Consider the following 219951-nt stretch of genomic DNA (forward strand, 5'->3'; position numbering starts at 1 on the left):
CTTCATACCCTTGCACGTATCATTTGCTGGTATCATTTATAATGGAGTGTGGATACAAATAAGATAAGCCTGGGAGCGTCATTTTGGCTGCTGATTCTTCGGCTGATTTCAAACCTGAAGCTTTGTCCTACACAATCAGGAACAAAGGGGGATTGTTTGATTGATGGAGGCAGTCGGCCAGAGAGGAGTGCAGACATGTTGACATCAGAGGGCACAGAGCTGCGGCAAGCACCCCTCATTCATTTATCACTTATGTGTCTCCATAAGTAAGACTGTATCATCCTTCTGCTTCTGAGGTTGGCGCCCAAGGAATGAACTTCTCTTTTATCAACTGGAGTTGCCGATTGTAATAGGAAAATATTTCTCTTCAGTTAAAACACCTTCAGCTCCTGGCCTCCCAGCAGCTGTCCAGGTCAGAGGGTAATTTCATATGACATGCAAAGATGGGCGTGATACCTGTTCCTGGTACCTGCTCTACCTCTTGGATGCACCTTGGTATGACTCAGAACCCAGAACTCTGCAGCAGGGTGGTATCTCCCCATAAGAGCATATGATCAGCTAGGATTTACAGAGCAAGGAACATCTGAGGTTGGCACTCGAAGAAGGAATGGATCCTCTCCAGGTCGGGCGGCAAGTGCCAGGAGGGAGGGATAGGGTCTTTCTTATTTGCTGCTGCATCGCCAATGGCTAGCGCAATTCATGGCATGTATCAGGCATTAGAGAAAAATATGTGTTTTAGTGTGGTGGGAGCATGGTGTCAGGTTGGTTTTCAATCTTTCCTCTCCTAAAGAACCAAACAAAGCCAAGGATGATGAGGGGGAAATCAACCAACTATACTCCATTAGGTGCCCACAAACTTCCAGATTCACATAAAGGTGGACAAACTGCCTACAAACCACAGACGGACAGGACTTCTGGTTTCAGTCCAGCATGTAAGAAGCCTGGGAGTTGCCCCTGCCCGCCAACGACAAGCGAAAAACTGAACAAACTGAAAAATTAGCAACTCTTCTCAGATCTGTGAGAGAAGTGAGGCCACAAGGCAAGCCTATGCCCCCCAGATAAGAAAGACAGGGAATACAGAGAATCACAACTTACCAGAGCAGAAACCCACAAGCAGAAACCTCCAAGGGAGCCAGTTCCGGGACAGGAAAGCCTGGGCCGGAGGCTCCGTGCAGAGTCTGAGAGTCAAAAACTTCAGGGGCACCCAATCACGGAGGGTCCCCACACTTCTGTGAGTTTGACCTCCTGGTGCTCAACCAAGTTCTCACGGTGAAGGTAGAAGAAACCCCTGCCCCTCCCCACCCCAAGCTTCTTGCAGGGGAGGGGGAAAGTAACCAGTTTAAAATACACCAGAAAGTTCTATTCTTAACAAGGTCTGTCCTCAGGAGAAACTGATTAACCTGACCCTAACCTGCTGGGGTTTTATCAGAGTCTAAGTGACCTGGGGAAGGAGAAATAACAACTCCAGCAGGCTCCAGCTTTCTATGTGGAGGAAGGGAAATACCCAGTTCCCTCTGTGTTCCAATCTCCTCTTAGTCATATTGGACTGTGGCCCACCCAAATGACCTCATTTTAATTCAATTACTTCTTTAAAGACCCTGTCTCCTAATTCAAAAAGACACCTGCACTCCAATGTTCATTGCAGCACTATTTACAATAGCCAGGACATGAAAGCAACCTAAATGTCCATCAACAGATGAATGGATAAAAAAGATGTGGTACATATATACAATGGAATATTACTCAGCTGTAAAAAGGAATGAAACTGGGACATTTGTAGAGACATGGATGGACCTAGAGACTGTCATACAGAGTGTAGTGAGTCAGAAAGAGAAAAACAAATATTGTATATTAACACATATATGCGGAGTATAGAAAAATGGTACAAATCAACCGGTTTGCAAGGCAGAAATAGAGACACAGATGTAGAGAACAAACATATGGACACCAAGTGGGGAAAGGGGGGAGGGTTGGGGGGGAATGAATTGGGAGATTTGGATTGCCATATATACATTACTAATAAGAAAAAAAAATCAAATTGTACGCTCTAAATATATGCAGTTTATTGTCTGTTAACTGTATCTCAATAAAAGTCCTTAAAAAAAAAAAAAGACCCTGTCTCCAAATGCAGTCACATATTGAAGTACCAAGGATTAAGATTTCAACACATGGAGGGACTCCCCGGTCATGCAGTGGATAAGATTTCACACTCCCAGTGCAGGGGGCCTGGGTTTGATCCCTGGTCAAGGAACTAGATTCTGCATACATGCCACAACTAAGAGTCCATATGCCACAATTAAGGAGCCCTGGAGCTGCAACTAAGACCTGGTGCAGCCAAATAAGTAAATGTCTTTTTTAAAAAAGGTTTCAGCATACGCATATCTGGGGAACACAGCTCTGCCCATAACATCACCCTACTAAGAATTTGACACTAAGCTTATTATTAGAGATGATGTACTGTTCCTCCTTTTTGAAGGCTAATTGAGAACGTTAGACACCTGTGTTAAACTCGAGCAAAAGCGTGAAGGAAATCATTTCAGCACCTCTGGGGTGCCTTGTTGGCTCTAACAGTGAATAAGGTGATGGCAATTGTTGTGCAGAGTTTCTCATGGGCAGGTAGATCATTGGGAACCACAGGTGTGCAATTGTTCTCTTGAAAAGGCAGTTTGCTGTCCTGGTGGGCAAGCCCATCATGTGGGCTTCTTCCTGTCAAGGTACTTTGAGTACCAGCAAGAAGGCTTTTGTCCTTCTAGGTTCTTTAACTGCTACATTTTCTACAATACCAACAGCTGAGGAGCGGAAAGAGTCCCGGGATCACTGTCAGGATGCCAGTCCCGATGGCCGTTCTTTGATGAGACTGTCCCACCATCTGCTTGTTAGATTGCTTCCTTGGTTCTTAATCTCCACCACCCCCCCCCAAACCCGGTCTTGAGTCCCATGATAGTCACAAGTTTAGCTTTCTGATGGGTCATCTGTGATCGTTGGATCTCAGGTTTCAATATATATATGTATATTTGTTTTTTTCTTTTTCTTTTTTCTTCTTCTTTTTGGCTGAGCCACACAGCATGTGGGATCTTAGTTCTCCTACCAGGGATTGAACCTGCAGCCCCTGCATTTGAAGCAAGGAGTCTTAACCACTGGACCGCCAGGAAAGACCTCAGGTCAATATTGAAGCTCAAGTACCGTGGTGATGTTGGCTGATTAGGGGGCCTTGAGGATGCCCGGGCATTCTTCCAAGGTGGAGACTGAAAGGCAGCTGGCAACATCTCCACCAGAGGGGACTACAGGACCAAACCCCACATACTGAGGGCATTTCCACCCATCTGGGGACATACTCTCCAGCTCTTTTGCTTTTTGGAGCCCAAGCAGGAAGTCTTGATGAGATCTTACACAGGTATCTCTTTGAGTCTTTGAGTAGTTTACAGCGTCTCTATTGATGCTATTTTTACTTCATCAACAAATATTTATTGAGTGCCTTCTACATTCTGGGCATTGAGCCCTGGAGGAAGAGTGGTGAGAAAAAAAGGAAGGAAAGGAAAGGAAAGGAAAGGAAAGGAAAGGAAAGGAAAGGAAAGGAAAGGAAAGGAAAGGAAAGGAAAGGGAAAACACAGACCCAGCCCCTGTCCTTGTACAGTGGACCACAGTAGAGAAGAAAGTATTAATCAAATAATCCCACTAATACATGTATAACTTCAAGTTGTAACTGGGCTATGAAGAAATGTTTCAAAGGGGAGACTGATCTAGCCTTAATTGCTGGGGAAAGTTTTCGTGAGAAAAATAGAATTTGATATGATAACTGAATGATGACTAGGCAAAGTATAGGCACTCAGTTCATGTTTGTAGAAGCTGATTCTTCCCCTAGACGTTTCCTTTTTAAATTTGGATGTGGAAAGAGATAGAGAAAGGAGAAGAAAAAGCAATGGGGGTAGGGTGTGCAGTAGAAATGACCTAGAAATTGAAAAAGCTCCCAAGTTTGAGATCAGAATCTGAAATTCACAGTCTGTGTGACATTGGGCATGACACTCACCCTTCATTTTCTGCTTATTATAACACTTTGAGATTAGGCTGGCTCAGGGTTTTCAAAGCAGGTACATATACCATTGGTGCTAAGCAAAATGATTTTAGTTGATACGTGTCTGCATGTTAATAGTTATTCATTTTAAAACGAATACAAATAATATAATTACCATTAAAAAATCCGTGATTTCAAAAACATCACTCGGGAGAAGATTCAAGGAAGTAGTGCTGAGCGTTCCACCTCCTGTGTTGGTGAGTAACAAGAACCAGTCATCCTCCCACAGCAAACAGCTAGAAAACCCAACATATATACAAGAAACAGCAGTTTCCAGACACTGGACAGCTGGAAACACAGGACTGGAAGCCTGAGAGACGAATAACAAAGGAAATGAGCCCTATAACCCCCGCAGCTTCTGCCCAGAAACAATTTCCGGAGCAGAGGCACAAGGAGGGGAGGAGACGTAATCAGAGCCCAGGACCCTTAGTGAGTGCAGGAGATAGAGATCAGAGCTCAGGGAAACTCAGGCAGCCAGAAATCATAGGGCATGATTTTGGAAAGAGTCGAATTGTGGTTCAAGTTATATGTGGAAGTAAAAGCATAAAAGATGGGGGGGTGGGAATGGAAGTACATTCTTGTAAGGGTATAGCATTATTAGAAGATGGGTTGTGATAAGGTAAGTATACATGTTATAAACCTTAATGGGATCATTAAAATATTAATACAGAGAGGAATAGCTGATAAACCAACAGTAGAGAGAAAATGGAAACCTCAAAATTACTCAGTAAAATCCAAAAGAAGGCAGAACACGAGAGAAAGGGAACAAAGAATAAAAGGATCAAATAGACAACAAATACATGACAGTAGATTTCCACCCAATCATATAGATAGCTATATTAAATTAAAATGGTTTAAACACTGGAATTAAATGACACAGATTGTGAGGGTGGATAAAAATGCAAGACCCAACTATATGCTGTCAACAAACCTACAGTTATAGCTGGGGATTTCAAGACTCTCCTCTCACTAACTGCAAGTACAGAGAGACAGCAAATCAGTAAGGATGTAGGTTTTAACACTAACCTTGTGGACATGTCCAGAACACTCCACTGAAGAACAAAAGAATACACATTCTTTTCAAATGTATGCGGATTCACTAAAATAGACGATATCATTGGCCGTATAAGTCTTGATAAATTTTTTCAAATTGACAGCATACAGAATATGTTCTCTAGCCACAAAAAAATTAAATTAGAAGTCAATTAGAGAAAGATATCTAGAAAACTCCCCCCTAAAGTAGAGAAATTTAAAACAATTCTGGGCTTCCCTGGTGGTGCAGTGGTTAAGAATCCACCTGCCAATGCAAGGGACACAGTTTCCATCCCTGGTCCAGGAAGATCCCACATGCCGTGGAGCAACTAAGTCCGTGTGCTGCAACTACTGAGCCTGTGTTCTAGAGCCCATGAGCCACAAATACTGAGCCCATGTGCCTAGAGCCTGTGCTCCACAACAAGAGAAGCCACCGCAGTGAGAAGCCCACGCACGACAATGAAGAGTAGCCCCCACTTGCCACAACTAGAGAAAGCCTGCGCACAGCAACAGATCCAACATAGCCAAAAATTAATAAAATAAAATAATAAAACACGATTCTAAATAATCCATTAGTCAACAAAGAGATGAGAAATAAAATATTTAAGTTGAATGGAAATTTTAAGAAATATATCAAAACTAAAAACTTCTCTTCAAAAGATACCATCAAGTGAACAAAAAGGCAAGAGATTTGAGAGAAAAACATGCACAATACTAAGTACTTATGTCAAAAATGTAAAAAGAACTCTTACAACTCAATTGTAAGAAGATGAACCACTCAATTTAAATTGTGGGGAGAAAATTGAAAAAAATTTCACAAAAGAAGATATAAAAAGGCCAATAAGCACAAGAGAAGATGTTGAACATAATTTGCCATCAGGGAAATGAAAATTAAAACCACACCAATATACCACTATACATTCATTACAATGGCTAAAATTAAAAAGACTGTTGATGAGAATGGGGAGCACCTGGTACTCTCATTCATTGACAATGGGAAAGTAAAATGGTACAACTCCTTTGGAAAATAGTTTGACACTTACTACATGACTCAGCAATACCACCCCTAGAGAAATGAAAATGTAGCTGAAAGTGGGGTCCGGCTGCTCACCGCTCAAAAGCCAATAAAGAGGCAAAGTGGGTGGAAAGGAAAGTTTACATTATTTTGGATGAGGGCAACGGAGGTGGGGGTGGGGTGCGGACACCCATCCAAAGGCTAACTCCCCCCCCCACCCCCCAACAATCAGGGGGCAAGAGCTTTTATAGACAAAGGTAGGGGGCTACATGCAGAAACAATACAGTCAGCTCTGACAGTCATCTTGAAATTGGTGCTCTGACCAGCGTCATCTTGATTGTTTTAGGTACAAGGTACAACAGTTAGTCTTCAGTTCTAGGGTGGGTTGGTTTCCATTTCTTTGAGGCCAATTCTCAGAATTGTGGCAGCTTATGTCATGGTTACAGCCTGGTCATCATGTAGTTAACTTCTTCCACCTGGTGGGGGTTTCAGTATTTATAAGACAGCTCACAGGATATGGCTCAGAATATTATCTGTAGCTCTTGAGGAGGAACTAAAGTCCTTGACTTTGCTTAATGACTAAACTATTATTATTTGGTCTCCTTTGACAGTTTTCCTTTGTTTCTAAATTTTGTCATTTCTCTGATTAAACTTATTCTTTGGCTAAAGATTTTCCACAGACATGAAAGGCAGGCTGAGGACATGGAGGGTGGGTGGGGCAAGGACCATAGGGTCCTGCTCCATTTTGAAAACACATATCCACCTCAAAATGTATACTTTAATGTTCATAGCAGCTTTATTCACCATAGCCCCAAACTGAAAACAACTCAGTGTTCATCAACTGGTGAGTGGATAAACAAATTGTGATATATGCATGCAATGGAATACTACACAGCAATAAAAAGGAATAAACCTTTCACACACACACACACACACACACACACACACAAAACCTTTGACACACATACACAATATAGAGGAAACTGAAAAGCACATGCTGAGCAGGACTTGTTCAATTAAAAACTATAAAATGTTGCTGAAAGAAGATATAAACTAGTGGAAGCATAGCCCATGTTCATGAATTGGAAAACAATATTGTTAAGCTGTCAATATTACCCAAAGCTATCTACAGATTCAATGCAATCCCTATCAAAATCCCAGTGATTTTTTTTTACAGAAGAAGAAACCATCCTAAAATTCATATGGAATCTCAAAGGACCCTGAATAGCCAAAGTAATCTTGGGAAAGAAAACCAAATCTAGAAGAGTCATACTTCCTGATTTCAAATTTTACTATAAACCTACAGGACTCAAAATAGTATGGTACTGGCATAAAGACAGACATGGAATAGGAAAAAAAATAGTCCAGAAATAAACCCTCAAATACATGGTCAAATGATTTCGACAGGGGTGCCAAAACCATTCAGGGAGGGAAAAGATAGTTTTTTTGACAAACGGTTTGGGAAAAGTGGATATCCACATGCAAAAAAGTGAAGTTGGACCCTTATCTAACTCCATATGCAAAAATGAACCAAAGACCTAAATGTACGATCTAAAACTATAAAACTCTTAGAAGAAAACATAGAGCAAAATCTTTATGACATTGGACTTGGCAATGATTTCTTGGCTATGACACCAAAGGCACAGACAACATAAAAAATAGACAATTTGGACTTTTTGAAAATTTAAAAATCTTGTCCATCAAAAGACATAATCAATGGAGTAAAAAGGCAATCCAAAGAATGGGAGAAAATATTTGGAAATCATATATCCAATGAGGAATTGATATCCAGAATACATAGAGAGCACCTAAAACTCAACAACAAAGAAACAAATCCATTTACAACTGGCCAAAAGATTGAACAGACATTTCTCCAAAGAAAATGTACAAATGGCAAATATGCACATGAAAAGATGCTGAAGATCATTAATCGTAAGGGAAATGTAAATCAAAACTACAATCAGGCAACTCCCTGGCTGTCCAGTGGTTAGGACTCTATGCTTTCACTGCTGAGGGCCCAGGTTCAATCCCTGGTTGGGGGACTGAGATCCCCCAAGCCGTGCAGCCAAAACAAACAAACAAAAAAATTGAAAAACAAACAAACAAACAATGAGATACCATCTCACTCCCAGTAGGATGGGTAATATTAAAAACAACAACAACAACAGTAAATAAGTATTGGCAAACATTGGAAAAATTGGAACCCTTGTTCACAGTTGAAGGGACTGTCAAATGGTGGAAAACAGTACAACAGTTCCTCAAAAATGAAAAACAAAATTACCATATGATCCAGCAATTCTACTTCTGAGTAGTATGTACCCAAAAGAAGTGAAAGCAAGGTCTCGAGATATCTGTACACCCATGTTCATAGCAGTGCTATTCACAATAGCTAAAACATGAAAGTAACCCAAGTGTCCATCGACAGATGAGTGGATAAGCAAAATGTGATAATACATGCAATAGAATATTATTCAGTCTTAAAAAGGAACAAGATTCTGATGCATGCTACATGGGTAAAACTAGAGGACACCATGCTAAGTGACATGTCAGTCACAAAAAGACAAATACTGCATGATCACACCTACATGAGGTACTTAGTCAAAATCCTAGAGACAGAAAGTATGATGGTGGTTGCCAAGGGCTGGGGGGGAAATGGGGAATGGGGAGTTATTCCTTAATGGGTATAGAATTTTGGTTTTGCAAAACAAAAAGAGTTATGGAAGTGGATGGTGATGGTGGTTGCACAACATTATGAATATATTTAATACCACTGCAGTGCATATGTAAAAATGGTTACGGTGGAAAATTTTGTTTTATATGTATTTCACCACAATAAAAATAACCGAAAAAATGAACATATGTTGAACAAAAGGAACCAGATACCAGAGTACATTCTTTATGATCTCATTTTTCTGAAACTACAGAAAAAGCAATTCTAATCTAAAGTGACAGAAAGCAGATAAGTGGTTGCCTAGCGCCAGGGATGAGAGTGGTGGATTGATGGGAAAGGAGCATGGGGAATATTTTGGGGTGATGGAAATGATCTCTATCTTGATTATGGTGGTGGTTACATGGGCATATAAACCTGTCAAAACTCACAGAAATATTCACTTATAGTGGGCGCATTGTGTTGAATACAAATTATACTGCAATAACATTGATTTTTTTTTTTTTTTAAGCAATGGGCCAGAATGGCAGGAAATTACTACTTCTGAAAGCATACAGAGTTCAGGACTAATTTCCTCCATGGCCAGACTAGCACAACCTCATCTCGGCAAAGCTGATGGCGATACTTACAGCTCTCAGGAACAAAGTAAGTGATAACGCACAAATTATGAAAACGCAGTCCCTTGCTATTATAAATGATTTTATTGGTTGCAGGCACATTAAACTAATTGTAACCAGAAAATGAAATCAAGGGAACAGTGCTGTGATGACTCACAGAGATGTATGAATTTTACCACAGCTCTCTGAAAGGTTCAGAGTAAGCTGGTATGTGTTTCACACCTTCTGCCCTGTTGCATGGAAGCACAGCCGGTACAGTTGATAGGAATTTCCATAGAAGGAATTTCCATGCCTCTTCCCAGGAAAACAGTGAAACATCACTTGTTAATAATTTTGTCTGTAGGTAGGTATCATTTTCACTTTCTGATTCTTGGTGCTGGTTAACATTAAAAGCAAAAAAAAAAAAAAAGTGACTCATCAATATAGAACTTCATTTTTCCCTTAAACTAAAAACGTGGAACAAGTATCCCTTTACTGCTGACTGGTCACTAACTATTTCATTCTTTTCTCACTCTCTTCTTTTCCCCTTTGTTGGTTATTTTATTTTTTCCTCACATCTTTACTGGAGTATAATTGCTTTACAGTGCTGCGTTAGTTTCCGCTGTACAGCAAAGTGGAGTTCCCAGTGCTATACAGCAGGTTATTAGTTATCTATTTTATACATATTAGTGTATATATGTCAATCCCAATCCCTTTTTTTAAATAGGCAAGTTTTATTATCAAATGTAACCATTCTACAAAAACCCAGTCGTATTGTAAGTATTACTGCCTATCAGAGTCTTTCAGAGCTTTGAGAAGACAGCATCTTAAGGCAGCAAGAATAAAGAACTATTTTTCTGAACTTAAGTGCCAGTTATCACCAACTTTCACACTGGTTTGAATGGCCATCATTAAAAGTCTACAAATAACAAATGCTGGGGAGGACGTGGAGAAAAGGGAAACCTCCTACACTGTTGGTGGGAATATAAGTTGGTGCAGCCACTATGGAAAACAGCAAGGAGATTCCTCAAAAAATTAAAAATGGAGTTGCTATATAATCCAGCAATCCCACTCCTGGGCATATATCTGGACAAAACTATAATTCAAAGAGAATACATGCACCCCTATGTTCATAGCAGCGCTATTTATAACAGCCAAGACATGGAAACAACCTAAATGTCCATAGACCAATGAATGGGTAAAGATATGGTATATACACACAATGGAATAGTACTCAGCCATAAAAAAGAATGAAATAATGCCATTTGCAGCAACATAATCTCTAGGATTATCATAGATGGACCTAGAGATTATCATACTAAGTGAAGTAAGTCAGAAAGAGAAAGGCATACCATATGACATCACTTATATGTGGAATCTAAAATACAACACAAATGAACATATCTATGAAACGTGTAACTGATCACTTTGCTATACAGTAGAAATTAACATTGTAAATCAACTATACTTCAATAAAATTAAATAAATAAATAAATGCCTATTTGCAATCAGCAAGGAGCCAGGCATGCTGCTTGCAGTAAAGATTTGGCTTTACTACCTCTAATTTTTCACTCCACCAAAAGATAGGTCACAGGGCCACTGTCCAATCACATTTGCGGAAAACACTGCAGCCAGAGTATAGACAAACTTTCCCTGAAGTTGCTAGAAGTTGTCTTACATCTGATGGTTTCAGAATCAGCAGATATCTTTCAAACACTAGGATAGTACACTGAGTGTCCACTGCGTACTCGTAGGTTCTAAAGCACAGAGGGCTGGTAAATAGCAGCTTCAGTAGGAGTGACTGCTGCAGGAGCTGGAAATGTGTAGGAGTGAGCAGACAGGCAGTGTAGCTTACACAGGGATGCAGATAAGTCACTTTGTTTTAAAGTGCTCCCCCATTGGGACTTCCCTGGTGGCACAGCAGTTAAAAATCCGCCTGCCAGTGCAGGCGACATGGGTTTGAGCCTTGGTCCGGAAAGATCCCACATGCTGTGGAGCAACTAAGCCTGTGTACCACAACTACTGAAGCCTGCGTGCCTAGAGCCTGTGCATCTCACCAAGAGAAGCCACTGAAATGAGAAGCTGGGGCACTGCAAGAAAGAGCAGCCCCTGCTCACAGCAACTAGAGAAAGCCCTCGCGCAGCAACGAAGACCCAACACAGCCAAATAAAGTTCTTTAAAAAAAAAAAAAAGGTAGATCATGGTTTAAAAAAAAAAATTTTTTTTTTTTTAAAGTGCTCCCATTAACAGAGTTCATCTCCTCAGCTGGACACTGAAAGACTTCATATCTGTCCTTTATGGTTTATTATGACACTTCCTTTTTTTATTTTATGGAAGTATAGTTGATTTACAATGTTGTGTTAATTTCTGATGTACAGCAAAATGATTCAGTTATACACATATATATTCTTTTTCATATTCTTTTCCATTACGGTTTATATACAGTATTGTGTGTGTGTTCACCCCAAACTCCTGATTTATCCCTCCCCCCAATATGTTCCTTTGTATCTTTTTTAAAAATTATATTCCACATGTGAGTGATGTCCTATGATATTTGTCTTTCTCTGTCTAACTTCACTTAGCATGGTAATCTCTAGGAACACGAAATCTATTTTATGGTTACTTTCTGCTTATGGAAAGTGAGACATTTTTAATTTATATAGTGAAATAAAGTTTTTTTTTTATTGAAGTATAGTTGATTTCCAATGTTGTATTAGTTTCTGGTGTACAGCAAAGTGATTCAGTTTTATCCATCAGATTCTTTTCCCTTATACTTTATTATAAGATATTGAATAAAGGTCCCTGCACTGTACAGTAGCGTGTATCTCCTAATCCCAAACTCCTAATTTATCCCTTCCCCTACCCCTTCCCCCTTTGGTAACCATAAATTTGTTTTCTATGTTTGTGACTCTGTTTCCTTTTCCTTTTTTAAATAAGTATGTATTTTAAAGTTTTATTTTATTAAAGAATAGTTGATTTACAATGTTGTGTTAATTTCTACTGTTTAGCAGTGATTCAGTTACACACATATATATATATATATATATACACACATTCATTCTTTTTCATATTCTTTTCCATTATGGTTTATTACAGGATATTGAATACAGTTCCCTGTGCTATACAGTAGGACCTTGTTGTTTATCCATTCTATGTATAATAGTTTGCATCTACTAATCCCAAACTCCCACTCCATCTTAAATAAATATATTTTAACAAAAATGAATCAGTCTAAAGAAAAATTTTACTAATGGGCAACAAATAGATTAGGCAAATATTATTTCTGGTGGTACTGCTCAAATGTCTGAGATTTGGGAAAGGCTGTTCTCTTTTCAGCTCTGCTGCTTTGTGGTTCAGTGAGAGGGCTGGTGTGGGCTCATCTGTGGCATCTCAATAAGATGGAGCAGCAGCATCAAATAAAAAATAACAATGACAATTACCTGAATCTTTGGAAGCATACGCCATCAAACTATACCACCCTCTTTCCTGCTGTCTGCTGGCCAGCTGGTCATGCATGCTCATTCATCAACGATTTTATTCCATGCCCTCCACCTGCCATTTCTGACATCTTTCTTGATGATTTAACATCCTTTTAAGTAATCTATCCACACCCAGGCCTCTTAGTTTCCTGACCCCTCCCCTTCAATGATGGAGACTTTCTCTCTACCTCAGTCACCCACTCTCACAGTCATACCCTAGGCATCATCATTACTAACAGCTGCACCATTTCCAAGACTTCAACTTCAAGCATCCCTCTCTTTGACACCCTTCTATCTCTCTAGCTTCTTTCTTTCCCCTGCATCTAAGCAAGTGGCTGGAGAAAGACCCACATCCTTGCTACCTGGCCTCATTTTAAATTTATGATCCCAGAACTGCAGATCAGCAAGCCTCTGCATTCTGCTAGTCATTTCACTCTCCACTCTTTTTCCTTCACAAACCTCCAAGGTCTCCTTCCTGACATCACTCTCAGCTAACAGTGCTCCTTCTGGTTTTACTGAGACTCAATTCTGTTGTATTGAGTCTCCAAGCAGCATCTGGCACCACTGATAACTCCCTTCTCCTTGGGACATTTTCTTTCCTTGGCCTTGGGATACCACCCTCTTTTGGGTTTCCTCCTCCTTCTCAGCATCCTCCTCTAGATCATAAATCTTCAAGCAACTCTGGCCTCCCTCAGCTGTTCTCTCTCTTCTATCTACACTCGTTCCCTAGCTATAAGTATAGCCAGTCCTCAGGTCTTAGATATTATCTATATCTTAGCGAATCCCAATTTAAATCCCCAGCCTCTGAGTCCGTTTGTCTTTCTGAAGCTACAGATTCATAGATCTAATTGCCTATTGACATCTATATGTGAATGTCTGGTTTGCAATATAACATATGCAAAACACATCCCCTTCTCTTTACTCCAACCAAAATCTATTCCTCCTGATTTTCCCCATATATGCAAATGGCGCCACCATTCCCAACTGCACAAGCCAAAACCTTGTAGTTATCCTCAACTCCTTTTATTCTCTCTCACCCCACATCCAATCCATCCACAAATCTCTCTGTTTTACCTTTTAAAAAAATATCCCTCGTCTGGCCATTTCTCATCACCTCCTCCCTGACTGTACCGGTTCAAGTCACCATATCTTATAATTTAGAATCCTGCAATATCTTCCTAACTGGCTTTCCTGATTCTGTTCTTACTTTTTATAGTCTGTTGTCCAAACAGCCACCAGAGTGATTTCAGAAAACGCAAGCAAATCAACTCACACCCCTGTTCGCAACTCTCCAGTAGCTTCCCATCACACTTAGAATAAAATCCAAATTCACTTTAACATCTTCCACGATTTTGCTCCCAACCAGCTTTCCGAGCCCATTCCCCACCACTCTCCATCTCACTTGCTGCCGTTCTGCCACACAGCATAACGCTGTTTTTCTAACACACCAGGCGTATTCCCATCTCAGGGCTTTTGCCCTTTCTACACCCTCTGTTTGAAGTGCTCTTTCTCCGAGTGGTCACCACGGCTCACTCCCTCACTTTATTTAGACCACAGTGTTATCCCATCACTATCCCTTTCTCTGTTTTTTTTCGTGTGTGTGTGCACGCAAGCGCGCGCGTGTGTTTCCAGAACACTTCCTGTCTGAGCCAGTATTTTAGTTGGTTAATTAGTTCACCAGTTATAGACTCGTCCACTAAAACATAAGCTTCATGGGAACAGGTACTGTCTCTACCGTTTTGGGTCCAATTCCTAGAACAGTGCCTGGCATACAGGAAGCCCTCCGAAAATGTGCTGCATGAATGACTTGCCAAAGGCAATGGATGCAAATAAATGCATATTCAGGAGATTTCCATGGCCACCCGCTTCACGCCCTGGAGTTCAAAACTCCAGAGAGACAGTGACACCTCACGGGGTTGAGGAGCTCTCAGTTCCTTTCGTCCTCCCGCCTAGTGGGGGAGTCAAGACTCCCCCGGCGTTGAACCGAGACAGGAGGAGCGGGCAGGCGTCCCTCTCTATGGTCTTACTCCCCAGACCCCTCCTCCCTAGCACCCGGCGTGCCTCTATGGTTCTTCCTGTCATTAGTCGGGAGGGGGCGCTGTGCGCAGGCGCGAGGTGACGCCGCGGCAGGGCCGGAAGGAGAGCAGAGGTGGCCTCGGCGGCGGCGACGGAGCTGTCGCGGCTGCTGCTGCTGACTGGAAGCCGTGGCGACAGAAGCCGCCGACCCCGCCTCGCGGGCCGACGAGTTGAGTGGCGGGTAAGTGTCGGCCGCGGGGTGCGGCAGCTCCTCGGCGGGCTCTGTGAGGCGAGTGGCGTCTCCGCCCGGCGCCTCCATTAAGCCCGGGGGTGGGGGCGGGGGCAGGGGCTCGGCCGTGAGGGGCGGCGTGGGGCGCGGGCCGGGCCCGGTGGCGGCCCGGACGCGAGCGAGCCCGGGGCCGCGCCGGGAGCCGGCGAGCGGCTGGCGCAGCGGGACCGGCGGCCGGGAGGGAGCGACAAAGGCGCGGGCGGCCGGCGTACCCTCCGCCGCTCCCTCCACTTCGGGAAGTTTCGCGGGCCGGTCAGTCGGCCCGCTGCGCGAGGGCGAAAGCGCCGAAAGACCGGGCTTCCTCGGCGGTGCCTCACGGGAGGCGGTGGCCGTGGAGCGGAGCGCGGCCCGGCGCGTGCGGGGGGCGACGCGCTGTGACTTTGAACTCCGACGCCCCGGCCATGGGGGGGGGGGGGTGGGAGGTGGCGGGGGGCGCTGACGGGTTGCGCTCGCAAAACCCTCCCGACTCGGCCCTGGACGGGCGTCTTCCCGAAAAGGCGGCCGCTGCTGCCCAGCCCTCGTGAGGACTCCTCGAGCGTGTCAGAACCCTGGGCAGCGCGGGGAACGCGAACCCGACAAATGTTCCCGGAGCGCCGGGCGACGAACGAGGCCGACGTTCCCGCGTGGGATGTGGCCCGAATACCGTGTGGGGCGGTTGTCGAAAACTTTGGGCCGCTTCGGTCCCGTGACCAAGCTTACTGAGTGCCTGCGGGTCCGGGTGACGTCCGCTGGGCAGGGTTCCGACAGCAGCTAGCGCGGGGCGCTGTGAAGCACTCGGAAGCGTCGCGATGAGCGCCTGGGTAGCGTTGTCCTAGGCTTTTTATGCAGAGAGCTGACTTAAACCCTGCTGGGAGAGGGTTGGGCGGACTTCAGTACGCTGGCCTGCTGGAAGACCGCTAAGAAATGGCCTTGCTTCGTTGGTTTCTTGTAGAAGTCATTTCTTGTGGCTGGGGGGTAGGGAGTGGTTGGATTCAAGGAAATAGCTGGAGCGCCTGGGGCCAGATTTTGGACCTCTCCGTAAACTGAAATAGAGGCTTTAGATTTTTCTGTTGAAGGCAGGCAGCAGCTAATAAAAGAGAAGCCTTGCAGCCCCTTTGGAGAAGTCTAATAAAGGAAGTTGAGGTGTGAGTCTGGGAGACAGAAAGTTTATGAAATAGTTGAGAGAGCCTGTGTTTGCTAATTCTGATAGCTGCTGTTTAATGAGGGTTCATATATTCTAGGCTATGGGTAGGATCTTTACAGACATCGTAATTACAGACATCTGTCTTTAGCCAGGTACTGTTCTGAGGATTTTCCATGTGTTCACTTTCTCACTCCTCAATGCCATGGGTTTTGTCAATATTTTTATTTTAAAGAGGAAGGAAATGAGGTGTTGAAAAATAACTTACCTAGCCGCAAAGCTTGTAAGGGTCAGAGCTGGGACTTGAACCCAGTTTGGCTCCAGAGTTCATGCTCCTCATTATCCTGCTATACCTGTAAATGGTGTTTGTTCAAGAAGTTCTTCTGGGAGTATTTACCTTTGCCAGGCTGTGTGCTATGTCCTGAGGCTATGGAAATGAATTACACAAGGGGCCTGCCTTCTAGGAATGTTTTTTAGCCGAGGAGATAGATATTAAAAACATAGCTTCTTAAGTAATTGTAGATTTTTATTGTGGTGAGTACTTTGAAGGAGTGAGAGATGTGTGAACAAACACTGAGGATAGTCTGGAAAGGTTTTTCTCTGAGGAGGTGACATTTAGGTTGAGGAACTGAAGGATAAATAGGGTTACTTTGGTCAAAGAGAGGCAGTGAAGAGAGTAACTCAGCCAGAGAGAAGAGCCTGGAGTGGAAGGCAGAAACATGGAATGTTCAAGGACCTGAGCTATGGTCTCTGCAGAAGGGTAAATAGGGGGAAGAGGTATGAGGTGGGACTAGCTGTGTCAGCAAGGGTCATATGAGGCAGTGTTTCACAGGCCATGGTATGGTTTTTGGTTATACCATGATGAGATTTGTGCTTTAAAAAAAGCAAAACGAAGCTTAGTGTATATAAGAATTCATCATAGGGCATAACCTGTAGACAGTATTGGGATAGAAGGGGCAGGAAGGATATGAGTTCACAGAGGATTCAACTGTAAAAATATCGTTGAAAACATTGATCCCCGCCCCCGTGGCTGGATAATGCTTGCTTATCATCCATCCCAGTTTATGAACCAATTTTCAATTGACAATTGAGGAAAAATCTTAACTTTATGTGTTAAACTCTTTAGCCTATCCACCGAAAAATTTGAATAATTTTTGGTTTAAAACCTTTCGTATTGTAGAAAGATACTGATAACAGAACTTTTAGAGCTCTTTTAAACTGCTTAAACTCCAGACTCATTGTTTGCATATTATCTGTAAGTGTGGATGCTACTTTACCTTAGTTCTTAAATTTTGTTTATGTATTGAAATTAACACACATTGCATTTTCTTATTCTTAACTCATCAGCTTCCTTGTTCTTTCTTGATAGTATCGCCGTCCTCCAGTCACCTGATATCAACATCGAGATCAACTTTGACTCCTTGCTTCCTCTTGCCCTTCTTGGCCAATTACATGCAAAAATCCCATTGAATCTAACCTCTGCAGTCAGTATCTCGTATCTTTTCCTCCCTCTGCTTACTGTTGTTACCTTTAGTTCAGACTTCACTGGCTCTTGTTTCCTGGGTTACCTGCCGCTAGATGTCTTTTGCAGTCTTACATATTGCAGCTAGGTTGATTTTCCTCAGGCACAACTGTCTGCATTGCTTCCCATTGGTTAGAAAATAAACTTAGAGCTCTGCTTAACTTACTATTAGCAAACCACCTCCAAGCTGTGTGACTTAATGTAACAACTTTATTTGTTGGCAGTTTTCTAGGGAGTCTGGAAATTGGGAAGGACTCACTTGAGCCTTTTTTTTTTTTTGCCCCAACATGCTGTCAGCCAGGGTGGCTAGGACTGGAGGATATACTTCCAAAATGGCTTCTTTATTCGTATGCCTTGTCTGAGACTGCTGGAAGACTGGGCTGAGCTGCCCTTTTTCTCTCCGTGTAGTGTCAGGGCTTTCCATGTGATCTCTCCATCTGGGTAGTCAGACTTCTTACATGGTAACTCTGGGCTTCAAGAGCCCTAGATGGAAGTGCTATTCTCTTAAAACTAAGCCTGGAACTGGCAGAGCATTCAGTTCAGCTTAAATATTGCTGTGTCCACTAGCCTACCCTGACTAGCTGCCCTCTCAACTGGAATAGTCTCCGTATTGCAATAATGACTTTGTACTTTGTGGTATATTTAATTGTGTGCGTATTTTCTCTCACTGATGGAAGTTCTTTGGGGCAAGATCCGTGTTGGATTTTCTTTATTTGTATTCCCCATGATGCATAACACAAATTCTTTACACCATGTGGCAGGCAATAAACATTTGCCAAACTCTTTTAATGTATTTTAATTTTAAATGTTAATGTAAATATTATCAATTTAGTATATAAAAATATAAGGAAGCAAAAAATATAAACCTATTACTTAGAAATAACCATTATTAACTTTTTTGTGTTAATTTAATATTGGTTACATATTAGTACAGGATTACAAAGAATAGCTAAATATTAAGATGAGAAAGTAGTATTTGAATGAAAAGCAGTAGTCATTTATAGACACTTTAAAAAGATATGCTAGGAAGAGGTGTTTTTTTTTTAAGCTCTTTATTGAAATGTAATTGCATTACACTGTTGTGCCAGTTTTTGCTGTACAGCCAAGTGAATCAGCTGTATTTATACATATATCCCCATATCCCCACCCTCCCTATCCCAGCCCTCTAAGTCTTGCCCATAATCTGGTTGATCTCCTTGTGTTATGCAGCAGCTTCCCACTTGCTATCTGTTTTACATTTGATAGTGTATGTATGTCAGTGCTACTCTCTCACTTCGTCCCAGCTTCCCCTTTGCCCCAGACCCATGTCCTCAAGTCCGTTCTCTACATCTGCATCTTTATTCTTGCCGTGTCACTGGGTTCATCAGTACCATTTTTTTTAGATTCCATATATGTGAGTTAGCATGCAGTATTTGTTTTTTTCTTTCTGGCTTACTTCACTCTGTATGAGAGACTCTAGGTCCATCCACCTCACTGCAAATAACTCACTTTCATTCCTTTTTATGGCTGTGTAATATTCCATTGTATATATGTGCCACGTTTCTTTATCCATTCATTTGTGGATGGGCATTTAGGTTGCTTCCATGTCCTGGCTATTGTAAACAGTGCTGCAGTGAACATTGTGGTACAGGTTTCTTTTTGGATTATGGTTTTCTCAGGGTGGAAGAGGTTTTGTGGGGAAGGGTATGACATGGGCTTGTCAGCTTCTCCCAGCCTGTGCCTAGCTCTACTTTGCCCACCTTTCCCTAGAACATTCAGAGGGATTAACCCACTAAATTTGAAACATCCTTTATTACCCCAAAATCAGTGTTGCAGAAGTGACGGGCATATTTTTGGAGATTACTCTGGAAAGCAGGAACACCACAAAACCCCAGGACCATGCAGTACTATATTAGGAGCATCTGGAAGGAAAAGTGGAGAAGTGACATGAATAAAAGAATGAGAAGAAAATGATTTGTTAGAGACAGAACCAAGGATCCTGGTCATAAGGAAGCAAAGATGCAATTTCAAAAACCATAAAATTGTGTGAGAGAACCATGGCTGATTCTCATCTTTTCCTAACTTCCTTTGCTTTCCAATTTTCTATAATGGTGTAATACTTTATAACTGAAGAAAATCGTGATAAACTGGTTGTTGTTAAGTAAGCCATGTTACTTGACTCTGCTTAGATATGGCTATGATGAAAAGCTCCAGTCTCTGGCAGAAGAATATGTTTTTGGAGCCATTTGTTCAACAACAGTGGGACACTGGAAGTACAGTGCTGAATAAGACATAGTCAAGGGCATATGGAGAAAGCAAAATGTAAACAACTCCTCATCATGTGTTGGTTCATTCATACAAGGAAGAAAAGGGAATAAAAAGAGATCATTAGGATAGTTGTGGGAGGTGGAAGAGAACAGAAGAATTGTCATCCAGTTGTCTTAAATTCTTACAATATTACTACGTAAGATTCTCCACTGAGTAATGAAGTGATGAAATATATGCTAATTTTTGGTTCTATTTTGGAAGCATTAACTGGTATATTTGACTATAAAATATAATCATAAATTTGTATATGATAATTTGTATAAAGGCAAGAGGTAAGAACTGAAATATTCTTTCTTGGGTGGCATTTCTTATTTCTTGGTGTCTGATCAATTAAGTGAAAAGACATATATAGCTTCTTGCTACTTACAAAGGGAAAATGAAGTTTCTTATAGAAGGAAGTGAATGTTTTTCTGTGAATAGTTATAATACTAGTGAAAAGTAGCTTGGAAGAGGAGAATAAAGTTCCCTCTCCACCCCTCTCACCCTCTTTTGGCTGTATTATCAACTCATTATTGTTATTAGTAAATACTGTGCGTCTACTATTTCCATCTCACAGGTAATAATAAGTCATAATGTGACATTGCTATGTGTCAGTCACTATGCTAAACACTTTATATATATTTAACTCAATTAATTTTAAAACAACTGTATTATTTTATAAAGGAATTAGGCCCAAGGGATTAAGCAGTTTATGCATAGTCACTGATTCGCTAATTGGTGAAACCATGGTTTTCATACTTAGGCAGTCTGATCTGAGCCCAGATGAGAGGACTGAATGTCAGGAAGTTAAATGACCTTTACAGAGAAGCTAGCCGGGAGTAGAAATTTCATCATTAGACTTCTTTTCTCACTGCAGCCTGGGGCCACTGTACCTGCCATTCTGAAGACTCTTGCTTTTAAAGCATCACTAGTAATCTGCTTAACTACAAGCTTGACAGTCTAACTAAATTAGATGTAAAATAAATCACATTTCCCCTTGATTTCCAGTGTAAAATTGAAGGAACCTAGTTGTAAAAGAAGAAATAAGAAACTTAGCTATTGGAATTAAGTGTTAAAAACACTTTCTAAAAATTGTATTTGAAAGAAAAGTGCTTGAATAGATGTAGTGGAGATTTGACACCAGAGCTCTTTCCATTATACCATGCCATTTATAAATAACATCATTACTGTTATTTCAAGTGAGACTCATGCTTGGATTTATAATTTTTAAACATTGAAATACCTTCATCCAGTTATAGATACCAGAAAGCTGTTGTAATACTTAAACATAGTCCTTGATATAAAACTTTATGGTATTTTAAGTTAGAAAAATGATGACATTATTTGACTTTCTTTTTGTAGACATCATATAATAAGCCAGGGTCTGGGACCTACCTCCTCCGAAGTACAAGGTTTCTCATAGGAAGGCAAAGAAAATTGAGATTTTCTAGACAGGAAGAAAAACCTTGAGTGGGTAGGTTACAGGTAAGATCTGGGAACTATAAAGCTCCTGTAGCAGTTATAATTGTCCTCCTTTGGTTCTTTCTTATTGATTTTCATTCTTCTGATGTCCATCAAAGTGAAGCAAAAAATGGTTCAAAATCTAACTACAGAAAGAAATAGAAGCAATAATCCTCTCCTCTTGACCCCCAAATACTATTTCACAGAGGCAACCACTCTTTTTTTCGTTATGGTGACTTTTTTCCCCTCTAACTTTTCCATTGTTAAATACAACACACACAAAGAAATTTCATCCCCAAACAGCTAAGTTTAGACCTATGGCTAAACCTTATCTAAATGGAGTCATTCAGTAAATATTCTTTTATGTTTGGATTTCTTCACTCAACCATTCTGTTTTAAAGATCCACTCATATTGTATGTGACTGTAATGGCTTCATTCTTGATACTGTGTGTGTTTCAATTGTATGAACCTACCACAGTGTATTCGTTCATTCCATCATTGATATGAGTCCTTTTCAGTTCTTGGAATAATGCTGTTGTGAACATTCTTGTGCACAGATATGGTGTGTATAAGCACACATTTCTGTAATACAGATTTTACAGTGGATTATTGAGTCAAAGGATTTATGTTTTCCACTATAATTGATAAAGTATCAAATCTTCAGTAACACTTGGTCGTCAGTTTTCAGGCTTTTAGCAATTCTGTGGGTATATAATATCTCGTGGGAGTTTTTTGCCCTTTACAAATAAAGCAAAATATAAAACCACATAAAACATGTATGGCTTAATGAATTATTATAAGGTGCTTGTTTATACTACTTAGGTCAAGAAGTAGATCATCCCCAAGCGCCCTCTGTGTATGTTGTCCTGAGCATAATTCATTCCTTCCCCACTTAAATAAACCATTAGTCTGACCATTTTCTTGTATTTCTTTATGGCTTTATCACCTGAGTACATCCGTATATCTTTTAAGTATAGGGTTCCCCTTCCGTTCCTTTTCTTTTTCATTATAATTTATGTTTTTTTTTTATTAATTAATTTATTTTTGACTACGTTGGGTCTTCTTGCTGTGTGAGGGTTTTCTCTACTTGCGGCAAGTGGGGACTTCTCACTGAAGTGGCTTCTCTTGTTGCAGAGCACCGGCTCTAGGCATGTGGGCTTTGTAGTTGTGGCTCGTGGGCTCTAGAGTGGAGGCTCAGTAGTTGTGGCACACGGGCTTGGTTTCTCTGTGGCATGTGGGATCCTCCCGGACCAGGGCTCGAACTTGTGTCCCCTGCATTGGCAGGCAGATTCTTAACCACTGCACCACCAGGAAGGTCCCATATCTGCTGTTGAACCTGAACCATTTGACCTGTTAGTTTCCTATAGATAAGTGTTTGTCAGGCTCAAGAAAAAGAAATTATTCCTCTCTGTACAGCCTTTTTAGACATTTTTTTCCTGGTTCTTCCCCATTAAATACTAAAGAATAAAATTTTGCTGGGTAGGATTGAATTTGGGAGGGTTACAAGCTGTCGTTATATATAAGATCTTTTTACCTCCTTGTGAAATTGCCCCCATTGAGAATACCTGGTCTAGGTGGCATACTTATGGTGTAATTCAAAAATTTAGTTTTTCAGCTAGCCTCTATTCTAAAAATTAGGCTGTGTCCAGATCTGATTCAGTCTCTGAATAGCGTCAACACTGTTCAGTAGATAGTGTTCTTTCCTCAGAAGGCAGTTATGTCTTATTGTCTCTATGACATTAGCAGCCAATGATATTCAATGTCTAGGTCCAATAATTTTTTTTCTTTTTTTTTGGCTTGTGGGATCTTAGTTCCCCAACCAGGGATTTTGAACCTGGGCCACTGGAGTGAAAGCGCTGAGTCCTAACCACTGGACCACCAGGGAATTCCAAGGTCCAAAAATGATTGAGAATTGCAAAATGGTGATATTTTAATTGAATTTTTAAATTGATACTAGAATAATTTTATAAAGAAACCACTTCTTCATCTACTATTTGGTTCTCCAGTAATGTAGTTCATATAGGAAAGGCAAGAAAATGCCTGATTCTTTGCCTTTGTTTTAGCAGCTTTAAAGATAATGTATTGGTTGACTTTCATCTTCTGAAAATGACCTTTAAAAAAAGTTATGAACACTTTCATTTGTACATTTTCTTAAGATATTTGTACCATATCAATTATTATCTTTACTGAAGCTCAAAATGTTCCATCTTCGGCCAATGGAAGCCTCTTGAGGAATTTTTTTCTGAGTTATTCTGACAGGACTCAATCTTTGATAAGTAGCCTTTGATAGCTTCCTTGATATGTAATATGACAGGATGTTTCATGTTCATTTTGTATGATTCCTGCCCCAGACTTGGAATTAGTAATTTGCCCCAAAAGCCTTCATGTCTTTTGATGAGAAATAGTATTTCAAATAATCTAGGCACTGTGGATGTTCATTGCCACAAACAGGTCATTGTTTGAAACCTTTTTTTGGGGGGGGGCGGGGAGCACAGAACTAAAGTATTGTATGAGTTTATACCAATATTTATAATTCACATTTAGGACCATAAGGGTTTTACTTAACTTTATTAATTCTATTATAATTCCTTTTTTCCACACCAAGAATCTTGATTTCTCAAGGACACAGGGATTGTTAGAATATGCGATAACTTGAACTCATTACACACCCAAAAGTGTCAAAATGAAAGTCTCAGAATGTCAACATCAACATGATTACTATAAACAACTTTAAAGTTTTTCATATGCTTTCCTTCCCCATAATTTTTATAATTGTACTATATCACTTTAATTAGTTATAATTTAATCTTAGTACTACAAGTAATTAAATATTTCACGTTTACCACTAGTCTTTGTGTCAGTGTCTCTAGTCATTTTGGTTGCCTGAAGCTTTTTTTTCTGTTGATTTCTCAGAAAAATCTTGTAGGAAGTTTTTATATGTTTGTGCCCTTTTCCTTAAAATTAATTTTTCTGGATATAAAGTCTGTAACTCACATTTTTTAAAATACTTTTTTAACATACTTTAAAAGTATGTTAATCTTTTTTCACGTCATAAAGCATCAGTGTAAAAATCTGTTAATAATCTTAACTTTTTCAAAGTCTCGAGCCCAGATGCTAAAGGATTTTATTTTTCTTTAAAGTCCAGTACTTTTACTAGAATGTGTCTTGATGGTTGTCATTCTGGGTTGCTTTCCTTAGGTATGTGCTGTGCTGTTTTGAAATGTAACTTTAACGTTTTTATTTTAGGAAAGTTTTTTGTTATAATTTTTAGTATTCTCTTTACTTTCAATTTATTCAAGAGCTCTTATCTGTTATGGTAGATTTTGTCTTGAATATGTGTTCCTTTCTCTATTTTTCTGTTTAAAATTTTCAGAAAAATAAAATTTTCCTTTTTTCACCTTTTAGTGTTCCTAAAGCAGTATGTGTTATGTTTATTCATACTTTTGTTTCTTCTAATTTAGTCTTCATTCCTGAAACACTTTTTCTTTTATTTTTGTTTCTTTCCTGAGATACATGTCACATCATTTTTTTTTAATTAATTAATTTATTTATTTATTTATTGGCTGCGTTGGGTCTTCATTGCTGCATGCGGGCTTTCTCCTGTTGTGGAGTGCAGGTCTACTTTTAGTTGTGGTGCGCGGGCTTCTCACTGTGGTGCTTCTCTTGTTGCGGCTCATGGGCTCTAGAGCGCCGGCTCAGTAGTTGAGGCACACGGGCTTAGTTGCTCCGCAGTATGTGGGATCTTCCCGGACCAGGGATCAAACCAGTGTCCCCTACACTGGCAGGCAGATTCTTAACTGTGCCACCAGGGAAGCCCATCACTTCATTTCTGAGTTTTTCTAGTCCTGATTTATGTTATTTTATGTCTTATATGATTTTCTTAGTGTCCCTTAGGTTGTTATATCTTTCTGGCATGTTATTGTTTATAGGGATGTTTTGCTGCTTGTTTTTCTTTTTTTTTTGCCCATAATCAAAACTTTATTGAAAAACTGACGTCAAAATAGGAGAGCGCTGTTGTTTACCTTACAAAATTAAACATAATTACATTATCTTGGTAGATTAACTGGAATTACTGAACTGATAAGGCTTTCTGCGATAGAACATGAATTTAGGAAGTTGTGTGCATCATTAGTGTTGCTTTCTTCTAAATGAACACCCTTCTGTGAGTCTGGCCTTTCCTTCTGTGAGTCTGGCCTTTCCTCCTGTCGGCTGGCACAACACAGTAGAACAACCTACACAAAGCACCACTGTCTGAGCATGGCTGAAAACCGTGGTAATTTTGTAGCAACCTAGGCATTTTACATCCATAAAGTAAGAATTTGGACTTTGAACCAGCCGTTTCTTTTTGTTTTTTCTTTTCCTCTTCCATGGAAGGATGCAGTAAATCTCTAGCCAAAGGCATGGTGATCCGTTTCACCACTTCTTGTTTTTCTTATAACTTCGTATGAGGTTTGACATAAGTTCTTTTCTTTGCTCGTTTTTTAGTGAAATTAGCTTTCTTGGACTTTTTAAAAAATTTCTTAATTGGAGTGTAGTTGATTTACAATGTTGTGTTAGTTTCAGGTTTACAGCAAAATGAATCAGTTATACATATATATATATATATCCACTCTTTTAGATTCTTTTCCCATATAGGCCATTATGGAGTATTTTTTTTAAATTTATTTTTTATTTTATTTATTTATTGGCTGCATTGGGTCTTCATTGCTGCATGCAGGATTTCTCTAGTTGCCATGAGCAGGGACTACTCTTCATTGCAGTGTGAGGGCTTCTCACTGTGGTGGCTTCTCTTGTTGCAGAGTATGGGCTCTAGGCACAAGGGTCAGTAGTTGCAGCACACTGGCTCAGTAGTTGTGACTCTCAGGCTCTAGAGTGCAGGCTCAGTAATTGTGGCACACGGGCTTGGTTGCTCTGTGGCATGTGGGATATTCCTGGACCAGGGCTCGAACCTGTGTCCCCTGCATTGGCAGACGGATTCTTAACCACTGTGCCACCAGAGAAGTCTCCATTATAGAATATTGAGTAGAATTCCTTGTGCTATACAGTAGGTCCTTATTAGTCATCTGTTTTATATATAGTAGTATGTATATGTCAACTCCAATCTTCCAATTTATCCCTCCCCTCCTTACACCCTGGTAAACATAAGTTTGTTTTCTGCATCTGCAGCTGTTTCTGTTTTGTAAATAAGTTCATTTGTACCCTTTTTTAGATTCCATATAGAAGCAGATAAGTTCATTTGTACCCTTTTTTTAGATTCCATATAGAAGTGATATCATACGATACTAGTGTTTGTTATTTCACTCAGCATGACAATCTGTGGGTCCTTCCATGTTGCTGCAAATGGCATTATTTTGTTCTTTTTTATGGCTGAGTAATATTCCATTGTATATATGTACCACATCTTCTTTATCCATTCCTCTGTTGATGGATGCTGTCTTGGACTTTTTAGAAGGAGTTATGGTTTAGGATAATTTTTTCTAACTTCACAGAGCTCCCTCTTCATACACTGTTCAAAATATGGCAGCTTCCTTTTTGAGATTTCCTGATTCTGTTCTCTATTTTTATCTGGACCTACCTTCTCTTTCCTTTGTCTCTGTCTTACTCAGTTTAACTGTTCCCAGCATTTTCTTTTCATAGGGCTGTGTCCTGCCAGGGAGTTGTGGTTGATGAGTTTCAAAACTTCATGGGTTCTAGACTGCTACATCTCTTTCAAATCTTAGAGTGGGGCCTTCTTGCACTTACCCAGTACTGAATTGAGCAAAACCCCTTCCTAGTGTTAGCTCCTTTCTCAGATTGGCCTGTGTGCTTTCCAGTGAATTCCTGTCGGTTATTTGGGCTTATGTATGGGTACTGTTCTCAGGTTTGAATGGTACCCTGTGCTTTCTGAGGCACCAACAATACTGCAGAAATTGTGTGGCTTTTAGTGGTTTGTCCTCACCTGCTTGTGTTTTGGAGTTCATGGAGACTCCTTTGTTTTGTTTTTTTGTAACTTGGAGCTTTTGTAACCATGGAATTTTCTTTGAAGATTTGGGTAGATTTAAAAGCTATGGTGCTGCCATTACTGCCATCGTCCCAGAATTTCTTGTAGTTTTAGTTTGCTTTTCTCTGATGTCTCATTATGTTGGATACTTTCTCATTTGTTTATTGGCCTTTTGGGTTTCCTCCAGGTATTCAACATTGTGAATTCATATCTTTTAGCCCATTTTTCTTTTAAGTTGTCTGAGTCTTCTTTTCTTTTCTTTTTTTTCAGTTGACATTTAAGAATCATATATTTTATGGATAGGAGCCTTTGTTACATGTATTGAAAATTTCTTTTCCCAGTGGCTTGCCTTTTCACTCTTAATAATCTTGGTGAATAAAAGTTTTTTATCTTAATGTACAATATTTCAATCTTTTCTTTGGTGGACAACACTTTTTATTTCCTGTTTATCTTTCCCAGCTCCAATTTGTGAAGGTATTTTCTTATGTTATCTTCCAGAAACTTATTACTTTACCTTACCATTTAAATCAAGAGTTCACCTAAAATTGTTTTTGTCTAAGGCATGAAGAAGACATCTAGTTCTTTGATCTTCCCTATCCTCCCAAAATATAGCTTGCCAGTACAGTGTCAAAAATCTTGTTTTCCACTGCTCTGCAGGACTACTTTTGTCATAAATCAAACATCCATATATGAATGAATCTGTTTTTGGACTCTGTTCCATTGGTCTATTTTTCTCTTCTGTTGCCAATACTACATTGTCTTAATTATTGTAGCTTTATAATAATAAGACTCAATAGTATACATTCTCCATCTTTCATTTTTGTTTATGAATACTTTGCTTTTTCTTGGCTCTGCATTTTCCTTTAAGTTTTAGAATCATCTAGTACATATCCATTTTTTAAATCTGATTAAGGCTGTATTAAACTTTTAGATCAGTTTGGGGAGAATTGATCTTTACAAACTTGAGCTTTCCAACCCTCGAATGTGGTATGTCTCTCCATTTGTTTACTCTTCTTTAATTTCTCTCAGGGATGTTTTACAGTTTTCTGTGTAGGAGTCTTACACATCTTTCATGCATTTATCCCTTGTTATTTGATTGTTTCTGATGCTGCTCTTTTAAAATGTCATTTTTTTAATTGCTTCATACTAGTTCATTTTTTTGTATTTTGGCCTTGTATCTAGAGACTTTGTTATTTACTCATTCACTTATTCCAGTGGTATTTCTGTGTACAGTTACAGGTACAAATATACATAATTTTGTCCTCCTGTAATCTTCTAGTATCTTTATTGTTTTATCTTTCATTCGTAATATATCTGGAATTGGTGTTTATGTGTGGTATAAGGAATGGATCAAGACTCATTTTCTTCCCGTATAGATATCCTCCTGGCCCAGCAGTGTTTATTGAAAAGGCCATTCTTCCCATTGCTTTTCAGTAGCACCTTTGTTTTTATGTCAGTGACCAGTTGTATATGGGTCTGTTTCTGAGCCCTCTGTTCTGTTTTTCTGTCTTCGCATCAGTACCGCAATCTTATCATCTGTGAATAATGCCACTTTTAATTCTTCTTTTCAGCCTGATATTTATTTCTCATTATTGCCTGATTCTGCTTGCTACAACTTCCAATACAGTGTTGAGGAAAAAATGGTGAAAACTCTCCTCAATTTCAGAGAGAAAGCTTTTCAGTGTTTCACTATTCGGTGTGAGGATTGCTCTAGTGTTTTTGAAATGGCTTTAGTTAGATGAAGGAAATTCACTTTCAGTACCAATTTGATGAGAGATTTTAATCATGAATAGGTGTCAAATTTTACCACTTTTTTCCCCCTTTATTCTAGTAATGAATGTTACATTGCTTTAGTTAGGATTTTTGCATTTTTGCAGGATCTCATACAGGTCATGAGCGATACTAATCTTTCTGTTAATGTTCTTGTCACCATTTAGTATCAAAATTGTGCTCGCCTCATAAAATGATTTCAGAAATAATGTGTGTTCTTTTAATATTCTCTGAGTTTTTGTAATACTAGTTACATTTCTTCCTCAAATGTTCAGGAGACTTTACTGGGCTTGCTGAATTCTTTGTGGGAAGGTTATTAATTATTTATTCAGTTTCTTTATTTGATAGAGATCTATTCAAATTTAATTTTTTTGTTCAATAGTGATAAATTGTGTCTCAAGGATTTTATTTCAATTAAAATTTCTAATTAAGGTGTATAAAGTTATTCATGGTATACTTTATATTGTGGACTCTGTAATGATGTCTTCTTTCACATTCCAGATGGTGGTAATTTGTGTTTTCTCCCTTTTTTCCCTTAGTCAGTCTTGATAAAGGTTTATCGATCTTAATCTTTTCAGAGAAACCTTTTTGCTTTGATTTTTCTCCATTTTATGTTTATAATCTGTTTTGTTGATTTCTGCTCTGAGTTTTTTCTTCCTATCTTTTCTGTGTTTAATTTACTGCTCTTTTTCTAAACTCTTGAGATCAAAGCTTAAATCAATATTTTTTGGTTGTTTTTTTCTTCTCTGAAATATGCATTTGGACCTGTAAATTACCCTCTAAGCACTGCTTTAATCCCATCCCACAAATTTTGATGTGTTTTGTTTTCATTATCTTTCAATTCAGTCAAAATAGTTTCTAATTTTCAATGTAATTTTTTTAACCCATGGGTTGTTTAGGTTTCTTAATTTCTAATATTTAGTAATTTCCAATTTATCTTTCTTTTACTGACTGTTGTCTTACAACATCTGCTGTATGATTTCAAGCCCAATAAATCTGTCGAGGCTACTTTATGGCTCAACATCTAGTCTGTTTTGTAAATGTTCCTGGTGCATTTGAAAAGAATGTGTATTCTGCAGTTGCTAGGTGGAGTGATCTATAAATGTCAGTTAAGTCGGCTGTTTGATAGTGCTGGTCAAGCCTTCTGTCCATTCATAGGTGTGGATTTGTCTTATTTCTTTAAGATCTGTCAATTTAAGCCATCTATATTTTGAAACTGTGTTACTAAGTTCATACAGATTTAGCATTGTTTTTTCTTCCTGTGAGTTGACCTTCTTATCTGGATGAAATCTCCCTACTTGTCTGTAATAACACTTTTTGTAATATCTATTTTATCTGTTATTAGTATACTTATGCAGGTTTTTGTGGGTTTTGTAAAGAGCTGGGGGATAAAATAGTTGAAAAGAGAATTTCAACAGAGAATTAGAATTTATTTTTAAAAATCAGATGGACTTTTTTAATTGAAATATAGTTACTGTACAATATTATGTTATAGGTGTACAGTATAGTGATTTACAATTTTTAAAGGTTATACTCCATTTATAGTTATTATAAAATATTTGCTGTATTCCCCATGTTGTACAATATATCCTCATAGCTTATTTTATACCTAATATTTTGTATCTCTTTTTCCTCTACTCCTGTATTATTGCCCTTCCCCTCTTTCCTCTCTCCACTGGTAGCCACTATATCTGTGAGTCTGCTTCTTTTTTGTTATATTCAGTAGTTTGATGTCTTTTTTAGATTCCACATACAAGTAATATTATATGGTATTTATCTTTCTCTGTCTCATTTCACTTAGCATAATGCCCTCCAAGTCCATTCATGTTGCTGCAAATGGCAACACGTTCTTTTTCATGCCTGAGTAGTAGTCAATTGTATAAACATACCATGTCTTTTTTTTTTTTTAATTAATTTATTTTATTGGCTGTGTTGGGTCTTTTTTTTTTTTTTTTTGCTGTGCGCGGGCTTTTCTTTTTAGTTGTGGCGAGTGGGGGCTACTCTTCGTTGTGGTGTGCGGGCTCCTCATTGCCATGGCTTCTCTTGTTGCGGTGCACAGACTCTAGGTGCGTGGGCTTCAGTAGTTGCAGCACATGGGCTCAATAGTTGTGGCTCACGGGCTCTAGAGTGCAGGCTCAGTAGTTGTGGTGCACGGGCTTAGTTGCTCTGCAGCATGTGGGATCTTCCTGGAGCAGAGATCGAACCCGTGTGCCCTGCATTAGCAGGCGGATTCTCAACCATGGCGCCACCTAGGAAGCCCATACCATGTCTTCTTTATCCATTCATCTTTTGATGGACTTAAGTTGCTTCCATATCTTGGTAATTGTAAATAATGCTGTTATGAACATTGGGGTGCATATGTCTTTTTCAATTAGTGTTTTTGTTTTTGTTTTTCAGATAAATACCCAAGAGTGGAATTTCTGGGTCATACAATAGTTCTGTTTTTAGTTTTTTGAGAAAGCTCTTTACTGTTTTCCATAGTGGCTGCTCCAGTTTACATCCCCACCAACCGTGTGTGAGGGTGTTCCCTTTTCTCCCCATCCTTTCCAGCATTTGTTATTTGTGTTCTTTTTGATGATAGCCATTCTGACAGATGTGAGTTGATATCTCTTTGTGATTTTGATTCGTATTTCCCTGATGATTAGCAATGTTGAACATCTTTTTGTGTGCCTGTTGGCCATCTGCATTTCCTGAGATGGTCATTTTATAACTAAAAAGTATAGTATCTGAAATTAAAAACTTATTAGATGAGTTGTTAATGTTTGATATTTGCTTTCCATCCTTTCACTTTAAATATTTCAGTTTTCTTATATTTACAGTGTTTATCTTGTAAAACACACTTAGCTGGGTTTTATTTACCCATTCTGATAATCTTTGTCTTTTAATTGTAGTAGTCTGTTTCTGTAATATAATTTCTGATATAATTGAATTTTTTAAAAGTTGTACAGCATAATGACTTGACTTACATATAGTATGAAATGATTACCACGATAAGTTTAGTTAATATCCATCCATATAGGTATCAAAAGAAAAAAAATTTTTTTTCCTTGTGATGAGAACTTTTAGGATTTACTCTCTTAGCAATGCTCACATGCACCATGTAGCCAGAGTTAACCTTAGTTCTCATGTTGTACATTACATCCCCAGTACTTATTTATCTTATAACTGGAAGTTTTACCTTATGACCACCTTCATCCAGTTCCCCCACCTCTTGTAACCACAAATCTGATCTCTTTTTCTATGAGGTTTTTTTTTTTAATGGTTTTGTTTTTTTGTTTGCTTGTTTGTTTTTGGATTCCAGATGTAGATGAGATCATACAGAATTTGGCTTTCTCTATCACTTATTTTGCTTAGTATAATCCCCTCAAGGCCCATCCACGTTGTCGCAGATGGCAGAATTTCCTTCTTTGTAGCTGAATAGTATTCCATTTTCTTTACCCATTCATCTGTCAGTGGACACATAGGTTATTTCCATGTCTTGGCTGTTGTAAATAGTGCTGCAATGAACGTGGCAGTGCAAATATCTTTGAAATATTGAAATGTTTCATTTCCTTCAGATATATACCCAGAAGTGGAATTGCTGGATCATATGGTAGTTTCATTTAAAAATTTTAGAGGAACCTCCATACTGTTTTCTGTAGTGGCTGTTCCAATTTATAATCCCACCAGCAGTGCACAAAGGTTCCCTTTTTTCCACATCCTGTTAGTAGCATTGTTCTCGCTCATCTTTTTGAATGAATGATAGCCATTCTAACAGGCAGAGGTGATTTAGACTTGCATTTCCCTGATGTTTAGTGTTGTTGAGCACCTTTTAATATACCTGTTGGCCATTTGAATATCTTATTTGGGAAAATGTCTGTTTAGATCCTTTGCCCATTTTAAAAAATTGGATTATTTGTTTTTTTTGCCATTGATCTGTATGAGTTCTTTAAATATTCTGGATTTTAGCACCTTATTAGGGATTATAACTTGCAAATATTTTCTCCCATTCCATAGATTGCTGTAATTGAGTTTTTAATTTTACTTATTAAAGAATACTTTTATTTCCTTTTTTGTTTTATTTTTTCAGTTTAATTTTACTTTTTTAATGTCCCATCTGTTTTTTGATCCTTTGTTCGTTCTTTTGCAGTAATTGTTCTTTTTTTAATTCCATTTTTTCCTCTTCTGTTAGCTTTTTAGTTATTTTATTTTTCTTTTTAGTGGTGTTTTCATGATAAGCTTAGAATGTGGGAAGAGTTTTGATACTCCCTCATTCTTAATGTTATTTTTTTCTTTTTGTTCAGACCCTTTGAACAGGTAGTCACCATGTGTAGATACTAGCAAGCACATAGGTGTGTGTCTGCATTGAAAAATGGCAGAAGGAAACAACAATGAAGAGGTAATTCACTTGAACAACTTCCACTGCCACCGGGGGCAAGGTAAGTGTTGTCATTTTCTCTCTTTCATCATTGCTTTTTCCCTTAGTATTATAGTTATGTCGTCTTTGAAATGAATCTGGTTTGCACCATGTAGAACCCAGAGACATTTCATTTTTAGACCTCAGAACATCAGGTTTAGATGGACTCATCAGACTAGAATTTTGTGTCAAATGGTGATACCTGCTGTCATGAATGAAGTTTAAGAATCTTCTATCACAAGTAGATTGGATCTTATGAGATAGGAGTATGGGAACTGTGGTAGTTCTCAGTTTTTGAAGGACTGGTGACTGCAGGGGAGTGCTCCCCCAGGCCTGTATGTTCTGAAAGTACTAAAGGTGCTACTAAAGCACTTCTGGCCCCTCATTCAGTGCTTAATTTCTTTTTTGCCAGAAGATTCTGGTTTAGCCTTACAGGGAATTTTAGCACCTGTATTTTTTGACTTGACAGTTTAAAATTGGGGGGAATTCATTGATTCATAAAGGGGAAGGGAGCCTGCATTTCTTTAAGATTCCTAAATACATATGAAATTTCCTATCAGATTATAATTCACGGTTACATTTAGGCTAAAAGGAAAAAAATTATGCTGATAAGGAGGAAAAGATCCTAAGTGTAAATTCCATAGAAGAGGTTGTACCATTTTTGTGTGTTTTCCCATTGATAATATTTTGTGCTTACGAAGATTTTTTTTCCGGCAGTAGGTAAATTTTATATATATGGCTCTCAGAGCATTTAAAATTGAGCAAATTTTATTAAGCAAATAAATTGAGAAAAATAAATTTGTTTAAGCTGTGTAAATTATGAAAACAAAAGAAATACTGATTTTTTTTTAAGGATCCTATTAATGTGTGTTCTAACTTGGAAGTGATTGTAGCCATAATTTACTGTGATTTAAGAAGTTTTAAATCTTAGCTATAATTTGCATATATGATCGTTTCAAAATTTTCTGAACATGTATGTCAAATTAATGTTGTAGTTGATTTTTCAATTGGGTCTTAAATATACTTGAACAGAGTTTTTTTTTTAACAAATTTATTTATTTACTTATTGCCTGTGTTGGGTGTTTGTTGCTGTTCAGGCGTTCTCTAGTTGCAGCAAGTGGGAGCTATTCTTTGTTGCGGTGCATGGGTTTCTCATTGTGGTGGCTTCTCTTGTTGTGGAGCACAGGCTCTAGGTGCACAGGCTTCAGTAGCTGTGGCACACGGGCATAGTTGCTCTGCGGCATGTGGAATCCTCCCAGACCAGGGCTCAAACTTGTGTCCCCTGCATTGGCAGGCGGATTCTTAACCGCTGCACCACCAGAGAATTCCCCAGAGTTTCTTTAAGACAACTAATTTCTTCTGGGAAATTATTGACTGGGGGTATATTTTTCTGTTGGACAAGTTTTATATATTTTGCACCCATTGTGAGGATTTTTTTTAGGCATATAGAGTTGTTTTTATTAGCTGCATTAATAATTCTTACTATGCCAACCCCTGTAGTGTTTTTTAATTTTTAAATCATCTTTATTGAGGTATAATTTACATGCAGTAAATGCACACATTTTAAGTGTATAGTTCAGTGATTTTTGAAAAATGAATATACCTATGTAACCACCACCTCAATCATGATGTAGAACATATCCAGAAAGATTCCTTTATGCCCCTTTTCAGGTAGTCCTCACCCTACTTCTGACTTAAGGAAACCACTAATTTGCTTTTTGTCACTCTACAGTTTCATATAAATGGAACCATACAGTACATACTCTTTGTACCTGAATTCTTCTGCGCAACATAATTTTTTTGATTCACCCGTGTTGTTGCATGTATCAGTAATTTGGTACTTTTTGACTGCTGAATAGTATTCACCTAGAATTCTGTACCCAGTGAAAATAGGCTTAAAATAAAGGTAAAATAAAGAAAGGTTAAAAGTACAAGAATTAAAAAAGATACATTATGCAAACTGTAGCCCTCAAAACAGTGCTGATAAGTCTGTATATTATCAGCTAAAGTAGACAGTCCAGCCAGAAGTGGGGTTTTTTAAGCTCTTTATTGGAATATAATTGCTTTACACTCTTGTACCAGTTTTTGAGGTACACCAAAGTGGGTCAACTGTATTTATACATATATCCCCATATCCCCTCCCTCCCTGTCCTGGCCCTCTTAAGTCATCACCCATCATCGAGTTGATCTCCCTGTGTTATGCAGCAGCTTCCCACTAGCTATCTATTTTACGTTTGGTAGCGTATATATGTCTATGCTACTCTCTCACTTCATCCCAGCTTCCCTTTCACCCCACCCCCACCCCATGTCCTCAGGTCCATTCTATACATCTACATCTTTATTCTTGCCGTGTCACTGGGTTCATCAATACCATTTTTTTAGATTCCATATATGTGAGTTAGCATACGGTATTTGTTTTTCTCTTTCTGGCTTACTTCGCTCTGTATGACAGTCTGTAGTTCTGTCTGCCTCATTACATATAGTTCAATTTCATTCCTTTTTATGGCTGAGTAATATTCCACTGTATATATGTGCCACATCTTCTTTATCCATTCATCTGTTGATGAGCATTTAGGTTGCTTCCATGTCCTGGCTATTGTAAACAGTGCTGCAGTGAACAGTATGGTACATGTTTCTTTTTAGACTATGGTTTTCTCTGGGTATATGCCCAGGAGTGGGATTACTGGGTCGTATGGTAGTTCCATTTTTAGTTTTTTAAGGAACTTCCAAACTGTTTTCTATAGTGGCTGTATCAGCTTACATTCCCACCAGCAGTGCAGGAGAGTTCTCTTTTCTCAGGTGTTAATAAAGATAAAGAGTTGTGGGAAAGATAAAGAGTCTGGGAAGATAAAACAATTCTAATCTCCATATAAGTAGTAATATGGTATCAAAATATACACAGAAAAAATTGACAAAACTAAAAGGAGAATTGAACAAATCTACAATCAAAATGGGAGACTTTAACGTTTCTTTTAATAACAGAGAGAGAGCAGGCACACAAGCATGTGTGTGAATATGGAACACTGGAAGAGCATGATCAGTGCACTTGACATAATAGACATATATGGAATGTTGTGCCCAATGTGTTCACCAAAATTGACCACATTTTGAGCCACAAAACAAGTTTCAAGTTCCTATACTGGTGGTGGGAGTGTAAATTGGCACAGACAATTTGAAAAGTTGTTTGGCATTGTCCACTAAAATTGAACATGTGCTATCCCTGTGACTCAGCACCTCTCCTAGAATGTACCCAGCTGAAATGAGTATACCAAGATACATATACGAGAATGTTCATAACAGCAGTAGCCAAAATAGCCAAGACTGGAACCAACCCAAATGTCTGTCAACCGAAGAATAAATAACTTATGATATATTCATATAGTAGATTACATACAGGAAGGAAAACTACGTACTGCAACATGTGACAGCATGGATATATCTCAGATATGTTAATTGCAAGGAAGCTAGAAATGAAAGAACTTATATTCAGAAACTAACCTGAGGAGTTTAAGCTACTAATGTGCTAGAAATGTATTTACAAACCTTGGGGATGGTCACACAGGTATGGGCCTTTTGTATGAATTCATAGGCTTTGCTCTATTATGCTTTAAATTTTTAAAGTATATTTTTAGAAGCTCATGTGTTTGTACGTGGTATGTTGGGGAGTATCTTGTCAACCATTGAGCTTCACTGTAAGGTGATAGGTTTAAAACTAACTTTTTCACTGGGTGCCCCAAGGTTGTTGTCTGTGTCTTTTTCTTGGGCCAGTTCTTCCAGAGAGGAATCTATAATTTCTGACAGTCTAAGACTGTCTGCCAGCATTCTGGGAGCCAAGCAGCAGAAGACAGCCAGGGTCTTACTCATTGTGGCTGTTTCAGTGACACCTCTTTCCTCTCTGGGCCTGGTGTCCAGCAACTCTCTGCCTCGGAGAGGCTCTTCAGAATGGACCGCCACAGGGCGAGTCTTTTGGAATGGCTGAGTGAGAAGCTTGGCAAATCCTCTCCCCAAAATCGACAATAAAATTAGGCAGAATTGTCTAAAATAACCATTTAAAGACTGGAAATGAACAAAGGCATACAATAATTGAGAGCATTTATTCAAGGAAATCTACGATTCTGCAACATGAATTAGGCCACCTCTGGTGGGCTGACCCCTCTGCAGATTTGAGCCTTTTCCACTCTTCTAGAGGTCTTGTCATCTGTATATCTGCTGTTTTCCAGAATTTTGTTTCAATCTCTTGCTAGCTATCATCTCCTTTTCTCTTCTTTGTGTACTTAAGAGGTTATACTTTTAAAAAAATTCCTTTACTATCATTTTAGTGGGGTTTCAGAAGGTGATGGTTTCATTCTGCCAGGTTTAACGGAAGTCCTCTATAATGTACTTCCGCAGGCCCTCAGTTCAGTTAGTTGTTAGGTTTATCAGTCTGCTGTGTAGGTAGCATTGGACTTGAAATCAGGTAACTTTACTGTGTGTCAAGTACTATAATAAACAAGCATTATATGTGGGTTTTCTCAACTAATACAGCTATATGAAGTAGGCACTATGGTTAGCCTTTCTTTAACATTGAGGAAATGGATGCCTAAAGATGTAAATAATGGCATCATGTAGCTAGTATGTGGTAGAGCTGAGACTGGAATCCAGGCAGTCTGACCTTAGATCCCATGGACATACCTGTTTTAAACTGCCGTCTTGGCATCACCACAGCCCTGTTACAGGATGAAATGAGATAATTGGTTTTATATTGTTTTTCAGATTGTTGGATACCATAAAAATACATGAGGCATTAACCTTGAGAAAAATATTAGCGCTTTAATGGAGGAATTATTAATTTGTGTTATCCAGTAATTCATATCAAACATGATCTATCTTCAAACAAATAAAAGGAGTTAGAGGCCTCAAACAAAATTATTACATTTAGATGGTTTAACTCTAGTTATAGGAAACTAGGGAAGTTAAATTGCTTACTGTCATAGATGATAAATGGGTGTTTGACTAAAATACTGAAATATGTTTGCATAAATGATACTTAAGGTTTATGTTTAAGGTGAGCAGATTTTAATGTTTTAAATATTAAGTCAATATTTTACTGTTTCTGAGTGAAAGTTTTTTCAGACCAATAGTTTGAATAAAACAGTGTTTTATGTTCCCTTGGAGGAATAGAAATGAGATAGGAGGCCATGATTTCACTTTTAAGAAATTAGCAGTCAAGAAGATTTTATCAACAGATTTCTCCAGTCTTCTATAAGAAAAAGTTGATAATCTTGTGCATGGTAATTGTCAGATTTTCTCTGGTGATTCCCAAAATGAATTATTGGCAAAGATCAGCATGGAAAAATGGCTCACTTTAATGTTTGGATGTGTGTGCTGCTTGAGGAGATAAGTTAACACTCTAGTAGCCTTGAACTTGGCTTTAGGCTTGACCCTCTTCATGCCAAAGTTGAATTAAAGGACAGTGTGATTATGCCCACCTCCTTGTAACAGTGTTCTCTGCCTACTTTTAGACTGGATCAATCTCAGAGATGGACCCATCACCATATCTGACTCCTCTGATGAGGAAGGGGTTCCAATGCTGGTCACCCCAGCTCCTCAGCAACATGATGAAGAGGACCTGGATGATGATGTCATCCTGGCGGAAGTGAGTTTTCTAAAACTTACCATGATGAGGCACATTGCAAGTTAATTATCTGATTCTTCAGCCACTCAGTAGTAGGTAGGGGCCTTCTAGAACAGCTGAGAGCACCTCTTGTGCTACGCTTGTAGCAGTATTTGCACTTGTTCTACATTTCTGAGAACAGCCCCATTTATACCCTGCCTGATGTCCCCTTAGCTTACAAGCCAGCAGCCATATGTTTTGGTTTGTTTCTAGACTTAACAGCGTATTCCACGCTGTTAGTCCACACTGTTGTAATTACTACATCCTTATAATGTATCAGTATCAGGTAGTGCTCATCTCCTCTTGTTATTCTACATTTTTCAAAATCATCCAGGATATTTTGTGCTTATATTTTAATACAGATTTTAAGATCAGCTTTTCTAATTCCAAAAGATAGTTTAATTTAAAATATATTTTGTTATAGAACAATTTTTATAATATTGACCCTTTCAACTAAGAACATTTTGTCTTTTCATTTAGTCTGACCTTCCTTTATATTCCTCAGCCAGAGCCTTTTGAATTTTTATTAACTATAGATCTTAAACATTTTTAGGTTTGTTCCTGGTTATTTTATATTTTCTGTTGCATTTGTAAGTGACATCTTCTCTTCCATGTACTGTGTAACCTTTTTTATAAATTTAAAAGTTATTGGTTTTTACATTAATTTCATAATCAATCATCTTGTTTTTATTGTCTGTAGTCATTTTGCAGTTGACCCAAGGAATGGTATCTGATCTATCTGTAAGTAATAATACTTACAGTTTCTTTCTTTCAAGTTTTTATACTTGGCTAACTATATTAAGTGGTAAGCCCTCAAAATTTTTAAGTAATAGTGGTAGTAGGAATAAGAAAAATAGCCACTGACATAAACGGGAATACTTCTAATATTTCTTCATTAAGTGTGATGGTGACTTTTTGCTTGAGGTACCTTTTTAAATTATGTTAAGGAAGTAGCTATCTACTTTATTTCAAGTTTTTATTAATGAGTAAATGTAGAATTCTGTCAGATTCAACCTCAGCATCTCTGGAGATTATTATATGATTTTTTATTTTTAACCTGTTTATGTGGTAAATTATTTTGTCTCTGGATGGACTTGGCTTGGTAATGGTGTTGTAACAATAGTGTCCTGTTGGATTCTGTTTGCTAAGATTTTATTTAGGGTTTTCTCCATAGATCTCATGAGTGAGATTGTCCCATAGTGTGTATGTGTACCTGTGCTGTCCTTGACAAATTTTTTGTAAACAGGATTCTGACTTCATGAAGAGTCTAGAAGTTTCCTTTCTTTTTCTGTACTCTGATAAAATATTTTAAATAATGTTGGAGTTACCTGTTATGTAAAGATTTGGTAGAATTTACCTTAAAGGCATCTGGGCTATTTCTTTTCATGGAGGACAGTTCTTTGAAACTGTTTCAGCTTCTTCTCTGGTGATTGACATGTCTAGGTTTACTGTTATTTTCAGTATCTTTTTTGTTCACTGATATTTTTCTAGAAAATTATTTCTTCAGTGTTTTTTAATGTATTTAATAGAATTAAGCAAAATAGCCTGTTCTTGCTATTTACTCTGAATCTATAGTTCCTCCATTTTCCTTTTCTATTTTAGTTTACTTGTGTTTTTTTCGCCTTTTTTCTTTTTTTTTTTTTTTGGCACACGGGCTTAGTTGCTCCGCGGCATGTGGGATCTTCCTGGAGCTGGGATCGAACTCATGACCTCTGCACTGGCAGGCGGATTCTTAACCACTGCGCCACCTAGGAAGCCCTCGCCTTTTTTCTTAATTTGATGAGGCAACCATTATCTTCCCTCCTCCCTTCTTCTCTTCCACCCAGTTCTAAGAACCACTAAGCACTTCTGTCTCTATAAATTTGCCTATTCTAGACATTTTATATGAATGGAATCATATACTATTTGGTCCTTTGTGACCAGCTTCTTTCATTTAGCATAATGTTCTCAAGGTCATCTGTGATGTGTGGGTATACCACATGTTGTTTAGCCTTTCATCAATTGATGGACATTTGAGTTGCTTTCACTTTTTTGCTATTATGAATAATGCTGCTATGAACATTCATGTATAAGTTTGTCTATGGACGTATGTTTTCGTTTCTGTTGAGTATCGTCTTAGTCCATTTAGGCCACTGTAACAAAATACCACAGAGTAGATAGCTTATAAACAATAGAAATTTATTGCTCACACTTCTGGAGGCTGGGAAGTTCAAGATCAAGACTCCAGCATGATTATGTAAAGGTCCTCTTCCTGGTTCATAGCTGGCACCTTCTCCCTGTGTCCTCACATGGTGGGAGGAGCTAGGAATCTCTCTGGAGCCTCTTCTGTAAAGGCACACCAATCGCATTCATGAGGGTTCTCCCCTCATGATTTAGCACTTTCCAAAGACTCCCCCTACTGGTACCATTACCTTTGGTGATTAGGATTTCAACATATAAAAATTTGGGGGCAGAGGAGTGGGCACAAACATTCAGACCATAGCAGGTATATATCTAGGAATGAAATTGCTGGATTACAAGGTAACTCTGTATTTTACTCTACCAGACTGTTTTCCATAGTAGTAACACTGTTTTACATTACTGCCAGCGGTGTATGAGGGTTCCAGTTTCTCCATATTCTCACCAATAATTGCTATATCTTTTTTATTATAGCCATCCTCATGGGTGTGAAGTGGTATCTCATGATTTTGATTTGCATTACCCTGTGGCTAATGATGTTGGCCTCTTTTCATGTGCTTATTGGCCATTTGTATCTTTTCTTCGGAGAAATGTCAGTGCAGATCCTTTACTCATTTTTATAGTGTGTTGTCATCTTATTGAATCTTTATATATTCTGAATACTATACCTTATCAGGTATCTTGATTTGTGGATATTTTTTCTTGTTTTGTAAATTGTCTTTTTACTTTTTTGATAGTATCCTTTAAGCATAAGTTTTAAACTTTGAAGTTCAGTTTATCTATTTTTTCCTTTGTCACTTGTTTTGGTATCATGTCTGATACTACACATGATCTATTTTAACTTTTTTTTTCTTTTTGGCCACACCATGTGGCATGTAGGATCTTAGTTCCCCGACTAGGGATCAAACCCAAACTCCTGCAGTGCAGGCTCAGAGTCTTAACTACTGGACTGCCAGTGAAGTCCTTCCATATGATCTATTTTAAAGGCCAGTTCAGGCTTTCTCACATCATAGAGGCCTCAGCACTAATGTTTATTAGTGTTTTGAACTCTTCCTGGGTATTGTAAAGACTTTAGAACACTTTAACTGTATTTGTTCACCTCCCAATTTAAATACTATTTTTTAAAAATGTATTTTAATTCTGTATACATTTTTTTAAACCCTGTGTATCTTGTTTTATACAATCAGTATTCACCTTACCTTCTCCAAATATTCATCTTTTTTGTTTGTCTTCATTCCTTTCTGCATCTCTGGCCTTAAAACGGAGATTATTTTTATTCTACCTAAAGAACATTCTTTAGGATTTTCTTTACAATAACTCTGATATTTTCATTGAGTATAGAATTCTTTGTGGCAGTTATTTTAACACAAGGAAGGTACTATTCCAGTATTTTTTGGCTTCCATTTTTCTTTTTCTTTTATTTATTTATTTATTTTACTGAAGTGTAGTTGATTCACAATGTTGTGTTAATTACTACTCTACAGCAAAGTGATTCAGTTATACATGTATATTTTTTTATATTCTATTCCATTATGGTTTGTCATATGGTATGGATATAGTTCTCTGTGCTATACAAGTAGGACCTTGTGTTTATCCATCTGGCTTCCATTTTTCTATTGAAAAGTCAATCTTATTTTTTCCTTTTGAAAGTAGTGTGTGCTGCTGCTTTAAATTTTTATCTTTGATTTCTGCAGTCTTCCCATTGCTATATCTAGGTCTCTTTTTTTGGTTTTGTTTTTTGTTTATTTTTCAATTCATCTGGCTTATATCTTCAGAACTGAAATCAAGCTGCTGTCCTTGAATATTTATATTTTACCTTCAAGTATTGCTTCTTATCTCTCTCCTCTTTTTCTAGAACTTTAGTTACGTGGTTGGGTGAAATCTTTTCACTGTATTATTCTTTATGTCTTCTATTCTCTTATCTGATTTTCAGTCATTTTGTGTCTCTATGCCTTATTCTGGCTATTCTGACCTTTCAGTTCACTAATTTTTCTCTTCAACTATGTTTGTTTAAAATGCTATGCACTGATTCATTGATTCCTAATCTCAGTTATTGTATTTTTACATTTTGGAATTTCCATTTGATAGTTTATTTTTTTCTTTCTTTGTAACACTTTCTAGTTCTCTGCTGAAACTTTTGATGTAATCTTTTATTTCCTTAAACATGCTAAGCGTGTTATTTTAGAATCCATGTCTGCTAACTTCACTATTTGAAACCTCTGTAGATATGTTTTTGTTGTCTATTACTTCTCTTGGTTTTAGTTTTTTGTTATGTTGCATAACTTCTTCTGTGCCTGGTTATTTTTTGTTGAATAGTAGTATCATTTTGTATGAAAATTTTGAGGTTCTAGATGATGTTTCTCAAAGAAGGTTAGGGAGACCAGCAAACTCAGATCCAGGGATTTAAACGATTGAAACTAGGATTCAGCTTCTGGGAGATGCAGCATATTTCCAATTTATCCTTACTTCAGTGGTATACCCTTCAAAAACTGACCCTAGAGCTTAAGATTTACCAGAATTCCTCCCCATGGTGAGTTCTGAATTCCAATTTTGTACACTTAGCTCCTCAGAAAGGCTATCAAAGATTTCCTTCAGTCTTCTCATTCTTCAGCCAGGTCTGGGATTGGCAAATGCATCTGTGGAAGAAAAGTAGCTTATTTTGTTGGATTTCTTCCTCCTGGGTCCTGAGACCTTCAAGTAGATGTTTTGGTTTTGCTTTGATATTTTGACCAGGGTTTCTGCTTTTACTCAGTAGGAGGGTTGATCTGAATGATCTAGCATGCCATTACTAGAATCAGAAATCCACTTTGGTGTCTTCGTCAGTGTGCTTCCTGAATCACTTTGTTCTAGTAACTCTTGATTATATACAGGCATATCTCATTTTATTGTGCTTTGCAGATGTAGCTCTGTTTTTTGTTTTTTGTTTTTTGTTTTTATTTTACAAATTGCAGGTTTGTGGCAACCTCACATTGAGCAAGTCTTTTCGGCACCATTTTTCCAATAGCGTTGTTAAAAATTAAGTATGTACTGCAGCCACTATTGAAAACATTACAGAGGGTTCTGAAAACATTAAAAAAGAAAACTGCCATGTGATTTAGCAATTTCACTTTTGGTTATTTATCTAAAGAAAACAAAACAAAGCAAAAAAACTAAAGAGATATATGCACCCCTGCAACATAACTTACAATAGCTGATATCTGGTAGCAACCTAAATGTTCAATGATAGATAAATGGATAAAAAATTATATATGTGTGTGTGTGTATATATATATATACACACACACACACAAATTTTAATATGTACATTGTTTTTTTAATCCTATTGCACACTTAATAGACTACAGTATAGTGTAAACATGAGTTTTCTGTGCACTGGGAAACCAAAAAATTCATGTGACTTGCTTTATTGCAATATTTGCTTTATTGCAGTGGTCTGCAACTGAACCTGCATTATCTCTGAGGTATGCCTGTAGTTGTGTATGTATATTTTTATTGCTTTTAAAAATGATCTTTCACTATATTCCCTGCATTTTTGAGGTTTTGTTTTATTTATATTGAGGGAATGTGTTCTTACTGATAATATGAAAGGTTTTTAACCTTAGTTTTTGTTGGTTGGTTGGTTGGTTTTAGTTCTTCTAGTACTTACTTTTATACTTTCAAATGCTGTCCTTACAGATGTCCTTACAGGTTGATTTATCAGCTTTAAGTGTATCTTTTGACCCTCAGCTTCTCCATTTCCCCTCCCAACTTTTGATTATTGCCTTTTTTCTACAAAACCATGATTTAAAACATTTATATTAAATAGCTAACTATTTCATCCCTTCTTTGTGTTCTTGCTTCTCTTTTCTCGTTTCATTCACTGTGTAGTACTGATTTCATCATATGTGTCGCTCATCTACCACTTCTTTTTTCAGTAGTTAGGTATCTTAATATAGTTTCTGTGCTGCTTGTTTTTTATTACTACTTTGAATGCATTTAAAGTTTTCCCAGATCAGCTCTTTGCAGGCATTTATTTTGGGGACGGGCTCAGGCACTCTTCTTGGCTAGCAGTAATTCTTCCCATCACAGAGGAGGACATTGAGGTGGTGGGGGAGGTGTGCTTACTTGCACGCATGCTTATTTATTTCTTACTGCCTGGCAGATATTGCCAGTTTCAGAGTAGCCCAGTTCAGAGTTCTCTCCCTCCTGCCTCACTGACAGCCTATCACCAGCAGAGACTTCTGTCTTCATTCAGTCTGACCTCCTCCTAAAAATCCTTGCTGCCAAATAGGGTGGAGGTTCTCGTTGTTCCAGACAAGGGGTTGTTGGCTTTATCCCCCAGGCTACACCACCTATTCGGAAAACTCTCTGCCTTTCTGAAGCTTTCTGTCAGCTCCTTCTTCTACTTATTGTGATTTGGGATCACAAATGTCTGCTGGCTTCATCAAAGATTTTCAGTTCTGTGTCTTATTCTCTCTGGATTGGGGGTGATTTCAGAAAAGAGAAGGGTCAGAGACATCTTTATTCTGCTAACTTAAAATTGGGCATTCCACTTTTTAAATTTACAAGTAACACGTGATTATGTTCCTATAGAAATTGAAACAGTACAAATAAAACTGAAGTCTTTCTTCAGCAGCCCCTTCTGCCCCAGAGATTTCCCAGAGGAACTGTTGTCACCAGTGTGGCATGTATCCTTCCAGGATATACTTTTTTTTTTTTTTTAATATAAACTTACTTACTTACTTACTTATTTAATTTATTGGCTGCGTTGGGTCTTCGTTGCTGCACACAGCCTTTCTCTAGCTGCTCTGAGCGGGGGCCACTCTTCATTTTGGTGCATGGACTCCTCATTGTAGTGGCTTCTCTTGTTGTGGAGCACAGGCTCTAGGCATATGGGCTTCACTAGTTGCGGCACACGGGCTCAGTAGTTGTGGCTCATGGGCTCTAGAGCACAGGCTCAATAGTTGTGGCGCACAGGCTTAGTTGCTCCACGGTATGTGGAATCTTCCCAGAGCAGGGCTCAAACCCACGTCCCCTGCATTGGCAGGTGGATTCTTTTTTTTTTTAATAAATTTATTTGTTTATTTTTATTTATTTATTGGCTGTGTTGAGTCTTCGTTGCTGCACACAGCCTTTCTCTAGCTGCTCTGAGCGGGGGCTACTCTTCATTTTGGTGCATCGGCTCCTCGTTGCTGTGGCTTCTCTTGTTGTGGAGCACAGGCTCTAGGCACGTGGGCCTCAGTAGTTGCAGCTTACAGGCTCTAGAGCGCAAGCTCAATAGTTGTGGCGCACGGGCTTAGTTGCTCCTTGGCATGTGGAATCCTCCCAGAGCAGGGCTCGAACCTGTGTCCCCTGCCTTGGCAGGCAGATTCCTAACTGGTGCGCCACCTAGGAAGTCCAGGATATACATTTTTTAAAAATAAGTAGTACCAAATTGCTCTCCTAAATTCACCAGCTATGAGAGTTTTCCCACTTCTGTACTAACGCTAACTAGAAAGTTGTCTAACTAAAAGTTGTTGCCAGTCTTGGGGGTGGGGGGGAATCTTGTTTTAATTTGCATTTTGCTGAATTACAAATGAGATTTAGATTCTCTTCGTTTGTTTATTGAACATTTCTCATTCCTTTACTGTGTTGTCATTCTTTCAATATTTTCTTTACTATGCAATTATTTTTGTTTTAGTGGTCTCAGATGAAATTATAATTCAAACTATAAGTCACGATTCAATCAATGAATGGCTGCTTTGATTCTTAGAGTTACTGTAGTGTAGATAGTTAAGTGTGAAGAATAGGTCTTACGGGGAAGGGTGTTTTTGTTTTTGTTTCTTTCCTGTCCTACCTCAGAAGCTCAATGTAAGTACATAAGGAGGTATAGACACAGGAAAAAAATTGAATTATTATTAAAATTTCATTTTTTCTTAGACAAATAAACCTCAGACATCACGACCCAATCTCATCAAACCAGCTGCCCAGTGGCAAGATCTCAAAAGATTGGGAGAAGAAAGACCTAAAAAGTCTAGAGCAGCCTTTGATTCAGATAAGAACGGCTATTTTTCTGTGTGTAACAGCTCATTGTTTGGTTCTGGGGCACAGGATGATTCTGAGGATAACTACGGTGAATTTCTAGATCTCCGGCCTCCTGGAGTTTCTGAATTCATTAAGCCAAGTGGCCAAACAGAAAGAGAACCCAAGCCTGGACCAAGTCATAACCAAGCAAGAAGTGACATTGTCAACCCCAGATCAGAACAAAAAATCATTATCTTGGAAGAAGGTGGCCTTCTTTTTCCAGGAAGTGATCCTTTGGACACTCAGAACCAGTCATCTGAAGACTCAGAGACAGAGCTTTTATCAAACCTAGGAGAATCAGCTGATATCCTAGATGACCAGGCCATCGAAGAAGAGTACTGGTTAGACCATCCTTACTTCCAGTCTCTGAACCAGCAGCCCCGTGAGATTACAAACCAGGTTGTTCCTCAGGAGCGGCAGTCTGAAGTAGAACTGGGCCCACTGTTGTATCAGCATGAACCCCCAGGGACAGCTTTTCCAAGGCCAGCTTTTCCAAGACCAGAACCCCTGCAGGATGGGATTACAGGCCCTTCTTCTCCTCAGCCTGGCCATCCTCTAGGAGAGCTTGAAGACCAACAATTAGCAATAGATGATGAAGAGCCAGGTCCAGCCTTTCCACTGCAAGGATCTCAGGAGCCCAATTTGGAAAACCTTTGGGGGCAAGAAGCTCCTGAATTAGACCAAGAACTCATTGCACTATTAGTGAAAGAAACAGTAAGTTTTATTTTCTAAAAGAAAACTGAGTTTTCTTTCTTTTCTTTCTTTTTTTTTTCTTTTTGGCTGCATTGGGTCTTTGTTGCTGCGCCCAGGCTTTCTCTAGTTGCAGCGAGCAGGGGCTAGTCTTCGTTGTGGTCTGAGGGCTTCTAATTGAGGTGGCTTCTTCTGCTGCGGCGCATGGGCTTTAGGTGCACGGGCTTTAGTAGTTGCAGCACATGGGCTCAGTAGTTGTGGCTCACAGGCTCTAGATTACAGGCTTAGTAGTTGGGGCACACAGGCTTAGTTGCTCCTCAGCATGTGGTATCTTTCCGGACCAGGGATTGAACCCCTGTCCTCTGCTTTGGCAGGCAGATTCTTAACCACTGTGCCACCAGGGAAGTCCCTGAGTTTTCTTTTATTGCAAAAGTATCATTTGTGTGTGTGGACTTCATTTTCCTAATTTCCTAGATTTATAGACTAGGAGAAAAACTGAAGATACGAAAATTGAATCAGGATTCCTTGATTTTGTCCTTAACCCCTCAGCAAGCCCTCTGGGATTCTAGCTACAGATCACGGGTGCCTTCGTGCTGTCATATGAGCAGTCCTCCCAGTTTTTAAAAAGGAATTGAGTTAACTCCAAATTCAAACCCATAAAGCAGGTTTATAAGATTACCTAGAGCTGCACTGTCCAATGTGGTAGCCTCATTTGGCTCTTTAAATTTAAATGTGTTACAGTAAAATAAAATTTAAATTTCATTTCCATTGGCACCAGTCAGATTTTAAGTGCTTAATATGGGGCTGGATAGCTACCATTTTGGAAAGCACAGAATGCAACATTTCCATCTTTGTATCAAGTTCTGTTAGATAGCACTGACCTAGAAAGTCATGCAGGGCTTTATGGGCTGCCCTTTGCCTTTGAACAGTCTTTTAACCCTTCTTCCCCCAGGTTTTTTCATCTGGTCTACTAGATTGTGTGCTTCTTGAGGGTGTACACTAGAAAGTGCTTTATTCATCTTTAGACTCCCTTTGCTTGAGCAGAGATGTTCAGTATTTATTGAAAGAGTAAAGAATGGACATGCAGAATGGGGGCAGAGGACCAGATGATCTCTAGGTACCTTTCTAAATTCCTTATTCTATGTAGACAGATAAATCTGGGCACCTTGCAAAGTTCTAAGCCAGACTCAAACCTGCCTTACAGTCCGTTTCTAGTCTTTAGTCATTTATGTACTTTTTGCCATCTGGTTTTTATTGGAATTTGAAACCATTCTAGGGGATGAAATATAAATAATGTGTTTTATTCCCTTCCAGGAAGTAAGATTTCCAGATGTAGCACATGGGTATATTGAGGAAATAATTCATTTGAAGAATTACTATGATTTGAATGTGTAAGTATACCACCATGATTTTTTTTGGTTCTTTTTTTCGTTCTTTTTTTTTTATTGTGGTAAAATATACATGGCATAAAAGATTTTAACCATTTTTAAGTGTGCAATTCAGTGGCATTAAGTATATTTACATTTTTGCACAACCATCACCACTGTCTATCTCCAGAACTTTTTCATCTTCTTGAACTGAAACTGTCCCTACTCCCTCTCCTGAGACCCTGCCAACCACTGTTTTACTCTCTCTAAATTTGGCTCCTCTAGAGACCTCATGTGAGTGGAATCACACAACATTTGTCCTTTTGTGGCTGGCTTATTTCTGTTAGCATTATGTCTTTTTTTAATCATCCTGTTAGGAGAGTTCTAATTTTAGTCCTATACAGACTGTTTTCTCGATCTTATATCGAATCATGCATGGTTATAGAATTAAGATGTTTAGTTAATTCTGAGTATTGATACTACCTATGTTTTGGTCAGGATGTTGAAAGACATTTTCTTCCTTATATTTGTAATAGAAAGTATTCTGCAGCCAGTCTGCCTATTTGGAGAAATGTATGGAAGTGTTTCTTTAGTTTGCATTGTAAAGATGATGAATATGTTTTTTAAAAAATAAAAGTGTCCCAAAGAATACAGAATGAAAAATAAGTCTCCTTCCGCTTATACTCTTTCACCTCCTTCTAGTATACATATGTGGAACAGTTGTAAATTTGTAACAAGCAATAGGTATTGAACTTAATCAAATTTTCAGCTAATTAATAGAGATTATTTTAATTGAAGTTGTATACTAAACCTCTGTCCTCAAAGATTATGTTCCGTACCATAGAACTCAGCAAGGGTACAAGTGGGAGCTGGCTGCCATGACCAAGAGGGAAGGGCCGAGGGGAGATGCTATTTTCTAATTCATACAAAGGCACTGTTGGTGCCATTGGCAGCCCTGTCTATCCCCGTGGGTCCAGAGGCAGCCACTGTTACCAGTTTTTTAAACCAGGATAGAATCAAGGTTTCATAATGTATTTGTTTACCTTTTTAACTTCTTAATCTGGAACAGTTCCCCCACTTACTTTTTTTTTTTTTTTTTTTTTGGGGGGGTACACCAGGTTCAATCAACTGTTTTTATACACATATCCCCACACTCCCCCCCTTCCCTGACGCCCCCCCCTCGAGTCCCCCCCACCCTCCCCGCCCCACCCACTTACTTTTATTTTAATGTTACTTTCTTCCCCCTGTAAGTTTTGAACATAAAAAGTTGAAAGACTATAAAATAAACACCCTATATCTACCACCTAGATAATTATCTGACATTCTGCTATAAGGAAGTTTTGCCTTTTTTTTTTTTTTTCTCTTGCTCTTTTTTTTAATTTCTGTAGACATAAAAGTTTTGTAGAAGTGGTGTTTTATAATCAGTTACAATTGTTTTTTCTTTTTGATACTGAATTATCCTAAATTTGACCAGTAGGAGCCTCTTAAGATGCACCTGTGTCTTTTTAGCATGACTCCATTAGACTTTGAGCATGTCCTGGCTTTCTAATAGGCCAGGCTATCCCAGGCTTACCTTGCACTTCACTGCCCAAAACCTGGAATCTGTCATTTCCCCAAGAAACCAAGGTTTCTTAGAATGAGGATTGTTATTTATAAACTAACACCTTGGGGCTGAACTTGCTCATCATAGCTACTAGCCTCTCATTACTTTTAGGACCTTTTCAAGGGATAAACCAAAGATATAAGTTTTTTTACTAATTGTATTTCCCTCCTGTGTGAATTGTTTACTCCTTCTCTTGTTTCATTGGATTCCTTTTTTTGTTAATGTTTTCCTGATTATGAAGCATAATATATTTGTTCATTTTAGAAAATATAAATGATAAAGTATATACCTAGCAGATTTAGTTACATAATACTGATTTGAATAGGAAAAACCAAGTAGTACTTTGAATAATTTGTAGTAAATATTAAAGTAACCCTTTAGAAACTTAGTCTGTTTCCCTCTCATTCTGTAGATGAATATATTATTTTTTAAATATCTGCAAAATTAGTTGTCTGTGTAATATCAGTCAAGTGCAATCAAATTGACAGGTTCTCTGACAATTCTGTTCTACCTCCTGAGTCGTATACATGTCCTTTTTTCTAGGGACTTACCAACTCTGTGCCTGTGCCTTTCTCATCACTGAGAAGCAAACATTCATTCTTAAACATAAATTCTTGTGAATTCCAAAGGAAAGGGAATGTTCAGTAATTGTATTGAATTTTATCAAATCTACCGTATGATTTTTCCTGACACTGCTTCCCTAGGCTCTTGAGACAAAGTTGTTAATTCTCACAACTAAGTTAAATGTTGTTAATGTAGGGCTGAAAGGAGGCCCAAAGCAGAGTTGAGCAAGCTGGTATTTTATGGGGCTCTCAGTCACTTTGTTTGCAGTCTTTGAAGTCACCTTTAGATGTAACCAGCTGGTCGTTTTAGCAGGAGGGGCCTGTTCACCAGAGAACCACCTGTGATGATAACCTACTCTTTGACGCTTTAACTGATTTTTCACTCACATGTGATACAACTTAAATTGGATCAAGGTGGCAACAACTATTAAAGAATAAAAGCATGGAATATTAGCCTGGCTTAGTTAGCGGGAGTGCTTTCTCGAAAGCCTTTAGCTTGTCAGGTCAGATCAAGCATGAAATAATATCAGTAGGTGGGCAGATTTGAGTTCTGACAAGCCTCCCTATGCCTTCGCCCCAGGCTGTAAATATTAATGTATTTAGTTGTAGCTTCTATCTGTAGAAGGGAAACTTTGTTCTTAATTATCTGTGCCACTGAATGTCATTTAATTCCAGGAAAGTTGTGTTGGTGAGGGTAGAGAAGATATTTAAATGGAAATGAATTTTGACATTTCAGAGTGAGAGCCTCTGATATCTGCCTTGTGGAATTCTGCATCTTGCAGCATTTCAGTATGTGAAGTTTTTAATGGTATTGAAAATATAAATGAATTGCTAAGAGAAGAACCTCTAAAATGGGGGGGATCTGAAATTATACCTACTATTCTACTTCTATATCATATACTTTAGAAAATGCATAAATATAGAAAATTTTAAAGGATGAGATTTTAAAAACTAGAAACAGAAGTTTTAATACTTTCTTTCAACACCCTAACAAATCATCTTCCATGCACCCCACTTAGGAGACCTTAGGCTTCACTCATGTATGGCTGTTCTATCAAAGAAGATTCTTAAATTATTTGACCTTTCTTTCTTTTCCCAAATTCCTGGTTTGGGGCAGTTTGTTGGCCAGTGGTAGCCACACTTATCAGAACATTACAAACAAGTAATATTGAAACAGAGGGGCTACTCCACATCTGGTTTGTAGCACGTCCAGGTATGCATGTGAAAGGGGTGGTTTGGGACTCCATGCCTTTCTCCACAAACACTGGGTTCTTAATGGTGACTGATTCTCAGGTTAGCTTCCAGAGATCTCTGTAACCTGTGGTGCTCGTCAGTTTGCAGTGGAGCAGAGAGTCACCATCAGTGACAATGGTTTCAGTGTGAAATGTGCTCAGAATTCTTGACTGGGGTGTCTCCCCTTGCTACTACTGTAATATGGGAAAGGAGTTGTTTCTTCTCGGGGCCTCTGGCATTGTGTTCCAGAGACTGAGCACGGTGATAGGAAGAGGAGAGCTTAGCGATAAGAAACATGGGACTCCTGGAAGTGATGAGGGAGAAAAGGGTGTTGAAGTATGCTGACCGGTCCTAGAGCAGGAGGAGGAGGGGGCTTTGCAGTCGGGATTTGCATTCCGGCCAGTGCTGAGGGTCCAGAGGGGGGTTGCAGAAGAATTGCGCCTCCCCAATTTTTAGTCCCCAAACACTGGCCCCTGGTGAGAAGAGGAGCTGAGCACCTTTCTCTGTCTTCTTCCTGTTAGACCTGTCTTAATTAGAGGCTGCGCTCCTGACAGTGGACAGCAGAGACGTGGGGAGAAGGGAGTTGAGTGAGAATCATGGTGGGGCACCTTCCATGGTGAGGCAGTGGAGTCATCTTCAGAATCTGCAGGAGCAAGGGCAGGAGGCTAGAGGAGAGGGGAAGCCCTGGTTGCCGTGGGACTGGGAAGCTTTCTTACTGCTGAAGTGGCTCATGCTGCATACCGCCAAGCTGTCCTTGTTGCTGTGGAATCATCCCAAGAACACAGTTAGTTGCCTTCTTTGGTTGTTATAGGGTGAAGGATCTGGATGGTGATATATCTTACGTGTTATCTTATTCTCTTTGTTTTTACTTTTGAAGGATTTCATAGTAGTGATAAAAAGACAATGTTGTGAGTTTAGTATGAGGAGAGTCTGTTCTTAAGCAAACATGGTCTTCCTTTAGCCTTATAGTAAACTGAGCGTCCCTCAAATCGTCATGGAGGTTTGTTACCATAGGGTTAAAAGAAGTATTAATGAATTAGTAGGTCTTTTATGTTCCATTTATTTATTAACTCTTAGAAAACTACTCTTAATTGTGAACGTAAATACAAACTTTCCTCCATTTATTATAGTTTTCCTGACAAACAATAGGTATTTTTCATGTAAATTCTCCAGTTCCATACAGTTCAACCAGTAAGAATTTCATTGACTTGATTACATTGATACCCAACTAGTAGAAAAACTTCAGACGAGTTTACAGTTATCAGTATGTTTATTGCTTTTTAAATTAGCAAGTAAAAATAGAAATTGAATGTAGCTGTCTTTTATTTGTGTATTTATTTGTTTTGTTTTTCTGATCTGCAAACATTTTAATTCCCTGATAGGTCAATTATAATGTGTGATTAGAGGCTTTATTTTCATATATTATGTTTGAATCAATGGGCAAGTGTGGGATTTGGAAGCAGTATGAAAGTAACATCGTTTATTTTTGCAGACTTTGTAATTTTCTTCTGGAAAATCCAGATTATCCAAAGAGAGAAGATAGAATCCTTATCAATCCCAATAGCAGCCTGCTTGCCAGCCAAGATGAGACAAAGGCAAGTTGTGCTCTTGTTTTGCAGTGTCTACTTGGAAATGCTTTGGTCTTTTCATAATTTTTAAGGGAATAAACTGCTTTGTCAAGACACATTTTTTTAAGACTATCCAGGAAAATAGGATTTCAGAATATATATTTTAGTTGGATTTCCCCATCTGAGTCACTTGGTATTTTGTATTTGACTTCTTTCATTGTAACTCTTATCTTCCCTTTCTCACAAAGAATTAAGCAAATCCTCCATATCTTTAATCCTACAAAGCAACTTCCTAAGGTGAAACAAGAATTGGATTCTTTGTATCATTTTAGGTTTGTTTTTTTTTTAAACATTTTATTATGAAATTTTCAAACATAAAGTCAAAAGAATTTTCCATTGATTACCTATATATCCACCAGCAGTACTATTAAAAGTTAACATTTTACTATGTCCATTTTGTCACATATCCATCCCTCTGTCCATCAGCATATTCCTCTTTTATCTCATTATAATGCACTTCAAAGTAAATTGCCAAAAGTAAATTGCAAAAATATCACTATTCCATACTGTAAATACTTCAGCATGTGATTATTCTTAGAGTTTAATATCTGTTTACAGATTTTCTTTTTGTATAAGATTTATATGCAGTGCGTACACCTGTGTAACCAAATCCTGTATCAAGATATAAACATTTTGGTTTTTAAAAATCTTAATCAGTCTTCATTTGTGATCTAGACTAGCATTCAGTGTGTTAAATGGTTGAAGGAAAGTATAGTTCAGAAGTGCTTCACTGGGATCTGTTGCACCATCCTTCTACTTACCACAGATTCTTTTTGACTGTTTCTGTTTTGTGCGGGTATTACTCGTTCTATTGCTCTTCCGCTTTATTGCACTTTCCAGATGTTACAGGTTTTTTTACAGATTGAATGTTTGTGGCATCCCCGCCATGAGCAAATCTATTGGTGCCTTTTTTCCAACAGTATTTGTACACTTCGTGGCTCTGTGCCAACGTTTTGGTAATTCTCACAATATTTTCAACTTATTATATTTGTTATGATCTGTGATCAGTGTCCTTTGATGTTACTATTGCAAAAAGATTGACTTGCTGAATGCTCAGATGATGGTTAGCATTTTTTAGCAATAAATTATTCCTTAATTGTGGTTTGTGCATTGTTTTTTAGGCATATGCTGTTGCACACTTACTAGACCGTATTATGGTGTAAACATAACTTTAACTTTTCTATGCACTAGGATACCAAAAAAATTGTGTGAGTTGTTTTATTGTGATATTAAGTTTATTGCAGTGGTCTGAAACCAAACCTGCAGTATCCGTGAGGTATTCCTGTATTTTATAGCTGGAAAAAAATTCATTTTTTCTGAACATTTTGTGAAAACAAAATGGCTAAAAAATTGGGTTCAAATCCCTGGCTATACTTTTTTCATAGTTCTAACTAGTAAAACTAGTCTCCAGATTCCAGACAGCTTGTTTAATCTTTCTGAACTATCATTTCTTCATCTCTATTCAGGGCTTGTATTCTCCTTTAGAGTAATTATGAGTACAAGTCAGATTATTCTATTCTGTAGTAAGTAATTCTTCAGATGATTTCCCCCTTATGGGAGATACACTGTCTGGCCTCTAATGCTGTGCCTCTCTCTCATTTCAGTTGCCTAAAATAGACTTTTTTGACTATTCTAAATTGGCTCCTCTTGACCAGCGCTGCTTCATCCAAGCTGCTGACCTCCTGATGGCCGACTTCAAAATGCTCAGCAGTCAGGACATCAAGTGGGCCCTGCATGAGCTCAAAGGACACTATGCAATCACCCGAAAGGTGCTTTACTTGGTCTTCCTGGTGGGGTCACACCTCTTGACTACTTCTTCCTATGATAACAGAATGAAGAGATCAGCTTGTGGAAATTGGGTTGGTTTATGATAGCAAAGAGCTAAGGAGTTTGTCAGGGTGAAGATAATAGAAAAAGGTGTTTGCTGATCAGGAAGAACAGAATGAAAACAAATACAGATCAGAAGCAGGGAAGTTCTGATTTGACCAAGACATGGAGGGTAATGAATTTTCCCATGGAATGCGGGATGACCAGAGTATAAAAGAAGTGTTTCAATGCTGCTCCTCCCTGATTTGCTTTCTGACTTGGAGCTGGTCACATGATCTTTCCCCAGATAGCTCAGCAGTCCCATGAGGTAGTCTGTAAAAGGCCCAGGAACCCAGCACTGCCCAGGGAGCGGTGGTTTGCCTCAGAAGAGAGTGGGCAGCTACTGAACGCTCTTGAGGTATTGTTTTTTCTTCTGGGCCCTAAATAAGATTCCACGCAAGGGCCTCTATGCCACAGCTTAGAAGGGTGCTGGTCACTAGTGGGTAGCAGACATGCTTCATGTAGTGAAGTCCACTGTACAGTCCCCATTTCATGGCAGTCAGTCGGGACAGAAGAGTGAGCACCAACAGGTCCTTGACTCGTTCCTCTTCTCTCTCCTGCCTTTAAATCCATTTTTCCTGCTGAAGTTCTGGTGATTCTCAGCAGAGAATGTGCTTTTCTTTCCAGAAGACAAGCAAATGTGGAGTTACTTTAATGGTTAAAACACCCACTGTGTCTTAACCTGAAAAAAGTCTAGGCCTCTTCCACCTTTGGATTGGTAAGATCCAGGCAGCTGTCAACAAACTCCTAATTGTAAGTTCATTTTAGGTAAAATTACTCTGAAGGGAACACAGAGATATAGTGCCTTCTATTTCTGAATCTTATTACCCATGCTAAAGAAGGAATGTCTGTACTGTCATTGAAAAATGAATGAGCTTCCCCCCAAAAAATAATGACCTTGAGAAAGAAGGGGCTTTTTCATCTTTAAGCCCTGCCTGGCATCTTTACTGATCCTGTGGTGCCTTACACCTTTTCCAGGCTACCAGGTAGCCTAGATGAAAAGTAACAGGGCAGCAGCAGGAAACAGCTCCTGTGGTCTGGGGGTGAGTTGGTCCCCATTAGTAATGTCCCTGCCACCATCCTGAGATCAGTAAAAGTAATTCGTTAGCAGGTGCTTCTCCCCACTGAAGGTCTGATCATCCCATTACCTACTAGTTATTTGGGTGGGAGATTGTAGGATTTTGTGGCTCAGTTCTTTTTCATACCTTCCGTATCCTTTTCCTTGGTTTTCTAGCCCTTTATATTTTTTATGATGTCTGCTTGTTTTGGTGGGTAATTGAAAAATTTACGGGATTGTGAAAAGAGGTGGGTTGGACTATTTGAATGAATGTAAAGTGTTTAAGGGGAAATATTGTTTGACAGAAGCTAAAATCTGATGTGCTCAATTAGAACATCTCCCTACTGTATATGCATGGTGCACAAGACTTGTGCTTTGTAGAAAGTGACACTCATGTGAACATGGATGTAGAAATACACCTGGAGATGCTTCCTGGTTTTAGTAATAGCATATCTTCCCTGCGCCACTCCCCAAACATGGTGATAGCTTTGGGAAGGTGTGCTGACTTAAGACAGAGTCATTCCTCCATGGATTTCTCTTTTTCACTTTTAACTATAAACATCAAACACACATAGAAGTAGAGATGGTATTTTAACAAGCCCCTGCTTACTGTCACTCAGCTTCAGCAGTTATCAGCTCTTGCCCAGTCTTGTTGTATTTCCACTCCTACCCACTTCTCCCTCCATTTGAAGTAAATTCCAAGCTTCATTTCATTTTTTTCATCCATAGGTATTTCAGTATTTATCTTTAAAAGATAAAGACAAAGACAAAATAATTTAAAAAACACAATCAAAATACCATTATCACACTTTAAAAATTAACATCATCAGATATCCAGTCAGTGTTCAGATTTCTCTGCATATGTCAAAAATCATTAAATAGCTTGTTTGGCCATAGAGTTCCAAGTAAAATCTGTTTATTCCAATTGATTGATAAGTTCTTAAATCTTTTTTAATCTGTAAACTCTCTTTCTTCCCCCTGTATTTTCCTTATTGATTATTTGTTGGAAAAAACGGGTTGTTTTATCTTACAGGTTTTCACAGTCTAGATTTTGGTGACTGTACCTCTGCATTGTAATTAAACGATTCTTCTACCCCCTCTGTTTTCTGTAAATTAATGGTTACATCTAGAATCTTGATCAAACTTAGGTTTGATCTCTCTCTTGAGTTTTCATTCTGGTACTGCCACTTGTTGATCTTTGACTTTGAGCAAGTGTCTTAAACTTACAGAGCTTCAGTTTTCTGTTAGTGAATAATGGGTGTCTTAGGTGGCTAATGTGAGAATTAGATGAGATAATATATAGCTAGCTGGCCCATAACACATATCAGTGCCTCACATATATCAGGTTTCACTAACAAGTTCCCATCCCTTCACACATCTCTCTCTGCTACAGAATAATTTTCAAACCTTTTTACTCAACAGTTACTCAATGCTGTCTTCAGAGTCGGTCCTTAGTGTAGTGTAAGAGCCTTGTGTGGTTTGGCCACCTTAGGTTTGCAGCACTGAATTCACGCTAGAGAGGCCTATGACCAGCAGGGCCCACTCTGGTTTGTTCCTAGTCTGTGGTAATACGAGGCCCAGAGTGCAGGAAGACTCTACCCGCATGTGTGTGCACTTTTGGATATTTTAGCTCCACTCTTTTTATGTATCCTGTATGTATCCTGTAGGTAGGCTTCTTGGAGACCCCAGTGCAGCTGCAGTAATGTTTCTTCTGATTGTAAAGCTCTCTCTGTAGGGACAGAAGTGCTATCAGGACTAAGTGTTTTCAATGAATAACTTCTAAACTGGAGGGAACCAGTCATCCTTAAAATTCACAACAGGAACTACTTCCTAAAATGAATGTTTATTTTTATCAAACTAATTTCCATAGTTTAAAAAATCAGGGACTTCCCTGGCAGTCTAGTGATTAAAACTCCACGCTTCCACTGCACGGGGCGGCTTCAGTCCCTTGTCAGGGAACTAAGATCCTGCATGCTGCATGGAGCAGCCAAAAAGTTTAAGAAAAAAAAATCAAGTAGTGCTAAAGTGTTCTTTAAAAAAAAAAATTATTATTTTTTGGCTGCCTTGGATCTTAGTTGCTGTACACAGGCTCTTCATTGCCGTATGTGGGTTTCTCTCTAGTCGTGGCGTGTGGGCTCTGTGGTTGTGGCTTGCAGGCTCAGTAGTTGCCGTGCACAGGCTTGGTTGCCCTGCGGCATGTGGGATCTTAGTTCCCCAACCAGGGATGGAACCAGCGTTCCCTGCATTGCAAGACGAATTCTTAACCACTGGACCACCAAGGAAGTCCCTAAAGCCCTCCTTCCTCTTCATCTGTTTTGTTTTTTTTTTTAATTGAAGTATAGTTGCTATACAATATTATATGTTACAGGTGTACAGTATAGTGATTCACAGTTTTTAAAGGTTATACTCCACTTATAGTTATTACAAAATATTGCCAAATTCTCTGTGTTGTACACTGTATCCTTTGTAGCTTATTTTATGCCTAATAGTTTGTACCTCTTAATCCCCCATCCCTATATTTCCCCTCTACCTTTCCCTCTCCCTGCTGGTAACCACTAGTTTGTTCTCTATATCTGTGAGTCTGTTTCTTTTTTCTTATATTCACTAGTTTGTTATATTTTTTAGGTTCCACATGTAAGTGAGATCATGCAGTATTTATCTTTCTCTGACTTATTTTACTTAGGATAATGCCCTCCAAGTCCATCCATGTTGTTGCAGATGGCAACATTTCATTCTTTTTTATGGCTGAGTAGTGCTCCATGGTATATATATACTCCACACCTTCTTTATCCATTCATCTGTTGATAGACTCCATTCTGTTCAGATTGTTCTTCATGCCTGCTGCATAGTTGTCATCTTGGGAATTCCCTTTGCCTTTTGACCAAGATTGATTTTCTGTATTCTAGATCCTGACAGCTTCCTATCTCTTGCTTTACACACTCATACTTGACTGATGGTTCCACTGAATTGAAAATTATTTCCCCTCCTAATTTTTCTCAATAATTCTGCCACAGATGTGACTACCTTTTCTTTCAGGCAGTTTGTTGAATGCTTGCCATAGGTCACACATTGGGAATGTCACAGTGAACATCATACACAGTCCCTTCCTTCATGCAGCTTAATGCTAGTGGACAGGGCCATCTGTTTTAACCCGTCCCTTAACTTCTGTTCTCTGAGGTGGTCATTCTCAGGATCTTGACTACCCAGGCCTCCTAGATTTCTCCCTCTGTGTACTTGAATGGTTACCTCTGTCTCCATACAGGTAACATATCCCTGTCTCTGGACCTGACCTTTCCACCAGTCTCCACAGAGGAGTCTCTGTCTACTTCTCAGTTTTTATGTCATCACATGACCATTGTCGTGTTTTTAGGTCATCCCTTAAAGGAAGTTTGACTGTTGTCACAGATGGCCTAAAAATCTTACCAGACTGTATCCTTCATTCTCAAAACTAATACTTTGATTTCTGAGTGTGAGCAGGCTGGAGGGAGAAGTGCCAGAAACAACAAATGGAAAACTTTTTCTTCATCATCTTTTCTTTGTTCTTCCTGGTAGGTTTTTGGGGTATTTACTTCGTGGTAGTTACTGCCTAGACCCTCCCTGAGGACAGTGACATCTGTAGAATACAAATTAGCTTCTTTCCAAAGAGTTTTTAGTCTGTTTGAGGAGATTAAAGTTTTTTAAAAAGGGCTAAAACAATGTGATGAGTGTTATAAAAGAGAGTGATAAAGGTGCATGAGGGTGCTAGGAAAGAAGTGAAGATGTCATTTGAACAGGATCTTAAAGATGCTTTCACTAGAGGAATAATATGTGAAAGGCTAAGAGGTAAGAAAAAGTAACTGTGATGCCTTTGAGGTCTGTAGATGAGAATTGTATCTAGTAGGCCTTGAAAGGAAGGAATTCTGATTCTTTAATTTTATTTGTCTACTAGATCTGTAGTCAGTTATGAGATAAGTAGGGAATTCTCTGGTGGTCTAGTGGCTAGCATTCAGGGCTTTCACTGGCGTGGCCCATGTTCAGTCACTGGTGGGGAACTGAGATCCTGGAAGCCGTGAATTGTGGCCAGAAAAAAACAAAAACAAAAGATAAGTAATGATTGTTAACATAACTACTAAAGTAAGATTTTGGAGGGGCCTTTAATTTTTGGGCAACATTTCGTTTTAAGATACCGCTTCCTAACAAGTATGAGTTTGTGTTCATATATATGGAGGTTGTTTTTCCTGCTAACTAGAAAGAGTATTTAAATAGGACCAAGGTAATGACCTCAGTTCTTCCAGTCAGGAGCCTCTGTGTTTAATGACAGTGTGGTGTGATTGAAAACCCAGTGGACTACCTACCAGTTATGAGCTCTGAGTTTGCATTCCAGTTATTAGTTGCTGATAAATGATATCTGTCATTTAATTACCTCATTTATAAGATACAAATCGTAATAACTTGTCCTGCCTCCTTTCCTGGGTTTTTGCAAGCAGCCCTGGTTTAAGGGCGGGATATTAACCTGTAGATAAAACTTGGTATAAGTTGATAGTTTTGCAGCTGAGTATAAACGTGACTTTAAGATTGGTGCCTAAGGATTTGTGGGGAACACCTTGGGTGTGGGAGTTCCAGAAAGAAGAGACAGAAAGCAAGGGAGGAGGCACTGCAGCTGTGAAGGACATTGATGAGGTTTATAGAGCGGTAGCAAGATGAGTCTTGCTGTCGGCCATCTCTTGATGGAGTTTCACTGAAACCTGAGGACGAAGTGGCATCAAAGAGAGGACCTTTTGGATTCCTAGGTGGTGCAGTGGTTAAGAATCCACCTGCCAGTGCAGGGGACATGGGGTCAATCCCTGCTCCAGGAAGATCCCACATGCCACGGAGCAACTAAGCCCGTGTGCCACAACTAGTGAGCCTGTGCTTCGGAGCCCGTGAGCCACAGCTATTGAGCCCACGTGCCACAACTACTGAAGCCCACGTGCCTAGAGCCTGTGCTCCACAACAAGAGAAGCCACGGCAGTGAGGCGCCCATGCACCGCAAAGGAGAGTAGCCCCCGCTCACCACAACTAGAGAAAGCCGTGTGTAGCAACAAAGACCCAACACAGCCAATAAATAAATGTAAATAAATCAGTAAATTTATTTATTAAAAAAAAAAATCCACCTGCCAATGCAGGGGACACGGGTTCAAGCCCTGCTCTGGGAAGATGCCACATGCCGCAGAGCAGCTAAGCCCATGCGCCACAACTATTGAGCCTGTGCTCTAGAGCCCGTGTGCCGCAACTGTTGAAGTCCACGTGCCTGGAGCCTGTGCTCCACAACAAGAGAAGCCACTACAATGAGGAGCCTGCACAACACAATGAAGAGTAGCCCCCTCTCACAGCAACTAGAGAAAGCCCATATGCAGCAACGAAGACCCAATGCAGCCAATACATTTAATTAATTAATTAATTAATTAAAAAAGAGAGAGGACCTTTTGGGGACTTCCTAGGTGGTGCAGTGGTTAAGAATCCACCTGCCAATGCAAGGGACACGGGTTCGATCCCTGGTCCAGGAGGATCCCACATGCCGCAGAGCAGCTGAGCCTGTGCGCCACAACCATTGAGCCTACACTCTAGAGCCCGTGAGCCACAACAAGAAAAGCCACCAAAATGGGGAGCCCATGCACCACAATGAAGAGTAGCCCCCACTCGCAGCAACTAGAGAAAGCCTGTGTGCAGCAACGAAGACCCAACACAGCCAATAAATAAATTAACTAATTAATTAAAGAGAGAGAGAGAGGAACTTTAGTTCCGAGCCTGGCCTGAGTCCCTGTCCTAGCTGTAATTAGGGTTTGACTGGGGGCAGGTTCCTTCTCCTTCTAAGCCTTGCTTCCCTCTACTATAAAATAAATTATACCTTCCTCAGAGGATTGTTGCCAGAATTAAATGAGATAAGTAAGGACTTGAAAGGGCCACATGTAGTGCTTAGCTTATAGAAGGCATGTACAGCAAATGGTAATTCCCTTCTGATTCCCAAACTTAGGAGCTTTGAAAAGGAGGGAAGGTAGGTAGATTAAGATGCAAGGGTGATCCTTTCCTCTTCTGTAGCTAAAATACTTATTTTCTTTTGCTACCATTTTACCACAGGGATACACAGTTATTTAAGATGAACAGATTCAGAAAGTTACTTATTAGCGGCATTCCTATAACAGATGCACATCCCTATAACCTTTTATTTACCAAAGGAGTGTTAGATGCAGCCTTCCTATGCAAGTTGCTGAAGATATATCCTGAGCTGTGGTAACATTCCCTGCCCTCTAGAGGCTCACAGTCTAGTAGAGGAAATAACATGAAACAGAGCGAACAGATAAACATATAATCACAACTGTGATAAATATTTCAAAAGAATATATATATAGCAGGAGGCCCAAGGTGGACCAAGAGGCTCCAGGAGGGCCTCCCTGAGCAAGTGATATTTAATCACACACATAAGTGTTATATAAGCAGGAGGTCAGTAATGTGCAGGGTGTGAAAGACAGGGGTGTCATTTCCTAGGATGAGGAATCGCATAGGAGAGCTAATTTGGAGGAAATGATCATGAATTCTGTCTGTGAAATGCTGAACTGACCGCATGCTAGGTGGGGCCTGTGAGACATCCAAGTAAAAACAATTCATTGGGTGGCTGAATGGACAAAAAAAGGTGGGACACACAGACCGGAGAAGGGATTTTTGAGAGTCGTCAGCATATGAAAGGTGACCTCACCAGCCTGGATGAGGTGTACCTAGAGAGGCTGTAGGGTGAGGAGAGAGCCAGGGCTGCCCTGAGGACTCCCAACATGGAAAAGCTAGGTAGAGAAGCAGCCAGGAAGGAGGAAGTCGGGAGAGTGGGGCAGGCAGCATTGTTGGTGCTTTTGAGAGATCCAGCCAGATGAGAAGTTAGCCCCATGTTAGGAGGATTCATGAGTACAAAGGTGGGGTAGAAGCCAGGTTAGAGGGAGTTGGCCACTTATGGGAGGCAAGGTGATGGAATGACTTACAGATGGCTCTTTTGATAAGTTTGGCTACAAAGAAGGGGAAGAAGAAAAGGGGGGCTGGTAGCTGGCAGAAAAAGGTCAGGAGGAAAGGTTCTCCTTTTTTTTAAGCTGGCAGAGACTTGAGCACCTTTAAATGCCTATTGAAAAGATCTAAAAGGGGGAAGAAGCTAACGGTATGGAAGAAAAGGGATTATCACTGGCATAAGAATTTTGCACACCAGTGTTCAGTTCAAAGTGGGGATGTGGGTGAAAGCAATGGGGATGTGGGGGAAGTGGAGGTGGGAGTTTTGACCAGAGAAGCACCATGTAAGATACTGCTTGTAGCCATTTGTTATGTGATTTAACCTGTGCTGATTCAAGGACAGCTTCAGTAGTTTCTGTTTTCTCCAGTACCTGTTTATCAGTAAGCATTTTGGATCTGCCATTATAGCAATTGTTGAAAGAGAAAATGAAAATAATGAAATGCTACCTGTTTATTTTGCTGCTGCCTTTTCTGGTAAGCCATGTAAGGAAAATAGCTGAAACTGTGAGTCACAATGAGATTTGGGGATTGCCTATGTTTCACGTTTTTTGTGTCCCATTTATAGTGGTAACCTTTCCCTTTCTCTATTTTTAGGCCTTTTCTGATGCCATTAAAAAATGGCAGGAGCTATCGCCAGAAACCAGTGGAAAAAGAAAAAAGAGAAAAGAAATGAATCAGTATTCTTACATAGACTTCAAATTTGAACAAGGTAATGGCCACATGTGAGTGTTGCTGATGTTGTTTGCAGAGCCGTCTGCTCCCGCACAGCCTATAAGGGACGTCGTGGTGTGGCTGCTTAGAAATGCCCTGTCCCGGCAGTCTGAGGAGTGTCACTGACAGGACTGCTTTGATGGCACATCAGTGTTTTTAGAAAGTGGCTACATTTGTCATCTTTCTGCTTAGGATGCTCCATGACAGGAAAATTATGTGTAGTGTTAGAGATTCACGTGTGGAAAAGTGGGGACATTCTTAAGCTTGGGGGGGGAATGAATCTCGAAGATTTCACAAAAATTAACCTTATCACTACATAGTAAAAACTAGACCAGTGATTGCTTACTGCAGAGGAGTCACTTACACCCCTGAGAGAGTGGCTTCTATACATAAGAAACAGCTCTTAAATTGCCACTTAAACAGTTTATTTAAAATTCTGTTATTCATACTGATGAAATAACTGCTGAAAGCTCTTTCAAAGAGATTACTTCAGGTCTAATTTCCTTCACCCCACCCTACCCCCGTATAAGGTAAACTTGCTGAATTTTGCAGCAGAGTTGATCTTAGTTGTGTGTGTCCAGGAAGAGAGTCAACTTCAGCTTTTCTGTAGATTATGTCATAAATAAGAATGTTTCTCTTTTCTTCTCCGTGTCTTTCTATTACATCTGTAGTTAACTTCATAACTTGACTTGAGGTGTGACTGTGTGGAAAATCCATAAGAAAGCTGTAGAGTTGGAAAGTATTTGAATTTCTGAACTCCTCAGTATCTAAAAGAAAATGTCGGGGCTTCCTAGGTTGCGCAGTGGTTAAGAATCCGCCTGCCAATGCAGAGGTCACAGGTTCGATCCCAGCTCCAGGAAGATCCCACATGCCGCGGAGCAACTAAGCCCGTGTGCCAAAAAAGAAAAAAAGAAAATGTCCTCGGCTCTGACTAATAAGGTCACCAAGCTGCTCTGTGAAGCAGTGCTCTCCTGGCATGGCATTCTCATAGATCTTCAGCAGAATGAGAGTGGGAACTGTGTATAGGTGGTTTTTCATTCAGCTGAATTTATCCACAGTTTAGACAAGGCATCCCTAATACAGTCATTCAGTATTTGTTTGACTTTCAGTGACAGAGAAAAGAAAGTACCACTTCACAAGATGATCTGCTCCCTTGTTGGTCAGCTATGTCTTTTAGAAAGTTCTTCCTTTATATAAAGCCATAAATGTACCTTCTTGAAATCTCCTGCCTTGGTTGTAGTTCTTGCCTCTGAAAGGATGTGGAATCAGTTTGTTGCCTTTTCATCTTCCTGATTGCCCTTCTCTTTGTCTTTAGCTTGTCATTATCTCTTTGAAAGGTTGGGTGTACAAGGCTGGACAAAGTACCCCAATGAGGTCTGCTGAATAAAGACAACAGCTGGGATTTAAGTTCTATAACTTCAACCCATACAGCCTGGGAACACCTTAACCTTTTTTTTTTTTTCTTAACTTATTTGGCTGCACTGGGTCTTTGTTGCTGCACGCGGGCTTTCTCAAGTTGCGGTGAGTGGCAGCTACTCTTCATTGCGGTGCACAGGCTTGTCATTGCGGTGGCTTCTCTTGTTGCAGAGCATGGGCTTTAGGCGTGGACTTCAGTAGTTGCGACACACAGGCTTAGTAGTTGTGGCTCGAGGGCTCTAGAGCACAGGCTCAGTAGTTGTGGCACACGGGCTTAGTTGCTCCACAGCATGTGGGATCTTCCCCTACCAGGGCTTGAACCTGTGTCCCCTGCATTAGCAGGCAGATTCTTAACCACTGCGCCACAAGGGAATTCCCGACTTAACTTTTTAAAATCAAAATATGTCCCGCCGTTGGCTCACATTAAACATGCGTCTTCTTAGCCACCTTGCTTTTTAAGTCACAAACCTCTCAGTTTTGATGCATCTAATATTTTTCCCTGTTAACGTCATCTTACAAGTTTCAGCCCATTCTTTCATGTATACCTCTGTAACTTAAGATTCTGATTTTAAAATTGCACTTACAAGACCATCTTTAAGGACACTGTAAATTAGAAATAGAAAATACACTTGATTTACATTAGTAGTTTTATAGATACACTTAGTCTTTTTTAAAAGCAGTTTATAAGCACATAAGCTAAGAATCCTTCATTTATTCCAGGAATCACGTTCTTTACCTTTTCAACTGTTTTCCTTCCAAGCACTATACATCATTTGGCTCAAAGAGAGAGACCAGATTCTCCCTCCAGTGTCCTTTTTTATGGTTTTGTGAGCTGACCGTCACATAGCCTCTCATGAAGAGTCTGGTTAGAATTTGGATGTAAACTGAACATGAGTAAAAATACAACATGTCACCTCTAGCAAGGTTGACAAAGAAAAAAGAAGATACAAATTATCGATATCAGGAGTTACTCTTTATAAGGGATATCACTGTAGACCCTACAAACATCCAAAGAGGAATACTATGAACATCTTTACATATATAAATTTGACAACTGAGATGAAATGGACCAATTCCTTAAAAAACACAAGCTAGCAATAAACCTACCTATATAAAATAGATCATTTGGATAGCCCTATAGCTGTTAAGGAAATTGAATTCATAATTTTTAAATCTTCCAAAAAAGAAATCTCCAGCCCTAGTTGGTTTCACTGGGAAATTCTTCCAAACATTTTTAGAAGAATCAATACCAATTCTACACAGTCTCTTCTGCAAAAAAGGGAAGAATAAGAAGCACTTCCCAATTCATTTTATGAAGCAAGTATTAATCTAACAAAACCAGGCAAAGATAGTATGCCCCCCCCAAAAAAAGACTAATCTGATATTCCTCATAAATATAAATGCAAAAATCCATAACAAAATTAGCAAATAGAACTTATGTTTAAGTTTATAGTATGAATGTTTTACATAAATATATAAAATATTGATATACATATATACTTTATATACAGTTTAATATGCTTTATACATTTACATACATATATACGTATATGAATATGAATTTATATAAATATATATTAATAGGTAAATTATATATATTTTTTAATTTCATTTATTTATTTATTATTTTGGGGGGCTACACCAAGTTCAATCATCTGTTTTTATACACATATCCCCGTATTCCCTCCCTCCCTCAAGTCCCCCCTCTCCCTCCCTCGAGTCCCCCCCACCCTCCCTGTCCCAGTCCTCTAAGGCATCTTCCATCCTTGAGTTGAACTCCCTTTGTTATACAACAACTTCCCACTGGCTATCTGTTTTACAGTTGGTAGTATATATATGTTTGTGCTACTCTCTCGCTTCATCTCAGCTTCCCCTTCACCCCCCGCCCTCTCCCAGACCTCGAGTTCTCCAGTCCATTCTCTGCATCTGCGTCCTTGTTCTTGTCACTGAGTTCATCAGTACCATTTTTAGATTCCATGTATATGAGTTAGCAGTAAATTATATATTTTTAATGTGCATCATGACCAAATGGGATGTATTCCAGGGATACAAGGCTGGTTCAGTATTTGAAAACCAATCAGTATAATCCACCACATTAACAGACTAAAGAAGAAAAATCACATGACCATATCAGTTAATGCAGAAAAGGCATTTATAGTATTTAACACCTATTCATGATTTAAACTCTCAGAAAATTAGGAATTGAGAGGCACTTCCTCAATTTGAAGACGTCTGCAAGAAAACCTATAGCTAACTTCATACTTAATGGTGAATCCTTTCCCCCTAAGATCGGGAACAAGGGAAGGATGTTCTCTATTCACTGCTATTGAACATAGTACTGGAAGTTCTAGCCAACACAGTAAGAAAGAAAAATAAAAGGTAACAGATTAGAATGGAAGAAATAAAACTGTTTCTAAAAAAGCAGATAACATGATTGTCTACATAGAAAACTCCAGGGAAGTTCAGTAAGGTTGCAGGATATAAGATCAACCTACAAAAACCAATTGTATTTCTGTATACTAGCATTTAGCATATGGAAATCAAAATTTTAAATACAGTACCATCTAAAGTTGCTCTGAAAAAGATTAAATACTTAGATGTGAATCTAACAAAACATTTACAGGACTTTTATGATGAAAACTGAAGAAAGAAAACACTGAAGAAAGGAAGAAGATATAAATAAATGGAGACACTTACTGTGTTCATGGATTAGAAGACAGTGAAGATACAGATCCTCCCCAAATTGATACCCATGCTTAATGTAATTTCTTTCAAAATTCCAGCAAGATTTTTTTGTAGATATAGGCAAGGTATCCTAAAATTATCCTAAAATTCACATGGATACTAGAATAGCTGAAACAGTTTTTAATAAGGAGAATAAAGTGGGAGAAATCAGTTTACTGGGCTTCAAGACTTACTACATAGCTACAGTGATTAAGACCAAGTAGTTTTCGCAGAAATATAGACAGAAAGATGGAACAGAATAGAGAACCAAAAACTGGTTTTCTGAATAATCAATGAAAAAATAAAATGTTTTAATTTTTAAAAACTAGTAAGAGTGAACAAGAGAAAAGAGAGGAAAAATAAAATGTATCAGGGTGTAGTAAATATTGATAAAATCAAAAGAGATTACAAAAAAAACAGGTTTCTGTGAGTAGGTAGAAAATCTGGGTGGAATAGACAGTTTTCTAGAAAATGTAAATTACTAAACCAACCAAAGAAATACAAAACCTAAATGACACCAATTGCAAGATCTGACATTTGTCATTTTGTTAGCTTTTATTCTGTGTTATTTACTGTAAATCTAGGTACTTCTCTTTTCTGTCTTTGAAGTTTTCAAAATAAAAAAAAATTTAAAAACATGTAAAACACATGTGCACCTACTAGAGTGGCTCAAATTAAGAATTTGACTGATACATCTGGTGTTGATGACAATGTGGAGTGACTGAAACTGATAGGGGGAGAGTGTAAATTGGAACAAACACTTTGGAAAACTGGCACTGTTTTCTAAGCTGATCCAGCGATTCTACTCCTTCACGTGTGTTCAGCTGAATTGTAGACATCCGTATAGCAGCCCTGGTCATGATAACCCAAACCATAAACCCACCTGTCCTCAGTAGTGAATGCATAACAAATTATGGCGTATTCTCACAGTGCATTGCTGACAGGATAGGGGAGACCTTCCAGTTGGATCATAATAAGCGGGGGCAGGAGGGGTGGGTCAGAAGTGCATGGAATGTTAGGGAATGGTAAGGAGCCCAGTGTTCCCAAAGAGAACATGTTATGGGAAAGTCACCGAACATTCTGGTAGAAATAGGTGGGGGACCAGACCACAGGAGACTGGGATGGCTGCCCGGATTCCTAGCAAAACAGTTCTGTGCATGATTTTGCATTGTCATGTATTTTCTAGGTGACAAAAAACTAGAAAAGAGGATGTTCTTTCTGGAAAATAAGCGGCGACATTGTAGGTCCTATGACCGGCGTGCTCTCCTTCCAGCTGTGCAGCAAGAGCAGGAGTTCTATGAGCAGAAAATCAAAGAGATGGCAGAGGTAGGAAGATGTGCTTGGAATGTGTTTCTAGGATTCTGGTTTGCTTGTTAGTGCTTAGTATAAAACTGTCTTTTAAGATTTGCCTTTTCTTTCAAGTGACTAATTTCAATATACTATAAAGCTTTTAAAAGGAGAACAAAACTGTTTCATAAATCAGATTTATGTTAGAGAATTTTAATTGGAGCTTAGCAAACACATCTGTTTCACGTCCTTCACCCTCTAATGATGGAGGAAAAAACAGAGATTCCACATAGCTCTTTAATTCTTCCAAATGTTCAAGCCAACTGGAATATATATATGTTGGTTATTTAATACAGGCAGACCTCAGAGATATTGCAGGTTCAGTTCCAGACCACCGCAATAAAGTGAATTTTGCAATAAAGCTAGTCATACGAATTTTTGGTTTCCCAGTGCATAAAAAAGTTATTTTTACACTACACTGTAGTCTAGTAAGTGTGCAATAGCATTATGTCTAAAAAAAAAAAAGGTGTCCATGCCTTAATTAAGAAATACTTTGTTACTAAAAAATGCTAACTATCATCTGTGCTTTCAGCGAGTCATAATCTTTTTGCTGTTGGGGGGGTGGGTTCTTGCCTCAGTGTTGGTGGCTGCTGACTGAATTGAGTGGTGCTTGCTGAAGGTTGGGGTAGCTGTCCAGATTTCTTAGGATGTGACATTAATGAAGTTTGCTGAATCGATCGTTTCTTCCTTTCATGAATGATTTCTCTGTAGCATACAGTGCTGTTTGATAGCATTTTACCCACAGTGGAATTTCTTTCAACATTAGAGTCAGTCTCCTCAGATTCTGCTGCTGCTTATCAACTAAGTTTATGTGATTTTCTAAATCCTTTGTTGTCATTTCAACAATCTTCATAGTGCCTTCACCAGTAGTTTCCATCTCAAGAACTCTCTTTCTTTGCTCTTCTGTAAAAAGCAACTCCTTACCCATTAAGGCTTTATTATGAGATTACAGCAATTCAGTTCTAGTTCTAGGTCTCTTGCTGTTTCTACCACATCTGCAATTAATTCCTACAGTGACGTTATCCATGAGTGTTGGGATCAGCTTCTTCTAAACTCCTGTTGATGTTGATATTTTGACGTCTTCCCATAAATTATGAATGTTCTTCATTGCATGTAGAATGGTGAATCCATTCCAGAAGTTTTCAGTTGACTTTGTCCCAGATCCATTAGAGGAATCACTGTGGCAGCTCTAAGCCTTATGTATTTCTTAAATAAGAAGTCTTGAAGGTCAAAAATTACTCCTCAATCCGTGGGCTGCAGAATGAATGTTATGTAGGCAGGCATGAAAACATTCATCTCGTTCATCTCCATCAGAGCTCTTAAGTGACCAGGAGCATTTCAGTGAGCAGTAATGTTTTGAAAGGAATCTTTTTCTGAGCAGTCGTTCTCAACAATGAGCCTAAAATATTCAGTAAACCATGTTGTAAACAGATGTGCTGTCGCCCAAGCTTTGTTATTCCATTTGCAGAGTACAGGCAGAGTAGATTTAGCCTAATTCTTAAGGGCTCAAGGATTTTTGAAATGGTAAAAGGAGCACTGGCTTCAGGTCATCAGGTGCATTAACCCCTAACAAGAGAGTCAGCCTGTCCTTTGAAACCAGACATTGACTTCTCCTCTCTAAAGCAGTGAAAGTCCTAGATGGCATCTTCTTTCAACATAAGACTGTTTTGTCTACATTTGGAAATCTGTTGTTTAGTGTGGCCACCTTCATTAATTATCTTAGCTAGATCTTCTGGATAACTTGCTGCAGCTTCTACATCAGCACTTGCTGCTTCACCTTGCACTTTTATATTGTGGAAATGACTTCTTTCCTTAAACCTCAGGAATCAACCTCTGCTAGCTTCAGACATCTGTAGTTTCCTCAGCTTTCTCAGCCTTCATAGAATTGAAGAGAGTTAGGGCCTTGCTTTGGATTAGGCTTTGGTTTAAGGGAATATTGTGGCTGGTTTACTCTTCTGTCCAGACCACTGAATCTTTCTTCATATCAGCAATAAAGCTGTTTCACTTTCTTATCATTTGTATGTTCACTGGAGTAGCACTTTAATTTCCTTCAAGAATTTTTCCTTTGCATTCACAGCTTGGCCAACTATTTGGTGCAAGAGGCCTAGCTTTTGGCCTGTCTCGACTGTTGACATGCTTTTTCCTCACTGAGGTTAAATTGTTTCTAGCTTTTGATTTAAAGTGAGAAATGGGCCACTCTTCTTTTCATTTGAATGCTTAGAGGCCATTGTAGGGTTGTTAATTAGCCTAATTTCAGTATTGTTGTGTCTCAAGGAATAGGGAGGCGAGAGAACAGGGAGATGGGTGGGGAATGGCCAGTCAGTGGAGCAGTCAAAACACACATGACATTTATTAAGTTCACTGTCATATATGGGCGCAGTTCATGGCACCCCAAAACAATTGCAGGGGTCACATCAAAGACCACTGACGACCATAACAAGTACAGTAATAGTGAAAGTTGGAAATATAGAGAGAATTGCCAAAATGTGACACAGAGACACAAAGTAAGCAAGTGCTGTTGGAAAAAATGGTACAAATAGACTTGCTTGATACAGGGTTACCACAAACCTTCACTTTTTTTTTTTTTTTTTTTTTTTTTGAAAGGGCACTATCTGCAAAGTGTGATAAAATGAGGTGTGCCTGTATATATTTTCTAGACCAACAACTCTCAAGTTTGGCCCATGGCCCCCTGGGTTCCCCAAGACTCTTTAGGATGTCTGTGAGGTCAGACCTCTTATCATGATAAGATGGTATTTACCTTTTTCATATTGTTGAATTTGTACTGATGAACAAAAATAATGGTGCCTTAACATGAATCAAGCCAGTGGCACCAAACTCTACTGTCTTCACCACCATGCATTCATACTTTAAAAAGCAACAAGAAAAGCCCATGTCATCTAAAAATGTGTTTGATGCTTTGATGAAGCTGTAGAAATCATTATTTTATGAAATCTTAACCCTTGAAAACATCTTTTTGATATTCTGTATGACAGCATGGGAAGTACAGTTTTCCCACTGTATCCACAGGGGATTGGTTCCAGGGTCCCCACCACAGGTACCACAGTCTACAGATGCTTGAGTACCCCATATAAAATGGCATAGGATTTGCATGTAACCTACACACATCCTCTTGTATACTTTAAATCATCTCTAGATTACTTATAACACTTAATACAATGTAAATGCTATATAAATAATTGGCAGCACACTGTAAATTCAAGTGTCTTTTTTTTTAACTTTCTGGAACTTTTTTTCCCAAATATTTTTGATTCAAGGTTGTTGAATCTGTGGATGCAGAACCTGCATATACGGAGGACGAGATGTATGCATAAAGTGCTTGTGCTGCATACTGACTATGATGGGTTTCTCAAGGAGAAACAGTTGTCACGTTGAGTTGTAAGCTGCTGAATTAGGCCCATCTCCTTCCCCCCTCCAGAAAAACCCCACCATTTTTACTTGAAAAAAAAACTATGATTATTCAAAATTAGGTATTTAGCATAAATTTTCTCAAAAATGAGTGAAGTGATTTTTTATGGCCAATTTTAGATCTCAGACAGAAATTGGACTTTTGGAGGCTTGACATCATCATCCGTCATAGTTGCCTTTGACTGTATCTGGTACATCAAACCTGTTAGTGTAGCTTGCGTTTTGAATGGATCTTTCACCCGTGCATGATTTTATCATGAACAAACACTGATTTGCTGAGTTATGTCGATCTTCCAGGTGCTGGCACATTTCACAGTACTGTATCAAAACACCACATTTGCTCTTGTTGCCGCCCATCTCATCAGAAAAGTGTTAAAGTGTTGGCAGGATGGTTGCGGTCATCAAAAAAAATGTCCACATTGTCCCATCTTTGGCCAGTGGCATCACCTTCAATTTAGCTCCTCTGTCCTGGCCCCAGTCTTCTTCAACAGTATCCTTGCTTTCTGGCACACCTGGTGACCCAGCTTCAACTTCTGCTTTTCCTAACCTGGACCTGGAATCATCAAATTTTCCAGAATGCCATATTTTCTTTTAGTGAGGATTCATGCTGAGATTTTTATTTCCATTTTGGTTTACGGGGTTTGTTTTTTTTGTTTGTTTGTTTGTTTGTTTTTACTTCTTTCATTTTATGTAAGCATTTCTTTTCTCTTATGCTGAAAATCTTGGCTCTTAGTTACATTACCATAATGGCTTATTTCCTTTATCCTATATTGTATACTTAGTAGATCCCAAATAACAACCCAGTATTATTACCAATAGTAAGATTGCTAAATACAGTGTAAGAATTATTTATAACTTAGATTAGGAATTTGAAGTTAAAATATTACAGAGTTACTTAAAATATCTGTGTGGTTATGTCATAAGCAAAGAAGTTTGTTTCTGTTTGGTTTTAAGTTTGAAGGAATCGGTTTTTATTTTCTTTTTCATTTAATTCTGTTGTTCAATTATGTAAAGTATTTTTAGTCTGAAAGTCAAAACTATAAAACAAGGAACATTCAGAGATCTAGCCTGTGTCCTGTCTGTTCCTCCTATATCCTCTAACTCCCTCTACACATAGCCATTATTAATAGTTTTTGGTTTATCTTTCCTTATTTTATATAAAAGTATATATATATATGTTTGTGTTTTTTTTAAACCTTTCTTTCTTTCTTACCTAAAAGGTACACACTGTTCTGTCCTTGCCATTTTCACTTAACAGTGTTTCCTGGCAGTGACTCCACAGCAGTCCATGGAGATTTTCTCTTTCTTTTTCCTCTTTTCCCTACCGTCTAATGTGCCATTGTCTGCAGCACCAGGGTTGATTCAGTTATTCCTCTATTGATGGACAATCAGGGTTTTTCCAGTTTTTTTGCTGTTGTAAACAGTGCCATGATAAGTAACTTTGTGCATATATCATTTCACATTTCTGCCACAGGATAACTTTGGAATAGATTCCTAGAAGTGCGATTGATAAGTCAGAGTGTAAATACTTCCATAACTGTTATATGGTGCAAATTCCCCTCCATAGTGATTGTACTGTTTTGCATTCTCACCAGTAATGTACAAGAGTGCCCGTTTCCTGCTAACTTCACCAACAAAATATGTTGTCAAACTTGGCTTTTACCCATTGAGTTTTTTTTGTTTGCTTATGCTATTCTGTACTCTTCATAAGTGTTTTGTGTCAGTCTTTTATTCCTTCTACATTTTGAGTCAGATTTAAGAACATTTTCCCCATATTTTCTAGTACTTATATGGTTCCCTTTTTATGTGTAGCGTTCTGATGCAGTTTAAATTTACTTCCAGGTAACTTTTTAAACTACTCAACTATGTAACTGAAGAAATGACTGTTAATAATAGAGTTATTTTATGTTTATGAAAGTAAATGCTAAATGGTTTGTGGCATCTTGACTAAATTTGCATCTGTGTGTATGGTTTTTTGTTCCTCAGCATGAAGACTTTTTGCTTGCCCTCCAGATGAATGAAGAACAGTATCAAAAGGTAGTTGAAATCTTGCCTCATCAATTTATTCTGGGTATTTTCATTAGCTGTTTTTCTCTTCTCACATTTCCTTGGCATTTTGATGACAAATTAGTTCCCATATAACCTCTGCTGTTGCTCTGCTGAGTTTGTGGTTCAGCTAAGTTACAGTCAGGTACTTAAACCATATAATCATTCTTACTTCCAAATGGGATCAGATTTGGAGGGAAGATAATATTGTTAGAGTTGTTCCTCTTAAAAAATATTGCCTGGAAGCCATTGGATAGACTCTTAGAGCAAAATTTAGAATTCACGTATCACTTACAGAGTTAGAAGGAAGACATATGTCTAACTTCAGATGGATTTTGTGTGATGTCAGCCATCCACACATAGTGGCCTTTTCTAACATGGTAGAAATGGATCAATCACTGCCCTTAATAAAAAGGGTAAGTTTCCTGGTACTCACAGTACTTGAGATGCTGCTTTATATAGCTTCAGTAGTCCCTTAAGATAAAGCTTGGACTGAGACATAACTCTGTTGCACTCCTGTCTTATATCAAGGAGCAAAATCCAACTTTTGAAACTTTTTAATATCCCTCATGCTGCTTGTCCCTGACTGTTATCATGTTAGCATCTCATTACAGATGTTATAGTTCTGCTGGTACCATGGAATTCATGAATATAACTTTACAAAGGATGATGCCGCAGAATACCCAAAACCCATGGAGATCTCACTGTCTTTAGTTATGTATTAATATTTGTACTAGCATCTTAAGCTAGATTTATATAGCAGAAAACAGCTCAGCATTGGTTTTTTTTTTAATTAATTTTATTTATTTACTTATTTATTTGCTACGTTGGGTCTTATTTGCTGCACAGGCTTTCTCTAGTTGCAGCGAGTGGGGGCTACTCTTCATCGTGGTGCGTGGGCTTCTCATTGCGGTGGCTTCTCTTGTTGCAGAGCACAGGCTGTAGGCACACAGGCTTCAGTAGTTGTGGCACATGGGCTCAATAGTTGTGGCTCGCGGACTCTAGAGCGCAGGCTCGGTAGTTGTGGCGCACGGGCTTAGTTTGCTCTGCGGCATGTGGAATCTTCTCTGCCCAGGGATTTGAACCCATGTCTCCTGCATTGGCAGGTGGATTCTTAACCACAGCGCCACCTGGGAAGCCCTCATCATTGTTTTATGGCATCTAGGGATTGCTTTTCACCTCAGAATGTGTTTGGGGGTGGGGGCATATGGAACATGGTTGCCCCCTCTACTTTAGTGTAGGGAATTTCATGTGTGTTTCTGGTGGCCTGCAGGATGGCCAGCTGATTGAGTGCCGATGCTGCTATGGGGAATTTCCATTTGAGGAGCTGACACAGTGTGCAGATGCGCACTTGTTCTGCAAAGAGTGTCTAATCAGATACGCCCAAGAGGCAGTCTTTGGATCCGGAAAGGTAAGAACTGTGCAGTGTGTCCATACATAGGAAGTATTCACAGAGTCTGAGGAGATCACATTTATAGACAAGTGTAAATGCTTCATGGAAGTGCCATTTCTGAGGTGAGGTGGAACTCTGCTAAGACATGCTAATGTGTATAATTCCTAGACAACCTGTGATTTGTGTGATTATGTTGGTTCTAAGCACAGCAAATTTCTTTTCAGGGAATGGTTTAACTCTTCCATGCTCTGTGCCTTACTCACAGGAGCACCAACTTCTTGTTCGAAGTTAAAATGAAGGAAGAACTCAAAAAGAGAATCTTGCAGCCTATTTGAATATATGAAGCTGTAAATTAGTATTTTTTAACAAAATTTTTAAAGATTTTATATAGTTGTATTAAAATGAATAATATTTTATACAAGATTATATTTCTCTGTCCAAAGTCAGTGTCTCTTGACACCAACATAACACAGTATGGAAAGGAGTTTTATTTTGTCTTAATGAACACTTAAAAACCAAAATTGATTTTCATAAATGCCCCACCAGTAATAAAACCACTTGACATCAGTTATTCTAAAATCAGTTGTATTTTAGTTAAGGACTGAGGAGCAGTTATTGAGCAGGGTGGCTGTGATTGGCAGAATATAGGCATACTTCAAAGATATCACGTGTTCGGTTCCAGGCCACTGCAGTAAAACAAATATCACAATAAAATGAGTCACACAACTTTTTGATTTCCCAGTACATAGAAAAGTTATGTTTACACTGTACTGTAGCCTATTAAGTGTGCAATAGCATTTTATCAGTCCCTTCCCCTCCTATCACTCACCTCTGCCTTGCAAGATGTTTGGACCTCCAGCTTTTCCAGGGGCTCTAGAGGGAATCAGCTTGCTTATCACGAGTATCTCCTTTTCAGACACTGAGCTGTGACTGTCCTCCTCTAATCTGCTAAGCTATTTATCCTTCCTCTTCGACTTCCTGTAGTCATATATTATAGCTTAGGCTCATAGAGGTCCTCTGGTGGAATCAGAGATGGACCTTGTGTTTTTGTTTCATGGTTTTCTTGTTCAGAGTGTGGTTTCTCAGAGAAAGAAGAGAGGACAGAAGAAGGGACCTTTACCATCTCAGAGTCTGTGTTCCGAACCACTATTTATTTGTTTCCCATTGAAAGATACATTTAACCACTGAGGATTTTTTTGTATTTCTGAAAACTTGGTTAATTTTTTTTTTTCCTTTTGCCTCCTGACCATATCATTCTAGTCAGAGCTCAGTTGCATGGAAGGCAGCTGCACATGTTCATTCCCAACCAGTGAACTGGAGAAGGTGCTTCCCCAGACCATCCTGTATAAATACTATGAGAGAAAAGCAGAAGAAGAAGTTGCTGCAGCCTACGCTGATGAGCTTGTCAGGTGAGTTCTCAGAGTCAGCGTCATTTGCCAACTCATTCCCCGTTAGGAAGACTGCCTGGGCCCTTTCATTGACAACAGAAATTCTGTAACAGAGCTCTATCTTCAGGTTTTTTGGCATTTCTTGCTTCGAAATAAGAAAATAATTTTATTAATGGGAAAATCTGCAGTTCAAATTTTTCCTTGTGGCACCTTTTAATCATCCAGCTTATAGGTACAGTCCTTGTGCAGTGAGTTAGAGGAAAGGTGATGTGTGTAAGGAGTTCTCAGAAAGGTATGTTTGTTGAGTGGTTTGCACTGAGGCAGGACTCAGAATGGCACCTGCATTTCCTGGTGAGAGCTGACACCAAGGAGAGCCTCAGTCTGTGTTTTAATGAAAAGTTAAGGAGTAAAAGGAGGTGTGACTGTCCAGCTGAAAACTCCATCTTAGTATGAACAGTCACGTGGAACAAATCAGGCTTTAGTATTCTGAGTAATATTTTTTCTGCTGTTTTGATTCTAGGTGCCCCTCCTGCAGCTTTCCTGCTCTGTTGGACAGTGATGTGAAGAGGTTCAGTTGTCCCAATCCTCGCTGCCGAAAGGTAGGGAGGCAAATATTTTTTGTAGGTTCATATTTGAGTTGTGGTATTATGGACTGCCTTAGTGGCACATGTATCTGCTATTAATCTGCATGCTGACCCATGAGAAGGATTCGCATGCTCTCCTTTTCATGAAAGCAAGAGAAGATGAGTACTTTGTGAATGGTGGTTGACTTCATTGCAGAGATGGGGGCCACTTACGGAATTTTAATCACATAGCTCTGGATCCGTTTTATGCCATCTTCCTAAAGGATGGATGCTGTAATGTAAAATGTGAAGGGCTTTGTGTTTCTTCCATTGTGCCAGCATTTTTCTTGCTTGCTCTTTCACCTCCCTGTTGTGCTCAAATACTTCTTTTCTGTATGCACACATGAGCGCCCACCTCCTGCCACTTTCAAAGTCCAAGCAGTATTTCTTTGATTAAAGAATTGGGTACCATGGTGGCATCTCTGTCACATCTGGTAGATGATTCACTCAGCTGTTTTCATAAGAACTGATTGTCTTGGGTGACACCAAAGCTGTTTAGTCACCTTGCTGCTGAAAATCTTTCTCCCCCTTAGACTCCTACTCTGTGAACTAAGAATGTCTGAAATTTGTCAACCATTTGTAAGCCACTTAAGAGTTTTTAAGGAATATTATATTGGCATCAACCTAGGCAAATATGTTTTAAGCCATTTTCCTAAAATAGAATGATCAGAGTTGGATATTATAATATCTCCATCTTTTGGTGAGTGAAAAAATGAAAGTAAATATTGGAAAAGGAAGAAGAAACTACACTGATAGACTAAAACCTTACTCATTTTGTTTTCAACATTAACATTTCTGTGTAAAATCTGGATGTTTTCTTACAATTGGTATATCCATTTAGTAATTTTTCCCCACCCCAGACTGTTGTTATAACAAATGTTCCGTTATCTCTGGCTTCTTGGAACTAAGAAAGGAGAGTAACTGACTGTCCTGTGTGTTTCCAGTGTGTCCAGCTCTAGAATGCCTGGGAAGGCAGTGCCTGAACTAAGATACAGAGAACAAGAAGGCAATAGCCAAGGGAAGAAAAGGGTAGGAGTAAAGTGAAAGTGAAGATGTGGAATGTTCTGGGTCCAAGGAGCAGTAGCATCCCAGACACTGACTGGGAGTGTGAAGAGAAAGGCTCACGAGCTGGGAGCAGCCGGGGCCATGCGGGCCTTTAGCACCATTCTGAGGCAGGCGGATGGGAGAGTGAAAAAGCAGGGAGATCTGTTTGGCTGTTGAGTAATCTAGGTGAGAGATGCACATCCTTGTCACCCCCCTGTGGAGTCTCCATGAATTGCTAAGTTTGAGCTAGGAATTACATTTCCTGGAATGATTCCAAATTAGACTCTGCCAGTGAAGGTCCTCATATATGATTTGAAAGGCCAAAGACAGTTACAAAAATGTATCAGGGTACGTATGGGTCTGAAACAGCGTCCCATGAGTATTTTAAGAACATCCAACCTGGGATGTCAGCAAAAGCCTCCTAGAGGCTCTTAAGATCCTAAGCAGAAAAAACAAATATTCTAGTTCCTCTCTGTGGGAGGAATATATATGCCCTGCTGAACTTGGAGCACCAGGTTTCAAATCGCCAAGAACAAAGGCAGTGGTTTGGACTAGCATACGCTCACTCATCTTTTGGCCAGTGAAATGTGAGTAGGGGTGAGAGGTCACGTGTAGAAAAAGTGGTAAAACATATACTTAGGAGTGATGGCAGCAAGGTGGTAGGATAGGTAGCCCCAAACTCTCCTTCCCCCACAGAAACACTGATTCAACGATACATAGACCAGTTTCCTTTGTGAGAAATCTAGAAACTGGTTACAAGGCTCCTGCACTCCAGACAGGGCAGTCAGCTACATTGAGACCTGTAGGAAAATTAATGGAACTCACTCACCAGAGCCCGTCCCCCAGCACACATAGCACACATGGAAGGAAACGGCCTAACTCCTTGCTTCTCCTTGGGAGGTAAAGGGCAGATTAGAACATACATCTAACATTCAGACTTCTCAGAGGGCTTACCCAAGGAGCTGGCTTATATCTTTCCTGAATCTAAGCACTGACAGGAGGAAACACCAGGTTTCAGATCGCCAAGAATAAAGGTAGTGATTTGGACTAGCATACACTCACTCACCTTTGCCCCTTTCGTTGGCTTAGTGTAGAAAGAGCAGGGGAAAAAAAAAACCCCAATTCCCAGCTTCTGCTTGGTTGAGAGGAAGAGTTGGAGCATGTGTCCAGTGTTCCAGCTTTTTGGGATACTGCCCAGGGGGCTGGTTTCTGTCTCATTTGACGCAGCACTGAGAGGACCCTGCATAATCTAGATGCCTGGAAGCCTCTGTGAAAAAAAGAGAGCTGAAAGGCTTGCTGCTGCTCCACAGAACCCACAGTATAAATAGACAGAGGCCATCACATGTCTGTGGCTTTTGCCTCTAGGGGAAAGGAAGAGTGGGACGTATACCCAATAATCCAGCTTTTGGGGGGAGAGCAGAGCTCTTCAAGGGACTGGCTTCTCTCTTGCCCACTCAGAGCACTGATGAGGCCCACCATTCTCTAGACGCCTAAGGGCTACTGAGAACAAAAAAGAGCTGGGCATCTTACTGCAGCTCCAGAGAACCTGCAGTACTATAGACAGACACCAGAGGGAGCAAGAGATTACAAGCACCTGAAAAAAGAAACCAGCAAAACCTCTCTAAATTGGGAACTTAAACACACATAAGTCCAGAGAAGGTACATGCAGAGAAGAGGTTTGAGAGTCCTCCATAATCTATAGCCTGGTTGATTGGTGAAGGTTTTTCCCTGTACAAAGCCAGTCTAAAGACTGGGAGAGATTTTCAGATGTGTAGATCCTGACAAAGTAACAGGGCACAAGAAGAACCAAAGGAACAAAATAAATATTCAGAAACTGTCCCTAAAGAAATGGAGGTATGTGAATTACTTGACAAAGAATCCAGATAATCATCGTAAAGATGCTCAATTAGGATGGACCCAGACATTTTATAATCAAATGGTCAAAAGTCAGAGACAAAGAGAATTTTTAAAACAGCAAGAGAAAGGCAACTTGTTATGTACAGTGGGTCTCCCATAAGATTCTCAGAGGATATCTCAGCAGAAACCTTACAGAACAGAAGAGAGTAAGATGAAAAAAAAGAAAAAACCCTGCCATCAAGAATACTGACTCGTGAGGTAGGAATTAAGACATTCCCAGATAAACAAAAGCTTAGGGAGTTCATCACCACTAGGCCTGCCCTGTATACAAGAAATGCTCAAGGAAGTTGTTTGCATTGAAATGAAAGGATGCTAGATAGAAACACAAAAGCACATGAAAGTATAAAGCTCATGGTAAAGGTGAACATATAGAGAAACAGAATACATATTTGTATTTGTAATGTGTGTGTGTAATCACTTTTAACTCTGGTGTAGAACTTAAAAGACAAAAGTATTAAAAATATATAAAATATGTTTATGGATGCACAATATAAAAGGTGTAATTTGTGACATCAGCAACATGAAATGGAAGGGAGGTAAGAGAGCAGAGGTTTTGTATGTGATCACAGCTGTTAGCTGAAAATAGATTGTTATAAATATACACAAAAGAAAGAAATCAAAGCATGTCACTGCAAGAAATTCAGTGAAACACATTGTAAGGAAGACAGCAAGAGAGGAAAAGAGACCAAAAAGCTACAAGACAGAGAACAACAAAATGGCGATAGTAAGTTCTTCCCTGTCAGTAATTACTTTAAATATAAATGGATTAAAATTTCCAAATCAAAAGACACAGAGTGGCTAAATGGATTTTTTTTTTAATCCAGCTATATACTGTCTACAGAAGACTCACTTGAAATTTAATGGAAAAAGATATTTCATGCAAATAATAACCAAAAGAGAGCCAGGGTGGCCATACTTATGTCATACAAAATAGTTTTTAACTCAGAACTGTCACAAGAGAAGGACATTATATAAGGGTCAAAGGGTCAGTTCACCAGGAAGATATAACAAGGATAAATATATGTGCATCCATTGGGAGATTGGGATTGTCATATATACATTACTAATAAAAAAAAAAATGGCCAAATTGTACACTCTAAATATATGCAGTTTATTGTATGTCAACTGTATCTCAATAAATGTACTTAAAAAAAAAAAAAAAAGGATAAATGTATATGCATCCAACATCACAGCACCAAACATACGAAGCAAACATGGACATATCTGAAAGGAGAAATACACAGGCAATTTAATAATAGTAGTAGATTTCACTATTCCATTTTCAATCATACATAGAACAAGCAGACAGAAAATCAGTTAAGGAAACAGAGGATTTGGGCAACACTATTAACCGAATAGACCTAACAGACATATAAAACATTCCACCCAATAGGAGCAGGAGAAGAATATACGTCTTCTCAAGTATACATTTTATGAGGCCAGCATCACCCTACTACCAGGCCCAGACAGAGACACCACAAAAGGACAACAGACCAACATTTCTGACAAATGTAGATGCAAACTCCTAAACAAAATACTAGCAAACCAAATCCAACAACACAGTAAAACGATTATACACCATGACCAAATGGGATTTATCCCTGGAATGAAGGATGGTTCAGCAGAAATCAGTCAGTGTGATAGACCACATTAATGGAACGATAATTGTATCATCTCAATAGATGCAGAAAAATCACTTGACAAAATTCAACACCATTTCATAATAAAAAACACTCAACAAACTAGGAATAGAAGGAAATTGCCTCAGTATAATAAAGGCCATGTATGAAAAGCCTATAGCCAATGGTGAAAAACTAAAACATCTCCACTAAGATCAGAAAAAAGGCAAGGATCACTTTTGCCACTTCTCTTCAACATAGTATTGGAAGTCCTAGCTGCAGCAATAAGCAAGAAAAAAAAAGGCATTCAAGTCGGAAAAGAAGTAGTAAAATTATCTCTGCTCACAGGTGATATGATCTTATATGCAGAAAACCATAAAGATTTCACACACACAAAAAACTGTTGGAACTAACATTCAGCAAGGTTGCAGGATACAAAATCAACATAGAGAAATCAGTTGAATTTCTATATGTTGACAGCAAACAATCCAAAAAGTAAATTAAGAAAACAGTTCCATTTATAATGGAATCAAAAAGAATAAAGTACTTATGAATAAACTTAACCAAGGTGGTGGAAGACTTATGCACTGAAAACCGCAAAACACTGTTGAAGGAAATTAAAGGAGACACAAATAAGTCGAAAGACATCCACGTGCATAGATTGGTTATTAAAATGTCATACTATCCAAAGACATCTACAGATTCAGTACAGTCACTATGAAAATCCGAATGGCATTTTTTACAGAAACAGAAAAAACAACCCTAAAATTCATACAGAGCCCAAGTAGCCAAAACAATCTTGAGGAAGAACAAAGCTGGAGGCCTCACACTTTCTCACTTCAAAGCATATTATGAAGCCACAGCAATCAAAACAGTATTATTACTGGCATAAAGACAGACATACAGACCAATAGAACAGAACAGAGAGCCCAGAAATAAATCCATGCATATATAGTCAAGGGTGCCAGGACTATACAATAGGATAGTCTCTTCAATAAATGTTTCTGGGAAAACTGGATAACCACATACAAAAAAATGAAATTGGACATTATCTTTTTTTTTTATTATTATTTTTGGCCGCATTGGGTCTTCATTGCTGCTCACAGGCTTTCTCTAGTTGAGGCAAATGGGGGCCACTCTTTCTTGCAGTGAGAGGGCTTCTCATTGCAGTGGCTTCTCTTGTTGCGGAGCATGGGCTCTAGGTGCATGGGCTTCAGTAGTTGTGGCTCACGGGCTCTAGAGCGCAGGCTCAGTAGTTGTGGCACATGGGCTTGTTTGCTGAGCGACATGTGGAATCCTGGACCAGGGCTCAAACCTGTGTTGCCTGCATTGGCAGGTGGATTCTTAATCACCGCACCACTAGGGAAGTCCCTGGACATTATCTTATACTGTATATAAAGTCAACTCAAAATGGATTAAAGACTTAAACAAATGACCTAAAACTTATAAAATTCCTGAAAGAAAACATAGGAGGAAAGTTTCCTAGCATTGGTCTTGGCAGTAATTTCCTGTATCTAACACTAAAAGCACAGACAACAAAAACAAAAATAGACAAATGGGACTGCACCAAACTAAAAAGCTTCTGGGCAGCAAAGGAAACAGTCAACAGAGTGAAAAGGCAGCCTTTGGAATGGGAAAAAGTATTTGCAACCTGTTTATCTGATACAACATTAGTATTCATAATATATAAGGAATTTCTACAACTCAGTAACAAACAACAACAATAAAAAGCAAATATGGGCAGAGGATCTGACTAGGCATTTCTGTGAAGAAGACATACAGATAGCTAACGGGTATATGAAAAGGTGCTCTATATAACTAATCATCAGGGAAATGCGAATCAAAACCACAGTGAGGTATAACCTCATGTCTATTAGAGTGGCCACTATCAAAAACAAAAAAAAAAATAACAGGTGTTGGCAAGGATATGGAGAAATTGAAACTATTACAGGATGTTGTTGGGAATGTAAAATGGTACAGTTGCTATGGAAAATAGTATGAAGTGTCCTCAAAAAATTAAAAATAAAACTACAGTACAATCTAGCAATCCCACTTTTGGATTTTTATCCAAAAGAATTGAAAACAGGATCTTGTAGACATATTTGCGCTACCATGTTCACTGCATTATTATTTATAATAGCCAAGATATGGAAACAGCCTAAATATCCGTCAGTGCAGCGGTCCCCAACCTTTTTGGCACCAGAGATCAGTTTCATGGAAGACAATTTTTCCACAGGGATGGATGGTTCAGGCAGTAATGTAAGTGATGGGGAGTAATAGGGAGCAGCAGAGGAAGCTTTGCTCACCCGCCATTCACCTCTTGCTGTGCGGTCTGGTTCCTAACAGGCCGAGGACCACTGTTGGTCCACTGCCCAGGGGTTGGGGACCCCTGCATCAGTGGGTAAATGGATAAAGAAAATATGGTCTATCCATATAATGGAATGTTATTCAGTATTTAAAAAGAAGGAAATTCTGTGCCATGGGTGAACATTGAGGACATTATGCTAAGTGAGATAAGCCAGTCACAAACAAATACAGTATGATTCGACTAACAGGACATATCTAAAGTAGTCAGACTCATAGAAGCAGAAAGTAGAATTGTAGGGGAGAGGAAACTAGGGATTTGCTGTGCAATGGGTGTAGAATTTTCATCACACAAGATGCAGAAGTCCTAGAGCTTTGCACAGCAATGTACATATAGTTAATAATACTGAACTGTGTGCTTAAAGTGTGTTTATAGGGTAGATTTTATGTTATGTGTTTTTTACTACAATTTAAAAAAGTGAGCATATGGTTCTCTGTCTCTTTTCATTCTGCCAAGGTGGACATGTAGAAATAAGTTTGTTTTGAGCTATTGAAGTTTGAGTTTGTTCCAACAGCATAACCTAGCACATTCTGACTGGTACAGATCATGAGAACCAAAACTGACAGTGGGGGTGGAGAAAAAGAAAGACAGTAAGGAAATAGGATTAGAAAGAGATATTTTGATTGTGGGGGTGGGGAGAAGCCCAGATGACTCACTTTTCTGGTTTGAGCCACTAAGTAGGTGATGATGCTCTTCACACAAAATTGGAAATAGAATAGGCATAGGTTCCAGGAGAGATCAACTGTGTTTTGGACATGTTGAGTTTTGAGGGTGGAGGTATTTAGGTATTCAGTAAGCATACTTTTTCCCAATGCCTGGCACATATCAGGTGCTCAGTAATTATTTGGTACATGACTAGGGTCAGGAACACAGGCGAGATCTAGGCTGCAGGAAGGTTTTGGAGTCAGGAGTAAGAAACATTGAAAGGAGGGAGCCCTGGGGGAAGGCAGAGGATGGAATGCAGGGAGCTGGGGATGGGGTGGGGTGAGGCCCTCTAGGAGTTAGGTCACAGGAGTCAGAGAATGCTGGCATCCAAGGATGCTGGCAGCATGTGCATTAGATTCTCATCAGATTTATAGGTGAGTTCAGGGGAAGTATTACCTTAAAAACATTGAGTCCTGCTATCAAAGTTGAAAATAAGTCTTTCCAGTGATTCACATCTTTTTATGTCCCTTAATAGTGTTTTACAGTGAAGAGAATGCATCATAGTGTTATCGATCACAGTGTGCTTCAGAACCTGACCCTCACTTGCAGACAGTAGCCTTCACTTTCTAGACTTGCTTTCTACCATTAGGGTAAGACCTGCAGTGTTACCCTGTGAGACCTGCAGTGTTACCCTAACTGTGAGAAATAAAGGGAAAACTGTCTCATGGGACCTGAGGCAAGTTATTGCCAGTTAACGGTTACCAAGAAGTTCCCACCTGTCCTTTGAAAAGAAGGGAGGGGACTTCCCTGGTGGCACAGTGGTTAAGAATCCACCTGCCAAGGCAGGGGACATGGGTTTGATCCCTGGTCCAGGAAGATCCCACATGCTATAGAGCAACCAAGCCTGTGCGCCACAGCTACTGAGCCTGTGCTCTAGAGCTTGTGAGCCACAACTGTTGAGCCTGTGTGCCACAACTGCTGAAGCCCACATGCATAGAGCCCCAGCTCCCCAACAAGAGAAGCCACCACAATAAGCTTGTGCACTGCAATGAAGAGCAGCCCCTGCTCACAACTAGAGAAAGCCCACATGCAGCAATGAAGGCTTAATGCAGCCAATAAATAAATAAATAAATAAATAATTTTTTTAAAAAAAGAACTTAAAACATTTGATCCTATTAGGAGCTATGGAAAGATTCACCACAAGGTGGCACTAACACTCTGTGAAGACAGGTTTTCTCGTGGGCATTACAAAAGTGTGTGTCAGCAAAACACGGTCTTGCAAGCAGAATTGACAGAATTCTTTTAGGTTTAGTACCAAAGCAAACCACTCTGCGTGTTCAGAATTTAACATCAAAGATGTCATTGTTATTAGGGCACATGCTTTTACCTCTTTCACTTGTACACATTCTCCTTATGACTTCCTTTCTCTTCAGCTAGATGGCTAAACCAACCATTAATCCTTGAGGATTCCTCATCTTCAAGAAATGAGCCACAAGCTAATTTTGGCCCTTATGAGACTAAGGGCTTCTGCTTCCTTATTGCAGTGTCACTGCCAGTAATCTAAACTCCAGTTAGATTTCCAGGAACTTGTCACTCTGAGATGAGGTGTTTATATTAATGCTTTATCTGGAGGAGGGCTCGAATGCCTGGAATCATTCCCCTGAAATCCCTGAAGAATAAGACAGTGTATCTTTGATGAAATGGGAGGAGAGTCTTTGTTTCATTGATATGATGGAATGCCTTTGTCCTGATGGAAGGCCTTCGGTGTCCTGTGTGCACTCAGATAAAGGATTTATCGGTTTGTTTTCAACATGCCACTTTTAGGTGTGGAGTGAATGTGTTTGGTGTGGGACTGCAGGGTGTTAAGATTAAAAAGAGATTTGAAAGTGACACTTCTGGAATATTTTTCAGGGTCAGAAATTTCCCTGTTGGGTCTCTTTCTCCCTGTTTAGAATCATAACTTTGCTCCGTAAACTCAGAGGTATGTAAGTAGAGCTTTCCGGAAGGGTAGCTGGGGCCACAGATAGAGCTTTAAGAATACTCAAGAAGCAAATGCCATTAGGGAGACCATTGGGTGGTGAGACTTTCATCAGAGTAACTGTAAGGAACACCTAGTTTCATGTCTTTTAGTGGAGCCTGAGAATGTGAATGTGATTGTATAACCACTCATCTTTCCCCAGTGTCACTTACATTTCTTTTTATGTATCTTTCCCACCTGCCAGCTTTCTTCCCTATTCATCTTTTTTCATGCTTTTCAGGCCCCATCCTATCCTTGGTAGCATTCAGTGTTACTGACTCTACAGCAGTAAAATATAACCAAAATTCACATCTGCAATGAACTGGTTTGTTGCTAAAAAAACAGGCATCTGCAGCCGCCTACAGTAGCTCAATGGCTGCGTGAAGAGAATGTAAATAAGACGACCAGCTGTCAGTGCCAGGGCAGCTCCAGCTGTGACAGTGGACGGTTGGCACCTTTTAGCAGCATTATAATTTGAGGCCCAGCCAGTCAGCTGACTCCTGTGCTGAGCACAGGCCTTTACATTTATCTAGATATGAATGAAGCTTGATCTTCTTGTTCCCACTACCAGGGAGGACCTATATTCAAGAAGTAACGTTGAAACGAAACAAGTGTCTGGGTAATAGAAGGATTTTTAAGTCCCCAAATGAGGGCTCATTTACTGCATAATGCAAGTCCACAAAAGAAGTGGGGTGGGGTGGGGTGGGAATTCCTTCTCAGGCATTCAGCTGCTGCTGCTTCTCTCAAGGTGAGTCACTTCCTTCGGAACCCGAGTGTTCCGGCAGAACAGCTTAAGACCTCAGGCTGCAGTGGTGTGCAGGTGTGTCGGGAAGGGTGCCTTGCAGGGCCCTAGGCTCCCGTAGGTCCCCATAGCCACCCTATGAAGTGGCCACTGGGGAAAAATGGTGGAGCTGAGAACCCAAAGGGGGGTCCTCCCTACTGCCCCAAACAGTCCAGAGTGGCTCCCGAAGGCCATCCCCTGTGAGCCGTCCTCCCATCAAGCACTGAGCAGAGCTGGCACTGTACCAGTGAGGTTTTAGGATTTAACTCTTTTTTTTTTTGTCTTAATATTTTTGTCAGTTTCCACTTTTTAAAATTCCCCATAGTAAACAACATAGTGAGTCAGTTCATCATGGGCTTCTTAGTCCTTGAAAGATTTTGGTTGATAATTACACACACTTCCTTGCTTGACATCTTAACACATCAAACATTGTGTTTGAGAAGCTAGGTCTTCCAGTTGAGGGTGTGTGTTTGTGTATCCAAGAAGGATAATAGCAGCAAAAGGTAAATATTGCTTACCTCTTCCCACCCTGCCTTCCCTAATAAAAGTCAAGTAAATACGGTCTCTGCTGTTGTTTGCAGTAGTTATTTAAAAGGGAGATATCTACCCAAAAGAGGGAAAGGTAAAAATATACATGTATTAAACTGAAATGCCAGTATGAATTAAACATGTATATTTATTCTCCCTCAACTGTACAGAAATAGTTTTTATTCTTATACATGCAGACCTCATTTTATTGCACTTCAGATACTGCAATTTTTTTTTAATTTTTTTTTTTTTTACAAATGGAAGGTTTCTGTCAACCCTGCATTGAGCAAGTCTGTTGTTACTATTTTTCCAACAGCATTTGCTCACTCTGTGTCTCTGTGGCACATTGGCACAATTTGGTAATTCTTGCAGTGTTTCAGCCTTTTTCATTATTATTATGTCTGTCGTGATCTGTGATCAGTGACCTTTGATGTTACTATTGTAGAAATATTGACTTGCTGAAGGCTCAGGTGATGATTAGCATTCTTCGGCAATAAAATATTTTTTAATTAAGGTGTATACATTTTTTAGAGATAATGCCATTAATTGTACACTTAATAGTACATTGTACAGTATTATGTCAACATAACTTTTATATGCACTGAGAAATCAAAAAATTCATGTGACTCCCTTTATCGCATATTTGCTTTTTTCGGTGGTCTGAAACTGAACCCATGATATCCTTGAGGTTACGGGACTGCTAAGTGGGCACAAGCAGCGCTGCCATGCTTGCTTCCTCTCAGGGGCTGGCGCAGCCCCTCAGATTTCTCCCCTTGAAACTCAGAGGTTGACTGCTGACTTTCGGCAGGTGGTGGAGTGCATTTCAGAGCCAAGGTGGTCCAGACACTGAGCTGTCAGTGTGGACTCAGGGCCTGAGGACAGAGCAGCAGACTGGGCCTTGGGTTTTTGCCGACTTCCCTCACCCTCAGGAAATGGACACTGCTCTGTCTTGCCCCCCAGAGAACGTTCTGGTGCTTCCTTTTTTTTTTTTTTTCTTCTAATTTATTTATTTATTGTATTTTTCATTTATTGGCTGCATTGGGTTTTCGTTGCTGCACGCAGGCTTTCTGTAGTTGCAGGGAGCGAGGGCTACGCTTTGTTGTGGTGCATGGGCTTCTTATTGTGGTGGCTTCTCTTGTTGTGGAGCACAGGCTCTAGGTGTGTGGACTCAATAGTTGTGGCTCGCGGGCTCTAGAGCGCAGGCTCAGTAGTTGTGGTGCACGAGCTTAGTTGCTCCGTGTCATGTGGAATCTTCCCAGACCAGGGCTGGAACCCGTGTTCTGTATATTGGCAGGTGGATTCTTAACCACTGTGTCACCAGGGAAGCCCTGATGCTTCTTAGTGAAGCTGCTTTAAATGGTTAAAATGTTGCCACCTTCTAGGAGACATATCACAGAACTTCCTGTTCACTTCAGAATGAAGAGGCTTTGCCTTTCTCCTGTGTCAGCATTGCTTGGGACAAGAACTTTTTTTGCTGTGCTTTATTAGTAAGTTCTCTCTTTTTTGAGAGTTCTTTTTGAATATAGTTACGTGAGGAATATTCATGGATGCACTGCTCTGTCCAGCCCTGTGCTGGGTGCCATGAGGATATAAATATTAAAGAAATCCATGGCTTTTGCCTGTGATGCAGCTAAGGAGACAGTCTGGCATAGTGGTTAAGACAGGGATTTTGTTGTTAAACCTGCTCATGCTTTAATTCCAGCTCTTCCTCCTCTTGGCTTTGTGACCTAGGGTAAAAGCATCATCTCCCTGGGCCACATTTTCTGTATCTGTAAGAACAGTTGCCCCTGTCTTGTGGAGCTTTTGTGAAAAGCAAATGGCTTGTCAGTTGTATCCCAATAAATCTACACCGGGGCGGGGCAGGAGGGCAGGGTGTGTTAAATGACGTGATGTAGCTGAAGTGCTTACGCCACTGCCCAGCACTTCCTCGGTCAGTAAACAGAGACTGATGCCAGCAGCGTGTGCAGGTGCAGTGCATGCTCAGGTGAGGAAAGGAATTCCTAGAAAGGCGGAACCTCTCCCAGGTTTGTAAAATCAGCACAGAGTTCCCCTAAAGTCAGCAGATGTAAAGTCCCATCAAGGGACCAAAAGAGGACTCCTCACTTACCTTAATTTTTCAGATCATGTACTCAAAAAATTTCATTTCTTACTAGCATGTCACAATGGAAAGGGGATAGATTTTTGAAGCTAAATTTTTTGCTCACCAGTATGTTCTGTCAGAAAGGCCCGCTTTCACTTCAGCCCACAGTATTCAAGTTGAGAGAGAGCCCTGTTCTGCCCTGGGGAGAGCTATGTCTTAAAGCAGGCTGCTCCTGGGTTTGCTCTCCGTGTCTCAGTTGCTTGGTCTACACCACTGCTGTGTCCCCTCCTTTCAGGTTTCACGTTGATCTTTTTTTTATCCCTGTCCAGAAGGATTGGCATCTCAGGGAATGATATTTAAAGAGATGAGTATAGGAAGGGCCTAGAAACAAAACCGATAGTACTTTTTGATGGAGAATTCGGAATTAGTCACAAAGGGAAGATTTTTTTTTGAATCTATGGTTTGTCTCCATGACTCATTGGTAACTGTCTTCTTAGCAGGGCGCTGACCTTCAGTCTTGACGATCACCTGCACGTGCAGTGCAGCAGGCAGGTCTGGAGGTTGGGGCTGCTCACCTTTTACTGTCCTTGTAGCAAAAGGACATACCTCCTTGTCTGTCTGTTGTTGTTTGGGTCTCTACTAAAATACACTGTCTGTGGTACTTAAAAAAATTCTGTGGATTAGCAGGTTTATATGGGCACTTTATTAAAATAGAAACTCTGACCCTTTTTCATGGTTTTTGTGGCCACCATTAGCCATTGCTTATCAGACTCATAACAGCCTAACCCTGTTCACAAACCATACGGGGATCAGAAGCTTTGAGTGCCTCTTTTTCTGGAAACCACATGTTACTTGTTTAGTGCCTTTAGACATTTTGCTAAAATAACTTAATGTATCTTTCTGTCTGTGGCCTCATCAAAGAGATGCATTTTGATTTAAAGTATTTAGAAATCTCACATTAAAACCCCTCAAGAATTGATAAGCTACAAAATACCTTTTTATAGAGTCATTTGCCTCCTTTTTGTCTTTACACTAATTGTGTGTTATTAGGTGTCAGCATCTTGTTTTAGTGATCCTCATCATGATGTCCTTGAGGAAGGAGAGTGTGTGTGTGTGTGTGTGTGTGTGTTGGAGTGCAGAGCAATAGTGTCCCCTCTTTGCATTCTCAGCACAGAACACTGCAGGGCTTCCAGCCTTCCAGGTAGAAGGGAAATTGTTGCTATGGTAATGATACAAGCATGAAAACACCCTTGTATCCCCGTGAGTGTCTGTGTCAGGGAGGAGGAATGCTGGCGAGGGAAGCGGTAGAGGAGAGGAATGTTTGGGCAGAATCAGAGCAGGTGACATCAGGAATCAAATCCAGGGTTTTCCTACTTATCATTATTTGTGTGTTTTTAGGTGTGATTTTTGGTATGATGGGTTGCTTTTTTAAGAGTCCTTATCTTCTGGAGATACAAACTGAAATGCTTACAAATGAAATGATGTGTAATCTGGGATTTGGTTTGAAATTATATTGGAAGAGGGAGGACAGGAGAGCAGATAGGGTTTAGAAAAAGCCAATATTGGCCTTGAGCTGATAATTATTAAACATGAGTGGTGGGTACACGGGGTTCATTATATTACCTGCTTTTGCATATGTTTAAATTTTTTTCATAATAAGTTAATTTAAAAAACAAATGTAAATCTAGATGTGTTTGACTTTTCTATGTCTGACCTAGTTTGCTTTACTGCTTTGAGGTCACCTCACTCTTGGAAACTGGCAAGACCCTTCACTCAAATATTCTGTTTCATGGTGTAGTCACTTTTTTATGAGATGAGGAAAATTTTTAACATAACAGGAAAATGTCAGCAGCTATTTGTGGGAAGATTAAAGGGCTAGTCATCCTGGAGGAGGGAAGGCTGTGTGTGTGCAGTTTCTCTGTTGGTACAAGATTCTTCCATACAAGTGGTGGTGACCTGGTGTTTTCTAGCTTCCCTGTGAAAACAGACTTCAACTGCTGGTCAGGAATCCAAGATGGATCGCTAGACTGTAATGTAACCAGTGAAACGGGTTCCAGGAGCCTGGGGCCCTGCGCGGAGCCCTGCCAGAGAGTCATGTACAGCCCTCAACAGATTCTCCTTCCTCTAGGATGGCTTGCAACATGCTGTCCAGCCTCGAGGCCGGGAGGGAGACCAGATGACCTTTCAAGTGTCCTTCCAGTCCAGAGTCTCTGATTTCTGGAATACTGAGGGCTTTCAAACTGGCATTGGCATTTGGTTTTCAAAGAGAAGTAAGCTAAGAGAATTTCTCAGATCAAATCCCTGTAGCCTCATAAAAGCACTTTTCAGTTTATTTCCCATCAGAAGCATATATATGAAAAGCATTTTAAGTTTCAAAAGCTCCCTGTGTCTGAGAAGCTGATCCAGATTCTAGCCCAAAGAGAGTAAAACAGGTTGCAGTTTTTTTCTTCTCTTGTCTTTGACGCCGGCTTGTCCTTTTGCCTTCCTCTCCCCTCCTCTGTCCCATTTGCTGCTAAAAACATCTGTTGCTCCCTGTCCTGTTACCACAGCCCTCTTACCTCCAAGGCCCTCTTGCCTCCCGTAAAACCTTTCTTTTCTCCCCCAAGACCAGCACCCATTCTGACCTAACCTTATCTCTCCAGGCAGCACGCTTGCCCCTAAACCCTTCATTCCGTGGCTCTGCGTGCCTGGACTCAATCCTTCCTAAAAAGCTTTGTCTGGCTGTTGTGCAGGAGCAGCCAATGAGGGTCTTGCCCCTTATCCTCCTCAACGTTACTTCCCTCTTCTCTGAATATGTTTGTTAGCCACTCCCTCAGCCTAGACTTGTGCCAAGACAGGAAATACAAAAGGGGCAGCCACAGCCCTAACCTAAGTCCCAGCAGGGGAGGCCAACTCCTGTGAAAACAGTTAAATAGTGAGATGGTGATGGTGACTGCTCTAGGGAGTCGGAAGAGCGGTCAGGAAATACTCCTTGAAAGAGCAGGGTCTTGGCCTGACTGGGACCTAATGGGTGGAGATGGGGGACTGGTACTCTGATATGAGCAAAGCTGCATGAGTGGTCAGCCAGTAGACAAGTGTGACAGCGCAGAGGAAATGGGAGTAGGAAGATAAATAGACCCCAGATTGAAGAGGGCTTTGCAAAGCAGAGTAAGGATAGTGGATCTAATTCTGGACACTCCAGGGAGCTCTTTGCAGGCCCGATGTCAGGACAATGTGATCAAAGTACAAGAAGAGTGGACCTTGCAGAGCCATGAAAGAGGGAGTGGGAGCTGGGGAGAGATGAAATACAGAATCTTAGGGGAGCTGGGAAGTCTTACCAGTTTAGTTATCAGAACGGGTTATTTCTAGTTACCTAGTGTCACAAGACCTGGGATCACACAGTACTCCCATGGTCCTTGGTTAACAAACCTGGTCCCAAAGTCCATTCACGCAGTGCCTCAGGTACTTGCTATGATTCTCCTTCCTTCTCCAGAAGGCCTCGGTGGGGTTGGATTGGCCTGAAGAAACGTGGTCTTCTGAGGGCCGATTGGGGGCTATAGGGGAGGGGCAGCAGCTGTCAGGAGGCGCCGCTGTGCAGGGCCAGCGGTGGACACAGCCTGGGCATGGGTGTCCGGGAGGCTTCTCCCTCCTGCGTGGGCTGTCCCAGAGCACAGCCCTCAGTAGGTAGATGTAGCATTCTGTGGAGGGAGCCCGAAAACGAGAGACTGGGCACCTCCTTTAGTAGTTGCTACTTTGCTACAGTTCCACACCAGCATGTTTGGTTTTTTAAGTCCTTGGGTGCTTTTTAAACATGAAAGAAAACCACGTAACCGTCAAAGTTTTCCCCCCACACATTTTAAAAGGCTTGTTTTCCAGCCGAAAGCATGCTGGATTAAGCTTAATTTCTCACTCAGTTGGCTTAATTTCCCTAACTCCAAGATTTGCCAGATTTTCCTTTTACAACATGCTTTCCCAGCTGTTGGGAGGCCTGCTTTTTTTCTTTGGGCCTCCTGACAGAAATGCAAACCGTTTAAGGCCCTGTGGTACCAACTGCTGTTTATTACCACAGGGACTTGGATATTGGTGTGTTTTCCCAGGAGTTGCATTTATCTAGGGTTTGTGGCTACTCTCCTGTCCGACTGAGCCATATGGGAGGCAGGGACCAAGGTTGGGCTGGGCTGCAGTAAAAGTCATAGCCCCTCCTTCAGAGTGAGGTCACCTCCCTGCCCAGCTCCAGTACTGCATCCTCATTATTCAAGGAAGTGAAGTCTATTCCTAGGATGTGATCTGATTGGAACCATGTTTTGGGGGCACCTCTGCTTAAATCTTTCAGCAGAACACAAACAGCCTTTTAACGCCTTTTGTAAAAGGTACATTTTCATAAAAATGAGGCTTGATGGGTTCATAAGTAAACACATCCCTTTGCAGGCCAGGAAAAGGAGGAATGCATCAGGGAGCAGTTTGGCTGGGGTTTTGCTTTTCCCTCACTGAATGCCTGGCGTGCACTGTCCATCCAAGGGTGGCTGAGGGGAGAACACTCTTGCTGCCAAAACCACAACAAATGACAACTTTCCGTTCTGTCATCTCTCTCAGATCCACTGCTGGGCAGGCAATTCATTTTTCTACCATAAAAGGGCAACGAAGCTTGTGTAGAGCCGTGGTGCCTTCTGCACTGCAGTAAGAAAGCAGAAGACAAGCCAGGGAGAGGGATGCACCGCAGTAGGTGCAGCAGCATGTTGGCCGAGCCCACATCATTGCTTAGGCCAGGCTGTCAAGCAGCAGCCCCAGTCAGAGAGAGCAGGGCATGGAAGGGCGGCCAGCTACCTAGGTACTGTCGACAGCTCACGCTCATCCAGTGGGACACAAGTGTGTAGTTCAAACCCTGTTGAGGAAACTGCACTGAGCCTGCCCAGGTGGTTCTATGTTATTGGCATTTGGTTCTCTGCATTTGTAATTGTAAGCGCTGGATTTATAAAGAGGTTAGAGGGGAATCATATAGCCCAGAGATCTTCAGTGTGCAGATGAAGAAAGGGGTTAAGTGCCAGGTTCACACAGCTTGAGGAAACGATTGAACTTCTGTCTTCTGGTTATATATGAACTTTGGGTTCAGGGATAGCTCTCTAACATGTGTGATCCATTAGTGTACAGTTTGATTCAGTTAAAGATGAGTCACAGAAATCTTGACTAATAGGAATACAGGTCTTAATTGATGGGTTTGTGTATCAGTTAAACAGAATTTTGGAAAATATATGTTCTTTGTAGTATTACCTGTAAAATTCATGGGTCCTTTAGGTGATTGTAAATGAATATGCAAAGTCAATAAAGGAATAGACAGTAAGCAAACACTTAGCAGTTTTGACAATGTATAGAGCACTTTGGAGATAGTGGCTGTGAATTTCCTGCCGCATGTAACCTGGCAAAGGCACCAGGATACCAACTCAACACAAACTAAGAAGCAGCACAGAAAACACTGTTTCAACAGGAGCCCCATGCCAGTCCATGGCCGCCCATGCAGATTGCTGCGCTGGGTCTCTGCCTTCTCTGTGGAGAGCGGCTGCTGCCCTGGAGAGAGCAGGTTCTCAGATTGAGCCAAGAACAGTGCCCACATCTTTTTGCTTGGCTCCCTTGAAGATTTTCCTATAAAGAAGAACTGAGATTTGTTTTGTCATTTAAACTTACCTTAACTCTAACTGCACGTCTGATTTTAAAGCAAACGCTGAAACTGAACTGAGCACATTCCTAAAGGAATAAAAATCATGTCCAAGAATCTTGCTGATCTGGAAATTTGGGAGGAAAGCAAGGATTTTCAAGGTTAAATTGTATTACCCAGATAGTGCTGGTGGTCAGAGTAGATTCTGAGTTGATTGGCTCAGAATCAAAAGTTAACTCAGAAGTCATTCCTGAAAGAGCATATCACTGAGTAGAGATGGCAGAAACGAGCTCAGTGTGAATGATTCAACATCGCATACCTCGGCCTTGTTGGAAAGTGTAAGACTAGTTTAAACCCTTATCCTTCCAGCAGATAAAGCAGTTGGGTAGTCAGTCTTCAAATGGAAATTTACACAATTGATTTTTAGTATGACCTTTCTAAGTTTTTTTTTTTTTCAGTAGTGTAAAACTGAATATCTTATTAATCTGTCGGAGAGCTAATTGGTATATTTTTCCTTGGTACTTCTCATGACCTTCACCGCCTTTGGAGTAAACGGAACAGTGTCCCAAAGAATTCATCTCCACTGTGCACCTCACACATTCTTTCCTTATAGAAACCTTGGAAGCCCTCGTTATTTTGTCAGAAGCAGGGAGTGAATTTCATCTTCAAGAACAATTACTAATTCTTATTAAGTGTAATTTTCATAAGGCTAATTTCTCAAGCAGATAGCATTTCTTTCTTGGACTGAGTCTCCCCTTCCCCATCCATCACTGTCTACGCATGCCTGGGCGTCCTGACCATGTGGTGACCAGCTTAGAGACATCAGCCTGCTTGCTTCCTAATTTGGTCAGAGTATGCTTCAGGCAGCCTTGCCTAACTTAGAAAAACACAAACACAGGGAGTAGCTTTGATACAGCAAAGGGGAATTTCCTTTTATCAAAAGACCTACAGTTTGCCTCTTACTTCCTCTAGAAAGAGGAAGTAACACTTTGGGAGGTTATAGCTTGCCCTGAAGTTCCCTCTTTATGCCTGCTTCTTCATGCCAGCTTCTTCCAGCTAGTTCTTGCTCTTTCCTCCTCATCCGTCTTAGTGCCTCCAAACATTTACAGTTTAATTTTATTCTTAAAGATACCACTTTTCCACTTGAATGTTCATCAACAGGGAACAGATTACATATGGACATTCATACAGTGGCATACACCAGGGGTCGGCAGACTTTTTTTGTAAAGGGGCAAGTTAGTAAATATTTTAGGCTTTTTGGACCATATAGTCTGTCACAGCTGCTCAGCTTTGCCTTTGTAGCTTTTAAGTAACTGTAGACAATACGTGAACAAATGAACATGGCTGTGTCCAGTTAAGATTATATTTACAAAAAGAGTCAGCAGACCAGATTAGACTTGTGAGCCAGTACACCATAGCATTAAAGAGAATAACATGAGTCCAGTTGTGCCAATCTGGAGCTATCACTAAGGTGTATTAAGTTAAAAAAAAAAAAAAGGCAAGGTGTAGAATAGTGCGTATTGTGTGCTGTATTTGGGTCTCAAGTGGGAGGAGGAGGCGGTGTGTGCCGCCACATGCGTAAATCTGTGTGGAAGGGTAGATAAGAAATTGGTTGTAGGGAATTGCTTGGGGGGAGGCATACCCTGAGGGGGAGGGGGAGTACTATGTGTGTATTACTTTTCCAATTAAAAAAGTAACTGTGCCCATTTTCATCAACCCGGTCATCTCTGAACTTTTAAAACAAAAGGATTTTATTTTGTTTTTAGGGCACTTGAAAAGAATGATAGACGTGATTTTAAAAACATGCTTGCATATTTTCAAACCCGTAGACTTTTCTCCTGGATTCCTGTGAGGTCTGACTTTACCACCCTCAAAAGGAGTGCTTTGCCTCAGGTTGTAGGTGACATGATGCAATTTTGTGGCCCGTGGAAAGAGCTGGAACTCTGGCAGCTCTGCCTTCTTCTCGCTGGCCTTTCTGCAGGAGCCCCATCTCCAGCACGCTGGACCGTATGCAGCCAGTGAGAAAACCCTGGCGCAGAAGTCAGGGCCCCATGGGAATAAATGCAGCTTTCAGTAATTATGATTCAAGGCTGCTTCCAACTGCTTCCTTTTCCCACAGAGACTATTTCTGACTAACAAGTAAGGATGGGTTCTGATTCACCCAAGCATTGCTATGACCGGCTTTTAAAACGTCTGGTTTTGGTTATGAAACCAGCATATAAAGTTGTTACTTTCCTACTATGTAAAGCAGTTCACTTTTGGTGCATGAGGGACAAGTGAAAGGTTGTCTCTGCTTAGAAGGTAATGTAGATATAAACAGCTCAGGAGTCACAGATGGCGGTCCACCTTGCTTCAGGGCCCCTCCCCCATCTCCTCAGCAAATGTCTTTCAGATAGCCATACTAATCCTTTCCCAGGCCTAATTGGCAGGCATATTTGCTTTCATTCGATTCTAATATAAAGCTCCGTGTAGGAATGTTGGATATGGTGCCTTTTGAAATCCCCCCTTGGAAGCACAGTGGGATGGAGATTTGCAGAGATGGGGAGGCAGTTGCAACAACATTGTCTTCTGTCTCTTGCACTAAAGGAGTGCCTGGCTGCTAGACCAGGACCTGTTCTGCATCACTTGTCTTGACTTTCCTGTAAAAGCTTAAGTGGGAAGGTACCAGTTCTGCTGAACAAGCAGGCATTGCCTTTTATAAGAGAAGTCATTTAAAACACCAAAAATGTGTTTGAAAGATACTGGTATAGTTTCCTCTGACCTCAATTTCATACACTAGTAACTCTTCAGTGCCTGAGTCTTAGCACTGACACCCTCCGCACCAGAGACATGTGACCACTCCAGAGGAGAGGAGAAGCTGTACTCAACCTGATGAAGGACACTGAGAAGCTGCTTCGCCGTGCATACTGCCCCTAAAGGGAAGCTGGACATTTTCAAAAATAGATTTAAAACTAACTCTCCATCACCCATCTCCCCCCGCACCCTCCCTCTTTCTCTCTTTGTTCCTCCCCCCCCGCCCCGCCGTGTGTGTCTCTCTCTCTCACACACACACACACACACGCACGCACGTGTACATTTCTACCGACACTACCTGCCTCCCTTCACTCTCCCCATTACTGCTTTTAACCTTGAACCCTCTGTTGTACACTTACACATTCATCCTGTTCCTGCTCTTGCATTATTAATGGGCCTGGAGCAATCCAGCCAGAACACTGATGTTGCTAATTACTGCTTATAACCGAGAAGTAAGGAGCAGGGAGTAAAGTGGGTCACAAGCCGGTGTCATAACAGTAAAATACTGCTGTCAGGCAAAATTGCTTGGTGTCTGAGCTGTTCGTTCAGGGTGGAGGTGGGTCTTCACCATAAGCCGACCCAGTAGAGGCCCTGTTGGCGGGCGGGGAGATGCTCTTCACATGGGTCACCCCATTCTCACTATCTGTGCACAAGATTAGAGAAGGGGATTGGTTTCTGTCAGAACTCTGAAGCATCCAGAACTCTCATTATGGCAGAACAACCCCTTTGAAAGCAGGCTCTTTGCAGGCTGGTTGGCAGTGTGAGCCAGCCCGGATGTTAAAGTGGCAGAAGAGGTGTTGCAGGGAGAGTGCGGAGAACCGTCTTCTGCCCTCACCTGGCTGTGTGCTGTGTGCTGGCGTCAGCCCTTCACCTCCAGGTCTGAGTCTGCTTACCTGAGCTTCACAGCAAGCGTGACACATCTGTGTTGGAAGATGTAAGCTTGGCAGAATGAGCACATGCACTTACCTAATGTGCAAAATATTGGGTGGCAGAGCGTTGCCAGAGGAGAGGGGGCCCGCACCCCGCCCACCTCCCCTGCGCCCGTCTACATAAGCGCCTTTTCTCCCTGTGGAGTGGCGGTAACACCAGCCCTGCTTATGCAGAGGGAATGTTCGGTTGACTGATGGGCCATGAAGGCTGGTGTAATGGTTTCTGCTAGGGCTGAGGGCAGCGCCTCCTTCCATGCTTGCTTCAGGGAGACGAGAATGTCGTGCTGCTGGAGCTGCCTTTAATGTTACCTGGGGAACCTTAGCAAACTGATCTCTCATCAGAAGACTACCCAGCTTCTGAGGAACACTGACCACATCTTCTAGAGGAACAGAAAGTAGAAGGGGACTTTAAAGATATGAGTAAACTATACTACAGTTGAACTCTGCAAAAGTAGGTTTACCTGGCCCCTGCACGTCATTTTCTTGAGCTCTTCATATCTAAATTATTTTACTGAAGTGTGCTGTCACAGAATTACAACCCTGTGTCCAGGAGAAAAGGGAAATTCTTCTAAATAATATTTTTTAATTGTTGAAAAGCAGGAAAAACCATTTTGAGAGGACACAAAGCTTATATTTTTCTTGGAAAGAAAACAACTTCATGAAAGTGAGGAATTATGAATCATTTGACAGTAGAACTGAAAGGATGTGGGCTTCTATGTTCCCTGCCACATGATCTGCCTCACTTTTCTTTTTCTTTCTTTTTTAATAGTATAAATATGGCCAGAATTGAGAGAATGTAGGGAGAATGAGTCATGGTTCTCAAAACTGAAAGTAAATCCTGTCGCTTTTCCCATATCTCACACACCAGCAAGATACTGAAGCAGGCCGAGTGGGAGGGCAGGCACTCCTCCTGTCCCTGCACCCATTGCTCTCCCAGTGGGCACATGTGGTCCTGGTAGTGGTGCTCCATCCCAGGGACTTATTTTGTCTTAAGGTCTTGTCATAAGGGATGGAGCCAGGACAGATCAACTTGAGGAAGAAAGGTTATTTCCTTAATCTAGTTCTTTAAATGTTTTCGTTTGTTTGTTTTTCTGTTCTCTCAATCAGCATTTGAATTCAGAATCTCTTAAATTTTTACTTTGAAAAGCAGTGATCTGGGAATTCCCTAGGGATCCAGTGGTTAGGACACGGCACTTTCATTGCCAGGGCCTGGGTTCAGTCCCTGATCGGGGAACTAAGATCCTGCAAGCTGCATAGCACAGCAAAAAAAAGAAAAAGATTAAAAAGCAGTGTGTGTCTGTATAGTAATGTTGACTGTTATCTTTGTTTAGGAGCATGAGTCATACTTTATCAAAAGTAACCCTTTGTTGATAAGGAAGTAACATAGGTAAATTGAGAATTGACCCACTGCTAGAAAGAGTCACCAACAAAATTTTGCATAACCCATTCCAAAAAAAAAATGTGTGTGTGTGTGTGTATACACACACATATACAAAAGGGCTATAAGTACTAATCAGGAAATCTCTACAAGAAGTACGCTGGCGAGTACAAAAAGCAAGGTAAAATGGGTGCAATGTGAGCTTGTTTTCTGGAGTGAAACACAGGCTTTCACTCATTATGCCTTTTTTTATTTCTCAGCGTGTACGTGTATTTTTTTTCTTTGACCAGTGTCCACAGAGATCTAAAAAACAAAAACTACCCCAGGATAGAATTCCGAGTTTCAGCTGAACCCTTTTTGCCCTGACGTTTTCAGTCTGTTTGGAATGAACCAGTTAGTAGCCCCTGCTTCTCTTTCTTCATAGTTTCTGAGTATGTGAATGTGTCATATTATATACGGTTTTCACCCTACTTCATTTACTGTCTACTTGTGCTTTTTATAGCTTTTTACTCTGCTTTTTCTTTCAGTGTAAAAATAATTAAATGAAGATAATCATTGCTAGAATTATTTCTCTTTTTACACAACTCTGTGCTTTTAACAGCAAAGTGAAAGCCTGGTCAGCTATAGGAATCCAGGACTTGAAACAGGATTGTCTTCTGTTAAGGACACTCTCGTGACTCTTCCAGGAAAGCTTGGCAAAGCTTCATACAATTTAGGTAGTAAAAGTCCAGTCTTCATTTGAACTGAAGTGCTCCCTCCATCTGTTAGACCTAGAGTTGTGTCAGGTCTTCACTTGTAGAAGTAAGTGAAATTCACTAGGCAAAACCTTTTTACATTAAAATCAATGTTTTGGGGACTTCCCTGCGGTCCAGTACTGAGTTAAGACTCTGTGCTCCCAGTGCAGGGGGCACAGGTTTGATCCCTGGTCAGGGAACTAAGATCCCGCATGCTGCACAGAGCAGCCAAAAAGAAAGTTAGATACATACATACATACATACATACATATATAAATAGTAAGTAAATAAAATGTTTTTCATTTTCTCAGGGAGCAGAATCAATACACAGAACACAAAGACTTTGTTCATTGAACAAAGATCTGTTCCTCTGATGTTTATTTACTGCTCCAATCATCTCTTTCGTTTCATTTCCAAAAGCCAGTACCTTTCATCAAACATAAGTAAAATTGTCAGGACAGCTGTTTTTTCCTGCCAGGAAACAGGAAAGAATATGATAGGAAGTTAATTGTAGTATGACTTGAGGATCCTGGGCATAACCTGTGTAACCTAGGCAAGTCCTTCAATCTCTTAGTAACTTGGTTTCCTCATATGTGAAATGGTTATGATGACATTCTCTCTGGGCTATCTAAGGACTGAAGGAAGGGATTTAGTAAAATTCTGAGATAGCACCTTTAATCTTTATGTCCTTGAAAATGTGGGTAGGTTCATTTATCTTCTCCCTCCTCTCAGACTTGGGAAATAAACAAAAGATGAGGTTTTTACTGTTCTTGATTCCTCCTCACTTGGGGCATTTGATTTCTCCACTTCAGTTTTCTCTGAAATGATATTGCTGGATCACTTGTGTTTCTCTGGAATGAGATCTACTTACCTCAGAATCTTTCAGGGGGTCGAGGAGCTTCACACAGACTTTTGGACCTAGAAGAAACTTTAAAATGTCGTTTAGCTCCACTGGTGTCAGTATGACAATTCTTCCACAGTATCTTTATCCAGAAATTAGATATGAGTATATTCTTTCTTTGGTTTTTGAAAACTCTGCCTCTTCCCTTAATTTCTGGGTTTAGATTTGGAACCTGACATATTCAGTTGACCATGGTAGTGAATCCAGTGGAATAATCAAGGCTTCTGCTTTTATCTTTTAAGATCTTCTGTAGGTAAAATTCCTTTACCACAAATATCCCTGTCTTTGGAAACTGTTGGTAAGTTTTCCAAACTCAGCCATCTTAGCTTAGGCTGCTCTAACAAATTACGATAGACTGGGTGGCTTAAACAACAAACATTTACTTCTCACAGTTCTGGAGGCTGGGAAGTCTAAGATCAAGGTGCTGGCAGATTCAATTCTGGTAAGGGCCCTCTTCCTGTTTTGCAGGCGGACATCTCTGTATAACATCACATGACCAAGAGCAGAGGGAGCAGATTCTCCTGTCTCTCCTTATAATGAATTCCATTCATGAGTGCTCCACCCTCATGGCCTTCGAAGGCCCTACCTCCTAATACCATCACATTGGGGCTTAGGATTTCAGTGTATGAACATTCAGTCCATAATACCAACTCACATTGTTTTTTAAGAAATAATTGATAACTACAGTTCTAACAGAACCAAGCAATTTAGACAGATCATGGGAGCCTTTTGTAGGTGATTTGGTTTACATTGTGACAGCCTTTCCTGGAGGCACTGACGGTTCTGACCAGTAGCGCTTAAGCAGAGAACTGATAACATTGACTCTAAACTGCTTACTGTGTGACTGTCAGCAAATCATTTACTCTCCTCCTCATAAAAATGGACGTGTATTTCCTATTCCACCTCCTTTCAGGGTGGTTGTGAGAAGAAAATGAGGTTCTGTGAGGTGAGAGCACTTTGACAAAAGAGTCAAGAGCTGTTCAGAGAGCACATGGCAGCAATAATGTTCTTGAGATTTTTGACAAGTACACCCTGTTTTAGAAATGGAAGATTGGTTACCTTACCTTCAAGACACATAGTATGTTGGAGTGACCAGTCCCTTTCATGGTTGATTATCAAAGAGAAGGTTAACCCTGGAAGATTAACATGAACAAGGAAATAAAGAAGATCTGAAGAGAGCAGAAGCAAAGGACTTTTCCAAGATGTGGGCCTTCCCCTCAGGATCCAGAGGGGCAAGGATCAGGGAGAGTTAAAACACTAAGTGGAGATTATCATTGGATAACTTATGTGGAGCCTTAAAAGTGCAGATGTTTATCGAGGCACATTTTTCTAAAGCTCAGTATGGACTGAGATTGTATCTGCATTCTTTCTGCCATGTTTTTACAGTGTGTGTGTGCCTCACTACATTTTTTACATACTCTTCTACAAGATCAGTACTTAGAATGCATTATAATGCTTTGAATGTAAAGAATTCACATACGAAAATGTTTTGCTTTTGTCCAAGCCTTCTTAACATACATATTTAATTACAAGGCATGAGGATTAATGGGGCTTTGAACATTTAAAGCTCTTTTCCTGAGATTAATTTAATTACTCCTGAGATAGATGTTTGCAGCCTTGGTGACTTGCCATTTGGATGTGACTGTGAGAGAAGAGTGGCTAAACCATGACTTCTGTCAGGTTCAGCTTTTGGCTTTTTATTTCCCTCCCACTGCACACCTCTCCCCTCTCATTTCAGCTCGTCACTTTGTCCTTTTGGTTTTGTGTGGAAAGAGGAAAGGTAATAGAATTTTCCCCTGTGGAGTTCATCTTATAGTTGGCTGCATTTTCAAAGTAGTAATGTTTAGTGTGCATCCCTTAGTGTCCAAGAAAATACAGTAACAGAACAATTTCTGCAGCCCTGCTCTCCCAGACTTAAAAAAATCCTCTCCTGTACCCTGGGTCCTTCAACCCTGGTGGCCCTGTCGGGAGGGGAGAAGTAGGCCCAGGCCCACGGAAGAGCCCGGACCCCAGACAGGGCCAGTGGGAGTCCCTCTCTCCTAACATTAGTCACATCTAGTTCCGAAGGTGGAGGAGGTCAGGGGCCCTGCAGGGCACAGAGGAGGAGTGGCTCTTCAAGTTCACTGTGTTCCTTTTCATCTCAGGCTGCCTCCACCAGGGGAGCCACCGCGTGTCCACTCATCTGCAGTGGGTGACAATCGGGGAGCTTCCCTGGTCCTTACAGCCCGAGCCTAGCAAATGAAGGCTCCGCCCTCTTTCTGCTCTGATCTGGCTCCCTGTAAGAAGCAGAGTGTGGCGTGAGCAGCCAGCGGCACAGGTGGAGGGTTGGAGGGAGGCAGAGGTCTGGCCAGAAGGAGTTGGCTTCATTCGGCGTGGGGCTCACCTCAACAGTCCCCAGCAGCCTCGTCCACACCTGCCTCATGCTCAGCAAGAACAGGTGTGCGGGCTGTTGGATAATGGACCCTCCTGGTGCACGCTGAGCCTGTGGGTGGGGAGCAGTGCAGACGGCCCCAGCCGGAGTCCACTTTTCCATTTTAGGGAGATAAGCAAGGTGTTCCTTTGACCTCTTTAGCCACCTCAAAAAAAAAAAAAAGATGAAACTCATCATTTGGTTTGCTATAAGAGGGAACCATACAAAAGTAAAAGCTTTGTTTTTCCTTCTTATTCGTGAGGTGCTTTTTGGACAGACACTGCTTGGGAGCCCATTGGAATAGCTGTTAAGATATCAGTAGAGCCCACTGCCCTCCCCCTCTGCTCCGCAACCAGGCACAGGCACCCAGGCCTGAGTGGAACTGGGAATGCTACATGACTACTTGGGGTGATCTTCCCTGCCACTGACATAAGCCAAGCCGCAATTTCCAGAAACCCCAGGGAGCATTGAACCACGGGAGTGGTGGTTGGTCAGGAATAACAAAATCTGGCAGTAGTTTGAACTTCAGGATTTTTTTTCAATGCAGGGTCCCACTTAGAAAGCCCAGCTAATGGAAACCCATGTTCGGCCATCACAAATCAGTGCCAAATACTGGCCAGGCTTCACCGCTTCTCTGCCCACTTGTTCTTCACACATCACTGTCTACTTTTTTTTTTTTTTTTAATTTTATTTATTTATTTATTTATTTATTTTATTGGCTGTGTTGGGTCTTCATTGCTGCACACGGGCTTTCTCTAGTTGCGGTGAGCAGGGGCTACTCTTCACTGTGGTGCATGGGCTTCTCATTGCGGTGGCCTCTCTTGTTGCAGAGCACGGGCTCTAGGCACGTGGGCTTCAGTAGTTGTGGCACATGGGCTCAATAGTTGTGGCTTACAGGCTCTAGAGCACAGGCTCAATAGTTGTGGCACACAGGCTTAGTTGCTCCATGGCATGTGGGATCTTCCTGGGGCAGGGATTGAACCTGTGTCCCCTGCAGTGGCAGGCAGATTCTTACCCACTGCGCCACCTAGGAAGTCCCCACTGTCTACTTTTATCTAGGCCTCATCTCAGCCATGGCGGCTTTCTCACCATATGTCACTTGTCATGTTGTTGCAATTTTTCTTTAAACAAAAACTACCCCTGTCCCCATCTGGAATTAAGTTATAGAAAATCCTGCCTCTCACTTGTCTCTGTGATAATGGCCAGAGTAATTAGGCTGTAAACTCTGCTCAGCTAATCATGAGCTTTGTATGCGTTCTAGCCTAAGATGCTGATATGACTGCCACCCACTTCCCCCAGTAATAACTGTACCCCTCATTGATTGTCTACTGCTGTGCTAAGCATTCTGAAAACTATTCCCAGTCCTCAGAGTAACCCTGAAAGGCATCATCACCCCCAGTCTACCAGATGGGGACACTGAGGCTCAGGGGTTAAGCACACACCCATAAATGGCAGAGCGAGGACTAAGGCTTGGAAGTTCTAGTGAAGTGGTGAAGGTCACAGTGCCTGTGTGCCTGTGACCTTGGTGTCTTCACAGGGAGAGTGGGGATAATGTGGTACCTGCTCAGGGTGTGATGAGTGTGACAGCACCGCCAAGCTGTCTTGTTGCTGCGCAAGAACGGCAGCTGTTGGTTATTGAGCACGTGCATTTCTCATTTATGCTTATAGAAATCCTGCCAGGTACTTATTTTCCCTATTTTTGTTGGTGAGGAAGCAGAGAGGCCAGGATGTTCTTGGGTCACACAGATTCCTCTGGCCCCCTGCTCTGCCATGTGGTACTGCACCTTTAGCTTACAGGCTGGCATTTGCTTTTGCCATATGATTGTAGTCATTCCGTATGTGCAGTGTTGTGCTTTGCTTTTTTACTTAACACGACATAAGCACTTTTTGCATTCTCTAACCGTGTATAAACCTGTGTCACGGATGGCTGTCATTCCATCATTTAGATGTGCTTTAGTTTACTCATATGCATTCCTGAGTTGGAAATGGAGGATGCTTTCCGCTTTTGCTGCGGCAAACAATGTACAGCTTTGTACGTACAGCCTTCTCTTCTTTATAATTATTCATGAGGATAGATCTCTAGAGTAGGACTCCCGGGCCCAGGAGAATCAATTTTCTTAAGACTCTTAAGACATAGTTCCAAATTTCTTTCCAGAAGGGGTGTACATGGTTATCTTTCCTCCAGTACATGCTGCTTATTTTAACCGGAAAAAACGTCATCCGTTCTTCAGCACAGAGACTGGCTGCCCCGAGATGAACAGTAACGTGTGCTGCGTGGCTGCTCTTCAGAGAGGCACTGACACTTTGTGAAGTAGCCTTAGAGGTGATTCCAGAGGATTTCAAGACAAGATAGGAATTTTTGGAGTCCAGATTTGAGCAAAAGCAAGTGTAGGCCAGCACATAGGTACAGAATCTACCAGCTTTGTGGTTTAGAAAAGCAAGGAGCGCACACACACAGAGTGTGTCCTGGCAGTGTGGCACCCACTCTGGTCTCAGTTGTCCTTCTCTGAGTGGACAGTTGTGCTTGCATTTTGGTGCGGGCATTTCTTGATTGTCCCTGCTGTGAGGAGAGCAGCTGCTGGAGTAAAGAAACAGCATGAGAAGAACCAAAACAAATGGATGTGCCTGTGAAGCCATCATTGTGAGGGTGGGCGCATGCGTTCCATCATGGTAGCTGTTGGCTCAGGGAGTTTGTCACCTTTGGTCACCTTTGTAGCATTCTTTAGAAGAATCCTGGGGGGCACCACCCTTTGAGGCCACACACGTTCTGTCTCGGCTCTGATCTCACTTTTGAGGTTGGTGTTTTCTCTTCCTGTTCTAAATTTGTTACCCGTTTGTAAGATTATGACTGAGTGATGACACCTGACTGGGTGCCAGGGCCGGGGAATGAGCGTCAAAGCTGGCCAGTGCTGTCTGCGGCGTGTGTCACTTGTGACCAGTGAGACTTGGGCCAGTGCACCAGACAGAAAACTGTCCCAAGTCAACATGCAGCATTTGTTGTTGATCCTTTCTAAGTGGAAGAATAGAAAGGTCCTGGACGTGGTCATGCGGTGGGCTTAAGGAGGGAGAAGGACATGTGTCCTTGGTGCTGAGGGTCGTGCCTGACCCTTAAAATAAACTAGAGAGAGATGTGCGCTGGAACAGGGCTAGCAATTTTCCTTTCAGTAGCTTAAAACCCATTGGAGACATGGTAATCCGAGCTATAAAATGTGACACCTGTTTGAAGCCAAGGATGAATTTTCTCTTTCAAAATTAAGCTGACAGTAGTTCATATTTTTCCCTAAAATACTCTAGATAAACAATGGGAGATAAAATAGGATTACAATTCAGATAATAATAGATTTCCTAAACAGGAAAGATAGGTTCTGCATTAGGCATGGTAACGAAACATTTGGAGTACTGGTCATGGCTGAGCTAGCTCTTCAGTGTCCCTGAATAACTGCACACACTTCAGTACAGTCTATATTATATATTATAGCAAGAAAGTGCCTGACCTGGGTAACAGAGGGCTGGGAAGGCCTCTTTGAGAACCAGTTGAACTAAGGCTTGAATGATGAGAAGTTAAAAGAGTGCAGGAGGACCGTCCAGGTGAGAAGAAGGCAGGAGCCTGTGTCTGTGGTGCGCAGGCAGGTCACGTGGAAAAACCAGGCCAAGGGCCCTTGGGCCCGGTAGGGGTGGGAAGAACCAAACTCTAAGCTCCCTCCGTGGTCCAGGCTAGGAGTGATTCTGAATTTAGGCTTCTGGAAACACAAGGGTGGGTGGATTTGAGGTAGAGCTGAGAGGACCTGCTGGTGGGATGAGTGTGGAGGGTGAAGAAAAAGGAAGAATCCAGGGTTTTTGCTTGAGCAGCTAGTGGGTGGTGGTGTCCCTTGATGATACAGAGGAGACTAAGAACAGCATTGTAGGGAGGCGAGGGGATCAGATTTCATATTTCAGACATGTCTGTGATGCCTTTTAGACATCTAAGTGGAAATGTTGAATAGCCAGTCAGATATGCCGGCCTACCGCTTAGGGAAGCCGTCAGAGCCAGAGTAGAGCCACGCACCCCCAATCCTGCCCGCGTGGGAGAGCCTCAGAGCCCGGCTGTGGGCTGGGGAGGGAGTGGATGAGAGCGGACTACTGATTTTGCTTGAGAGAGTTGAGGAAACATTATAGAAGTGACTTTAGGATTGGATCTGGAAGGCTGCCAGGAAGCTGGGGCAGTGGAGTGGGGAGAGAACTTCCAGAAAAGGACGCAGCATATTTAAGGTGTGTTTCTGAGGGAGGGGTGGGGTGGTGGCAAGTGATGATGAGCCAGCTGGTGAAGGGGACCGTCCCTGTAGGAAGAGTGTGGACCTCTTCCTGTTAGCAGTAGGAGGTCCATCCAGGGTGGGAACCGGGGGTGGTATGATCAAATAAAAGTTTTCAGATGATTATTCTGGCAGCAGTTTGAAAAAAGGACTGAACGTGAGAATCGATTGAAGGCAGGGAGAGCAGTAAGAAGGCAGTGTACGGGTGCAGCTCAGCCACATGCAGACCATGCCGTGCAGCCAGTGCTCCTGCGTCACCCTCAGAGCGCTGGCAGAGCCACCATGCTCCCTGCCCTGGGATTCTGGCAGCTCAGCAGAAAGGTGGATGTGTGTGGGCCAACCTGCTGTGCGGGCAGAGGGGGTTCTGGCATTATTGATCCAAGTGGATGGGGGGGTTGGGCCTTTATCAGTGTGGTGGTCTAGCTGCTCAGATTCTGTCTTACCAAGGACGATTCTAAAGACACTCTTTTTCCTGTTTCCATAAGACCAGTTGTTTAAAATGCACACACACACACACACACACTAATACTCCCATTTTCTCAGTGTTTTTTTTTTTTCCCCTTTTTTTTTTTTAATTGTATTCTGCAACAGCACATTCCACTGGCAGATTCCGCGACAGGAATGTTCTTTCACTTGATTTCAGTGGTTTGATTTTGTGGTTTGTTGCCATAGCAGCTGGAGCTAAGGCCTTATCAAATCACTGCGCATCTGGTGAACACTTCAACTCCCAGGAACAGGAGGCAAGGAGAACTATTGAGGGGCTGTCTCCAGTCAGCTCTCCCGATACTGGGAGGCCTTGCCCAAGTTCTGGCTACCTAACAGTCTGTTCCAACGAATGCATCTCTTTAAGAGTGTATTGATAAATACACTATTTGTTTGTATAGTATTTTCTCTGTGCTGCACCATTCTGGGGCTAAAGAATTTGCCCACAGTCACTAGACAGTGGCAAAGCAGGCTGTTAGTCCAGCACTCTTCACCGGGGCTGGCTGGAACAGCACTGCCTGCCTTCATATCCCAGTCCCTCCACTGACTAGCCATGTGGCCTTACGCAGCCCACTTCACCCTCTGTCTCAGTTTCCCCTGTCATGCAAATAGGGAGGAGAATAGACCCCTCTTCAGAGAATTGGCTGTAAGGGTTGAATGACTTAACATAAGTAAGATGTGTGGTCCGTAGGCACTCACTGCATGGTAGCTGTTAGTGTTATTCCTCCCACTGTGGATCTCATTTCTCCTACCCTTAAATTTGGCAACTTTACTCCGTCTTTTCAATATTCTAGACGTGTGGCTCCCATAAATTTCCCTGTTGTTCCAAGGGCCGTTCCAATCACTGTGTGGTCCGCATCCATGGAAAGTAGCTGGAAGCCAACCCTGCTGCCCATGTTGTTTCCACGTGCTCATCCTCTGCTCACCTGCATCATGGTCGGTTTCCTCGGCAGTGTCTGCAGACGTGGGTTAATCTGGTGTCCGAAAATAGGCTGTGCCACCTTCTGTGTAAGGGGCCTCTCCACCTCATGTTATTGCTCTAGACCCCACAGGGCAGGGATTTCCTGCAGCTGTACGTGGAGGGCCAGGAGGCCTGGAGGCCCAGGCTGTGAACGGCTGTGATGAGAGCAATGGTGGGACAGCAGCTAAAACATGTTAGTCAGTGCCTGTGCCACCACCCTGCTGGGTCCTGGAGGTGCAGCGTCTCATTCAGTCCTGTAACTCTGTTCTGTCCCCTTCATAGACGAGGAAACTAAAGCTGGGAGATGAGCCACCAGCCCACGGTCACCGTTCAGTGAGTGGCCAAGGCAGACCACCCAGATCTGCCCAGAGCCAGTCTCCTGACCACCAGGTTGTGTGGGTGCCCCAGTTGCCTGAATCTGTCTGAGTCTCACTTTGCTCCTCTGTAGAATTGAGATTTTCTGTATATACTTGGTGAGGCTGCGATGCTGGTGAGAGGGTATCTCAGGCAGATGGGGTACAAGCCTGATGTTCTGTAGGTCCTGTTTATGAAATGTGGATAAAAATATTTAAATTGCACAAGCTCAGACAACATAAAGCTGTATTGCATATTTCTGTGCACGTGGGTGTTTTCAATAAATTGAAAGCCTCGTAGATGGCAGTGAGCTGGGAAGGTTTCTGAGGGCTTTTTCTTACTGGACTAGTGAGGAACTAACAGTTACAGCAGGCAGCCAGCAGAGGGCCCCAGAGCCTCACAGATAAGCCTAGATTCTGGCCCGCTCAGGGAGGCCAGCTGCCCTTGGCCCAGTGTGGGTACAGTCTGGCAAACCCAAACTGGAGTGCCTATCTCTGAACTTGGGAGGAACTCCAGCACCTTCGCTATCAAGATAGGAGCCAGGTAGAAGATAGAAATTATAGTTAATTACAGAAGTACAGTTGTAGAATCTGGTGACCTGATAGTTGAGAACATGTGTAGTCTTGCTTTAAGGGTGGAAAGAGGATTGTAGTGTGCCATTGTATGTAAAAGAGGAGCCCATTGGCTCTGCAGGACCCAGGAAGGGAACAAGAAACTTTTATCTAACTCCATATCCCAGTATTTCCTTGCTCTGGTTTTTACTGGGTTCTGCCTCAGTAACCCGCATGGCCTCTGCATGTATGACCCCATCCCTGGGCAGACTCTTTCCTGGGAAGTCCTGAGCAGCACTCCCAGGATTGTGGGCACTAAATGCAGAGTGAAGTAATGACAGACACACCCGGAAGAGGATTAAGCTGTTCGGCGCTTTACCCTCAGTATTAGCAATTGAATGGCCAGATTCCAGACTGGTTATTAGTAATTTCTTTCCAGTCTGAGGCTCCTGATTGTAGGTGTAGTGAAAAGTGCTTGGAACAATGCCTTTATAAGTGCTTGCTGTTATTATAATCTACCAAAAACTGTATATAGACCCCCTTTTTTTTTTTTTTTTTTTTTTTTTGGCCATGCCACACAGTATGCAGGATCATAGTTTCCGGACCAGGGATTGAACTTGGGCCTTTGGCAGTGAGAGCTCAGAGTCCTAACCACTGGACCACCAGGGAATTCCTTGTATATGGACCTTTAAATTGTGGCCCGGATCTTATATTTCATTTCGTTTTTTTCCTCCTAGATTTCCCTTTTTTTCTCCTTTATAGTGGAAAGCTTAGAAGAATGGCAGGAAAGCCAAAAGGATGTGGTTATATCACTAGCAGTGAGATTTATCTCATGCTCACCTTTAGTGAATGTAGGAGGTATTCATTGCCTGTGCCGCACATACAGTAAGTAAAACATGTAGTGTTCAGAGGGCGGGGGAATCCTTGGTTACTCCTTGATTCATGTGTGGAAGTGCGTGTTCAGCAGTCTCTAAGTAATGTGTGTTTGCCCTCAAATGAACACCTTGACCATTTAGAAATAATACCAACACAAAATAAATCATTTTCAGCTTCCCACACCATGCACGTTACGTCAGAGTGCCCTGAAACTGTTGGGCAGGCAGGCCCCACTGTGTGTGTGTGTGTGTGTGTGTGTGTGTGTGTGTGTGTGTGTGTTTTATACCAGTATTTTACTTAAACTAGGCTGCTAGTTAGGTTTTCTTAGGAAGATCATTGAACAGGATCCTGTTTGTTTTGGTTTGCTTCTGTTTGGCTTTGTTTTTAAGAAACAATAACCTCTACTACCCATGGGAACATGGGCCTTAGATGAGAGTATATCCGGCATTCACTGGTCCCATCTCAGAGCACCCCAGCTGGATGCACACCTGGTCATAGATCCAAGGTCAGCCTTGAAATAATAGCAGGGGACAATAGCTGGACGGAAGTACTTTGAACCTGAGGCCCAAGGAAGGCCAGTGGCTTTTCTGTATGTCGTGGTTCTTATATTGTACTGTTTGTGAGTCCTTTGTTTCTTTCCCAGTTTTGGGGCCTGAAGTGCCATTCTTCCGTAAGAATAAGGGCTTAGATTAGACTGGCTTTTTCCAGCACAAGCCTGCTCTTTCCAGTTATGCACCTGTCCCCCTTTTGTGCCCTCTCAGGGTGTCTGGGGTGCTGTTTGTGTTCCAGGAGCACCATTGAAGCTGTGGTAGCCATGCAGACAGGACTGAGGCATGGGTCTGGAGCAGACTGTGCCGTTTTGTTCCACACACACATGCCATGTGGATAGAGGCTGCAGGGAAGCAGTTCACCTGCTCTGCTGCAAGTGCTGCTGGGAGATTTCCCCTGCAGCGGTTCTGATAGTGCTTGTCATGTTTCAGAGTCATACTCATTTTCGCACCTGCTGTCAACACTTTTACTGTCAGCTTTGTTTTGTGTTAAAGTTTGCATAAATTTTTAAGGTATGAAGCTGGGGGGGAAGGAATTTCTTTCACATAGAGGTGGTACTATAAGCTTCATGATCTGTGTGGTCCTGCCTCTCTCCTCTATCCACAGAGATACAGCCCAGAAAAGCCACTTCGCTTGCAGGAGCCTCAGAGTCTTGTCAGTGACTCACCTGTGCCTGTGTAGGGGGTTAGGGATTGACAAGATGGTGGATGTGAAGCTCCCAGGACAGTAACTAGCATATAGTAGCTACTTAATAAACGGTACCATATCTAAGCCTTCCAGAGTTACTACTTCTTTCCAAGCTGTTATTTTAAAATCAAATTTTAACCTTTCAATTAAATTACAGGCGTTCTGCTCTGTTACATATAAAGCTAACATGTTCAAACATTAACCGTTTTACATCCACATTGCTTTAAAGGCTCCCTTCTTTGTGTTCCTACAAGTGGGTGTCTGCATTTCTTTGAACAGTCTTCCCAAGGATTCCTTCCCAAAGATTTTTCTCAGAGCTTGTGATGACTTAGGGTTGTTTGGGTTTTTTCCTCTAAATCTAGCCATGTGGAAGAATTTCTTCAGAATCTCTTACCTCCCCATTCCACCTGGTCTGGACTTTCACTTTGGACTGCAGCCTTGGCCTCCTGCGCTCAGTCCCTTGACTCTCTTTTCCTCCCTCCAGTCTGCCCTACAATGTTGTCAGCCTTGCTGTTGCTTCACATCACCCATCTAGAACCTACAGTGGCTTCTAGAGCCCAGGCTTTTGACACTCTTTCAGAAGAAAGAAGTCTGGCTTCTGCCTCCTCATTTCTCACAAACCAGACCAGATCCCCCACATGCCTGCCTCTGTTCATACATGTGCCTACACCTGGACCATCCTCCCGCTGGACCATTCTCTTCACCTCTTGTCCTGCTATCTCCACAAAGCCCTCTCCAGTCCGCACTGCCCTGTGGCTCCTTTTCACATTAGTTACCATATATAGACAGGCAGGTAAATAGGTAGATAGGTAGGCAGGCAGAGGCCCTGTTTTATACTTTGGGACTCCACAGAAGAATCTCATTAACCACTGACTATTTAACCTGCTTCCTACACTCAAGTAGGGCTGGTGCCAGATGCAGTACTGCCCACAGGTGGGGCTTGGTGTTGGAGAGAATACGTCTGTCTCAGCATCAGATTGTTCAGTAAACTGGTCTCAGGGAGTCCATTGGTGCAGAGTGGACACCCACATTGTGCATGTGTGTCCCCGTCCCACCGAGAGTGGGTAGAGAGGCTGATAGGTACCACCCCATGTCTCTTGTGGAGACAGAAGAAATCTATAAATTGCAGTTTCTTGGGCTAAGGCCCAGGAAATCTCAGCACTCCTGTAGATTTTCTTTCTTTTCTTTTTTTAATATTTATTTATTTGGCTCCGCCGGGTCTTAGTTGCAGCACACAGGATCTTTTAGTTGTGGCATGTAGGCTCTTAGTTGCAGCATGCAGGATCTAGTTCCCTCACCAGGGATCGAACCTGGGCCCCTGCATTGGGAGCGCAGAGCCCCAACCACTGGACCACCAGGGAGGAAGTCCCATCCTGTAGATTTTCTGACTAAGCAATCCCCAGAGGTCAAGCAGTAGAATCCAGAGAGAGAGAACCTCAAGCACAGAGGGCCTCAGTTCCTCACCTCCCATCCTAGACCTCCACCCTTCCTGTTCTCCACAGCTCCCTTCTCCACTTTCCCACCTCTCTCTGCAGCCTGTCACCAAGTTCTCTCCACATCTCTCCTCCACCCTGCGCTGCTCATCTGGATCACAACAGTTTCCTCACAGGGCTTCCACTTCCAGTTTCATGCTGCATGCCTCCACTGGAGTGATCGTCCTGTGGCACAAACTTGGCTGTGTTGTCTCCCTGTTTAAAACCCTCCATAGCCCCCATGGCTCTTAGGATGCATCTTAGGAGGCCTTACACATCTGGCCCGGACTCTAGTTGGCTTCACCAGGCTCCTCTCCTGTACGTCTTCCTTCTCCCAGCACTGTGTTCCAGCCCCACACGACTTGAGTTTCTTCACTAGCTCAGCTCTCTCACATCTCTGCTCTTTTACTTATCACACCCTCCACCCTCTCCTGGGTGACTCTTCGTCAATCTTTGAACCTCAGCCAGACCCTCTCCTTTGTGCAGGCTTCCCAGGCCCCACCCCTGCCCTGAGTACCTGGAATACCATGTGACCCTTCTCTCTTGTCCCACTCTACACTAGCCAGTCCCTGAACAGGAACACTGTAGGATCCATCTCTTAGCTGGCACCTACTCAGGACCTGGCATAAGCATTTGTTTGGATGAACAAGTGAGTTATTCATGGGTAGACACCACTACTCCCTGATGATCTCTGCTTTATGAGAAGACAGCTCTGCAGAGAGGCCTTTTCCAAGCAACAGTAGCCATGAACTCTTGTACTTGTCTTGGGGGGTGCGGGGGCCTGGGGAGAATGATGGAGAGGGAATAGTCTCTTGATGGTTAAGGAAAACCACACATACCTCTTCAGAAAGGGTGGGGGCCGGGTGAAGAGAACGGGAGCAGCTGGTGAGTGGCAGCAGTTCAGTGGATGGATGTACAAACGAGCCTAAGCCTAGAGCCAAGGTTGTGGAGGTTTCCTTGGTGCCAGTGCTCATGTCCCAGCTGTGCCCAGTCCTAGATCTGGTCTGTAAAGTGCAAAAACCCCCCACCCCTAGCACGCACACACACAATACCTGATCCAGCTCATAGCCATATTCATTTAGTCTTTACCTACATTATAAACTATTTTTTAGTTAGCTATCAGTATATAAAATCAGGTTCTATGTAAAATTCCAGATTTCTGGCTTTTCTTGAATTTAAAGCTTAGGCATACTGCATCTTGCTTCTGATTGGCAACTATTGGTCACCATGATTGGTTGTTATTTTCTAGCAGCTTGTTTTACCTCCCACCCATGTGGGTGTTTTGAGTTTGCAGTTCCTGGTCTGCTATAATTTCCTCTTGAAAGTCAGAGACAGAGTCTTGTTCATGGTTTTATTTCCACTCCCTAATATATTATCTAGCTTGCTTGATAAATATTTTTTGAAAGAGATTAATCACACTTAAGTATCATGTGTTTGTTGTTGGGTACCAGCAAGAGAATACAGGGAGATGGGTGCAGATTTAATTCAGCATCTATTTTGTGAATTCTGGAAGCCTCTCTTTATTCCCAGAACATATATTGAGTCCAGTTCCTGTTGAAATTGATCAGTAGCATGAACTCTGTCTTCAGTAGCATGAACTCTGTCTTCACACGCTAAGCACTATGCTGCTTTGAGGGGGTGGTATATTCTGAGACTGGCTGCTATTAAGTTTAGCAAACATAACTCTCCAACTTGATCTTTTTGCAAAGTGAGATCTTTTGATATTACCATTAGTAAAGACAGAAGTAACTGGTATAACTACAGGATTATTGGGCCTTCCCTGGAGGTCCAGTGGTTAGGAGTCAGTGCTTTCACTGCAGGGGCCTGGGTTCAATCCCTGATCGGGGAACTGAGTTCCCTCAAGTCTCACGGTGTGGAAAAAAAAAAAAAAAAGATTATTATTCCTCCAAAGTCAACATGTACTTAGAGGCCCCACTTCCAGGAAGCCACGTGTTCATCTGAATGAAAATAGGTTAGTGGCACTCTCAGTTTTTGGGGACTTAGTCACAGTCTGCATAGCCTATTCCCGTCTATCCCCCAAAAATCATGACTTAGAGTCTCAGCATGTATGAAGAAGGTCAGAGGGTCGGGATCTCTCTGGATCCACCACCATCTAGTATTTGATCACCATTGAAGGCCACCCTATTAATTTGCTAGGGCTACCATAACAAAATACCACAGATAGGCAGCTTAAACAACAGACATTTATTTTCTCACAGTTCTGGAGGCTGGAAGTCCAAGATCAAGGTGTTGACAAGTTTGATTTCTTCTTGGGCCTCTCTTCTTGGCTTGCAGGTGGCCGCCGCCTCACTGTCTCCTCACAGGGCCTTTCCACTGTGAACGTACATCTCTGGTGTCTATGCGTCCAAATACCCTTCTCCTATAAGGACACCAGTCAGGTTGGCTTGGAGCCCACCCTAAGGGCCTCATTTCAACCTAATTACCACTTTAAAGGCCCTGACTCTAAACAGATTCATATTCTGAGCTACTGGGGGTTAGGACTTCAACATCCAGATTTAGGAAAGAACACAATTCAGTCCATAATGGCCGTCAGAAAAGAAAGAAGTGTCTTTTTTCAGCCTCTCTGGTTCAGTTGAGAAAGCCACATAAACCAGGAGTGGTTATAATTGGGGGGGCTTACGACTGAGCCAGAGACAAATCTGTTAGAGCTTTAGCAGATATGTCTGCATGTATTTGCATGTTGTCCATCCTTCATCTGGTCACATAGAGCCGTTGCTACTGAGCCTGCGAGGAGCAGAGCGTGGGGAGCCTGACAAAAGGCATATGGCTTCTGGTGAAGCTTTATCCTGTTGTCTGTTGTTGTTTTGGGTAGCTGCTGTAAGGAAGGAATTAAGAATGAAAAACAGAGATACTGGCAACACCAGAGCAGGCTAGCACCCTGGCAGCTCTCTGCAGGGCCAGGTGTTCATGAAGTCACTGTAGGCCATTCAAGGAGAGGAGGCATGGAGTGGGGGGGAGCCATAAGTGACGTGTTTCCTGTTGAGTAGACCTTCAGCTCTACCTTCCTGGGCTGGGCTCATCTTGCCTTCAAGGAAGGCTGTGGACAGGCTCCTTTTATGGCCAACGCTACGAGTTCCCCCTTGGTATGCCACATAACTGGAACTGAGAATTGGGGCCATGGATAAAGGCTGAAAGACAGCTTGAAAGAGGTGAGAGGGAAGTCACATTTGCAACATACTGTGTTACGAGACCCATTACAACACCTTAGTTGCACTTTTGCTTCCAAAGGTCACCTTTGGGTTTTTGAACATGAAGAAAACTAATGAAAAAGTGGGGGTGGTAGTTAAGCATGCTTTGGGGTCAAATGGTGAGGATGCACCATTGATTAATTTCTCCCTGATCAAACACTTTTTTATATATATAAATTTATTTATTTATTTATTGGATTTATTTTTTTATTGGCTGCGTTGGGTCTTTGTTGCTGCACATGGGCTTTCTCTAGTTGCAGTGAGCAGGGACTCCTCTTCGTTGTGGTGCGTGGGCTCCTTGTTGTGGTGGCTTCTCTTGTTGCGGAGCATGGGCTCTAGGCACGTGGGCTTCATTAGTTGTGGCGCACGGGCTTAGTTGCTCCGTGGCATGTGGAATCTTCCTGGAGCAGGGCTTGAACCCGTGTCCCCTGCATTGGCAGGGGGATTCTTAACCGATGAGCCACCTAGGAAGTCCTGTTTGTTTGTTAATAAGAATATGAAAAACTAGCTAGGCAGCTGCTCCTTCCGTGCAAGGCTGCCATATAAATGGCACTTATAAATCAGGTATAACTCTGTGCCTCCAGCTAAGTTCGAGGAGAGAACCTTCCTTCCGACCCCAGAGGAAAGGGACTGTCATTGACAACACATCAGCAATCCATGTCACTCTTGGTTTCCTTAACCTACCTGCTTCATAAGAATTAAACAGCCCTGGGACTTCCCTGGTGATTCAGTGGTTAAGACTCTGCGCTCCCAATGCAGGGGGCCCAGGTTCAATCCCTGGTCAGGGAACTAGATCCTGCGTGTCACAATTAAAAAAAAAAAAAAAAGATCCCTCATGCCGCAACGAAGACCTGGCGCAGCCAAACAAACAAACAAGTAAATAAGAATTGATAGCAGAACAGAAGGAGGGAATGTGGAAGGACCAGTAAAAATCAGAAGTGATTGCACCCTTTCAATTTTTTACCATTGTTTGCTCTTCCCTTTCTGGGAAGACAGTGTGGATTTTCTTTCCTTAGGATGTACAGAACTTGGGAGAACTCTGGGTTCTTTGGAGGAAAATCATTCTAAAACCCTTTGCAAGTAGGTGGTCCCCTTGATGCCCATCTCTCTTCCAGGAGCTGACCGTGTGGCTGTGGGCAAATGAAATGTTTATAAATGGCCAACTACTCCCTGGGCAGTGAGAAAGAAGGCCCTGAACTCTGAGGAAAAGAGCTTTGTGGTCAAGTGTAGCCCAGGCAGAGTATTGCCAGGGTCCACAGTGGAAGGATTAGGCCCTCTATTCAAAAACATGCCCAATATGCGAAGCATAAAGAGAGCACACAGTTTGATAACTTCAAGCGCTGCTGGCAATACCTGGCACTGTGCTTGGCCCCCGGTGGGCACTTAGTAAGTATTTTAAGTGGATGATGTCAGCATAGAATCTGCCCTGCAAACCTTATGAGCAAAAGAAGGAGAGAAAAGACAGACATACCCACACTACACCATGTGCAGATGAGAAAACAAGCCCTGAGGAACATCAGGCTGTTGCTGGCTCTCTGAGTGCTGCAGAGCTAGAAACACAAGTGGCAGGTGGTGAGAGGAGCAGCAGAGGAGCTAAGCCCCCGCTAGAGGTCAGCATTCAAAGAGAGAGCGTCTGCGTGCCAGGCACCCTACCAGAGGTGACACCTTTTCTCATTTAATCCTTATACTACTCCAGGGAGATCTGAAAAGTGGTTAATTCGTTGAGAAGAGACTGCCTATAGCAGTAAATAGCAAAAAAATACTTCCTCTTATTCTCCAAACCTTCTGCTACATTGTGTTGTCTTTATTCCTTTTAGAGGGTCGGGGTAGCAGTTGGGGACGGCGTATGAGCTTTAAAAATAAAAGTGGAAGGAAATCCAATGGGACATTCCAATTACCAGCCCAGAGGTGTACTTGAAACCACATCCCAGAAACCATTACTTTTTTTTTTTAAGTGAGTTTCTGAAAACTAACTTCTGTGTGTCATTTTTTTCTCCAATCTGTCCACCCAGCATGGTAAGCCATAAAATCCTTCCAACAGCACGTCTGTGTGTGTGTCAGGGAAGAGGAAGAGAAAGGAAACTAGAGAGATTGCATTGTCTCGATGGGTCCAAAAAAGAGTGCGTGGGGGCCGCGTTCGAGGGAACAAGAGAGCAGACTCCACCAGGGACATGTGGCCTCTACTTCTTATAAAAGTCCATTTTTGAAAGGGAACATGAACGTCACTGGAGAAAGAGTGGGACTGAGGGATCAGCAGGGAGGCAAGCAAGAAGACAGAAAAATGCAGACAGGCAGGGTGTGTCACAGGAGCGTGGGGAGAAGACAGCTACTGAAGCGAAGTCATGTGGAGAATTGTCTTCCTCCCTGTCCTGCTGTGATGCTCTCGTTGGCTGTTTCCCACCACAGCCCCTACCACAGCTCCAGGAACCTGTTCTCCTCCCAAGTTTTCCAGAAATCATTACCAGTCCCAGTATCAAAAATGGTCATGTGAACTGTAACTGCCGGTTTTAACAACTCTGTGGAGGCTCTGTTCTTCCTGTATATATGTTCTAAGGCCTGAATACCTTCCCTTAAGCCCAGCTATACTGGAAAGATAGTATTGATACACTCCAATTGGATATCTGTCTAGAAGTTCCTTTTTCTCTAAATCAGAGCTGAAGTTTGTAGTTCCAGGAAGCTGCTACCAACTTGTGATCTTATGTTACATCGAATGATGCTGTTCTAACCCATCAATAATTAACAGAATTTGAGCCCAGAATTACCTGAGTGTTATCCAGTGCTGAATAGGGCTCAAAGGTGAGCAAATTATTGGTTCCAGGAAGCCTGACACCAGCAGGGCTTTGAATTCTTATCACCGTAGGACTACAAAAATGCAAGAAATTCTGTAGTGAATTGTGCAAGACATCACCAGAGAGAAATGCAAGTAGGATGTGCCTGAATACTCAGGCAGAGAGAGAGAGGTGTGATGTTATTAACTAGCCCAAAAGAGAGCTATTGCCAGTCCCTAAGGTGTAGCAGTTTTATCCACTCTCTTTCATTTGTCATCGTTCCATTTGAGAAACCCAGTCTAGTACCTTAAAGACCCCATCACTCAGAAGCTTCCCCTCTCTCCCTCTCTGCCCTGCATGCCACCCCTGGAGCACCCCAGGACTCTGACCTGGGCCCCTTCGCGTGTGTCCCCACTTGCCCTGGGTGACCTCATCCAGGCTGTCTTAAATGACTTCTGCATGCCAGAGCTTCCCACATCTGGACTCCAGCCCCACGTCTCCCGGAGCTCCTAGTCTAACAAGTTGAAACCATACCGCCAAACAGTTCCCCAAACCCACCAGGTAAAATCTAAATCTGTCATGTTTTCTTCAAGAATAACTCCATTCTCCTTGAGTCCTGGGGGAAAAACAAACATGATTACAATAATGTCCCCATTTTCTAGGTTATCAAATGAGGGAATACAGATAAATCCAGCCTCCACTTGATTAATCATGTTATTAAACATGGCATTTGCTATTATAGTTCCAGATATTATGTCTCTGTGATGTCCTCCTTTTCAAGTTTTGTTTTCTTGACAAGAGTTTCGTAAAAGTACACTGGCAACGTCTCACAAACCATGAATCCTAAGAAATTAAGATGAGTGACTTCCCTGGTGGTCCAGGGATAAAGAATCCGCCTTCTAATGCAGGAGACGCAGGTTCAATCCCTGATCAGGGAACTAAGATCCCGCATGCAGGGCAGCTAAGCCCACGTGCTACAACTACTGAGCCTGCGTGCTCTGGAGCCCGCACCACAGCTAGAGAGAAGCCCGCACACTGCAATGAAAAGCCTATGCACCACAACCAAAGATCCCACATGCTGCAACTAAGACCCGATGCAGCCAAATAAATAAATTTTTTTTTTTTAATTAAGATGAGTCTGATGAGAGCTGGGCACCAGATCTAAAAAGACTGTAACATACCTGGTCTCCAGCTGCAGTAACCTTATGGGTTGGGTTTCATGAGAAAGCCCGTTAATGAGAACTGACTGAATATGTCAGTTTGTCAAAGAGGCTTGTCGTCTGGTAAAATGAGAAGACATAGGCACCTTTCTCCTCCACCCTAATATGTAAAGACTGGTGTTGGTCTGCATGGCGCTCTGCATAGGCTGGAAGCTCTACCCTCAGGGAAACTGAACACAAAGTCAGGGGATTGACTAGTACCCCCACAGCCCCCTTGAACTTGTCTGCTGAGACAGGGAGTACCATTCCCTGTACAGTGTTGGCCCAGTAGGCAAAGATAATCTGGCTGGGAAAGGGCCATGAGATCAAGGCAGGGCAGATTTTGTAGTCATTACCATTTTTGAGAATTTTCCACAGCTGCCTTTTTTCATCTTCCACACTGAACTAGTGGCAAGAGCTAATCAGAAGAGCCTTTAAAGCATCCAAAATAGTTAACATCACAGTTTGTGATGTTCTGTCCTCCAAGGTGAGCCCTAGAGATTTACCCTCAGATCAGGCTTTTTTTATTTGAGACCCAGTTCTAAAACACTTAGTTTTCTAGTTTTCAACTTCTTAACAATAGATGTGGAGAAAGAAGGAGTATGTTGGGCAGTCACAGAAACAGCAGCAAAAAAGGGCCGCCTGAAAGCAAGGGAAAAACTCTCTAGCCGAAACAAACATGAGGACTCCAAGGGCCCTGGAGGCCAGGGACAGTTGTGGGGAGGGAGAGACTTGATAGCCTCCTGTGGCTTCCTGGTAGCAGCTCAGAGTGGCTGGCATATGCTGAGACCATAACTTTGAGTCACCAAGAAAAGATTGAATTGTGTCCTTCTCACTCTAAGAATTTCATCCCAAGTGGTTAAAAAGTGAAAAGTCCTTGTGTCTATAAAGCTGTCCAAGAAATACAGAACCACATGTACCCTAGGATCGCAGATTCCACAGGGTCCTCTTAAGCTTATCAGGACCCATCTTTCTTAGCATGTGTTATTCTTATTATTTTGATTTTTTATTATTCAAGGTTTTTTCCAGCGTATTCTAAAACTCTCGTCATTTTTAGACCAAGTCAATGAAATAAATCCCCAGACCTAACCAAAATAGAAGTATGTTAGTGAAAGATGCACCCCAGAATATACCCACACTCTGTGCCTACACCCTGCTGATGGTGCTTTGCCTTTTGATTTGCAAATAATGGAAGTTAATCCAGTCCTTCTACAACTGATTCTAAATCTTAGGGAGGGTGGGGGCAGTAATAGCAGTTTGAGCCCAGGGTGTATGAGTGGTGTGTTTTTAAGTCTTGGGGTGAGGACTGGAACTCCAAGTCCACGAATCTGAGTCAGTCACACTCTCCACCTCAGGATGCACCATCAGAATCAGCTGCACGAGACCCCTCTTGTTTTCCTGGTTTTTCTTCATCTCCAATCCCTACTCCTATCCCCTTCCCCTTAGACACCCATTTTAAATATTCAGTATATGCCCTTGCATATGTGTGTGTCTTGAGAAAATAGAATTTTCTGTGCATGTGTGATTTTCATTTACATAAGTATGTGCTGTAGATCTCATTCTGTTCTTTTTTTCATACTGTTTTTGAGATCTTTCTGCATTGCTTTGTGTGAATGTTTCTCCTTGCCTGCATAGCATCTTGTTATCCATTCTCCTGTGTACTGTAGCACCTCTCTGCCATCCTTGACCCCTGAATGTATCTTTGTGGGCCTGGGGAAGCAACCCTGGGTGGAGGTGGCCAGGCAGTTGACACCCTCCAGCCGTACTCAGTGGTTCCCTTTGACACACAGCCTCACCAGCACCTTACATGGATTGACTTTCTGATTATTGCCAGTCTGCTCAGTATAAAGTGTTTTCATATATATTTCTCTGGTAATTTTTTTTTATTATTGATGTATAGTTGATTTATAATGTTTCATGTATTTAGCAAAGTGATTCAGGTGTGTGTATATGTGTGTTCTTTTTCAGGTTCTTTTCCATTGTAGGTTATTATAAGATATTGAATATAGTTTCCTGTGCTATACAGTAGGTCCTTATCGTTTATCTGTTTTATGTATAGTAGTGTGTATCTGTTAATCCCAGATTCCAAATTTATCCCTTTTACCTCCTTCCCCCTTTGGTAACCATAAGTTTGTTTTCTCTGTCTGTGAGTCTGTTTCTGTTTGGTAAATAAGTTCATTTGTATCATTTTTTTTAGATTCTGCGTAAAACTGACATATGATATTTGTCTTTCTCTGTCTGACTTCACTTAGTATGATAATCTCTAGGTCCATGCATGTTGCTGCAAATGGCATTATTTAATTCTTTTTTTTTTGCTAAGTAGTATTCCATTGTGTGTGTGTGTATGTATATATATATGCACACACACCTATATACACACACCACATCTTCTTTATCCACTCGTCAGTGGACATTTAGGTTGCTTCCATGTCTTGGCTATTTTAAATAGTGCTGCTATGAACATTGGGGTGCGTATATCTTTTCAAATTACAGTTTTTGTCTTTTCTGGGTATATGCCCACGAGTGGCATTGGTGGGTCATATGGTAACTATTTTTAGTTTTTTAAGAAACCTCCATCCTGTTCTCCATAGTGACTGTACCATTTTACCATCCCACAAACAGTGTAGGAGGCTTCCCTTTTCTCCACACAGTCTCCAACGTTTATTATTTGTAGACTTTTTGATGATGGCCATTCTGACTGGTGTGAGGTTATACCTCACTGTAGTTTTGATCTGCATTTCTCTACTAATTAGGGAGCATCTTTTCATGTGTCTGTCAGCCATCTGTCTTTGGTAACTTTTAAAGTTACACATCTCTCTTCTCATATCATTAACCCATTTTTCTATCAGATTTCTTTTTTTTTTTTTTTTTTACTCCCCAATTTTTGCCAGTTGCGTGTACATTCTAGATATTGTTTGTTTTAGTTTTAAGTGTTCCAGATATATTCTAGTCAGTCATGCATCTGTTACCCTGGTCTGTGGTGTCCTGCTTAGGATAAAACTACTCAGGTCAGTTGTTTCGCCTTTGTAATGTGTGCTTTTGGGGACTTGGTTAAGAAATCCTTTCTTAACCAAAGACACACAGATATTTGCCTGCATTTTCTTCTGTTAGCTTTAACCTTTGAGAGACTATGGTTTCTAGTAACGCCTTCCCTGTCCCTGAGAGCCTTACTGACCTGTGCGGCACAACTGTTAGTCCACAGCTCTTTGGGGATATTTTCTCATTTTATTATAATTATACAAGGGTGAGTCAGAAATTATCCGAACTCTTGTTATATTAAAACTTCTATTGGCCACACTCTCTTATCAGTGCTTTCCGTTCAAGGCTACTGTCTCCCCAGTCACTTCTATGCAGGTGTGAATGTGTTACATCAGTCCATTTGTAACTGCAGTGTGAACAGAAATGAATGCCCTGTTTGTGATTTGCACAGAAGAAGAGCAGCATGCAGTGATTCGTTTTTTGTGGTCCGGTCTGAAGGTGTACCCAGTGCCGTTATTTATCGAAGACTTTGTGCACAGTATGAAGAAAGTGTTTTGTCGCAAAGAAGTGTATATGAATGGATAGAGAAGTTGAAGGAAGGTCACGCAAGTCAGAGCTGGACTCACTTCTGATGAAGAAGTGAAGACAGCAGTGTATTCATGGCTCGCAGCTCAGCCTAAAACATTTTTTAATGAGGGAATACGAAAGTTTGTTGACAGATGGGTAAAGTGTATTGAAAAGCAAGGAGATTATGTTGAAAAATAATGTATTTGTCTTTTCTGAAAGTTAATTAAAATAAATTCTACAGCCACAGTGCGGATAATTTTTGACTCACCCTCTTACATTCACCTCTTGGGCTTTTCTACTAGGGTGTAAACCATCTGTGGGGGTGGGAAGGAGGTAGAGATACAGGCTCAGGGAGCAGCCAGGCTGCCTCCTGAGGAAACAGGCCACCACGAGTGGCCTACAGGGTCTCCCTCTTTGGAAACTTCTGCTCATAAGATGGAAAAGCTAAGTCAGAGATATTTGTGAGCTGTCCTATCCCTCGTCCACCAAGGGGTATTGTGAACCCTAAGTCCTGACCCTGGGTGCTAGTACCACTGCCAACTGTACAGAATTTCCCCTGAAACTGCACTCTACCTTAGAATCAGCGCTTCCACTGAATGACCTGTGCCTGAGGTCTCTGCTTCCTCCTTCATCCTGTGCTCAGACCTGATGGCTCCTCCACTACCTGGTCAGCCTGTTGGAACTCCAGCTGCATAAATCTCCCAACCTGTTGGTGGACCAGACACAGGGGAGGGTTGCTGAGGTGGCCTTCACTGCTGCTCACAGGCCTGTGTGACGGGGTCTGGTTTCTCTACTTTTCCAGCTTACAGTGCATCATCAAACCAGGCTAAGATAAAAGTGCTCAGTATGTTCAAAAGACCTTTTCTTCTAACTTTGTCAAAGAAGAAAACAGCAGCAAAAGTGTGCGTGCTGTCTACTCAGGAATGCCCAGGAAACTGGGCAGCCTGTTGGGTGAGGGAAAGCCACCAAGGCCAGGCCTCATAAGGAGACAGCGCTGGGATCTGGGCAAGGTTTCTCAAAGCATGATCTGTAAGCCAGCTGTAGCAGAGTGTCCCAAAAGCTGCTCCACATGCAGGTCCCTGGGCCCGCCCAGGAGCACAGCGTTAGAATCTGCATCTTTTTATTAGCAGCCCCAGTGATTTTTGTGTACACAGAAAATGAGTGCCAGGGCCAAGGCTTTTGTCTGACACTGCTGCTCCAGAAGCTGATTTTAACACTGGCCCAAACCAAATCCACACAAGATTAAAAGAGAAACCAGGGACATCCTAGGTGGCGCAGTGGGTAAGAATCCGCCTGCCAATGCAGGGAACACGGGTTCGATCCCTGCCCCAGGAAGATCCCACATGCCGCGGAGCAACTAAGCCCGTGCGCCACAGCTGTTGAGCCTGCGCTCTAGAGCCCGTGAGCCACAACTATTGAGCCCATGTGCTGCAACTACTGAAGCCCACGCGCCTGGAGCCTGTGCTCTGCAACAAGAGAGGCCACCGCAATGAGAAGCCCGCGCACCACAACGAAGAGTAGCCCCCGCTCGCCGCAACTAGAGAAAGCCCCTGTGCAGCAATGAAGACCCAACACAGCCAATAAAATAAATTAATTAATTAATTTAAAAAAAGAGAGAGAGAAACCAGAATGCTAGTAGAATCCCAGATGTAACTGCTACCTAGACACTCACATTGGCCTTCTAGCACACGCTGTCTGTCCCCAGAGGCACATGTAAGAGGGAGCTCAAGGCAGGGGACAGGTCTGGTCATCTCATGGCCAGTGCCACCGCTGCAGGATGGCAGCTGTGACAAAGCCAGAGATACTGGAGCTGGCTGGTGCAGTTACCTCTCCTTTAGAGCGTGTGGAGTCAAGCTGACAAATCCTTCATTTCTTGTTTTTCTGACCTCAGATAACTCAGGTAATATCTTTCTGTTTCTCAAGTTGTGAGAGCTGTGCATTAGGCTATAGCACTCTTCTCCTTGGTCATGCCACTCCTGTTTGGTTTGTGGACTTGCTCCCTGAGCCCTTCCACCACTTGTCTGTCTCCTGCAAGAAATATGTAGCATTTCTCATTTTAACCCTGAGACAGAAGGTCGCTTCTCTCCAGGTTCTGAATTGTGAGTGGTCTTTATTGTCTGCCTGCCCCTCAACAACCTGCCCAGCTAGCTACCAAATATAGATGAGGTCTCAAAGCGTATCGTGGGAGGTACGTCTTTTGATTTTCCTGAAATCTGGAACCTCCCTTCCAGGGTATGGTGACAGTGGAGTGCAAGCAGGGAAGAGCTGGCTTTGCTGGCTGTTCCTTCCAGGCCAAGATTCCCAGAAGCTCCAGGAAACCCAGGAGTAGCCCTTGCAGTGAGCACTGGGCTGGTTTCTGCCCAAGTTCTAGCAATGTTTATTTTTGACAATCAGAGTGACTTATTAGATTCACCACTTCATAATACATGCTTTGCTCCTGAGCCCTCATGAAGGCCATTCTACCTGATTCTCATCCATTGTTCTTCACTAAAAGCATTACCTGTAGGGTAAATTGGAGATGGGCCCATTTTTTGATTCCTCACAGCTGGTCCCTGGAAGAAAGAGCCTCTCTGATCCTTTAAAGAAACTTTATGGTTTTTGAATGAATGAATAGTGCTCACTTTGGCAGCACATATACTAAAACTGAATGAATGACTAAATCCTAAGTTGCTGGCTTTCAGACTGTTTTGACTGTGACCTATAGTAGGAATATATTTTACAATAAAACCAATACACACATAAACACATATATGTATAACCAGAACAATAGTTTTGCAGAACAAATACCTGACATGTGGAATGCACTCTAGTATCTTCCATTCTAGGTTTTTTTTTTTTAATCCACTGATCGTAATCTACTAAAATGATTTCATAACCCACCAATGGGTTGTAGTCCATAGTTTAAAAATCATAATTATAAGTAGCTGGTTCCACAGACTTACATTGTGTTGAGTGTCTGCTGTGAGCAAACTCCTTTGAACAGGGCTTAGTCACAGCCTCTGTCCTCCCACCCTTTCAAGGCTGTGAGCACAGCACGAGGTGGCTACATCAGGGCCCAGGTGGAGGTGTGGCTCAGAGACTTGAGAGCTCACCAGGAAAGGGGAGCCAGCAGATGGGGGTTCTTTGGGACTTAGCTCACTCAAGTCCTTGTAGAAAGAATCCTCTTTAACCCATTTACTCCGGGAACATGCCAAAGTCCTTATCACTACCTCCCAGGCCCCAGACACCCCGGCCTCCTTTCAGCTTACTGGCCTTTCCACCTCCCTCCTTGCTATTCCCATGGCCTGGAATTCTTTCCCCCAGATATCACAAAGCTTACTTTCTTTCCTTTCTTAAGTCTTTACTTAAATACACCTTCTCAGAGAGGCCTTCCCACTTTAAAATTATGAACAATTTCCCTCTCTGCAACCCAACACTAACATTATTCCTCCCTGTATTTTTCTCCTAAGCACCTATAATCTTGTCTCACTGTGTATTTTACTTATTTGACATATGATGGCCTTTCCCTCCACCCCCAGTAACTTCTGGGAAGGTGGGAGATTTGTATTTGTCCATTTTATTCCCCAATGCCCAGAGCAGTAATCAGAGTATATTAATGTCCACCTCCTGGCACTGTCGTGGGTGTTGCTCATATTTTTCCAATGGTTCTGTTAAGTGGACATTCTAAAGTCATAAGTATGTGAATAACTACTATAAGGAAATTGATATATTTGTGGTTATTTTGATAAAGGTAAAATTGAACTTATATTTATTCCAGGAAACATCTACCTCCAACTTTATCTTAGAAATCCTGGTCCCTGTATTATAGTAAAAAGCAGGCAGCTGTGGCTCTAATGTAATGGGCTTTCCCAGTCAATATTTCTCAAATATTACCCTCTTGCCAGGCTGCGTAAATCTTTCTGTAAGTCTCCTTACCTTTATAGCTTTCTATCCCTAGGGGGCAGCATTAGCACAGAAACCAAATTTTTAAACCACCTGTTCTGATTTGTCACCTAATCCTGGTGGATGCAAAGGAAATTTGAAAGTGCTTGGCTTTTTTCTAATCTTCAGGAGTTAAAGATTTGGAGATTTCTGTTTTTCAAAATCTGCTTCTGTGCATAGAAATGGTAGGGCATGCATCCAGTGCACGCATTTTTTTTAAATCCCCATAGTTTAGTGTGTGTGTGAGACCATCAAAAAATAAGAACAAGGATTTTTCAGCAGAGGACTGAAGCTTCTGCCGTAAGAGTTCTTGCCTGCCCTTCCTGCCAACCTGTACTAGACTTCAGACTCTGTGAGCTCCTCAAATCTCCTCTCCACGGGCCTTGAAGCCTGCTTGTCTGTCCAGCTTCTCCCTCGATGCCCACAACGTGCTTCCACCTTCAGTGCCAACGCTAGGACTGAATATTCGTCTAATCCAATACTTGGACATTAGTCTGAGGCTTGGACAGTCATCTATAAACACCTCTATCACCAGGACAAGCAACCCCAAAAGCTTGGACAACCATGAGGAAACAAAGAAACACCATGCAGGCAAAGGAGCAGGAAAAAAACCCACAAGACCAAATAAATGAGGAGGAAATAGGAAAAATGCCTGAAAAAGAATTCAGAGTAATGATAGTAAAAATGATACAAAATCTCGATACCAAAATAGAGAAAGTACAAGAAACAGTTCATAAGAACTCAGAAAAACAAACAGCAACGGATAACAAAATAACTGAAATTAAAAATACTCTAGATGCTATAACCAGCAGAATGACTGAGGCAGAAGAACGAATAAGTGAGTTGGAAGATAGAATGGGAGAAATAAACGCCACAGAGCAGGAAAAAGATAAAAAAATAAAAAGACTAGAAGACAGCCTCAGAGACCTCAGTGATAACCTTAAACGTACCAACATTCGAATTATAGGCATCCCAGAAGAAGAAGAAAACAAGAAAGGGTCTGAGAAAATATTTGAAGAGGTTCTAGTGGAAAACTTCCCCAACATGGGAAAGGAAATAATTCACCAAGTCCAAGAAGCACAGAGAGTCCCATACAGAATAAACCCAAGGAGAAATACACCAAGACACATATTAATCAAACTAACGACAATTAAACACAAAGAAAAAATAGTAAAAGCAGCAAGAGAAAAGCAACAAATAACATATAAGGGAAAACCCATCAGGATAACAGCTGACCTTTCTACAGAAACTCTGCAGGCCAGAAGGGAATGGCAGGATATCCTGAAAGTCCTGAAAGAGAGAAACCTACAGCCAAGAATACTCTACCCAGCAAGAATCTCATTCAGATTTGAGGGAGAAATCAAAAGCTTTCCAGACAAGCAAAAGTTAAGAGAATTCAGCACCACCAAACCAGCCTTACAACAAGTGCTAAAGGAACTTCTCTAAGTAGGAAACACAAGAAAAGGAAAACACCTACAAATACAAACCCAAAACAATTAAGAAAATGGTAATAGGAACACACATGTCAATAATCACTTTAAATGTAAATGGATTAAATGCTCCAACCAAAAGACACAGACTGGCTGAATGGATACAAAAACAAGACCCTTCTATATGCTGCCTACAAGAAACCCACTTCAGACCAAGGGATACATATAGACTGAAAGTGAAGGGATGGAAAAAGATATTCCATGCAAATGGAAGTCAAAAGAAAGCTGGAGTAGCAATACTCATATCAGACAAATTAGACTTGAAAGTAAAGACTATTAAAAGAGACAAGGAAGGGCACTACATAATGATCAAGGGATCCATCCAAGAAGAACATATCACAATGGTAAATATCTATGCCCCCAATATAGGAGCACTTCAATACATAAGGCAAATGCTAACAGCTATAAAAGGGGACATCGACAGTAACACAATTATAGTGGGAGACTTGAACACCCCACTTACATCAATGGACAGATCATCCAAACAGAAAATAAATAAAGACACACAAGCTTTAAATGACACATTAGACCATCTCGACTTAATTGATATTTATAGGACATTCCATCCAAAAACGACAGACTACACTTTCTTCTCAAGTGCACACGGAACATTTTCCAGGATAGATCACATCTTGGGTCACAAATCAAACCTCAGCAAATTCAAGAAAATTGAAATCATATCAAGCATCTTCTCAGACCACAACGCCATGAGACTAGATATCAATTACAGGAAAAAAACTGCAAAAAATACAAACACATGGAGGCTAAACAATTCACTCTTAAACAACCAAGGAATCACTACAGAAATCAAAGAGGAAATCAAAAAATATCTAGAAACAAATGACAACGAAAACACAACAACCCAAAACCTATAGGACGCAGCAAAAGCAGTTCTAAGAGGGAAGTTTATAGCAATACAGTCCTACCTTAAGAAACAAGAAAATGATCGAATAAACAACCTAACCTTACACCTAAAACAACTAGAGAAAGAAGAACAAAGAAACCCCAAAGTGAGCAGAAGGAAAGAAATCATAAAGATCAGAGCAGAAATAAATGAAAAAGAAAGGAAAGAAACCATAAGAAAAATAAATAAAACTAAAAGCTGGTTCTTTGAGAAGATTAACAAAATTGATAAACCATTAGCCAGACTCATCAAGAAAAAAAGGGAGAAGATGCAAATCAACAGAATTAGAAATGAAAAAGGAGAAGTCACAACGGACACCTCAGAAATACAAAAGATCATGAGAGACTACTACAAGCAACTATATGCCAATCAATTGGATAACCTGGAAGAAATGGATACATTCTTAGAAAAATACAATCTTCCAAGACTGAACCAGGAAGAAATAGAAACCATGAACAGATCAATCACAAGTACAGAAATTGAGGCAGTGATTAAAAATCTCCCAACACACAAAAGCCCAGGACCAGATGGATTCACAGGCGAATTCTATCAAACATTTCGAGAAGAGTTAACACCTATCCTTCTCAAACTCTTCCAAAATATTGCAGAAGGCGGAGCACTCCCAAACTCATTCTACGAGGCTACCATCACCCTGATACCAAAACCAGGCAAAGATGTCACAAAAAAAGAAAACTACAGACCAATATCACTGATGAATATAGATGCAAAAATCCTCAACAAAATATTAGCTAACAGACTGCAACAGCACATCAAAAAAATCATACACCACGATCAAGTGGGGTTTATCCCTGGGATGCAAGGATTCTTCAACATATGCAAATCAATCAACGTGATACATCATATCAACAAATTGAAGGATAAAAACCATATGATCATTTCAATAGATGCAGAAAAAGCTTTTGACAAAGTTCAACATCCATTTATGATAAAAGCTCTCCAGAAAATGGGCATAGAAGGAAATTACCTCAACATCATAAAAGCCATATATGACAAACCAAAAGCCAACATTGTTCTCAATGGAGAAAAACTGGAAGAATTCCCTCTAAGAACAGGAACAAGACAAGGGTGTCCACTCTCACCACTGTTATTCAATATAGTTTTGGAAGTGTTAGCCACAGCAATCAGAGAAGAAAAAGAAATTAAGGAATCCAAATTGGAAAAGAAGAAGTAAAATTGTCACTCTTTGCAGATGACATGATATTATATATAGAAAACCCTAAAGACTCTACCAGAAAACTGCTAGCACTCATTGATGAGTTTAGTAAAGTAGCAGGATACAAAATTAATGCACAGAAATCTCTTGCATTCCTATACACTAACAACAGAAGAGCAGAAAGAGAAATTAAGGAAACTCTCCCATTCACCATTGCAACAAAAAGAATCAAATACCTAGGAATAAACCTGCCGAAGGAGGCAAAAGATCTGTATGCAGAAAACTTTAAGACATTGATGAAAGAAATCAAAGATGACACAAACAGATGGAGGGACATACCATGTTCCTGGATTGGAAGAATCAACATCGTGAAAATGACTGTACTACCCAAAGCAATTTACAGATTTAATGCAATCCCGATCAAATTACCAATGGCATTTTTCACAGAACTAGAGCAAGAAATCTTACGATTTGTATGGAAACGCAAAAGACCCCGAATAGCCAAAGCAATCTTGAGAAGGAAAAATGGAGTTGGTGGAATCAGGCTTCCTGACTTCAAACTATACTACAAGGCCATAGTGATCAAGACAGTATGGTACTGGCACAAAAATAGAAAGGAAGATCAATGGAATAGAATAGAGAAATCAGAAGTAAGCCCAAACACATATGGGCACCTTATCTTTGACAAAGGAGGCACGAGTATACAATGGAAAAAAGACAGCCTCTTCAATAAGTGGTGCTGGGAAAATTGGACAGCAACATGTAAAAGAATGAAATTAGAACACTTCCTAACACCATACACAAAAATAAACTCCAAATGGATTAAAGACCTACATGTAAGGCCAGACACTATAAAACTCCTAGAGGAAAACATAGGCAGAACAATCTATGACATCCATCAAAGCAACATCCTTTTTGACCCACCTCCTAGAATCATGGAAATAAAATCAAGAATAAACGAATGGGACCTCATGAAACTTAAAAGCTTTTGCACAGCGAAAGAAACCATAAACAAGACTAAAAGGCAACCCTCAGAATGGGAAAAAATAATTGCCTATGAAACAACGGACAAAGGATTAACCTCCAAAATATACAAGCAGCTCATGCAGCTTCATACCAAAAAAGCAAATAACCCAATCCACAAATGGGCAGAAGACCTAAATAGACATTTCTCCAAAGAAGACATACAGATGGCCAACAAACACATGAAAAGATGCTCAACATCACTCATCATCAGAGAAATGCAAGTCAGAGCCACAATGAGGTATCACCTCACACCAATCAGAATGGCCATCATCACAAAGTCTGGAAACAACAAATGTTGGAGAGGGTGTGGAGAAAAGGGAACTCTCCTGCACTGTTGGTGGGACTGTAAGTTGGTACAGCCACTATGGAAAACAATTTGGAGGTTCCTTAAAAAACTACAAATAGAACTACCATATGATCCAGTAATCCCACTCCTGGGCATATACCCAAAGAAAACCGTAATCCCAAAAGAAACTTGTACCATAATGTTTATTGCAGCACTCTTTACAATAGCCAGGACATGGAAGCAACCGAAATGCCCATCAACAAATGAATGGATACAGAAGATGTGGCATATATATACAATGGAATATTACTCAGCTATAAAAAGGGATGAGATGGAGCTATATGTAATGAGGTGGATAGAACTACAATCTGTCATACATAGTGAAGTAAGTCAGAAAGAGAAGGACAAATGTTGTATGCTAACTCACATATACGGAATCTAAAAATGGTACTGATGAACTCAATGACAAGAACAAGGAAGCAGATACAGAGAATGGACTGGAGAACTCGAGGTATGGGAGGGGGCGTGGGGTGAAGGGGAAACTGAGACGAAGCGAGAGAGTAGCACAGACATATATATACTACCAACTGTAAAATAGTCAGTGGGAAGTTGTTGTATAACAAAGGGAGTCCAACTCGAGGATGGAAGATGCCTTAGAGGACTGGGACAGGGAGGGTGGGGGGGACTCGAGGGGGGGGGCGTCAAGGAAGGGAGGGAATATGGGGATATGTGTATAAAAACAGTTGATTGAACCTGGTGTACCCCCAAAAAAATAAAATAAAATAAAATAAAAAAAAAAAAAAGAACAATATGGAATCTTCCCCAAAGAGGCCTATTCCACTGTAATATTGCCCAGAGATGTTGCCTGGCCACACCCAGATTTGAATTTCTACGTTCAGAAATCAAAAGGTTCTTCTGCCTCAGAGAGATTATTTTGAAGGAAAGAGAGAAATCCCCTGCAAGGAGAGCTTGGTTTCTTGTAGAAACATGATGTAATCCAATAAGTACAAGACATCGTTAAAAGAATTAATATTCAGATTTTGTTTGTCCTTTAAGAAAAGTGGGCCCAGGCAGGCTGGACTTGTCTTGTTGGGGTGAGGGGGTGGGCAGGAGGAACCTGTGATCTGACCTCAGGTAGTAACTCACTTTCCAGAGCCCCTGGGTGGGAGAAGGAAAGAGCCAGTTTGACTGCAATTTTTGAATCCTAATCCCTCTAAAATAGAGGCTCTCTCAAACAGTATAGCTAGTGAAGCTCCTTTCATGGGAAATGAAGAGAGGTCAGTTTCCACATACTGAAGCTATAGGAAAAAATCAACAAAGAACATCTTATTTGAAATCTCCTCAGTACTTTCTCAAGCAGCGTCTGCAGGCATTTGGCCATTAGCTTCTTGGTAATAACTGATCTGTAAGTTTTATGTGTTAGGTTGGAGAAGGGGACTGGGGAGCAAAGAAAGGAACCACAATGGAAAAGGCATAACCTGTATGCTTAAGGCATAAACTCTAATGAATTAACTTGAAATTGTCTTATATATTAGTTGATTTTCTCGTAAAATCATCATTATGTTTTGTATAATTATAAAGAAAAAGATGTGATAGAGAGGAACTAATGTTCTTTTGGGAAGGCAATCCGTTTACTAAGAGGTTTCATATGCCTTTTTCCCGCGTAAAATGCAAAAGTCCCAGGAGTAGGGGTGGGGTGATATTTGTAACTCTGTGTGGAGAGGAATGTGTTTTGTCTTGCCAGCCTTCATCTCTCTGTAATTTTTCATACATTCAGCCCCTTACTTGTGTCAGACCTAGTGCAAGGCCCTAGAAATCCAAAGATAACTGAGACATAGTGTGGAAGATTGTAAGCTCCTTTCAGTCAGGAATTCTGCTGGCTTATTCACCAGTGTATCCCCATGTGGCACATAATAGGCACTCAAAGGATAACATTTTTTAATAGATTAATTGAACCCTCCATTCCAAGCCTGTCTGTAGTGATCAGCAAGGCATAATCTATGCCTGCAAGGAGTGCTTGGCTCCTTGGAGATGTGATGTAATCAGATAATTACAAGACACTATGAAAAGTGCTATAATAGAGTTGGAGCCAAGGGCTCCAGGAGTCCAGAGAAGGAGGGCCGACTTTTGCCCGGGTCATTTGGGTTTCCCAGAGCCCCCGGTATTTGAAATGAGAGCTGATGAGTAGGTGTTGCCAGCAGAAAAAGGACACCTAGGCAGACCTTTGCAAGGTTGAGGGTGTCGGGCATGTAGCACTGGCAGGAGGCCAACCACGCTGGCCCTGGGTGCTGGCTCAGGACAGGCGTGAGACCTGGAACAGCTGCTTCTCTGAGCTTTTCTCCTTCTTCCCTCCTGGCTCCCTGCACCATCCTGCTCCCACTCCTCTACCAGATACCCTTCAGGTTTGAGCTGAAACGCCACTTCTGCACAGGCCGTCCTTCACACCTCCCTGCCCACACTTCTGCCCTCACCTTGCTTTAGTTCCCCTGGGTGCTTCTTGTCTTCCTGCAGAGTAGGCGTTTATCTGTTTGGTGGGTGGTCCACCCACTCCCACCCTCCCACAGTATAGACTCTGGGAGGGCAGGGACTTCACTTGTTCACTGATCGTTTGCTGAGAACAGTGTCTGGTGCCAGTGGCAGCTCTCAGGAGGTATTTGTGGAAGGGGGCAAGGGAGGGACGGGAAAGTGTTCTTACTCCTTTCAGTGCAGAGATGGTCTCCATTACCAGTATCGATCAGAACAAGACTTTGACCGAGAGCAGTGTTGGTGATGGCAGTGATCGCAGGCACCGTCACTAGCAAGTCTTTGTGTGTCATAGTCCTGGCCACCTTTGGGGAAGTGAGTGGCAAGTATTTACAAGTAAAGGCCCAGGGGCTGGTTGAGGGAAGGACCAGGTAACTGATATTTGGTTCTGGTGTGGAACGTTCATGTTTGTACATCTAATGGGAATCTAAAAATGCACTTCCTTCAGGGCCCCGCCAGACGTGCAACTGGCTGAAAGCAGCAGGAACAGCTGCTTCCTCACTTGTGTCCAGTCCAAGATTGCTCTGTGATTAGCAGGTTCCTATCATCATCATTAAGAAATGGTGTCCTCAGGTTTAATCCCAGTCATCCTGCCTCTTGATAGTTCATTTCCAGCTCTCCAGGAAATACAGGAAAGCAGGCATCCTGCACATCTGCAGCTGAGTGTCCATGCCTTTGATGCCCTGACACTCAGTTCTGCATTACCTCATTGACCTTTCGTCTGTGTTCTCCTTACACAAGATACCCATTGTAACCTCAGGGCTTGTCTCATGCCCGTGTGCCCTCGGGTTTCCAATAAACAATGGCCTGTTCTTGCTCACAAACACCATGCTGGCAAGCAGTGAGAATAGAGTGGGAAGTGTAAGTGGATTTGAGCAGACTTGAGTCCATAGCTCTGTGACCTTAAACAAGTTCACTTGCCTCTCTGAGCCTTCCTTTTCTCATTTACTTAACCAAAAAAAGGGGGGGGAGGCGGATAATGGCCAGTACTTCCCTTGTAGAATTGCTGTGAAGACTGAGTGAAATGTGTGTGTAAACAGCCTGCATCAGAAGATGTATAGGTCTGAAACCTTGAGCCAGGGTCTCTGGTGGGATGTCTGAATTCAAGACACTTGTTAAAGGTGCTCCCTTCCATATAGATGACAGTTCAATGAGAAACTTATCCAAAGAGCCAAAACTGAAAAAACAATCTCCTTTTTATTTTTTTTTATTTTTATTTTTTGGCTGCCTTGGATCTTCGTTGCTATGCACAGGCTTTCTCTAGTTGTGGCAAGCGGGACCTACTCTTTGTAGCAGTGCACGGGCTTCTTATTGCGGTGGCTTCTCTTGTTGCAGAGCACGGGCTCTAGGCACACGGGTTTCAGTAGTTGAGGTGTATGGGCTTAGTCGCTCCAAAGCATGTGGGATCCTCCTGGACAGGGCTCGAACCCGTGTCCCCTGCATTGGCAGGAGGATTCTTAACCACTGTGCCACCAGAAAAGTCCCCAGTCTCCTTTTTAAAACAGTAATAGTAACTCTTTTTGAAATCATGTAGAAAAAGTGGTCTTCTTATTCCTAACCAGAAAAGATGGGCATGTTGCTGTTTGCCAGTCACAGGTCAGCCTCACCTCTTCCAGGCTCAGTGTTGGCACAGCTTGGTTCAGGAAGGAGATTGTGGCCTTATTTGTGGAGGGCTGTGGAGGAAGTCTGGCTGAGAATTGAATCCAGACTCTAGAACTTGTTCCCCTAAAAATTATTTACTGGGCCCTAGTTCAGTGAGGGGGGGTCACTGCAAGATCCTACAGCCTAGCAAGCTGCCCCTCTCTCTGCCATGAGCAGCCAGAGTGATCTTTAGAGAATGTAAATTATAATAGATCATTGCACTTCCCACCATTTAGCCTGACTTTCCAGACACCTGCCTTGAGCCTCAGTGACTGCACCAAGATTAACCACTTTCCAACTCTCAGCTCTCCCCCTTGGGCTCCAGCCAGTACCCCCTCCCTCTGTGCTCCTTGAGTGTGACAGGCCTTCCCCCATGCCAAGGCCTTCTTACGTCCTCTTCCCTCTGCCTGGAACGCCCTTCCCCCATACCTGGCTAGCTTTGCTCACCCCTTAGGGTTCAGCTTTCAGCATCACATCCTCAAAAAGGCTTTCCTGATCCCTGGCTGATTTAACTCTGCTGTTTTACAGCACCCAGTGCTTTTCCTCTGAAATGTTCCTGTCACAGTTGTAGCAGTATATCCTGTTTTCTTCACCAGAACATAAGCTCCAAGAAGTTAGACACTGAGTCTAACTTGCTTATTGCTGTATCCCCAGCATCTCATATAGCCCTCAACAAATGATAAAAATTCACCAAATACTGAGAGTGAATAAATAAGCTAATCTAAAATTAAACTTATATTCTCACCTCTGCCTCCCACCCTCACTCAGATCTGCTCCTCCTGCATCACTTGATCCAAGTCCATGTTTTCACCAACCCAGTCCCATAGACGCTTCCAGTTGCTACTTAACTGTCTTCCTGCCTCTAGTCTCAGCCTCTTCAATCCATCAAAGCATTTGGAAACGCAAGCCCAGGCAGATTGCTGCCCTGTCTAGATCCCTTCCTGACTCTCCAATATCTAGAGCAGTAGATGCACAACTTTGTGATTGCTCTCTGTATTGGAAACTGTGTGTAAAGCAGAATTCCCCAGGGAGTATGTATTTATTTGTATGTATTTATTTATTTATAAATTATGTGTGTGTACTACTGTTGTAACATACATTACAAAATATACATAAATATAGAAAATTTTGAAGGGTAGGATGAAATACTCTTAAATAATTTTATTTTAAAAATAAAATAATTTTATTGAATGATATGAAAACCTTTTGTGCTCATTAAAATATTAACACATTGAATATGTTTCCCTGTTGAAGTGTTTGAGATTCTGGTTCTGCTTTTTTTTTTTGGCCATGCTGCACGGCTTATAGGAACTTAGTTCCCTGAACCCATGCCGTCAGCACTGAAAGCACAGAGTTCTAACCACTGAACCGCCAGAGAATTTCCTGGTTCTACATTTTACATACTTTAATGGCTGTTGTAGCTGGGAAAGGTGCCTCACTAAGAGATGTCAATCCAGATGGGAGGAGTACATTATTGGTTGCCTGGATAGTCTCACCACTCATGATACTGGTTTGTTTTTTGTTTTTTTTTTCTTTAAGAACTTTTATTGAGATACAATTGACATACAGTAAACTGCATATATTTAAAGTGTACAATTTGATTTCTTTTTCTTATTAGTAATGTATATATGGCAATCCCAATTCATCCCCATTCCAACACCCCACCCCCCACCCCCACCCCCGCTTTTCCCGCTTGGTGTCAATATGTTTGTTCTCTTTAGTCATGATACTGGTTTTATTCAATCCCGTGAAGATGCCAACTCTTCAAAGAATCCTTGTCTGACTTAGCCCCTCCCCCTCCTTTGCTGTCTCATGTGTTCTTGCACAGGTACATGTATACATTATTATACTTACCTCCACTGTGCTCTGCTTGGTGTGCTCACATATCTGACTTCCTCAGCATCCTTGCCATAGAGAAAATAGAAGTTCTCGCATTCCTTTAATGAAAGGAAGGAAAGCCAACTGATTCTGCCTAAGCTTTGACTTTGCCACACTTTATTGATTCACAAGGGTGTTTCAGCATCCATCTCATTGTCAGTTTTCCTGTCTAAAAATGGAACTCTTTCTGGATTTGGCTAGCATCCGTATGTCATTTGGGCCTTGAGGTAGGGAGAACCAGTGACTTTGAGAACTGGAAGACACATGTAGCTTGAATGCCCACAGCCCTGTGGCTTCTAGAGTATGCTAAGCATTTGTGAATGGTCAGGTGTCCAGGCCTCATCTTTTACTTAAGAGGTCTGAGGATTTACCTCCCCTCCATTTTTTGAGTACCTAAGATGGCAAAGCAGAGAGCTGAAATTTCAGAGATTCAATTTGAATTGGCCATAGCCCCATGTCCCATATCTTAGGCCAGAGACTTCTGTCCCCTGGAGAGTGAGCCTCGAAGTTTCACGGGAGGAACCATTCAGAAATAAGTGAGCAGTTTCTATGTTCCGCTTCTGAGACAAGGCTGGAAGTCAAGCAGGTAAGATGCAGGGTGCACAGGGAACCAAGCAACTTCAAAGCAGACCTGGAGGGATGGCGAGCAAGAAGTAGAGTCTGGTGACTTGGACCCTTGGTCTCATCTCGGGTTGTCAGCAGCAGGAAGACCTACTGTGCATAGGTGATGACCTGGGACATTGCTAGTCTTTTTTTTTTTTTTTTTTTTTTTTTAATAAATTTATTTTATTTACTGGCTGCATTGAGTCCTCATTGCTGCACGCGGGCTTTCTGTAGTTGCGGAGAGTGGGGGCTAGTCTTTGTTGCAGTGCGCGGGCTTCTCATTGTGGTTTCTCTCCTTGCAGAGCACGGACTCTAGGCACATGGGTTTCAGTAGTTGCAGTGCATGGGCTCAGTAGTTGTGGTACATGGGCTTAGTTTCTCTGCAGTATGTGGGATCTTCCCGGACCAGGGCTCCAACCCGTGTCCCCTGCATTGGCAGGCGGATTCTTAACCACTGCACCACCAGGGGAAGGCCCTGTCTGCTAGTCTTTGAGGAAGCTATTTCTGTGAATAAATGCCAGCTCCCTGACAGGGTCATCTGAAACCAAACTTACCTTCTGCCTTACCCATTAAACATTATTTAAGCAGCAGAAAATGGATGAAGAGAAGCTATCAAGTGCTTTCTTTATAGTGCAAAGTTAAGACCTTAATGAGTAGTCACAACTTGATGCATCTTGAGTGCTAAAGGGCAACATAAAACTTAACGAGAAATCTGCCTGATGTCGTGAGGAACGCGGACCGATAGCTGCTCCTTGACGCGGTAATGCGTGTGTGCACGCCTTCCTCATCAAGAAGGAAGGAGCTGCTTTCCCGGTTGTGTTTGGGATGATGATGAAGTCGGCCGTTGCCTCCTGAGCTGAAAATGCACACAGGCAATGGGGAGCCTCTCCGGTTAGATTTGATAGCCAGGATAGCACGTTCTTTATGTTTTGGAGTTGCTTGTCAACATTGTACTCTGCTTTCCAAAATGGTCCTTGGTACTTTCATTAACCTTACTTTGAAGAATTGATTATCTTCTTGTTAGAAACGCTCAAGAACATTTCTTCTACCTAATATTGTTAAAGCATTTGTTGCATTTAGAAACAAAGCCTAGCTGTATTTGAGAGGAGAGAATTACAGCTTAGCAAACTATATGCTGTGTTTAAAAGAGAGGATACATTGTAAAGAAACAACACACAGAAAGCTCCAAATGTAAAATTCACCCAAGCCTACTATTTGCTTGCTTTATTTTAATTGTGGGTTTCAATGTCTAACTAGTTAGTCTCTTCAAAAGACATTTCAGTTTTATTCTCTAGGACCCCTGAGCCCTTCAGTGAGTGGTACATGTCTGAAAATCCACACATGGACCTACAGGAGAGCCGCTGTGAGGTTGGAAGTAAGCAGTGGCTTCGTGGTGACCCCTCACTCACAGCTTGGCCAGGTCGTCTTGCTGTCAGGGACCTGTGCCTCACCTAGAAAAAAATGGGTTCTTTGCTTATGAAGAATGTCCCATGAATTAATAACTGAATCACCAGCAATGCTAGAAAGCACTCTCTAAATGCTATGCATTGTTTCCAGGCTGTTATTCCTCATGGGTGGCTAGGTTTAGTATTGTTTTGAAGGTTAGGATCTAGATACCAGCTCATCTATTCTCCAGCTGTTGTTTATCCTCCAGCTTCCCAGAATAGTCAGACACAAGGTCTTTTAAAAATCCATTTTATGTTGCTTTACATTTGGGTGTGTAATAATGAAGTTACTACCAATTTAGCTTCTGTTTAGTGACAAAGATGTAGGTAGTGGACCAGAGAGCATCATATCCCTTGGAAGCAACAGCATCTAATAGAAAATCTCTGATCAGCTCATCTCTGCCCCCACCCCACCCCATTCCATTGATTGAAGCCTTTTTTATGAGAAAGAGTTACTCAGGTTCTCAGTTCCTCAAGCAGTCCATCTTATTTCTCTTTTTAAATTTTATATTTTAATTAGGTAGTACTTTTATGTAATATAAGATACAAAAGACACAAAGAGCCTACAGTAAGAAGTCTGACCCCACCTTCCAGCCACTCGGGACTATCAGTACCCAATTTCTTGGGTATCCTTTCAGGTTGATTTTATATATCACTGTATTCTCCCACCACCACCTTTTTTTTTTTCTTTAGCTCTTTATTGGAGTATAATTGCTTTACACTCTTGTACCAGCTTTTGAGGTACACCAAAGTGAATCAGCAGCATTTATACATATTTATACATATATCCCCTCCTTCCCGCAACTCCCTCCTGATCTCCCTGTCCTGGCCTTCTAGGGCATCACCCATCATCAAGTTGATTCCCCTTTGTTATACAGCAGCTGCCCCCTAGCTATCTGTTTTACAGTTGGTAGTGTATATATGTCTATGCTACCCTCTCACTTCGTCCCAGCTTCCCCTTCGCCCCCTGGCCCCCCCAACCCTGTGTCCTCCAGTCCATTCTCTGCATCTTCATCCTTGCCCTGTCACTGGGTTCATCAGTACCTTTTTTTTTTTTTTTTTTTTTTTTTTTTTTAAGATTCCGTATATATGAGTTAGCATACAGTATTTGTTTTTCTCTTTCTGGCTTACTTCACTCTGTATGACAGTCTGTAGGTCTATCCACCTCATTACATTTAGCTCTATTTCATTCCTTTTCATGGCTGAGTAATATTCCATTGTATATATGTGCCACATCTTCTTTATCCATTCATCTGTTGATGGGCATTTAGGTTGCTTCCATGTCCTGGCTATTGTAAATAGTGCTGCAGTGAACATTATGGTACATGTTTCTTTTTGGATTATGGTTTTCTCTGGGTTTATGCCCAGTAGTGGGATTACTGGATCATATGGTAGTTCTATTTTTAGTTTTTTAAGGAACCTCCAAACTGTTTTCCATAGTGGCTGTACCAGCTTATATTCCCACCAACAGCCACCACCTTTTTTGATGTAGAAATGGTAGCATCTTTACTATGTATACTAATCTGTGCCTTGTTAAAGTCATCTTAGCAATATATATTAGAGAAAGTTCAGTAATAAATGGAGAATACAGAGATAGGAGATGTTTCTAGAATTGATATGAAGATATAATCTAGTACATTTCCTGGCAACCTCTAGCCCAGCTACTTCCAAATGCTAAACATGTACCCCCAACTCCCTGCCTGACATCTCCAGTGAGTGTCCCACAGGCCCCTGTGTCATTACTGCCAAGATCAAACTCAGGATCTTAACCCCTGCCCTCCCTCCTCCCGAGCCAGGCCTTTGCCACTGTTCCCAAGCTCCATCCGTGTCGCTATTATCTTGGGGTGCACAAACCAGAAACCGAGGCATCAGGGTGCCACCTCCCTCTCCTCACTCCCAGAGCCAGGCTATCACCAAACCAGACAGTTTTACTTCCTAAATTTGCCTTAAATCAGTCAACTTTCCTTCATGTCCTCCTCTACCTCCCTGACCAGGGCCTCCTTAGTCTCTCTCTCTCCTGAATGACTTTAATAGCTTCCTAGTGTCTTACACTGCCACTGTTTCCTCCCTCTCCTTTGTTCTCCAGGCAGAATCATCTATTAAAATCACAAACCTGCTCATGTTACTTCCATGCTTGACACATTTTGACCCCTGCCTAGCACTCTTAGGATAAAGGTCAAACTGATAATCACATCCTCCAAAGCCTCACATGGACTGGCTCCAGTGGGCCTCGCCAGGCCTGTTTTCACTGTCTGCAGTCCAGCCACAGAAACCAAGCTTGCCCAGCTTCATCTGCCAGAGTCTTTCTCTTACTGTTCCTCTGTCTGGAATGCTTTTCTCCTTTTGCTTTTCTTTGACTCACCTTTCTGATCTCAGGCTCTACTTCCTCAAGCCTTCACTGTCTCCCTAGGCCAAACAAAGCTGACAACACCATCTTTTCCTTCATCGTACTTATTAGGGTCATGATTTCCATTTATGGAAATTAAATTGAATTAATGTTTCTTTAAATTCTTGTTATTGATGTGAGATGGTTTCTGGCACATGTGAAAATATTTTGTAAACTGTGAAGAGTCCTAGAATAAAAAGTAGTAATTTTTTTTTAAATTTATGTTTATAAATGAAGTTAAGCTCTGGAGGATGATATCCATGTTTATGAATGAGGGGTGACTGAGGGAATGTCTCCCTTAAGGACCCCTAGTGACCCTAATCTAGACTGTTCTTCAGTTCAGTTCAATACAAGTGGTCTATGCCAGACAAACACTGGAACACTGGGTGGAACCAGCCCTCAAGCAGCTCACAGTATTTTATTTTTAAAAAACCAATATCACATAAATTTATCTTCTGTAGTTTTTTCATGTGACTCCCAGCATTTTAGAAAGCCTTATACAAATTGACTGCTGGGAGCAACACTTTCTTTTGATCCATGGAGAGAAAAATTTCCCCATGCTTTCTTATAATGATTCTTACCTCTTCTATTGAAAGGTGTCTTTAGAAATATCTCTGCTGAAAGGGAGAGAGACCCTCTGAAAGAATTCAAGCCAAGTGAAGCTTGTTTTGCATTCCTGATTGCTGAACAGAAATTTGTATGGTGTCTACTCACCAAGAGCCATCTTTATGTCTCTCTATCCCCAGGAAACCTGTAGGAAGTGTCAGGGACTCTGGAAAGAGCACAACGGTCTCACTTGTGAAGAGCTGGCTGAAAAAGATGACATCAAGTACCGAACATCTATGTGAGTAACGTGATTTGGGGGACTTACTGACTGATTTTCAACTCCCCCCGATAACGTGGCTTTTGGGCAGTGGGGGCAGTGAATATTGCAGGAAAAAGAAGCTCTCAAGCTACTCCAGTAGCTAGAATGATCTCAAGGAAGGGATCTAACCCCTGAGCCTCTGTTTCCTTGTCTGTGCAGCCTCTTAGAACTCTCTCCAGGGTCAAATGTAACATAGTAAATGCCTGGCACATGTGAATTCAATAACTTTTGGTTCCTTTTCTCTTTATTGTTTAGATAAACAAGCAAATAACACATCTGAATTAGATGACATTGCACTGCTGTTGCTTGTCTGCTTTCTATAGGAGACTGGTGGCCTGAGACATTAGGTAGAATTAAAACCTCCAGAATGGAAAATAATGCGGTCAGTAAGAACAACCATTACTGTATAGTACTCCTTATGTGTCTGGGCACTTTACAGATATAAAATACATTGACTTATTTAATACAGAAGTCTATTTCTCTCTCATATAATAGTCCAGCCCTGCCAGGCAGATGGGGCAGATTTGTCCCTTGAGGTCATTCAAAGACCTAGGTTTCTTGATCTCATTGCTTCACCATTCCCTAAGATGGTATTCTCATCTGCATAATGGTAACTGGGTTGCAGCCACATTTGCACTCCAGCCTATAGAAAAGGAGAGAGACAGAGACAAATTGCCAGGCAGGCAGCTTTTAAGTTTTAAGTGAAGCAGAAATTATATATATTATTTCTGCTCATACCCTATTAGTCTAGACTGAGTCACATGGCCACAAACTGGCTCCAAGGCAGATACCGTATGTAGTCCCTGGCTGGCTGATTTTTTTTTGTCCAGCTTAAATTTGAAGGGTAAGGAGTGGGTTTTGTGACCAAGAAAATGAAGTGGGAAATGGCTGAGGCAGTTAACAGTCTCCAGGTCTCCACCACAGACAGATACTTATTATCCTCTTTTTACAAATGACACATCTGAGGCACAGAGAGCCAGGTAAACATGGTCACACAGGTGGTAATTGGTATAGCAGGAATTTGAACCTAGGCAAATGGCTCCCTGACTTTGCTCTTTGCCACAAGTTTGGTAGGCAGAAAACTGTTCCCCAAGATGTCTCATCTTTTGGGACTTCTCCAGAGAAGTCCCCCAAGCACAGTATTGGAGAGTGAAAAGTGAAGATTGTGGGAAGGGCTGTTAACAAAAAGGAACAGGCTCAATTGTTTCTGAAATTTTCATCTTATCCAGGTGATAAAAGAACCTAAAATTAAGAGATTGACTGTCAGGAAAAGCGTGCTCTAGAGAAAAAACCAAGGCTGTATTGAGAATGTCAGAGTATTCAGTCACACAAAGGCTCTTTGAAGAGCTCAAGAGAGTGACACACAGATCTCCTCAGTGTAGCCAGGGAGCCTCTAGGAAACTTGGGCATTATGCTTCAGCCATCTAAGCAGAAGCCAAAAATAGAGATAGGATTATCTGGGAAGTATTTGTGAATGAGCTTCATGTCTTAATGGAATGAATCCCTGTGACATACATGGGAGACCCACAACGTTCTTGAGAATTTTATATCAGTGGAAACATTCCCAGGTTGGACTGAAAGAAGACAGTACAGAATGAAAGAAGTCTGTTAGACCCCCAAAATTGTATAAAGCAGCAAACAAGCTGAGTAAAAACTACTCAGCTACAAACATATGCTACCTTTCTTGAAAGAGGAAGGATTATTCAGAGTGGATCCGTGAGCCACAGAGGATTGTTTTCAGAGCCGAAATATAAGGGAGGTTGCCCAGCTGGATTTCTAAATTATTAGAAATGGTGACTCCTTTCTTCCTTCCATTTTCTCCCCTTTTGAAGCAGAATATCTATAAATGCCATCCTATGCGTGCCCCATCTTTGTATTTTAGGAACAGACAATTGTTTCTTTAGTTTCCCGGGCCCACAGATGGAGAGGAAGCATGTCCCAGAGTGGAGCATATCCAGAGTCTCATCTGTACCTAATTTAGATGATAAAGTTTGAGTTGATGTTACAGTGGGTGAGATCTTTGAGGTCCTTGGGTTGAGGTGACTGTAGTTTGCATGAGGGATGGATATGAATCTTTGGAGGCCGGAGGGCAGACTATGCTAGAGAAAAGAAAATGGCATCCAGAGATAATTCACGTCCTAATCCCCAGAACCTGTGATTTTCTTTCTTTTTTTAAACCTCACATGGCAAAGGACTTTGCAGATGTGATTAAGGTTACAGCAAACAAAAGAAAACTAATACAACCACACACATAGTAATCGCAAATACTGCTCCAACCAGAGAAGTCTGGTATGGCTTCCTCACATCCAGCCTTACCCCCGTCAGCCAGCCTTTATGTTTTAGAGTGACCACCACCATGGCCTTGTGAGGTGAACATGTCAAAAATTGTTCTTTTTTCAAAGTCGTCACCTTGTCTGGCAGTATTCTAGCAGTTGTGCTATTGCCTAAAACACTTTAAACTTCTCATTTGGAATTGTCTTTCAGCCAATTTACGAGCCAGCTCCCCAAAATTCTGTTGTTGTTACTCTGGACATGTCATATCTAGTTCGAGTTGGGAGGAAGGAATAATTTCTACTGTTGCTCTTTGAGCCTTTGTTTTGCCTTGAAGAAGGATATCTTATTCATGAAATCAGTACAGATTTATTGAGTGCTCACCCTGGGTAGCTGTAGTTAAGAACCTTGAGCAAATTTCTTAATCTTTCTGTGCCTCAGTTTCCTTATCTGTAAAGTATAGAGCATAGTCATATCTACTTGTAGGGTTGTTATGAAAATTGAAGTACCCAGAATGGTTCCTGCCATGTGATAAGTCTTCCGTAAGCATTAGCTGTTTGTTGTTGTTATTTTGTTTTTTAAGCAGTAGCCCCTGATTTATAAATGTGACAAAGCACATAAACAGACAACTTCTTGCATTCAGGGTCTGTTCAGGCCTGGTCCTGTGTATTCTGCTTGCAGTTGGTGATAGAGTATTGCCCGGGTCTATAAACTTGTTCTTGATGGGCGTGCACCCCCCCCCCCCCCCCCCCCCACGGCATTTAGGCTACTCCAAGACTTAGTCACAGACCCAGAGATATTTCTTAGAAGGAGAAGAGCTGCTTACTTTTGGCCGCACTGTGTGACTTTCGGGATCTTAGTTCCCCAACCCGGGATCGAACCTGCGCCTGCCTAGCTTAGTTGTCCTGTGGCATGTGGGATCTTAGTTCCCAGGTCAGGGATTGAACCTGCGTCCCCTGTGTTGGGAGATGGATTCTTAACCGCTGGACCACCAGGGAAGTCCCCAGAGTTGGTTGCTTTTTGAAGCACAGCCCCCTTCTGACTCTCCTCTGTCCATTCCTGCTACTGGCTCCACTCAGCATGTTGTTCTGCCATAGGCACTTGGAATACCACTGGGTGTGACCACAGCTGGAAGGCTTCTCTTGGTTTAGGTCCTGCTTACACCTGGCCTTTTGTATCAGCAGTAAATGGATCAGAACCATGTATCCAGAGGTGATATATGTTAATTGCAGAATCCAGAAAGGCCCCCCCAAATGTCTGACTTCTTCATGGTAGGGGATACACGATAAAGCAATGTGTGCTTAGCTTTGGAAGGAATAACCTGATATATACACACCTGACCTCCAGACCACCAGAGATTCATAGAAATTAAAGATGTCTGTATTTTCAAGGGATTTATCTCCCACTCTGGCATGTATACACCATATTCATGTATTCTAGAGTACCTCCTACTTCCTGTTCACTAGGTTCTGTTTGCATGTCATTAGAATAGTGGTGCGATGTATTGTCTTTTGGGTGACAGATGATCAACGTCCTTGCCAACTGCTTTTGGTGTTCTCAGCATTTTCCAGATCAATAGCTGTATACTAGTTGCCAGAGATTATTTCTTACTCTGGTAAGAAATAACATCTGGAACAGCAGCTGCAATTAGAGTCAGCACCTGATGAGGCTTATAGTAATGCAGTGTTCTCCAAGGCCCATTCTTCTGTACAGGCCAGACAGAGAAGTAAAAGGAGATGTATTAGGAATCGACACCCCTGCACCTTTGAAGTCTTTGATGCTGGCGCCAGTCTCAAAGATGTTCACAGGAATCTGGTATCACTTTTTGTGTAGAAAAAGGGTGCTCCAGGGGCTTCCGCTTCTTTTCCCCACTGTATATTCCTTATACTATGGACCAGAGAGCTAAGGGATCCCCAGTTGACAATTGTCAAAAGTAAGAAACAGCAGGGTAGACACAGGGAATTATAAGCAGTTTAGTGCTGAATCATAAGATACAGCATAATAAGTGGTATGAGATGAGGCAGGTGTTCTAGCAAAACTTGTACCAGAATGTTTGTAACAGCACTATTTGTGATAGCCAAACGGAGGAAACAACCCGTATGTCCACCAACTGGTGAATGGTAAACAAAGTGTAGTATATCCATAAAGTGGAATATTATTCAGCCATAGAAAGGGGATGGAGATACTTGGCTATACCATGGATGAGCCTTCAAAACATGCTAAGTGAAGGAAGCCAGGCTCAAAAGGCCGCATCATATAAATGATTCCATTTATATAAAATATTGATAGGCATATGGATATTTGCCCATGTACAGAATAGACAAATCCATTAGGGACAGAAAGCAGATTAGCAGTTGCAGGGGAAAGGGGATTGGGGAGAGTGACTGCCTAATAGGTACAGAGTTTCCTTTGGGGATCATGAAAATGTGATGGAACTAGATAATGGTGACGGGTGCACAACATTGGGAATATACTAACTGTCCCTGAATTGTACACTTCAAAATAGATAAAATGGTAAATTTTATGTGCATATTATCACCAAAATAATGCATATACATGCTCATAAAGGAAAGCCATTTAAGATTTTGAACAGCGTATGCTACAAGAAATAGACAGTTCCCAAAAGGAGTTCCCAACATACTTAAATAATGGTGAGAACAAATAATCATGGAATCGTAGGATCTTGATTGGTTATGTAGAGGAGGGCAGTGAACCTTCCTGTTTGAACACAAGGTCAACACACACAGCTGCAGCTCAGGCTTCTCTTCCTTTCTTGCAAACGATCACATCCTGTAGGGCTGTTTATTTCCTGACTAGTTTAGAATCTGCTTGCCAAATCACCTTCCTCCCAAAAAAATCAACTGTGATTTCTCCCTAGTCCCGTTTCGCACCTTCACATTACTGGATAGGTGGTCACCACATCCCATAATAGCAGTCCTCTTTTGGTATAGGTATAGAGCCATTCTGGTCCTACCTAGTACCGTTCTTTTACAAAAACAAAGGACTTCAATAGATACTTTTGCAGTGTTGAAAAGCTGTTTGAACATTATAACAATGCTGAGTTGTATGTGTTCTTTATATTCCTCCATCCATATAGAAGTGCCTTTTCTCTGCCACTACACCCAGTATTATTTCACATTGGCAACTGACAGCTTGGTGAAACAGAGCAAGCAAATGCACCCTTCTCCTGGAAAAGACTGTGTACCTTTGGTTCTCTTTAGCCACTCTTCTCCCACACTACAGCCTAAGCAGCTGCCCAGGGAAGAAGTGAGCCAGCCCCAGGCAACCAGAGTGCAATGGCTTAAAGCCACACCTCAGTCTCCAGGATGCGCTTACACAGAAAGTTCATGCTATAGAAAATTGCAGTTGTGTGCTGGTCACAGCTTTTCAGATTGGAAACTTTTTCATCAGAACCTTGTGAGTCTTAACATGAACTGTCCTCACAGTTGTGGAGGTAACTGAAATCATGAACATGTGTACAGTGTTGGCAATAACAAATTCACTTTTTTAAAACTTCTCCTTAACCTTATTTCCTGTTCAGCAAAACTTAGAACTCATTTGTTCTTCTGTAACTTGAACCGGATTTAAATTCTTTTCAACCAGAGTTTTGCCTTCTTTCATTTTGGGCCATTCAAAAAGTAGACCTACGCAACGAAGAGTAGCCCCTGCTCTCCACAACTAGAGAAGGCCCACATGCAGCAACAAAGACCCAACGCAACCAAAAATAAATAAAATAAATTTTAAAAAAAGAAAGAAAGAAAGACTTACTGCAGGAATGGCAAACATTCGTTAAAAAAAAAATAGACCTAAGTGAATAATAGCCAATTTCCTAATGCATTTTTCTATTTTTAAACACATGATCTGGCTTCTGAGGAGCACACTACAACAGTCTTCTAAATATCAATAATTAAAACCACTTGCCTGCCCCCAGACTCACCTGGCTAGTCTTACTTATTAGCAGAAAAACTGGGAGCAGTGGAAGGAAAGAAGGCTGCATTTTCTCAGCTTTAGGAGGGAGAGTGCAGATCAGAACTCACCCCCAGAGTATCACATTCTTTATATTGAAGCAGTTTCTTGGTTACCACTCTGGATTCATGCTTGGAGAGTGGTCGAGCAGTGAGATGAGTCCTTCAAGGCTATCCACGCTTGTGGTCCTTCATGCTCTTCTTGGTCTCAGCAGGGATCCTTTTGACTCCTTCCCATGAAGACCATACTTCTTCATGCCAGCTGGGTACAAGCAGCACAGCCTCTGCCCTCTACCTTTAGGAACTCAACACAGCAGAGGAAGACAGACACATAAGCAATTATAGGCAAAGGTGGCAAGTGTTACTTCAGAGTTTTGAACAGCCCCATTAGAAGTAACTGATTCAGCAATGCCAGCTCTTGAAAATTAACCAAGCACTGTCATTTTGACTCTAGATATCAGTAAAAGTGCTTCTGGAAACAAGTAGCCTCCCTATCAGCTTCCCATTGGCCAGGATTGAGTCATATACATGCCAGTGACCTAGCTGCAAGGGAATCTGGGAATGTAGGATTCCAACATGCCAGTTTGTCATAGGAGGTAGGCACTGCCAACAGGAAGAAGTCATAGTGTGCTTATGGGATTGCCCCCAGCTGTGTCTGTCCCAGCCCTATGTCAAGCATGTGTTTAAAAATCTAAAGTGTGTATGTAACTAAGGTTTACTGGCTCTCCATTACCCAACTTTGTGTATATAAAAAACATTGTTTAGGAAGACCGTGAGTTTTTTTCTCTCCATTTTAAGCCTATAGGGATTCCTGTAACAAATAGAATAATCATTTTCTAAATGCTGAGTGCCAGGCACTGTGCCCCAGGGTACTTTGTATTTTATCTGTAATCCTCAAAACACCATGAGAAAGTTGGGTTCTCCCAATTTAAAAATGAGGAAACTGAGTCTCAAGGCAGTTAAATAGTTTACCCAAGGTCATACAACTGAAAAACTGAAGCCAGTTCTGAGACTCCAACACATAGGCTCTTTTCACCCTTCAGATGTCACCAAAAGAGCCAAGCAGTCATTATATGTGGAAAGAAAGAAATACTTTAATGGCCATAATGTTTTTCTTTTTTCTTCATCTTCCCTGCCATCATCTCCAATCATGTTTTCTTTTTCTTTTTTTTTTTTTTTTTTTTAGTGAAGAAAAAATGACTGCTGCCCGCATTAGGAAATGCCACAAGTGTGGGACTGGCCTCATCAAATCAGAAGGCTGCAACCGCATGTCTTGCCGCTGCGGTGCCCAAATGTGCTACCTCTGTCGAGTATCTATCAATGGATATGACCACTTCTGTCAACATCCTCGCTCCCCAGGAGCCCCTTGTCAGGAGTGTTCCAGATGCTCTCTGTGGACTGACCCCACTGTAAGTGAATGCATGGCTGGCTACCTGTTGCTTTGTAGGGGAAAAGTATAGATTATGTAACAAAAAGGTTTTTTTTCTAAGCAACCACATTTTGCTTTATTAGGTGTTCCATGGTAATATAACAAAAGGAGATTTTATACATATGTAACGCATTTTGAATCCTGAAAAGATAGGAAAATGCGTAGACCAATAACCACACACAAAAATTGAGAAAGTAGCTAAAAAGTTACTCCTCAGAAAGCAGCATTCCCCAACAGTTTATGAGCAAATTCTTTTAATCCTTTAAGGAATAAAATTTTTCTATGCCATTTGAAATACTTCCGAGGATAGAAAAGTAAAGAATGTTTTACATATATTTGTATAAAGCCAGCATAATGCTGATACCAAAACCTCTCAGAGGTAACCCTGACAAAGAAAGCTACAGATTTATCTCACTTATGAATATAGATTTTAAATTCTCTAAATAAAATATCAGCAAATAGAAACCATGACCAAGTGAAATTGTTCCAGATGTGCAAGGATAGTTCAATATAAAGAACTCTGTTAATATAATTTACCATATGATATATTTAGATAATAAAGACAAATGCAGTCAGCCCTCCATATCTGCAAGTTCTACATCTGTGGATTCAACCATGTATTGAAAATACTCAGGAAAAAAACTTTCCAGAAAGTTCCAAAAAACAAAACTTGAATTTGCCACATGCTAGCAACTATTTGTATAGCATTTACATTGTATGAGGTATTATAAGTAATCTAGAGATGATTTAAAGTATATGGGAGGGACTTTCCTGGTGGCACAGTGGTTAGGAATCTGCCTGCCAATGCAGGGGACATGGGTTCAAGCCCTGGTCCAGGAAGATCCCACATGCCATGGAGCAACTAAGCTCATGTGCAACAACTACTGAGCCTGTGCTCTAGAGCCTGCAAGCTGTAACTACTGAAGTCCATGCGCCTAGAGCCCATGTTCCACAGGAGAAGCCACCGCAATAAGAAGCCCACAACAAAGAGTAGCCCCCACTTGCTGCAACTAGAGAAAGCCCACGCACAGCAATGAAGACCCAATGCAGCCAATAAATAAACAGATTTATTTTAAAAAATAAAAATAAAGTATACAGGCAGATGTGCATAGGTTTTATGCAAACACCACACCATTTTGTATAGGGGACTTCAGCATCACTGGTTTTAGTGTCCATGGGAGTCCTGGAACCAATCCCTTCTGGATGCCTAGGGATGATTGTATTCATTCTTGATTTACGCTCCAACAATAGTATTAGAAGGATTAGATTAGAAGCCCCATATTTCAAAACAGTCATTAGCATGTATTTAATGGTGAAATACATAGAAGCATTCCCTAAAAGTTAAATATAAGGCTATCACCACTATTTGTGCTAGTCAGTGCAGTTAGCTGAGAGAATAAGATGAAGTATAGATATTGGAGAAGATAATCACTAATGCTTATTGAACACCCACTGTGTGTGCAGTAAAAAATTCTAAGAACTTTTATATATAAAGAAGAAAGGCAAATCTACCATTTTAAACCTGAGAAAAAACAAAATAAACAACTGAAAAGGTACCAGAAGCAGTGAAGGATGGCTAGATATAAAATAAATATACAGTATGCCATTCACAGTAGTGGTATAAATCATGAAATACCCTGGAAATGAACTTTAACAAGAAATATGAAGAAAACTATAAAACCATATTGAAGGACATGAAGAGACTTGAGCATGTGGAAAAATATGCTTTGTTCTTGAAATAAGCTTTAATATTAAAAAGTACCAGTTCTTCTTAAAATAATTTTTAAGTTTGGTACTGTTACTGTTCGTGTATGTTGATCAGTAAGGATGGCAACATAGTATGTGAGAAGAGTTGTTCTACCAAAAAGCGATTCGGCATAACAGTGGATAAATACCCTGCCATCTTGGAGCTGACTAGAAACCGGCACCAGAGCCCACGGGGGCCTTCGGATGGCCAGTGGCTCCTGAGCTGTCACTGGAGGCAAGTGAGGATGGCCTGGACAGTGGAGAAGTACCTTGTCCCTCAAAGGGGAGATTTGGTATTACAAAGAGATTACTTGTGTCTGAGGTAGTCTCCAAGGTTACTGCAATTTCCATTTAAATTCAGTAGGATTTGTTTTTTTCTTGAAAAATTATCTGTAATTTTGAAAATGAGACTTGATTTTTACTCTGAAGCTACACTAATCAAAATCATGTACACTAATGCGAGAGTAGGCAGATAGATCACGAGGACAAGGTAGAGGCCAGGAACACTCCCAGAAGAATTTAATATTTGATAAAAATTTTATTCAAATCCGTGGAGAAATGATAGATTCATCCATTCCTTCATTTGTAACTATTCAGTGTTGCCAGGACTAGTCTTCATGGAGTTTACAGTCTGTTAAGTTTAAAACAGAAATTCTTCATGTGGTTGGTACTGTGTCAGAACAGTGAGAGTGATTCGATGGAGAGTGACAGGAGCTGGAGTAGGGAGTCATCTCGTCAGGCCTCTCTTGAGGGGCAGCATTTGCAGTGAAACCTGCATGGAAAGGAGGAGCAAGGCAGGCCAAAGAAGTAAAACAAATTCGGCCTATTTGTGGAACGGAAGGAAGGCCAGTGTGGCTTGCAGGTGGTGAACGAAGCGGGGAGGGGGAGAGAGGTGGGCACAGAAGCAGGCCTGTGGGTTTCACTGAGTGTGATGGGAGCTGTTGCAGGCCTTGAGCACATGAGTGACTTGGCCTAATTAAAGTTTTCAAGGTCTTACTGGCTACTGTGTGGAGAAACATTCAATAGCTGTTTTGGGGACACTGGGCTAAACATTTGGAAATACTTCAAGAAAACAAAGGAGGGACTTCCTAGGTGGCGTAGTGGTTAAGAATCTGCCTGCCAGTGCAGGGGACATGGGTTCAAGCCCTGCTCTGGGAAGATTCCACATACCACAGAGCAACTGAGCCCGTGCGCCACAACTATTGAGCCTGCGCTCTAGAGCCCGTGAGCCACAACTATTGAGCCCATGTGCCGCAACTACTGAAGCCCACGCACCCAGGGCCCATGCTCCACAACAAAAGAAGCCACTACAGTGAGGAGCCTGTGCACCACAATGAAGGGTAGCCCCTGCTCGCAGCAACTAGAGAAAGCCTTTGTGCAGCAACAAAGACCCAGTGCAGCCAATAAATAAATTTAATTAATTAATTAATTTTTTTAAAAAAAAAGAAAGAAAAGAAAACAAAGGAGATGACTTTTATAATCTTGGAGACGGGAAGGTCCTTCTCAGCATTGCATCAAGGCCAGGGTGAGAAAACATAAATCCTCTTTGGCAAAAGGCACCATAAACAAAGATAAAGGTAAATGAAAAACAGGGAGAAATAGTTGTAACATATATATGATATAGATATATATTGTTAATATGTGAAGAGTAATATGACTCAATAAGAAATCAGTAAACATCCCTATAGTAATAAGGATCAATTTGGATGTGAATAAGAGAAATCTTTTATCTCTCCCTCTTGTGTACAGTGGTGGACAATTCAGGAGGGTGCTTGCATTCATATAGCATTCAGCTATAAAAGTGATGCCATATATCTATGTTTAAAAACATGGAAAGGGCCTTCCCTGGTGGTCCAGTGGGTAAGACTCTGCGCTCCCAATGTAGAGGGCCCAGGTTCGATCTCTGGTCAGGGAACTAGATCCTGCGTGCTGCAACTAAGAATCCACATGCCACAACCAAGAAGCCCATGTGCCGCAACAAAGATCCCTCATACTGCAACTAAGACCCAGTGCAGCCAAAATTAATATTTACATTTTTTAAACAAGAGTAGGCAGTTTAAAAAAATATATATATGTGAAAATATTTACATGAACACAAACAGCATGTAGCTGGGATCACAGTCCCAAGTTAACCACAGGGGCAAGTAGCAACATAAACAATTCATGAATGTTAAGTAGGCAAGGTCTAGGGGACAGCAGGGTGTGGTGGGGGCTGTAGCAAACAGGGGGGAGGGGGCCCCATCTAAGGAGCTGCTGCTCAGCCCCCATAGTTTGTTGCTAGATGAGACTGTGCTTCAGATTTCCCAGGGGGGTCAGAAATCTGTATTTTAATGTGAAGTCTCCCAATTATTTAAAGATTGACCATTAATCCGCATGTAAAACACTGTTCAAGCTAGAACTTTATAAGTCAAAGATAAAAGTCTTGTTAGCCACCAATCTTTATCCCTGATGTAGAACATCTCTAATACGCCTAATAAGAAAAGGTGTCATGGGACTTCCTAGGGGGCGCAGTCGTTAAGAATCCACCTATCAATGCAGGGGACACGGGTTCAAGCCCTGTTCCAGGAAGATCACACATGCCACGGCGCAACTAAGCCCATGCGCCACAACTATTGAGCCTGTGTGCCTAGAGCCCATGCTCCGCAACGACAGAAGCCACCGCAATGAGAAGCCCACACACCACAGTGAAGTGTAGCCCCCGCTCACCACAACTAGAGAAAGCCCATGTGCAACAACAAAGACCCAGTGCAGCCAATAAATAAATGAGTACATAAATTTAAAAAAAAATTTTTTTTTTCGAAACTAAGAAAAGAGAAGGTGTCAAGGTAACAGGCCAGCCCCTGTTGAGAGGCACAGCAGACCAGGCTGGTGGCCTAATCCTAATCCTCAGAGCTCCCCATGGTTTTGAAAAGCACAGTCCTCTGTGAAAACCCGGTATCTGCATGTCAGGAACCGTCTCCTTCCTGGGTGGAAAACTGGGCTGAGGGACCCAGGAATTGCTCTTATTCCACAGCTCCGTGACCAGTAAGACCCTTAGCAAGCCTGCCCTCCTGTCACTGAGGGAATAATTGAAAGAAAGGGGCTTTGGAAATAGTCATCCTTCTGTTGTTGGTTGAATGGATGGAGGTGTGGCCCACGGTGGGATGTGCTTTCCAAGGTAACCCATGCTGCATTTTGTGACAGAACTTCCTGGGACCTGACAGTCCCACTGACTCACTTCCTCTGTCCCATCCAGCCAGCAAACTGGGGGCCTGAGCATCTCTAGGAACTTGGTGAAGAAATAGGGTCTATTTCTTCATCTGGAGCTCCTAGGAGGCGTTCCTCAGACTGCTCTCCTCTCTAGAAACAAAGAGCAGCGTGGGAGTTACCACGTCCAGGAGGGTGTGTGGCAGGCAGTCTGGACTCTTCTCAGCACCGCTTTCCTTTCTGCTCCCTCTTGTTCCTCCTTCTCCTGCCACCTCCCTTTTCTTCCCATACATGGACTTGATTATAAAGGTTTCTCGTGTTCTGTTATGTTGTTTGGGTGCTATGGCACGCGACTGCCCCTCATTTTCTTGTTGAATTGTCGTCTTCTACCCTGAGAAAGGTTCTGTATATGCTCAAAATAAAGTTCGAAAGGAAGGTCAGGCAAATACAGATCCCTCCGATTTCCTCTGGTAGCCACAGCCAGAGATTTTGTTCCATTTGTCCTGTTCCCATCAAAACCAGGATCAGCCCCGTTTCCTTGATTCTCACCAGGAGACCTATTGAATTCCAACCCAGCATCTGTTGAGGCTTCGGGGAACACAGAGCCGTTCAGAAGTTCAGGGAAACAAAGCATGCCCTGTCATTCAGCTTTTTCTCTGGCTTAATTAACCAGCAAGGCCAGGAAGAATCTCTCATTTGCCTGTGAGGGAGTTATCCCTTTGTGGTTTGGAGAGAAGTTGAGTTTTCATCCTTAATGATTAGAGATTGCTTGGGAACTGAACTAACTCCATATTAGAGAGCTGTCAGTTATCTTTTAGTTGTCAGAAATGAGCTCAAAACATTCAACCAAGAGTCTTGTAAAACAAGATGTCTTTTTAGGAAGGAAAAAAAAACAGAAGCAAACCAGTCACAACAAACTACAGTTTTCTAGTTTAGGGGTCAGGATGCACAGCCAATTCACAACGCGTAAATGAACATTTTGCGGTAGGGGAAGGGTTACCCTGGGACTTTACTGGACCCAAATGTGCTGGCTTTTTTCTTGTCCATGAGTGGTAACTTCAAGGGGTTAACAAGTTACATCGCAATGTTAGAAGCCATGTTCAGGGCAGTCACCTGGCAGTGTGGATTCTAGAAGTGGGGCAGAATTCATAAGAGCATTTTGTCTTTAAATACAAAACAAAGTTGGTATTTATGTTGGGTTTTGGCTACCAGAAACTGCACAGAATTGTTTTCTACAACTTCTTTGTTTTTTAAATATAAGAATTTAAAGCATGTTCAGTTCAAATAAAACTCTAGGGCTTTTACAACCAGTTTACAATTTGGCACCATTATCGCCTAGCCATTCGGTTAGGAGACTTATTTTTCCCAAACCTGGAGTGGATTGAACCTGACATTAATGTGTGTTAATATATTTAGTTCTGTGGCAATCCTCTAAGGCAGATGTATCATCCCAGTTTTACAGATGAAGAAACTTGCAGAAGATTGTGGTCAGTAAAAGGTGGCATGGGGAATTCCCTGGCAGTCCAGTGGTTAGGGCTCCACACTTTCACTGCCAAGGGCACAGGTTCAATCCCTTGTTGGGGAACTGAGATCCCACAAGATGTGCAGTGTGGCCAAATTTTTAAAAAAAACAAAACAAAAAAAAGAATGGCATGTGTTGATCTCAGATCTTCTGTCCTCTCAGCATCTTAAACAAAGCTGCCTGCCTGCCTTCTCCCCTGAGTTGGCTCCAGCACCACACAGCCTGGACCAGCGTGTCTTCCTGATGGGTCTGGGGCACAGAGGGCACTGGGAACCTTTGAGACTCTTGTTTGAGTGGCCTGGGAAAGAAGGAGGAAATAAAAGTATTTCAGAGAGGATTGAGGAGGAAAAGTAGAGACCCTTCAGAAAGATATTCCAGACTTTAGGTCAGTAACTAATTTTTAATTTCAGTATTTTTTCCTTAAATTTTACTTTCTATAAAAAAGATGGTAAAGTGAAACCCCATGTTGCCCCATAACTTGGCTTCCACAGTTGGCCTTAGCATTTTATTTTGAGTTACTGTTTTAAACACTGTTGTTTCTGTTACAACATGGGGGCAGGACCAGTTTCCCATTCTACAGATGAGGAAAACAAGATTCTGATCACTTGGTAAAACCAGGATGCAAGCCCAGATCTTCAGCCAGATGTTAGCTCCTTCCACTCCCCAAGACTGCTCTCTGGAGTGAGAGGTCACAAGTACCAGAGCTGCCGGCGGGGTCCCTGCGCTCAGTGAACCAGGCAGGCCTCCATAGAGGGTTAGGCCCTCTCTGGACCCCTTCCCCGTTGAACAGGTTGCAGGTGGTAGAAAGGGGCCTTGACAGTGTCCCCAGTCAGGGTTGGATGTCACTAGAGGATTGTACCAAGGAGGGCAGCAGTATGGCTCAGTCCAGTAAACACAGCATGTTGGCATGTGTCATGTTCAGCAAATGCCAGCAGGCCCCAGGCTGAGTACTTGATCCTAACAGGAGTCACAACATAGCCACATTCCATGCTGCCTCCAGGCCCCTGGTTGGGGGGCGGGGGGGGGTGCACTCTAGACAGAAAGGAGTTTGGGTTCCAGGCCTCTGTGACCTGAGGAGATAGTCGCAGAAACCAGCCGAGAGCCGTCTAGTCTTTGCTCCTCCCCAGCACATTGTCCAGGCCTCCTCTGCATCCTCCTTCCCGGCCATTCCAGACCCCAGCTGCTCAGCATGTGCCACTCCAAGCGCTGCACCCTCCTCCCCCCAGTTTCCTGTTGCAGGGGGACAGCTGGCGCTGGGAGGTTAGGGTCTGGTGTTGCTCAGCGATCTGCAGCCGACCTGGGAATAATTTGAAACTAAATCCTAGCTCTTTGGAAGCCTTTTATGAAATCATTGCAGGTTTATTAACAACAGCTGTGGCCACACATGACCTGGATCCCAGCCCCAAACCCATCCCCAAAATTGCATGAGGGAAGCAGCAGTTGACTTGCAGTTCTCAGTCACCTTTTAAGAGAAGTTAAATGAAGAAGAAGTCACCACCCTCCCCTTCGTGGTCACAGGAGGCTGGCAGCAGGCAAGCGGGCTGCCAGCCCTGGTGTCCAAAAACGTTGAAGAAAACAGGCCCAAAAGGATGTTTAAAAGCTTCACAAGAACAGCCATGTGCTAAGTGCTCAAACATCTATTTTAGGAACCTTCAGCCTGTGGTGGTGATTGTTGTCAATACCTGATTGGTAGAAACTTCTTTTTCCCTTTAACCACTTGCAGTTTCTCTTCCTTCGTTTTCTCCCGTCCAGACCCTGTTTCATGGGCAGAGCTGTGGAGCTTCACTGTTGAGGGACACATTTTAAGGAGTTGGGGTTTGGGGTTGTTTTTCTTCATTAAAACCTCTCTGGTGAATTCTTCCTCACTTCCTGCCAGCAGCTGGCGTGCTGAGTCAGTGTTTCGGAAAGGCCAGGCCCCTGCCATCACCCTCATGCTCTTGCCGTGCCTCACTCCCCACCCACCTCCATGTGAAGCAGGCATGTCAGAGTCTTCCGTGTTAGGCCAGCATTTCTGTATCTTGCTGAGCTCAGAGGAATTCAGGGAAAGGAAATAAAATCCTCTCCCTGTTAAGATGCAACCACTCATTTCTTTATATAAAGCGTTCTTCCAGATTTGCTGGGCGGCGAGACTCCATGTCACTCTCTGCTTTGATCCTTTGTCCTTGGCACTGCGTTTGGGGGTGCACTGGCCCACCACGGGTGTCGCACATGTTCCCTTCCCACTTCCCATTGCATTCAGTGGTGGTCCGTGAGTTCCCCTCGCAGAGTGGCCATGGGTAGTGATGGAAAGTGCTGTGGGGTTTGTCTCTACTCCAGCCTGGCGTTTTCTTATGCTCAGCCTGAGACTTGCTTATGTGCACATTCTCTTGGAAGGTTTTCACCAAGGTTAGGAAGGGCCAGAAAGAGGGCAGAGAAGGCCTACTAGGTCCATCTTAAACCTCAAGCCAGAGGCGAAGGAGAGGAATGCTGGGGTGGGCATGTTGCCATTCACTAGGGCCTGTCGAGGTATACAGTGCAGTGAGTCCGGAAAGAGCTGTCTGTTCCTCCCACAGTTCCCCACTGACCAAGGCAGGCAGGTGTGAACTGAGCTCAGATCTCAGGTGGGCTCGGTTGAGCCTTCAACCCTATTGGGGGCAGAGCAGTCAGAGGGGCCCTCCCAAGGCTTTCATCCTCTGACTGCCTGCAGAGTCCAGAACTGCCCAAGCACCCCTGAGGGCTGTAAGCCCAGAAGGAGCAGCCGGGCCCTGCCCTGGTCCTGATTTCACTCCTCACCAATTACTTGTCAGAGCCTGTTTCCTCATGGGTAGGATCCTGCCAGCCGCTTGTGTCTGGGAGAGACACTTGGAGAGCAGGCCTGTGTGTACAGGCTTAGCATACACAGGGAAGTGGGAGCTGAGTGTGCAGAGCATGGCCTTCTAGAGGGGAACCGCAGGGGTTCTGAAAGTGAGATGTGGATACAAAAACAACCAATGGGAATTAAGCCAAAATCTTCCTAGGAGTTATCTCTGATGAGGAATTACTTTTTTTTTTTAATAAATTTATTTATTTTATTGGCTGTGTTGGGTCTTTTTTGCTGTGCATGGGCTTTCTTCAGTTGCGGTGAGTGGGGGCTACTCTTCGTTGTGGTGCTCGATAATTGTGGCTCACGGGCTCTAAAGCACAGGCTCAATAGTTGTGGCGCACGGGCTTTGTTGCTCCACAGCATGTGGGATTTTCCTGGAGCAGGGATCGAACCCGTGTCCTTTGCATTGGCAGGCGGATTCTTAACCAGTGCGCCATCTAGGAAGCCCAGGAATTACCTTTTTATTTGTGTTTTGTTTAACTCTTTTCCCCAAGATTGCTTTAATGTGTGTGAGAATCAAAGCCCTGGCTTTTGTGGCAGGAGAAAATTCTGTGAGACTCCAAGATAAACAAGTAACTTGGTGGCCTCATGAGAAAACATGTCAACAAAGCAAGCACATCTGGTCATGGTCTGGAACAGCACCCTGGTCAGGAGCAGTAGGTGACTCAGTTCCTATGAGCCAGTAAGTCCTGTGGCCTCAGTGACAGAGCCTGGCCTGTCACCTTTGGTTTCTGGCTCACGGGCTCCCCAAGCTCCTGGCTCCTGCTTGGGCGAGAGGGGTCTGCTGGCTTTGTGTCAAGGGCCGAGTGCTGGGGAGGCCAGTCAGAGACCTGATTTTTTTTTTTTTTTTTTTTTTTTTTTAAGAATCAATCATTTCTTGTTTTTTTTTTTGTAATAGATGGATTTTTTTTTATTTTATTTATTTACTTTTTTTGATTGGCTGCGTTGGGTCTTCATTGCTGCTCGCTGGCTCTCTGTAGTTGTGGCGAGCAGGGGCTACTCTTCATTGCGGTGCACTGGCTTCTTATTGCAGTGGCTTCTCTTGTTATGGAGCACAGGCTCTAGGTGCAAAGCTTCCGTAGTTGCGGCACGTGGGCTCAATAGTTGTGCTCACGGGCTTAGTTGCTCCGCAGCATGTGGGATCTTCCTGGAGCAGGGATCGAACCCATGTCCCCTGCATTGGCAGGCGGATTCTTAACCACTGAGCCACAGGGAAGCCCCCAGAGACCTGATATTTTAAGTGACAGTACAGGTACTTCTGGGTGAGCTGCACCAAGAAAGTAAGAATTTTCAGGAAAGTGTCCCCTTCTCTGCTTTACTGGCTGTTCATCTCCTTGAGTAGAGCTGTTTTATTTTGCCCAATTCCCTTTTGTTTAGTGGGGAAAGGAGATTTCAGAGTTCTGCCCGTCCCAAAGAGAAGGAACTCTCATATTTCAAACAGGGCAAGATGCACTCTTTCTGGAACAGAGCAGGGCCTAAAAATAGGCACCTTTCACAGTTCTCAGGGCCGGCAGAGTACCCTGGGCCCCTCCAGTCATACTGTGCCAGAAGCTTCTATTCAGAAAACAGTGGTTTAAGTGCTTGAGAGCTCAGGCTTTGAGAATGAAAGGCCTGGATCCAAACCTTACTATTGTGAGACTTCCCTGGCGGTCCGGTGGTTAAGACTCCATGCTTCCAATGCAAAGGGCACGGGTTTGACCCCTGGTCAGAAAATTTTTTTAAAAAAACCTTACTGTGTGTGCCTCAGTTTCCTCACTTGTAATATGGGGATTAAGTAATAGTACCTAACTCCTGGAGTTGTTATGAAATCTATGTGAGGTGCTTAGAATAGGAGCTGACACATAGTAAGCCCTCAATAAATATTAACTGCCATTATTACCATCACTGTGCTTGGCACTTTATAAAAGTGAGATCACTTGCTTCTCACAGTAAACCTGCTATGGAAATGATTAGGCTCCAGGTTAGGTCATATTGGGTAGAGTGGTCCCCAAGCCGAGGTCTGTGGAGCCCCAAAGCTGGAGTTCTTCCCATCACGCCAGCTGCCTGCCTGCTAGGAAGCCAGTGCTACTTTAAGATAGAATTCATGGTGGGGGCCACTCCAGCATGCCTGGATTTCCTGTGACTCAGGCCCTGCAGGGGGGCTGGAAAACAGTTAATTCTGTGATCCAGCCCACACACCCCCAGCCCTCTCATCACCTTTTTTCCTCCTATTGTTCCCTGTTTCCAGCAGCCTAGGTGTGTCCTAGATTTGCAGAATGGCAATTCTTTTTCATAAGTGTCCTTATTCACCGTGAATGCTGACACTCGGGATGCCTCGAATGTTTCCCAAGGGAACTCACCTCTAGAAAAGCCTTAATAGCCCCATGTGTCACTTACCCAGACCCAAGAAGTGTTCTGATGAAGGACCAGTCCTCATGTTTTATCTCAAAATGAACCCTAAACCTGCCTTAACTTTTTTTTTTTAATGTTGTTAATTTTTTGAATTGTGGTAAAATATATATAAAGTATTTGAAGTGTACAATTCAGTTTGCCTTTGCTCTTGACTTGAGGAGTTGTAAATGCTCAAGGGAAACTGCTTATGGAAGGAAATCCCACCCTAGATGAAGTAAAAAATCTTTCCCCTTACAGTCTAACATACTTGGCTGAAAATGTAATTCTTTTTTCCTTAAAAAAAATAGTAAAAAGTGTTTTAGTTCTTAGTTTCTAAACTTAGTGTCCTGTGACTCCAACCAGCTGGAGAAAGTTGAAATTTGAAACACCCAACCCGTATTTTAGGTGTAACTAACAATTTACTCATTATTTATGGTAACAATCACTGCTCAAAACAGTTGAGTGTTGACATTTTCTGTGAAATACAGACTGTATTTAGACTCTGAGAGCACTGCCTAACCAGGGAAAGCCAGAGCTTAAGAACAAATGGTCCTGAGCCCACTTACCAAATCAGGAGAGTGATCAGAGCAAAGGAAGGAAGGGAAGAGGCTCCAGGTGGCTCTCCTCAAGAGGTGAAGAACTCCGGGCTCTAAGGCTCCTCCCACCCTGCCCCACTGGAGAAGCTCTCAGTAGCAGCCTGGGAGTCTCTGCCAGTGGGTGGACCTGGCCGCTGTGTCCTCCAGAGCCGGCAGATCTGTGTCAGGAAGCTCAGCTCACACTTGCCTGTGCAAGTGCCTCAGACCCACCTAAGGGAGTTCTTACACTGCATTTATTCAGGGGCGAACTTTACCAGGAGCATTGGGATTTTTCACAGGAAACAGTATTGATAAATATTGGGCAGATGCACTGCTCATCCATACCCTTAACAGTGCTGAAAGAGACCTGGAATCTTCTACTCAAAAATATCCCTCATTCTTCATTTATCCTAACAGAAATGTCACAAGAAAGTCTGAGGAGAAAAGGGGGCTGGGGTCAGGGGTTAGCCTTTAATGCTGTGAAATTACTCTTTAAGCCCATGTAGAATTCCAAAGTGGAATGCCAGCTGGAACTGTGATCATAGCACAAAAATAGAGGCTCTATAAGGGAAGGGACCAGACCTGCCCTATTCTTAGCTGTACATCCAGCACAGTGCCTGATGCATACTGGACGCTCAGTACATACTCTTAATGAAAGAATACATACACCCTCCACATTTTCAGATCAAACGACGGGGACAGGGAACCTTCAAAGTAGTTTCCTGTGGATTTTCTCCAGGAAAGGTATTTGAGTGACATTGCTTCGTCCACCACCCACTAACCATAACTTTGAATGGCTGCTTTCTTAGGTGCCTTCCTGTGCCATCAGAGGCCTTAAGTGTCCCTCTGGGTACTGATGGGCATAACCACATTTAGGGGATGAGACAGAAGAGGGATGAGATACTGGAGGTGGTGAGGGTGGGATGGAGGTGGGGGTGATGTGGTTCTAACAGTTATAATTCATAAATGACCAGAGGCAGGGAACCTGTCACTCACACCATAAAGAAGCCACTGAGAGAAATGTTGGGGCATCTCCCAATCTATATCACTTTTTCTTAAAACTTTTCATCTTTCTGAAATCTTTATCCTGCCATTTTTCACAATTTTCCTGCCTTTAATAAGGAGCACTTGCTTTGTACTAGGTCCTTTACACAGCTGAACTCATGCAGTCCTTACAGCAGCCCATTTTACAGATGAGATGCTGAGACTCAGATGTTCAGGAATTTGCCCAGGTCACTCAGCAGTGCAGAGCAGCAACTCTCCCACTTTTCATCTTTCTAGATTACTCCTTTTTTTTTTTTTTTTTTTTTAATCTTTTTTCCTAGGCTTGCCACAGGCACCAAAATGAAGGTGCTTGCCAGCTCCTGATCTAGATCAGTGGTAGAATTTATCTTGACATTCACAGGGAGCGCTTCAGACTTGGTCCACCAACACCTGCTGCATTACTGGAGCCCTGTGTGTTGACTGGCTTAGTGATTACTCTGTAGAGCAATAAGTTTCCTCATTGGGAGTGTTCACAAAGAGGCTGGATGATCACGTCTTAGGGTTTCTCTAGAGTAGGTGTCCATACACACTGAGTGAGGGACACTCATGACTCCAGAATCATGGAGGGGCCGTAACTGTCTGTGAGATCATGAGTTACCCTCTTGGCTGTGACGTTAGTAACTGTCTATTGCATGCAGACTGCCCATTATCCGGCTCCACGCTGAGGCTGCTACACTCTCCTCTGGTCCAAGGGTTTCCAGGTGTTCTTTCCAGCTCTTGTGCTCCCCTCTGTGGCCCTCCATTCATCCCAGAAGTCCCATGGGTAACATCAGCCAAGTCAGAGCATCCAGTTAACATGAAAAGTCCAGAGTTATCACTGACAATATTCCAGCCCAGACCACGTCGGCCGTATGGAGAGGCCTTGCTTAATGCCTTGTCTGGGGCGACACACATTTCCAGCAGGCTCCTAGAAGTCCTGAAACTAGGCTCACATTTCCCGCCCCGTGTTGAGCGCTACTGCCCTTCTCCTTACTTCTTCTCAGTCTGACTGCTCTGGACTCCTGGAGAAGCTGCCGCAAGATCGCAGGAAACAGAGCATGCCTGCCTGTCACTCGGTTTGATCAATGCACTTGCCACGCTCAGCTTTTGGCTGCACTGTCCACTTTGCTCCTTGTCAAGCCCCAGCTTGTGGGGTAGACTTAAGTCCTGTGCCCTCCATAGCGTGCTGGTGCAGCAGCATCTGTGTGGCTGGCAGCAAAGAGGTGCACCATGTTGGTGGTGTTTTTCATTCAGTGAGTTTCCTTTCAGTCCCCAGCCTTTTTGCAGGGCCGCTGAGGAGTGGGTTGAACCCCAGCACATTATACAGAACAGACATGGTTCAGGTTGTCTGTCCCAGGCCAGCAGCCCAGTTCTCACCACCGTGCCTGGGGCAGGTGGAGGTGAGAGAACTATATGTAGCAGAGACCCCAGAGCTTCCCCAGTGAAGCCCACACATCTGCCTGTGCCCAGAGCACCTCTTTGGCTCCTGTGCCCAGGCTGGCATAATCCAAGTCTCAATTGCCCATTAGCGAAGCAGGCCTACCAAGCCTGAGTTTGGGAAGGGGAGACAGTGAGGTCTACAGGGGAGTTGTTCTTAAACTGCTGTGCCCTTCCTCATGGTCCAGGGTGGTCTTCTGCTAGCAGGATGCTGCTCCTACAGCCCACCACTGTCTAGGGGCAAAAGGCCAGCTTCAGAGCTCAGCAGGCCTGCATGGTCTCTTGTCCAGCGCAGTTCAGGGAGTCAGCAAGACTTCCGGGCTCTACACAGAAGGCCTCTGTGCTCAGTCTGTAGACTCAAGATCTGAAACACCTCAGGCCCTGCCCACTCCAGACTCACCCCCATCCCAACCCTTTTGGGTTATCAGCCTGCCCTCTCCAAGCTATGGGAAGTTCTTACCTTACAGCTGAGTGAACAGAGCAGACTCTCAGCCCAGCCTCCCACCAGCCACCTGCTCCTTGCTCCCAGCCTTTCAGATGGGCTGCCTCATGGTAGCACCATCTAAGATGAAGGAGGAAGAGTCCCGGGGAACTGGGAATGAGTGGTGTGCAGGCCCACGACCTTGCTGGTCAGTGGCAGGCTTCTGGCTTAGCCCCATTGCTGACCCGCAGCAAGCTGGCCTCACGCATGTCCCGGCAGGGCCTCAGCACTGCGTGGAGCTGACTGAGAACAAGCTTGTTGGCTTTTTGCTTTTCTCCTAGGAAGATGACGAGAAGCTAATTGAGGAAATCCAGAAGGAGGCCGAAGAAGAACAGAAAAGAAAGAATGGAGGCAAGTGCTCCCCAGGACAGGCCTTGTGCCCATGCATTCCATGTCCACGGGGGAGGAAGGGACCCCCACTGCTGGCCTCCATGGGGACCCTGGTACTCCACCCAGCCAGGGACCACCGGGGAGTGTTGTTCCTCAGGTGGTTGCTAATATACCCCACCCATACATCCCGCTCCCTCTGGGAAAGGCCCTGAAAGCATAGAGACAGTTTCAGCAGCTCCTGGATAGCAAGGAGGTCCCAAGGGGTGATTTTGAGCTTAGGAAGCAAATAGAAGCCAAAGCAGACTTAAAAAGACAGCAAGCCCCTCTGAGGTTGCAAAGGGACAAAATTTCTGTAAGTGGCCATCCAGGCCCTGGCTCTAAAGGAAATTCTCTCACAGAAGCTCCACCTGTTCTGAGCTGGATCAGTCTGCCTCCTTCCAAGGTGATCCCTGTGGAGTGGGACACTCAGTGGGAAGTATGGTTTAGTCCTTGGTGACAGCTGGTTGGGGGGTGTTCACCCGTGCAAGCATGCTACGTTTTGGGTTTTAATCGGCCTTATTCTGGCCTGGCTTCATGCTCCAGGCTGTCAGCCTACAGCTCAGGGCCCCCAGCACCAGGATCAGGATATGCAGCTCTGGTCCCAAGGCAGATCCAAGCACAGTGAGATTTAACTGTTTTCTCTGCTAAATCCCATCTCCTTTTCAGAGAACACCTTCAAACGCATCGGGCCCCCCTTGGAGAAGCCTCCAGAGAAAGTCCAGAGGATTGAAGTCCTGCCGAGGCCCGTCCCACAGAACCTGCACCAGCCACAGATCCCTCCCTATGCGTTTGTGCACCCGCCCTTCCCCCTGCCTCCCGTCCGGCCCATGTTCAACAACTTCCCCCTCAACATGGGCCCCATCCCGGCGCCTTACGTGCCCCCTCTGCCCAACGTACGAGTCAACTACGACTTCGCTGTCCACGTGCCACTAGAGCACAACCTGCCTATGCACTTTGGCCCCCAGCCACGGCATCGCTTCTGATGCCTGGGCCCCGCCCCTCCTGGGAGCCCCACTGTGCAGCCTGTGCAGGCTGGAGGCTGCATAGATGCTCCTTCACCTGCAAGGCTGATGGCTGTGCCCATCCCTGTTAAGTAGGGATGACGGACTTGGCTCTCAAACGGACAGACTGGATTTCTTCCTGGGGAGGGCCACCCCTCCTTAGAGAGTGATCAGCAGGCTGGTACCCTCTGGGTGCCTGTAACAGGATTGGTCTGGCACTTTCTGGGCCAGAGATAAGGGGGCAGCAAAACCCTCTTCCTGAAGAGTTGTGCCATCCTGGCAGCCAGTGCAGTGGCCCTGGTCACAAGGTAGCCCATCTCTGTCACTCACGTCCCTACAGAAATAGATGAAGGGAAATGTTTGCCTCCATCCCCTCCCCCTGGCAGACAACAGGAGTCTCAGTTAAAAACCACGCACGCCTTCCTTACCGCGGCATTGTGATCCTTAGCACAGTGAAGGAGCAGTGGGTGCATTCTGGAGAGAGCTGAGCGCTCAGAACCGTGTTGTGAGGCCTGGTGCCTCTGCCCCCCTTGCTCTGAGGCTCACCTAGAGTGAGGCTCGCCCCACTCCCCTGCGCCGGTTGGTCTACGTGAAGAGGCGGCAGAGCGGTGTGCACAGGCCTAGGAGTGCCGCTCAGGGTGGGGGAGGCTGTGGAACCCTGTCCCCCAAGTCCAGTACCCCAGGCCACCACTGCAGTGATTGTTTCCAGGTCTCACCTCCCCTCTTGGTCCTCTCGGATGAGACCATAGAGAGCCATTTCATGCAATGGGATGTTTGTAGTTTATCAAAGAAACGTTTGCTGTTTACTCGCTTTGAATTTTTCCTGTTTTCTGTGGCCTACTAGAATTTCTCTCCCTCAGTCTCTGGAAAATCAGACCTGTTACCCCATGCCTGGCAGCTGATGAGGGTGGGATGGTCCTGAAATTTTTGCCAAACACTAAATTCTTTTGAGGTAGCTGTGACAGAGGCCTGGTGGCTCTACCAGGGACCTGTTGGCCACCACCCAGGTAATGAACAGATTTTCTGCTAAGGTGTGGCTGGGGCACTGGCTTTCCTCAGGGGGTAGATGACCCAGGTTGCACTCAGCAGCTACCCTTTCCTGAAGTCAGGTGAGCCCTTCTCTGGGTTTGCCTGGGAGTCCCCGCCATGTTCCCCGTTGCCTTTTGCTGTCCAGACCCAGCCAGGTGTTTGAGCCTCACCCCAGCCCCCTGCTTTGCACTCCAGCCCATGTGCAGAGCAGAGGCCTTGGTGGGGAATGAACCTACCTGGCTCCCTGTGTGGGTCTCCGTTCCTCTTGCTGAAACTCTGATGGCTGTGGGGTTCCCAGAAGTTCACACACAGAGACCTCAGAACGGGACACACCCGGGACCAGACATCACCATGTCTGGTCGCCTGCTGCCATCAGCTTCTCAGATGTTTTTCAGAGATTAAAGTGGAGAGATGATACGTTCAGTTGCCCGTTCTTGCTGTCTTTCCTCTGGGTTTGGGTTTTGCAAACAGGTGGCCCCTTGGGCTTGGGGTAGGGGGCACGTGAGGAGAGGCTACGCTGAGTCTCAGCTGCTGGAAGCCTCTCCCCGCCGGCCTTCCTGCGCCTGCCCTTCGGGCACGGCAACAGGATTTCTTCAAGTACCTTTAAGGCATGGTCCCCGTGCTTCCCCAAGGAGGGTCTCTGAGAGCTGTGAACTGCCAATAGGTGTCCCACCAGACAGGGAGGGTGACCCCAGGAGCTGTCCACCTACCCCACTGCTGACAGTGCTCACCCCAGCCCACCAGAACCCTCTAGGTCTGTGACCCAATTCATCATCCAGCAAAGGAACCAGGTTCCACCTCTGCCCTACAGCCCAGGGTATGTGGCTCCATGGAGGGCCTGGGGCAAGGGCAGACTTCAGGCTGGTGTCACATGCCCCTGACACTGTGGTCCCACAACTGCCTTAGGATCTGGTATGTGAAGGTTGCCGCACAGGGGGGAGACCAGAATAATGATTCCCCCAAAGCCAAACTGAAGACTTGTCTTTTGAGATGAGTTCTGGCTGTTTTTAGCTACTCGAGGCAGCTAGGGAACCACTCCTGCCTTTCTGAGCCGAGGACACCTGATTCTAACGTTCCTCCTTGACCCGGGCTGTGGAGTGGCTCGTAGGCCTGCGGACGTAGCACAGTCACTTTTGCCGCAAGTTCTGACCCAAGCATGAGTCCCCACGTGTCTGCAAAATGACCCTGTAGGTGCCTCTGTGTCCAGGAGCCTGGATCCCAGGCTCCTGGAGAAGCAGTCTTGTACTAGCAGTGGGGTTTGGGGAGAGCGGGGGCCATACTCCTCTGACGAGCCAATCAGGCTGCAAGATGCAAATGACAGGACACCCCCAGCGAGCAGCCCCTGTCTGGGGGACAGCAGTCCTGGAGGCAGCCTGGCCCCTCCCCCTCTGGGCTGCCATGCTTGCTCCCTGGAGCAAGAGACTGCCCAGCCACAGTCCCATTCTTGCCTTAAAACTGGAGAGAAGAATCTAGTATTTGCACTTAGCAAAAGATTTTAAAACTTAAAAAAATGTGCATGACCTGTCACTTTGTATAAAAATAGCAAAAATAGTTTATTAAATTTTTTTCTTTACCTTCTGTTAGTAAAAATACATATAATTGTTTAAACTGCTGTGTGTAAAAAGCCTGTATCATATGTAACTTGGTTTTTTGTAAATAAATGTTTGTGCAGACTGCTCTCTGGTTTCGTTTCTCCACACGGCATGGTCGGGCAGGCCCCACGACCTCCATGAGGTTACAGGGGCTGCTCAGAGTGAGAGCCAGCGGATTCCAAGGGGGTGATAACACCTCACAACACTGCTCACCCAGAGCGGAGGTAGACGCTGCTGGAGAGCCGCAGGGTCCGATCCCAACGTACCCCTGAGGGGCTGGGCCTACTCAGGAGGAAGCTCAGGCGGTCCGTTACACTACCCCTGCCTGGGTGGCTGCCCAGGTTGGGTCCGGCACAAAGGGGATTTTTTTGTTTGTTTTTCAGCACAGAATCCCCTTCAGGAAAGTACGGGCAGCCCTTCCTCCAGGCCCCGCAGCAGGCCACTGACTCAGCCCTGGAGGTGGATGCAAAAGAGAGAAACCTCACTCAGACAGGAGGCCTCCTGAGAACAGGGAGCCCCTGGGCAGAGAAGCGACAGGTACAGCCTCTTCCTTACACTTCCGGCCACCTGCCAGGCCTGGAGGGCATCCTGGGTGTGGGTGGACCACAGCACGCTAGGCCTCAAACTGCATTCAGAATGTTGATAAAACGCGCTATCCTCTTCTCAGTACTTGCAACTTTTTACTGAATGACATGTTGGGGGGTTTTTGCATGTCTGAAAAAGGTGTACTGAAGTAAATCCAAGACAAAAGTCACCTGCATTCCCAGCTTCTAAATCGGTGTAGTTTTAAATTTACCCGTGCCATCTAGTTCTTGTTCCTGTACATGTTCAATATTTACATATTGCAGCAGTATCATAGACTGTTCTACAGTTTCCATCAGCAGATAAGTCATGTTTTTTTCCCCAATCTGCTGCCGTCTTTTTTCCATCCTCCATTCAGGTAACCAGAGTCACATTCCTCCCTCTTTACCCCACTTGCCCGCCAGCACATTTCAACATGCACCCACTTATCAGGGTTCTGGGCCTTTGTTGTTACAAAAGCGGATTCATGCCTTTGGTTGCCACTCACTTTTCTCTTTTGCAATTGTGGCGTGCCCTCCAGGTCTGGGGGTCAACATAGCTTTAATTTTTGCCTTTTGTGCCTTCCCTGATATTTCTCTGTATATATTTGCCACAAGTGATTCAACCGTTCACCTGTTAAGGAAAATTTAGATGCTTCTGATGTCTTGCCACCACACACAACACCTCAGTGAACACTCCCTTTGATGTTGCAATAGTTACATGTCTAGCAGTGGAGTTGTGAATCAAAGGATGGAATGTATGTGTATTTTTTTTAGTTGAAGTATAGTTGATTTACAATATTGTGTTAGTTTCAGGTATACAGCAAAGTGATTTGGTTATACATATACAGTATATGTATATAGCTAGATTTAAAAAAAATTTTTTTTCCATTATAGTTTTTTTACAAGCTATAGAACATAGCTCCCTGTACTATACAGTAAATCCTTCTTGTTCATCTATTTTATCTATGGTAGTATGCATCTGTTAATCCCATACTCCCAGTTTATCCCTCACCGCCTTCCCCTTTGGTAACCATAAGTTTGTTTTCTGTGTCTGTGAGTCTGTTTCTGTTTTGTAAATAAGTTCATTTGTACTATTTTTTAGATTCCACTCATAAGTGATATCCTATGATGTTTGTCTTTGTCTGACTTACTTAGTATGATAATCTCTAGGTCCATCCATGTTGCTGCAAGTAGCATTATTTCATTCTTTTTTATGGCTGAGTAGTATTCCATTTGTGTGTGTGTGTGTGTACACACCACATCATCTTTATCCACTCATCTGTCAATGGACACTCCAGTTGCTTCCATGTCTCAGCTATTGTAAATGATGCTGCTGAGAATGTTGGGGTGCATGTAGCTTTTCCAATTAGAGTTTTTGTCTTTTGTAGATATAATCCCAGGACTGGAATTGCTGGATCATAGGGTAACTCTATTTTTAGTTTTTTAAGGAACCCCCATGCTGTTTTTCCATAGTGGCTGCACCAGTTTACATTCCCACCGACAGTGTAGGAGGGCTCCCTTTTCTCCCAGGTATGTGTGTATTTCAATAGCTTTTGCCAGATTCCTCTCCTGCAAAGCTGTGTCAACCCACAGGTGAGAGCCTTTGGCTGTGCTCTCGCCCCTCATTTGCACATCTTTGTGACCACTGTCCCTCTGCTGTCCTAAGACAACATCCTCTGTAATCTGACCTCATGGAGGCATCACTTGTATTTTCACCTCTTTCTTTAGGTAAAGTTACTTTTAGGTTAGGAGCATTTGTCGTCATAATGTCCAAACTTATTTGTTCCATCCTTAAAAAAAGTGTCTTTTTTTAATAAATACATTTGCCAATTGTAAATGTTTTAAAATGGGGAAAAAAATTGAAAACACAGAAAAATATAAAGAAAAAGAAATGCTTTGTTACCCAAAGGTAACTGCTGATAATATTTTGATGCGTTTCCTCCTAGTGTATTTTTTTCTATGATATATATATATATTGTATTTCACAAAACCAGTAAACCAGATGTGCCGATTTTCAGTCCATCTTGAGCAGTGACAAGGTAGGAGCAAGTGCTTCTGAAACATGATTTTTAATTAGCTCCTTCTTGGATAACCTCTTGCTGCCGGCAAGCTCTGTTAACATTCTCTCTGGAGTTATTAAAATCTCTTTCCTGAAGGCTGGTGCACAGCCAACCCTGCCCAGCCTGCTGGCCCTTTCTTCCCATGACCCCTGGTGGGAAATGGTCACATCTAAATCCCCATCTGTGTTGTCCCTCTCTGTCAGGATTTTGTTGGAGAACCAATTCCTCTCCCTTCATCAGCACATTTTTGGCAAGGACTGATCCTTTTGGCAGAACTGATCACTGGCTTGGCTTGGCTGTGCCTTAGAAGGTGCCAGTTTACTAAAACCCTCGCGGCACTGAGACCATGCCCCACACCCTGCACACAGTGGGCACCTTTGCACACGCCACTAAGCGATACAGGCTTGGGCTAGGTCTCGGGAAGCCGCCACCCAACTGGGTGGTCTTGGGCGGTCAGGCTCCCCCGCAGGAGTGACAAAAAACGTGCCACTAAAACACCAGACTGTGGAAACGGGACGCAGCCCAGGGGCTGGGGAGGTGGTGTGGAGGAGGTGCCTCCAGCCAAGGATGTGGGGAAAGGCCCCAACCTGGCTCCTCCTCTTCATGGCCTGGGGCTTGTCCACAGGTTCCTGGGCCCGTGATTCCGGTGGTCCCTGGGAACCCGCATTTTCAATCAGCTCATCCCTGTTGGGCCTGCAGAGCCGCTGGACCAGTTCAGGCGGCAGCACATCTGGGAGGAAGGAGGAGAGAGTCCAAAGGGACCTGCCACCTGGGGACCGGCTGAGAGACAGGAGGGCCCCCACTGGCGCTTGGCCCCTGCCCTGCGCAGAGCTGACAGAGCCACGGGCCTGAGCATGTGGAGACCTAGGGAGCCACGGTTACTACAGCCGCGGCCTGAAGGCCTAGGGCTGCTGAGCAGGCCAGGCCGAGGCCCTGAGGGGCTCGCTTATTACAGAGCGGGTGGAGGGGCAGCCAGGAAGTGGAGGAAATCCAGCGGGACAGCGACAGGGGCAGGAGCCCCCTCTCAGGCCCTCTGGTTACTTGACGTCAGGAGCAGACCCCGGCGCAGTCCCTCCTCCCCTCCAAGCCCCCCACCAGGACGCACAGAGCTCCTCCCACCCCGGGGCCAGCGGCGCCCTTCCCTCCACCGCTGCAGCCGCAGGAAACCACCTTGAGCAAGCGAGCGCAAGGTGGCTAGGAACCGCCTCGGGGGCTTTTCTCACAACGTCCAGGTCGCTGGCCCAGCGGGCAGCTCTGAGCCCTGCTGCGGTTTGGGTGAGACTGCAGCCCCCAGATGGCCTCCCAGGGCCCCTCGCGCCTCGCGGTCCCAGCTTCCCCCCCAGCACAGTGGGCACAGGCCTTCAAGGGCTCACGGGGCCAGCGCACACGAACCACTGTGCCCCAAACCAAGCCCTGGTCCCCACTGTGGGTGGCTTCCCTCACAGCTGGAGGAGGCGCCTGTGGGGGACAGTGGCCTTAGCCTTCTTAAGTGACTCTGTCCCTCCTTTCTCTGTTGGCCCCAAGTCTGGTCCTTTGTGTGTGTCTCTCTCTCTCCTTCTGTCCCCCCTTTACTCAATTTTATCGAGTTTAAGGCCACTTACCAAAAATACACATGATATAAAAAAAAATAGAGGACTTCTCTGGTGGTGCAGTGGTTAAGAATCCGCCTGCCATTGCAGGGGACACCGGTTTGAACCCTGGTCTGGGAAGAGATCACATGCCTGGGAGCAACTAAGCCTGTGCACCACAACTACTGAGCCTGTGCTCTAGAGCCCTGGAGCCACAACTACTGAAGCCTGCGTGCCTAGAGCCTGCGCTCCACGAGAGAAGCCCCCGCCATAAGAAGCCCGCGCACCACAACAAAGAGTAGCCCATGCTCACCATAACTGGAGAAAAGCCCGTGCACAGCAACAGAGACCCAATGCAGCCAAAAACAAACAAAAAACAAATAGAAAAACCAAATTGGAACAAAAGCGAAGTTATGATAATAAAAATAATACAGCCCAGAGTTAGGGCTCTGAAATGCACCTCCACCAGGTGTCCTTGCCCAGTCTTCAAAGACAGCTTCACCTCACATACTGAAACGCATGATGAGTTCTAAGGGTCAATGTCTCTAAGATGGAGACGTGCCAATAGCTCGAGGGAAGGGCACTCTGCAGACAGAGGCACATCTCTGTGACCTGCTGGAGTCCCGTCTGCCCCTATCCCAGGCACCCTGGGGGCCAAGCCTGCTCACAGCCTCAGACCTCGGGGACGCTGACACCTCCCCCACAGACATCTCCTTTCTCTCCCTTCTGATGGGGAGTAAGGCCAAAGAGGAAGCCTAGAGCGACCTTGGAGCTGGGCGTTCCTATTCAGCTCTGCCATTTCCTGCCTCTGAGGCACCAGTCCCCTGACCTCTATCCTCATGCAGTTCTGACCATCTTGGACAAAATTCCCTACTTTTGGAATATTTTCCATAGTGCCTGCCTCCCTGGAATCCCAGGAGCACTGTTCTGCCCAGCTCAACATCTCCAGCACCAGTTCACGGTCTGGGGTGCTCAGGAAATAACTGTTGAAAGAAGAAATCTGTGAAATGAGGATAGAAAGACCTACCTCAGAAGGAGGATGTAGGGCATCAAATGAGATAGTGTATGTAAAGATGCAACCTGACCCACAGAAGCCACACAAATGTTACCTTCATTTTTTTTAGAATCAGAAAAATGTGGGTGAGTGTTTTTTCCACTGGTATGGTGGGCAAGTCACTTGCCTGCCAGAGCTTCAGTTTCCCCATCTGTAAAGTGGATAGATTGGCTGGGTAGCATGAAAAGCCCTCCCTGCTCTAATGGGCTGGGATTTTACAGGTGTCCTAATGTCCCAGATATCAAGAGCTGGGCGTGTAAGTCTACAGAGAGGTTTCCCTAGAATGTGTTTAATACAATGATAATTTAGCATTATTCATAAATAGCCAAAAAATGGAAAAATTCCAAATGTCCATCATCTGATGAATGGATAAACAAAGTGGGGTCTATCCATACAGTGGGATATTATTTGGCCATAAAGGAAAGAAGTCCTGGCACCTCCCACAGTGTGGATGAATCTAACATTATGCTAAGTGAAAGAAGCCAAACACAAAAGGCTGCAGATTGTGTGATTCCATTTATGAGTCAGCAACCTATATAGACAAAAAGTAGATTAGTGATTGCTTAGAGTTGGAGGGGGCCTCAGAGGGATGGGGGTGACAGCTGAAGACTCCGTGTACCCTGCATTGGACCACCAGGGAAGTCCCTACAGTCTTTCTCTTTGAGGTGATGAATTTATGGTATGTGAATTATCGCACAATAAATCTGTTTTAGAAGAAGAGGGGGAACAAGAAGGAGAAGAAAGAAAGAAAAGGGAGAAATACCACTTCTGGCCATATGGAGTAACAAGGATGATGGGATTTATCTTTCCCCTTAAATAACTAAAAAATCAGACAAAATACATGAAATGATAGTCTTCAGACATTGGAAAACAGGAGCAAAGTTGGTGACCCTTAAGACAAGAGAAACAAATGAAGTGAACTCTGCGATTCCCCAGCCTCCTTCCTGAAGAGTTGTCCAGCCTGCAGCACAGAAACAGGAAACCCTGGCGGAGACCAGTGGACGTGGTCTCCAAGAATTGAGAATTTGGTGAGACAGAGAATCCACAGAGCAGAAGAGCAGAAAGGAGGGGAAGGCTGCTCAGGGGATCTGCAGAGTGGCCCCCTCTGTCTTCCACTGACTATTGATGAGTTAATGCATGTGAGGACCTGGTGCCAGGCCAGGAAAGAACCAGCAGAAAGAAGCAGACTGAACGACCCACAGAGTCCATACACCAGTGGGAATAGTTCACCTTCCCCACAGCAGAACAAAGAACCTGAGTGCATGCAGCAGAGCTGGAATCCTCAGAAAGATGTCGCTGCCATAGTGGGCAGGAAAGGCTGAAAGTCTGCTCTGGCCCCAGACTTAAAAGCAGGCCTCCAAAGGATCAAGCTGTTCCAAGTACCTTAACTTCGTCCCAGAGCAAGAACATTTGAAGCTCGCAGACATTAAAAGAAACACAAAAAAAGAAAAGAAATCCAGCATACAGCAACAGGCAAATCTAAATATCTGTCATCTGATCAAAAATTACAAGGCAAGCAATGAAGCAGGAAAATACAACTCATATTAAGGATGGAAAAAAATCAATCACTAGAAACAAGAAACAGAGTCAGTAGACAAGGACATTAAAACAGCTATTATAAATAGATATAAATCAGTTCTCTTAAGAAGGTAGAAGAAAACATGAGCATGATTTAAAAAAAAAAGAGGGAGGGACTTCCCTGGTGGTCCAGTGGCTAAGACTCTGAATTCCAATGCAAGGGGTCCGGGTTCAATCCCTGGTCAGGGAACTAGATCCCATGTGACACAACTAAAGATCCCACACGCCACAAGGAAGATCCTGCATGCCCCAACTAAGATCCAGCACAGCCAAATAAATTTTTTTTTAAGGAGGGGAAAATCGGCTCAAATTAACTTCTAAAGATGAAACTATACAATGTTTTATATTTTTAAAAATTCCCTGGTTGAAATTAATAACAGATTAGATGCTGCAGGAAAAAAAAAAAAGTTACTGAACTTGAAGACAGCAGTAGAAACTATCCAAAACAAAACAAACAAACAAAAATGAGAAAAGAATGAAAAAAATAAACAGAAGGGGAAGGGAGCCAGACAGGGCACAGCGTACACCCTCAAGGATGACAGCCTCTGTGGGGAGGACCTTGGGCCAGGTGAGTGAGGGGACTGGCCGGCCACCAGGCACTTTGGAGCCCTCTTGGGCACATCTGGAGCTGCAGGGACCCAGGGCCTCCTTGGTTACCAGCTCTTTGATGAGACTTTACCTGGAGCCCTGGGAGATGTGCGAGGCTTTTATTTACACCCCTCAAATCTGCCAGTGGTGCTTTGGGAAAGGAGGAAACCCAGCAGGCAGGAGCCCCCTGGGCCAGACCCCCTGTGCCCCTGGCTAGCAGACTAACCAGAACGCAGTGCTGACGGTCCACACCAACACACACAGGACCCTAGTTCTCACCTCTGAGCTTGGCAAAAAGCTTCAAGAGCGATTCCATCTAGGTTGGGGAAAGTGTAAAGAAACATTCACCCACAGCTGGGCAGGGGCCAACGGAGGGTCTTTTGGGAAGGCCATCAGATCACATCTATCAAAATGTCAAGGGACCCAAGAATTATTCTTCCAGGAATTTACCCCAGAGACTTGTAAAAAGGCTCCTGCCCACTGTTGTTCCATTCAGCAGTGTTTGTGCCAGTCATGACAGATGAGAAAGGATGTGAACGTCCATGAGCAGGGGACAAGGTAGATAAGACAGAAAATCGCAGGGCCGAGCGTGAGATAACAGAGTGAGGTCTGTCTGGGCAGATAAGGAAAACTGGCATCTGTTAGGTGACAAGTGAAGGGACAGAGCAGTGGATGCATACAATGCTGTGTGTGTCAAAAAATAAAACCCTCAGTAAATAAATAAATACATACATACATAAAAAATAAAACCCTTGTGCACCATTGGTGAGAATGTAAAATGGTGCAGCCGCTATGGAATACATTGTGGCAGCTCCCTAAAACCTTAAAATTAGAATGGCCACATGAACCAGCAATTCCATTTCTGGGTCTATACCCAAATGAATTGAAAACAGGGGAACTTCCCTGGCTGTCCAGTGGTTAAGAATCCTTGCATCCTTTGCAGAGGGCACAGGTTCGATCCCTGGTTGGGGAACTAAGATCCCACGTGCCGTGTCGTGTGGCCAAAAAGAAAAAAAGAATTGAAAGCAGGGTCTTGTACACCTGTGTTCATAGCAGTGCTACTCACAATAGTCAATAGATGGAAACAACCTAAATGTCCATTGATAGATGTAGCTTATCAATACAATGGAATAGTACTCAGCCTTAAAAAGGAAGGAAATTCTGGCACATGCTACAGCATGGAAGAACTTTGAGGCCATTATGCTGAGTGAAATAAGCCAGTCGCAAAAGGACAGATACTGTGTGATTCCTCTTGGATGAGGTCCCTAGAGTATCACGTTCATAGAGACAGACAGTATAAGGGTGGGTGCCAGGGGCTGGGGGAGGGAATACAGTATCAGTTTTGCAAGATGGAGAGTCCTGGAGATGACAGTGGTGATTTGACGATGCCACAACACTGTGGATATACATAACACTACTGAACTGTTAGAAATGGTTTAGATGGTAGATTTTGTGCTAGTGTATTTTACCACAATTAAAAGTTATTTAATTCATTGGAATAAAAGAAATAGAACGGGGGTCATGATAATAAGGGCATAATGACATAGGCCATAGCAGCCATGTCGGTGCCCCTCACATATCCCCTCGCTCCGCATCTCCAGCAGCGCCGCCCTCTGCCCACCACAGCCCCCCAGCTGCAGGCACGCATCTGTCCTGTCCCTACAGGGGAAGTCCGGAGTGCAGGTTGATGCTCTGGAAAGCAGCCCACCATGATGGGGAGATTTGGTGGTCACAGGCCCGCATCCCTGCTCATCAGGGGAGGCTCTGCCATGCGTTGTCCTGGTCTCCTGAACTGCCCAGCGGGGTTCAGGGCCTGGAGCCCACGGTGCTGCCCTGCCATTGCCTTCCTTCTCCCCTCCTTTCCCTGTCCTGGGGTCACCTCCCAAAGAAAGCACCTGGCCTGAACACTTGTATCCATCTGTTTCTAGGAGAACTGATGACTTTGAGTGCCTATGTGCCTGTACATACTTGTTACGTTTGCTGATTGCTGATTTGGGGGGGGGGTTTTGGCCGCATGACAAGGCATGCAGGATCTTCATTCCCCAACCAGGGATCAAACCCTCGTCCCCTGCAGTGGAAGTGCTGAGTCTTAACCACTGGACCTCTAGGGAAGTCCTGTTATGTTTGTTGATTTTTTATTGAAGCATAATTGAGCTACAATGTTATGCTGGTTTCAGGTGTACAACTTAGTGTACATTACACTATACGTATACACAGTATGCATTACACAGTATGCATTCCTCTAATATACAGCAGGTTACAAAATGATCACCACAAGTCTAGTTACCAGGTCACCATACAAAGTTATCACCATATTATTGACTGTATTCCCTATGCTATACATTTCATCCTGGTGACATGTATTTTGTAACTGGAAGTTTGTACCTCTAAATCCCCTTCACCTGTTTCACTCATCCCCCCAGGCCCTCCCTTTTGGCAACCACCTGTTTGTTCCCCATGTCCGTTTCTATTTTCCTATGTTTGCTCATTTGTTTTTCAGATTCCACATATAAGTGAAATCATATGGTGTTTGTCTTTGTTTGACTTATTTCACTTAGCACAATACCCTCTAGGCCCAGCCATGTTGTTGCAAATGGCAAGATTTCATTCTTTGCTATGACTGAGCAATATTCCATTGTGTGTGTGTGTGTGTGTGTGTGTATACATCTTCTTTATCCATTCATCTGTTGATAGGCACTTAGGTCATCTTTATATCTTGACTATTGTAAATAATGCTGAGATGAACATTGAGGTCCATGTATCCTTTCTAATTAGTGTTTTTTCAGATAAATACCCAGGAGTGGAATTGCTGAATCATATGGTAGTTCTATTTTTTTATATTTTCAGGACCCTCCATACTGTTTTCCATAGTGGCTGCACCAATTTGCATTCTCACCAACAGTGCACAGGGGTTCCCTTTTCTCTAAAATTCCTCACCAGCGCTTGTTATTTGTTGCCACTTGGAGAATAGCCATTCTGACAGGTATGAGGTGGTATCTCGTTTTGACTTTGATTTGCATTCCCGTTAGGTTGCTTTTCCAGCGGCACCAGAACTGGGTGTGTGACCTTGAGCAAGCTACTTAACTTCTCTGTGCCTCAATTTCTGCACCAATAAGTGGAAATAACAACACTGCCTACCATGCGGGGCTGATATAAGGTCTGTATTAGTTTGCTGGGGCCACAGTTACCAAGTACCTACCACAGGCTGGGCGGCGTAAACAAAAACGTATATTTGCTCACAGTTCTGGAAGCCGGAAGTCTGAGATCAAGGTATCAGCAGAGTTGACGTCTCCTGCGCCTCTCTCCTTGGCTTGTAGATGGCTGTCTTCTGCCTCTGTCCTCACATGGTCGTCCCTCTGTGCCTGTCTGTGTTCTAATCCCTCCTCTTATAAGGATACCAGTCACATTGGAGTAGGGCCACCCCAGTGATCTCATTAATCTTAACCACCTCTTTAAATACCCAATCTCCACAAACAATCAAATGCTGAGGTACTGAGAGTTAGGACCTCATGAATTTGGTAGGGACACAATTCAGCCCATCATAGGGACTAAATGAGTTCATAAAGGGCTCTGTAACTGGCACATAGTCCTTGAATAAAAAACAAGATTTTCTAGAAGAGTCTAAGTAACTTCAAACAGTGTTACCTTCCGGGGGAGGACTGGGGCTGCTGCATCCTTTAACTTTATACTCTAGGTATTTATTCTCTTAATTCTTAAAGTAACAGCAATGATAGTAACAGTAACCTTTTCAGAGCAGCTTGCCCAGTTCCAGGTTCCTGGAAGGTGGGTCTCCCCTCCCCTCCTGGGGGTCAGGCCTGGACTAGGGGAGGGGCCGGGAGAGGAGTGCAGATTCCCCTCCCCCACCTCCTGCAGCTTCGGTCTTACTTATTCACACCTCGCAGAGGCTCAGCCTCCTCCTGGTGAAGCTCAGGGGTCCCACTAAAGGGCTGGGGCTTCAGACCAAATGCTCAGCCCCGCCCCCCGCCTCCTATTGCAGTGGCTGCAAAAGGCCCCTCTTCCAGGACTCCTTCTGCCTGGGAAGACCCCATCTCTTCCCTTCTCCTTTCGCTGCCCCAGGGGTCCCAGAGCCCCTCCCCTATCAGACAGTCTTGTGGCCCAGGGGACCAGATGTCCTTTGCTCAAATGAGGGAAACTTAGGCCAGAGGTCCCCCGGGAGTCCAGAGTGTCGAGGGTCCCTTTGTAGCCTCACCTACCTTACACTTCAGTGTGAGTTGTGAGCACCCAAGGTCACTGGTGGTTACCTCTCATCCCTCCCCATTCTGGCTGAGGCTGCTCTGGCCCTGGAGGAAATGGGGCTCAGCCAGGTCTGGGGTATCCTCCACCAAGGTCTCCCCAGAAATGAAGAGGGGTGGAGCCTGAGCTGGGGAGGGCAGGGGGTTTGCAGTGTCCTGTGGAAACGTCCTTGGGAAGCTCTGAGGCTTCCCCTACCAGGCAGGCCCACCTGAGTCCCCTGGGGCTGGAGCCCCCAGCAGGGTTTGGGGTCCCACCCCAAGAAGGACCTGAAGGGTGGTCTGTGGAGATCCCAGTTTCCTCTGACCAGGCTGCATCCTGGGGACAGCAGCTGCCCCCAGCTGCCTGGGCTCCGGTAATCCTGCCCTTGACAGGGAAGGACCCATGGAAGGGAAGAAGGTTTGCCTCCCCTTCCTTTTTCCTTCCTTACAAGTTTTTCTTTTTTTTTAAATCATTATTATTTATTTATTTATTTTTAATGTATTGGCTGCACTGGGTCTTCATTGCTGCCACAGGCTTTCTGTAGTTGAGGAGAGCAGGGGCTACTCTTCATTGCGGTGTGTGGGCTTCCTATTGAGGTGGCTTCTCTTGTAGGGGAGCACAGGCTCTAGGCATGCGGGCTTCAGTAGTTGCAGTGTGTGGGCTCAATAGTTGTGGCTCGCAGGCTCTAGAGCGCAGGCTCAGTAGTTGTGGTGCAAGGGCTTAGCTGCTACGCGACATGTGGGATCTTCCCAGACCAGGACTCGAACCCATGTCCCCTGCATTGACAGGTGGATTCTTAACCACTGCACCGCCAGGGAAGCCCCTCCTTCCTTACAAGTTTAACTGAATGTTTTTCCTTTAAACGTGACCATTTGGGCTCACAATCCCAGCAAGTAACTTGGAGCACTGGCTGCACCTGCCCAGACCCACTGGGCACTTCTTAGGCCTCAGTTTCCTCATCTGAGCAGTGGGAGGCTGGACTCGCTGGCCCTCCATGGCAGGCTTGGGGGGAACCCAGCCTCAGAACTGGGGGGCCTGCTAACCCCTGACCCAGCTGGAGGTGGGAGGAGCTGCCAGTCAGGGTCTGGGAGAATGGAGGGGAACTGAGCCCCCAGACACAGTGGTTGGAAGCCTGTGGGCTGAGTCAGGGCGGGCTGTGAGCAAGCAACCCATTGTCTCTTTGTTCCGGGGGCTGGTCTGTGCCCGTGTGTGCAGGTATGTCTCTGTGTGCACGTGTGCTGTGTGCACTGGGCTCCGGGCTGTGCCTGCATGCGTTCCTGTGTGCACACGCTCATACATGCACACAAGCCCGTGTGTGTGTGTGGGGGGGGGAGTGCAGGGTCACACGACGGTCTTTGTGAACTGGGAATCGCTGAGGAAGCAAACGTGCTTCTGGCTGGAGGAAGAACTGCATCCTTTGCTCTGGAATCTGAGCCCTGGGGGCCCCAGAGCCGATTCTGATGGAGGGCACCTTCCGGCCAGGACATGGGGAGCCCCAGTGCACAGGAGTGAATCTGGTGGCCCCCATGGCGCTCCATGTGCGCCCATGGGAGTGTCTGCCGCCTTCAGATAGCATCCTGTTTCCTCCACGTGGGCCTGCAGACAATGGCCTCACTTAAATTCACTCTTCCTCCAGGACCCAGCCAGGCCCAGCCCCAAGGTTCCTCCCCCTGACCTTTGCTTGTGCGGTTCCCTTGCCCGGTTGTCCTTCCTGTCCCTAGCATTGGGTTAGGTCCCCCTCCTCCCTAGGTGTGATCACCTCCTCCACCAGACTTTGCGCCTCATTCGCAGGGGGGAAGTGGGGAGAACAGCCCCTGGAACGCCACAACCACATGGTGCCCATTTTTGCAGAATGCGTGGAATTCAGAATCAGTGCCTGGGCCTGGCTCGAAGGATGTGGGAGGGGTCCTTGGCATCACTCCAGGGCAGGTCATTCCTGCTCCTGGGCACCCCCCTCCCAGGGCACCACAGGGAACCACCTTGCTCAACTGCCCAACTGGGGACCCCTTCCTGAGCCCCTTCCAGTGCATCCCTGCCCCCATCCCTGGAAGAGCTTGGCTCTGGAGGACTCATCTGTTCCTTCCACTGAGACTTTTCTGGCTTCCAGCCTGGCTTTAACAGTGGTGGAGGGCTGGCTGCCAGGACCCCGCTGGGAGCCCAACATCCCTTTGTGGCCTCCATCTGTTCTTGTCAATCTGGAGACTCCCGCCCCCAGGGACCACCAATCACAGCGCAGGCATCCCAGTTTCGTCATCATCAGCCAATCAGCACTTCTGCTGACCACTCAGGCCCCCCCCTCTGGCCCCACTGCCCCGGCAAGACCGCCACCCACCCAAGTCCATCTTCACTCACCTCCCGCTTATTGTACACCCATAGGGCACCCCGTTCCACCCTCAAGGCTGTGCCTCGCTACCCTGAACCTCAGTCTCCTCCCCTGTGAGATGGGAACAGGTATGCTCTGGGTAACATGATACCGCACAGAAGGGCCAGCCCAGCGCCTGCCCCTCTGGAGTCCCTGCAGGGCTGACTGCTTGGAGGTCTGCCAGGGGCCACAAACGCAGGGTGGGCTCTGGACCCAGGTTCCCCTCAAGGCTGGAAACTTCCTCAGCTTCTTACCTGCCAGAAAAGAAGTGCCTCCCTTCCTCCCCAAGCTGGGCCTAGGTGTCCTGTTCTGATGAAGGCACCCACCCTGGACTCCAAGCTTAGCTCATCCAGCTGACTCCTTCCAGGGTGTGCCCACCTCTACCGGGGCCTGTCCTCCAAGGCCGCCCCAGACAGCACATCCAAGTCCCAGGGGGCCCGAGCCCGTGGTTTGGGGGTATGGACAGATGCACACAAGGCCCCTTGCAGGTAGGGGGCACCCAGGGCCCATACCTCCAAGCCCTAGTCAAGGCACACGTGCCAAGGCAGGAGGAAGTTTGCTCTGCTGGTTTGGGTGGGCTTGACCTCTAACTCCTAAACCTGCAGGAGGAGGGTTCCCAGGCCCACCCCTCCCTCCTGCCTTCATTCCCAACATACACACACACAGCCTCGGGGCTGCAGATTTGCGTTACTTTATTTTGCTCTTTCCAGTCTGAAGCTACTATCATGGGCATTTAGAGTTATACAAATGACACTTACAAAAAATAAAAGACCAAGACACCCAGAGTGAGATGCGTGGTGGACACTAACTGGAGGGAAGGGGAGCTGGCAAGGGCGGGGCTGGGAACCAGGGGCCTGGGGCTTCCACGGGGCTCCCGGCTGAGGGCAACACCCAGCTTCATCCCGCCGAGGCCTGGGAGTCCAGTCAGAAGAGGAGCACCGGTCACACCGGGGGCCCTGGCTGAGGCGGTGAGGGGCCCAGCACCACCAGGTGGGGACACAGGCCTGGGGCCAGGGCACACGGGAGGGAGGGGGCTGGTGAGAGTCCCCTGGGAAGGTGGGGGCAGGTTCTGGATTCGGGGAAGTGCCTCACCTGCCCTACCACTAGTGGGCAGAGACGGCACTGAGGCCTGGAGATGCTGTCTCAAGACGCCCCCCCCCCCCCCCGCCCCCCAAGACCCCTTGAAGACCAGTCATGGCTACAACCAGGACTTGCCTGGGGCTCCTCCGGCAATAACATTTCATTTAAAAAAAAAAAAAAAATACTGATTTGGTCATTTTCTGCTTCCAGTCAGGCCAGAGTGAAAGAAAAGAGACAGGAGCAGAACCCCCAGACCACAGCAGGATGTGCAGTGGTCAAGCCCGGGCGGCCACCAGACCAGGCCTGCCCCCATCCTGTCCAGCTGTCTTCCTGACAATGCAGGGATGGCACCCCAGGCGGCCCACTGACAGGCCTGGGGCAAGAGCTTGGCTCCTGGGCAGTGGGGGAGGGGGAGGCTCAGGAAGAGACAGGAGATTCCAGTTACACACCCCGCCACTCCCAGGGGCTCAGGAAGGCCTCCAGCCCCCCACTCCTCCTCGGTCTCTTCAGGGAAATAAGGCTCAGAGTCGTCTGAGGTCAGAAGAAAGAAGTTCCAGCCTCGCCCAGGGCAGAGAAGAGAGGGCAGAGAGATGTGACATCCCTCCAAGGACCAGGTCACAGCTGCTGACCTGCCCGAGGGAGGCCACATGGGACAGGAGGTAAGGGCACCGCTTGCTCTGGGTTTCCAGTTTGAAAGGCAAGGGGCTCGCCACCGGCAGCGGAGCCCACCTGGGTAAGAGAGTTAGCAGGAGGGGGCTGGGCAGGGCGGGGACAGGGGTGCGGGCAGTGGGGCCTAGTACTCCCACAGCGTGGTGGGGTCAATGGTGTCAGCGCAGGCCTTCAGGACCCCCGCATGGTCCCCCTTCAGGTAGTGCCCGCCCACCTTGATGGCCACCTTGTTGTAGTCGCAGAACTCGAAGAAGAAGTCCACGGGGGTGTCGCTGCTGCTGGTGACGGAGGAGTCGTTGCCCACCATCCAGTACTTGCCCGTGGAGTCTGGAGCGGGGGCAGGGGGGACCCCGTCAGGCCCTGCCTGGGGCTCTGCTCCCCACCTTCCAACCATGGCTTCCACAGTGGGGGTGGGGTCTGTAACATCCACCCAAGCCTCTGGCCCATGCTGGACGGCAGTCCCGCCCCCGGCCTCCCACCAGAGTTTTGGTCCCGTAACTCAAGTGTGTGACACCTCCCCTGCCTACCCTTTCCAGAACCCTTCCCTCTCTAGCTCTGTCTGGGGTGGGCCGCACCTCTCCCTCCTGTACAGACAAGAGGGGAAGGCGCTACCCCCCCAGCCAGAGCCCCTGGTAGCCACATGGGGCCTGGAATGGCCCAAGCCACATCACAGGGTGGCCAAGCTGAGCCCCAAAGCCAGGGTCAAGTTGGATTTACTCTCTGTGTCCAACACTGGCCCCCTGGGCCCAGGGGGCCCCACCCACAGCACCTCCCACAGAGGAGAACCTGCCTTTGATGTTGTAGGCGCCGTCTCTGAACTCCAGCTGGAAGACATCATAGTTGGAGCGGTTGGCGTCCAGGGTGCCCGTGACCTTGCGGCAGCCGATGAAGCCGTGCTCCCCGCGGAACACGATGATGGGGCGGTTGATCAGCTTCATGAGGAAGAGCTCCGAGTCCCCTGTCCCAGGAGGTGCAAAAGGCAGTAAGCCTCATGGGGGCGGGGGTGCGACGCCCTGGGGGTGGCTCAGAGAGGGAGAGCAGGAACCTGGGGTCACACAGCATGCCAGCCCTTGGGTGAGGCAGGGTGGTGCCAGTTTGGGAGGATGCCCTGCACAGGGCGGGCTTCGGGTGGGGCTGCTAAATGACTATGACATAGTTAGACCCTCCAGGGAACCAGGGCTTGAGGTGTGCCCACAGGCGACTACCTGCTGTCTCCACGGAGGCAGCCAGCTGGCCGTTCTTCTTGGCCGTCACAAACTTGCCATTGGACGCGCGCAGGATGATCCTCCGATCACGCCACTCAATGTCAAAGTAGCAGCTGGCATCCCTGGGGGTGGCGGGACAGGGTCAGGCGAGGCCGCCCCACAGGAAGGGCTGGCCTGGGTGAGCGCGGGCAGTGACAGGTGGGCAGTGGGGCACTCACTTGGTGGAGGCGGTGGACTGCACACCCCCGGTGGCCGTCAGCGTCCAGTACTTGCCCGAGTGGGTGCGGAAGGCGCACTTTTTGGTGTCGCGGTCGATCTCCAGCTGGAAAGTCTCTTGGTCGGTCTCTTCGTCCTGATTGGCCGACAGGTCCATACCTATGGGGAAAGCCTCCAGCTAGTACCAGGCCCCCCACCCCCACCCCAGTTCTGGCCGACCCTCAGCCCTGCTCTCACACACCAACACAGCAGGGGGCTGCAGAGACCCCCCCAGCGTGGCTCAGACCCCTCGGCATCCACATCAGGGGGCAGGACCCAGGATCCCAGGCAGGACCAGTCAAGGAGCAAGGCCAGCTAAGTCCATTTACATATCACTTTCTCTGATTACGTAAGTAGTATCTTCCAACAAACCAAAAGCAAAAAGATACTGTAGAACCAAGTAGGAGACTTTTTTTTTTAATTTATTTTTATTGGCTGCATTGGGTCTTCGTTGCTGTGCACCGGCTTTCTCTAGTTGCGGTGAGTGGGGGCTACTCTTCGTTGTGTGCGTGGGCTTCTCATTGCCGTGGCTCCTCTTGTTGCAGAGCACGGGCTCTAGGTGCGTGGGCTTCAGTAGTTGCGGCACATGGGCTCAGTAGTTGTGGCACACGGGCTTAGTTGCCCCGAGGCCTGTGGGGTCTTCCCAGACCAGGACTTGAACCCACGTCCCCTGCGTTGGCAGGCAGATTCTTAACCACTGAGCCACCAGGAAAGTCCCTAGGAGGCTCTTAACGTGGTCCAGGATTAGAGAGCAAGGGTTAATTATTGTTAATCATGTTGTCTTTATGTAAGAAAATGGCCTTGTTTAGGGATACAGGCAAACATCTCGAGACAAAATGCCCTGAAGTCAGGGATTTGCATTAAGTACAACCAAAAACAACGAATAAAGGGACAGGGAGCTAGTACAGCAGAATATCGCAGCCGGGGGCATCGGTATTAGGTGGTTCCTGACATCCTTCCTGCTTTCATATATGTGTGCAATAGCACACACCTCCGGTCAGGAAACAGAAAACTCGTAAAAGTGTGGAAGTGACGTCACACACACCCTTAAGCCCAGCGCACCCCCGCAACGCCTCTGAAAGGTGGGTGACCACACTCCTAGCCTTTCCCCCGCGTTCACATATGCATTTTCTTGACCTTCAAGTGCACGCATGCTACAGACCTCAATTTGCTAATGATCTGCCTAACACCTTTACACACTTCCGTGTCCCTAAAGCATCTGTGAAGGGGGTGGCTTCCGGGGTTTTGCTCCCACAAGCCACAGCCACATCGTTTTGCACACCCGTGTGGACGCGTCCAGCTAAAACCTGAAGTGGGATCTTTGGTCCCAACAAGTTCACCTCCCCAAGCACCATGGACCCTAAGAGCCTCAGCAGCAGGGTGAGCTGGGCCTGGAGACCTTTAAGAAGCTGGGACCAGTGGTGGGCAGCAGACGACCCTTCAGATGCAATGAGGCTGGCGGGCGGCAGAGCCTGGGGTCAGAGCACCCCCAGCCCCTCCCCCAGGACCCATCTGTAGTCCTCTAACCACCACCCAGGGGGCCTGAAAGGTGTCAGCCCCATGCTAACCAGGTCTCATGTCCCCATGTCCGTGCCACCCCCACCTCACAGAGGAGACTGAGGCAGAGAGGTGGTGCCCTTGCCCAAGGTCACTCCGAGAAAGCAAGGGGTCCAGGGGCTCTCAGTAGAGTCGTGCCAACTTCTGCCATGGCCTCTCTCCCCCAACCCTCCCCTACTCTGTGGGGTGGTGGACGTGGTCACCACGGGTCACCCTGAACCAGACCCTCACAAGGCCTGGGCTCGCCCCCCCAGGCCCACTGGGTCCCCACAGCCCCAGTGTCAGGGGTCTGCTGATGACTCGGGACCTGGGGGTGGCAGTGAGCGCGATCCACCATCACGCCCCAGTGAGGGGCTGGGCTCCCTCCTCGCTCAGACCTGCCCCACCCCCACTGCTGCAGAGCTGCCCCCCTCCGCCGCCCCCCACCCCGCCTGCCCGGCCACACAGCACCACCTGCCCAACATGTGGCAGGCCAGCTGATGGGAAGAAGAAAACAGACTAGAAGCCCCAGTGGGCACATCTCAACAGCAGAAAAGACAGAGGGGGCTCCCCAGAAAGAGGGACAGAGGGGGCTCCCAAGAAAGAGGGGCAAAGGGGGCGGGGAAGGGCCCTGAGTGGCAGTCAGATCTCATCACTGGCCAGCCTACTTGAGAGGACACGGCCTTGCAAGTGGACAAGGCGCTCGTCAGCCTGCCTGGGGAGAAACAGGACATGTCCAGGGGCTCCTTCTCAATGAGACTTTGGTTCCTGCGCGCTTGGCCAGCCCTGCGCTCCCATGGACGTCCACCAGCTGACCCCTCCCAGCAATCCCACAGTTATTAGGAACCTCCTCTTTCCACCAAGGAACAAAGGGAGGCTCTGCAGAGGTGGGCACCTGCCTAGTGCCACACAACCAGCACCATCTGCTCAGCCCCTCACACCCCACCCAGCCGGGTTGTGTCCAGTCCTGGAACTGGTTTGACGAACAGGCCTCGACCAGCCAGCAAGGAACTCAAAGCAGGGAAGCAGGGGCCAGGAGCCCTTGAGTGGCTCCCCCCACCCAGCCTCAGTTTCCCTCTCTGCCACTCAGAAGGACCGGTCTCTCCACTCTGCCAGGAGACTGAAAGGATTTAGAGGCCCAGTGCCAAGTGGACACCAGGTCTTCCTCCCCTAATAGGAAGGGGCGGGGGGAATGTCCCCTCCCATTCCACTGGGGCCCCTCCCGGCTCCAAGGCCCTGCCCAGAGGGAAAGGCCCCACTTGGCCTTGGAGTCTCTAATTAGAGCTGCGTTACTATGGGAACAGGGTTTTCTTCGGGTTTTTTCTTTTCATCAACAGCAGCACAGAAAACCTGAGTCACAGGCCCACGGGAGCCCCAGGAAGGCAGGATGTGCAGCGGCTCAAGAGAGCCCACGGGCACCACCCCCGCTCCCAGAGTCCAAGTGAGACACCGGGCCGCCTCCTGTCCCCCCTCCATCATGCCTGTCCCCGTCTCCAGCCTCTGAGCCACCCTGTACAGTGGCTCAGTTCTATCAGGCTCTCTCCACGCCCCCATTCAGTGTAAGGGAGGGGCCTAGAAGCATCTGTGGCCTCGCCTCCCCTCCCCTCTTTCCAGTCAGCTCTTGCCACTACCTGACCACTTACACAAGCTGTTCCCTAGGCCTGAAATGCCCTGCCTCGTCAGAACTCTTATACATCCTGCAAAGCCTAGCTTGACCAGCCCTTCCTCAGCCAGCCAGACTCATATTCGAGTGAGCGGCCGGGACTGGGCACTTCCTGAGCATGGAGCCCCCAGGACACAGCTGGCCAGACGCAAAGAGGCTGTGAGACCAGGTGGGACAGGTGGTGAGGCTCTGCCCAGGGTCTGGCTGGAGCCCAGGGCGGGTGAGGCTCCACAGGAGCACTAGCGCTGCTCACCCAGAGGCCCCGCCACCCTCTGTCGCTGCTCCAGCCCTGTCCTCACCTGTGTGGTCCCGGCTACACCACTTCCCAGGACCCATGCCATCTGCCACATCGCGTCAGCCCTTGGGATCCCCGCTCCCTGGTGGCCAACCCTGCCTCTAATGGCGGCCGTGATGGCTTCCTCCCAGAAATACAGCCTGGCCAAAAAGAACGTGCCCAGGGCAGCCCTGGGTGAGCCCTTTATGGATGGGGAAACTGAGGCCAGAGAGCGGGTTGCAGCTTCAGCAGGGAGCACCCCACCCCCACCAGGCCCAGCGTGTGCAGGCCTGCGGGGATGATTCACATCCCCCAGCCAGCAAAACCCAGGATGCTCCTCCTTCCTGGCTGGCGTTTCCCAACATGTGTCGGAAGCACAGCCGCCTCCTTGCCACGCAGGCCTGTCCAAAATGGCCTCTGCAGACACGCCCCCCCCCCCCCCCCCAAAGCCCCACACCGGCTATAGGTCCTCTGGTCATCCTCCATCCCACCAGGAAGACCCGCGGTCAGCCAACATCAGAACCAGGTGAGGACCCCAAAATCTGAGGCCAGTGTAGCTCCAATCTTGGCTCCCTCCCTTTTAAACTCACAGATAAGCCAGCAGCTCTCCTGGTGCAATTTCCGGCTCCTCCTGCAGCTTCAGCCTGAATCACACTATGACATCCCCAGCGAGCATTACTAGAAAGGAGAGGGCATCTGCCCAGGCTCGCCAGTGCCTGCCAGAAACACCCAGGCTCTCTCTGCTCTTTCCTGGCCCCAAGGACTAGGGCCAGGGCCACCTGCTCCTGCCACATCTTCCACAGGGCAGCTGCTGGACACAGCCCAGCAAGCACAGAGCATGCCTGCATTGATGGGCACCCAACCTCGTCCAGGGCTGTTCCAGTCCCATCTACCAACCTCACAAGCTGCTTCTCAGCCGCACTGCGCTTTCTGCTCCTTCCTGCCCTGGAGTCTTTGCACAAGCTGTGCCCTGTGCCTGCAACACTGGTCCACAAGCCTGATACCTGCTCCCTTCTATTTGTCCTCAGGACAGTTCAAGTGCCCGCCTCAGAAAGGGACCTCCTGCATCTAATCTGGGACCCTCATTTCTTCCTGGACCGCCAGACCTTTGCTCGACACCTCTGGGATGTTGCTCATGTCCCAGTAAGAACGTTGGGCCCAGCGGGGACATACCCATTTGCTCACCACTCAGGCCTCAGCATGTGTAACTTGCTAGGGGCTCAGTGTTTGCTAAATAGGTGGGAAGCCCTGCCTCACCGAGTACTGTGTGAGACTGGAAAGGGGAGGCCCTGTGCCCCAGAGGCTGGAAGGCATCAAGGAATCCAGATAGGAGCCTGTTCTGGAGTCAACCCAGTTCTGCATGCATTTGCTGTGTGACCTTGGGCACATGGCTTCTCCTCTCTGGGCCTAAACCCGCCCACCTGTAGGGTGGGAGAAACACCACCCACTTCAACAGCAAACTCAGGCAGGAAAATGCCATGGAGCTGTAACCTCCTTGGCAGAGCCCAGTCAGGAGGGTGGCCAGCAGGAGGAATGGGGGGCCCCTGGCTGGGCTCCCATCCAGCTGTCTCTGGAGGCTGGGGTCCAACTTCCTGTCTGGGGAAGCAAAACACCCATAGGTTCCCCCAGTGCGAAGGAATACACTGCCTTCTTGGCCAAAGGAGGGTCGAGGACGCCAGAAGGAAGAGAAGCCGCCTAGGCGGTAGTCTAAGAGGGAAAGAGCGGGGTTCACTTCTGGCACGCAAGCTGGTAGGAAACGGTCAGGCCAGCGGAATGCCCTGGGAAAGCAGAGAGGACGCATCGAGTTGCAGCCAGTTGTTCCAAGCAGGACTCTTGGCGGGTTGAATCGAGGGGAGGGGGGCTTCCCGAGGGTGCCGGGCTGGGGTCTCCCGGGCTCACGCTGCGAGCGTTCTCCGGCACCCGCAGAGCACAGAGCACCGGCCAGGAGACGCGCGGCGGGGGCAGGGCGGGGTGCCTGGCGGGCCGCCACCCGCGCCACGCCGTCCCGGGGCCGGGGCGCGAGGAGGCAGGCGGCCTCCCGGGGCGACTTCGGACAGGGCACTGGGCTGGGGGCGGCGCGGGGGGGGTCCTCGGCAGGGGGGACCCGCAGAAAGCTGATTCCCTTCCCCGCCCCGCCGCATCTGGTTTTCCCATCTGCAGAGACGGAGCAGGACAAAGGGGGCGAGGGAGGGCCCTGTCGAGGAGCCCGCCCCCCTGCTCACAAAGGCCGCGGCCTCGAGCGCGGGGCGGACGCGGGAGGAGGGGCTGGGGGGGAAGGGCAGACACTCGGGGCGCCCCTCTCTAGCAGAGGCCAACCCCTCCCAGCAGCCAGAGGAGATGGAGAAAGGCCCGGAGGGAGGGGAGGTGGAAGCGCACCCTGCGGAGATCAAAGGCTACCCCCAACCCGCGCGGGAAAGGCGGCCCTTAGGGAAAGGGGGCGCGCCCAGCGCCCGTTGCGACCCCTAGCCTCCGCCCTGGAGCTAAAGGCACACTGACGGGGGAGGGGCACGAAGAGACCGGCGAGGGGCGTCCCCTCCCCAAGGGCTGGGCCCGCGGATCCGAGGGATATGCTCGCCTAGGGAAGACCCAGATTGGGGTGGGGTGGGGTGGGGTGGGGGGTTCGGAGGGTGGCACGTGGGGCGGCGCCTAAGCGCAGCCTAGGGAGCCCCAACCCCAAGGCGGAGTGGGGGCTGTGCAGCGGCAACCAAGGATGGGCGAAGTCCCACCCCTCGCCCCTTTCCCAAGGCCGGAGCGCACGTCCCGTGGCAGGGTGGGGTGGCCTGCGCGCCCAGTGGGGGCGCACAGGGCGTCGCTCGGGATTGCAGCCGCGCCGCGGGCGAGAAAGGGCGGGAGGCTGTGGGGACGGGGGTGGGGTGCGCTTTGTGCATGGCCCGGGAGAGGCGGGGGACGGCGTCGCCACTCACCCTGGCGCGTGGACACGTTCCTCTCGTTGGCCGCCTGCAGCACGACTTGGGCGCAGCTCTGCTCCAGGGCGAAGAGCTCGTCCTTGCCCACTTTGGTGGCCTTGCCCGCCTTGAGTGTGCCGCTGGGCCCCGACGGCGCCAGGTAGCGGCCCTCGCAGTCGCGGAAGGCCACCTTGCCGGAACGGAACTCGAGCGTGTAGCCGGTGGCGGGCTCAGGGAGCGCCACTAGACGCCCGTCGTGGCGCAGCAAGCGGTGGTCGGCCGTCTGCAAGCTGTAGCGCTGGTCCTGGAAGGCCAGCGTGATGAGCGAGTCAACGCCCCAGGGCACGTCGCGGTCCACCGCGATCTCGTCGGCCGGCCGCGCGCTCAGGTGCGCGTAGCGCTTGCGGGCCAGGCTGTAGATGTTGACCTGCGGGTGCATGGCGATGTGCACGCTCCACTTCTCGGCCGGCGACACGGTCTGAGCGAAGCACGACAGGCGGTCCTCGGTGCCGCCGAAGTAGCGCCGGTGCGCCTCGGACTGCAGCGACCAGCGGCCGTCGTCGTGCGCCACGATGAGAAAGCGGCAGTCGGCGCTGGGCACCTCGTGCTCGCAGGTCACGTTGCCATCCTTGTCCGCCGCCAGGTAGCGGCCCAAGTGGCTGCGCAGGCACACGGCCGCGCTGCCCGCCTCGTCGGGCGGCTGCTCCAGCGTCCAGATCTGCTTCTTCTTCAGGCTGCTGGCTGACGCGTTCACCTTGAACCCGAACGTCTCGGCCGTCAGGTACTTGTTGCTGCAGTTAATGAGACCGAACTGGATCTGCAGGGCCTCGGCCGTGCCGTTGGCGGTCATGGTGGCGGCGGGCGGGAGGCCGGCGCGGCCGGGGAGGTCGACGGCGGGTCCCGGCGGCGGTGCCCTGCTCCTTTGTTCAACGGCCGCGGCCGTGCGCGCACCCTCAGCAGCGCTTTACAAAGCCAGCCCGTGGCGCCCGAGCCCCTTTATAGGCGCGGTGACGTCAGCGCCGCGAGGTCCCGCCCCCGCCCCGCCCCGCCCCGGGACTCGCCGAGAAGGGGGCGCGGGGGCCGGGAGAGCGAACCCAGTCGCGCGGGGCCCCGGAGGGGCGCTGGGGGCGCCTCGGCTCGCAGCCTCCCCTGGTTCTGCACGGCCGGCCTCTGCGGTGCCCCCACTCGGGCCGCCGCCCCCTCCCCCGCAATGCCGAGGCCCCACCCTCGCAGCGCCGTAGCCGGAGGCCTCGCCCAGAGCACGGGACCCCTCAGAGGCCCCCCACCCCAAGTCCAACCGGGAGGAAGGCCGAGCCAGGTTTGACGTTGTGATAAAGACCACAGAGCACATCAGTACTAAGTACGCAGAGGAGGTGGCCTTAGAGCAGAGCCTTGAAGGAGAGAGAGGGGACCCTCCAAGGGCCTGTGGCCGGAAGGGTGCGGAGGCAGGCCAGGAGCTGGGGAGGGGCCTGCAGACCCCAACTCACCCAGCCCAGGCCTTGCAGCCTCCGGAGCGGGGCTGTGGTTCCCCGAGGCTTCCCTCCCTGGACACTGCCCCAAAAGCCACCCACACCCTTCCCTGTGGCCCAGGCACCTAGCCGAGTCAGCCTGAATAGGTCTCCGTGGTAGTGGCTGAGACAAGTGAAAGTGTTGCCATCTGAGGATGCAGAAGCCACAGGGTTCTGGTGAGGTTCAGCAGGCATAGCGTGAGCCGTGTACCCTTTGACAGAGCAGGTCAGAGACGTGCCACGACTCATGCAGCACAGCCCTGAGGGGTGGCACCCGGGACTTCAGCCCCAGAGGCGAGCATGCCTCCCACTGTATACCCACCCCCGGGGTCCCCACTGCAGTGGATGCTGAGCCTAGCACACAGGAAGGGGTGACGCGAGCTGCAGCCCTTCTTTAGGACCTGAGATCTCCATCCTCCTCCCTCAATGTGCATATTCCCGGCAACTGCCCACCCTCACCCCCGCAGAGGAACACTTCCCTTTTCTGAGCATCTCCAAAGGCCAAGACTTTTGCTGGGACATTCCCCACATGCAAAGCAGGCCCCTGGAATGCCAGCATGACCACAGGCTGCCCACAAGGTCTCGAGGCCAAAGGCAGAGGGCAGTGAACTCGCTCCAGGGCTGGTTGGTCTGTGCCTGTGGCTTCCCCCAGGCAACCTTCTCCACGGATTTTTATCTTTGGGGGTAATTTTGTGTTACCTTCTCCTCACTGTGGGTCAGATGGGTTTACTGGCAGAGCCTTGAGCCCTAGGCAGCCACTACCTGTAGCATCCCCTCCCACAAAGCTCACTTCTGGAGAGCCAAGAAATCAAGTGTCTAATTTTGAGGTCATCCGATAGGCTTGAAACCCAGGGTCTCACTGGCTGTGTGAATGTAGGCAAGTTACTTAACCTCTCTGAGCCTATTTCACTTTTTGTAGAAGAGGTACAAATCTCCCATCTCCAGGTGGTCTGAGAGTCCCTGAGGGCATGGAGCTCAGACACTGTCCCTGGCCACCTGCAGGACCCATTCCAGTCCCCAGGAAGCCCTAGTTAGGGAGACCCCAGCCCTCTGGCCAACCACCAAGGCTCAGAGGAGAGGGAGCTGAGTAGCTGAAGGCTGGGGGTGCAGGCTCCGTGCTGGCAGCAGGACTGGAGTCTGCTCAGACATGCCTGCTGGGATGGGGGCTGGGTGGTGCATCCCTCCTGACACTGCAGCTCCCCACTCTGACCTGAGTTCCCCTCCGACAACTTTGCAGCTTGGAGGCCAGGAAGAGGCCTGGGGTTGGGGGCTCCTGCCTCTCAGGCCAGGGGTGGGAGCAGGTCCAGGCCCTTCCTAGGTGATGCTTTCTAGGGGTAGAAAGACTGGCGAGCCCAGCTGGGTATGGTGACAGCCTGAGTTCCTGCATTGGGCTTCCTGGGGTCAAATGCACATCCTTGGTGCTTGGTTTTCCCATCTCTAAAAAGGGCATGATGGGAATTTCCCAGCAGTCCAGTGGCTAGGACTCCGGGCTTCTACTGCAGGGGGCACGAGTTAAATTCCCAGTCTGGGAATTAAGATCCCATAATCTGTGCAGAATGGCCAAATAAATAATAATAATAAATTTAAAAAAAATGAAAAAGGCATAATGATAGCACCTTCCCCGGGAGAGAAGCTGAGAGGACAGAAGGAGCCATGAACGGGACTGAGGGGGCTCCTGGGACATGGCACTCAGTTTTCAAACCAGGAAGATCTTGGGCAAATAGGGACAAGTTGGTGACTCCACACATCAGGCACCTAGAAAATAGTGCCTGGCATGTGGTCAGTGCTCTTAAACTCCAGCTGGTCCCGGGGACACAGATGGGCCAGACTCCCTCCAGCCCCCAGGGTCCCCAGGAATCCCTAGGACGCTAGTCCTGTAGTCAGAACGATGATGGACTACAAAGCTTTACGACCAATCAGCCAAGAGCACGAGCTTTGTGCTGATTTGCTGAATAAATTAAAATCAAACTGAGCAATGCGGGGGGTGGAACGGAGAAAGGGGACCTTGGGTTTCCCCACAGACAAGGGCAGTCCAGCTCAAAGGAACAAAATAGAGCCTGAAGTGTTGGGGAAATCAGGTCAGTCCTGAGCCTGGGGTGGGGGGGGGGGAGGCAGGGTAGGGGTCAATATATGAACTGAGGTTAATTTCAACAGGTGTGAAGCTAAATTTTTATTTAATTTTTTTCTGAATAGACAATACAGTCACATAGTCCAAATATCCCCAAACCTACAAAGGTCTTTGCCCTCCCCCTTCGCCCCCTTCCCACCCCCCTACCTCCATAACTGCTGTTAGATTGTTTTCCTCGCCTTGAACTTCAAAGATGAGCAGCCCTGCATCTGTATTCTTGTAAAGCTCTGCATCTTTAAACAGTATTTTCAGTCCCGCTTATTACTTGCATCTGAACCCCGTTTCTGCTCCAGTACGTGAGTGCCTTCCTCATTCTTGTTCACAGCCATGAAGTATTCCACTGCACAAATATGCCGTTTTTTTAACGGCTGCCATACGGATGGACATTTGGGGGTTGCTACTGATGCCCTGCTTTGGCCGGAACCTCCCCCCAAGAATGACGCTCTCAGCCACAAGCCAACATGTTTTTGTGTTTCTGTTTACCCAGCTGTGGCCCACGTACCATGTAAAAAAAATTAAGGCGGTCCAGTCTTGGCTTGAATGCCTCTGATGATGGGGAGCTCACTCTGTCCTCTGTCCAAACCCGATATAGGTAATACGTATTTGCCCTGCTCTAGATTGGGTGGAGATTGAGGGGTGAGGGAGCTCTGGCCCACAGCAGCTGCCGGGAAAGAGGGGTCTCCTGTGTAAAGGGAAGGCTACCAGATGGCTGAGTCTCAGGACCATAGATCCTTGGATGAGGGGAGAGGGAAACATCTTAGGGTTTTTAGAATTATTTTTATAGTTAATTATTGCTCAAAAGGCGATATAGGAACAAAATCTTAGGTCAGCTTGGTAAAAGAGCATTTTCAAAACTCCTTCCTTGCTCTGCACCCATGTTCCCTCCTCTTCCCTTCCCCGAGTCTAGGTTACACTGAGCACCTCTGTGTTCAGTGTGGTCAGACGGTCCTGTCTGCAGGCTCCACCTCTGGTCCCTCTGGGGGAGGACAGGAACACAGACGCTGTGTCCCTGGGCCCCATGGGAACCCAGGCGCCACCTGAGCTGCCCAGAAGGAGGGCATGGCACGGGGAGAACAGAGGTGCTTGGCTTGGGCCAAGCCTGAGCCGCTCCCAGGCTGGCCGCTGGGCACCCTCCTGCCTGTCCTGGGAGGGAAATGAGGCCACCAGGAAGGGCTGCTCAGCTAGCCCTGAACCAGTTCCCTGAGTGAGGATTCTGAGCTGCAAAGACTCAGACTCCTTCCCGGTCCAGAAGCCTTGGAGAATCCCCTGTGTCCACCCACCACTGATGGGCAGGGGCTTCCTGAAATGACATCCAGGAGTGCATCCCGGCACAAAAGTCAAGGGGCAGAAGCTGGAATCAGGAGGCCTTGACTTGGCTCCCAGCTCTGACACATACTTGCCACAGGACCTTTGGCAAGTTATTTCACCCTCTGCCTCAGTTGCCTCATCTGTCAAATGGGAATGATAATACAGGCAGAGTTCCTCATGGAAAACACAGAGGTAGGTTTAACAATGGCACAGTGTTTGTAAAAACAGCAAACAAACAAACGTCTGCTCGTCAGAAACACTCCCTAAAGGGAATTCCCTGGCTGTCCAGTGGCTGGGACTCAGCACTTTCACTGCCGGGGGCCTGGATTCGATACCTGGTTGGGGAACTAAGATCCCACAAGCCATGACAAAATTACTCCCTATGAAATGACACAACGCCTGGGTTTTGCCTTAAACTATTCCAGACAGGGTGGTGGGTACGTGAGGTTGCCTTACATGAGTCTCTCGACTTTATTTTTATTTTTTGGCCACACCTCGTGGCTCGGACCGGGGATCGAACCCCTGCCCTTGGCAGTGAAAGCACCGAGTCCAAACCACTGGATTGCAAGGGAATTCCCAAATCTCTCTAATGTGTTTGGACATTTCCATAATAAAAAATTTTAGACAAGCACACTAAGAATAAAAATAAAAAATGAAATACCCCAGTCCCCCCTTCCCTCCCCCAAAAAATAGGGATGGTGGGGAATAGATGGGAGGTAATGATGGTGACAGCACAAGTTTTTTCTGTCTGCCTGAACATTTTTATAACAATAATGAACCCTGACATCTTGACCCCATATCTTCGCCTGTGCCTTAGTCCTGCCTTGAGTGTGCCCTTTCGTTGTGTTTGGGCCTCATCTGGCCAGCCCGCTCTCTACGTTTTTTGTTTGTTTGTTTTTATTAATTTTTGGGGGGGTACACCAAGTTCAATCATCTGTTTTTATACACATATCCCCGTATTCCCTCCCTCCATTGACTCCCCCCCCACCCTCCCTCGAGTCCCCCACACCCTCCCGGTCCCAGTCCTCCAAGGCATCCTCCATCCTCGAGTTGAACTCCCTTTGCTATGCAACTTCCCCCTGGCTATCTGTTTTACAGTTAGTAGTATATATATGTCTGTGCTACTCTCTCGCTTCGTCTCAGCTTCCCCTTCACCCCCCGCCCCCTCCCAAACCTCGTCTCTACGTTTATTCAGAAATGTATTACGTAAGTAGAGATGGAGAGGTGAGAGGGAGATGATAGATAGGAGATATTGATAGATTTTTAGATATAGAGGTGCATAGCTTTATATCTGAGGGTTTTGTGAATTTGGTTTTGGCTTTTATTTTTCTGTATCTTACGTACATCCCTTGATGACTTGTCCCACTGACCCCACCCCTTCCACCCCCAGGGCTGTTTCCACCCCGTTCTCTCTGGCATGTGGAAGGTCATCAGATTCCTACCAGGCTGTTATGTGGGCCTGACGCTTCGGGCTTGCTCCCGGGGGTGGATGCCTGCCTGGACTAGCTGGGCCCCGACCTGCACCTGTCCCAGAGCTGGGCCCTCTCACTTGGGCTGGGGCTGCACCTGCCCAGGGTCTCTGGCCCCTCAGGTTCCCCGAGGCTTCTCCTCGAGGAGATCTTCCCAAGCCCCACTTCTTCCATCCCTGAGACCCGGGCTGCGGCTCCCGTCACTCCTGGGGACACTGGCGCTGGGCTCCGGTGGGGGAGGCAGGCTCTAAACCACTCACAGTCACAGGCACTGCAGGCGCTTCACCGAGGGCTTTATCTGCTTTAACTTTCCCACACGCCGGGTGTCATCCCCACTTCACAGAGGAGGAGAAGGGGCCTGAGCGGTGGAGAACAGAAAACAGATCGGTGCCTCCTGGGGGCTGGGACCCCGGGAATGGGGAGTGACTGCTTCATGGGGACGGGGTTCCTTTGTGGGGGACGTCCGTGTTTCGGAACTAAGTAGAGGGACTTCCCTGATGGTCCGGTGGTTAAGGCGACGGGCTTCCAATGCAGGGGGCCTGGGTTCAAGATCCCACATGCCACGCGGCACGGCCAAAAGATTAAAAATATAAAAAGTAAATGAAAAAGAAAAGAACTAAGTAGAGGTGGTGGCTGCACAACATTGTGAATGTATATACTAAATGCCACAGAATTGTGTGCTTTAAAATAGTTAAATCACGCAGCTAGGAGAGAGAAAATCAGGCCTTAGGCTGTTTCCCAGTGTCTCCTGCCCGAGCACCTCCCGCTCCTTCCTGGGGCTCCCCCTTCACATCAGCTTTGCAGTCTCACACCCTCTCTTTGCCCCCTAGGATCCTGACAAGATGCTAGAGACCTGCCGTCACACCTGCCCAGGGCTGCCGGCTTTCAGGGCCTGCGCCCTGCACTTGGTCTTGACTTGTCCAGGGAGCAGGGTTTGAGGCCCCTCGAACCTTCAGTTCCTCATCGGTTAAACGACACAGGATGTGACATCCTGGGAGTTTCCTGCCAGCATCACTTAGAGCCGTGGACAGGGGACTCCCTGTCCTCTCTGGGCCTCACTTTCCCTTCTCTGAAAAGGAGGTACGTGTGTCCAGACGCCTGTAAGGGGCCAGAAGTGCTGTCCATGTTGCAGACGCACAGATGTCCACGGCCCAGCCCACGTAGATGACCAGCCTCGGGGCCCAGAGCCTGTGAATGGCATCTTTGTTATTCTGCCTTTGTGGCCCCTCGAGGCAGCCTGGTACGGCCTGCGTCCCTCGCAGGCACCCTAAGTGGGAGGAACCGATTCCAGGGAGGGACTCCAGGACAGCTGTGCCTTCCAGGGCCACGGCCCGTGCCCCAGCGCTGTCAGGTCAGAGCCAAGGAGGGCAGGACCAGCTGTCACCCCATCACCCTGTCTCCAGAAACATCTCTGCCAATCTGGGTTCAGGGCCTTCAGGTTAGGAGTAGGGAAACAGGCCTGGACAGAACAGAGAGGCTCCAGTCCAGCTTTTAGGAGGGACATGCAGTTCTCAGGGGCCCAGGCCGTGGTTCTTGTCAGATTTGCCAAGGGATTTGTGACACCCCCTCCCGGCCCTAAATTGTAACCCTTCTAAGTCAGGAACCAAACCTGTGGGTGCCCAGGACATGGCCCCACGAGGTGAGCTATCCTGCGCGGGGAGGACCCCAGCGTCACCGGTGAGGTCCAGGAGGGCCTCCAGGAGGGAGCGATGGCCACGCTAGGTGCACAGGAATCCAGCAGGGCCGGAGCCAGGCCGGCTGCGGCGAAGGTACAGGCGCTGACCTGCCCCGTGTCTGTTACTGAAAACGTGTCCCTACAAAGCATTTCTATTTGTCACCTGGATGATGAAGCCCTGAGGGGAAGGCCTGGATTGGCCTCAGCGGGCAGCTCAGAGGCCACACCTGGCCGTCCACCTGGCAGCGTGGCAGGCGCTGGAGCCGCGCTGAGGCCCGAGGATGTGTGGAGAGCGCAGCTGCGGCGGCGGGTGCCGGGCAAGCACCTGGCTAATTAAGAGGCCATGAGCACCCCGAGCAGCCGCCCGCTCCTGCCAGCACGTCCTTGCCAGGAGCAGGGCCGATGCCCCGGCCGTGCCAGGCCTCAGCCAGTCCCCACCTGGCCACCACCCCGCTCCTGCTACAGAGAGCCTGTGCCCGCCCTTCGGGGCTCCCCCCGCCCCGCCCCGTCCCTCCACCAGTGCCTGTGAAAGCTTGGCAGGACAGGCCGGCCTCTGGCCTCAGGCCCCGTCTGTCGCATGGCGTGGTCGCCCAGCCTCCCCAGGCTGCATGGAACCCTTGCTACATAACGGCCATAAGTCCAGGGCATCACGGCCACCTGCAAGGAACACGGGGCCGGCTCTTCCCCCACCCGGCGGGCTCCGAGCGCTGTTCTGATCCACTTCCGATACTCAGAGGTGGGGGTGGGGGGAGAAGAGTGACAAGCACCTCCTACGGGGACAGCCACCTTGCACGCCACCCCCATCGCCCCCATATCATCCACGGGGGCAGCCAGGCAGCTTCCTCCACGGCAGAGCTGGCCCTGCCCCTGCTTACAGCTCTCCCGCGGCTCCCCAGTGCCCAGAGCCCTTGGTGATCCAGCCTCTGTGCATCCCTCCTGCCTCCCCCTCCTCCTCTCCTTGTTCTCCACCTGCAGATCCCGGCTCATGGGAAAGACCCACCTCAAGCATCCCCCACCTGCTCTGGGGAGGCCCCTGGACCTTCGCTGAGCGCCCTGGGTAGGGGGATGGGGGGACCTCTGGCACTGGTCACACAGGTCTGGGCGTCCAGGGGTCAGGGCAGGCATCTCTGTGCGGTGATGGATGTGTCCTGTGTCCTGGAGTCTGCGCGGTCCGAGAGGAGAGCCTCTGGTCGCAGGCGTGGCCGTGGAGCATTTGAAATATGGCTTGTGTGACCGAGGAAGTTCTGATTTTGCTTCACTGAGCTTTGTTTAAATGTAAAACGTGCAGGTCTGGGCACGTACAGGCCCCCACTGCAGCCGAGGCTTGGCGGGATGTCCCATGAGTTGACAGAAGTGACAGCAGGTGTCCGGTGCCTTGGCCGATTATTGGTGACTCGGCTCTTTTGCCCTGCCCCCCAGCGGGCAGGGCTGTGTCTGTCCCCCTCCCCCCCACGCCCCCCCACCCCCTCCCCCGCCATTCCAGTGCCATGGCTGCAGCACCCACATCAGGCCCTGCATAAACCCCTGGCAGATGCACCCCTGAGGCGCGCCCCAGCAGCCAGGCAGCTCCAAGCAAGACAGAGGGATCCAGAGGCAGGAGGGGCCCTCAGGCCTGGACACCAGGCCCTCCCTCACTTTCCCTGCTGCCCAGGCCTTTCTTGGCTCAATCCTCCATGGCCTGGAGACCCTCCCAGACTCCAGACCCCAACGGTTCCACACTTGGGCACGTGGCCTTAGACCAGCACTCTGGCTGCTTCCCTGAAAGAGCCTGGGGTGGAGCCTACATGGCATTTTAGGAAGCGCCAGCCATCTGGGGAATTCCAAATCCTCATACGGGGAAGGGGACCTTTCACTACCTACCTGGCACAGGGGTCCTGCCAACCCCTCTCTACCCCACCCAATGCGTGTCCAGCTCCTCCATGAAGCCCACCTGCTCTCCTCAACCTGGGGTCTTGTCCCAGGGCCTCCTGCACAGCTGCACAGAGGCTGGGGTCACGGGAGAGCCAGGCCCAAGCCCCCCTAGACAAGCCCTGCACCCCAGCTGGGGCGCAGTGTCAGCCTGGAGGAAAAGAGGCTTTTATTCTTGCCAAAAACCAGAGGCCAGGGCACTTTTTAGCCACCCAGAGGTGCACTTCTTTCTAAGTCACATAAAGGCTCTATATAGGCCAGCAGGATTCTGTCCTCACTCAGCTTTCCCTAGGTCATTCCTGGACCCCTTAGGAAACACCCTCTTACAGTCGTAAAATCTTCAAGGGCAGAAAAAGAAAAGAAGAAAAGAAAAGGAAACTGGGAGTTCCCTGATGGCCTAGTGGTTCCGATTCTGGGCTTTCACTGCTGTGGCCCAGGTTCAGTCCCTGGTTGAGGAACTGAGATCCTGCAAGCTGTGCAGTGCAGCCAAAAAAAGAAAGAAAACTGACTCAGCTGGCTAAATATCGATAACAAGATCAGTAGTTATGGGAAGAAATAAGAAGCCCTACAGAGGGGAGTTTCCTGGATTGGATAATTCTGATAATAGCTGGGAAAGGACCCTAGAACTTCCTCTACTCCTCACTCTACCATCCTTACTGAGTGAGCTTTACTCTCAGGCTGAGCTTCTCAGAGTTACAGAATGGCTACCAGGGTTCCAGGCATTACATCTCCCCAGCAGCATCTAAACCAGGCTTTTGGCAAACCCCTTCACAGTATCGTGTTTTTTAACTGCATGAGACCAAATACACAGGATTACAGAGGAAGCCAATTACACTGGAATTGTCAACTTATTGTTTAATTGTGATGTGCTAATATGTGCCTCTTCTTAGCATACTGAATCATAGCTAGTGGTGGATAGTTTCTGCAATAGATGTAATATGTTCGGAAACCCTTGATGACAGTGTTGGTGGCAAAGCCACAGGCCCTTCTGGGGCTTGCTGCTCATACTCATAAAGGAGGGAAATGCTGAATTCCGTCAGTGACCATCAGGATGTGATTGTTTTCTCATCTGAGTTCAGACTCCAGACTCCCTGACTCCAGCAGCTCTTTGGGGAAGGCTGTTTTTGTAAATGGAAGAAACCTTTCCCAAAGCCCTCCTGCAGACCTTCCCTCACTTCTTCAGCCAAGCTGACAACAGAACCCTCTCTAAAACCATGCCCCATAGGATGACCATATGGTCCAGCAATTCGACTTCTGGGTAGAAGCCCGAAAGAACTGAAAGCAGGGCCCAGAATGGTATTTGCACTCCCATGTTCACAGCAACGTTTATTCACAGTAGCCAAAAAAGTCGAGGGAACCCAAGTGTCCATTGACAGATTTTGTTTTCTTTTTTGGCCACACTGTGCGGCTTGCGGGATCTTAGTTCCCCGATCAGGGACGGAACCTGTGCCCTCTGCAGTGGAAGCGCGGAGTCTTAACCGTTGGACCGCCAGGGAAGCCCCATGGACAGCTGGGCAGATGAACGCAATGTGCTCCATCCACACAATGGAATGTGATGCAGCCTCAGAAAGGAAAGAAACTGACACCTGCAACAGCGGGGATGGACCTTGAGGACATGATGGTCGGTGAAATGAGCCAGTCCCAAAGGGACAAGTACTATAGGACTCTGCTCATGTGAGGTCCCTGGAGGAGTCACGCTCAGAGAGACAGAAAGTGGAATGGTGGTGGCCGGGGTCAGGGGGAGGGGGGGAATAGAACAAAGAGAATTTACTGCTGCCTGACTCCACAGTAATGAAGATGGCGAAGTTCTGGAACAGGACCAACACACAAGTGCAATAGAAGGTTGAGCACCACTGACTTACCCAGTCATCTGATTTTCACCAAAGGTGCTGAAGAAACAGAGGTTAACGCACGGACGGGGCAACGGTCTCCGAGCAGGACCCTGGGCAGCTGCGGCCACGGAGGGGGTGGGGCAGGCCCTGCTCATCCTCTAACTTCCTTTCTCTCTCAAGCCCCAGTGTTGTCCTCTGTGAAATGGGTATGATACCGCCCATCTCACAGGGTTGTGGGGAAGTGTTCTGAAAAAGATATGTATCCATGGGAGCCGGCAGGGGAGGAGGAGTTCAGGGACCAGCTGGGGTTTGGTCTGGGGTTCGGGAGAGGGGACAGGGTGGGGGAGAGGCTGGAGCCTGCAGGTCTGTGCTCAGGATTTATCCTGAGAGCACTGGGGAGCCACGGAAGGTTTGAGTGGGAGGGTGGTGTGCTGCTGTTGACACCTAGAGAGATGGATGGGAGGAGCGAGCCAGGGGCTGAAACGGGGGAAGAGGCGCCGCGTGCAGGAGGGTGAGTTAGCATCCTGGGAGGGGGGCCTGGGAGCCCCACGTCCTGAGGGTCACCAGGGTCACGAAGACCCAGCAGGCCTGGAAGATGTGCTCAGAAAGCAGTTTCTCTTTTGGAGGGAAGAACTTTGACACTGTCTGAGGGGCTGGGGGGGGTGGGACACAGCACTGGCAGGACCAGACAGGCCCGGGGCAGGGGGCCGGGGGGGTTGGGTCGGTGTCACAAGCCTGCCCAGATCAAGGCCTCCCCCAGCCCCAGCCTCTCCACACTGGACAGGACCCCACCGTTCCTTCCACCTCCCCCTCCCCTGTCCCCAGACTCCCACTGTCCTCTCACCCCCAGCCCCTGAGGCGGTGACCAGCAGGAAGGCAGCTGAGGGGAAGATGCGGGTGCAGAAGCTGGGACATGCCCACAGGGTCCACCTCCCTCCAGGCAGCTCTGGCCGGGCCCCGGAAGGCATCACACAGTGGCCAGAGGGCTGCAGTGTCCCCAGCCTGGTCTCTGGCCTAGTTATGGATTTTTTGATAAAATCTGTGCAAGGCAAAACCCTAACAGAGGAATGCCTCAGAAGCCACTGCCTCCGGGCACCCCAGGGCGCACACAGCGATGGTGGCGCTGACAGCGGGTTCCTGCCGAGGCAGAGTCACGGAGGAGCCCAGTTCAGAGCACCTCTGGGGGGAGAGGGACGGATGCCCCCTCCCTGCCATCTGTGGTGCCCCCCAGCCCTGGGTAGGAGGGTCTCCGTCCACCCTCAGCAGTGCCTCCTCGAGGACAGTGGGGCTCAGAGAGGTGCAGTTACTTGCTCAGGGATGCACAGCTAGTCTGGGTGGGGTCCCAAACCTGTGCTCCGTGAGACCTTACGTGCTTGGCCCCAGTGCCTCAGTTTCCCCTCTGTTCGCAGGTGAGCGCTGCTCCAAGGGCTACCCCTGGCTCCGTGGATGGGTTTCCTGGGGCAGCCGCAACAAATTACCACAAACCCCTTGGCTTTAAACAACAGGAATTTATTTTCTCACGGTTCTGGAGGCGAGAAGGCAGAAATCAGGGTGCCGGCAGGGCTGTGCCCCCTCCGAGGCTCCTTCCTGCCTCTTCTGGGCTCTGGTGGCCCCAGGTGGTCCTCAGCTTGTGTTGCTGCCGCATCACCCCATCTCTGCCTCCCTCCGTCTTCACAGGGCCTCCTTGCTGGTGTCTCTCGGGGTCCTAGTCTCCCTCTCCTTTCTCTCATAAAGACACGGGCCACTGGACAGAGGGCCACCCACAACCCAGGCTCCCATCCGAGATCCCCAACTACTGAGTCCTGCCAAGACCATGTTTCCAGAGCAGAGCACATCCTGAGGTTCCAAGGAGACATGAATTTGAGGGGTGGGGGGGAGTCACAGTTCAACCCAGTCCGGTCCAGATGTGGGCCTCGTTCAGGTGCCCCCTGCCCTCTGCAGCCCCTGGGACCCCCTGGCATCATTCCCACCAACTGTGAGCTGCCCACGGCAGGGACCCGGCTGTCACGGTGGCCATGGCATCTTCACGCTCCATCCAGGGTCTGGCTTGTTCAATTCCCCGTGAAGGTGCAGCGAGTCCAGCACCACGGCTACCCCACAGGCCACAGGTGGGAAGGAGCACTTGCTGTGTGACTCCTTTTACGAAGTTCGAGAACAGTCCGAACTAGTCAGGGAGGTGCTGGCAGGAGGGGCTCCAGGGAACTTCTAGGAGCAGGCAGTGTTCTGTATCGGCCACAGATGTAACTTTACATGTTCCAGCAGCCTCATTAAAATGGTCAAAATAAACCAGTGAAATCAATTTTAATAATATATTTTATTTAATCCCTGAGTATGCCCCAAATATGATCATTTCAATATGTAATCAATATAAAAGTTATTGAGAAATTTTTAGGTTCTCTTTTCTCTCCAAACTAAGCCATCCAGTCCACCTCCCGTCAGCTGAGCTGCGCCTGGACGGCCCCCACCACAGGCCCGTCCTGGGCCCCACAGGCTGACATCCTGGCCAGACACACGTCTTAACAGACGCAGACTTGTACTGAAGGTAGGTGCATTTTGTGTATGAAGAAAGAAAGAGAGAGGTGGGGGGGAGGACAGAGGGAAGGAAGGGAGGGAGGGAGGAAGGGAGGAACGGGGGAAGAAAAGTAAGAAGGAAAGACACTGTCCTTGAGTGAGGAGTCCTGGAGTCAGGATGGGGACCCTGGTGACTGGGCACAGCTCTTGGGCCTCCCTTCCACGAAGGTGCAGAGTGATGGGGACCAGAGGCCCTGGAGGCTGTGGGGGGCCTTCCTCAGGGAAGCCCCCTCCCCCAGGGGGCAGCAGGAGGCTGGGATTCCACCAGGACACAGTCCTGCCCCTTATCTCCCTCAGCTCGCAGCCCATTGTCTTGGAAGGAAGAGAAGAGACTAGAGGCCCCTGCCCTGCCCCGCCCTCTCCCAGGCACACCCGCCCCACCCCCCTTTCTAGCTTCCCCACCTGCCTCTGACCCAGACGGGCTCCTGGAAGCCCCAGACCCCCTCCCAGGACAGCACGTCTCCTGAAGATGAGCGGGGAGGACACTGCATCACATTAAACCGAAAGGAATTGCATTCATTAAAAAGTGCTCACTTGGGCTTCCTAGGTGGCGCAGTGGTTAAGAATCCGCCTGCCAATGCAGAGGTCACAGGTTCGATCCCAGCTCCAGGAAGATCCCACATGCCACGGAGCAACTAAGCCCATGTGCCAAAAAAAAAAGTGCTCACTTAGCATGAGTTTTCAAGATAAAGCAAGAAACAGAGAAGATCTCTTCCTTCCTCTCCCCTTTGCCCCTTCTTTCATTTCCCTTCTGGAAAAATTGAGTCATAACGCCACTGCCCGGGGGCACAGCACGGTGGGCTTCCACACACAGGGTGGAGAGGGCTCCCGTGGTGGGTGTGCAGGAGTGGGGTGGCTGGCTTGGGGATGTGAAGCCAGGTGGCAGAGGGTGGTGGCTGTACCCTGCATTGACCCTGGACGTGGCAGGAGGGTTTGGATTTTTTTCTTTTTAATTAATTAATTTATTTATTGGCTGTGTTGGGTCTTCGTTGCTGTGTGCAGGCTTTCTCTACTTGCGGAGAGCGGAGGCTACTCTTTGTTGCAATGCGCGGGCTTCTCATTGGGGTGGCTTCTCTTGTTGCAGAGCATGGGCTCTAGGTGCGCGGGCTTCAGTAGTTGCGGCACGTGTGCTCAGTAGTTGTGGTGCACGGGCTTATTTGCTCAATGGCATGTGGGATCTTCCCGTGTCCCCAGTACTGGCAGGTGGATTCTTAACCACTGCGCCACCAGGGAAGCCCCTGTCTGCTAGTCTTTGAGGAAGCTATTTCTGTGAAGAAATGTCAGCTCCCTGACAGGGTCATGGATTCTTATGTTCCGGAGGAAGAACGGAGAGGCCCCAGCGACCAGCCAGGGAAGTGGAGAGCGCAGAAGGAGGCTTCCCCCCAGAGGATGGGGCCACTGCCTGGGGGGGGGGGGGTGACAAGGGGCAGCCCTGACCCCTCCCCTGGAGATATGCCATATGCCTCAAGCTCACCCTGGGGTCCTGGCCAGTGTTCCCACCACCCACCCACCCTCTCCCAGAACTTCAGAAGTGCCACCTGCTTTGAAACAATCTCAGGTGCTTCTGGGAAGTCTGAGGTCCTCACGCCCACCCACACCTGCTGCTGGTCCTGGCTGGGCACTGGGAGGCGAACGTCCCCCTACACCCACCCTTCCCGAGACCCACAGACCCATCAGTTCCTCCCCCCCCAAACCTTGAGCCTGAAGCAGCTGCCCCTCCAGGACCCCCACTGAGTTTCTGTGGACTTTGGCCCCTACTCCTCACAGTCACCAAAGGTACTGCGTGTCCAGCCCCTACCGTGTGCCTGGCACTGGCAGGGTCTCATCCAATCCTCACAGCTGCTATCATCCCATTTTACAGATAAGGAAAGTTTCAAGGAGGCAAAACTTGCCTGGGAGGTGGAGGTGAGGACACGCTCTCTAGACACCACTGCCAAGTTTTCTTACTAAAATCCCCTCCTCCAGACGAGAAATTTTACATTGCACGTGGGATTTGCATTTATGACTTGCATTGTGTATCTGTCGGATGGTGCTGTTCTTTGGGATCAAGTAAATCACTGATAAAGAAAATAAAATTCTGAACAAAGAATCTTCTTCAGAACGACAGTAAAATGGCTCAGGTTCTGACCATAAAAAGTAAATGAATCCAATCCAATCCAATCCAATCCAATCCAGTCCCCTCCTCCAGCCTTCAGCCTTCTCTCATCCCCAAGCGCCTTCCCCGACTTAGCTGCGGGGTCTCAGCTGTGCGGGGAGGAAGGTGGGGAGGGGGCGCGGATGCGCACACCAGCCACAGGCTTCTTCGCCTCTTCCCACGCCTCGTTATTCCTCCTCTGCTACCCCTGCCTGCTGTGTGACTTGGGGCAGGCTACTTACCCTCCCTGAGCCTCAGTTTTCTCGTCGGTAACACCTTCATAATCAAGTAACTCGTAATCAGTGAGTCCATTCCACCCCCACCCCAGCACGACGGGCAGGGAGGCGAAACAGCGGAGTGACGGGGCCTAGAGGGCAAGTGTCTAGGCGGGAATGGAGCCGGGGGAGGGGGACGCGAGGTGTGGGTACGGAGGCCCCGGGTTTTCCCAAGGCGGGACCCCTCAAGGCCTGAGTCAGCACATCTGGGACTCACAGCAACCTCGACCGCAGTTACTATTACAACCCCCGGGTGTGAACTCAGCCCGGCCGACTCCGTGGGGTGGGGGCGGGGCTCGCAGTCTGGGGACCCAGCTGCCCCAAATTCCTGGGGGTCTACGGTGGGGGGTGAGCTGAGCGGGCCCCTCTCTTTGTGCGGGCGGGAGGGCGTGGCCTAGCAGAGATGGACCAATCCGGGCACGCCCAGCTCTGCGGAGCCGAGATCCGGGCTGTGGCGGGGACGTGGGCGGGGCCTGCGGGAGAGGGGCGGGGCCCCTGCTCGCCGTTGTCGTTGGGGGTCCTGCCGAGGCCGTGGGGTGCCCCAGGGGAGAAGGAGGGTCTGGGGGAGACGGGCGCCGCGGGGGAAGGGGCCTGGGAAGCCGCAGTGGGATCTGGGCGAGCAGAGGCCCCGCCCGCGATGGGGAAGCCCCCGACTCGGGGCGCGGCTAGGAAGGGGGCGCCCCCGGGCCCGCGAGGCCCTGCAGAGCCACTGCCGGCCCGCCCCGGCGGATCCCGCGGCCCCCCCGCCCCCGGGCCCCTCCTCGCATTGCTACCCGATCGCTTCCCTCACCGCAGAGTCCCTGGACGGCCCTTCCCGTCCCCTTCCGCGAGCGGCCTCCCCTCCCCCGTTTCCTGCAGGCGGAGGCGGCAGTGAGCTCGGCAGGAGGTTTGAGGAGCTTGGAGGCTGCTGGCAGGGCCTGACTGGCTTCCTTCTGGGTGTGGTTTCCGGAGTTCCGGGGTCCTGGGCTTGAAGCCTCCTCCCCAAGGTCCCCCCAGCTGCATCCTCACCCAGACTCCCTTCCACCCTCCACACCTGAGCTACTGCACCCCCGTCCCAGCCAGACGGCCCCCATGCCTGGATGATCACACCACCCTGCACCCTCCTGAGGAACCTCCTTGTCAGTCTCTCCCGTCCACCGTACTTCCCTGGGCTCCTTCCTCACATCCATCTCTCCCCTTCTTTCTAAGGACAGCCCAGGTTTTCATTCCACCCAGCTCTTCCTCTCAACTCCTGAGCCTGGGGCCAGTCCCTACTCCTCCCCATCCAGGTCACAGTCATTGCTCCGGGGATGGGCCTGTGACCTCACCTGCCCAACCTGGAGTGACCCCAGAGCATGCTTGGCAGCCTGGCCCAGAGCACTGCTATCTACCCCAAGTCCCTGTGGCCTATGGATGTGCCACCTGGACCTGCAGCAAGCATTTGGCCACCCTGTAGACAGAGCTGACCCGTGGAGAAGACACTGTTTAGAGAGTCAGAGAGAAGTTGAGCCAGAGCCCTGATCAAAGCATACCTGACATCCCATTACCCCTAGACAGCTGCAGAAGCCAATATTTGTTGTTCTGGACAAGATACATCAGTACTTTCCTTTTCTTGCCATGTGATGTTCACTGACAACACGTTATTCCATCCTCACATCAACCCTGGGGAAATAATTAATTCCAATTTTACAGGTAGGGAAACTGAGGCTCAGAGTTCACTCAGTAAGGCAGTGGCAAAACTGGGACCAGAACCTGAGCTTTCCTTTTTTTTTTTTTTTAATCTTTATTGGAGTATAATTGCTTTACAATGTTGTGTTAGTTTCTGCTCTAAAACAAAGTGAATCAGCTATATGTATACATACATCCCCATATCCCCTCCCTCTTGAGTCTCCCTCCCACCACCCCATCCCACCCCTCTAGGTCGTCACAAAGCATCAAGCTGATCTCCCTGTGAGCTTTCCTGAATCCCTTTTGGGTGCTGTATTTACTAGACCAGGGTGGGCAAATACACAACACACATCATATTCTGTTTGTTGCACTCATGGCAGACATTACTAGTCAACTGCCAAGCTATTTCCTGTGGAATCCACAAGAGACAGATGACGCCACTCTCCCATCCTCTTAGGAGATCACATCTCCTTTCCAAGCTCTTGATCACTAGGAGTTTATCAGGTCTCTCTTCACCACTGGCTGAATCCATTTGGACTGAATGGCAACCAGCTGAATTAAGCAAAAGGAAGATTCCCAAACTCTCAAATCTAGGGACCTCTGCCCAACAGCTGGCAGAGGCAACCACAGTCCCCCTCCACCCTGCCCTCTGCCCAGAGGGGAGGCCCAGAGAGGGCCAAATTTTCCTGGAATTACACAGCACCTCAGGGCAGAGCTGGGGACTGTGGCTGCTCCGAGAGTGAAAACCGTTCCCAGCCTTGGTATGTGCCGGGGCCCAGCTGAGCACCCCTATCTCTGTGTCAGGAAAGATCCTCCGAGACCTGGAAATGAGGCTCAGAGAAGGGCTGCATTGTGTGTAAGGAGCCCACTTAAGGACTATCTAATTCTCTAGGAAACTTCTGTTTGCCTTGCTATTTGCATTTAATTAAGGGCTCAAACTTGAAATTACAAGTTAACTTGTGGGTTCTGTCTGAGATAAAAGATAACACCGAAGGTTAACTTTTGATTGCCCTGAAGGACATTTGTCAGGTTTTGGTGGTATTTGAAATCGAATTTAGGAATCTTATCCTAGCATTTATTTATTTTATATTTATTTATTGTTTTTTTGGCTGCATTGGGTCTTAGTTGTGGCATGAGGGCTTCTCTCCAGTTGTGGCGCACGGGCTCCAGAGCGTGTGCACACAGGCTCTCTCTTCGAGGTAGTTGTGGCACACAGACTTAGTTGCCCCATGGCATGTGGGATCTTAGTTGCCCTACCAGGGATCAAACCCGTGTGCCCTGCATTGGAAGGCGGATTCTTTACCACTGGGCCACCAGGGAAGTCCCTTATCCTAGCATTTTTTAATGGGCTATATAAACCCCAGTTCCGCGAATGCTCTTTGCATCAATTTTACCACCTTACTGTTTCCTCATTAATTAATGAGTTGAACTAAATCTTTCACAAATGTTCATTTTCTAACTGTATGAGAGTCACAATCTTAGCTTTTTGAAAATCATACGTTGACATCTGCCTCCCAGCACAGGGCCTTTCTATCTCCCTGACCTTGATCAAGTCTGGGCTCAGTGTGTGTGCAGGGGGGTGTCAAGGCTTGGTTCTCCCTCAGTGCTCACCCCTCTCCATGGCTCCCAGGCCAGAGTCACTAACCCCCCCGCCTCGCTCCCAGCCTCTGTGCTGAGACCTCCTTACCTAAGCCTTTCTGACCCAAGAAGCTTGGAGGCTGCTTGTGGTCCAGCGCCCCACAGACAGAGTTCCTGACCTCCATGTACCAGGGCATGTCCAGCCGCCATGGGCAGGCAGGTTCAAGCTGAGGCCCCAGATTTTGTCTCAAGGGCCCTGGGGAGCCATGGATGATGTTAGGTTGGGAGCAGACAGGCAGGCCTCCTGTGTCCCCAGGGCTAGGCACAGCCCACACGACCTCTCAGTATGTGCCAATGCCAGAGTGTAATGGCAGTGGAGCCAGGAGACCACGCTGATGGATCACTTTCCTCAATGTCCCCAAGGCCACTATGAGACCGTGGCCAGTCCCAAGCTGGAGGAGGCTAGGCCATCACCCACCCCATCTACACTTGCCAAATTCCACCCTCTTACGGGAGAAATGAACTCGCGTTCTGTACTTGTTGAAGCCATTCCCACCTTCCAGCCTAGAACTCCCTCTCCCCTCCGCTCCACATTCTACTCACCTTTCAAGGCCCTATTTAAATCTCCCTGCTCTGCGAAGCACCCCAGCCAGTTCCCACCTGTCCCGCAGCCAGGACAGAGCCCTCTGTCCCATCTGAGACAAGTTCAGAAGGATGAGACACGCTCAGGCGTAACTTGACCACATAAATACATATGTGTGTCGACTCTTATTTTGCATCTTTTGAACGCAGTGCTTTTGACGGGGGCTGGGGGTGGGGGGTCCAGAGGGCTTCTCGGCGGGTCTGGGGTGGCTTCCTGGGCAGCCCCATCCCAAGGACAAGTCCGGCCCCGCCCAGCTTGGCGTGGCAGGCGCGTCTCCAGCGGCACCTGGAGGCCGCCCGGCGCGCAGCAGCCCGGCCGGGCGGCG

General features: G+C 44.8%; 2 protein-coding genes and 1 pseudogene across 5 annotated transcripts; 1 reads left to right on the forward strand and 2 right to left on the reverse strand.

Moving 5' to 3' along the window:
* The first annotated feature begins 14979 nt into the window (after positions 1-14979).
* RNF216 (ring finger protein 216) lies at positions 14980-175432 on the forward strand. 4 transcript variants are annotated; one of them, XM_057748631.1, is made up of 17 exons: positions 14980-15119; positions 33591-33725; positions 39205-39338; positions 47433-48290; positions 49581-49657; positions 54525-54627; positions 56265-56429; positions 65183-65297; positions 70626-70765; positions 76199-76249; positions 77532-77669; positions 78912-79060; positions 79560-79638; positions 148400-148497; positions 155941-156163; positions 171647-171716; positions 172401-175432. In XM_057748631.1, the coding sequence occupies exons 2-17, from the start codon at positions 33659-33661 to the stop codon at positions 172715-172717; spliced, it is 2784 nt and encodes a 927-aa protein (XP_057604614.1). In that variant the 5' UTR covers positions 14980-15119; positions 33591-33658; the 3' UTR covers positions 172718-175432. The 4 variants fall into 4 exon arrangements, with proteins under 4 accessions (XP_057604614.1, XP_057604615.1, XP_057604616.1 ...); XM_057748632.1 differs by having other exon boundaries at positions 47604-48290; XM_057748633.1 differs by lacking the exons at positions 148400-148497; positions 155941-156163; positions 171647-171716; positions 172401-175432 and adding an exon at positions 128261-128619.
* LOC130860429 (40S ribosomal protein S27-like) lies at positions 25524-25959 on the reverse strand (annotated as a pseudogene).
* A 14605-nt stretch (positions 175433-190037) lies between the features above and the next one.
* On the reverse strand, positions 190038-199928 carry FSCN1 (fascin actin-bundling protein 1). Its single transcript, XM_057695052.1, has 5 exons — positions 198969-199928; positions 192535-192691; positions 192317-192438; positions 191902-192069; positions 190038-191438 (listed from the first exon to the last, which is right to left on the reverse strand). Exons 1-5 carry the CDS (start codon positions 199798-199800, stop codon positions 191236-191238), a joined length of 1482 nt encoding a protein of 493 aa, XP_057551035.1. The 5' UTR covers positions 199801-199928; the 3' UTR covers positions 190038-191235.
* Positions 199929-219951: the final 20023 nt, after the last annotated feature.

The sequence above is a fragment of the Hippopotamus amphibius genome, chromosome 9 (assembly GCF_030028045.1).
Source record: "Hippopotamus amphibius kiboko isolate mHipAmp2 chromosome 9, mHipAmp2.hap2, whole genome shotgun sequence".
Classification (NCBI taxonomy): Eukaryota; Metazoa; Chordata; class Mammalia; order Artiodactyla; family Hippopotamidae; genus Hippopotamus; species Hippopotamus amphibius.

Excerpts from the sequence above, each read along its gene's own strand:
- FSCN1 (XM_057695052.1), bottom strand. The coding sequence starts at position 199,800 with ATGACCGCCAACGGCACGGCCGAGGCCCTGCAGATCCAGTTCGGTCTC. Across the intron at positions 192,439-192,534 it reads CAGTCCACCGCCTCCACCAA|GGATGCCAGCTGCTACTTTG; the intron begins GTGAGTGCCCCA and ends CGCCACCCCCAG. Across the intron at positions 191,439-191,901 it reads CGGCGCCTACAACATCAAAG|ACTCCACGGGCAAGTACTGG; the intron begins GCAGGTTCTCCT and ends CCCCCGCTCCAG.
- RNF216 (XM_057748631.1), top strand. The coding sequence starts at position 33,659 with ATGGCAGAAGGAAACAACAATGAAGAGGTAATTCACTTGAACAACTTC. Across the intron at positions 48,291-49,580 it reads CACTATTAGTGAAAGAAACA|GAAGTAAGATTTCCAGATGT; the intron begins GTAAGTTTTATT and ends ATTCCCTTCCAG. Across the intron at positions 77,670-78,911 it reads CAGTCTTTGGATCCGGAAAG|TCAGAGCTCAGTTGCATGGA; the intron begins GTAAGAACTGTG and ends ATATCATTCTAG.